Raw genomic sequence first — 261046 nt, forward strand, 5'->3', positions numbered from 1 at the left:
CTTTGACCGGTATCACGCTCTGTGATAGTGTAACTGGCATTACCGCAGGATTGGATAGTTAAAGACCCCCCCCCCACATTGGAGATCGTGGAGTTCACAGAAACAGGACTTACAGCGGGACAAGCATTAAGTAAGCAACAAATTAGAGCCTTTGCAGGACGAATTTCAAATTTGGATTATAAGGTACAGCTTGCTTATTTCAGTTCAGTCCGAGCTTTTGGATAGCAATAAGCTTGATCAGTTTGGCTAAGATAATATATAAGAGGTTTTGGAACCAAAGGGTGTCTGGTATGGCAGTCAGTGTAAAGTTTGTTTTCAGACACAAGTTTTGTCTGTCGCCTGAACCGTACTAGATGTGCGAGAAGGAATATATCCTGGGGTGAACACTGCACATATATATATTCTTCCTACCTCTGATTAGCCCTATGATTGCTTGCTCACATCTACGAAGTTCCCAGAGTGTGTGAATATTGTATCCTGTGTTTACTTATTTGACTGTTATCCATATAAGCTCTTTGAAAGAGCTAGTGATTAACCTGCATCCTAACTTTACTTGTATTCTGTTACAGATGAGGAACAGGACTTGGGAATTATTATTTCAGATGATTTAAAACTTAGTAAACAATGTAGTAATGCAGCGAGTACGGCTAGCAGAATGCTTGGATGTATTGGTAGAGGTATTTGCAGCAGAAATAGTAAGGTTCTTATGCCACTTTATAGATCATTAGTTAGGCCTCATCTTGAGTATTGTGTGCAGTTCTGGAGGCCATATCTTCAGAAGGATATTAACAAACTTGAATCTGTGCAAAGGAGGGCTACCAAAATGGTACATGGTCTAAAAAATAAAACTTACCAGGATAGGCTCAATGACCTAAATATGTATAGCTTAGAGGAGAGAAGGGAAAGAGGTGATATGATAGCAACTTTCAAGTACATTAAAGGGTTTAGTAAAACTGAGGCTGTGGGTATTTTACATAAAATGGAAAATTTAAGAACAAGGGGCCATGAGCTCAAGCTAAAGGGTAGTAGATTCAGGAGTAATTTGAGGAAGCACTTCTTTACAGAAAGAGTGATTGATTTATGGAATAAACTTCCTCAAGAGGTAGTAGCGACAAACACTGTGGGGGACTTTAAAAATGCATGGGACAAGCATAAGGCTATGCTACAAACTAGATAAGTTTATACTGTTAGGTAATATCAGGCAGACTTGCTGGGCCTATGGCTCTTATCTGCCGTCAATATCTATGTTTCTATAAATTAATTTCTTTCATGGTGGTGAGCGTCCACGAGGTCCTCTCCCTATTATGGGTTGTTTTTAACAAAGCACATCTTTCCCTTTTTTATACAAATTTTTTACACCTCACTTCTTGGCTATACATTAAACTGAGATATGAGTGAGGTGGAAGGGATATTTATAGGCTTTGAGGTTGGGGGAACTTTGCCTCCTCCTGGTAGCAATGCATATCCCATATGTAACAAATCGTGGACTCTCGCCACCATGAAATAAATTAATTTATCAGGTAAGTTCTTACATAAATTATGTTTTTTCTTGCAAATTTATTTTTTCTTCCATATTGCTGCCCCTTGTATCATGTGACAGACATCAGCCAATCACAGAACAGTATACATATACCCTGTGAGCTTGTGCACATGCTCAGTAGTAGCTTGTTCCCCAGAAAGTGTGTATATAAAATGACTGTCCAAAATTTGATAATGGAAGTAAATTGGAGAGTGTCTTAAAACTGCAAGCTCTTTCTGAATCAAAAATGTTTATTTTGACTTGAGTGTCCCTTTAAAGGGACTGTCTACACCAGAATTTTTATTGTTTTAAAAGATAGATAATCCCTTTATTACCCATTCCCCAGTTTTGCATAACCAGCACAGTTATATTAATATACTTTTAACCTCTGTGATTATCTTGTATCTAAGCCTCTGCAAACTGCCCCTTTATTTCAGTTCTTTTGACAGACTTGCAGTTTAGCCAATCAGTGCCTGCTCCCAGATAACTTCACGTGCACAAGCACAGTGTTATCTATATGAAATACATGAACTAACGCCCTCTAGTAGTGAAAAACTGTTAAAATGCATTCTGAAAAGAGGTGGCCTTTAAGGTCTAAGAAATTAGCATATTAACCTCCTAGGTTAAGCTTTCAACTAAGAATACCAAGAGAACAAAGCAAAATTGGTGATAAAAGTAAATTGGAAAATTGTTTAAAATGACATGCCCTATCTGAATCATGAAAGTTTATTTTGGCCTAGACTGTCCCTTTAAACAAAGACATTTGAGATTTGGGACCTAGAGTAGACACTTTGTAAGAAGGTTTAGACTCCCTGTCTTAGAGATTACTACTTTACAGCAACAAACACAGCATTAGGATATAAAAAAGTCAGATACACACACCAAAGAAAATTCTACATAAGAGCAATCATGGAATTCATTATACCATTAAATCTGGAAGACTACCTACAAGGTCTCTCATAGGTAGACTCAGGAGCTGCTGATTAGTGGCTGTACATATATGCCTCATGCTGTTGGCTTACGCAATGCGTTCAGACAGCTTGTAGTAGTGCTTCTTCAACAAAAGACACCAAGAGAATGAAGCAAATTAGATTTAAAAAAAAAAGTAAATTGGAAAGTTGATTAAAATTTTATTTTCCATCTGAATCATGAAAGAAAAAATGTGGGTTTCATGTCCCTTCAAGCCATCAGCCAGTGCTCCCCCAAAGAACGTGATAGTGGCTTTAAGAATAAAAATGAGGTAATTTCACAAGCCAGAAAACATCACAAAAATAAAAAGGATGCGTCTTACCATCTCAGATGTACAAAATAACCAAAAGAAACATCCCAATGACAAAAGCACTTTAACAGTGCTACACAGGTGTGCATGGTACCCTGATTTCTGATCGGGAGCTTCATCACTTAAGTCGAGTGCTGACTAGAGCACTTCTTCTTCTGGAATATACCAAAACTCCCAAGTAAAATCAGGAGTGAAACTGCTGGTGTATTGTAAAATATTTATTTAAAATTAATCATAAAAGCACAGCAACATGTTTCTCAAAATAAACCATGTGGTTCCATCATGCTATATTCACAACGTGAACTACACCTACATTTAAAGACCCTCCTCAAATTATAATCCATAATAATAACTGTGTGTACATAATAGTGACTCATTTTTACATAAAAAGGAAAATTCAAGAACAAGGGGTCATGATCTCAAGCTGAAGGGTAGTATTCAGGAGTTATTTGAGGAAGTACTTCTATACAGAAAGAGTGATTGATTTATGGAATAAACTTCCTCAAGAGGTAGTAGCAACAAACACTGTGGGGGACTTTAAGAATGCCTGGGACAAGCATAAGGCTATCCTACAAACTAGATAAGTTTATACTGTAATATCGGGCAGACTTGCTGGGCCTATCGCTCTAATCTGCCGTCAATATCTATGTTTCTAATTATAAATACATGTAAGGATAGAAATAATATATTGATTAAGATGTCAAGAAAAACAAAACAATAGTGGATAAAGTAATTAAAGAATTAATGTGTAAGGAGGCCACATATTAAGTTACCATGGACAATAGTGAGTAAAGTATACATAGATATATTATCAGCTTTTCGTAGCTAGACAGTGTTAGTTCATGTGTGCTATGTAGATAACTTTATGCTCAATCCCGGCGAGTTATTTATGAAGCAGCACTAGCTGGCTCAAATGCAAGTTTGTAAATAGCACAGAGATAAGGGGCAGTCTGCAGAGGCTTAGATGCAAGGTAATCACAGAGGTTAAAAGTATATTAAAGGGACATAAAACCCCAAATTCTTCTTTCATGATTCAGACAGAACATACAATTTTAAACAACTTTCCAATTTACTTCTATTATCAATTTTTATTTGTTTTATTGTTATCCCTTTGTAGAAAAGCAGGGATGTAAGCTCAGGAGTGTGCATGTGACTGCAGCACTATAGGGCAGCAGTTTTGCAAAGATTTTATACAGTAGCAAGAGCACTAGATGGCAGCACTATTTCCTGTCATGTAGTGCTTCAGGCATGTGCACGCTAACTACCTATATATCTTCAACAAAGAATAACATGAGAATTAAGCAAATTTGTTAAAAGAAATCAATTTGAACCTTTTTAAAAATTGTATTCTCTGAATCATGAAAGAAAAATCTTGAGTTTCATGTCCCTTTAATATAACAGTATTGGTTATGTGAAACTGGGTAATAGCAAATCATGCTTACCTGATAATTTCATTTCCATCTGTGGGAGGAGAGTCCATGGCTTCATTCATTACTTGGGGGAATTAAGAACCTGAATTAAGAACCTGGCCACCAGGAAGAGGCAAAGACACCCCAGCCAAAGGCTTAAATACCTAACCCACTCCCCTCATCCCCCAGTCATTCTGCCAAGGGAACAAGGAACAGTAGGAGAAATATCAGGGTACAAATGGTGCCAGAAGAATAAAATTAAATTTAGGTCCGCCCACCGGAGAAAACAGGTGGGAGCAATGGACTCTCCTCCCATAGATGGAAATGAAATTATCAGGTAAGCATAATTTATGTTTTCCATCTTAATGGGAGGAGAGTCCACTGCTTTATTCATTACTTGTGGGAACAAATACCCAAGCTCTAGAGGACACTGAATGAAAAAAATGGGAGGGTAAAAGGGCACCACAGCCTGCAGAACCTTTCTCCCAAAAACCGCTTCTACCGAAGCAAAAACATAAAATTTGTAAAATTTTTCAAAAGTATGTAAGGAAGACCAAGTAGCCGCCTTACAAATCTGCTCCACAGAGGCCTCATTCTTAAAGGCCCAAGAAGAGGCCACAGCCCTAGTTGAGTGAGCCGTAATCCTCTGAGGAGGCTTATTTCCCACTGTCTCATAGGCCAAACGGATCATGCCCCTTAACCAAAAGGACAGTGAAGGGACGCTTCCCTGAATATACCACAAACAAAGACAAAGTCTGTCTGAAATCCTTCATGGCCTGAAGGTAAAACTTCACGGCTCGAACCACGTCCAAATTATGAAGTAACCTTTCCTTAAGTGAACAAGGGTTAGGACACAAAGAAGGAACTACTATCTCATGATTGATGTTATGATCTGACACCACCTTGGGAAAAATTCCAACCCAGTGAGAAGCACAGCCCTATCGGCGTGAAAAAACAGGTAAGGGGGCTCATATTGCAAGGTTGTTAACTCAGAGACTCTGCGAGCCATGCAATAACCAGTAGAAACAGAACCTTCCAGGAGAGAATCTTAATGTCAAGCGCATGCATAGGCTCAAACGGAGCCCTCTGCAAAACCTTAAGTACCAAGTTCAAGCTCCAAAGAGGAGCAGAAGGTCTAAATACCAGTCTGATTCTGGACAGAGCCTGAACAAAGGACTGAGTATCAGGAAGCTCCACTAGCTTCTTATGTAACAGAACCGATAAGGCCGAAATCTGTCCCTTTAAGGAATTGGCGGCAAGGCCCTTATCCAGACCATCTTGAAGAAAAGCCAGAATCCTGGATACCCTAATCTTGTATCCAAGTTCCTCACACCAGGATAAATAGGTCCTCCACACCTTATGATAGATGCAACGAGTGACCGGTTTCCTGGCCTGAATGAGAGTATCAATCACACTCTCCAAGAACCCTCTCTTATCCAAAACTAGGCGTTCAATCACCAAGCAGTCAGCCTCAGAGAATCAAGATTTTGGTGGAGAAAGGGGCCCTGAACCAGCAAATCTCGGCGACAGGGTAACCTCCATGGAGATGACGACATTCCCACCAGATCCGCAAACCACGTCCTCCGTGGCTGCAATGGAGCAATCAGAATGGTTGAAGCTTGCTCCTGTTTGATGCGGGCCACCACTCGAGGTAGAAGTGGCAACAGGGGAAAAATGTAAAATAGGTTGAATTCCCAAGGCAGGCATCTATCAGCTCTGCCTGGGGATCCCTGGACTGTGACCCGTATCTGGGTAGCTTGAAGTTGAGTCTGGAAAGAGATCTATTTCCGGCGTCCCCCATCTGATGCATTTCTCAGCAACCACCTCAGAATGGAGAGACCATTCCCCCGGGTGAAACAATTGTCTGCTGAGGAAATCCGCTTCCCAGTTGTCCACACTTGGGATGTGGAACAATGAGAATGAACAGCTGTGGGTCTCCGCCCATTCCAGAGTCCGAGACACCTCCTTCATGGCTAGGGAGTTTCTTGTTCCACCCTGATGGTTTATATACGCCACCAAGGTAAAGTTGTTCGACTGGACTGGAAACCAAGCCCTCAGAGCATTGAATATTGCTTGTAGTTCCAGGATATTAATTGGTAGGGTCGACTCTTCTTGAGTCCACCTGCCTTGTGCCCTTCTGGCACCCCAAACAGCTCCCCATCCTGATAGACTTTCATCCGTGGTCACAATCTCCCAGGATGGTCTCAAGAATGATGTCAAAAACAAATGTGACCTTAGCCACTAGAGGGCGCTGGAACAACCAGTATAATATGACGGGAATGGATAGCCTCCCAATGTGCGAATGCACTAGCAGAATCAAATACCCAGTGCAGTACTGAACCTAATAGATCAATCACCTAAGACACTAACTATGTATCCCCAATGTGGAAGACAAGCTGCACCTCTTAATACCAAAAAATGGAATAAGAACTGGAATATAAGTATGATTAACACACAAGAGGGCGCTAAATACCAACTGAGTGGTAGAATGTAAAAGGTTATTGGTGGTAATAACAATAACAGGCAATATATATGAGAAATTGTGAATAGATCATGGGCTCTCACCATACAGACGATATAACAAATGATATTCAGTCCCAAATATATGTGCAGTGTTCATATATCCAATGTCCCAATGATGTAAGCAGAACCAATTGCTGCCGATAATGCTGCACTATCCTCCTGTAAGTGCCCTCTTCTCTCCTAGATGACCGGAGGCAGATCTATAGGGGTGGAGGGGAAACAGAGGCGACAAATGTGTGTATCCAGTGTGATAATGGACCCCCCTGCACACGTATGCTATACCCAGGGTACTCACACTTTGACTTAGCACACCAATGTGCTGGTAGGCGCAGACTGGCTATCAGAGCAAGCCAGCTAGGTCTCTCAGGTGCACTCTCTGTGGTAATCGTCAGAGTCTGAGCCGCTGTGTCTCCTTATGTAATGCTGATCTCCAACGCCAACAGGAACTCACAAAGGACTAATTCCCAAGGATTGGTAATGAGGATATACTTGTAATAGAATCACATGCGATGGTATAAAATGTACTTTTAATCAATGTTAAAAACAACCATACAGATTCCACAAGTAAATATCAAGTATGTATTCTTTGCTACGCGTTTCTCGGCTACTTATGGGCCGTTTCTTCAGGCATATTTGTATAAACATTTGAATCGGCTATATATTGCCGCTCATTACCAAATCCTCCCTCCCCCCATCAGAACCAATAGGCGTGTAGCTTTCAGCCATTGGCTATAAACAAACATCCAGCTGATACTTAGTAACGTAATTTGAATGGATACATATACAATACAAATTTCAAACAATAGTATATTCATACAAAGTTACAAATATATTTGTAACTTTGTATGAATATACTATTGTTTGAAATTTGTATACCATAAGTAGCCGAGAAACGCGTAGCAAAGAATACATACTTGATATTTACTTGTGGAATCTGTATGGTTGTTTTTAACATTGATTAAAAGTACATTTTATACCATCGCATGTGATTCTATTACAAGTATTTCCTCATTACCAATCCTTGGGAATTAGTCCTTTGTGAGTTCCTGTTGGCGTTGGAGATCAGCATTACATAAGGAGACACAGCGGCTCAGACTCTGACGATTACCACAGAGAGAGAGTGCACCTGAGAGAGCTAGCTGGCTTGCTCTGATAGCCAGTCCGCGCCTACCAGCACATTGGTGTGCTAAGTCAAAGTGTGAGTACCCTGGGTATAGCATACGTGTGCAGGGGGGTCCATTATCACACTGGATACACACATTTGTCGCCTCTGTTTCCCCTCCACCCCTATAGATCTGCCTCCGGTCATCTAGGAGAGAAGAGGGCACTTACAGGAGGATAGTGCAGCATTATCGGCAGCAATTGGTTCTGCTTACATCATTGGGACATTGGATATATGAACACTGCACATATATTTGGGACTGAATATCATTTGTTATATCGTCTGTATGGTGAGAGCCCATGATCTATTCACAATTTCTCATATATATTGCCTGTTATTGTTATTACCACCAATAACCTTTTACATTCTACCACTCAGTTGGTATTTAGCGCCCTCTTGTGTGTTAATCATACTTATATTCAAGAATGATGTCCCCTGGGACAGCTGTCCCGGACGGACCCACCAAGAGAGGGATTCCCTCGCTCGATGGTCAAGAGATATCTGTTGGGATAGATCTGAGTGATCACCGTTCCATTGTCTCAACATGCATAACTGCAGAGGCCTGAGATGGAACCTGGCGAAAGGAATGACATCTATGCTGGAAACCATGAGCCCGATCACCTCCATACACCTGGCCACAGATGGCCTTGAGGAGGTCTGAAGGGCAAGACAGCTGGACGCAATCTTGGAACGTCTCTGATCTGTCAAGAATATCTTCATGGATATGGAATCTATTATTGTACCCAGGAACTCCACCCTGTTGCTGGGGACCAGAGAACTCTTTCCCTCATTTATCTTCCATCCGTGGGATCGAAGGAGAAGAAGAAGAGTCCTCGAGTGGTCCTCCGTGAGACTGCAGGACAGAGCCTGGACCAGGATATCATCCAGATAAGGGGCCACCTCAATACCTCTGGCTCTCGCTACCACAAGCAACGCTCCCAGAACCTTCGTAAAGACTCTTGGGGCAGTCGCCAGACCAAACGGTACAGCCACAAACTGGAAGTGCTGGTCCAGAAAAGTAAATCTTAGGAACCTGAAATGGTCCCTGTGGATTGGCACGTGAAGGTAAGGATCCTTCAAGTCTATTGTCGTCATAAATTGCCCTTCTTGAACTAGACCTGATCGTCTCCATTTTGAACGATGGAACTGACAGAAACTTGTTTAGGCACTTTAGGTCCAGAATTGTGCGGAACGTGCCCTCCTTCTTTGGGATCACGAAAAGGTTTGAATAGTACCCTAGACCCCTTTCTGCTAGAGGTACTGTTATGATAACTCAGAGAGAGGAGAGATCCCTTACGCACTCTAGAAAGGCGTCTCTTTTCTCTGGTTTTGAGGATAGGTTTGACAGGAGGAATCTGCCCCTGGGCGGATCAGTCTTGAACCCTATCCTGTAACCCTGGGTGATAATCTCCAGAACCCAAGGATCCTGTACGTCTCTCATCCAAGCCTCTGCAAACAGAGATAGTCTGCCCCCATCGCAATCCAGAGATGGATCGGGGGCCGCCCCTTCATGCCGACTTTGTCTCGGCAGGTTTCTTACTCTGCTTGGATTTGTTCCAAGATTGAGCTGGCTTCCAAGATCCCTTGGACTGCTCTGTCTTCGCAGCAGGTTGCTGGCATTGAGACTAGTCCGAACGAAAGGGACGAAAAGTAGAGCCCTTAGGCTTAGTCTTCTTATCTTGTGGAAGGAAAGCACCCTTGCCTCCCGTGACCATGGATATGATATGACCAAAAAGAACTTTCCTCTGAAATGGAAGGAACAGTAATCTAGACTTGGAAGTCATGTCAGCACACCACGACTTTAACCATAGAGCCCTACAGGCTAGAACGGAGAAATCTGATGTCTTAGCATTCAGGCGAATAACCTGCATATTAGCATCGCAGATAAAAGAATTTGCTACCCTTAAGGCCTTAATCTTTTCCTGGATCTCCTTGAGGGGAGTCTCCACCTCGACCATAGCTGACAGGGCGTCACACCAGTAGGTAGCCGCTCCAGCCACCACAGTGATTGCCGCCGGTTGGAAAACAAACCCCGTGAATTGGAACATCTTTCTCAACATGGATTCAAATTTTTTGTCCATGGGCTCTTTAAACAATGAATTATCCTTGAGGGGAATAGTCCTCCGCTTAGCGAGCATGGAGATAGCTCCATCCACCTTAGGAATGGCCCCCAAAGCTCAAGCTGAGAGTCCGGAATGGGGAACAGCTTTTTAAAAGAGGTAGAGGGAGAAAAGGATGAGCCAAATTTCTCCCACTCATTCTTAATAATAGTAGCCATCTTCACAGGAACTGGGAAGGTCTGAGGCATCACCCTGTCCTTGTAAACCCTATCTAGTTTAGGGAAGTTTCGGTTCCGGGACCTCCAACGTAGCAAGCACTTATTTCAGTAAAAAGCGCAAATGCTCCATCTTAAATTTAAAATTAGGCTCCTCCGTTGCCGGAGGTTTATAAGACGCTGATTCTGTCCCAGAGAGAGCACCCTCCAACGAGTCGGAGGCGTCCTCATCGGATAATCTCTCAGAGACCTCCAACGGAGTAGATGACCCCTTCACAGGCATGGTAGGGCATGGAAGGCCACAGAAATCGCTTCTTGCAACTGGGCAGCGAAATCTGGCTGCCATGAGGCCCCTCCCGAGGGAGGATCAGTAGGACCTGGGGGGCTACATGTATAATCCGAGATGAATGTAGGGAACGCACCTCGCGGGACGGAGAACCCTCAGAGGTGGACGGCTCAGTAGTACTAAATATCTTATTCTTTTTAGATATTGCAATTTTATCAAAGCATGTGAAACACAGTTGAGCAGGCGGATCAACCTGGACGTCCTCCCAATAAACACAGGTATTAGCTTTAATTAAAGAACGAGTATCCTCTAACATATCAGAGTCCTCCATAGCTTGCGCATTCGCACTAGATAAAATAAATGGCACCTTTATACACCAATGGCCGGGGCACTCGCCACCTCCTATGACCCGGACACAGGGAAACTGTTATGTCTCCCACAATTGCCGATCAGGAAAGAGGAAGTTGAAAAAGCCACACCCGGTTACATGGAGTGCCATGGAGGACCGCCCCTGCACTATAGAGAAAATTCACCAAAAGAGGGGAGGCCGCTTCACTCTTCACCTGACTGTTCACACATTGCTAGAGCCTCATCTCATACATGACGCAGCATCAAACACAAAGATATTATGTATAAATCCCCACCTGTTCAATAATCCCCTGTCCAGGTATATTCACCCTTGATTCTATACAGATAAAAGGAGACACACTGTGACCTTATCTTCTTGCGTTATCATATGTGTATAAATGAAACTATCTATGCAGTGGAAAAGGAACACGGCCCTTCAAGTGTGACAGGTTAGTAGCATCGCTCCTGACATGGGCTTGAGTGTATAAAGCAGGCAGCGAAACTCGTCAACGCTGATTGCTTAAGGAGCTGTTAATCATGAGTTGGGATGGTTTCGCAGAAAGACTCTCCCTGCATCTCCGGACTTTCACTCATGCTCACACTGAGAGGCTGACAGGACTACTTAAAACTCCAATCCCATTTGGAAGAGTACTACCCTCCATAAGAGACTACTCCAATCTTCCGACACTTCTCTGCCAACCTCCTGTGATGAAAGGCAAAGAATAACTGGGGGATGATGGGAGTGGGGGAGGTATTTAAGCCTTTGGCTGGGGTGTCTTTGCCTCCTCCTGGTGGCCAGGTTCTTATTTCCCACAAGTAATGAATGAAGCAGTAGACTCTCCTCCTATTTAGATGGAAAAAGAAAATTTATGCTTACCTGATAATTTTTTATTTTTTTTTTACACGATGAGTCCATGGATCATCTTAATTACTAATGGGATATTCACCTCCTGGTCAGTAGGAGGAGGCAAAGAGCACCACAGCAGAGCTGTTAAATAGCTCCTTCCTTCCCTCCCACTCCAGTCATTCGACTGAAGTTAGGAAGAGAAAGGAAAAGCCAAGGTGCAGAGGTGTCTGAAGTTTACAATAACCCACAACCTGCCTATAAGAACAGGGCGGGCCGTGGACTCATCCTGTAAAAAAATAAATAAATTTATCAGGTAAGCATACATTTTCTTTTCTTTTTTAAGACACGATGAGTCCACGGATCATCTTAATTACTAATGGGATTCAATACCCAAGCTAGAGTACACAAATAATACGGGAGGGACAAGACAGGGAATCTAAACACTGCTTGAAGAACCTTACTCCCAAAAACAACCACAGCCAATGCAAAAGTGTCAAACTTGTAAAACTTTGAAAAAGTGTGAAGAGAGGACCAAGTTGCAGCCTTGCAAATCTGCTCCACAGAAGTTTCAAACTTGAAAACCCATGAGGAAGCAACAGCCCTCGTGGGATGAGCTGCAACTCTCTCTCTGTCCAGCAGTCTCATATGCAAAACGTATGATGCTCCTCAGTCTAAAAAGAAAAGTAGCCGTAGCTTTCTGTCCCTTACATTTCCCTGAGAAAATCACAAACAGAGAAGAAGACTGACGAAAGTTCTTAGTCGCCTGAAGGAAAAACTTTAAAGCACGGACCATGTCTAAATTGTGCAAAAATCTTTCCTTCTTAGAAGAAGGATTAGGACACAAGGAAGAAACAACAATCTCCCGATTAACGTTCCAATCCGAAACAACCTTAGGAAGAAAACCCAGTTTGGTTAGCAAAACAACCTTATCTGTATAGAAAATAAGATAAGGAGACTCATACAGCAATGCCAAGAGTTCTGACACTCTCCGAGCAGAAGAGATGGCCATCAGAAACAAAACCTTCCAAGATAGCAACTTAATATCTAAGGAATGCATAGTCTCAAACGGAGCCCCTTGAAGAACATTAAGAACTAAATTAAGACCCCACGGAGGAGTAACTGGTTTGAACACAGGCCTGATCCTTACCAAGTCCTGACAAAAAGATGGTACATCTAGAACATCTTTCAGACGGTTGTGTAACAAAAACAGATAATGCAGAGATTTGACCCTTTAGGGAACTCGTTGATACACCTTTCTCTAAGCCCTCTTGGAGAAAAAATAAAATCCTAGGAATCCTAACTCTACTGCATGAGTAGCCCTTGGATTCACACCAGCAAAGATATTTACGCCAAATCTTATGGTAAATTCTTCTAGATACAACGTGGTCTCTATGACCGAATCAGAAAACCCCCCGCCTGGACAAGATTAAGCGTTCAATCTCCAAGCATTCAGCTTCAGAGAAACTAGATTGGGTGAAGGAAGGACCCCTGAATCATAAGGTCTTTCCACAATGGAAGTCCAAGGTGGCAGAGACGTCATCTCCACCAGATCTGCAAACCAAAACCAGCTAGGCCAGGCCGGTGCTATGAGAATCACTGAGACCCTTTCCTGCTTGATTCGAGCAATTACCCGAGGAAGAAGAGTAAGCGGAGGAAACAGGAATGCTAGATTGAAGGTCCAAAAGGCCGCCAGAGCATCTATCAGTTCCGCCTGGGGGTCCCTGGATCTCGACCCGTATCTCAGGAGCTGGGCATTCTGCCGCGATGCCATGAGATCTAAATCCGGCTGACCCCCACTTGAGAGTCAGGTTGGAAAATACTTTCGGATGAAGTCCCACTCCCCCGGATGAAAAGTCTGTCTGCTCAGAAAATCCGCCTCCCAGTTGTCCACCCCTGGAATGTGGACCGCTGACAGATAGCAAGAATGGGCTTCCACCCATTGAATTATTTTGGAAACTTCTGTCATCGCCAAGGAACTCCTCGTTCTCCCCTGATCATTGATGTAGGCCACAGACGATATGTTATCCTACTGGAACCTGGTAAACAGTGCCAAGGCCAACTTTGGCCAGGTCAGAAGAGCATTGAAGATCACTCTCAGTTCCAAAATGTTTATAAGGAAAATAGACTGTGCTTGAGTCCATATTCCCTGAGCCCTTGAAGATCCCCAGACTGCTCCCCACCCTAGAAGGCTGGCGTCTGTTGTCACAAGCCCCCAAGATGGTCTGCAAAAGCATGTTCCTTGGGAGAATGATCCAGAGACAACCACCATTGTCGAGAATCTCCTGCTCCAGTAGAAGCCGGGGAGACAAGTCCGAATAATCTCCGTTCCATTGTCTCAGCATGTTCAACTGCAAAGCTCTGAGATGAAAGTGGGCAAACGGGATTATATCCATTGCCGCCACAATCAGCCCAATTAACTCCATGCACTGAGACACTGAAGGCCGAGGAGTAGACTGAAGCGCTAGACAAGCATCAATAATCTTTGACTTCCTGACTTCTGTCAGAAATATCTTCAGAGATATTGAATCTATTATGGTTCCTAGGAAAATCACACTTGTGTGTGGAACTAAGGAACTCTTTTCTAAAATCACCTTCCAGTCGTGGATCTTAGGAAGGATAATACCTAGTCCGTGAGGGACCTTGCTAGTTGAAAAGATAGCGCCTGAACTAGAATGTCGTCTAGATAAGACACCACTGCAATGCCTTTTGTACGAAGCACCACAAACAGAGATCCCTGAACCCTTGTGAAGATTCTGGGGCTGTGGCAAGACCGAAAGGAAGAGCCACAAACTGGAAATATTTGTCCAGAAAAGAAAACCTTAAGAACTTGTGATGATCCCTGTGAATGGGAACATGTACAGTAGATATGTGTTCTTTAAATCCACTGTGGTAATAAATTGACCCTCCTGGTTCAATGGAAGAATGGAGCGAATATTTTCCATCTCGAAGGACGGTACCCTGAAAAACTCGATTAGACTTTAGAGGTATAGAATTGGTCTGAAGGTCCCCTCCTTTGTGGGAACCACGAACAAACTTGAATAACATCTCAGACCTAGTTCCTGTACCGGAACAGGAACAATTACTCCCAGGTTGGAAAGGCCTCTTACACAGTGTAAGGATGCCTCTCTCTTTTCCGCAGAAAATCTTGAAAGCAGAAACCTGTCCCTGAAAGGAAAACCCTTGAACTTGTATCCCTGGGAAACATTTTCTATTGCCCCAGTATACCGAACATGTCGAACCCAAGCCTGAGTAAAAAAGGAAAGTCTGCCCCCAACAAGATCCAGTCCCGGATCGGGGCAAGCCTGTCATGCTGTGTTGATTCAACAGCAGGCTTCATGGTATTGTGTCCTTAACTCAAGAGCAAGTTACTTGGGCTATTTCCCCCTATCTGAAGCCAGATAGGGACTCCAAAAAGGTTTAAACTGCTTATCTTTGGGGGGAAAAAATCCCTGCCATCCTGAAAGGAACAAAAGTATCTCATACTTAAAAAACCCTTCTCCTATCCTGCGAGAGGGGTGTCTGTAAACAGAAAACGTATGACACTAGTACGCCGCCATACTGGAAGCAGTAGCCATATCCAGCTTCTAACCATAGGGTCCCTCCATGCAAACAGCATCTCCCCCTAAGTTATAGGGAACAAAGGGGAACCCTATAGCCCTATCTGGTACAGAAATATACTTCCACCTAGAAGGGCACATAAAAATAATAGAATAACCTACCAGTGGCAGGATCACCCAGAGTAGTTAAAAAATAGTAAATGAAGGATTTTTAAGTTAAAAATATGAGGAAAATAAACTCAGGATCAGATAAAGGAATAACTTCATCAGAGACCAAGAAATCCTGAAGCGATACTCCCGAAGCAACTTCAACCTCTGTTGCCAGATAAAGGAGTTACCCAGAGAGAGACTGATTGCCCCCCATATGTTACCGAAGAATCTTCCGCCTCATCTTTACGGAAGAAAAATTTGTAATTAATACACTACATAAAGCGTATTCCCTGCTTAGCGGAAAAGCATACCATGCAACAGATATCGCCATGATCTAATATAAGCAATGTTAGCAAAGCCACTCCAGATGGAGATTGCGAGGAAGCGCAGGGCACTGCATGTGTGGGCAACAGAAATTATTGAACACTTGAGGGAAAAAATTCTCTATCCCCATAGAAAGTTCTCTTTATAACATAATGAAAACACTTTGTAGGATCTCTTGAGATTCATATACAGGGAGTGCAGAATTATTAGGCAAATGAGTATTTTGACCACATCATCCTCTTTATGCATGTTGTCTTACTCCAAGCTGTATAGGCTCGAAAGCCTACTACCAATTAAGCATATTAGGTGATGTGCATCTCTGTAATGAGAAGGGGTGTGGTCTAATGACATCAACACCCTATATCAGGTGTGCATAATTATTAGGCAACTTCCTTTCCTTTGGCAAAATGGGTCAAAAGAAGGACTTGACAGGCTCAGAAAAGTCAAAAATAGTGAGATATCTTGCAGAGGGATGCAGCACTCTTAAAATTGCAAAGCTTCTGAAGCGTGATCATCGAACAATCAAGCGTTTCATTCAAAATAGTCAACAGGGTCGCAAGAAGCGTGTGGAAAAACCAAGGCGCAAAATAACTGCCCATGAACTGAGAAAAGTCAAGCGTGCAGCTGCCAAGATGCCACTTGCCACCAGTTTGGCCATATTTCAGAGCTGCAACATCACTGGAGTGCCCAAAAGCACAAGGTGTGCAATACTCAGAGACATGGCCAAGGTAAGAAAGGCTGAAAGACGACCACCACTGAACAAGACACATAAGCTGAAACGTCAAGACTGGGCCAAGAAATATCTCAAGACTGATTTTTCTAAGGTTTTATGGACTGATGAAATGAGAGTGAGTCTTGATGGCCCAGATGGATGGGCCCGTGGCTGGATTGGTAAAGGGCAGAGAGCTCCAGTCCGACTCAGATGCCAGCAAGGTGGAGGTGGAGTACTGGTTTGGGCTGGTATCATCAAAGATGAGCTTGTGGGGCCTTTTCGGGTTGAGGATGGAGTCAAGCTCAACTCCCAGTCCTACTGCCAGTTTCTGGAAGACACCTTCTTCAAGCAGTGGTACAGGAAGAAGTCTGCATCCTTCAAGAAAAACATGATTTTCATGCAGGACAATGCTCCATCACACGCGTCCAAGTACTCCACAGCGTGGCTGGCAAGAAAGGGTATAAAAGAAGAAAATCTAATGACATGGCCTCCTTGTTCACCTGATCTGAACCCCATTGAGAACCTGTGGTCCATCATCAAATGTGAGATTTACAAGGAGGGAAAACAGTACACCTCTCTGAACAGTGTCTGGGAGGCTGTGGTTGCTGCTGCACGCAATGTTGATGGTGAACAGATCAAAACACTGACAGAATCCATGGATGGCAGGCTTTTGAGTGTCCTTGCAAAGAAAGGTGGCTATATTGGTCACTGATTTGTTTTTGTTTTGTTTTTGAATGTCAGAAATGCATATTTGTGAATGTTGAGATGTTATATTGGTTTCACTGGTAAAAATAAGTAATTGAAATGGGTATATATTTGTTTTTTGTTAAGTTGCCTAATAATTATGCACAGTAATAGTCACCTGCACACACATATATCCCCATAAAATAGCTATAACTAAAAACAAACTAAAAACTACTTCCAAAACTATTCAGCTTTGATATTAATGAGTTTTTTGGGTTCATTGAGAACATGGTTGTTGTTCAATAATAAAATTAATCCTCAAAAATACAACTTGCCTAATAATTCTGCACTCACAAAGAGAAAATGCAGCACTCGGGGGACACCAACTTGAAATTAAAAGGCAAAACTTTATTCCATAAGTTTAAAAATACAGGTAGGATCAGGGAATTAACCCCTTACGCGTTTCGTGCTCCGCCTGAGCACTTAGTCATAGGGATATTTGCTTAAACCGGACATAGCCTATTTAAAGGCACAGTGTCCAATCAAGCAATGTTTCAGAAAGATTTAAAAAACAATGATATAAAAACATGTTGACATTGAACATGATCATCTTGCAATATGAATGCATGAATTAGCCAAACATCAGTGAATATTAAATGAAAAAATAAACAATTTTGTATCACATCAAAATTCTGTAGTATTAAATGCAACAACACACTGCTTCAAAAAAGACAATATAAACATAGATCTTGTAACAATGACATTAATCAGCTAGAGACACTATATGTATAGAAAAGCTTTTACCCAATGCATAGAACTTTTAACTAACCTAGTACGTTTGTGTTATGTAGGAACTGGAGTTGTTGCCATATTGTTTAATAAATACAAGAAGCAATAATTCTGCACTCCCTGTATGTAAGAGAGTTAAAATTTTTAATCGGTACTGTCTCTTTAAATTTTAAAAAGAACGTTTTTTTTTTTTTTAATTTTAAAATAGCAGAAATGGCTGAAAAGAAAAAAACAAGAGGTAGATAATGTTGCCAACCCCCTCTACAACTCAGCTTAACCCAGCTGAGGTATCTGTCAGCCCATCTGCTCAATACAAAACTCAGCTGAAGAGCTGTCCTTTTAGCGCATACACTGTCATACATTCTCAAAAAACTAGAACACTAAGAGAGAGAGAGGTGCTGTCCGACAAAAACACCCTGTTCCTTCCAATAACCAGAAGCCTAGTAAAAGGGTGCGCCATTAAAATGGCGCCACACAAGCCCCGCCCCTCGTGGGCATTTCAAAAGTCGTTTCCCAGTCGTTATTAATATTTAGTTGAACCACAGGGAGAAATAACACATTAGGCAGTTTCTTAGTTGATCTCCTTCTTAGGCAGTTGCTTCTGTATTATTAACAAAATAGTGAAGCACCATCACCCTGAGTTTGCACACGGCATTACTGAGCTTGCCATTACAGTACACACACAAGCTCCGCCCCCAAGGGCGTTTCAATAGTCCTCTCCTGATCACCATTGTTATGGGAGAATAACCGACTGAGCCGACCCAGATTAGGACGTTACTTAGTCCATTTAGATAAACTAACAGTGAAGCACCACTATGCATTACAGTAAATCGACTGTTAAATAATAATAGAGAATCTCCCTCACACTGAGCTCGCACTCTGCATCACAGCTCATATAGAAACTCCCGGTTGGCTAGTATTAATGAGAACCGCCGGGAGAGGAGACTCACAATTAGCCCCAGTGCCTGCATCCATACTGCCCTAGTAACTCCTAGAACGCTAGGAGATTTTGTCCATGAAACCCCTATAAGGAGCCCTTAAAAATATGAGGTCTGTAAATAGAAAATAAAGTGCCTCAACTTATTCTGAGTCTTCTTTACCCCCAGAAAAAAAGTTAGCACTTACCTCATCTACTGCCCGGCAGCAAGGCAGCTTCCAGGTTTAAGAGGTCCTCTCCCTCCTATTGACCTGTGGAAAACAAGGCATGCTGAGTAATCCTTTTCCTCAGACTAAGGCATACAGGGCAGCAAAACACATGGGAGGCACAGTGAGAATTATGTCCCACAAGTTCCAATTGCTCTAAAGCCACCAAAGCTCTCCTGTAGAGACTGATCTGGACTACGGCTACACCCTAGAACAAAGCAGCACTCTCTGGCACTACTTTGAAAATAATAAACTCTTGATTGAAGAATCTAATCTAACACTTCACTTTACCTCTTCCTATCACTAACGTAGGCAAAGAGAATGACTGGAGTGGGAGGGAAGGGAGGAGCTATTTAACAGCTCTGCTGTGGTGCTCTTTGCCTCCTCCTGCTGACCAGGAGGTGAATATCCCATTAGTAATTAAGATGATCCGTGGACTCATCGTGTCTTAAAAAAAGAAAAGGGATTTATCTATCTTTGTAAGCAATAAAAATTCAGGTACGACTTTCCCTTTATTTGATACTAAGGCTCAGAAAGCAGTGTCTAAATAAAAAAAAAATGGTATTGGGTGCAGAATGCAGGAGCGAGACGGTCCCTTACATTTCTACCTAGAGGGACTAACACAGAGAACTTCAAAGAGAGAAGCAGAAAATGGGTTAATATTTTCATTCAGATATTTTTTTCCCCTCTCTGTAGGAAAATGTAGCAAGCTCCAATGCAATGTTGAATCCTTAAATGGTTTATTTACACTATCGCCTAGATTTAGAGTTCTATGTTAGCCGTCAAAACCAGCGTTAGGGGGTCCTAACGCTGGTTTTTACCGCCCGCTGGTATTTAGAGTCAGTCAGGAAAGGGTCTAACGCTCACTTTCCAGTCGCGGCTTTTCCATACCGCAGATCCCCCTACGCCAATTGCGTAGCCTATCTTTTCAATTGGATCTTTCTAACGCCGGTATTTAGAGACTTGGCTGAAGTGAGCGTTAGAACTCTAACAACAAGACTCCAGCCGCAGAGAAAAGACAGGAGTTAAGAGCTTTCTGGGCTAACGCCGGTTCATAAAGCTCTTAACTACTGTGCTCTAAATTACACTAACACCCATAAACTACCTATGTACCCCTAAACCGAGGGCCCCCCACATCGCCGCCACTCTAATACATTTTTTTAACCCCTAATATGCCGACCGCACACCGCCGCAACCTACATTATCCCTATGTACCCCTAATCTGCTGCCCCTAACATCGCCGACACCTACATAATATTTATTAACCTCTAATCTGCCCCCCCCAACGTCGCCGCTACCTTACCTACAATTATTAACCCCTAATCTGCCGACCGGACCTCACCGCTACTCTAATAAATGTATTAACCCCTAAAGCTAAGTCTAACCCTAACACTAACACCCCCCTAAATTAAATATAATTTGAATCTAACGAAATAAAATAAATCTTATTAAATAAATTATTCCTATTTAAAGCTAAATACTTACCTGTAAAATAAACCCTAATATAGCTACAATATAAATAATAATTATATTGTAGCTATTTTAGGATTAATATTTATTTTACAGGCAACTTTGTATTTATTTTAACCAGGTACAATAGCTATTAAATAGTTAATAACTATTTAATAGCTACCTAGTTAAAATAATTACAAAAGTACCTGTAAAATAAATCCTAACCTAAGTTACAATTAAACCTAACACTACACTATCAATAAATAAATTAAATACAAATACCTACAAATAAATACAAATAAATACACTAACTAAAGTATAAAAAATAAAAAAAGAACTAAGTTACAAAAAATAAAAAAATAATTTACAAACATTATAAAAATATTACAACAATTTTAAGATAATTACACCTACTCTAAGCCCCCTAATAAAATAACAAAGCCCCCCAAAATAAAAAAAATGCCCTACCCTATTCTAAAATAAAAATTGAAAATCTCTTTTACCTTACCAGCCCTTAAAATGGCTTTTTGCGGGGCATGCCCCAAAGAATTCTGCTCTTTTGCCTGTAAAAAAAAACCATACAATACCCCCCCCAACATTACAACCCACCACCCACATACCCCTAATCTAACCCAAACCCCCCTTAAATAAACCTAACACTAAGCCCCTGAAGATCTTCCTACCTTGTCTTCACCACGCTGGGTATCACTGATCCGTCCAGAAGAGGGTCCAAAGTCTTCCTCCTATCCAGGGCTGAAGTCTTTATCCAAGCAGGGGCTGAAAAGGTCCATCATCCGGGTGAAGTCTTCATCCAAGCGGGGGCTAAAGAGGTCCATCATCCGGCTGAAGTCTTCTATCAAGCGGCATCTTCAATCTTTTTTCTTCCGGCTCCATCTTCATCCAGCCGACGCGGAACATCCATCCTGGCCGACGACTTCCCGACGAATGACGGTTCCTTTAAGGGACGTCATCCAAGATGGCGTCCCTCGAATTCCGATTGGCTGATAGGATTCTATCAGCCAATCGGAATTAAGGTAGGAAAATTCTGATTGGCTGATGGAATCAGCCAATCAGATTCAAGTTCAATCCGATTGGCTGATCCAATCAGCCAATCAGATTGAGCTCGCATTCTATTGGCTGTTCCGATCAGCCAATAGAATGCGAGCTCAATCTGATTGGCTGATTGGATCAGCCAATCGGATTGAACTTGAATCTGATTGGCTGATTCCATCAGCCAATCAGAATTTTCCTACCTTAATTCCGATTGGCTGATAGAATCCTATCAGCCAATCGGAATTCGAGGGACGCCATCTTGGATGACGTCCCTTAAAGGAACCGTCATTCGTCGGGAAGTCGTCGGCCAGGATGGATGTTCCGCGTCGGCGGGATGAAGATGGAGCCGGAAGAAAGAAGATTGAAGATGCCGCTTGATAGAAGACTTCAGCCGGATGATGGACCTCTTCAGCCCCAGCTTGGATGAAGACTTCAGCCGGATGATGGACCTCTTCAGCCCCCGCTTGGATAAAGACTTCAGCCGGATGATGGACCTCTTTAGCGCCGAATAGGAGGAAGACTTTGGACCCTCTTCTGGACGGATCGGTGATACCCGGCGTGGTGAAGACAAGGTAGGAAGATCTTCAGGGGCTTAGTGTTAGGTTTATTTAAGGGGGGTTTGGGTTAGATTAGGGGTATGTGGGTGGTGGGTTGTAATGTTGGGGGGGGTATTGTATGTTTTTTTTTTACAGGCAAAAGAGCAGAATTCTTTGGGGCATGCCCCGCAAAAAGCCCTTTTAAGGGCTGGTAAGGGAAAAGAGCTTTTCAATTTTTATTTTAGAATAGGTTAGGGCATTTTTTTTATTTTGGGGGGCTTTGTTATTTTATTAGGGGGCTTAGAGTAGGTGTAATTATCTTAAAATTGTTGTAATATTTTTATAATGTTTGTAAATTATTTTTTTATTTTTTGTAACATAGTTCTTTTTTTATTTTTTGTACTTTAGTTATTGTATTTATTTGTAGGTATTTGTATTTAATTTATTTATTGATAGTGTAGTGTTAGGTTTAATTGTAGATAATTGTAGTTTATTTAATTAATTTATTGATAGTGTAGTGTTAGGTTTAATTGTAACTTAGGTTAGGATTTATTTTACAGGTACTTTTGTAATTATTTTAACTAGGTAGCTATTAAAGTTATTAACTATTTAATAGCTATTGTACCTGGGTAAAATAAATACAAAGTTGCCTGTAAAATAAATATTAATCCTAAAATAGCTACAATATAATTATTATTTATATTGTAGCTATATTAGGGTTTATTTTACAGGTAAGTATTTAGCTTTAAATAGGATTAATTTATTTAATAAGATTTATTTTATTTCGTTAGATAAAAATTATATTTAACTTAGGGGGGTGTTAGGGTTAGACTTAGCTTTAGGGGTTAATACATTTATTAGAGTAGCGGTGAGGTCCGGTCGGCAGATTAGGGGTTAATAATTGTAGGTAGGTAGCGGCGACGTTAGGGGGGCAGATTAGGGGGTAATAAATATAATATAGGGGTCGGCAGGGGTTAGGGGCAGCAGATTAGGGGTACATAGGTATAATGTAGGTTGCAGCGGTGTACGGAGCGGCAGATTAGGGGTTAATAATATAATGCAGGGGTCAGCGATAGCGGGGGCGGCAGATTAGGGGTTAATAAGTGTAAGGTTAGGGGTGTTTAGACTCGGGGTTTATGTTAGGGTGTTAAGTGCAGACTTAGGAAGTGTTTCCCCATAGGAAACAATGGGGCTGCGTTAGGAGCTGAACGCTGCTTTTTTGCAGGTGTTAGGTTTTTTTTCAGCTCAAACGGCCCCATTGTTTCCTATGGGGGAATCGTGCACGAGCACATTTTTTAAGCTGGCCGCGTCCGTAAGCACCACTGGTATTGAGAGTTGCAGTGGCAGTAAATATGCTCTACGCTCCCTTTTTGGAGCCTAACGCAGCCCTTCTGTGAACTCTAAATACCAGCGGAATTTAAAAGGTGCGGAGGAAAAAAAGCACGCGTAGCTAACGCACCCTTTTGGTCGCAGAACTCTAAATCTAGCCGTATGTTTGATAAGGAGAAGAAAATGAGAGGAATAAATAAATGTCAACAAATTTAACAGAAATCAACTGTAATAACCATTTGCTTTTTTTATGCACACCTTTTTTTCTTTGTTCCTTATAATATGTAAAAATCAATAAAGAATTATTGAAGAAGAAGAAGAAAAAAAAAGCAGGACAGGCCTTTGTTCATCAAATTGTTCTGAAGGCAGGAACATGAATATATCCACAGAAGAGTTGTTTTAAAGAGATAGTGAAATAGCTGCCTAAGAGTGCTTCCTTGGCCACATCGCTGTGCATGCTGTGAAAGGACTGAAGTCATCGTACATAGTGGGAATTGGACAAGAGGTGCATCCATAACAGTTAAAAAAAAATACTGTCAGGGTGTCTGTAAAGCTTGGGTAACCATAGACCACATTTAAAGTTGTAACATAAAGCCTCATTGGGATGGGGAATCTGACATCATAATTAACATTTGAAACAAAATTTAAAAAGGTAGCATTGTTCACTTTTAACAATCTGTAAGAAGACATGATTGGGCCCAGATCATGCTGTAGAACCAGATTCTTCTGTACAAAAGCTAAAAACTCCCCAGTTATAAATAATGTCTATGATATGGTATAAATAATGTGACAAAAGATGGAAATACATCACAAATAATCATTATTTCTATTAGTTTAACATTTTCCTTCTCTGAACTCAAATGCTTAAAGCGATGGTAAATCCTAGCGTTTGTGAAACTCTAGGATTGACCATTGGAACAAATTAAAGGGACTTTCATTCATGAAGTATAAAATACTTCAGGCTGAAAGTTCCTTTATTTGTTTCAAGCATTCGCCGCACTGAGCTGCTCAAGCTGCCCACGGCAGAATGTTATTTTGCTAAGAGGTGATGTTTCCACCTCTCAGCAAATAGCTGTGCGTTCCAGCAGGCGCCAAGCCTTATTTCCTGCACGGCTATTGGCTAATAGGTGAAAAGGTCACCTCTTCGCAAAATAACATTCTGTCATGGGTTGCATGAGTAGGTCAGTACGGTGAACACTTGAAACAAATATATTTATATTTTATATACTTGTTCCAATGGTCAATCCGAGCATTTCACAAACGCTAGGATTGACAATCGCTTTAAGTCCTGAATCCAAACCTTGTCTTCTGTAAGAAAACCGTCAAGCAGTTGTGAGCATGTGAAATCTTTATTATTTATATATATATATACACAGAACACAGGAAATCTGTTCTTCAGTCATTAAAAGTAAGTGGTTAAACAAACTGTACTTTGAAACTACAAAATCACATAATAATTAATACCTTCAAATGTATAAAATGTTTAACTGCAGTTCTACAATTTTATTCATCCAACAACAAATACATAATTTTCTTTCAAGCATAATTTATGTTAAAAAAGAGAAATAGATATAAATGACAGTATACATAGCCCAAGACGTTAACATGTATTAATTGTCATTGTTGAATGTGTTTTTGTATTTATGCTTATTGTAAGTATACTATGCCCCATTGCCTGCTGAACAGACCAAGAAGAAACACTGCAAAGACTTTCTTGTAGTAGCCAAATAAATAACTATTTTAGTTTTTACATTATTAACAAAACGTGTTTCATCCTAATTATATATGGCTAGCATAGTAATACCCTCATATTGAAGTATTCTGTAAAGGGACAGTCTACTTCAGAATTGTTATTTTAAAAGATAGATAATCCCTTTATTACCCATTCCCCAGTTTTGCATAAACAACACGGTTATAATAATACACTTTGTACCTCTGTGATTACCTTGTATCTAAGCTCTGCAGACTGCCCCCTTATTTCAGTTCTTTTGACAGACTTGCATTTTAGCCAATCAGTGCCCTCTCACTTGTAAATCCAGGGCGTGGTCACAGTGTTATCTATATGAAACACATGAAATTACGCCCTCTAGCTGTGAAAAACTGTCAAATGCATTGAAATAAGGGATGGCCTTCAAGGTTTTAGAAATTAGCATATGAGTGTCAGGGTGCCAGGAATCAGACTGAGACGAGAAGTGCAAAAATAATCACACCTTTATTAATAGCAAAAAATAATAAAAAGTCCACAAGTCAAATAACAAGCCAGGAATCAAAACCAGAACTGGTAGTCAGACGAGCCGAGTCAGGAGCCAAAGCGAATAGTCAGACGAGCCGAATCAGGAACAAGCCAGGGATCAGGAACCAGGAAGGACGTCAGGCAGCCAGGTAATACACAGGAACTCTCACAAACAGGTCTCAGACAACGCAAAAGCAAAGCATACTGAACAGAGGCCCTTTAAATAATAGGTGATGACATCACAATTCTAAGACTGCATCCTGTCTCACATGGATGATGCACAGCAGTTTGGCCATAAAAACAAAATTTATGCTTACCTGATAAATTTCTTTCTCTTGTGGTGTATCCAGTCCACGGGTTCAACCATTACTTGTGGGATATTCTCCTTCCCAACAGGAAGTTGCAAGAGGACACCCACAGCAGAGCTGTCTATATAGCTCCTCCCCTAACTGCCACCCCCAGTCATTCGACCGAAGACAAGCAAGAAAAAGGAGAAACTATAGGGTGCAGTGGTGACTGTAGTTTAAAAATAAAAAACACCTGCCTTAAAGTGACAGGGCGGGCCGTGGACTGGATACACCACAAGAGAAAGAAATTTATCAGGTAAACATAAATTTTGTTTTCTCTTGTAAGGTGTATCTAGTCCACGGGTTCATCCATTACTTGTGGGATACCAATACCAAAGCTTTAGGACACGGATGAAGGGAGGGACAAGGCAGGAACTTAAACGGAAGGCACCACTGCCTGCAAGACCTTTCTCCCAAAAATAGCCTCCGAGGAAGCAAAAGTATAAAATTTGTATAATTTAGAAAAAGTATGAAGCGAAGACCAAGTCGCCGCCTTACAAATCTGTTCAACAGAGGCCTCATTTTTAAAAGCCCATGTGGAAGCTACCGCTCTAGTGGAATGAGCTGTAATTTTTTCAAGAGGCTGCTGGCCAGCAGTCTCATAAGCTAAACAGATTATGCTTCTCAACCAAAAAGAAAGAGAAGATGCCGAAGCCTTTTGGCCTTTCCTCTGTCCAGAGTAGACAACAAACAATGCAGATGTTTGACGAAAATCCTTAGTAGCTTGTAAATAAAATTTTAAAGCACGAACCACGTCAAGATTGTGTAATAGACGTTCCTTCTTTGAAGAAGGATTAGGACACAGAGATGGATCAACAATCTCCTGATTGATATTCTTATTAGATACCACCTTAGGAAGAAACCCAGGTTTGGTACGCAAAACTAACTTATCTGCATGGAAGATCAGATAAGGGGAATCACACTGTAAGGCAGATAACTCTGAAACTCTTCGAGCTGAAGAGATAGCTACCAAAAACAGAACTTTCCAAGATAAAAGCTTGATATCTATGGAATGCAGAGGTTCAAACGGAACCCCTTGAAGAACTTTAAGAACTAAATTTAAACTCCATGGTGGAGCAACAGGTTTAAACACAGGCTTGATTCTAACTAAAGCCTGACAAAACGCCTGAACGTCTGGAACATCCGCCAGACGCTTGTGCAAAAGAATAGACAGAGCAGAAATCTGTCCCTTTAAGGAACTAGCTGACAATCCCTTCTCCAATCCTTCTTGGAGAAAGGATAATATCCTAGGAATCCTGATTTTACTCCATGAGTAACCCTTGGATTCACACCAATGAAGATATTTACACCATATCTTATGATAGATTTTCCTGGTGACAGGCTTTCAAGCCTGAATTAAGGTATCAATGACCGACTCGGAGAAACCACGTTTTGATAAAATCAAGCGTTCAATCTCCAAGCAGTCAGCCGCAGAGAAATTAGATTTGGATGTTTGAATGGACCTTGTAGTAGAAGGTCCTGCCTCAGCGACAGAGTCCATGGTGGAAGGGATGACATGTCCACCAGATCTGCATACCAAGTCCTGCGTGGCCACGCAGGTGCTATCAAAATCACCAAAGCTCTCTCCTGCTTGATCTTGGCAATCAGACGAGGGAGGAGAGGAAATGGTGGGAACACATAAGCCAGGCTGAAGGACCAGGGCACTGCTAGAGCATCTATCAGCGGTGCCTAGGGATCCCTTGACCTGGACCCGTAACAAGGAAGCTTGGCGTTCTGACGAGACGCCATCAGATCCAGTTCTGGTTTGCCCCATAGTTGAATCAGCTGGGCAAATACCTCCGGATGGAGCTCCCACTCCCCCGGATGAAAAGTCTGCCGACTTAGAAAATCCGCCTCCCAGTTCTCTACTCCTGGGATATGGATAGCTGAGAGATGGCAAGAGTGAACCTCTGCCCATAGAATTATCTTTGAAACCTCCAACATTGCCAGGGGGCTTCTTGTTCCCCCCTGATGGTTGATATAGGCTACAGTCGTGATATTGTCCGACTGAAATCTGATGAACCTGACCGCAGCTAGCTGAGGCCAAGCCTGAAAAGCATTGAATATCGCTCTCAGTTCCAGAATGTTTATCGGAAGGAGGGCTTCCTCCTGAGTCCACGAACCCTGAGCCTTCAGGGAGTTCCAGACCGTGCCCAGCCCAGAAGGCTGGCATCTGTCGTCACTATAGTCCACTCTGGCCTGCGGAAACTCATTCCCCTGGACAGATGGACCCGAGATAACCACCAGAGAAGAGAATCCCTGGTCTCTTGATCCAGATTTAGCAGAGGGGACAAATCTGTGTAGTCCCCATTCCACTGATTGAGCATGCAAAGTTGCAGTGGTCTGAGATGTAGGCGGGCAAATGGAACTATGTCCACTGCCACTACCATTAGGCCGATTACTTCCATACACTGAGTCACTGACGGCCAAGAAGTGGAATGAAGAGCACGGCAGGAAGTTAGAAGCTTTGCTAACCTGACCTCTGTCAGAAAAATTTTAATTTCTACTGAATCTATCAGTGTTCCTAGGAAGGAAACTTTTGTGAGAGGGGAGAGAGAACTCTTTTCTTTGTTCACCTTCCACCCGTGAGACCTCAGAAAGGCTAGAACAATGTCCGTATGGAACTTGGCGATTTGAAAAGTCGACGCCTGTATCAGAATGTCGTCTAGGTAAGGAGCCACTGCTATGCCCCATGGCCTTAGAACCGCCAGTAGGGACTCTAGAACCTTCGTAAAGATTCTTGGTGCCGTGGCTAACCCGAAGGGAAGAGCCACAAAATGGTAATGCCTGTCTAAGAAGGCGAACCTGAGGAACTGATGATGATCTCTGTGAATCGGAATGTGGAGATAAGCATTCTTTAAGTCCATGGTAGTCATATATTGACCCTCCTGGATCATAGGGAGTATGGTTCGGATAGTCTCCATCTTGAAGGATGGGACCCTGAGAAATTTGTTTAGGATCTTGAGATCCAAGATTGGTCTGAACGTTCCCTCTTTTTTGGGAACTATAAACAGATTTGAATAGAAGCCCTGCCCCTGTTCCTCCCTTGGAACTGAGTGGATCACTCCCATAACCAGTAGGTCTTGAACACAACGTAAGAATGCCTCTCTCTTTATCTGGTTTACAGATAATTGTGAGAGATGAAATCTCCCCTTTGGAGATGAAGCTTTTAAGTCCAGAAGATATCCCTGGGAAACAATCTCTAATGCCCAGGGATCGTGGAAGTCTCTTGCCCAAGCCTGGGCGAAGAGAGAAAGTCTGCCCCCTACTAGATCTGGTCCCGGATCGGGGGCTACTTCTTCATGCTGTCTTAGAGGCAGCCGCAGGTTTCTTGGCCTGCTTCCCCTTGTTCCAAGCCTGGTTAGGTCTCCAGACTGGTTTGGACTGGGCAAGATTTCCCTCTTGTTTTGCATTAGAGGAAACTGAAGCTGCGCCACTCTTGAAGTTTCGAAAGGAACGAAAATTATTCTGTTTGGTCCTTAACTTATTGGACCTATCCTGAGGAAGGGCGTGACCTTTTCCTCCAGTTATATCAGAAATGATCTCCTTCAGACCAGGCCCGAATAGGGTCTGTCCCTTGAAGGGGATGTTAAGAAGCTTAGACTTTGTAGTAACGTCTGCTGACCAGGACTTAAGTCATAGCGCCCTATGCGCCAAAATGGCAAAACCTGAATTTTTAGCCGTTAGCTTGGCTAAATGAAAAATGGCGTCAGAAATAAAGGAGTTAGCTAACTTAAGAGCTTTAATCCTGTCTAGAATATCGTCTAGCGGGGTCTCCACCTGTAGAGCCTCCTCAAGAGACTCAAACCAAAAAGCCACTGCAGCAGTAACTGGGGCAATGCATGCAAGAGGCTGGAGGATAAAACCTTGATGTATAAAAATTTTCTTAAGGAGACCCTCCAATTTTTTTATCCATAGGATCTAGGAAAGCACAACTGTCCTCGACGGGGATAGTTGTACGCTTAGCTAGGGTAGAGACTGCTCCTCCACCTTAGGGACCGTCTGCCACGAGTCCGTATGCGGCATCTATGGGAAACATCTTTTGAAAGCAGGAGGGGGGAGAGAATGGCACACCTGGTCTATCCCATTCCTTAGTAATAATTTCCGAAAACCTCTTAGGGACTTGAAAAACATCAGTGTAATACAGGTACTGAAAAGAATTTTGTTCCTTTTTACACAATTTCTCTGGAACCACAATGGGGTCACAGTCATCCAGAGTCGCTAAAACCTCCCTAAGCAATAAGCGGAGGTGTTGAAGCTTAAATTTAAACACATTTCATTTCAGAATCAGACTGAAGTAACGCCTTCCCTGAGTCTGAAAAGTCACCCCACAGATAGAAGCTCACCTGCCTCGGCTTCTGAGCATTGTGAGGGTATAGCGGGACACAGGGCATTAAAGCGTCAGAAAGCTCTGTATTAGTTCTAGACCCCAGAGCTGTCTCGCTTTCCTTGTAGCCCTGGCAGTTGGAGAATACCTCTGAGAGGGTAGCATTCATAACTGCCAGCCATGTCCTGTAAGGTAAAAGAATTAGACGTCGCTAGATGTACTTGGCGGTCACTTGAGCGGGAGTTATAGGTTCTGACACATGGGGAGAGTTAGATGGCATAATCCTCCCTCTTTTCAGTCAGAGAATCCCCTGGAGGATAATTTTTAAGCGCCATAATATGGTCTTTATAGTCTATAGAAATTTCAGTACATTTGGTACACATTCTAAGAGGGGGTTCCACCATGGCTTCCAAAACATATTGAACAAGGAGTTTCCTCTATGTCAGACATGTTTTACAGACTAGTAATGAGACAAGCAAGCTTGGAAACACTTTAATAAATGTGAAACAGTAATTAAACAAAAAACGTTTCTGTGCCTTTAAGAGAAAAAAAACTAGCACTTAAACTGCAAAACACTGTAAAAATACAGTAAAGTCTTTGAAATTTTTTACAGTGTGTTAAGGGACTAAATCAACATTGCACCCACTTGCAAATGGAATGATTAACCCCTTAGGCCCCAAACCGGATTGAAAAAACGGTTTAAAAGTCGGGGGCGGAGCCGATAGCTGAACTGTGCAGACGAGTGTGGAGACTGAGCTCTGCTGCTTCTAAGCTAAAAAACCTAATTTTCTGTTTAAATCCAAGTGGATTTGCCTGTAGTCATTCTGGGGCCATTTGAGGGGAACATTTGGAGAGTCTTTTCTGGCCAAATTAACATAATTTCGGGAGATCGTGGTGGACCTGAAAGGAGTACCGGAGGCTCATCTATGGAAACACCTCGGCTGCGGCCTACACCGGAACTTGCACTGGCCGACTCTAACCTCAAAAAAAAAACTAAACAGTAAGTCTACTGAACTGGAGGTGTTATTATATTCTTAGACCTCGTTTAAACTTAGAGCTGGCGATTCTTAGCTCCTAAATTTGAACTTAAAGTGAGATGGGCCTGAGGAATCTTATGTGGCAGGCTGGAAATATTATTATTATTAGTCCACTCTGGTCCTTGTAAGGAGAAATACAGCCTTAGCACTCTTACCGTAATTAACACACTATAGGACATTTGGAGGTCACTTATACAGCTTAAGTGACATAGAGTGTGGTGTGCTACTTTAATTCAGTGTGGGCTTGAACTCTATAACTGTGTGGAAAGAGAAACAACACTATTGCCTGTCTCCATATTTTTTTTTCTCTCCCTGCATCTAGGCCTAGCTAAATCTGCTTACGAGCCCTAATATAAAGGCCCTGAAGAGCTGACTACAATATCTGTATCTCTCTAAACTCTGCAGTTTCTACTACAGCTATCTCCACTAAGACTTTATATGTTATCCTACCAATAAAATGCAGGGATAGGGGGGTTAGTGGCCAGAAGCCCTCCCTGTGCTAGCTGCTTATACTGAACTACAAGCTGAGATCCAGTAAGCCAAGCTTATACCTCTATTACCCCTACCCCCACTGTTTTCCCCTGGGTAAATACAAAGATTAGCTAATTCTGCCAGCAATGTCTCAGGCCCAAAAAAACAAAAATAAGACATCAACTAGGGCTAAAAACTCTGTTGCTGATCATTTCAAACCTAAGGACTCAAACGCTACTAGGGGCTCTGTATCGCCTCACTCATGCCAAGAGAGCTCTGATAGTACTAATTCCTCCATTATCCCAACAATAGGAGGAAGAAATGGAACTTATAACCAGGTCAGATATAGTGGATACTTTATCCAAGAGGTTAAATGACCTGCAGGATAACTTGACATCTACCATCAAATCCCGCAGTTGCAGACCTCAAAAAAGATCTCGCAGAAATGAGAGAGAGGACTGAAGTGCTTGAGCGGCAAGCAGAGAGGACTTGGCGAGTTGAACAGCAGAATATAATTGCCCACTCTCAAAACCTTGCAGATTATGTCTCAGAAATGGAACAGAAGGTGGCGACCTAGAGGACAGGTTTGCGCCGCAACAATGTCAGATTTAGAGGCATTACTGAGGAGACTCTGCAGCCTGACTTAGAGACATTTGTTAAGAAATTTTGTGTCTCACTAGCACCCCCCTCAGATCCAAATGATATGCTAATCGACAGAGTCCATAGGATTTCCTAGGGGCAGAATGCTCCTAAAGATAAGCCTAGAGATGTAATTGCAAGGTTTCACTTCTTTACTTATAAAGAGCAACTCAAGAGGGGCAGCCTTTTCTAAACCTCAACTTCCTTGAGCATCTGAGACAGATACAAGTATGTCCAGACTTATCACAGTTCACCCTGCAGAAAAGGAGCACCTTACGCTGAGTTTACCCAATCCCTCCGTTCAAGAGGCCTAAAGTATAGATGGGGCTATCCAACTAAACTCATCATTCACCGAGAGGATCTCTGTTACAGTGGACTCCCCAGCGATAGGGCGAAGATCTTTTGAAACAATGGGATCAAGCAAGATAATCATGCTGCCCACACTCTTTTAAGGCCCTCACAGCTAAGGCCTATAGCTGATCAATGAACCCCCTTCCTCAACGTCCCCAGTCAGTAAAAGGAACTCAGTTCTCAAGGGACTCCTCTCCAGGATAACCTGATAAGTATCCATTTTAACTGTTGTACTTTGCTGAGTATGCTTTTCTTTCTTCCAGGACTATTTTCAGTGACAATTTTTTTTTAAGTAACTGTCTCCCTGGAAGTTATTCTGTGATGCCAGTCGCAAAAATCATTCCTGTATACGGTACTACTTATGCTATGGGAGACTCTGGGAAAGAATGTAACTCTTTGCTGTGTATATTTTTTTTTTTTTTTCTTTTTTGTGATTATAACGTATTGTTCTTAAATTTGTTTAGGCAATAAGGTATATCATATGTTTTTTTCTTGTATAATACTTTCGAACTCATAGTGGATGAATCTAAGGATTTGCTTTTTCTTTGCTAGTTCTTACAGTAAGACTCCAATTGGGTTCTACCAAGGTGGCTACAACTATCCTCGAGAAAGGAGGTAAAGTCCTGGCTCTGAAAGCAACCCATTGGAGACCCACTAGTGGTGAATCCTAAGATATGTCAGTTTGTTGTTAGTCTTTTTGCTGATCACCTAAGGTGTTTAATTTTTTTCCTTTTAAAATGTTATTTTTATGCCTCACTGTCACAGTTACTTTTTTTTTTTTTTTTTGTGGTCTTGGCTCTGCTTTTGGATCCAGATATATGTAACATGTGGTCTAATATTTAGCCCTTCTGGCTTGTTTATACCTTAAATGTGAATTGATTTATAGACTGTTATTGTGTCTGGCTCCGGGGTGGACCCCAATAGCTAGATGCTGCTGAGACCATGCATTATGTAGATACCCACTTTTTCTTACATACTAGATTATTTAGAATATCCAATTGCGAAGCCTTTGCAACCTAAGTATTAACATAGATATTTGCTCCTTAGCCGGAACTTAACGTTTAGCCTATATACTTTCACTTATGCTACGAAGTCCGGCTTTGAATTTTTTGACTTACTTGCTTTATTTATTTATGGTTAATGTAGTATACCAAATGTTTATAGAGCACATATAAGTTGGTTTTAGATTTGGTTTAGGTAACATTTTTAAATGTTTCACTTGTCAGACTATAGACAGAAAGCTTTAAAATCTATGTGTTGGTCCCCTTACTAGAAGAGACGGTGTACATAGGACATCCTGTGACATCTGATATAGGACTATTTTTGCATAAGTGCTCACCTATGTTGTGGGAGATTTTGGGGGGAAAGTGTATTTTTTTGGTTCACTGTTTATAATTTTTTCATTTTTCTTGCACAGTCTTTTGTAAAGAGTTTACAATGTATTGTTTTTAAATTTGTCCTAGCAATAAGTTTACTATATGTCTTTCTTATATAATAATTGCTGACTCACAATGGAAGTACCTAGGATTTGGTTTTCTTTGCCAGTTTCCATAGCATATGTCCATCTGGTGTCCTTACTAAGGAGACCATAATTCACCCTCGAAAGAGGATCCAAAATCCTGGCACTAAGAATATACCGATTGGGGGATCCATTGTGCGAGTTTTTGAGACATGTTTGTTGATTGTTAGTTTCTAGTTTACCAAATTGTTCAAATTTTCTCAAAATGTAATCCATATGTCTCACTGACCACAGCTATCATTTCTGTCTAGAAAATTTTGGATAGTTAAGGTTTTGGCCTTGCTCTTGGACATAGATACAGCAACATATGTCCTTATATATAGCCCTTTTGGCTTGTTATGCCTTATAAGTGATGTTGCTGTGCCTGGCTCCGAGGCGGATCCAACAGTTAGATGCCACCGAGATTATGCACTATCTAGATATCTACTTCTCTTTTCAACACTTATCACACTAGATTAGTCTAAGATAGCCAATGGGAAGTCTTTGTAACTTAAATATTAAGATAGATATTCACCCTTCATCGGGAATTTATAGATTTGTTTTTATATTTTCACTTATATCACAAAGCTCAGCTCTGAGCCACTTGCTTTATTTATTTATGGTTAGGGTGCAAATTGAATGCCTTTATAGCACTTATATGTTGGTCTCAGGTTAGTTTGATTATGTAATGTTTTAAGTATTTGTAACCTTAATATTAAGATAGATATTCACTCCCTCACAGGGAATTTATAGATTTGCCTTTATATTCTCACTTATATCACAAAGCCCAGTTTCTGAGCCACTCGCTCTATTTATTTAAGGTTAAGGTGCACAGTGAATGTTTTTATAGCACCTATAAGTCGACCTCAGGTTTATTTTGACTATGTAATGTTTTAAATGTCTCATTCGTTAGATTATAGATAGATAGATTCGGATTCTATGTTTAGGTCCCTTTGCCGGAGTAGAAGGTGCATATAACCTGGTGTTCAATTGTTGGAAAGGCAATAGCCCTGGCACTGAGTCCAAAACATTTGAGTATTATGTTTTTAGATCTTGTAGCCTAAATGTACTTTCACTCATTTTTATTTTACCCTCTAAAAATAAGGTTTAAAGTCACCTTTCTTATATGTACTAGGATACTATTAGATTTTTTAGGGACATTTAGCCCAGTGACAACCGCAAAATCACACTCTCTTCATAGGCTATGTCCTATTTTAGGTTAATAAATTGCCACTAAATACACCACAGTTTTAGCACTTATGTTTTTAATATAAAATGCTATACATTGGACACTGACTTTCCACATAGATTTAGTATAGACACATAGGTTTTATAAGTAAGCATATGACCACACTTAGGATATTTCCCTTGGTTTCCCAAGACATCTCGCTAGATCTAAAATAACCCTTGCTCCCGAATCCCCTCCCCCCCTTCCCCTCCCCTCTCTCCCCACTGGATCTCACTTATTTACCATTTAAGGAGGCATAGGCTCTCCTCCTTTAGCTACACCTAATACACTGGTTACAAATACACATAAATTCATATTTGTTTTCAACTCACCGTTTGCACAGTATCTGCTATCTCAATCCAAGGCCTTTATCTTTATACCATCTGGCCTCACCAACCCCTCCCCCCTCAATAATAACCTAAGTTTACGGACGTAAACTTGTGGATCAATTAGATTCCCTACGTTTTTTAAGAATACTGTTACTCTCTGGTACATCTGAACTCTCAAAATCCATATATTAATATATCTCTTTACATTTTTAACTTTCCTTCCATATGTTTTTTCTACTTTAGCCTTTTTACTTGTATTATTATTTTTTTTTTTTTCTCCCTCTCCCCTTGCCCCATTTTCCATAATGGAGACCTCCATACGATTCCTCACTCTAAATGCTAAGGGCCTAAACTCGCCTGATAAACGCAGTATGTTAACAACATACGGCAAAAGATTAAAGGGACATGTCCTATTTATCCAGGAAACTCATTGGATAATAGATAGACCCCAAACATATAGATTGACTCTATACCAAGCCTGATTACGGCCTCTTATACCGATAAGACAAGAGGAGTTGCAATACTCCAACATAAAGACCTCCAGTTTGAACAAATATACTTAGATAGAGTCCCTGGCGGCAGATTCATTATCTGTGTGTAAACTCAATGGTACCCTCTTTACCTTAGTTAACTTATATGCCCAAATCAACAACAATTACATTTTCTTTCAAAAGTCCTTAATCTAGCAAAATCGTGAGAACAAGGTCATATCGTAATTGGAGGAGATTTTAATGTCATCTTTGACTCTAAATTTGATAAAAAAAACTTGTAATGGGTAAATCCATTGACCCTTATACCAGGTTCTACAGCAATTAAATTCAGATCCTATCCGCTAGACATGAATTATACGATGTCTGGCGATCATGTCATCCTGAGGACAAATATTTCACTTTTTTCTCCAATCCGCATAAATCCTATTCTAGACTGGATTATTTCTAGTTGATTCTTGGCTCTCAATGAGTCACAACTCACGAATACATATCTGTACATGGTCAGACCACGATGCGGTTTCTTTGACATTTTTCCATCAGGGGCTCGCAAGGGGGGACATTCTTGGAGGTTCCCAAATTTTCTTTGGGAAGAACCAGGATTTAAGGACTCACTTACAAAAGCGATTAATGACTATATACAGTTCAATATACCAGGTCAAACCACTTCCTTCCAAATCTTGTGGGGGCATTCAAGGCATATATAAGGGGGGTCTGCATCTCTGAATCAGCTAGAGTCCGGAAGAACAGAGGAGGTCCTTTGGGCCAGCTGGCCATGAAACTGAGGAACATGGAGAAAATCAACAAGGATAACCCTACTAGCTTAATTTCTGATGAAATTAGTGCCCTCAGAAGACAAATCCTCCAACTAGAGCATGATAGAATCAAAGCCAATCTGGCAAAATTTAAGCAAGTAATGTACCATAAAGGCAATAAGGCAAACGAGCTTTTAGCTCGAAAACTTAATGCAAGAACTGCCCATTCTAGGGTTCAAGCTCTAGAGATTAATGGCTCTAGAATTTTAGCTCCCGAGGATATTGGAAATGCTTTCGCTGACTATTACTATCAACTCTATAATCTTACGGAAGCAGAAAACCTTGATACCCCCTCTATCGATAGGATACAGGAGTTTCTAGACCCCCTTAAGCTTCCTACACTCACAGAAGAGGCAAGGAACTCACTCCTACATCCGTTCTCTACTAAAGAAATTTGTAACGTCATTACCCAACTTAAACCGAATAAGACTCCAGGACCCGACGGTTTTACGGGCTCTTTCTATAAAATGTTTAAACAACATCTATCATCCCTCCTCTGCCCCTTCTTTAATGAGGTGGCCGAGGTAGGAAGTTTTTCAAGAGAGTTCTTGGAAGCATCTATTATCGCAATCCCCAAACCAGGAAAGGATCCCCTCTACTGTGCCAATTATAGACCTATCTCTCTGATAAATTTAGACGTCAAGATGTATTCTAGAGCTTTTAGGCCAATAGGATTGTTCATCTGCTCCCGGATATCATACAAATAGACCAAGTTGGCTTTACATCTGGCAGGCAAGGTCCTGACAATACTCGTAAACTTTTACAGGTGTTCTCTGAGTCAGCCCGCCGGGAGGTTCCCATCGTGGCCCTGTCTTTAGACGCGGAAAAGGCATTTGACAGGGTCCGATGGGATTATATCTGGCGGGTACTTAAATCTTTTGGCTTTCCTCCCCAATTCATTGGCATGGTTCAGGCGTTATATAATGCACCATTTGCAACGGTCAGAGGCGTAGGTTTTAGATCTAAAGCCTTCCCCATTACCAATGGGACTAGGCAAAGGCTGCCCTCTTTCGCCTCTGATCTTTGCTATGGTTATGGAACCTCTAGCCCAAGAGATTCAGGCATTCTCAAGGCATAGAGGGAGTCAAGATAGGTGAGCGAACAGAGAAAATCGCCCTCTTTGCAGACGACCTGACCATCTTGTTAACTAACCCGAGCTCTTCAATTCCGGAAGTTTTCAGGACCTTAGAAATCCTATGGGTTCTCAGTCTCTATAAAGTAAACATTCTCAAAACGGAAGCTCTAGCAATTAATCTTGATTCCGGGCTCCTCGCCACACTTAAGATCCGCTTCTCTTTCACCTGGCACACAGATCTATTAAACACCTGGGTATATTTTTAGGCCCTGATATAAATAAGGTTATTAAATACAATTTTGAGCCATTGATTGTAGAAATTAAAAGTCTTCTACAGAGGTGGGATTATAGAGAAATTTCCTGGATGGGACGTATCTCTACTCTTAAAATGGCTATTCTTCCAAAAATTCTGTACCTATTTAGGTGCATACCCTATACGATACCAAAAATCTATCTATCTCAGATTCAGTCTATATTCATTAACTATGTCTGGAGAGGAAAGATTCCGAGGGTGGCGAGCCGTATTCTTCAACTACCGATAAACAAAGGAGGCATAGCTTTTCCTAATATATATCTATACCATGATGCAGCCAGGTTAACCCACATTGCTGGCCTGGAGCAATGAGAAAGAGAAACCGGCATGGTTTTTGCTCGAGACTGAGGTTATCCCTAGAAAATTCCTCCTAAAAGATCTAATATGGATTCCTAAGCATAGGCTCCTGGATGCAGCGCTCACGAATAAAATAATCTTAGACAATTGCCGGACATGGCATAGACTTAGACATCACAAAGGACTGCACCTCATCCTTCACCTATTCATAGTCTCAGGGACTGATGATGGGTCTCCCAGATATACATAGACAGGATTGGCTATCATGGAACTTTATTTGTGTTGGGGACCTCTATACCCAGAAGAGGCTATCAACAACTAAACAAATAGTCGCGCAGGTGAAAGAGGCTCCGAGATGGTTAATGTTTGAAAGTTATAGATTGTTAGAATATTGCCAGGCTTGGGGTTTCCCCAAGACACAGCTGAGAGAAAGTACTACTTGGGAGAAACGATGGCAAGCAGGGACTAAGCCTATAAATCACTAACAAATCATCATCTGCTACTCCTCAGCGATTACAGCGAAATCATACCCTGGCAGATTAAGTCGTGGGGGACGTGAAATAGACGTCCAAATTACACCCCGATGGAAGTGGAACATGCGACAATGATTACTAAATCAGCTATACATTGCATAACTTTCCTTGAAATTTACTTCAAGGTTCTCTTAAAGTGGTATCTAACCCCCCATAAGTTGTCAAAGATATATCCTACAGCCTCCCCGCAATGCTGGAGGGAATGTGGCTACAGGCACAGATTTACATATCTGGTGGTCCCTGCCCAAAAATTGCCCCCTTCGTGGAGAGAGACTTTTCTATTGCTCCTCTGACTTGGGTATCACATTACCTAAATCCCCAGCATTAGCCCTTCTGCATATCGGTCTTGGGGAACTACAAAAACCCCAACAAATCCTTGGAGTTGCAATTTTTATTGCAACCAAGATGTGTATAGCCAGGTCATGGAAAAAACTTGAAGCTCCAACCTTAGCTCAGATCACTCAACTCATAGATTATTTAGCGTCAATGGAGAGAGGTTTTTATAACACGACTGACCATATTGACAAGTACTGGACGATCTGGAGTAGGTGGGTTCTTAAACCTCCTTAGACGCCCAAATGCTTATTATTGTCTTTTTGTCCCATGGTGGATCCATTACCCCTCTGAGAATTTTCTCTATTTCCCTTTCCCTTTTTTTTTCCAAGAATAGCAAGAGAATGAAGCAAAAGAATTAATAAAAGTAAATTGGAAAGCTTGTTTAATAATGTATACTGCAGAGTACCCAGTTTGCAGTTCTTACCTCCAGAGCTACCTTGTTTGTCCAATCACCATTTTGTTTAGTTCCCCAGTATGCCATCCCTGATATAATATTATCTAACCTAGGTCTAACCAGTAACAAAACACCCAATATAGATGCCAATGCACAGCTTTTTATTCTTGTATTAGACTCACAGTAAAAAAGTGTTTAAACTTATGTTATGTAGGAGAGTGAATTGAATGACCATACTTTTTGGAATCCACAGCTGCTCTAAATGGTGTTGCAGTTTACTTTACTAATCTGTGGTCAGCTGAATCTGTTGGAATGTTCCTATGGTGGATGCAAAATAAATAAATAAAATACTTTTTCCAACCATAATAATATCAATGTAGAAAATTAAATACATTATACTCTAGAATTTTCTCCCATTTAATGTGTTCCCAATGGTCCATTTTACCTGCTGGGGTGTATTTAATTGTTTGCAGATAGCTACATTACTTGTATATGTAATAGCTACTTTTGCCTGTTGTATCACCACCTACACTGACAATATGAGTAACAAACATTTTCTCTGTAGAAAGCTATGTAAATAGGAGACAGTAGCACTGATGAATCTAGCAGTCAGGGTATAAGGGAGAGATTTTTTTTATGTGAAATAGCTACTTGTGTTTATTCAACACTCCAGCCATAAATACCTGACATAAATAACATTAGCAGGTCTGCTTTACTTGCAGGCTCAGACCAATTTTATGGGCATGTCCTAGAACCTAGATGATGGTTTTAATGAGAGAAAAACAAAACAGGTATTTCAAATACAGAAATATATATAAAGGAACAATTTCCCCTATATTTAATACTCTGCAGTAATTATAAGTCATATGGAACACATATAGAGGAAACATTTTATAGTACGGTGTCCCTTTAATTTAATAATTAAAGCAAGTGTATCTGGGAATCATCAACAAGATAAAAGTCTACTCTTGATAATGATAAATTTCAAGTGTTTGATATAAAAATACTTAAAATTGTGTGCTCTTTCTGAATCATGAACGTTTAATTTTGACTTGAGTGTCCCCTTTAAGGAGATCCCTGGGGACCTGGCAATTTGGTCTTTTTGGAAACCAGACCACTGGCAGATCGAGAGACCCGGTATCAGTGAGCTGGTACACTGCAATCTCTACCAAGCACATTTAAGTGTTGCAGTAGTATTATTTCACATAGTTGTATACAAATCTGCTGTTGTGCACATGAAGCTGGTGTGCTTATTTTACAGATTGATTTGGTTCTAAAGGAAAGAGAAAGGCAGCCTTAGATGGCGTGTCACATAAATTATCAGATGTTTCCATTTGCAAGGTTGTGATTTTTTTTTTTTTAAGACATTTGACTAAGCATCCTGGTTGTGCTTTGGACCATTTGAGTTTCCAGCATAGTATGTCATTTGTATCAAAATTCAAGTGAATTGCTGCATTTTTTTTCTCTTTAAACGCTGAATACCATTTGTTTATACTTACAATTTATAACATTAGCACCCCCTAGTGTTTGATACAATCTATTGTATTGGCAATTTTATATTCACTGCTACACCTGACTATTTGATACCTTGAGGTCATCTTAATTATTTGAAAAAGAAGTCTCAGATGTAGATTTCTTTTGATTAAGAAGGAATTGTTTCTGTGTTTATGACTCTAGATCTGCTGAATATTGAATTTTCAAAACATGCAGTTTCACATCAACAATGTAATATTTCCTCTACAATGTGGCGTTTCCCAGGATCAGAGATTCCAGATTATAACCAAGATCAGGCTTGCCCATGGTAGTGGTAACAGCAAAATATCTAATTAAAGCTTCTGTAGGTAAATTATATCACAGCTATGGATCTATATACTGTATCTTTAGCAACAGTTAGAAAATTAAAAATGTTGATTTATCTCCGAAAGGTTAATACTAATTTAGCCTAAAACTTGTGTCTACCATGTTGGAGGAGTTAATCATGATTTTCTATCTATCTGTGTGAAAAAACATAACAGCAAACTTCATTTATTTTTTATGAGTTATAGGGGATTAATAATTCAAAAGCTTTATCACATGTGCTACAGAATATGATTTTTTTTTCCAGCCAACAGAAAAAGAAAATTTATGCTTACCTGATAAATTTGTTTCTTTTAGACACGATGAGTCCACGGATCATCTTCATTACTTATGGGATATTCACCTCCTGGTCAGCAGGAGAAAGGCAAAGAGCACCACAAAGAGCTGTTATATAGCTCCTCCCTTCCCTCCCACTCCAGTAATTCGACCGAAGTTAGGAAGAGAAAGGAAAAGCCAAAGGTACAGAGGTGTCTGAAGTTTACAAAAAATAACAAACCTGTCTTAAAAAAATAGGGCGGGCCGTGGACTCATCGTGTCTAAAAAGAAACAAATTGATCAGGTAAGCATAAATTTTCTTTTCTTTTTAAAGATACGATGAGTCCACAGATCATCTTCATTACTTATGGGATACAATACCCAAGCTAGAGGACACAGAATGATATGGGAGGGACAAGACAGGGAACCTAAACGGAAGGCACCACTGCTTGAAGAACCTTTCTCCCAAAAGCTGCCTCACCCGAGGCAAAAGTATCAAATTTGTAGAATTTAGAAAAGTGTGAAGAGAGGACCAAGTTGCAGCCTTGCAAATCTGTTCTACAGAAGCTTCATTTTTGAATGCCAATGAAGAAGCAACAGCCCTAGTGGAATGAGCCGTAACCCTCTCAGGTGGCTGCTGTCCAGCAGAAAGAGAGGTAGCCGTAGCTTTTTGACCCTTACGTTTTCCGGAGAAAATTACAAACAAAGAAGAGGACTGACGAAAGTCCTTAGTCACTTGTAAGTAAAATTTTAAAGCACGGACCACGTCCAAATTGTGCAGAGACGTTCTTTTTGAGAAGAAGGATTAGGACACAAGGAAGGAACGACAATCTCCTGATTAATGTTCCTGTCTGAAACAACCTTAGGAGGAAAACCTAGTTTAGTCCACAAAACTACCTTGTCTGAATGGAAAATAAGGTAAGGCGAAGTGTATTGCAACGCCGAGAGCTCAGACACTCTACGAGCTGAAGAAATAGCAACAAGAAATAAAACTTTCCAAGATAATAACTTAATATCTAAGGAATGCATAGGCTCAAACGGAGCCCCTTGAAGAACTTTGAGAACTAAATTCAGACTCCATGGAGGAGTAACTGGTTTGAACACAGGCCTGATCCAACCAAGGCCTGACAAAATGGATTGTACATCTGGGACATCTGCCAGACGTTTGTGTAGCAAATAGATAATGCAGAGATTTGACCCTTTAGGGAACTTGTCGACAAACCCTTCTCCAAACCTTCTTAGAGAAAAGACAAAATTCTGTGAATCCTAACTCTACTCCATGAGTAGCCCTTGGATTCACACCAATAGAGATATTTACGCCATATCTTATGGTAAATCTTTCTAGTTACAGGCTTACGAGCCTGAATTATGGTCTCTATGACCGAATCAGAAAAACCCAGCTTAGAAAGTATTAAGCATTCAATCTCCAATCAGTCAGCTTCAGGGAAACTAGATGTGGGTGAAGGAAGGGCCCTTAAATGAGAAGGTCCTTCCTCAACGGAAGTCTCCAAGGTGGCAGGGATGACATGTCCACCAGGTCTGCATACCAAATCCTGCGAGGCCAAGCAGGTGCAATGAGGATCACCGGTGCCCTCTCCTGCTTGATTCGAGCAATGACCTGAGGAAGAAGCGCAAACGGAGGGAATAGGTATGCAAGATTGAAGGACCAAGAAACCGCCAGAGCATCTATCAGTTCCCCGCCCCGCCTGGGGATCCCTGGACCTCGACCCGTATCTCAGGAGCTTGGCATTCTGACGAGATCCAACTCCGGCCGACCCCATTTGAGAATCAGGTCGGAAAACACCTCCGGATGGAGTTCCCACTCTCCCGGATGAAAAGTCTGCCTGCTCAGAAAGTCCACCTCCCAGTTGTCCACCCTTGGGATGTGGATCGCTGACAGATGGCAAGTGAGCCTCCGTCCACCGGATTATCTTGGCTCCCTCGGTCATCGCTAAGGAACTCCTTGTTTCCTCCTGATGATTGATTGTAAGCCACTGACGTGATGTTGTCCGACTGGAATCTGATAAACTGGGCTGAAGCCAACTGAGGAAGACTCCCTGAGCCTTTAGGGAACCCCAGACAGCTTCCCACCCTAAAAGGCTGGCGTCTGTTGTCAAAATCACCCAGGAAGGTCTGCGAAAGCAGGTTCCCTGGGATAGATGATCTAGAGACAACCACCATTGAAGAGAGTCCCTCGTCTCCTGTTCCAGGGTTATTCAAGGAGACAAATCTGCATAATCTCCATTCCACTGCCTGAGCATGTTTAACTGCAGAGGCCTGAGGTGAAACAAAGCAAACGGTATAATGTCCATTGCCGCCACAATCAGTCAGATTACTTCCATGCACTGAGCCACTGATGGCCGAGTATTGGACTGAAGGGCTCGACAGGTATCTAGAAGCTTTGATTTCCTGACCTCTGTCAGAAAAATCTTCATAGATGTAGAATCGATTAGAGTTCCCAAGAAAGTCACCCTTGTCTTCGGGATTAAGGAACTCTTTTCCAGATTTACCTTCCACCCGTGAGTTCTCAGGAAAGATAGCACAATGTCGGTGTGAGACCTTGCTTGTTGACAAGATGGCGCCTGGATTAGAATATCGTCCAGGTAAGGCGCCACTGCAAATGCCCCGCGGTCTTAGAACCGCCAGCAGAGACCCCAGAACATTTGTGACAATTCTGGGTGCCGTGGCCAGACCAAAAGGAAGAGCCACGAACTGAAAGTGCTTGTCCAGAAAGGCAAACCTCGGGAACTTGTGATGATCTCTGTGGATAGGAACATGTAGATATGCATCCTTTAAACCCACTGTCGTCATAAATTGACCCTCCTGGATCAATGGAAGAATGGTACGAATAGTTTCCATCTTGAATGCTGGAACTCTGAGAAACTTGTTTAGACTCTTGAGGTCTAAGATAGGTCTGAAAGTTCCCTCCTTTTTGGAAACTACAAACAGATTTGAATAACAACCCTGCCCTTGTTCCTGTACTGGAACAGGAATAATTACTCCCAGGGAGGAGAGGTCTCTTACACAATGTAAGAAAGCCTCTCTTTATCTGGTTTGCAGATAATCTTGAAAGAAGAAATCTTCCTCGGGGAGGAACATTTTTGAACTCCAGTTTGTATCCCTGAGACACTATTTCTATTGCCCAGGGATCCTGAACGTCCCGAACCCAAGCCTGAATGAAGAAGGAAAGTCTGCCCCCTACCAGATCCGGTCCCGGATCGGGGGCATGTCCTTCATGCTGTTTTGGCTTCAGCAGCAGGTTTCTTGGATTATTTACCCTTGTTCCAAGACTGGTTGGGTCTCCAAGTAGGCTTAGATTGTTCTGGTTTAGAGGAGGAAGAGAAAGAATTTCCCTTGAAATTTTGAAAGGAACGAAAATTACTCTGTCGTCCAATCTGTTTGTTTCTCTTATCCTGAGGAAGGAGATGACCCTTACCTCCCGTGATATCAGAGATAATTTCTGTCAGGCCAGGGCCAAACAAGGTCTTCCCCTTGTAAGCATTCGCTAGAAGCTTAGACTTTGATGACACATCCGCAGACCAAGGTTTTAACCATAAATCTCTGCGGGCTAGGATAGAAAACCCCGAACTCTTAGCAGCTAATTTAGTAATTTGCAGAGAAGCGTCCGTAATAAAGGCATTAGCTAACTTCAGAGCTTTAATCCCATCTTGGATCTCCTCTAAAGAAAAATAGCTGCTGCACTAGTGACCGTAGCAATGCACGCAGCCCGGCTGCAATAGCAGACCCTGATGAACATAAATCTTTTTAAGTAGACCCTCCAACTTCTTGTCCATGGGATCTTTAAAAGTACAACTATCCTCAATGGGAATACTAGTTCGCTTGGCTAGGGTGGAAATAGCTCCTTCCAACTTAGGAACCGTCTGCCAAGCTTCCCTAATAGCGTCCGCTATAAGAAACATCTTCTTGAAAATAGGGGATGGGGAGAAGGGAATACCTGGTCTCTCCCATTCCTTGGAAACAATCTCCGAAGTTCGCTTTGGCACTGGAAAAAACGTCTGAGTAAAAGGGAACTTCAAAATATCTGTCCAATTTACTTGATTTTGCAGGAGCGACCACTACTGTAGAATCACAGTCGTCTAAGGTAACCAAAACCCTCCCTGAGTAACAGGCGGAGGTGTTCTAGTTTAAACCTGAAAGATACAACCTCTGAATCAGTCAAAGGCAATGAACCTTCTGAGTCTGAAATTTCGCCTTCTGATAGAACCTCCATACCCTCCATCTCAGTTCCTCTTACGTTTGCCTTGTAGCATAGGAAAGGCAGAAAACGCATCAGAAATTGTGGAAGACATAAGCGCAGCTATGTCTTTTAAGGTAACTCCAGCAGGCGCTAGAGCAGAAGTACAGGGCACTGCTTGTGCGGCGCGTTAAATCTTGGGACGCTTGGGGAGAAGCTGCGGCATACTCTGAATCTCATCATTAGACTCCTGAGAAGCATCCGCTTTTGAAAAATTTTGCTCATGAAAAATCTTTTCCCTATAACTTAAAGCCCTCTCAATACATGAGTGACAGAAAAGGATTGGTGGTTCCACATTAGCATCAAAACACATGGAGCAAGTAACATTTTGCACGGCTCCTATGTCCATACTAAAGTACAATAAGAAAAAGACAATGTAATAATTTTTTTATTTTTTTTTAAATACAAAACGTTACTGTCTCTTTATGAATATACAAAGGTAACCTTTTTACTATATAAGAAATATATGCTCAAAGAAAAAGATAATCAAATACCTCTCAAAAAATTTGATGACAGAAAAAATAAAACCAAAACGATACTGTGCCTTTAAATCTTAAACACCAACTTTTTTACTGCATTAGAGAAAAAAACGTACCCCAGCAGTTAAACAAAATTAAATTCAGACACCTCAGCAACTCAGCTGAGGTGCCTACCTGCCAAACGGACTCACTCCCTGGTCTGAAACGATCCGGATGCTCAGGGGCACAATAGCGCTACAACCGCTTGCCTTAATAGTCAGAAAAACATGCGGTTATAGAGCCACAGTGTGCAGACGTCCACTTCTGTCGGCTGAGTACTGCACAGTTAACTAAAGGCAGCGCGCAAAAACTGTAGCCCCGCCCATCGTGGACGTAACTCAAAAACACATTACCCGATCGGAGTAAAACTTTAATAGGAACCGCAACCACCATCAACAACAAAATGAGCTAAAACTCCCAGCCCCAGTGCCTGTACTCATGGCTGTCCTCCAAAACCCTCCAATATAAGAGGGATTGATGTCCCAACATAAGCAGCTTTGTATGAGCCTTATGTAAATTCCAAATAAAGTTCAAGTGCCCACTTTCCTCTGAGTCTATTCCCCAGAATGAACAAAGTCAGCACTTACCTTAAATGCTGTCCGACAGCAGGACAGTCCAGCAGGTTTAAGAGGTTCTCTCCCTCCCATAGCCCTGTGGAATAAGATAAGCCTGAGTTAAATGTGCTTAGGCTATCAGGATTAGGGCAGCATAAATGTATAGGAGGCACAGTGAGAATTATGTCCCCCCAGTTCCTATTGCTCTAAAGCCACCAAAAGCTCTACTAAAGAGACTGATATGGACTACGGCTACACCCTAGAACAAAGCAGCACAATCTTGCACTACTTTAAAAATAATAAACTCTTGATTGAAGAATCTATACTAACACCTCACTTTACCTCTTCCTATCACTAACGTAGGCAAAGAGAATGACTGAAGTGGGAGGGAAAGGAAGAGCTATTTAACAGCTCTGCTGTGGTGCTCTTTGCCTCCTCCTGCTGACCAGGAGGTGAATATCCCATAAGTAATGAAGATCTTGAAAGAATCCACAGCACCAAATATTATGAACCAAACTTAGGAGTTTATTGTGGTGGGTACAAACAAATGCTGCAACGTTTCGGGAGCAATTCCCTTAATCATGCATGATTAAGGGAATTGCTCCCGAAACGTTGCAGCATTTGTTTGTACCCACCACAATAAACTCCTAAGTTTGGTTCATAATATTTGGTGCTGTGGATTCTTTCAAGATTTAGATATTGGAGAGGAAAGCACTCTCCTCTGTTCCACTGGCAACAAAAAACAGAAGGAAAAGGTGCTGTTAGTGAATTGTTTGGTGCTGTTAACATAAGTAATGAAGATGATCCGTGGACTCATTGTGTCTTTAAAAAGAAACCAGCAGTTAAATAACTACAGATTGACATTGGATAAAGTAAAATATATTGATGTAGACAATGATTATTTTTCCTATGCAATACTCAAAGATCTTAACAACCACAAAGACAAATCTAAGCTTGAAAATCAGCAAATAAACACTTAAGGCTTTGCTGAGATTTTGGACATCACTTACATATAAATGATAATGGTGTAGATTCAATGCCAGTGGAAAAGATTATCAATCAATTAATCTCCACATTTCTCATCAGACTTTAATAAGGAATCATGTAGACAAAAAAAAGTGGGTTAGCTTTTCAACTAGAATATGATATCTGATCAGAACCATTTGAAAAGTTACAATTTTTGCATAGATCTCATTTGAAAAAAAAAGTCATAGTTCTTACTGAAGATGACAAATTTATGGTTAATTTAAATTTTGTCTTGCAATGACTACTTTTCAGTTTTATTTTATTTACATTTTTTAAGATAGCATTACAAATGTTTGTGAAAATGTGTCAACGCAATAGTAAAAATTATAAAATAAGCATTTTAAATAGAAAATAGTTTTTATGATTAATTTAGGAAAAAATATTACATTCTTCACCTTGAGTGCTGCACTTCGATTTATTTTTTAAATCTTAAGGCACAAACAATTAATGCCACACACCAGCCGTACGCCACCAATGGATTAAAACGCTTCTGGTACTGGATGATAAATCAAGTGGTGCAGTTTAAAAAGGAATCTCCAAAAAAAAAAAGAGAGTCTGTTTTACATAATGTTTGTAAATCTGAAATCCGCTAATGACACAGTCACAAGTCTGACTTGATAAACACCTTTGGACGACTAAATATTTTGATTGCCTCTTCCAGCTCAGAGAGCTTCTTTTCCAGCTCAGTCCTTCTCTTCTGAATACTGAGATTGTCAGCCCGTACTGGGAGCAACAGTAACTCTTTAATCATCTGTGCCTGGGCTGGAGATAAAACAAAAAGCAGATATATCTTAGATGAATTAATTAAAGTTATAGTAAGGTCCAAATTAATTATTTCATGATTCAGATAGGGCATGTCATTTTTAACAACTTTCTAATGTACTTTTAGCATCAAATTTGCTTTGTTCTCTTGGTATTCTTAGTTGAAAGCTAAACCTATCTACTTAGGTTCATATGCTAATTTCTAAGCCCTTGAAGGACGCCTCTTATTTGATTGCATTTAACAGTTTTTATATGTTTCATGCACGTGGAGTTATTTAAGAGTCAGCACTAATTGCCTGAAATGCAAGTCTGTCAAAAGAACTGAGATAAGGAGGCAGTCAGCAGAAGCTTAGATACAAGGTAATTACAGAAGTAAAAATTATATTTCTATAACAGTGTTGGTTATGCAAAACTGGGGAATGGTAAATAAAGGGATTATCTATCTTTAGAAACAATAACATTTTTGGTGTTTACTATCCCTTTAAATATTGGACATCCTTGTAAATCCTTTAATTGTTTACTAAAAGAACACATGAAGATTATTTGGCTAAAAAGAAAAGCAACATGTTACCATTATGATTATTGTTTTTTGGTTTGTTGTAAATAAAGTATCTTTACATGGATAGAATAAGCTGCAAATTTGTAACAAAATGACCACAAGAGTGAATCCAAGTCAACACAATCCTAACAGTAATATAAATAAAAAGAGAGAAGCGCTTAACCTGGGAAAGAACAATAGCATAATAGCTTGTTCTATCGCTAGGTACCACCCAAGAAGCAGCCTCTTTTTGCTCAATATGTGCCTTTCACAGAGAAGAACTTTCCTGAAACATATCAGTCTGATCCTGACTTCACAGTATAGTCCAGCCCCGAAATACCAGGCAATCCCTGTCTGAACGAGAGAAACAGCAAAACCCCAGACGTACGTTTCAGCCTATTGTGGGCCTAGTCAGTGAGGTGCAGCCATATCCCTCTAGGCACACTGAGCAACAGGTCAACGTCTGGATTCCCGCATCACACTTAGGGAGACTTACCAAAATGTCATAATTTGCATAAACAAAAAGAGAGACGCTCTCAACCTGGGAACGAACAATAGCATAATAGCTTGTTCTATGGCTAGTTACCACCCAAGAAGCAGCCTCTTTTTGCTCAACATGTGCCTTTCACAGAGAAGAACTTTCCTGAAGCATATCAGTCTGATCCTGACTTGACAGTACAGTCCAGCCCCGAAATACCAGGCAATCCCTCTCTGAACGAGAGAAACAGCAAAACCCCAGACGTACGTTTCGGCCTATTGTTTGCCTCGTCAGTGAGGTGCAGCCATATCCCTCTAGGCACACTGAGCAACGGGTCCATGTCCTGTTAAGACAAACCCTTCTGCGGACACAGTAACAAATAATGAATTTAAATGCACAGCTGACTGTGAATGCTAAAGCTTAAATGAATATAAAAGTAATTTATCATAGTGCCTTTCAATTTTGACAAGAAGCATCCTTTCACAATTCACTTTCTTTCTGAGAAAAGTTATTACATGTCCTGTTCTAACCTTCCTCTCAAAGTAAACAGGCAAGCTGTGTATATCTGTTTACGTTATGGAACTCTGAGCAATAGAAAGTGATCTTTCCAATGAAGGTTTGTGGAATATTAAATTTATGCTTACCAGATAAATTCCTTTCTTTCCTGGCAGGGAGAGTCCACAACTTCATTCCTTACTGTTGGGAAATACAACACCTGGCCACCAGGAGGAGGCAAAGACACCCCAGCCAAAGGCTTAAATATCCCTCCCACTTCCCATATCCCCCCAGTCATTCGGCCAAGGGAACGAGGAAAAGTAGGAGAAACATCAGGGTATAAAGGTGCCAGAAGAAAAACAAAAAGGGAGCCGCCCAAACAAAGAAAAACCTACAAGCGAGGTTGTGGACTCTCCCTGCCAGGAAAGCAAAGGAATTTATCTGGTAAGCATAAATTTTGTTTTCTTTCCATAAGTCAGGGAGAGTCCACGACTTCATTCCTTACTTTGGGAAAACAATACCCAAGCTCCAGAGGACACTGAAGGAATAACGGGAAGGAACAAAAAAACATAATTTATGCTTACCTGATAAATTCCTTTCTTCTGTAGTGTGATCAGTCCACGGGTCATCATTACTTCTGGGATATTACTCCTCCCCAACAGGAAGTGCAAGAGGATTCACCCAGCAGAGCTGCATATAGCTCCTCCCCTCTACGTCACTCCCAGTCATTCGACCAAGGACCAACGAGAAAGGAAAAGCCAAGGGTGAAGTGGTGACTGGAGTATAAATTAAAAAATATTTACCTGCCTTAAAAACAGGGCGGGCCGTGGACTGATCACACTACAGAAGAAAGGAATTTATCAGGTAAGCATAAATTATGTTTTCTTCTGTTAAGTGTGATCAGTCCACGGGTCATCATTACTTCTGGGATACCAATACCAAAGCAAAAGTACACGGATGACGGGAGGGATAGGCAGGCTCTTTATACAGAAGGAACCACTGCCTGAAGAACCTTTCTCCCAAAAATAGCCTCCGATGAAGCAAAAGTGTCAAATTTGTAAAATTTGGAAAAAGTATGAAGCGAAGACCAAGTTGCAGCCTTGCAAATCTGTTCAACAGAGGCCTCATTCTTGAAGGCCCAAGTGGAAGCCACAGCTCTAGTAGAATGAGCTGTAATTCTTTCAGGAGGCTGCTGTCCAGCAGTCTCATAAGCTAAACGAATTATGCTACGAAGCCAAAAGAAAGAGAGGTAGCGGAAGCTTTTTGACCTCTCCTCTGCCCAGAGTAAATGACAAACAGAGAAGACGTTTGTCGAAATTCCTTAGTTGCCTGTAAGTAAAATTTTAGAGCACGGACTACATCCAGGTTGTGCAGTAGACGTTCCTTCTTTGAAGAAGGATTTGGGCATAAAGAAGGAACAACAATCTCTTGATTGATATTCCTGTTAGTAACTACCTTAGGTAAGAACCCAGGTTTAGTACGCAGGACTACCTTATCCGAATGAAAAATCAAATAAGGAGAATCACAATGTAAGGCTGATAATTCAGAGACTCTTCGAGCCGAGGAAATAGCCATTAAAAATAGAACTTTCCAAGATAACAACTTTATATCAATGGAATGAAGGGGTTCAAACGGAACGCCCTGTAAAACATTAAGAACAAGGTTTAAACTCCATGGTGGAGCAACAGTTTTAAACACAGGCTTAATCCTGGCCAAAGCCTGACAAAAAGCCTGGACGTCAGGAACTTCTGACAGACGTTTGTGTAACAGAATGGACAGAGCTGAGATCTGTCCCTTTAATGAACTAGCAGATAAACCCTTTTCTAAACCTTCTTGTAGAAAAGACAATATCCTAGGAATCCTAACCTTACTCCAAGAGTAACCTTTGGATTCACACCAATATAGGTATTTACGCCATATCTTATGGTAAATCTTTCTGGTAACAGGTTTCCTAGCCTGTATTAAGGTATCAATAACTGACTCAGAAAACCCACGTCTTGATAAAATCAAGCGTTCAATTTCCAAGCAGTCAGCTTCAGAGAAGTTAGATTTTGATGTTTGAAGGGACCCTGTATCAGAAGGTCCTGTTTCAGAGGTAGAGACCAAGGTGGACAGGATGACATGTCCACCAGGTCTGCATACCAAGTCCTGCGTGGCCACGCAGGTGCTATTAGAATCACTGATGCTCTCTCTTGTTTGATTCTGGCAATCAATCGAGGAAGCAACGGGAAGGGTGGAAACACGTAAGCCATCCTGAAGTCCCAAGGTGCTGTCAGAGCATCTATCAGGACTGCTCCTGGATCCCTGGATCTGGACCCGTAACAAGGAAGCTTGGCGTTCTGTCGAGACGCCATGAGATCTATCTCTGGTTTGCCCCAACGTCGAAGTATTTGGGCAAAGACCTCCGGATGAAGTTCCCACTCCCCCGGATGAAAAGTCTGACGACTTAAGAAATCCGCCTCCCAGTTCTCCACTCCCGGGATGTGGATTGCTGACAGGTGGCAAGAGTGAGACTCTGCCCAGCGAATTATCTTTGATACTTCCATCATAGCTAGGGAGCTTCTTGTCCCTCCCTGATGGTTGATGTAAGCTAACGTCGTGATGTTGTCCGACTGAAACCTGATGAACTCCCGAGTTGTCAACTGGGGCCAAGCCAGGAGGGCATTGAGAACTGCTCTCAATTCCAGAATGTTTATTGGCAGGAGACTCTCCTCCTGACTCCATTGTCCCTGAGCCTTCAGAGAATTCCAGACGGCACCCCAACCTAGAAGGCTGGCGTCTGTTGTTACAACTGTCCAGTCTGGTCTGCTGAATGGCATCCCCCTGGACAGATGTGGCCGAGAAAGCCACCATAGAGGAGAATTTCTGGTCTCTTGATCCAGATTCAGAGAAGGGGATAAGTCTGAGTAATCCCCATTCCACTGACTTAGCATGCACAGTTGCAGTGGTCTGAGGTGTAAGCGTGCAAAGGGTACTATGTCCATTGCCGCTACCATTAAGCCGATTACCTCCATGCATTGAGCCACTGACGGGTGTTGAATGGAATGAAGGGTGCGGCAAGCACTTTGAAGTCTTGTTAGCCTGTCCTCTGTCAGGTAAATCTTCATTTCTACAGAATCTATAAGAGTCCCCAGGAAGGGAACTCTTGTGAGTGGAACGAGTGAACTTTTCTTTTCGTTCACCTTCCATCCATGTGACCTTAGAAATGCCAGCACTAACTCTGTATGAGACTTGGCAGTTTGAAAGCTTGAAGCTTGTATCAGAATGTCGTCTAGGTATGGAGCTACCGAGATTCCCCGCGGTCTTAGTACCGCCAGAAGAGCACCCAGAACCTTTGTGAAGATTCTTGGAGCTGTAGCCAATCCGAATGGAAGAGCCACAAACTGGTAATGCCTGTCTAGGAAGGCAAACCTTAGGTACCGATAATGATCTTTGTGAATCGGTATGTGAAGGTAAGCATCTTTTAAATCTACAGTGGTCATGTACTGACCCTCTTGGATCATAGGTAAAATTGTCCGAATAGTCTCCATCTTGAACGATGGAACTCTTAGGAATTTGTTTAGGATCTTTAAGTCCAGGATTGGTCTGAAAGTTCCCTCTTTTTTGGGAACCACAAACAGATTTGAGTAAAACCCCTGTCCCTGTTCCGATCGTGGAACTGGATGGATTACTCCCATTAACAAGAGCTCTTGTACGCAGCGTAGAAACGCCTCTTTCTTTGTCTGGATTGTTGACAATCTTGACAGATGAAATCTCTCTCTTGGAGGAGAGTATTTGAAGTCCAGAAGGTATCCCTGAGATATTATCTCTAGCGCCCAGGGATCCTGAACATCTCTTGCCCAAGCCTGGGCGAAGAGAGAAAGTCTGCCCCCCACTAGATCCGATCCCGGATCGGGGGCCCTCAATTCATGCTGTTTTAGGGGCAGCAGCAGGTTTCCTAGTCTGCTTGCCCTTGTTCCAGGACTGGTTAGGTTTCCAGCCTTGTCTGTAGCGAGCAACAGCTCCTTCCTGTTTTGGTGCAGAGGAAGTTGATGCTGCTCCTGCTTTGAAATTACGAAAGGAACGAAAATTAGACTGTCTAGTCTTGGCTTTGGCTTTGTCCTGAGGCAGGGCATGGCCTTTACCTCCTGTAATGTCAGCGATAATCTCTTTCAACCCGGGCCCGGATAAGGTCTGCCCTTTGAAAGGTATATTAAGCAATTTAGACTTAGAAGTAACATCAGCTGACCAGGATTTTAGCCACAGCGCCCTGCATGCCTGAATGGCGAATCCTGAATTCTTCGCCGTAAGTTTAGTAAGATGTACTACGGTCTCCGAAATGAATGAATTAGCTAGTTTAAGGACTCTAAGCCTGTCCGTAATGTCGTCCAGAGTAGCTGAACCAATGTTCTCTTCCAGAGACTCAATCCAGAATGCCGCTGCAGCCGTGATCGGCGCAATGCATGCAAGGGGTTGCAATATAAAACCTTGTTGAACAAACATTTTCTTAAGGTAACCCTCTAATTTTTTATCCATTGGATCTGAAAAAGCACAGCTATCCTCCACCGGGATAGTGGTACGCTTAGCTAAGGTAGAAACTGCTCCCTCCACCTTAGGGACCGTTTGCCATAAGTCCCTTGTGGTGGCGTCTATTGGAAACATTTTTCTAAATATCGGAGGGGGTGAGAACGGCACACCGGGTCTATCCCACTCCTTAGTAACAATTTCAGTAAGTCTCTTAGGTATAGGAAAAACCTCAGTACTCGTCGGTACCGCAAAATATTTATCCAACCTACACATTTTCTCTGGTATTGCAACTGTGTTACAATCATTCAGAGCCGCTAACATCTCCCCTAGTAATACACGGAGGTTTTCCAGTTTAAATTTAAAATTTGAAATATCTGAATCCAGTCTGTTTGGATCAGAACCGTCACCCACAGAATGAAGTTCTCCGTCCTCATGTTCTGCCACCTGTGACGCAGTGTCTGACATGGCCCTAATATTATCAGCGCACTCTGTTCTCACCCCAGAGTGATCACGCTTACCTCTTAGTTCTGGTAATTTAGCCAAAACCTCAGTCATAACAGTAGCCATATCCTGTAATGTGATTTGTAATGGCCGCCCAGATGTACTCGGCGCTACAATATCACGCACCTCCCTCTGAGCGGGAGATGTAGGTACTGACACGTGAGGCGAGTTAGTCGGCATAACTCTCCCCTCGTTGTTTGGTGAAATTTGTTCAATTTGTACAGATTGACTTTTATTTAAAGTAGCATCAATACAGTTAGTACATAAATTTCTATTGGGCTCCACTTTGGCATTGCAACAAATGACACAGGTATCATCCTCTGAATCAGACATGTTTAACACACTAGCAAATAAACTTGTAACTTGGAAATACAATTCAATTAGAATAATATTAAAACGTACTGTGCCTTTAAGAAGCACAGAAGATCTATGACAGTTGAAAATTAATAAATTGAAACAGTTATAGCCTCAATCCTTGTAAATAACACAACTTTAGCAAAGGTTTAATCCCATTAGCAAAGATAACAAATTCTGAAAGCAGGAAACAAATTACAGAATAAACGTTTTTTATCTCAGTCAAACTATAATTCTCACAGCTCTGCTGAGAGAAATTACCTCCCTCAAAATAAGTTTTGAAGACCCCTGAGCTCTGTAGAGATGAACCGGATCATGCAGGGAATACGAGTTGCTGACTGAAATATTTGATGTGTAGTAAAAGCGCCAAAAAACGTCCCCTCCCCCTCACACACAGCAGTGAGGGAGAACAGAAACTGTCAGAAAACAGATTAAGCAACTGCCAAGTGGAAAAAATAGTGCCCAAACATTTATTCACTCAGTACCTCAGTAAATGAAAACGATTTTACATTCCAGCAAAAACGTTAAACATAATCTCTAGTTATTAAACAGCTTTATGTATTTCTTACAGTGTAATTCTAGTGAAGTACCATTCCCCAGAATACTGAAGTGTAAAGTATACATACATGACATTATATCGGTATGGCAGGATTTTCTCATCAATTCCATTGTCAGAAAATAAAAACTGCTACATACCTCTATGCAGATTCATCTGCCCGCTGTCCCCTGATCTGAAGTTTACCTCTCCTCAGATGGCCGAGAAACAGCAATATGATCTTAACTACTCCGGCTAAAATCATAACAAAAACTCTGGTAGATTCTTCTTCAAACTCTGCCAGAGAGATAATAACACACTCCGGTGCCATTTTAAAATAACAAACTTTTGATTGAAGATATAAAACTAAGTATAATCACCATAGTCCTCTCACACATCCTATCTAGTCGTTGGGTGCAAGAGAATGACTGGGAGTGACGTAGAGGGGAGGAGCTATATGCAGCTCTGCTGGGTGAATCCTCTTGCACTTCCTGTTGGGGAGGAGTAATATCCCAGAAGTAATGATGACCCGTGGACTGATCACACTTAACAGAAGAAAAAGAGGTGGACCCTAATCTGAGGGCACCACAGCCTGCAAAATCGTTCTCCCGAAACCTGCTTCAGTCGAAGCAAACACATTAAACTTGTAAAATTTAGAAAAAGTATGTAAGGAGGACCAGGTAGCTGCCTTACAAATCTGATCCATTGATGCTTAGTTCTTAAAAGTCCAGGAAGAAGCAACTGTTCTAATGGAATGAGCCATAATCTTCTGAGGAGACTGTTGTCCCGCCATCTCATAAGCTAGGCAGATGACAATCCTCAACCAGAAAGACAGGGAAGACGTAGTGGTCTTCTGACCCCTATGTTTACCAGCATAGATGATAAACAAAGATGAAGATTGTCTGAACTCCTTAGTAGCCTAAAGGTAGAACTTCAAGGCACGAACCACATCTAGATTGTGAAGCAAACGTTCCTTCACCGGAGGAGGATTGGGACACAAGGAAGTAACAACAACCTCTTGATTAATGTTGAGATCTGGCACCACCTTAGGTAGGAAACCTAACTTACAGATAGATTACGAGTTTGGCATTTTGAGTGAAAAAGCATTGTTATGCTTCATAATGATGCTTTTTCCCGAACGCAGCTATTACAAGTCTTGTCAGAATAGGTGCACCGCACACCTTTTTGCACGCAACGTCAGTACCGCACTTTAAAAAAAAAGTCCTTTTTCAATGTGACTTTCATAGCGCCGGTATAACAAGTTTTGCTGTGAGGCCAAAAAGTGAGCTGTACACCGGCCTATACTGACAAGATTCGTACCGCCATCTAAAGTCAATAGTTATGAGTTTTACGTTACAAAGCTGTAGCATAAAACTCATAACTAAAGTGTTAAAAAGTACACTAACACCCATAAACTACCTCTTAACCCCTAAACCTGAGCCCTCCCCCATCGCAAATACTATAATAAAAATATTAACCCCTAATCTGCCGCTCCGGACATTGCTGCCACTTAAAAAAATGTATTAACCCCTATTCCGCCGCTCCCCGACATCGCGCCACTATAATAAACCTATTAACCCCTAAACCACTGCCCTCCCGCATTACAAACACTATTTAAAGATTAACCCCTAATCTGCGTCCGCCAACACCTCCGCTATAATAAACCTATTAACCACTAAACCGCAAGCCCCCCACAACGAAATATAATAAAATAAACTATTAACCCCTAAACCTCTGGCCTCCCACATCACTACATAAATATATTAACCCCTAAACTTAACCCTAACCCTAACACCCCCTAACAAATATAATTAAAATAAATCTAAATAAAACTTACAATTATTAGCTAAATAATTCCTATTTAAAACTAAATACATACTTACCTATAAAATAAAACCTAAGCTAGCTACAATGTAACTATTAGTTATTTTGTATTTATTTTTACAGGTAAGTTTGTATTTATTTTAACTAGGTAGACTAGTTAGTAAATAGTTATTAACTATTTACTAACTACCTAGTTAAAATAAATACAAAGTTACCTGTAAAATAAAACCTAACCTGCCTTACACTAAACCCTACCATCACAATAACATAAAATACATTAAATTAATAAAATACAATTATCTACATTACAAAAAATAAAAAACAAAATGATCAAAAATAAAAATGAATTACTCCTAATCTAATAGCCCTATCAAAATAAAAAAGCCCCCCAAAATAAAAAAAAACCCATAGCCTACACTAAACTGCCAATAGCCCTTAAAAGGGCCTTTTGCGGGGCTTTGCCCCAAAGAAATCAGCTCTTTTACCTGTAAAAAAAAAATTACAAACAACCCACCCAACCACCCAAATAAAAACCTATCTAAATAAACCTGACCTAACCATTGCCCTGAAAAGGGCATTTGGATGGGCATTGCCCTTGTTATATTGTAGCTAGCTTCGTTTTTTTTTACAGGTAAGTATTTCGTTTTAAAAAGGAATTATTTAGGTAATAATTGTAAGTTTAATTTAGATTTATTTTAATTATATTTAAGTTAGGGGGGGGTTAGGGTTAGACTTAGGGTTATGTTAGGGTTATGCTTAGGGTTACGTTAGGGTTAGGGGTTAATATATTTATTTAGTGTTAGTGATGTGGGAGGCCAGAGGTTTAGGGGTTAATAATTTTAGCATAGTGGCGGCAGCAGATTAGGGGTTAATAGTTTTATTTAGATGGCGGCGATGTTAGGGGCAGCAGATTAGGGGTTAATAACTGTATGTAGGTGACGGCGATATCGGGGCGGCAGATTAGGGGTTAATAACTGTAATGTAGGTGGTGGCGATGTTAGGGGTGGCAGATTAGGGGTGTTTAGACGTGTTTTTTATGTTAGGGTGTTAGGTTTAAACGTAACTTTTTCTTTCCCCCCTAGACATCAATGGGGCTGCATTACGGAGCTTTTGTTTCCGCAATCGCAGGTGTAAGGCTTTTTTTAGCCGACTCTTCCCATTGATGTCAAGGGGGAAATTGTGCACGAGCACGTCAAAACACAGCTTGTACTTGGGTGAGGTATGGAGCTCAACGCAACCATATCACCCGCACAAGTCGGGTTTTGCAAAACCTGTAATAGCAGCGCTGTAGGGAGGTTAAATACCGCCGCTTCTGTGGCGGTCGTTAATTTCCCTATAGCGCTCAAAACTCGTAATCTAGCTGTTACTACCTAAAACCGCCTTATCGGCATTAAAAACCAGGTAAGGGGGGTCAAATGCAAGGCAGAAATCTCGGAGACTCTGCAAGCAGAGGCAATAGCTAATAGAAACAAAACCTTCCAAGATAACAGTTTAATGTCAGCAAAAAGTACAATAAGTCCGGAGCACTATGTAGTAAAATTCTTTATTGTAGACACTTAAAATTCAGCAACGTTTTGGGGATTAACCCCTTAATCATGCTATGAATTTTAAGTGTCTACAATAAATCATTTTTACTACATAGTGCTGGGGACTTATTGTACTTTATGATGTCTTAAGGGATTTGCAGTATATCCCTGTCACCAGTGCACTGATCTGCTGTGCTGCCCGTACCTTTTGGAGTTTAATGTCAGAATTATGCATGGGCTCAAACTGAGCTTGCTGCATCACAAGAACAAGATTGAGACTCCATGGCGGAGCCAACCTTCTAAATACAGGTCTGATCCTAGTCAGGGCCTTAACTAAGCACTGCACAGGAAGTTTAGCTAATCTCTTGTGCAGCAACACCGACAGGGCCGATATCTGTTCCTTCAGGGAACTAGCAGATAGACCCTTATCCAGTCCATTCTGGAGAAAAGATAACATTCTGGCAACTTTAACCTTATGCCAAGAAAAACTACGCTCCTCACACCAGTACAGGCAAGTCCGCCACACCTTATGGTAGATGCGTCGAGTAACTCGTTTATAAACCTTGACTCAAAGTGTCGATGACACTTTTAGAGAAACCTCTCCTGGCTAAGACTAAGCGTTCAATCTCCACGCAGTCAGCCTCAGAGAATCTAGATTTTGATGAAGTAAAGGACCCTGTATCAGCAGGTCCCTGCGACAAGGTAACCTCCACGGAGGAGATGAGCACATCCCCACCAGATCAGCAAACCAAGTCCTTTGCGGCCAGGATGGAGCAATTAAAATAACTGATGCTTGCTCTTGTTTGATGCGGGCCACCACACGAGGGAGAAGAGATAATGGAGGAAAGAGATAGGAGTCTGAACCTCCATGGAACCACAGGGCAGTGCTTTCCAAACTGTGTATCATGACACAGTGTGTCGGCAGCAGCGTGTAGGTGTGTCCGTTTGAGCACAAATTTTTTTTTAATTTAATTTTTTTTTTGTTTCCGACTTTCCGTCTGCCTGCTACACATATCACGTGGTTTAAACATGATTGATACCTAGTGGGTCACAGCTCAGCGGGAACAAAAACTATTCCCATTGGTGGCACATTGGCTCCTGACTGCACATGTAGTCTCCTCAATCGGCTTGTGACGGCATGTGTAGTCAGTGAGTAACACAGCAGTGTGTTTGCAGCGTGGGCAGTAGTCAGTCGGACTCGCAGAGCTCTGAGGGCAGCAGCTTAAACGCTGAGCTGAAGTCAGAAGTCTTAGCGGCCGATTTATCATTGTCTGTCCGACATAAGCTGTAGCGTATCATGTCCGACAGACATCTGGTGAACTGCTTGTGCAATGCCGCCACCTGCAGATTCGCGGTCAATCAGCCGCTAGCAGGGGGTGTCATTCAGCCGATCGTATGAGATCGGGCAGATTGCAGTCCGCAGCCTCAGAGGCAGCGGACCAGTTATGAAGCAGCAGACTTAAGACCGCTGCTTCAAAACTGCAGTTTCCGGCAAACCTAAACAGGGGCATCAGGGGCCATTCGGCCCTTGATAAAATCGCCCCCAAAGTGTTTTTTTGCAGCTAGTTCCCAGTAGTGCATTGCTGCTCTTCATATATGGATAGGAAGTGGAAGCTTAAAAATGATTGATGATGAAATGTGAGTGTCTTTATCTAATATTCCACCAGATATTCAGAAACTGTGTTCATCCTATCAACCTCATACATCCTATTAAAATAGTAAGTATCTATTGGTGTTATTAAACTTTTTTTTAATTCTTGCACATACATACTGTTATTTGTAAATACATTTTGTTATTATAGAATTTATGTATGTGTCCGTATCTCTTAAAACAAGTTAGTTTAACCTCCTGTTTGCTAGTACAACTGAATGACTGTCGTGAAATTATTTAGGTCTAAAAAGTGTGTTACCAACATGAAAAGTTTGGAAAGTTCTCCGGCATCCCCCATCTGCTGCATATCTCTGCAAAGTCCTCAGGGTGGAGAGACCTTTGCCCCGGGTGAAAGGATTGCCTGCTGAGGAAGTCTGCTTACCAGTTGTCCACACCCGGAATGTGGATCGCTGACAGCGTACAGTTGTGGGCCTCCGCCCATTCTAGGATTTGACATACTTCTCTCATCGCTAAGGATCTTCTCGTTCCTCCCTGATGGTTGATGTAGGCTACCTAAGTTATATTGTCTGATTGGAATCTGATAAACTGGGATGAACCCAGGAGGGGCCAAGTCTTCAGAGAATTGAAGATTGCCCGGAGTTCCAAGATATTAATCGGACAGATCGTAATGTCCGCTGTTCCATTGTCTCAGCATGCATAGCTGTAAAGATCTGAGATGGAATCTGGCAAAGGGAATGATGTCCATGCAAGACACCATGAGTCCAATGACCTCTATACACTGGGCCACCGAAGGTCTCAAGGAGGCCTGGAGGGCAAGACATGTTGTTGTTAGCTTGCAACGTCTCTTATCTGTTAAAAAGATCTTCATGGACACCGAGTCTACCGAGTATAACTCTGCCCAGGAAATTCACTCTGGTATCTGGAGTAAGAGAACTATTTTCCAAGTTTATCTTTCATCCATGTGATCGAAGAAGACTTAGAAGAAATTCTGAGTGATCCCTTGCTAGACGAAAAGATGGTGCCTGTACCAATATATCGTCCAGGAAAGGAGCTACTGCTATACCTAGGGTTCTGGCAACCCCTAGAAGAGCCCCCAGAACCTAAGTGAATATCCTTGGAGAAGTAGCTAAGCCAAACGGAATTGCTATGAACTGGAAGTACTGATCCAGAAAGGCAAACCTCATGAACTGGAAAGGTTTCCTGTGGATCGGAACGTGAAGGTATGCATCCTTCAGATTTATTGTAGTCATAAATTGCCCTTCCTGAACCAGGGGAAGGATTAATCTTATAGTCTCCATCTTGAAGGAGGGGACACTTAGATATTTGTTTAGGCACTTCAAGTCCAGAATTTGACGAAAAATTCCCTCCTTTTTGGAAACCACAAAGAGGTTTAAATAGAACCCCAGACCTCTATCTGATGCAGGTACCGGGATAATTACTCCTAAGGAGACTAGATCCCGTACACAATCTAAATAGGCTGTCCTCTTTTCTGGTCTTGTAGACAGTCTAGAGAGTAGGAATCTGCCCCTGGGCGGATGAGAATTGAATCCTATCCGGTATCCCTGAGATACGACCTCCAAAACCCAAGGATCCTGAACATCCTTAAACCAAGCATCTGAGAAAAGCGACAATCTACCCCCTACTCGATCCGATCGTAGACTGGGGGCTGCCTCTTCATTCCAATTTGTTATCGCGGGCTTCTTTGTCTGTTTGGACTTGTTCCAGAACTGGGCAGGCTTCCAAGTGCTCTTGGGCTGCTCGGGTTTGGATGAAGATTGAGATCATTGGGATTTGTCCGAATTAAAGGAGCGAAAATTAGAGGACTGCTGTCCCTTAGGTCTGTTCTTCTTATCCTGAGGTACGAAGGCACCTTTCCCTCCAGTAACCGTAGAGGTAGATTAGCCCCTGGAACCTCTAGCATAGACAAGACCTCCTTCAGTAAAAAACGCAGATGTTTAATTTTAAATCTAAAGGAGGGTCCCTCCGCCGGAGGAGATTTAGTAATAGAAGTCTCCGACTCTGAAAGTTCACCCTCTGAAACCACAGAGGTTAACTCATCCTCGGATAGCTGAAACATACTCGCTAGATCCGATTGGAAATTAGAAGAATCTAAAACAGGAGAGCTGTGTTTCTTACGTTTCCCAGAGATAGGTAGAGCACTCAGGGCCGCGGACACTGCCGATTGTAACTGCGCAGTAAAGTCCGCAGGAAAAAGGCCACCTGCAGACAGAGAAAGATGTGCCGCGGGGAACTGCATGTGAAGCGGTTAGGGTAGAAAGGGTAGTAATCTCTCGGGTCACAGAATCCTGAGAGGTTGATGGCTCAGTGGAACTAATAGCGCTAGGGTTAATAGCAGACATAGCTCCCTTCTTAGACTTTAAAACAGTATCCAGGCAATTGGAACAAAATTGAGCAGGCTGGCAAACCACGGCCTACTTACAATATAAGGAGGTATTATTAAACACTACAGAAGGAGTGGAACCTTCTAATGTATTATAAGAGTCCTCCATAGTAGGTAATGAAATCCCAAAGTAGAAATCATATGTTTTAAATATAGAAAGGCACCTTTACAAAACCAATGGCTGGGGCACATCCTAGACCCAGACCAGTTATTAAGAAATGCTCCTCAGGAGTGCTGTCTGCAGCAGGATCGTAAGGAAGTGAATGAAGCCGCACCTGGTCACATGATGCGCAAGGCAGGACCTCCCCTATAAAAAAGTGCGCAAAGCTTATAGGAGTTGCGCAATTCACACAGTGAAAGTGCAACCTGCCTGTTCCAGCCAAAAGTACACAGTCTAAATGAGCCCTAAAAACGTTCTTCACAATTGTTAAAGCAGCATATAGACTCCCCAAACTGTTCCCAATAAACTCCCACTGAGGAGATATTAACCCTTGATCCTACTGAGGTATAGAGAAATCACACTGTGACCCTATATTAGGTGTCCCTGCTATATTAAAATAACACAGACTTACCCTCCAGGATCCGTGCTGTGGAACAGATACAGCCTCTCAAGTGTGACAGCCTTTTAGCAATGTTCTGACAGGGACCTGAGTGTGGAAAAGCAAACAGTGTAATTCGTTAACACTGATTACTCAGGAGTTGTTAGATAGACAGTCTGGATGGCTTTGAAGAAAAACTTTTCCTGCATCTCCAGACTAACTTTTATCAATACTCTCACTAAGAGGTTTATAAGATTACTTAAAACTCCAGTCCTCTCTTGAAGGGAACATACCCGTTAAGGACTATCCGAATCTTCTGACACTTCTCTGCCATCCTCCTCTAGTAACGAAAGGCAAAGAATGACTTGGGGAATTGGGAGGGATATTTAAGCCTTTGGCTGGGGTGTCTTTGCCTCCTTCTGGTGGCCAGGTGTTGTATTTCCCAACAGTAAGGAATTATGTTGTGGATTCTTCCTGCCTTATGGAAAGAACTATGTTGCCGCCTTGCAAATCTGTTCCACAGAGGTTTCGTTTTTGAAAGCCCAAGATGAGGAGACAGCCCTAGTGGAATGAGACGTAATTCTCTCAGGAGGCTGCTGTCCAGCAGTCTCATATGCAAAATGAATCATACTTCTTAACCAGAGTTAAAGAGTAGTAGAAGTGGCCTTCTGACCCTTACGTTTCCAGAGAAAACAACAAACAGGGCAGACGATTGCTGAAAATCCTTAGTAGCTTGTACGTAAAATTTTAGAGCACGCACAACATCAAAGTTATGCAAAAAACATTCCTTATAGAAGAATTAGGACAAAAAGAAGGAACAACAATTTCCTGATTAATGTTTCGACCTGACACCACCTTAGGAAGAAACCCCAATTTAGTACGAAGGACCGCCTTATCTGCATAAAAAATAAGGTAAGGGGAATCACACTGTAGAGCCGAAAGTTCAGAAACTTTGCGAGCAGATAAAATAGCAAGAAGGAACAAAACCTTCCAAGATAACAACTTAATATCAACAGAATGCATTGGCTCAAACACAGCCTGCTGCAAAACTTTAAGAACAAGGTTTAAGCTCCAAGGAGGAGCAACAGGTTTAAAACACAGGCCTGATTCTGACCAGGGCCTGAACAAAAGATTGAACATCTGGCATATCTGCCAGACATTTGTGCAAAAGAATAGACAGTGAAGAAATCTGACCCTTCAAAGTACTGACTGACAAACCCTTCTACAGGCCCTCCTGGAGAAAAGGAAAAATTCTGGGTTTTCTGACCCTACTCCAAGAGAAACCCTATGATTCACACCAATATAGGTATTTGCGCCATACCTTATGGTAAATCAGACGTGTAACAGGTTTACGAGCCTGAAGCATAGTATCAATGACTGCTTCCGAAAAACCACGTCTAGACAGGACTAGACGTTCAATCTCTAAGCAGTCAGCTTCAGAGAATCTAGATTTGGATGGAGGAAAGGACCCTGAATTAGAAGGTCTTTCCTCAGAGATAACCTCCAAGGTGGAAGAGATGACATCTTCACCAGATCCGCAAACCAGATCCTGCGAGGCCAGGCAGGAGCTATTAGAATCACAGGCTCTCTCCTGTTTGATATGAGCAATGACTCGTGGAAGGAGAGCAAACGGTGGAAATAGGTATGCTAGCCCAAAATCCCAAGGGACTGCCAGAGCATCAATCAGGGCGGCCTGAGGATCTGCAGAATGCAGTCACCTCCAACTGTAGAATGCGAGTCACCTCCCTCATAGCGAAGAAACTCTGAGTTCCTCCCTGGTGGTTGATGTAAACCACTGAGGTGATGTTGTCCGATTGGAATCTGTTAAACCGGACTAAAGCTAATTGTGGCCAGGCTACCAAGGCATTGAAGATTGCTCTCAACTCCAAGATGTTTATGGGGAGAGAAGACTTCTCTGGAGTCCACAGACCCTGAGCTTTTAGAGAGCCCTAAACTACTCCCCAGTCTAATAGGCTGGCATCCGTAGTCACAATCACCCAGGAGGGTTTCAGTAAGCATGTGCCCTGAGCCAGGTTTTCCTAAGAAATCCACCACGAAAGAGAGTCCCTTGTCAGGGAGTCCAGATTTATCCTCTGAGATAAGTCTGAATGGTCTCCATTCCATTGACTGAGCATGCAAAGCTGCAGAGGTCTCAGATGGAGCCAAGCAAAGGGAATGATGCCCATGGAAGCCACCATCAGACCAATCACCTCCATGCATAGAGCCACCGTTGGATGAAAGGCAGAGTGGAGAGAAAGGCAAGCAGCAAGAAGTTTGGATTTTCTGACCTCCGTCAGGAAAATCTTCATGGACAGGGAATCTAGGATTGTCCCTAGGAAACACACTTTAGCTGGAACTAGAGAGCTCTTTTCCAGATTCACTTTCCACCCGTGGAAACGTAGAAAAGACAACATCATTTCTGTATTAGCTACTGCTAGCTCAAAAGATGACGCCTGAACCAGGATGTCGTCTAGATAAGGCACCAGCGCAATTCCCTGGGATCTGATCACCGCCAATAGAGCTCAGAGAACCTTTGTGGAGCAAGACCAAACTGGAAATGTTTGTCCAGGAAGGCAAATCTGAGAAACTGGTGATGATCCCTGTGAATGGGAACGTGTAAATACATGTCCTTCAGGTCTATGGTCGTCATGAATTGACACTCCTGAACCAATGGAAGAATGGAACTAATAGTTTCCATTTTCAAGGACAGAACCCTGAGAAATTTGTTGAGGCACTTTAGATCTAGGATGGGCCGGAAAGTTCCCTCCTTTTTGGGAACCACAAATAGATTTGAATAGAATCCTAGACCTTGTTCCTCTAGAGGGACTGGTACAATAACTCCAAGGGAGGATAGGTCCTTCACGCAATTTAAGAAGGCCTCCCTCTTTACCTGGTTTGAGGAAAGTCTTGACAGGAGAAATATGCCCCTTGGAGGGCAAGACTTGAATCCTATTCTATAAACTTGGGATACTATGTCCACAACCCCATGGATCTGGGATATTGCGCATCCAAGCCTGTCGAAAAAGAGAAAGCCTGCCCCTGATCTGACCAAACTCTGATCGGGTGCGGACCCTTTATGCTGATTTAGAATCAGTGGAAGGCTTTTTGTTTTGTTTTCTCATGTTCCAGGGCTGGCTGGATTTCCAAGTGGACCTGGATTGTTCTGGTTTGGAAAAGGAAGAGGAGGACTTCTGTCCCTTAAAGTTGCGAAAGGAACAAAAATTAGAAGTCTGTCGACCCCTTGGTCTATTCTTCTTGTCTTGAGGTAGGAAAGATCCCTTTCCACCATAATCTCTGAAATGATTTCCGCCAGACCAGGTCCAAACAGAGTTTTACCCTTATAAGGTAAAGCCAAAAGCTTGGCCTTTGAAGAAATATCAGCCGACCAAGGTTTTAACCACAGAGCTCTGCGGGCTAGACATCTTAGCTCCTAACCTAATTATCTGCATGTTGGCATCACAGATAAAGGTATTTGCCAGTTTAAGAGCTTTGATCCAATCTTGGATCTCCTCTACCGTAGTCTCTTCTGAAATAAGATCAGACAGGGCATCGCACCAATAAGGTGCTGCTCCTGCAACCGTGGCAATACTCGCCGCAGGTTGCCACTGTAATCCTTGACGGATATACATCTTTTTTAAGTAAGCCTCTAGCTTCTTATCCATTGGATCCTTAAAAGAGCAACTATCCTCTATAGGAATGGTAGTTATTTTAGCAAGAGTAGAAATAGCTCCTTCTACTTTAGGCACAGTGCGCCATGAGTCAGCAACAGGAAACATTTTTTTAAAAAACAGGGGAAGGGGAAAAAGGAACCCCTGGTTTATCCCATTCCTGAGCTATAATTTCAGACATCTTCTTTGGAACAGGAAAAACATCCTCAGAAGATGGAGAATCATAAACTCTATCCAGTTTAGAAGACTTTGTGGGGTTGACAGCAACCCAAAGGTTCAGAGTCGTCCAAAGTAGCTAGGACCTCCTTCAGTAGTAACCGGAGGTGTTCAAGCTTAAATCTAAAATTAACCTCTTCAGATTCTGAAGATTTTTCTGCTAAAGAGTCTGAGATTTTACCTTCAGAAGCTACTGAAATATTCTCCTCATCAGACAGTCGAGAAAGGTTGACCAATGCAGACTTAGAGCAGTCAGAAGCCTTACTAGCAGGCAAATGTTTAGATTTCCTCTTACGCTTACCCGAAGAAGGGAAAGTTGACAAAGCCACCAATACTGCAGAAGTAATCTGAGCGGCAAAATCCCCAGGTAAGAGACACTTGGCTCAGAAGGGAGAATTTCGCTAAACATGAGGAACAAAACTGCATTGGTAGGGCAATCTGGTTCTCTAAACATAGCAAACATTTATCCAGAGAGATAGGCTGATCCTGTTCTGAGTCCATAGCTCAAAAGAACTGGTCCCACTAGCAATAACAATAACGATGTTCAAAGACCAAAATTAAAATGCCCCAAAATTTTTTAAATGTGAAATATAATGTTTTAGTAGGGAGGTAAACATGAAAATATGAATACTTAACTTGAGACAAGATATCTGAAGCTCCTATCGGACCGGAGAGATATACCCACTAGTAAAGATGAAGCTGGGTACTTCCAGCTAAGCCAATCTCAAATACAGTCACTCTGATCGGCGAGAAAACAAAGCCGACACCTTTCCTCATCCGACTTCAATCCGACACTCTGAGGCTCATGAAGGTCTGCTCCGTAAAAATGGAAGTGCGGAAGTCACGTGAGCGGCCGGGAAACTGACTGCGCCACACATAAGAGCGCAAAAGTAAAAACAGCTGCATTAAGTTTAAACAGCCGTCAGCCTTTTCTGCAGCTTAAGCTGTACATCCTCTACCATAGAACAAGCCTAATCTGCCTCCCAGTTAATGTAAGGGAACAGTTAAACACTCCTGCGATACAGTCTGCCAAGAATTAGGGAAAATTAACCCCTTAAGTCTCTCTGTTTGTTAGTTAATACCAATAAAGTGCCTAATGTAGGAGCTATTAACCTCCAATAAAAACTGCCCCAACACTGTACCCATAAAACAATAGAGTAACTATGTCCAAGAAAGTGATCCACTTGAGGGTTAACCTCTGAAGTACTGTCCTTCATAACCATGAAGGAAGAGTCACCTACATGTGGATCCGGCTGCAGTGCAGAAAGCAGCTACATAGGTGTGACAGGCACTGCGCTCCCTGTCATGGACCTATAGTAAAAGAAAGAACAGAGTAACCAACCCTGGCTTTCTACAAAGGGGTAGCAAACTTGTTAAAAGTAAAGCAAGGACTACCTCACCGCCTTCAAACTGCTAAAAGCAACCACTACTCTTACCTAAGAGATTGACGTGGACACAGCTAGATCCCAATCCTTGCTTGCAGGGAAAAGTACCCATAAAATGATTAAATATCTTCAGACATTAACTTCGCACTTCCTCCATTGACATAGGCAAAGAGAATGACTGGGGATTATGGGTAAGGGAAATTACACTTAACAGCTTTGCTGGGGTGCTCTTTGCCTCCTCCTGCTGGCCAGGAGTTGAATATCCCACTAGTAAATGGAATGACATTGTGGACTCTCCATGAAATAGGAAAGAAGAGGTTATTCCAAAGATGTTTCTATTCAGGCTTGACATGTTCCTTTAATAAAGACATATAATTTTCTTACTTTGTTTAATGTTGTTTAGTGTCTCCTGCCTTTTAACCTCAGTCATCATAGTGTGTCCAGGAGGGCATGCTGGATCAGGGGTCTGTTTCTTACGCTCTTCTATCTCTTTGCGCCATCTTTCTTTAAGGTCTACAAGACTAATCACATAAAATAAAAGAGGTCTTGAATACAACTTGCTACCAGTGAACAGAACAGGCTTTTGTTTATAAAGCATATGCAGTACTCATTGTGTACTTTTATGTACGGGAGAAATTGTGTATTACATATATATTATATGTACGGGAGAAATTGTGTATTACATATGTATTATATCTATGGGAGAAATTGTGTATTACATATGTATTATATGTATGGGAGACATTGTGTATTACATATGTATTATATGTACAGGAGAAATTGTGTATTACATATGTATTATATGTACGGGAGAAATTGTGTATTACATATCTATTATATGTACGGGAGAAATTGTGTATTACATATGTATTATATGTACGGGAGAAATTGTGTATTACATATGTATTATATGTATGGGAGAAATTGTGTATTACATATGTATGGGAGAAATTGTGTATTACAAATGTATTATATGTATGGGAGAAATTGTGTATTACATATGTATTATATGTATGGGAGACATTGTGTATTACATATGTATTATATGTATGGGAGAAATTGTGTATTACATATGTATTATATGTACGGGAGAAATTGTGTATTACATATGTATTATATGTACGGGAGAAATTGTGTATTACATATGTATTATATGTATGGGAGAAATTGTGTATTACATATGTATGGGAGAAATTGTGTATTACAAATGTATTATATGTATGGGAGAAATTGTGTATTACATATGTATTATATGTATGGGAGACATTGTGTATTACATATGTATTATATGTATGGGAGAAATTGTGTATTACATATGTATTATATGTATGGGAGAAATTGTATATTACATATGTATGGGAGAAATTGTGTATTACATATGTATTATATGTACGGGAGAAATTCCCTCTGACACTGGAGGTACTTTGAATGTGTGTAGTCACTTTATATTTCCTGGTTGGCACTTTTTTCCAGAATACAGGCAAATAACTATATTTCATAATGAATGTTATGTATTGTCCTTATCTAATATCCCCTCCCCATAATGTGGCATCTCCTTGCCATGAAAGAGTAACAGACACTTACTACTGAGGCACGTGTCCTTTCTGCTTCACGTCATACTCCTTCTGCTCTCGTTGCTTCTGTTCTTGGATTTCATTCAGATTCTGCAGGGAGAGGGAACGTCTCACATGGGTCCTCCTTGCGTTCCGTGCATTGTAGGATATGAAGTCTATGCCTGAGCCCCTTACCTGCATCTAGAAAAGTGAGTAACATGAAGAGGTCTCAGGAAACTGTATGCAAGAGATATTAATCTGAGAATACATTACTTTTTTCATCTTTTTTTAAGCTTTTTTTTTTTTTTTTTTTAAATAGAAGCACCTACGGGATAAGTCCACATTTAGCATAATGTGCCATAAACATAGAAGAAAAAAATGCCAACACGTCCACATGGGGCTATCAATATGGACTTCATCTGTAAAATGCAAAACTATCAGAAACAGGTCACCTTAGACATAACAATTCATTTTTACCTAATTTACTGAGAGAGGAGCAGCTTATTGCTCAAAGCACAATGAACACATATTCTGAATTTGGTATCAACCAGAAAGGCCATATATTAAGCTCATATTGCTATCTGAAATGTAAGCTTAATTAATCATCAGGACAGCCTTACATATTTACCAGGCATAGTTGAATTCCCATACATTATTTGTCCTCACCACCAGTGATTAAATGCTTGGCCAATTACTCCTGATCCTACTACCCATTAATGTCACATCATGTACTTCTGTTTCATTTTTTGTGAAAAATAGTTTCAGACTCAGCTAAAATAAGCAAAGTGGAATTGGTGGACCTAACTGACAACAAAATTGGACACACTTAGGTGTGAGAAATTTCAGTGAAATTATTTTGCACGCCCTTTAACAAAATTCACTGGCTGTGGCTATGCCAAAGGTAACTAGGAAAGTAACCAGGGAGAGGGCCACACAGCTATGACTACAGGTAATGTGGTAGAGAAGCAGTCTCTATGTTGTGACCAGCAGATTCTTGAGTGGGAACTAGAAAGACTTATTAGGCTACCTCTAAAGCCCAGAAAATGATCTCCAACAAGCAATGGATATGTCAGTAGCTGCAGCATCAGGGCCATGGCACAGGCTGAGGCTGACAACTGCAAGTGCCATTCCATTGAAGATCTTCTTAAAGGTGGGACACCTCCATCTTGTTTTTTCTGATAGCTTATCGCATTTTAGTAAAACTCACTCTACTGGGCAAGAGAGCTTGTTCTTAAACTATAGTAAGTGTCATATAAAAGGTCAGTGACTTTTGTAAAATATACAGATTAATAGTTAATTCATATGTATCCTATGATATAAAAATGTCTTGTCATCTGTAATGATGCAGCATTTGTAAATGGCCTGAGAGTGGGTAACACAGACCCCCCTTCTTGTTGTCAAAAACACATTACAAACATGACATGTCCCAGTATATAGAAAGAATGTTTACTCCTGCTGTGACCAGATACACCTTACAGGCCAGGATGTCTCAATTTTCCACTTCAAAGGAAGCCCTTATAAGGAGTTTTCCTATCTGAAGGAGTGGATACTTCATTTGTAAGGATAATGGAACATACAAAAATTCTCATTGATTGTGACCCTTATCCTCAAAGTGTAAATTACCCTATGCTGAGTTCAAATACACAAATACCCAGACGTAACGTCTCTATTAAATGACTAAGAAAGTCTTTTAAAACCTATGTATCTTGAAAGCATAAGATTGAAACTTTAAAACTTAATTACTTGTGTCTGATTTTCAAATATTTCATTTATACATGTATAAATAATATATATTTATGGATCTGGGAGATGTGTCTAAGGTTTATATAATATAATAAATGAACATATGACTGTATATTTAAAATAAATAATAATATATTTTTTTATTTTCAGGCATCTGACAAACCAGTGAGATTCCAAATATGAATTAATACAGATGCAATAAGTTATCCTATTAATATGTCATAGATAGGGGTCCATATTGTAAACATTTTTGAGAAATGTGCCATGATAAAATGGTATATATATATATATATATATATATATATATATATATATATATATATATATATATATATATATATATATATATATATATATAAAAACAATTTATGTAAGAACTTACCTGATAAATTCATTTCTTTCATATTAGCAAGAGTCCATGAGCTAGTGACGTATGGGATATACATTCCTACCAGGAGGGGCAAAGTTTCGCAAACCCCAAAATGCCTACAAATACACTCCTCACCACAGCCACAATTCAGTTTAATGAATAGCCAAGAAGTGGGGTGATAAGAAAGGAGCGAAAGCATAAAAAAATAAGGAATTGGAATAATTGTGCTTTATACAAAAAAATCATAACCACCACAAAAAGGGTGGGCCTCATGGACTCTTGCTAATATGAAAGAAATGAATTTATCAGGTAAGTTCTTACATAAATTATGTTTTCTTTCATGTAATTAGCAAGAGTCCATGAGCTAGTGACGTATGGGATAGCAGATACCCAAGATGTGGAACTTCCACGCAAGAGTCACTAGAGAGGGAGGGATAAAATAAAGACAGCCAATTCCGCTGAAAAAATAATCCACAACCCAAATCAAAAAGTTTTAATCTTATAATGAAAAAAACTGAAATTATAAGCAGAAGAATCAAACTGAAACAGCTGCCTGAAGTACTTTTCTACCAAAAACTGCTTCAGAAGAAGAAAAAACATAAAAATGGTAGAATTTAGTAAAAGTATGCAAAGAAGACCAAGTTGCTGCTTTGCAAATTTGATCAACAGAAGCTTCATTCCTAAAAGCCCAGGAAGTAGAAACTGACCTAGTAGAATGAGCCGTAATCCTTTGAGGCGGGGACTTACCCGACTCTACATAAGCATGATGAATCAAAGACTTTAACCAAGATGCCAAAGAAATGGCAGAAGCCTTCTGACCTTTCCTGGAACCAGAAAAGATAATAAATAGACTAGAAGTCTTTCTAAAACCTTTAGTAGCTTCAATATAATATTTCAAAGCTCTTACTACATCCAAAGAATGTAAAGATCTCTCCAGAGAATTCTTACGATTAGGACACAATGAAGGAACAACAATTTCTCTACTAATGTTGTTAGAATTCACAACCTTAGGAAAACATTTAAATGAAGTCCACAACACCACCTTATCCTGATGAAAAATCAGAAAAGGAGATTCACAAGAAAGAGCAGATAACTCAGAAACTCTTCTAGCAGAAGAGATGGCCAAAAGGAACAACATTTTCCAAGAAAGTAATTTAATATCCAGAGAATGCATAGGTTCAAACGGAGGAGCCTTTAAAGCCCTCAGAACCAAATTAAGACTCCAAGGAGGAGAGATTGACTTAATGACAGGCTTGATACGAACCAAAGCCTGTACAAAACAATGAATATCAGGATGATTAGCAATCTTTCTGTGAAAAAGAACAGAAAGAGCAGAGATTTGACCTTTCAAAGAGCTTGCAGACAAACCCTTATCCAAACCATCCTGAAGAAACAGTAAAATTCTAGGAATTCTAAAAGAATGCCAAGAGAATTTATGAGAAGAACACCAAGAAATGTAAGTCTTCCAGACTCGGTAATAAATCTTCCTAGATACAGATTTACGAGCCTGCAACATAGTATTAATCACTGAGTCAGAGAAACCTCTATGACTAAGAATCAAGCGTTCAATCTCCATACCTTCAAAATTAATGATTTGAGATCCTGATGGAAAAATGGGCCTTGAGATAGAAGGTCAGGTCTTAACGGAAGTGTCCAAGGCTGGCAACTGGCCATCCGAACGAGATCCGCATACCAAAACCTGTGAGGCCATGCTGGAGCCACCAGCAGTACAAACAAACGCTCCATTAGGATTTTGGAAATCACTTTTGGAAGAAGAACTAGAGGCGGAAAGATATAAGCAGGTTGATAATTCCAAGGAAGCAACAACGCATCCACTGCTTCCGCCTGAGGATCCCTGGATCTGGACAGATACCTGGGAAGTTTCTTGTTTAGATGAGAGGCCATCAGATCTATTTCTGGAAGTCCCCAGATTTGAACAATCTGAAGAAATACCTCTGGGTGAAGAGACCATTCGCCCGGATGTACCGTCTGGCGACTGAGATAATCCGCTTCCCAATTGTCTACACCTGGGATGTGAACCGCAGAGATTAGACAGGAGCTGGATTCCGCCCATACAAGTATCCAAGATACTTCTTTCATAGCCTGAGGACTGTGAGTCCCACCTTGATGATTGACATACGCCACGGTTGTGACATTGTCTGTCTGAAAACAAATAAACGATTCTCTGTTCAGAAGAGGCCAGAACTGAAGAGCTCTGAAAATCGCACAGAGTTCCAAAATGTTGATTTGTAATTTCGCCTCCTGAAATTCCCAAACCCCCTGCGCTGTCAGAGATCCCCATACAGCTCACCAACCTGAAAGACTCGCATCTGTTGAGATCACAGTCCAAGTTGGACGAACAAAAGATGCCCCTTGAATTAGACGATGGTAGTTCAACCACCGAACATTGGGATTTAAGGATATTAATTGTGCTATCTTTGTATAATCCCTGCACCACTGGTTCAGCATACAAAGCTGGAGAGGTCTCATGTAAAAAACAAGCAAAAGGGATCGCGTCCGATGCAGCAGTCATGAGACCTAGAATTTCCATGCACAAAGCTACCGAAGGGAATGATTGAGACTGAAGGTTTTGACAAGCTGAAACCAACTTCAGACGTCTCTTTTCTGTTAGAGACAAAGTCATGGACACTGAATCTATTTGAAAACCCAAAAAAGTTACCTTTGTCTGAGGAATCAAGGAACTCTTTGGTAAATTGATCCTCCAACCATGTCTTTGAAGAAACAACACAAGTTGATTCGTATGAGATTCTGCAGTATGTAAAGACTGAGCAAGTACCAAGATATCGTCCAAATAAGGAAATACCGCAATACCCTGTTCTCTGATTACTCAGAAAACATAATTTATGCTTACCTGATAAATTCCTTTCTTCTGTAGTGTGATCAGTCCACGGGTCATCATTACTTCTGGGATATTACTCCTCCCCAACAGGAAGTGCAAGAGGATTCACCCAGCAGAGCTGCATATAGCTCCTCCCCTCTACGTCACTCCCAGTCATTCGACCAAGGACCAACGAGAAAGGAGAAGCCAAGGGTGTAGTGGTTACTGGAGTATAACTTAAAAAATATTTACCTGCCTTAAAAACAGGGCGGGCCGTGGACTGATCACACTACAGAAGAAAGGAATTTATCAGGTAAGCATAAATTATGTTTTCTTCTGTTAAGTGTGATCAGTCCACGGGCCATCATTACTTCTGGGATACCAATACCAAAGCAAAAGTACACGGATGACGGGAGGGATAGGCAGGCTCTTTATACAGAAGGAACCACTGCCTGAAGAACCTTTCTCCCAAAAATAGCCTCCGAGGAAGCAAAAGTGTCAAATTTGTAAAATTTGGAAAAAGTATGAAGCGAAGACCAAGTTGCAGCCTTGCAAATCTGTTCAACAGAGGCCTCATTCTTGAAGGCCCAAGTGGAAGCCACAGCTCTAGTAGAATGAGCTGTAATTCTTTCAGGAGGCTGCTGTCCAGCAGTCTCATAAGCTAAACGAATTATGCTACGAAGCCAAAAAGAAAGAGAGGTAGCAGAAGCCTTTTGACCTCTCCTCTGACCAGAGTAAACGACAAACAGAGAAGACGTTTGTCGAAATTCCTTAGTTGCCTGTAAGTAAAATTTTAGAGCACGGACTACGTCCAGGTTGTGCAGTAGACGTTCCTTCTTCGAAGAAGGATTTGGGCACAAAGAAGGAACAACAATCTCTTGATTGATATTCCTGTTAGTGACTACCTTAGGTAAGAACCCAGGTTTAGTACGCAGAACTACCTTATCCGAATGAAAAATCAAATAAGGAGAATCACAATGTAAGGCTGATAACTCAGAGACTCTTCGAGCCGAGGAAATAGCCATTAAAAATAGAACTTTCCAAGATAACAACTTTATATCAATGGAATGAAGGGGTTCAAACGGAACGCCCTGTAAAACATTAAGAACAAGGTTTAAACTCCATGGTGGAGCAACAGTTTTAAACACAGGCTTAATCCTGGCCAAAGCCTGACAAAAAGTCTGAACGTCTGGAACTTCTGACAGACGTTTGTGTAACAGAATGGACAGAGCTGAGATCTGTCCCTTTAATGAACTAGCAGATAAACCCTTTTCTAAACCTTCTTGTAGAAAAGACAATATCCTAGGAATCCTAACCTTACTCCAAGAGTAACCTTTGGATTCACACCAATATAGGTATTTACGCCATATCTTATGGTAAATCCTTCTGGTAACAGGCTTCCTAGCCTGTATTAAGGTATCAATAACTGACTCAGAAAACCCACGTCTTGATAAAATCAAGCGTTCAATTTCCAAGCAGTCAGCTTCAGAGAAGTTAGATTTTGATGTTTGAAAGGACCCTGTATCAGAAGGTCCTGTTTCAGAGGTAGAGACCAAGGTGGACAGGATGACATGTCCACCAGGTCTGCATACCAAGTCCTGCGTGGCCATGCAGGTGCTATTAGAATCACTGATGCTCTCTCCTGTTTGATTCTGGCAATCAATCGAGGAAGCATCGGGAAGGGTGGAAACACGTAAGCCATCCTGAAGTCCCAAGGTGCTGTCAGGGCATCTATCAGGACTGCTCCTGGATCCCTGGATCTGGACCCGTAACAAGGAAGCTTGGCGTTCTGTCGAGACGCCATGAGATCTATCTCTGGTTTGCCCCAACGTCGAAGTATTTGGGCAAAGACCTCCGGATGAAGTTCCCACTCCCCCGGATGAAAAGTCTGACGACTTAAGAAATCCGCCTCCCAGTTCTCCACTCCCGGGATGTGGATTGCTGACAGGTGGCAAGAGTGAGACTCTGCCCAGCGAATTATCTTTGATACTTCCATCATTGCTAGGGAGCTTCTTATCCCTCCCTGATGGTTGATGTAAGCTACAGTCGTGATGTTGTCCGACTGAAACCTGATGAACCCCCGAGTTGTCAACTGGGGCCAAGCCAGGAGGGCATTGAGAACTGCTCTCAATTCCAGAATGTTTATTGGCAGGAGACTCTCCTTCTGACTCCATTGTCCCTGAGCCTTCAGAGAATTCCAGACGGCACCCCAACCTAGAAGGCTGGCGTCTGTTGTTACAATTGTCCAGTCTGGTCTGCTGAATGGCATCCCCCTGGACAGATGTGGCCGAGAAAACCACCATAGAAGAGAATTTCTGGTCTCTTGATCCAGATTCAGAGAAGGGGACAAGTCTGAGTAATCCCCATTCCACTGACTTAGCATGCACAGTTGCAGTGGTCTGAGGTGTAAGCGTGCAAAGGGTACTATGTCCATTGCCGCTACCATTAAGCCGATTACCTCCATGCATTGAGCCACTGACGGGTGTTGAATGGAATGAAGGGTGCGGCAAGCACTTTGAAGTCTTGTTAACCTGTCCTCTGTCAGGTAAATCTTCATTTCTACAGAATCTATAAGAGTCCCCAGGAAGGGAACTCTTGTGAGTGGAACGAGTGAACTTTTCTTTTCGTTCACCTTCCATCCATGTGACCTTAGAAAAGCCAGTACTAACTCTGTATGAGACTTGGCAGTTTGAAAGCTTGAAGCTTGTATCAGAATGTCGTCTAGGTACGGAGCTACCGAAATTCCCCGCGGTCTTAGTACCGCCAGAAGAGCACCCAGAACCTTTGTGAAGATTCTTGGAGCTGTAGCCAATCCGAATGGAAGAGCTACAAACTGGTAATGCCTGTCTAGGAAGGCAAACCTTAGGTACCGGTAATGATCTTTGTGAATCGGTATGTGAAGGTAAGCATCCTTTAAATCCACTGTGGTCATGTACTGACCCTTTTGGATCATAGGTAAAATTGTCCGAATAGTCTCCATTTTGAACGATGGAACTCTTAGGAATTTGTTTAGGATCTTTAAATCCAGGATTGGTCTGAAAGTTCCCTCCTTTTTGGGAACTACAAACAGATTTGAATAAAACCCTTGTCCCTGTTCCGACCGTGGAACTGGATGGATTACTCCCATTAACAAGAGCTCTTGAACGCAGCGTAGAAACGCCTCTTTCTTTGTTTGGTTTGTTGACAACCTTGATAGATGAAATCTCTCTTTTGGAGGAGAGTATTTGAAGTCCAGAAGGTATCCCTGAGATATTATCTCTAGCGCCCAGGGATCCTGGACATCTCTTGCCCAAGCCTGGGCGAAGAGAGAAAGTCTGCCCCCCACTAGATCCGATCCCGAATCGGGGGCCCTCAATTCATGCTGTCTTAGGGGCAGCCGCAGGTTTCCTGGCCTGCTTGCCCTTGTTCCAAGACTGGTTAGGTCTCCAGCCTTGTCTGAAGCGAGCAACAGATCCCTCTTGTTTTGGAGCAGAGGAAGTTGATGCTGCTCCTGCTTTGAAATTCCGAAAGGAACGAAAATTAGACTGCCTAGCCTTAGGTTTGGCTCTGTCTTGAGGTAGGGCGTGGCCCTTACCTCCTGTAATGTCAGCGATAATTTCTTTCAAACCGGGCCCAAATAAGGTATGCCCTTTGAAAGGTATATTAAGTAATTTGGACTTAGAAGTAACATCAGCTGACCAGGATTTTAGCCACAGTGCTCTGCGCGCCTGAATGGCGAATCCGGAATTCTTAGCCGTAAGTTTAGTTAAATGTACTACGGCTTCCGAAATGAATGAATTAGCTAGCTTAAGGATTTTAAGCCTGTCCGTAATGTCGTCCAGAGTAGCTGAACTAATGTTCTCTTCCAGAGACTCAATCCAGAATGCCGCTGCAGCCGTGACCGGCGCAATGCATGCAAGGGGTTGCAATATATAACCTTGTTGAACAAACATTTTCTTAAGGTAACCCTCTAACTTTTTATCCATTGGATCTGAAAAGGCACAGCTATCCTCCACCGGAATAGTGGTACGCTTAGCTAAAGTAGAAACTGCTCCCTCCACCTTAGGGACCGTTTGCCATAAGTCCCGTGTGATGGTGGAAACATCTTTCTAAATATCGGAGGGGGTGAGAACGGCACACCGGGTCTATCCCACTCCTTAGGAATAATTTCAGTTAGTCTCTTAGGTATAGGAAAAACGTCAGTACTCGTTGGTACAGCAAAATATTTATCCAACCTACACATTTTCTCTGGTATTGCAACTGTGTTACAATCATTCAGAGCCGCTAACACCTCCCCTAGTAATACACTGAGGTTTTCCAGCTTAAGTTTAAAATTTGAAATATCTGAATCCAATCTGTTTGGATCAGAACCATCAGCCGCAGAATGAAGCTCTCCGCCCTCATGTTCTGCAAGTTGTGACGCAGTATCTGACATGGCCCTAGCATTATCAGCGCACTCTGTTCTCACCCCAGAGTGATCACGCTTGCCTCTTAGCTCTGGTAATTTAGCCAAAACCTCAGTCATAACAGTAGCCATATCTTGTAATGTTATTTGTAATGGCGGCCCAGATGTACTGGGCGCCACAATATCGCGCACCTCCCGAGCGGGAGATGCAGGTACTGTCACGTGAGGCGAGTTAGTCGGCATAACTCTCCCCTCGTTGTTTGGTGAAATTTGTTCAATTTGTACAGATTTACTTTTATTTAAAGTAGCATCAATACAGTTAGTACATAAATTTCTATTGGGCTCCACTTTGGCATTAGCACAAATAGTACAGGTCTCTTCCTCTGAATCAGACATGTTTAACACACTAGCAACTAAACTTGCAACTTGGAAATATTATTCAAGTAAAATACAATGAAAAACGTACTGTGCCTAAGAAGCACAGAAAGATTTATGACAGTTGAAATTAATAAACAGAAAAGGTTACAGCATCAATCTTTGTAAAACAAAACACAATTTTAGCAAAGGCTTGTTCCCATTAGCAAAGAATAACTAACCCTGATGGCAGAAAAAAAAGTTAAAGAATAAATGTTTTTTATCACAGTCAACTACAATCTCACAGCTCTGTTGTGAAGATTACTTCCCTCAAAACAAGTTTTGAAGACCCCTGAGTTCTGTAGAGATGAACCGGAACATGCAGGAAAAACAATGAGCTTCTGACTGAAATTTTTGATGCGTAGCAAAAGCGCCAAAAAAAGGCCCCTCCCCCTCACACACAACAGTGAGAGAGATCAGTAAACTGTCAGAATTAGATCAAGCAACTGCCAAGTGGAAAAATAGTGCCCAAACATTTTATTCACCCAGTACCTCAGAAAATGAAAACGATTTTACATTCTAGCAAAAACGTTTAACATAAATTAAGAGTTATTAAAAAGCCTGTTGCTTACAAATAGGCTAAAGTCTTATAAACACAGTGTAATTCCAGTGAAGTACCATTCCCCAGAATACTCAAATGTAAAATATACATACATGATATTATATCGGTATGGCAGGATTTTCTCATCAATTCCATTGTCAGAAAATAAAAGCTGCTACATACCTCTTTGCAGATTAATCTGCCCGCTGTCCCCTGATCTGAAGTTTACCTCTCCTCAGATGGCCGAGAAACAGCAATATGATCTTAACTACTCCGGCTAAAATCATAGTAAAAACTCTGGTAGATTCTTCTTCAAATTCTACCAGAGAAGGAATAACACGCTCCGGTGCTATTAAAAAATAACAAACTTTTGATTGAAGGAATAAAACTAAATAAAACTAAATAAAATCACCATAGTCCTCTCACACATCCTATCTAGTCGTTGGGTGCAAGAGAATGACTGGGAGTGACGTAGAGGGGAGGAGCTATATGCAGCTCTGCTGGGTGAATCCTCTTGCACTTCCTGTTGGGGAGGAGTAATATCCCAGAAGTAATGATGACCCGTGGACTGATCACACTTAACAGAAGAAAAGGGCACCGAGAACATTTGAAAAGATCCTTGGAGCTGTTGCTAGGCCAAACGGAAGGGCAACAAACTGGTAATGCTTGTCTAGAAAAGAGAATCTCAGGAACTGATAGTGATCTGGATGAATTGGAATATGAAGATATGCATCCTGTAAGTCTATTGTAGACATATAATGCCCTTGCTGAACAAAAGGCAGAATAGTCCTTATAGTCACCATTTTGAATGTTGGTATCCTTACATAACGATTCAATATTTTTAGATCCAGAACTGGTCTGAAGGAATTCTCCTTCTTTGGTACAATGAATAGATTTGAGTAAAACCCCAGACCCCGTTCCAGAACTGGAACTGGCACAATTACCCCAGCCAACTCTAGGTCTGAAACACATTTCAGAAACGCCTGAGCCTTCACTGGGTTTACTGGAATGCATGAGAGAAAAAATCTTCTCACAGGCGGCCTTACCTTGAAACCTATTCTGTACCCTTGTGAAACAATGTTCTGAATCCAAAGACTGGGAATCGAATTGATCCAAATATCTTTGAAAAATCGTAACCTGCCCCCTACCAGCTGTGCTGGAATGAGGGCCGCACCTTCATGCGGATTTGGGAGCTGGTTTGACTTTCTAAAAGGCTTGGATTTATTCCAGACTGGAGAAGGTTTCCAAACGGAAACCGTTCCTTTAGGGGAAGGGTCAGGCTTCTGTTCCTTATTCTGACGAAAGGAACGAAAACGATTAGCAGCCCTAAATTTACCTTTAGATTTTTTGTCCTGAGGCAAAAAGGTTCTTTTCCCCCCCGGTAACAGTTGAAATTATAGAATCCAACTGTGAACCAAATAATTTATTACCTTGGAAAGAAAGAGAAAGCAATGTTGACTTAGAAGTCATATCTGCATTCCAAGATTTAAGCCATAAAGCTCTTCTAGCTAAAATAGCTAAAGACATATAGCTGACATCAATTCTAATGATATCAAAAATGGCATCACAAACAAAGTTATTAGCATGTTGAAGAAGTTTAACAATGCTATAAGCATTATGGTCTGACACTTGTTGCGCTAAAGCCTCCAACCAGAAAGTGGAAGCTGCAGCAACGTCAGCCAAAGAAATAGCAGGTCTAAGAAGATTACCTGAACATAAATAAGCTCTCCTTAGAAAGGATTCAAGCTTCCTATCTAAAGGATCCTTAAAGGAAGTACTATCCGCCGTAGGAATAGTAGTACGTTTAGCAAGAGTAGAGATAGCCCCATCAACTTTAGGGATTTTGTCCCAAAATTCTAATCTATCAGATGGCACAGGGTACAATTTCTTAAACCTTGGAGAAGGAGTAAATGAAGTACCCAGACTATTCCATTCCCTAGAAATTACTTCTGAAATAGCATCAGGAACTGGAAAAACTTCTAGAATAACTACATGGGGTTTAAAAACTGAATTTAAACGCTTAGTAGATTTAGTATCAAGAGGACTAGACTCTTCCATATCTAATGCAATCAACACTTCTTTAAGTAAAGAACGAATAAACTCCATCTTAAATAAATATGAAGATTTATCAGTGTCAATATCTGAGGCAGAATCTTCAGAACCAGATAGATCCTCATCAGAAACAGATAAGTCAGAATGATGGCGGTCACTTAAAAATTCATCTGAAATATGAGAAGTTTTAAAAGACCTTTTACGTTTACTGGAAGGAGGAATAACAGACAGAGCCTTCCTAATAGAATTAGAAACAAATTATTTTACATTAACAGGGACATCCTGAACATTAGATGTTGAAGGAAAAACAACAGGTAAAGGATTATTACTAATGGAGACATTATCAGCGTTAGAAAGATTATCATGACAACTAACACAAACCACAGCCGGAGGAACAGTTACCAAACGTTTACAACAAATGCACTTAACTTTGGTAGAACCAGCATCAGGCAGCGTCTTTCCAGAAGTAGATTCTGATCCAGGGTCAGGTTGTGACATCTTGCAATATGTAATATAAAAAACAACATATAAAGCAAAATTATCAAATTCCTTAAATTACAGTTTCAGGAATTGGAAAAAAATGCTAAATAAACCAGCTTCTAGCAACCAGAAGCAATGAAAAAGTGAGACTTAAATAATGTGAAAAAAGGTGGAAACAAGTATGACGCCCACATTTTTTGGCGCCAAGTATGACGCCCACATTATTGGCGCCAAGTAAAACGCCCATATTTTTTGGCGCCAAGTATGACGCCACATCCTCTGGCGCCGAAAACGACGCCCACATTTTTTGGCGCAAAAAAACGTTAGTAACACACATGCGTCAAAAAATGACGCAACCACGAACAAACTTCCGGCGTCAACAATGGCGCCGGAAATGACAAAATTTTGCGCCAAGAATGACGCAATAAATTGAAGCATTTTCTGCCCCCGCGAGCCTAACAGCCCGCAGGAAAAAAAGTCAATTGAAAATTTTTAAGGTAAGAAAAAAATATTTATTCATATGCATTATCCCAAATAATGAAACTGACAGTCTGAATGAAGGAATACTGATTATCCTGAATCATGGCAAATATAAGTTTAACACATATATTTAGAACTTTACATATAAAGTGCCCAACCATAGCTTAGAGTGTCATAAATAGAAATAAGATTTACTTACCCCAAGACATATAGTAGATAGCCAAACCAGTACTGAAACGAGATAGCCAAACCAGTACTGAAACGAGAATCAGTAGAGGTAATGGTATATAAGAGTATATCGTCGATCTGAAAAGGGAGGTAGGAGAAGAAATCTCTACGACCAATAACAGAGAACCTATGAAATAGATCCCCTAGAGGAAGACCATTGTATTCAAATAGGCAATACTCTCTTCACATCCCTCTGACATTCACTGCACTCTGAGAGGAAAACCGGGCTTCAGCCTGCTGCGAAGCGCATATCAACGTAGAATCTAGCACAAACTTAATTCACCACCTCCATGGGAGGCAAAGTTTGTAAAACGGAATTGTGGGTGTGGTGAGGGGTGTATTTGTAGGAATTTTGGGGTTTGGGAAACTTTGCCCCTCCCAGCAAAAAATTCGGAGCCCGTTGTGATGTGCTGCTTGCACGTACGAAGATTATGAATTGTCTTGAAGGCCTCTAGATGGGCCGAAACGTCGACATTCTTTGATGTGAAACTGATGTTGTAAATAAAGATTACATTTTCTATAAGTCCTGTGAGTGCCCTCAATCTACAAAACTACCTTGTACTTTAATTTGAGGATTGCACCCAGGCTTTGGCTACACACGTCTGGAAGGAGTGCTAGGCTACCGGCTACATATGAGCTGAATCCGACGGACGGTCTCCGTGTTGCAGAGGATCCAAGAACAGCAGGCACACAGGTTTTCATAAACAATCCGTTTAAAGCGAGCAGTACTTTTGAACCCATTAATACCCACTCCTCGATCAAAACTTTTCATCATATCTGTACCACTTCCCTTACAGAACTACATAAGAGCATACCTCTGTCTAGAGATAATCTCACAAGTGCTGAAAGACGGGCCATTAAGTCCTTGTCTACTGACAGGGACATAGTCATTAGGCCTGCGGACAAGGGGGGTGCCACGGTGATACTTGATTATACACAGTACAGGGGAGAGGCACTTAAACAACTACATGACTTGAATACCTATCGCCAACTACAATCTAATCCGACTAGAACTTTTAAGAAACAGATTGATGACTTTCTGAGTTTGGCATACCAGGCAGGTGTTATTGATGACGATGTATTGGGATATCTTACGGTGGATCACCCAATTTGCCCAATACTTTATCTACTGCCCAAAATTCACAAGTCTCTTGAGGACCCTCCTGGCAGACCCATTGTGTCTGCCAGGGGGTCACTCATGCAGCCCCTGGGAGAATTTATTGATTTCTATCTACAGCCCGTAGTACAAAACACACAATCACATCTGAAAGATTCCTCTGAGCTTATCAAATTACTGAAGGGTATAGATGACTTGTCCCCGACTGACATCCTAGTGACCATGGATGTGGTAAGTCTATACACCGTGATACCCCATGGTCATGGGATAGACATGGTAAGACAAATCCCCCCCCCCCCCCCCCCCCCGTTGAATTTCTTTTGCATTTGCTGGAGTTCTGTCTGGAGAAAAATTATTTTCGTTTCGAAAATGATTATTTTTTTACAGATCATGGGTACTGCGATGGGGTCGAATATGGCCCCATCTTACGCAAACATTTATATGGCAATGTATGAGAAATGCAATATTTTCTCCAGACAGAACCCCATCAAATTGTACCGAAGGTACATAGATGATGTCTTTTTGATTTGGGGTGACACCCTTGAAAGTTTGGTGGAATGGGTTGATGGGCTAAATGCTCTTGAATCAACTATTCAATTCAAAATGGAACACAACAGGGATAAAATTTTAGACCTAGAAATCTTTAGGGTAGAATCCTCTAATGGATATAAACTACAAACAACTTTGTATAAAAAAAACCACAGATAAAAATCCAATCCTTCACTATCAGAGTTTTCACCCAAAGTTTCAAAGGGATGGTGTCAGCTCCTCTCAACTCCTGCGGGTCGTCCGCAATAACACGGATGACTCCCGTAAGGAGAGACAACTTGAGGAGATGTCCCAAAATTTTTTGGAGAGGAGTTATCCACCCACTCTAATAGATCAGCAAAGTTGTGAAGCAAGGAAACTGACACAAGACCTATTAACTTCAAAAAGGACCACGACTGAACAGCCCAAGCGGCTGAATTTTATAACTACTTATACCCCGGGGTCTAAGATGGTTCAGACCGTGATTAAGAATAATTGGTTGATGCTCTCTAAGGACACTAGCCTTCCCTTTGTTGATGCTCCTGTACCACGGCTGGTATACAAAAGAGCGAGTAATCTCAGGGATTTATTGGTGCTTAGTGATCCTACACACTGCTATGAAAAACAGATGTGGCTAACTAGAGGTAAACCTGGGTGCTACAAATGTGGCAATTGTGTCACATGTAATAATCTTATAACTGGAACCTCTTTTCAACACCCCCATAATAACAGGCGCTATAAGATTAAACACAGACTTACGTGTACTTCAGAATATGTGGTCTATGCCATCATTTGTCCATGTTCGAGATTCTACATAGGCAAGACGGTAACGCCATTCAAAGAACGCTTGGCAAATCATAAAACAGCCATCCGTCAGGCCATCGAACAAAGGACAATCGGAACAGCCAGTTGCACGACACTTTGCAACAGCAGGACACGCTGTCTCTTCCCTGCGAGTGATACTGATTGACCATGTGCCCCGCCATCGACGGGGTGGTGACAGAGGTCTAGCCTTACTTAGGATGGAAGCCCGGTGGATCTTCACTTTGGACACTGTTGCCCCTCGGGGCCTTAATGCAAATATAGACTTTGGCTGTTGCTATAAGTATAAATAAGCTATGGCCATCTGGGAGTCATCCTGATTTAAGTTTCTACCTACTCCTTTATCGCATGATGTAGTCTAAATAATTAAAACATAATTTATGTAAGAACTTACCTGATAAATTCATTTATTTCATATTAGCAAGAGTCCATGAGCTAGTGACATATGGGATATACATTCCTACCAGGAGGGGCAAAGTTTCCCAAACCTCAAAATGCCTATAAATACACCCCTCACCACACCCACAATTCAGTTTAACGAATAGCCAAGAAGTGGGGTGATAAGAAAGGAGCGAAAGCATCAAAAAATAAGGAATTGGAATAATTGTGCTTTATACAAAAAAATCATAACCACCACAAAAAAGGGTGGGCCTCATGGACTCTTGCTAATATGAAAGAAATGAATTTATCAGGTAAGTTCTTACATAAATTATGTTTTCTTTCATGTAATTAGAAAGAGTCCATGAGCTAGTGACGTATGGGATAGCAGATACCCAAGATGTGGAACTTCCACGCAAGAGTCACTAGAGAGGGAGGGATAAAATAAAGACAGCCAATTCCGCTGAAAAAATAATCCACAACCCAAAAAAAATAAAATAAAAAAATAATAAGCAGCAGAATCAAACTGAAACAGCTGCCTGAAGTACTTTTCTACCAAAAAGTGCTTCTGAAGAAGAGAAAACATCAAAATGGTAGAATTTAGTAAAAGTATGCAAAGAAGACCAAGTTGCTGCTTTGCAAATCTGATCAACAGAAGCTTCATTCCTAAAAGCCCAGGAAGTAGAAACTGACCTAGTAGAATGAGCTGTAATCCTTTGAGGCGGGGACTTACCCGACTGTACATAAGCATGATGAATCAAAGATTTTAACCAAGATGCCAAAGAAATAGCAGAAGCCTTCTGACCTTTCCTGGAACCAGAAAAGATAACAAATAGACTAGAAGTCTTTCTAAAACCTTTAGTAGCTTCAACATAATATTTCAAAGCTCTTACTACATCCAAAGAATGTAAAGATCTCTCCAGAGAATTCTTAGGATTAGGACACAATGAAGGGACAACAATTTCTCTACTAATGTTGTTAGAATTCACAACCTTAGGTAAAAATGTAAATGAAGTCCGCAACACCGCCTTGTCCTGATGAAAAATCAGAAAAGGAGATTCACAAGAAAGAGCAGATAACTCAGAAACTCTTCTAGCAGAAGAGATGGCTAAAAGGAATAACACTTTCCAAGAAAGTAATTTAATATCCAGAGAATGCATAGGTTCAAACGGAGGAGCCTGTAAAGCACTCAGAACCAAATTAAGACTCCAAGGAGGAGAGATTGACTTAATGACAGGCTTGATACGAACCAAAGCCTGTACAAAACAATGAATATCAGGATGATTAGCAATCTTTCTGTGAAAAAGAACAGAAAGAGCAGAGATTTGACCTTCAAAGAGCTTGCAGACAAACCCTTATCCAAACCATCCTGAAGAAACTGTAAAATTCTAGGAATTCTAAAAGAATGCCAAGAGAATTTATGAGAAGAACACCAAGAAATGTAAGTCTTCCAGACTCGGTAATAAATCTTTCTAGACACAGATTTACAAGCCTGTATCATAGTATTAATCACTGAGTCAGAGAAACCTCTATGACTAAGAATCAAGCGTTCAATCTCCATACCTTCAAATTTAATGATTTGAGATCCTGATGGAAAAATGGGGCTTGATATAGAAGGTCTGGCCTTAACGGAAGTGTCCAAGGTTGGCAACTTGCCATCCGAACGAGATCCGCATACCAAAACCTGTGAGGCCATGCTGGAGCCACCAGCAATACAAACGAACGTTCCATTAGAATTTTGGAAATCACTTTTGGAAGAAGAACTAGAGGCGGAAAGATATAAGCAGGTTTATAATTCCAAGGAAGCGACAACGCGTCCACTGCTTCCGCCTGAGGATCCCTGGATCTGGACAGATACCTGGGGAGTTTCTTGTTTAGATGAGAGGCCATCAGATCTATTTCTGGAAGTCCCCAGATTTGAACAATCTGAAGAAATACCTCTGGGTGAAGAGACCATTCGCCCGGATGTAACGTCTGGCGACTGAGATAATCCGCTTCCCAATGGTCTACACCTGGGATATGAACCGTAGAGATTAGACAGGAGCTGGATTCCGCCCATACAAGTATCCAAGATACTTCTTTCATAGCCTGAGGACTGTGAGTCCCACCTTGATGATTGACATACGCCACGGTTGTGACATTGTCTGTCTGAAAACAAATAAACGATTCTCTCTTCAGAAGACGCCAGAACTGAAGAGCTCTGAAAATCGCACGGAGTTCCAAAATGTTGATTGGTAATTTCGCCTCTTGAAATTCCCAAACCCCCTGCGCTGTCAGAGATCCCCATACAGCTCCCCAACCTGAAAGACTCGCATCTGTTGAGATCACAGTCCAGGTTGGACGAACAAAAGAGGTCCCTTGAATTAGACGATGGTGATTCAACCACCAAGTCAGAGAAGATCGAACATTGGGATTTAAGGATATTAATTGTGATATCTTTGTATAATCCCTGCACCACTGGTTCAGCATACAAAGCTGAAGAGGTCTCATGTGAAAGCGATCAAAGGGGATCGCGTCCGATGCAGCAGTCATGAGACCTAGAATTTCCATGCACAAAGCTACCGAAGGGAATGATTGAGACTGAAGGTTTCGACAAGCTGAAACCAACTTCAGACGTCTCTTTTCTGTTAGAGACAAAGTCATGGACACTGAATCTATTTGAAAGCCCAAAAAGGTTACCTTTGTCTGAGGAATCAATGAACTCTTTGGTAAATTGATCCTCCAACCATGTCTTTGAAGAAACAACACAAGTTGATTCGTATGAGATTCTGCAGAATGTAAAGACTGAGCAAGTACCAAGATATCGTCCAAATAAGGAAATACCGCAATACCCTGTTCTCTGATTACAGAGAGAAGGGCACCGAGAACCTTTGAAAAGATCCTTGGAGCTGTTGCTAGGCCAAACGGAAGGGCAACAAACTGGTAATGCTTGTCTAGAAAAGAGAATCTCAGGAACTGATAGTGATCTGGATGAATTGGAATATGAAGATATGCATCCTGTAAGTCTATTGTAGACATATAATGCCCTTGCTGAACAAAAGGCAGAATAGTCCTTATAGTCACCATTTTGAATGTTGGTATCCTTACATAACGATTCAATATTTTTAGATCCAGAACTGGTCTGAAGGAATTCTCCTTCTTTGGTACAATGAATAGATTTGAGTAAAACCCCAGACCCCGTTCCAGAACTGGAACTGGCACAATTACCCCAGCCAACTCTAGGTCTGAAACACATTTCAGAAACGCCTGAGCCTTCACTGGGTTTACTGGAATGCGTGAGAGAAAAAATCTTCTCACAGGCGACCTTACCTTGAAACCTATTCTGTACCCTTGTGAAACAATGTTCTGAATCCAAAGACTGGGAATCGAATTGATCCAAATATCTTTGAAAAATCGCAACCTGCCCCCTACCAGCTGTGCTGGAATGAGGGCCGCACCGTCATGCGGATTTGGGAGCTGGTTTTGACTTTTTAAAAGGCTTGGATTTATTCCAGACTGGAGAAGGTTTCCAAACAGAAACCGTTCCTTTAGGGGAAGGGTCATTCTTTTGTTCCTTATTCTGACGAAAGGAACGAAAACGATTAGCAGCCCTATATTTACCTTTAGATTTTTTGTCCTGAGGCAAAAAGGTTCCTTTCCCCCCAGTAACAGTTGAAATGATAGAATCCAACTGTGAACCAAATAATTTATTACCTTGGAAAGAAAGAGAAAGCAAAGTTGACTTAGAAGTCATATCTGCATTCCAATATTTAAGCCATAAAGCTCTTCTAGATAAAATAGCTAAAGACATATACCTGACATCAATTCTAATGATATCAAAAATGGCATCACAAATAAAGTTATTAGCATGTTGAAGAAGTTTAACAATGCTATAAGCATTATGGTCTGACACTTGTTGCGCTAAAGCCTCCAACCAGAAAGTGGAAGCTGCAGCAACATCAGCCAAAGAAATAGCAGGTCTAAGAAGATTACCTGAACATAAATAAGCTCTCCTTAGAAAGGATTCAAGCTTCCTATCTAAAGGATCCTTAAAGGAAGTACTATCCGCCGTAGGAATAGTAGTACGTTTAGCAAGAGTAGAGATAGCCCCATCAACTTTAGGGATTTTGTCCCAAAATTCTAATCTATCAGATGGCACAGGGTACAATTTCTTAAACCTTGGAGAAGGAGTAAATGAAGTACCCAGACAATTCCATTCCCTAGAAATTACTTCTGAAATAGCATCAGGAACTGGAAAAACTTCAGGAATAACTACATGAGGTTTAAAAACCGAATTTAAACGCTATGTAGATTTAGTATCAAGAGGACTAGACTCCTCCATATCTAATGCAATCAACACTTCTTTAAGTAAAGAACGAATAAACTCCATCTTAAATAAATATGAAGATTTATCAGTGTCAATATCTGAAGCAGAATCTTCTGAACCAGATAGATCCTCATCAGAAACAGATAAGTCAGAATGATGGAGGTCACTTAAAAATTCATCTGAAATATGAGAAGTTTTAAAAGACCTTTTACGTTTACTAGAAGGAGGAATAACAGACAGAGCCTTCCTAATAGAATTAGAAACAAATTATTTTACATTAACAGGGACATCCTGAACATTAGATGTTGAAGGAAAAACAACAGGTAAAGGATTATTACTAATGGAGACACTATCTGCGTTAGAAAGCTTATCATGACAACTAACACAAACTACAGCCGGAGGAACAGATACCAAAAGTTTACAACAGATGCACTTAACTTTGGTAGAACCAGCATCAGGCAGCGTCTTTCCAGAAGTAGATTCTGATTCAGGGTTAGGTTGCGACATCTTGCAATATGTAATAGAAAAAACAACATATAAAGCAAAATTATCAAATTCCTTAAATGACAGTTTCAGGAATGGGAAAAGATGCAAAATAAACAAGCCTCTAGCAACCAGAAGCAATAAAAAAGTGAGACTTAAATAATGTGAAAAAAGGTGGAGACCAGTATGACGCCCACATTTTTTGGCGCCAAGTATGACGCCCACATTATTGGCGCCAAGTATGACGCCCACATTATTGGCGCCAAGTATAACGCCCATATTTTTTGGCGCCAAGAATGACGCAACATCCTCTGACGTCAAAAACGACGCCCACATTTTTTGGCGCAAAAAAAAACGTCTGTAACACACATACGTAAAAAAATGATGTAACCAAGACAAACATCCGGCGTCAACTATGGCGCCGTAAATGACAAAATTTCGCTCCAAAAAAGTTCACGCCAAGAATGACGCAATAAATTGAAGCATTTTCTGCCCCCGCGAGCCTAACAGCCCGCAGGGAAAAAGTCAATTGAAAAAAATTTTAAGGTAAGAAAAAACAGAATTTATGCTTACCTGATAAATTACTTTCTCCAACGGTGTGTCCGGTCCACGGCGTCATCCATAACTTGTGGGAATATTCTCTTCCCCAACAGGAAATGGCAAAGAGCACAGCAAAAGCTGTCCATATAGTCCCTCCCAGGCTCCGCCCCCCCAGTCATTCGACCGACGGTTAGGAGAAAAAAAAGGAGAAACTATAGGGTGCCGTGGTGACTGTAGTGTATAGAGAAAGAAATGTTTCAAACCTGATTAAAAAAAAAAAAACCAGGGCGGGCCGTGGACCGGACACACCGTTGGAGAAAGTAATTTATCAGGTAAGCATAAATTCTGTTTTCTCCAACATTGGTGTGTCCGGTCCACGGCGTCATCCATAACTTGTGGGAACCAATACCAAAGCTTTAGGACACGGATGAAGGGAGGGAGCAAATCAGGTTACCTAAACAGAAGGCACCACGGCTTGCAAAACCTTTCTCCCAAAAATAGCCTCCGAAGAAGCAAAAGTATCAAATTTGTAGAATTTGGCAAAAGTGTGCAGAGAAGACCAAGTCGCTGCCTTACATATCTGATCAACAGAAGCCTCGTTCTTGAAGGCCCATGTGGAAGCCACAGCCCTAGTAGAGTGAGCTGTGATTCGTTCAGGAGGCTGCCGTCCGGCAGTCTCATAAGCCAATCGGATGATGCTTTTCAGCCAGAAAGAAAGAGAGGTAGCAGTAGCTTTTTGTCCTCTCCTCTTACCAGAATAAACGACAAACAAAGAAGAAGTTTGTCTGAAATCCTTTGTTGCTTCTAAATAGAACTTTAAAGCGCGGACTACATCTAAATTGTGTAACAAACGTTCCTTCTTTGAAACTGGACTCGGACACAAAGAAGGAACAACTATTTCCTGGTTAATGTTCTTGTTGGAAACAACTTTTGGAAGAAAACCAGGCTTGGTACACAAAACAACCTTATCTGAATGGAACACCAGATAGGGTGGGTCACACTGCAAAGCAGATAATTCAGAAACTCTTCTAGCAGAAGAAATAGCAACCAAAAACAAAACTTTCCAAGATAGTAACTTAATATCTATGGAATTTAAGGGCTCAAACGGAACCCCTTGCAGAACTGAAAGAACTAAATTTAGACTCCAGGGAGGAGTCAAGGGTCTGTAAACAGGCTTAATTCTAACCAAAGCCTGTACAAAAGCTTGTACATCTGGCACAGCTGCTAGTCGTTTGTGTAACAAGACAGATAAAGCAGAAATCTGTCCTTTTAGAGAACTCGCTGACAATCCCTTATCCAAACCTTCTTGGAGAAAGGAGAGGATCCTAGGAATTTTAATCTTACTCCAGGAGAATCCCTTGGATTCACACCAACAGATATATCTTTTCCATATTTTATGGTAAATCTTTCTAGTCACAGGTTTTCTGGCTTGGATCAGAGTATCACTGAATCTGAAAACCCACGCTTGGATAAAATCAAGCGTTCAATTTCCAAGCAGTCAGCTGCAGAGAAACTAGATTTGGATGTTCGAATGGACCTTGTACTAGAAGATCCTGTCTCAAAGGTAGCTTCCATGGTGGAGCCGATGACATATTCACCAGGTCTGCATACCAAGTCCTGCGCGGCCACGCAGGAGCTATCAGAATCACCGAGGCCTTCTCCTGTTTGATCCTGGCTACAAGCCTGGGAAGGAGGGGGAACGGTGGAAACGCATAAGCTAGGTTGAACGACCAAGGCGCCACTAATGCATCCACTAGAGCCGCCTTGGGATCACTGGATCTGGACCCGTAGCAAGTAACCTTGAAGTTCTGACGAGACGCCATCAGATCCATGTCTGGAATGCCCCATAATTGAATTAACTGGGCAAACACCTCCGGGTGGAGTTCCCACTCCCCCGGATGGAAAGTCTGACGACTCAGATAATCCGCCTCCCAGTTGTCTACTCCTGGGATGTGGATTGCAGATAGGTGGCAGGAGTGATCCTCCGCCCATTTGATGATTTTGGACACCTCTCTCATCGCCAAGGAACTCCTTGTTCCCCCCTGATGGTTGATGTACGCTACAGTCGTCATGTTGTCTGACTGGAATCTTATGAATCCGGCCTTCGCTAGTTGAGGCCAAGCCCGGAGAGCATTGAATATCGCTCTCAGTTCCAGGATGTTTATCGGGAGAAGAGACTCTTCCCGAGACCATAGACCCTGAGATTTCAGGGAACCCCAGACCGCGCCCCAGCCTAATAGACTGGCGTCGGTCGTGACAATGACCCACTCTGGTCTGCGGAAACTCATTCCCTGGGACAGGTGATCCTGGGTCAACTACCAACGGAGTGAGTCTCTGGTCATCTGGTCTACTTGAATCATTGGAGACAAGTCTGTATAGTCCCCATTCCACTGCTTGAGCATGCACAGTTGTAATGGTCTTAGATGAATTCGAGCAAAAGGAACTATGTCCATTGCTGCAACCATCAACCCTACTACTTCCATGCACTGAGCTATGGAAGGCTGCAGAATAGAGTGAAGAACTTGACAAGCGTTTAGAAGCCTTGACTTTCTGACTTCTGTCAGGAAGATCTTCATTTCTAAAGAATCTATTATTGTTCCCAAAAAGGGAACTCTTGTTGACGGAGACAGGGAACTCTTTTCTACGTTCACCTTCCACCCGTGAGATCTGAGAAAGGCTAGAACAATGTCTGTATGAGCCTTTGCTTTGGAAAGAGACAACGCTTGGATTAGAATGTCGTCCAGATAAGGTGCCACTGCAATACCCCTTGGTCTTAGGACCGCTAGAAGGGACCCGAGCACCTTTGTGAAAATCCTTGGAGCAGTGGCTAGCCCGAATGGGAGAGCCACGAACTGGTAATGTTTGTCCAGAAAGGCGAACCTTAGGAACTGATGATGATCTTTGTGGATAGGAATATGTAAATACGCATCCTTTAAATCCACGGTAGTCATAAATTGAACCTCCTGGATTGTAGGTAAAATTGTTCGAATGGTTTCCATATTGAACGATGGAACTCTGAGAAATTTCTTTAGAATTTTTAAATCCAGAATTGGTCTGAAAGTTCCCTCTTTTTTGGGAACTACAGATTTGAGTAAAACCCCTGACCTTGTTCCACAGTTGGAACTGGGTGTATCTTTAACAGGTCTTCTACACAATGTAAGAATGCCTGTCTCTTTATTTGGTTTGAAGATAAGTGAGACATGTGGAACCTTCCCCTTGGGGGTAATTCCTTGAATTCTAGAAGATAACCCTGAGAGACTATTTCTAGTGCCCAGGGATCCGGAACATCTCTTGCCCAAGCCTGAGCAAAGAGAGAGAGAGTCTGCCCCCTACTAGATCCGGTCCCGGATCGGGGGCTACCCCTTAATGCTGTTTTGGTAGCAGCAGCAGGCTTCTTGGCCTGTTTACCCTTGTTCCAACCTTGCATTGGTTTCCAAGCTGGTTTAGTCTGGGAAGCGTTACCCTCTTGTCTAGAGGCTGCAGAGTTGGAAGCCGGTCCGTTCCTGAAATTGCGAAAGGAACGAAAATTGGACTTATTCTTAGCCTTGAAAGGCCTATCCTGTGGGAGGGCATGGCCCTTACCCCCAGTGATGTCTGAAATAATCTCTTTCAATTCTGGCCCAAAAAGGGTCTTACCTTTGAAAGGGATATTAAGCAATTTTGTCTTGGAAGATACATCCGCCGACCAAGACTTTAGCCAGAGCGCTCTGCGCGCCACAATTGCAAACCCTGAATTTTTCGCCGCTTACCTCGCTAACTGCAAAGCGGCGTCTAAAATAAAGGAATTAGCTAACTTAAGTGCGTGAATTCTGTCCATGACTTCCTCATACGGAGTCTCCCTACTGAGCGACTTTTCCAGTTCCTCGAACCAGAACCACGCCGCTGTAGTGACAGGAATAATGCACGAAATAGGTTGAAGGAGGTAACCTTGCTGTACAAAAATCTTTTTAAGCAAACCCTCCAATTTTTTATCCATAGGATCCTTGAAAGCACAATTGTCCTCAATAGGAATGGTCGTGCGCTTGGCTAGTGTAGAAATCGCCCCCTTGACCTTAGGGACTGTTTGCCATAAGTCCTTCCTGGGGTCGACCATAGGGAACAATTTCTTAAATATAGGAGGAGGGACAAAAGGTATGCCTGGCTTCTCCCACTCCTTATTCACTATGTCCGCTACCCGTTTAGGTATCGGAAAAGCATCAGGGTGCACCGGGACCTCTAGGAACTTGTCCATCTTACACAATTTTTCTGGGATGACCAGATTGTCACAATCATCCAGAGTAGATAGCACCTCCTTAAGTAATGCGCGGAGATGCTCTAATTTAAATTTAAATGTCACAACATCAGGTTCTGCCTGCTGAGAAATTCTTCCTGTATCAGAAATTTCCCCATCTGACAAACCCTCCCTCACTGCCACTTCAGATTGGTGTGAGGGTATGACAGAAAAATTATCATCAGCGCCCTCCTGCTCTACAGTGTTTAAAACAGAGCAATCGCGCTTTCTCTGAAATGCTGGCATTTTGGATAAAATATTAGCTATGGAGTTATCCATTACTGCCGTCAATTGTTGCATAGTAACAAGCATTGGCGCGCTAGAAGTACTAGGGGTCGCCTGCGCGGGCATAACTGGTATAGACACAGAAGCAGAAGATGTAGAACTATGTCTACTTCCTTCATCTGTGGAATCATCCTGGGCAACCTTACTATTTGTGACAGTACTGTCCTTACTTTGTTTGGACGCTATGGCACAATTATCACACATATTTGAAGGGGGAACCACATTGGCTTCCATACATACAGAACATGATCTATCTGAAGGTACAGACATGTTAAACAGGCTTAAACTGGTTAATAAAGCACAAAAAAACGTTTTAAAACAAAACCGTTACTGTCTCTTTAAATGTTAAACAGGGCACACTTTATTACTGAATATGTGAAAAACTATGAAGGAATTATCCAATCTTTTCCAAATTTTCACCACAGTGTCTTAATGCATTCAAAGTATTGCACCCCAATTTTCAAGCTGTTAACCCTAAAATGTGGAAACCGGAGACGTTTTCAATTTTAACCCCCCTACAGTCCCAGCCACAGCCTTTGTTGCGACTTCACCAATCCCAGGGGGGTATACGATACCAGTTGAAGCCTTCTAGGATCGTTTTCAGTGGATGCCAGACCCTCACACATGCAGCTGCATGTACTGTACTCAATAGTAACTGCGCAATAATGGCGCGAAAATGAAGCTCTGCCTACTATAGAGAAAGGCCCTTCCTGACTGGGAAGGTGTCTTAACAAGTGCCTGGCGTTAAAAACGTTCCCCAGTATTAGAAAAGTGTGAAATTCACTTCAAACTGCGTATAATACTTAAATAAAGCAATCAATTTAGCCCCTAGAAGTGTCCACCAGTTTATAGCCCATAATAAGCCCTTTATTCTGTTTGAGTCTAAGAAAATGGCTTACCGATCCCCATGAGGGAAAAATGACAGCCTTCCAGCATTACACAGTCTTGTTAGAAAAATGGCTAGTCGCCATTTGGAAAGGCACAGCACCCTAATGGACATTAATACGCTGGTTAACACTCACTTTACACATGACTACTCCCCGTGAAACTGATTAGTAAACACACTCCCCTCTCCCTTTTTCCCAGGATGACCCCCCCTTCCCCCTCCCCTTTTTTTTTTTTTTCTTTCCTCTTTTATTCTTTCTTCTTTTCTTTCTTTCCTGATCCTTTCTGAGCTTATTACTTTCTTTATAAGTTCATTTCTGATTTGACTATCACGAAACTGATTTATATTCTAAATCTATTAAAAATGTAAAATTATCAAGCTTTGTCAAAATGTTCTGATCTAAGGACTAATACAGACATTCATTATTTTGGTTTGAGAACATCCAATCTACTCGTCGGGTGGAAATTCTTTTCTGCCCCTACTCTCTGTTTATCTATTGACTTATGACACTAGTGGGCTGATGGAGTTTGTTTGCTTTTGTATGTTCCATCCCTCCTTTTGTTCAAAGAATTGTATTGTACAACAACGTTTCTTACTACTGTATTGGTGACAAAATGCTACTAATAAAGCTTGTTTGAAAAAAAAAAAAGAAAAAAAAAAAAAAAAGAAAAATGGCTAGTCATACCTTGAGCAGAAAAGTCTGCAAACTGTTCCCCCCAACTGAAGTTCTCTCAGCTCAACAGTCCTGTGTGGGAACAGCAATTGATTTTAGTTACTGCTGCTAAAATCATACTCCTCTTTTAAACAGAACTCTTCATCTTTTTCTGTTTCAGAGTAAATAGTACATACCAGCACTATTTTAAAATAACAAACTCTTGATAGAAGAATAAAAAACTACAACTAAACACCACATACTCTTCACCATCTCCGTGGAGACGCTACTTGTTCAGAGCGGCAAAAAGAATGACTGGGGGGGACGGAGCCTGGGAGGGACTATATGGACAGCTTTTGCTGTGCTCTTTGCCATTTCCTGTTGGGGAAGAGAATATTCCCACAAGTTATGGATGACGCCGTGGACCGGACACACCAATGTTGGAGAAAATGTATTTATTCATATGCATTATCCCAAATAATGAAACTGACAGTCTGAATGAAGGAATACTGATTATCCTGAATCATGGCAAATATAAGTTTAAACACATATATTTAGAACTTTACATATAAAGTGCCCAACCATAGCTTAGAGTGTCATAAATAAAATAAGACTTACTTACCCTAAGACACTCATCTACATATAGTAGATAGCCAAACCAGTACTGAAACGAGAATCAGTAGAGGTAATGGTATATAAGAGTATATCGTCGATCTGAAAAGGGAGGTAGGAGAAGAAATATCTACGACCGAAAACAGAGAACCTATGAAATAGATCCCCTAGAGGAAGACCATTGTATTCAAATAGGCAATACTCTCTTCACATCCCTCTGACATTCACTGCACTCTGAGAGGAAAACCGGGCTCCAGCCTGCTGCGAATCGCATATCAACGTAGAATCTAGCACAAACTTACTTCACCACCTCCATGGGAGGCAAAGTTTGTAAAACTGAATTGTGGGTGTGGTGAGGGGTGTATTTATAGGCATTTTGAGGTTTGGGAAACTTTGCCCCTCCTGGTAGGAATGTATATCCCATACGTCACTAGCTCATGGACTCTTGCTAATTACATAAAAGAAAATAACTTGTAATGCATTAGGGGTTGCTTTCCCCTCTGTTTTTTGCTACTGCCCACATGCCTTGATACCGTGAGTATAGAGGGCTGTGTTATTTGTTTAACCTCTGGCTTAAGTAGCATAATTTATAAATTATATTTAATGTTTTTCCCTGTTCATCAATATTTAGATGCCTTATTTCTGTATATATATGCCGATGTATTCTTTTGTTTGGGCTCTCTTTTACTCACTGCCCACGGTTTGTTAATTGTTCACCTGACAGCTACACATCTGATGCCGCGCCCCCTCACACTACCATTAAGCACTGATGTTTATGTGTTTCTATGGTTACCCGTAGCTCTAAGCGATTCATTGTGGCGCTGTGAGCTTGATGACGTCACGCCGCGTCTGCATTGAAACAGCTGTGTTCTCTGAAGCCCGGTCTGATTACTTTGTGTGTGAGGGTGCGTCTCGGGTGTGTGTGCTGATTGGTGCTCAAATGGGGATGGGTGGGTAATTAAGGTATAGGTTTGCGTGCTGTTTGAATACCATTGAAAAAGGCTTGTGTTAGAGCCGAAACGTCTTTTTTTTCTCTGCACCTATTAAACGGATTGTTTATGAAAACCTGTGTGCCTGCTGTTCTTGGATCCTCTGCAACAGAGAGACCATCCGTCGGATTCAGCTCATTTGCTCTACTGTTTGTACTTTTCAAGCTGAGCACCAGGTGGTTGGAAGGATAAAGTGTGTGCCGTATTCCTTTGCTAACTTATATATATATATATTCCATAATAATAATGATCCTATATACATCTGTCATGATTAAATTGCTACAGAATTATATTGCAGGTATGTATGGAATATAGAGATATGCTCAAAAATACAATGTAATACCAGGATATTAAATGCTATGGTCCCATGAAAAGCAAATAATTACTTATTAATATGGCTATATGATTTATTACATCAGACTACTACTTACAAGCTGTAGATAAATAAAATAATAGGAGATATAATATATATATATATATATATATATATATATATATATATATATATATATATATATATATAGAGAGAGAGAGAGAGAGAGAGAGATAGATAGATATATATACACACACAGACACAAAATAACATTATAAAGAGATGTACTGAATGTGGGTTATATTTATATTAAAATGGAATGGGAATTCAATAAATATATCTATATAATCAATTACTATAGAATTGTTAATTATGTCATGTTTGGTCTTAAATTGTGCATCTTCAGTAGTATTAAATAGTCACATATATGTTGACCGGATAAGTCTTTTTGTGCTAGAGAATAATGAGTATATTAAATATACCTTTTAAATATATATAAGAAAAAAAATGTTTCTGTAGTATTTACTAAACAAAGCTACATTCCAGCTGTCTGTTGCGAGGCTGATGCTGTTTAACTTGACTGCTGCTTGGATTTACAGTCTTTGTGAGATAAACGCTTAGGACCCTCTTTACCGGAAAGAGTAAATAAAACTGGGCCTAACATTCACTTCCAGATCTGTGCTTAATCTACAATTTTACAGTGATAATAATTTGGATTAAAAAGCTGAACTCTCATATGGGTACTTAGTAATGTAATGCGATTTTTGTAATTTAATATTTTAAAGCAAAGACATTCTTTGTTGATAGTTAATTGAAGTTGGTGATTTAAAAGGGTATTTGGTATTATAAATTTATGTTCCATAGTCCTGTGTAGTTTAGAAATAGTCATATTGGTGCTAAGTAATTTTATTGCTAGAAAAGATTTTGTATTCCATATTTATAAGTCAGTTTTATTATTGTGAAATCTCTTAGAACTGCACATAAATTGGTTATATCTCTGGTTGTATATTAAGCATTGTAAGTTCGTAATCCATATTTTGGCATTAGACTAGTGTTGCTGGCTAATTACAAACTGTTCTGGTATAATTCAGGTGTGATTTTAATAAGCGATTCATTTTGAGTAAGGTTAAATTTATAGAAATAAGGAAATTTATGCTAACCTGATAAATTTGTTTCTTTTTAGACACGATGAGTCCACGGATTTCATCCTTACTTGTGGGATTACGCCTCCTGGTCAGCAGGAGGAGGCAAAGAGCACCACAGCAGAGCTGTATATATAGCTCCTCCCTTCCCTCCCAATCCAGTCATTCGACCGAAGTTAGGAAGAGAAAGGAAAAGCCAAGGTGCAGAGGTGTCTGAAGTTTATTAACAAAAAATTAAAAACCTGTCTCATTCAAACAGGGCGGAAGGTGGACTCATCGTATCTAAAAAGAAACAAATTTATCAGGTAAGCATAAATTTCCTTTTCTTTTTAAAGATACGATGAGTCCACGGATTTCATCCTTACTTGTGGGATACAATACCAAAGCTATAGTACACGGATGAAAAGGGAGGGACAAGACAGGGAACCTAAACGGAAGGCACCACTGCTTGAAGAACTTTCCTCCCAAAACCAGCCTCAGCTGAGGCAAAGGTATCAAATTTGTAAAATTTGGAAAAAGTGTGAAGAGACGACCAAGTTGCAGCCCTGCAAATCTGTTCAACAGAAGCATCATTTTTTAATACCCATGAGGAAACCACAGCCCTAGTGGAATGAGCCGTAATTCGTTCAGGAGGCTGCTGTCCAGCAGTCACATATGCAAAGCGGATGATACTCTTCAGACAAAAAGAAAGAGGTAGCCGTAGCTTTCTGACCCCTACGTTTCCTTAAAAGATCAACAAACAAGGAAGACGACTGACGAAAATCTTTAGTCGCTTGTAAGTAGAACTACAAGGCACGAACTACATCAAAATTATGTAACAGACGCTCCTTCTTAGAAGAAGGATTAGGACACAATGATCTCCTGATTAATATTCTTGTTTGAAACACCACCTTATCTGAATGAAAAACATAATTTATGCTTACCTGATAAATTTATTTCTCTTGTAGTGTATCCAGTCCACGGATCATCCATTACTTATGGGATATTAACTCCTCCCCAACAGGAAGTGCAAGAGGATTCACCCAGCAGAGCTGCTATATAGCTCCTCCCCTAACTGCCATTACCAGTCATTCGACCGAAAACATGCAGAGAAAGGAAAACCATAGGGTGCAGTGGTGACTGTAGTTTAATGGAAAAATTACCTGCCTTAAAGTGACAGGGCGGGCCGTGGACTGGATACACTACAAGAGAAATACATTTATCAGGTAAGCACAAATTATGTTTTCTCTTGTTAAGTGTATCCAGTCCACGGATCATCCATTACTTATGGGATACCGATACCAAAGCTAAAGTACACGGATGACGGGAGCGAAAGGCAGGCTCTTTATACGGAAGGAACCACTGCCTGAAGAACCTTTCTCCCAAAAAAACAGCCTCCGAAGAAGCAAAAGTGTCAAATTTGTAAAATTTGGAAAAAGTATGAAGAGAAGACCAAGTTGCAGCCTTGCAAATCTGTTCAACAGAAGCCTCATTCTTAAAGGCCCAAGTGGAAGCCACAGCTCTAGTAGAATGTGCTGTAATTCTTTCAGGAGGCTGCTGTCCAGCAGTCTCATAGGCTAACCGTATTATGCTACGAAGCCAAAAGGAGAGAGAGGTAGCCGAAGCTTTTTGACCTCTCCTCTGACCAGAATAAACGACAAACAGGGAAGACGTTTGTCGAAAATCCTTAGTTGCCTGTAGATAAAATTTCAGGGCACGGACTACATCTAGATTGTGTAGCAGATGTTCCTTTTTCGAAGAAGGATTAGGACACAAAGATGGAACCACAATCTCTTGATTGATATTCCTGTTAGTGACCACCTTAGGTAGGAACCCAGGTTTAGTACGCAGAACTACCTTGTCTGAATGAAAAATCAGATAAGGAGAATCACAATGTAAGGCAGATAACTCAGAGACTCTTCGAGCCGAGGAAATAGCCATTAAAAACAGAACTTTCCAAGATAACAACTTGATATCAATGGAATGAAGGGGTTCAAACGGAACCCCCTGTAAAACATTAAGAACTAAGTTCAAACTCCATGGTGGAGCAACAGTTTTAAACACAGGCTTGATCCTAGCTAAAGCCTGACAAAAAGCTTGAACGTCCGGAACTTCTGACAGACGTTTGTGTAAAAGAATGGACAGAGCTGAAATCTGTCCCTTTAAGGAACTAGCGGATAAACCCTTTTCTAAACCTTCTTGTAGAAAAGACAATATCCTCGGAATCCTAACCTTACTCCATGAGTAACTCTTGGATTCGCACCAATATAAGTATTTGCGCCATATCTTATGGTAAATCTTTCTGGTAACAGGCTTCCTAGCCTGTATTAAGGTATCAATAACTGACTCAGAAAAACCACGTTTTGATAAAATCAAGTGTTCAATTTCCAAGCAGTCAGCTTCAGAGAAATTAGATTTTGATGTTTGAAGGGACCCTGGATCAGAAGGTCCTGTTTCAGAGGTAGCGACCAAGGTGGACAGGATGACATGTCCACTAGATCTGCATACCAAGTCCTGCGTGGCCATGCAGGCGCTATTAGAATCACTGATGCTCTCTCCCGTTTGATTCTGGCAATCAATCGAGGAAGCATCGGGAAGGGTGGAAACACATAAGCCATCCCGAAGGTCCAAGGTGCTGTCAAAGCATCTATCAGAACCGCTCCCGGATCCCTGGATCTGGACCCGTAACGAGGAAGCTTGGCGTTCTGTCGAGACGCCATGAGATCTATATCTGGTTTGCCCCAACGTCGAAGTATTTGGGCAAAGACCTCCGGATGAAGTTCCCACTCCCCCGGATGAAAAGTCTGACGACTTAAGAAATCCGCCTCCCAGTTCTCCACTCCCGGGATGTGGATTGCTGACAGGTGGCAAGAGTGAGACTCTGCCCAGCGAATTATCTTTGATACTTCCATCATTGCTAGGGAGCTTCTTGTCCCTCCCTGATGGTTGATGTAAGCTACAGTCGTGATGTTGTCCGACTGAAACCTGATGAACCCCCGAGTTGTTAACTGGGGCCAAGCCAGAAGGGCATTGAGAACTGCTCTCAATTCCAGAATGTTTATTGGTAGGAGACTCTCCTCCTGATTCCATTGTCCCTGAGCCTTCAGAGAATTCCAGACAGCGCCCCAACCTAGTAGGCTGGCGTCTGTTGTTACAATTGTCCAGTCCGGCCTGCTGAATGGCATCCCCCTGGACAGATGTGGCCGAGAAAGCCACCATAGAAGAGAATTTCTGGTCTCTTGATCCAGATTCAGAGTAGGGGACAAGTCTGAGTAATCCCCATTCCACTGACTTAGCATGCACAATTGCAGCGGTCTGAGATGTAGGCGTGCAAAGGGTACTATGTCCATTGCTGCTACCATTAAGCCGATCACCTCCATGCATTGAGCTACTGACGGGTGTTGAATGGAATGAAGGACACGGCATGCATTTTGAAGCTTTGTTAACCTGTCTTCTGTCAGGTAAATCTTCATTTCTACAGAATCTATAAGAGTCCCCAAGAAGGGAACTCTTGTGAGTGGAAAGAGAGAACTCTTCTTTTCGTTCACCTTCCATCCATGCGACCTTAGAAATGCCAGTACTAACTCTGTATGAGACTTGGCAGTTTGAAAGCTTGAAGCTTGTATCAGAATGTCGTCTAGGTACGGAGCTACCGCAATTCCTCGCGGTCTTAGTACCGCCAGAAGAGCACCCAGAACCTTTGTGAAGATTCTCGGAGCCGTAGCCAATCCGAATGGAAGAGCTACAAACTGGTAATGCCTGTCTAGAAAGGCAAACCTTAGATACCGGTAATGATCTTTGTGAATCGGTATGTGAAGGTAAGCATCCTTTAAATCCACTGTGGTCATGTACTGACCCTTTTGGATCATGGGTAAAATTGTCCGAATAGTTTCCATTTTGAACGATGGAACTCTTAGGAATTTGTTTAGGATCTTTAAATCCAAGATTGGCCTGAAAGTTCCCTCTTTTTTGGGAACCACAAACAGATTTGAGTAAAACCCTTGTCCTTGTTCCGACCGCGGAACCGGATGGATCACTCCCATTAATAAAAGATCTTGTACGCAGCGTAGAAACGCCTCTTTCTTTATTTGGTTTGTTGACAACCTTGACAGATGAAATCTCCCTCTTGGGGGAGAGAATTTGAAGTCTAGAAGGTATCCCTGAGATATGATCTCTAACGCCCAGGGATCCTGGACATCTCTTGCCCAAGCCTGGGCGAAGAGAGAAAGTCTGCCCCCCCCTAGATCCGTTCCCGGATCGGGGGCCCTCGATTCATGCTGTCTTAGGGGCAGCAGCAGGTTTCCTGGCCTGCTTGCCCTTGTTCCAGGACTGGTTAGGTCTCCAGCCTTGTCTGTAGCGAGCAACAGCTCCTTCCTGTTTTGGTGCAGAGGAAGTTGATGCTGCTCCTGCTTTGAAATTACGAAAGGAACGAAAATTAGACTGTCTAGCCTTAGGTTTGGCTCTGTCTTGAGGCAGGGCATGGCCTTTACCTCCTGTAATGTCAGCGATAATTTCTTTCAACCCGGGCCCGAATAAGGTCTGCCCTTTGAAAGGTATATTAAGCAATTTAGATTTAGAAGTAACGTCAGCTGACCAGGATTTTAAAACAAGAAATTTTTTGCGCTCTAATGCCAACCACAATAAATATTATAAATATTAAAAACTGATGAAAAAAATATGTATCTGATAAAAAATATATATATATATACTTAATCCCAATGGAATTAGTCTATTCTTAAAAGTTGTCCATATAATCTTAAAATGGGGATACCAAAAAATGACTTGACCACAGTACCTTGTGATGGAGTAAATTAGTTTAAAGGTTAAAATCTTGCAGCTGGTGTTTTTCAAGTTCTTTCCTTGGAATGCTATCCCAAACGGTTCCTCTGTAGAAGGATTGAATTCCAAATGTTGTGCCTTTATAGTGCAGCCTTGTTCCAGCCAGCAATTCACCGGTCTTGACTCAGAAGTGATAACATAAAACAGAAAAGAAAAAACAGGCGCACAAAGCACGATTCAAGTGTAAAAGTTTTAATAACAAAGTGACACACGCATAGTAATAATTGCACTTACTAGATTAAAAACATAATTTATGCTTACCTGATAAATTCCTTTCTTCTGTTGTGTGATCAGTCCACGGGTCATCATTACTTCTGGGATATAACTCCTCCCCAACAGGAAATGCAAGAGGATTCACCCAGCAGAGCTGCATATAGCTCCACCCCCCTACGTCACTCCCAGTCATTCGACCAAGGACCAACGAGAAAGGAGAAACCAAGGGTGAAGTGGTGACTGTAGTATAATTTAAAAAATATTTACCTGCCTTAAAAAACAGGGCGGGCCGTGGACTGATCACACAACAGAAGAAAGGAATTTATCAGGTAAGCATAAATTATGTTTTCTTCTGTTATGTGTGATCAGTCCACGGGTCATCATTACTTCTGGGATACCAATACCAAAGCAAAAGTACACGGATGACGGGAGGGCTAGGCAGGCTCATTATACAGAAGGAACCACTGCCTGAAGAACCTTTCTCCCAAAAATAGCCTCCGAAGAAGCAAAAGTGTCAAATTTGTAAAATTTTGAAAAAGTATGGAGCGAAGACCAAGTTGCAGCCTTGCAAATCTGTTCAACAGAGGCCTCATTCTTAAAGGCCCAAGTGGAAGCCACAGCTCTAGTAGAATGAGCTGTAATTCTTTCAGGAGGCTGCTGTCCAGCAGTCTCATAGGCTAAACGAATTATGCTACGAAGCCAGAAGGAAAGAGAGGTAGCCGAAGCCTTTTGACCTCTCCTCTGACCAGAGTACACGACAAACAGGGAAGACGTTTGTCGAAATTCCTTAGTTGCCTGCAAATAGAACTTGAGGGCACGAACTACATGCAGATTGTGCAGAAGACGTTCCTTCTTTGAAGAAGGATTCGGGCACAAAGAAGGAACAACGATCTCCTGATTGATGTTCCTGTTAGTGACTACCTTAGGTAAGAACCCAGGTTTTGTACGCAGAACTACCTTATCTGAATGAAAAATCAAATAAGGAGAATCACAATGTAGGGCTGATAACTCAGAGACTCTCCGAGCCGAAGAAATAGCCGTTAAAAATAGAACTTTCCAAGATAACAACTTTATATCAATGGAATGAAGGGGTTCAAACGGAACTCCTTGTAAAACGTTAAGAACCAGGTTTAAACTCCATGGCGGAGCAACAGTTTTAAACACAGGCTTGATCCTAGCTAAAGCTTGACAAAAAGCCTGGACGTCTGGAATTTCTGACAGACGCTTGTGCAACAAAATGGACAGAGCTGAGATCTGTCCCTTTAATGAACTAGCCGATAAACCCTTTTCTAAACCTTCTTGTAGAAAGGACAATATCCTAGGAATCCTAACCTTACTCCAAGAGTAACCTTTGGATTCGCACCAGGATAGGTATTTACGCCATATCTTATGGTAAATCCTTCTGGTAACAGGCTTCCTAGCCTGTATCAGGGTATCAATAACCGACTCAGAAAAACCACGTTTTGATAAAATCAAACGTTCAATTTCCAAGCAGTCAGCTTCAGAGAAGTTAGATTTTGATGTTTGAATGGACCCTGAATCAGAAGGTCCTGTTTTAGAGGTAGAGACCAAGGTGGACAGGATGACATGTCCACTAGATCTGCATACCAAGTCCTGCGTGGCCATGCAGGCGCTATTAGAATCACTGATGCTCTCTCCTGTTTGATTCTGGCAATCAATCGAGGAAGCATCGGGAAGGGTGGAAACACATAAGCCATCCCGAAGGTCCAAGGTGCTGTCAAAGCATCTATCAGAACCGCTCCCGGATCCCTGGATCTGGACCCGTAGCGAGGAAGTTTGGCGTTCTGACGAGACGCCATGAGATCTATCTCTGGTTTGCCCCAACGTCGAAGTATTTGGGCAAAGACCTCCGGATGAAGTTCCCACTCCCCCGGATGAAAAGTCTGACGACTCAAGAAATCCGCCTCCCAGTTCTCCACTCCCGGGATGTGGATTGCTGACAGGTGGCAAGAGTGAGACTCTGCCCAGCGAATTATCTTTGATACTTCCATCATTGCTAGGGAGCTCCTTGTCCCTCCCTGATGGTTGATGTAAGCTACAGTCGTGATGTTGTCCGACTGAAACCTGATGAACCCCCGAGTTGTTAACTGGGGCCAAGCCAGAAGGGCATTGAGAACTGCTCTCAATTCCAGAATGTTTATTGGAAGGAGGCTCTCCTCCTGATTCCATAAACCCTGAGCCTTCAGAGAATTCCAGACAGCGCCCCAACCTAGTAGGCTGGCGTCTGTTGTTACAATTGTCCAGTCTGGCCTGCTGAATGGCATCCCCCTGGATAGATGTGGCCGATAAAGCCACCATAGAAGAGAATTTCTGGTCTCTTGATCCAGATTCAGAGTAGGGGACAAATCTGAGTAATCCCCATTCCACTGTCTTAGCATGCACAATTGCAGAGGTCTGAGATGTAGGCGAGCAAAAGGTACTATGTCCATTGCCGCTACCATTAAGCCGATCACCTCCATGCATTGAGCTACTGACGGGTGTTGAATGGAATGAAGGACACGGCATACATTTTGAAGCTTTGTTAACCTGTCTTCTGTCAGGTAAATCTTCATTTCTACAGAATCTATCAGAGTCCCCAAGAAGGGAACTCTTGTGAGTGGAAAGAGAGAACTCTTCTTTTCGTTCACCTTCCATCCATGCGACCTTAGAAATGCCAGTACTAACTCTGTATGAGACTTGGCAGTTTGAAAGCTTGGAGCTTGTATCAGAATGTCGTCCAGGTATGGAGCTACCGAAATTCCTCGCGGTCTTAGGACCGCTAGAAGAGTACCCAGAACCTTTGTGAAGATTCTTGGAGCCGTAGCCAATCCGAATGGAAGAGCTACAAATTGGTAATGCCTGTCTAGAAAGGCAAACCTTAGATACCGGTAATGATCCTTGTGAATCGGTATGTGAAGGTAAGCATCCTTAGAGTAACGTTTTTTATCACAGTCAATATATAATTCTCACAGCTCTGCTGAGAGAATCTACCTCCCTCAAAAGAAGTTTTGAAGACCCCTGAGTTCTGTAGAGATGAACCGGATCATGCAGGAAATACAATGAGCAACTGACTGGAAATTTTGATGCGTAGCAAAGAGCGCCAAAAACGGCCCCTCCCCCTCACACACAGCAGTGAGGGAGAAACGAAACTGTCATAATTAGAATAAGCAACTGCCAAGTGGAAAAATAGCCCAAACATTTATTCACTCAGTACCTCACTAAATGTAAACGATTCTACATTCCAGCAAAAACGTTTAACATAATCAATACATATAAAAAAATTCTTATGTACTTTTTACAGAGTAATTCCAGTGAAGTACCATTCCCAGAATACTGAAGTGCAAAGTATACATACATGACATTATATCGGTATGGCAGGATTTTCTCATCAATTCCATTGTCAGAAAATAAAAACTGCTACATACCTCTATGCAGATTCATCTGCCCGCTGTCCCCTGATCTGAAGTTTTTACCTCTCCTCAGATGGCCGAGAACAGCAATATGATCTTAACTACTCCGGCTAAAATCATAGTAAAACTCTGGTAGATTCTTCTTCAAACTCTGCCAGAGAGGCAATAACACACTCCGGTGTCATTGTAAAATAACAAACTTTTGATTGAAGTCATAAAAACTAAGAATAATCACCATAGTCCTCTTACACATCCTATCTAGTCGTTGGGTGCAAGAGAATGACTGGGAGTGACGTAGGGGGGTGGAGCTATATGCAGCTCTGCTGGGTGAATCCTCTTGCATTTCCTGTTGGGGAGGAGTTATATCCCAGAAGTAATGATGACCCGTGGACTGATCACACATAACAGAAAAAATAAATAATATGCATTGAAACAACACTCCTTGGGTCTGCAGCTCCTGTAACAGTGGCACAGATGGTCCTTCACCTTACAGCTTTTGTCCAACAGCAACAGGTAATGGTGATCCGGATCCTTAACCTGAGCGTGTGACCGGCTTCTGTAAACAGGTTGTTCTGCTTCCCAAATAGAGTGATAGTCTGCAGTGACTGGCCTGACGCGTTTCCCCCGACTTCGGCCGGGCTTTTTCAAAGGCTTAATATTGTTAAAAGTGCGCCTTTTTGTTTTAAAGGCAAGGTGGCCAATCAAAAAGGAGGTGTGAGTTTGTTTAGCCAATGCCAACGAGGGGTGTGTAAAACCATAAATCTGACATCGCTATGTTCCTTACAAAGGCACAGTTGGGTTAACAACTTGTTACTAATTACCTAAAAGAGTTGCCACAGTGAGTATACATGTAACGCTAACAAATTCAATACGCACAAAAAGCTCTAAAACATTAAAACTATACAAAATGAATGCGTGCTTCCCAATATGGCGTTTTGTTAGATGGTGTTCAGTACACTGTAATTCCTGCTTACATTGTCAAAAATGAAAACATACAAATATCAATTGATTATTCGTAGTTTGATATAGTCAACCTTAAGGAACAGTTCATATTTACTCTCCATGTAGAAAAAAGTTGTATTTAAAACGATTCATATTGTATTCACATAAAAGTATCTACTACATATATAAAAAAATATCTACTACATATATAAAAAACCTTTAGAAAAACCCACAAGCATATATATTTTTAAAGAGTGGTGGTTCTTGGAAAAATGCTCTGATTCAATTTATTGAAAGTAATTTAATAGAGTTTTGCTAAGTTCCTATAATATTATAATAAACTATTTATTTTCTATGTATTTCTCATTGTGAGATTTAATAGTGATCCCTAATTTAATGACTATATTTTTATTATCTAATAAGAGCGTCTATGGTCACTAGGTTTTTCTGAATGTGTTGAAAAAATGAATGATCCCTGCAGGAACAATGAACTACCTATTAAACGGAATTGGATGTATGGATGTATGGATATTAATTTTAAGTGCTAACTTATTCTACTGAGGACACTAGAAAGTTGAAACTTAACAAGTTGAGATAAAAATTCCAAAGTTGAAAAGACTAACAATACCTAAAAGAACAATATTCCACCTATTGTTGATGTTTTGTACAAATATTTTCTGATAAAAAAAAATCCATGTATTTAGTAACGGATAAGTGCCTAAAAGAATAATTAATCGCCCAGTGTTCATGTTTGGATGAAAACATATACTATGAGATTAAAAAATTCATATAACAACAAATCTTACTTAGATGAACATAATTCCACTAATTATTAAAGTGGATACGTGAGTGGATATATATAGACCAAATAAATACAAAAATAAAAATAAATATAAAAACACTAAGATGCTAAAAATTCATTCAGATACATAAAGTTAAGTTAATGATGTAAAAATGTTAAAAAATATATTAAAAAATAGTAAAATGTTAAGCAAGCATTTCTGGATGATTTAAACAAATGCTGCCACATCTATGTCAATGTTTAATCCTAGGGGCTGTAATGTCTTTAGTTTATAAATCCACCTGGTTTCTAATTTTCTTAGTGTCAAAAGTCTATTGGGTTTTGTAGGAGGCACCTGATCTATTACTTGTACTTTCAGAGAGCTGGGATTGCTCCCATGGCATTCTAAAAAGTGTCTCGGAACACTGTGATTATCCATTTTTTCTTTAATGTTATATAATGTTTAATGTTATAACCCAATAGACTTTTGACACTAAGAAAATTAGAAACCAGGTGGATTTATAAACTAAAGACATTACAGCCCCTAGGATTAAACATTGACATAGATGTGGCAGCATTTGTTTAAATCATCCAGAAATGCTTGCTTAACATTTTACTATTTTTTAATATATTTTTTAACATTTTTACATCATTAACATAACTTTATGTATCTGAATGAATTTTTAGCATCTTAGTGTTTTTATATTTATTTTTATTTTTGTATTTATTTGGTCTATATATATCCACTCACGTATCCACTTTAATAATTAGTGGAATTATGTTCATCTAAGTAAGATTTGTTGTTATATGAATTTTTTAATCTCATAGTATATGTTTTCATCCAAACATGAACACTGGGCGATTAATTATTCTTTTAGGCACTTATCCGTTACTAAATACATGGATTTTTTTTTATCAGAAAATATTTGTACCAAACATCAACAATAGGTGGAATATTGTTCTTTTAGGTATCGTTAGTCTTTTCAACTTTGGAATTTTTATCTCAACTTGTTAAGTTTCAACTTTCTAGTGTCCTCAGTAGAATAAGTTAGCACTTAAAATTAATATCCATACATCCATACATCCAATTCCGTTTAATAGGTAGTTCATTGTTCCTGCAGGGATCATTCATTTTTTCAACACATTCAGAAAAACCTAGTGACCATAGACGCTCTTATTAGATAATAAAAATATAGTCATTAAATTAGGGATCACTATTAAATCTCACAATGAGAAATACATAGAAAATAAATAGTTTATTATAATATTATAGGAACTTAGCAAAACTCTATTAAATTACTTTCAATAAATTGAATCAGAGCATTTTTCCAAGAACCACCACTCTTTAAAAATATATATGCTTGTGGGTTTTTCTAAAGGTTTTTTATATATGTAGTAGATATTTTTTTTATATATGTAGTAGATACTTTTATGTGAATACAATATGAATCGTTTTAAATACAACTTTTTTCTACATGGAGAGTAAATATGAACTGTTCCTTAAGGTTGACTATATCAAACTACGAATAATCAATTGATATTTGTATGTTTTCATTTTTGACAATGTAAGCAGGAATTACAGTGTACTGAACACCATCTAACAAAACGCCATATTGGGAAGCACGCATTCATTTTGTATAGTTTTAATGTTTTAGAGCTTTTTGTGCGTATTGAATTTGTTAGCGTTACATGTATACTCACTGTGGCAACTCTTTTAGGTAATTAGTAACAAGTTGTTAACCCAACTGTGCCTTTGTAAGGAACATAGCGATGTCAGATTTATGGTTTTACACACCCCTCGTTAGCATTGGCTAAACAAACTCACACCTCCTTTTTGATTGGCCACCTTGCCTTTAAAACAAAAAGGCGCACTTTTAACAATATTAAGCCTTTGAAAAAGCCCGGCCGAAGTCGGGGGAAACGCGTCAGGCCAGTCACTGCAGACTATCACTCTATTTGGGAAGCAGAACAACCTGTTTACAGAAGCCGGTCACACGCTCAGGTTAAGGATCCGGATCACCATTACCTGTTGCTGTTGGACAAAAGCTGTAAGGTGAAGGACCATCTGTGCCACTGTTACAGGAGCTGCAGACCCAAGGAGTGTTGTTTCAATGCATATTATTTATTTTAATCTAGTAAGTGCAATTATTACTGTGCGTGTGTCACTTTGTTATTAAAACTTTTACACTTGAATCGTGCTTTGTGCGCCTGTTTTTTCTTTTCTGTTTTATGTGACCAGGATTTTAGCCACAGTGCTCTGCGTGCCTGAATGGCGAATCCGGAATTCTTAGCCGTAAGTTTAGTTAAATGTACTACGGCATCTGAAATAAATGAGTTAGCTAACTTAAGGGCTTTAAGCTTGTGTGTAATCTCATCTAATGGAGCTGATTCAAGTGTCTCTTCCAGAGACTCAAACCAAAATGCTGCTGCAGCCGTGACAGGCGCAATGCATGCAAGAGGTTGCAATATAAAACCTTGTTGAACAAACATTTTCTTAAGGTAACCCTCTAACTTTTTATCCATTGGATCTGAAAAGGCACAGCTATCCTCCACCGGGATAGTGGTACGCTTAGCTAAAGTAGAAACTGCTCCCTCCACCTTAGGGACCGTTTGCCATAAGTCCCGTGTGGTGGCGTCTATTGGAAACATCTTTCTAAATATCGGAGGGGGTGAGAACGGCACACCGGGTCTATCCCACTCCTTAGTAACAATTTCAGTAAGTCTCTTAGGTATAGGAAAAACGTCAGTACTCGCCGGTACCGCAAAATATTTATCCAACCTACACATTTTCTCTGGTATTGCAACTGTGTTACAATCATTCAGAGCCGCTAACACCTCCCCTAGTAATACACGGAGGTTTTCCAGCTTAAATTTAAAATTTGAAATATCTGAATCCAGTTTGTTTGGATCAGAACGGTCACCCGCAGAATGAAGCTCTCCGTCCTCATGTTCTGCAAATTGTGACGCAGTGTCTGACATGGCCCTAATATTATCAGCGCACTCTGTTCTCACCCCAGAGTGATCACGCTTACCTCTTAGTTCTGGTAATTTAGCCAAAACTTCAGTCATAACAGTAGCCATATCCTGTAATGTGATTTGTAATGGCCGCCCAGATGTACTCGGCGCTACAATATCACGCACCTCCCGAGCGGGAGATGCAGGTACTGACACGTGAGGCGAGTTAGTCGGCATAACTCTCCCCTCGTTGTTTGGTGAAATATGTTCAATTTGTACAGATTGACTTTTATTTAAAGTAGCATCAATACAGTTAGTACATAAATTTCTATTGGGCTCCACTTTGGCTTTAGCACATATAGCACAGATATCTTCCTCTGAATCAGACATGTTTAACACACTAGCAAATAAACTAGCAACTTGGAAATACTTTTCAAGTAATTTACTATAATATGAAAACGTACTGTGCCTATAAGAAGCACAGAAAAAGTTATGACAGTTGAAAATTAATAAACTGAAAAGTTATAGCATCAAATCTTCGTAAAAAACACAATTTTAGCAAAGGATTGCTCCCATTAGCAAAGGATAACTAACCCTGATAGCAGAAAAAAAATACAGAAATAAACGTTTTTTTTATCACAGTCAACTACAATCTCACAGCTCTGCTGTGAGTGATTACCTCCCTCAAAACAAGTTTTAAAGACCCCTGAGTTCTGTAGAGATGAACCGGATCATGCAGGGAAGACAATAAACTTCTGACTGAATCTCCCCCTCACACATAACAGTGAGAGAGATCAGTAAACTGTCATAAATTAAATAAAACGACTGCCAAGTGGAAAAAAATAGTGCCCAAAACATTTTTTCACCCAGTACCTCAGAAAATTAAACGATTTTACATGCCAGCAAAAAACGTTTAACATTAATAAATTGAGTGTTATTAAAAAGCCTGTTGCTAGTCCCTGCAAATTAGGCTAAAGTTTTATGCATACAGTATAATTCCAGTGAAGTGCCATTCCCCAGAATACTGAAGTGTAAAATATACATACATGACAGCCTGATACCAGTTGCTGCTACTGCATTTAAGGCTGAGTTTACATTATATCGGTATGGCAGAATTTTCTCATCAATTCCATTGTCAGAAAATAATAAGCTGCTACATACCTCTTTGCAGATTAATCTGCCCGCTGTCCCCTGATCTGAAGTTTACCTCTCCTCAGATGGCCGAGAAACAGCAATATGATCTTAACTACTCCGGCTAAAATCATAGAAAAACTCAGGTAGATTCTTCTTCAAATTCTACCAGAGAAGGAATAACACACTCCGGTGCTACTATAAAATAACAAACTTTTGATTGAAGGTATGAAACTAAGTATAATCACCACAGTCCTCTCACACATCCTATCTATTCGTTGGGTGCAAGAGAATGACTGGTAATGGCAGTTAGGGGAGGAGCTATATAGCAGCTCTGCTGGGTGAATCCTCTTGCACTTCCTGTTGGGGAGGAGTTAATATCCCATAAGTAATGGATGATCCGTGGACTGGATACACTTAACAAGAGAAATAAGATAAGGAGAATCATATTGCAATGCTGAAAACTCAGATACTCTTTGAGCAGAATAAATAGCAACCAGAAATAAAACTTCCCAAGATAATAACCTAATATCTATGGAATGCATAGGTTCAAATGGAACCCCAGGAAGAACTCTAAGAACTAAATTAAAACTCCAAGGGTCCATACACAGGCCTGATTCTAGTCAGGGCCTGTCAAAAAGATTGTACATCTGGAACATCCGCCAGACGCTTGTGTAACAAAATAGACAAAGCAGAAATCTGTCCCTTTAAGGAACTTGCTGACAACCCCGTCTCCAATCCGTCTTGGAGGAAAGTCAAAATCTTAGGAATCCTAACCCTACTCCACGAGTAGCCCTTGGATTCACACCAATAAAGATATTTACGCCATATCTTATGGTAAATTTTCCTAGTAACAATCTATGACCGAATACGAAAAACCCCGCTTGGATAAAGCAAGCGTTCAATCTCCAAGCAGTCAACTTTAGAGAAACCAGATTCGAGTGATGGAAGGGACCCTGAATGAGAAGATCCGTCCTCAATGGAAGTTGCCACGGTGGCAGAGATGACACTCCACCAGATCGGCATACTAAATCCTGCGATGCCACGCAGGAGCAATGAGGATCACTGATGCCCCCTCCTGTTGGATTTGAGCAATCACCCGGGGAAGTAAAGCAACAGGGGGGGAATACATATGCTAGACTGAAAGACCAAGGAACTGCCAAAGCATCTATCAACTCGGCCTGGGGTCCCTGGACCTGGACTCGTGTCTCGCAAGCTTGACATCCTAAGAATCAGTTTAGAAAATATTTCCGGAAGAAGCTCCCACTCTTCCGGATGAAAGGACTGCTTACGCAGAAAATCCGCTTCCCAGTCTTCCACCCCTGGGATGTGGATCGCCGACAAATAGCAAGAACGGGTCTCCGCTCACTGAAATATCTTGGCTACCTCAGTCAACGCTAAGGAAATCCTTGTTCCTCCCTGATGATCGACGTAAGCCTCTGTCGTTACGTTATCCGATTGGAATCTGATGAAGTGGACCGAGGCCAACTGAGGCCAGACCAGAAGCGTAGAGAAAAACGCCCTCAGCTCTAGACTGTTGATGGTAAGGAGAGACTCTGCTTGAATCCAGACTCCCTGAGCCCTTAAAGAGCCCCAGACTGCTCCCCATCCCAAAAGGCAGGCATCCGCTGTCACAATCACCCATGAAGGTCTGCGAAAGCGTGTCCCCCGGCATAGACGATCCAGAGACAAACACCACAGAAGAGAGACCCTCGTCTTGATTTAGGGTTATTCAAAGAGATACATCTGTATAATCACCATTCCACTGCCTGAGCATGCTCAGATACAGAGGCCTGAGGTGAAACCGAGCAAACGGAATGATGTCCATTGCCGTTACCATCAATCCAATTACCTCCATGCACTGAGCCACTGACGGCCGAAGATTGAACTGAAGAGCTCGACATGTAATTAGGATCTTTAACCCGCTGACCTCTGTCAGAAATTTTTTTATTGATAGAAAGTCAATTTGAATTCCCAAAGAGGGTACCCTTGTCTGTGAAATGAAACAACTCTTTTCCAAATTTGCCTTCCACCCGTAAGTTGTCAGGAAGGATAACACAACGTCAGTATGGAATAGAGCTAGTTGATAAGAGGACGCCTGGATTAGAATATCGTCCAGATAAGGCGCCACCGCAATGCCCCGCGGTTGAAGAACCGCCAGCAAAGACCCCAGAACCCTTGTGAAAATTCTGAGTGTCGTGGACAGACCGAAAGGAAGAGCCACAAACAGAAAGGATTCGACCAGAAAGACAAACCTCAAGAACTTGTGGCAAATTCTATGGATAGGAATATGAATTATATGCATCCTTTAAATCCACTGTCGCCATAAGTTGACCCTCCGGATCAAAAGAAGAATGGTACGAATAGTCTCCATCTTGCGATGGAACTATGAGAAACTTGTTTAGACTCTGAAGGTCTAATATAGGTCTGAAGGTTCCCTCCTCTTATCTTGGGAACCACAAACCGATTTGAATAAAAAAAACTGCTCCTGTTCCAGTACTGGAACGGGAACAATTACTCCCAGGGAGGAGAGGTCTCTGACACAATACAAGAACGCCTCTCCTATTAACTGAACTGCAGACAATCCTAAAAAATAGAAACCTGCCTCTGGGAGAAAAGCTCCTCTAACTCTGACTTGTTTCCCTGGGACACTAATTTCTACTGCCCAGGGACCCTGAACATCTCGAACCCAAGCCTGAGCGAAGACGGATATTGCCCTCTACAAGACCCGGTCTCGGATCGGAACATGTCCTCCACACCGTGTCTGTTTCAACAGCAGACCATTATTTAATATGTTGTAAATTCTTTTAATCCAAAGAGAATTACTTTTGTCAAGCCAAAACCCAACAAGGTCTTCCCCTTGCAAGGAATTGCTAAAAAGCTTAGACTTAAAGCCTACATCTGTAGAGCCAGGCTCTAACCATAAGGTTCGGTGAGCTGGAACAGAGAAACCTGAAACATATATTTTCAGATTGAAAAAACTGAAGGGAAAAAATAAGAAATAAAGGAATTAGCCAACTCAAAAGCTTTAATGATTCTTTATCCAGGGAAGATTCTGATTTAGTAATATCAGAAAATACGCCGTTGCACTAGTGACGGTAATCAAAAAACACAGCTGGGCGCCATTATAAGCCCTGATGTATGATCTTTTTCAAGTTCTTAACCATAGGACCTTTGAATGTGAAAACATCCTTCTGATGAAAGGGAATGTGGTTCTTCCATTTCTAAATCAGTTACTGGACTCCCTAATTAACACCCATAGTGTCGGAGTCGCCCAGAATAGCTAAAACCTCCAAAGAAACAAATGAAGGTAAACAAGCTAACAGAGAAAGGCCACCGCAGGATCAAACAAAGAAATTATTCTATCTGAGCCTGAGAATCATTATCAGAAAATCTCGAAGTATCTTCCTCCACGTAAACAGGGAAGAAACAGTTATGTATGGCAACTACTAAATCAATCATCCTGATTGAAATTAATTCCCCTATAAAAGTTTTCTACCCACGTAGGAAAACTATGAGACATGAAATGTTAGAGGAAGCGCAGGACACTGTATGTTGCCATAATTTTTGTGGGACACTAAAGGAGAAATTTGTGGCATAGATTGACTATAGACAACAATCCCTAGTAGTAGAAGGTTCAGAAAAGAAACACTTTTTTTTTTTTTTAATTTTAAATTTAACACAAACGTTACTGTGCTTTAGAATTAAAAAAGTAACTCAGTTTTGTGTGGGCTTATTCCATCCTAGGACATAAAAGATGGATCAAACAAAGAAACAGTGAAAATCCTTTAATAAAAGATTAACAGATAAAACTGTTACTGTCTCTTTAAATGAAAAATCAACTAAGTTTTAGAGAGATTGTTTCAATCCACAACCCAAAGGATGGATTAAACAAAGAATAAATTAAATTATGACAAATAAGATGAACAGACAAAAACGTTACTGTCACTTTAATTTTCAAACAGAAACCTTTTATTCTTGAGTGTAGCAGTGCTTTAGACTAAGACCCAAAACACATAGACACCGGCAGAAACCTCAGAGAGACATTGCTGAGGTGCCCTCCAGATATTTCTGCACTCTTAAAAATGTCATGTACCTAATGACATGACCGATATCAACAGAATGAAAACGTATCCGGAGCGCAGCTGTAGCGCTCTCCGCCACCTAGAATAGACACAGATGATAATCCAACCTGGAATCAGTCCTATCTCAAAAACTGCTCCATGAGTAACTTAACAGAAGAACAGTTGCGGACTAAGCCGGCCTCAAGTTCCGCCCTTCGTAGGCGTGACCTTACCATCTTCGAGACTGCATAGATATTAGTATGAAATATGCAGCTGAAAGAAAAGGCGCAAAATGAAACCCCGCCCTTCGTGGGCGTAACAATACATGCTCTCCCGGTCGCCATCATGATGATAGTCTACCGGGAGATGTAACTGAAAACCTTCTTGAGTCTGGGGCAAAAAATAAAAAGCGTATAACATATATGTATCTTATAGCTTATACCACAAAAATATCTAGATAATATACCAAAGGTTTAATCCTTTACTTTTTATAGGACATAACCCTCACGGCATTCCAGCCCGCGGTAAGTGTACCCAAAGCCACTCTCCTTAGCCCCAGTGCCTGCAATAAAACATGTCAGAAAATCCTCCTGATTCTTACATAGGAGAGATATGTCCCAACACTCAGAGCAATACGTCACAGTAGAAGCCCTTATCAATATTATAGCCCCTATTTGTGACTCTCTCTCACCGTATTCGTGACTCTCTCCCACCGCAACACCATAATTTGAATGTTAGCTGAAAGATAAGTGGTACATAGTAATGAGGGGAGCCCTAACAATAAATTAAATTACCCCACTATGAAATAGGTAATCTATAAATCTGTTTCTGAGGAAATAAATGTCCCAGAAAAATAAAGAGCTGCACATACATCTATGCTGAGCGACAGCATGACCGGTCCCACAGGATCAAGAGGTCTTCTCCCTCCTGCAGTTCTGTGGAGACATACAGGGTCTTAGTTAATATCTGCTAAAACCATCATCTGAAGGACAGCACTTAGGATGGGAGGCGCAGTGAGAATGTAATCCCACCAGTTCCCATTGCTTTAAAGCCACCTGTAGCTCTACTCTAGAGGCTGACAAGGAATACGGCTACACCCTATAATAAAATAGCACTAACTGGTACCATTTTAAAAATAATAAACTCTTGATTGAAGAATCTAAACTAACACCTCACTTTACCTCTTCCTATCACTAACACAGGCAAAGAGAATGACTGGATTGGGAGGGAAGAGCTATATATACAGCTCTGCTGTGGTGCTCTTTGCCTCCTCCTGCTGACCAGGATGAAATCCGTGGACTCATCGTATCTTTAAAAAGAAATTTCTTTTATAGCTTGCTTGGTATAGAAATACATAATTGATTCATAATCTACTTTCTACATAAATATATTCAATGTGTATATAAAGCTTAACTGATCAGAACTAAGGATTAAAGGGACACTAAACCCAGAAAAAAAGTCATCTTAAATTTAAATATCGATATATTTTCTATATTTTTGTAATTTGCATTGCGTTTATAATATTTACCCTTTCTTAGCAATCCGATTGCGAAAATACAAGGTTTTCCAAACCCACCGATGGCGATTCATTACCATCATCCAATTCTGAACGATAACCCAGGTTATGAAAATGGCGTCGGTTTGATGATATGCGCATGCGCAATATACCGTTCACGTCATTCTTGACGTAACTCACAGCAAACCAGCAGTGTTGATATCAGACAGAGCTGCTGAATAGAGCAGGTAAGTGTGGATCGCTGCAAGAATCTCCCTAGTAATAACGAGCATTAATTCTATATGTATAGAAAAACGGACAAAATTATCAATGAAACCCATATTAATTTTATTTAACTGTATGCTCAATACACTGAATAGAGCAGGTAAGTGAGGATTGCTGCGAGAATCTCCCTAACAATAACGAGCATTAATTCTATATGTGTATAAAAACGGACAAACTTATGAATAAAACACATATTCATTTTATTTCACTTTATGCTGAATTTGATGAATAGAGTTTGTAAGAGCAGAGCATATGCTTATTTACAATACCACTGTATGGGTAAGTGTGGTATCATGGATCAGATATGCACATGCGCGGGTCAACGGATCGTAATGCGCATGCGCCGGGTGACGACATTGTCACTTAATGATATGCACAAAATTGCAATACGATTGGAAATTGAAGTTTGGTGTGCACGGCCCATATTAGAGGGTTGGCTGTAATGATGTCATCTTAGAAAAATACATTTTAATTTTATAGTGTTCAGAAAGATCGTTGGACTGTAAAAGTAGGTAAGTGATGAAATATACACGTTAGTGATTTGAAATTGATGGTCAGGTTATGGACAAAAAACTTAAGTTTTGGAATCCTTTAAATATACATTTTTTTATAAAAATATGGTTACATAGGGGGCGGAGTCGGTAGCGGTTAAGATGGCCGCATAAACTCCAAGCTTCGTGTAAGCTGCGATAATAAAGAGGCATTAATGCCATAAACTCTGTCTTGATGCTTATAAAATTGCACATCCTGATAGCCCAGAGCTGGTGCTACACTCGGCGGTAGTGCCGACACCTCCAAAATGCATCTGCCAAGTGAGACGTCAGACAAGCTGAGAAGCCATCACAAAGGCGCAATAACGGCCTGCACAGAGGAGAAGCAAGCGACATCTCCACCACATCACACGGCATAAGTGCGCAGAATATCAGGGGCATCACACCAGCTGCATAGGTGAGAGACTCTCCGGGACAGTGTTCCACAGAGGCAAAGAAGTGCGTGCAGCACATCGTCGATGCCCCACTTGACAGAGGGGAATATTTGCTCCATAACGCAAGGCATACAAGAGCACTGCATCCTTTGGTACCAGAGTGGTGATATTAAAGTTAAACCCATTACAGGGGGCACATTAAGCCAGAAAGCAGCCTATAACTTTCTGAGGGTCGGGGCTCCGCTCAGATAGTGGATTAGTGGCAAGTATTATAAAGTAATATTCAGGCACCAAAAGAGAACTGCTGGGGAGTTAAGGAGGGATCATTTTTACACACGAGAGCGCCGACAGAATCATCACAAAACCTCCAGGTCAATGCAGTCACCCCACTTCCAGAAATTGTTCAAGTTTCTTCTGCAGCTCTGTCTGCACTACCATCAAAACAAGATATTGCAGATATAGTTCGGCCATGTATTCGAGAGGAGTTGCTGGATCTAAAACAAGATGTTGATGCTCTTGGATTCAGAGTCGAAGCCTTGGAAGATGGAAATGATACCATGAAAGAAGAATTTGAAGGTTTGCAAACACAAGTCAACAACTATACCTCTACCATCAAGTCTCTCCATACTAAAATAGAAAACTTAGAAAATAGAAGTAGGAGGAAAAAATCTTCGGATCAGAGGCATTCCAGAATCGGTCCTACCTACCTACCCGCTTTGTTTAATCACCTTAAAGGGAACAACTCAAAAGAAGAGATTCCATGGGATAGGGCACATAGGGCCCTGAGAGCCCCTGACTCTGCGCCACCCAGGGATATCATCATTAAATTTAAAAATTATAGAGATAAGGAAGAAATCCTTAACCTCTCACAGAAAAATCAACCGATTAGATTCAGGGGTACAGTGATCCAATTTTTTTGCAGATCTCTCACAAAGAACTCTGCAAAAATGCAATGAGTTTTCCCCACTTACTCAACTCCTACGTAATAAAACGTATCCCATACAGATGGGAATTCCCAACTCATCTATTAGTGATCCACGAAGAGAGGCAGACAATATGTAAAGATGTAATGGATGCTCTGAAATTCTGTGAAATATTGAACTTGGATCCCCCAGACATACCCACACCATCAATGCCAGATTCCCCTGGCAGCTCACAGCAACGTACCCATCACACATGGTTCTTGACACCTGCTAAGCAGATGAGGAGAGCCTCACCCATACAAGACACAGCAGAGGAGCCCCAGAGGCCATCAAAATCTAAACCACCTAGACCCCCACGCTGATTCAAGTTTATGACTCAAGTACCACCATATTTGGAACTGTGAATCCTAGTAAGAAACTATGTGGACATTTTAAAACACACATGGCTGCAGGATCCCGTCCCGATTCACATTACCGTTAGTAAGACTGCACTGTCAATTAACCTGTGACTCAAAAAAAACAAAAACACATATGTTACTGGTACCTGGACCTTTACGCTGAGTGTAGACTAACCTTATTTTGAGAATTTAGAATTAACATAAATGTAGTTCTAATGTTATGTATACAATCTTATCAACAGGAAAGTGTATTGACCCCTAATTTGTCGCACAAAAAAAGTTATTTTCTTATCTATCTGTAAGCTTACATGAACTCCCTCCCCATTGTTGTTTTTGTTTTCAGTTCGAGAGGCGAGATCATCAACCATATTAATAGTTCTTATGTTTCACTTCATCTGCCTTTCCTGGCTGGAAAAGCCAGGCTCTGAATGTTTTTGTTATTGTTACTGTGGATTATATTATGTTCTACAGATACTGTGCAGGGCTCAGTTAGCGTATCCTTATTTAGAATGTCTATGTAACACACGTCAGGAATATGAGACACATATGCTTACAATCATCATACTTCTAATGTTAACTTGATGGCTTCCAAAACAATCTTCCCCATTACTATTTTGACTCAAAACATTAAGGGGTTTCTCTCTCCATGTAAAAGATCCAAAGCATTGTCAGATATATATATATATATATATATATATATATATATATATATATATATATATATATATATATATATATATATATATATATATATATATATATATATATATATATATATATATATATATATATATATATATATATATATATATATATATAAGAAAAATGCTGACATTCTCTTCCTTCAAGAGAAATCTCTTCTCAAATACCAAAATATTTTGGTAAACATTACACACATCATTTCCATAACGCTGTGGAGTTAGTATTCTGCTCCGTAAAAATATCCCTTTTATAGTTTCACAAATAACGAAAGACAATGAAGGGCGATTTTTGGAAATTACTGGTCTCATGTATGACAGACCAATCACATTGATCAATGTCTATGATCCTAATGTTCATCATTTGCCCTTTTTTAAATCAATGCTTAGGAAATCATTAGACATTTCTAAAAGGTCCAGTTTTTCTTAGGGGTGATTTTAATTTTCTGTTTCAACCCTCTTTAGACACCTCTAACCCACAGCCTACATCCCAAAACGTACATCATCATATTTATGGAAAGAACTTCGGGACCTCAACCTTTACGACAAATGGCGATTCTTCTACTAAGGATTATACTTTTTATTCCCATCCCTCCCGATCTTACAGCAGAATAGATTATATTTTGACCAATCAAGAAGGGCTCTCCATAATCATCAAGTCCTCCATAGTGCCTACATCATGGTCTGATCACTCGGCAGTAACGGTGCAAATTGCATGGCCCAATACTCCTACTAGGCCTTATCAGTGGAGGTTGGATGAATCATTATTATCACACCAACCTTTTGTTGAATGTCTCTCTAAAGCATTAGTGGAATATTTTCAATTTAATACTGACTCAGTAAATAATCCTTGTGTTGTCTGGGAAGCACACAATTGTACGATAAGAGGTGAATTCATTAAATATAAGGCCCAACTCCAAAAAACCTCTAGACAACAATATTCTAAGTTAACTTCAGAATTAGCACAACTTGAGTTTGTGCATAAAAAAGATCCTAAGAACCTTAGTATCCTATCTTGCCACAGAATATAAGAATACATCCCTAAAACTAAGACCGAAATTTTATCACAAGGGTAACAAAGCGGGGAAAATGTTAGCTAGAACCCTAAAACGAGCAAAATTAAAATAATTAATTCACGAACTTAAGACTAATCAGAACACTACAGTCCAAACAACCCCTGAAATATTGGATCAATTTCACAAATACTATTCAAAACTATATAATATACATAATAATCCTTCAGGCCAGGTCTTAGATGATGGGGATTCTTTCCAAACATATCTAGACTCGTGTAATCTCCCCACACTCTCATAGGAGCATTGTGAATTATTGGAAACTCCAATAACAGCAACTGAAATCAACTCTGCAATAAAAGATCTGACACCTGGGAAAAGTCCAGGTCCAGATGGATTTTCTGCTAAGCATTACCAGATATTTGCCTCTATCCTTACACCTTTCCAACATACTTTTTATAATAACACTTCATACGCTAACCCTTTCCCGCCCTCAATGGTTGAAGCGCATATAGTAGTTCTGCCCAAACCAGGTAAACCACCAGATGCCCCACCAAGCTTTCGCCCCATTTCATTATTGAACTTAGATGCTAAGATCTTTGCAAAAATTATGGCAGGCCGACTGAATAGGCTACTCCCCCAATTAGTACACTATAATCAAGTAGGTTTCACACCCTTCAGAGAGGCAAGGAACAACACTATAACAATCATTAATTTGATGGAATATGCAGCAAAATCTAGCATTCCTACAATCTTTGCGACCATGGACGCGGAGAAAGCTTTTGATAGGTTAAATTGGGATTTTCTAAAGCAGATTCTAGTTAAATTTGGGTTCCCAGACTCTTTCATATTAAAAATAAAACTAAATGATTCGCTCTCTCCCTCTTTTACTATCTATAATGGGACGAGACAGGGATGCCCTCTTTCCCCGCTCCTGTTTGCTTTGGCCATGGAAGCATTAGCGGCTAGAATAAGGAATAACCAAAACCTAAGAGGTATCACTATACGTGAGAAAGAATACAAAATCTACCTATAAACAGACGATATTTTTATGACTATTACTAACCCGCTGATTTCTCTAGAGGAACTGCATGAAGAATTCCAAATATATAGCAAATTTTAGTTTTAGAATCAATGACTCAAAATCAGAATTCATGGGCATAGGAATCCCTGAATCCACTATTAATCACATAACAACGACATACTCAAATTTAAAAAACCTCATTAAAATATTTGGGAATACAAATCACCAGTGATCCTCAACAGCTATTCAATGCAAATTATATACCTTTGCTGAAAAATATACAGCAAGAGCTACATTCCTGGCGCAATAAAACATTATCATGGATGGGCAGACAACATGCATTAAAAATGACCATTACCAACAATTTTGTATATATTTCAAACAATCCCAATTGAACTGCCTAAAACCTTCCTTTTTAAACTTCAACATATACTGAATACTTATCTTTGGAACAACAAACATCCCATAATCGCCAAGTCAACTATTTATAGACCTAAACTTAAGGGAGGGTTAGGTATGCCAAACCTTCAATAGTACCATACGGCAGGAACTCTAGTCCGCGTCAGACTGGTGCAAACACACCGATCACAAGGAATGGATACAAATAGATCACAATCTAGCACAAAATGCACATCTAGGGACATGCTGCTGGATTCCTCATATTCATAGATCGTTACATCCCTTAACAAGCACAATAACCAGAAAAACAATTAAAATATGGGACACATGCAATTATAATTGTTCCACGCTTGCCTCTGTACCTTCACCCCTGACACCTCTAAAACACAATCTAGAATTTCAGGCATCTCTCCCTAGTCCTTATATAAAAATGTTGAACCATGCCGTTCTGTTTTGGAAAACAAGGTCCTTAAATCTAAAAAAGGCCTACAAGAAAAGCACGGAAATTACTTTGCCCCATGGTTTAAATACTTTCAAGTACACCATTACATCACCTCACACAATAAACACACCCAATTTTATAGGCCTTTAACACCATTTGAATCAATGTGTAACTCAACTTCATATACGAAAATAAATACCTGTTACACTATGCAAGCGTATCTCTTGGGGGCGCTAGAAGAAATATATAATTTTTAAAAAATATAATTTTTATAAATATAATTTTTATAAATATAATTTTTTTTAAAAAGGCCAACCTAGGCCTAATATAAATATAGATGTATTACAACAATCTGTAGGATAATACTGAAGTATAGTAAAAACAATAAACACTATAAAAATAATATAAAATGATCAGATAATAATGTATAAAGACAAAATAATAATGACAATTACAGAAAAAAATTAGACATGGACTCTCATCAAATGTGATGAGATCAATATAAACAGAAAATGCAGATTAAAACAATATATAATAAATAAATAAATAGTATTAAGTCTCTAATAAGTTCTTATCTGTATATGATATTGATGCTCAGACAGTCCCAAGATTAGGAGGGCACTTCAGAGGTTTATTAGTCCTCCTGGGTAGCACATATATAAAATTCTCCCTTAGATCCAGAAGTCAGCTCCTTGTCACAAAACCAGTCTGGGTAAATACTCTCTCTGTGCAAAGAAAATCACAAAGACAAGGGCGCCTCCTCGTGTGATACAGTTTGGACAAATGTAAAAAAAGGTGAATACAGATTTTATACTCACAAGTAAAGCAGCACTCTGTTGTGCTTATAGAGGCAGACTGGGAGTTCACAGTGTCCCAGTTCACTGACCAAGGCAGTGCAACAAATCACTCCAGGGTAGATTTCAATCAAGCTCAGGCTCTCAGCGAAGAGTTAAAATACCATAGTTTAATGGTGCAATAAAATACAATATAAAATGTCACAAATGTGACCGTAACAATGGATAAACAAGCAACTAGTTTCTCAGATCTCTGTCTGTTTCCTCAGGCTTTTTGTCTTTGTGATTTTCTTTGCACAGAGAAACATATACGAAAAGCTCACTTTCCCTTATATACAAGATATTAATTGAATATCATTCTAGTAAGCTACCGACCTATACAACAAAATAGTCGGATGAACTCCAAAAACAAATGACCCCCAAAGAATGGTCAAAAGTCTTTGAGAATATGAATGGGCATATCACCTCTATTGCACAACTAGAGACTAATTTAAAATTGTTATGCAGATGGTATTACACCCCTGTCAGATTAGCTACTATTTTTAAACATAGGGATACCGCTTGCTGGAGAACATGTGGTTATATGGGGCGATTACCGACATATATGGTGGACCTGTCCAAGCATTACTCACTACTGGCAAGATATTCAATAAGCAATTGAACATACTCTAAATATAAAATTACCATTAGATCCCACGACATACCTACTGAGCAATCTCCCAAAGATTAAATAGACAGTCAAGTAAAAAAAAAAAAAGTTCACGATTCAAATAGGGCATGTGATTTTAAACAACTTTCCAATTTACTTTTATCACCAATTTTGCTTTGTTCTCTTGGTATTCTTAGTTGAAAGCTAAACCTAGGAGGTTCATATGCCGATTTCTTAGACCTTGAAGGCCGCCTCTAATTTGAAAGCATTTTGACGGTTTTTCACCACTAGAGGGAGTTAGTTCATGTGTTTCACATAGATAACATTGAGCTCACGCACGTGAATCGACCAAGGAGTGAGCACTGATTGGCTAAAATGCAAGTCTGTCAAATTAACTGAAATAAGGGGGCAGTCCAGAGGCTTAAATAAAGGGTAATTACAGAGGTAAAAAGTGTATTTTTATAACTGTGTTGGTTATGTAAAACTGGGGAATGGGTAATAAAGGGATTACGCGTTTCGGCTTAGATAGCCGTAGTCATAGCCTATAGTGCTGTGACTTGCTCCATTATTTAAAACGGCAAGAGTAATCTGATTGGGCATTTAAGAACATAGCTGAATATACAGCCTTACGCCTGCTAAGTGTTGAACATTTCCATTGTTTAGTAAATGCCATTATAAATTAGGGGAATAGAATGAACTGAACTAACTAGACAGGTACGTTGTAATACTAAGCCTGTCTCTAACTATTACAGCAAAATAATGCAAGACTGACATATTTAAAGTTAATTTTATAGGCAAGCATAAGGGTCATACATACGTAGCAACAATTGTCTCTGTAAGTGACACAAATCCCAAGTGCTTTTTTATGCACTGGAAATACACCTTATGTTGAATTGTTTTTATTGAAGTTTTACATATAACAAAACAAATAAAATTAAATAATATAGAATAAAATAAAATAAAATACATGTGTCAATCATTTTTCTTCATAATGTTCATATTTTACAGTATATAACCTCGGCATAAATAAAATCTATCCATAGTTTACAGTTCAGTGAAAACAGGGTATTTATATGCTCTATACCATCCTTACGTTTGTCCTCATCAAGGGCCCCGGCTCTTTTTTTTTAAATTGTAGGGTCTGGAGCATGAGTATTATTCTGGGTGGTTTTTCTTTTTGACTCATGGTACATTATAAAAGGTTCCCATCTAGTGAGGAATCTTTCAGTATCGTTAAGGGTTTCGGCTGCTGCACTTGCCATGTTGTAATGATACTCTAATTTGTTATAGATAAAGGATACATCAGGTGGAGTGGATTTCCAGAATTGGGCTATGCTGATTTTAACTACCGTGCAAACCATCATGACTAGTTTAAGGTGGGTCTTTGGAATTCCTGGGATTGGGAAATGAAGCAGGGCTTGCTCTATCGTTAATGTTATTTGTTTTTGGAAGATTGCACTTAAAAGTCGTGAGGTGTAGTCCCAGGTTTCCTTAATTTGCTCACATTCCCACCACATGTGGATATATGTGCCTCTTTCCCCGCACCCTCTATAACAAAGCTGTGATAGTGATCCCCCTGTTTCGTGTGTCCTTGTGGGATGGAGGTACCATCTGAATGCAATTTTTATGAGGAAATACACCTTATAACTCTCATTAATACTACAAGAATTTTGTGAATGATACCAAAAATGTATATATAAGCCAAGAAGTTTTTATGAGAAACTATTTGAATCTTACTTGGCAGCTAATGCTCAAAAAAACCTCTCTTGTCAAGATCTTGTGAACATTTAGTGAATATTCCAAGAATAATCAAAAAATATTCAGATTTGGAGTAAGTACAATAAAGGCAGGGAATACCTTTTATTCTGAATCTGTTATGCCCAATAGTTGATAATGTCAAAACAGGAATTTAGGCCCTTGGGTAATCTTGTCTCTAACTGGAAAATCCAAAATATTTCCCTCTTGGCTAAGATATGGTCCAAGTTTCCCCCTCCCAGGGGCAGCACCACTTTTTTAATGGCACACCATCTGAAGGTGTTTAGATTGCCATTGTGTTTACCAGAAAAATGCTGCACCAGAGGGGTGGAGGCTTTACCAATATTGATGGTGGATAAATAAATGTTCCCTAATTCTGGATCTCATGTCCCTAGAGGTTAAACCCACGTACTGCAATTTGCATTGTGTGCAAGTAAATAAATAGATCACATAATTGGATGTGCAATTGAGACAGGACTGTATGTCATAACACTTGCAATTAGAAGAGGAGATGAAATTCTTGGTGATGTGAACAAACTCGCAGGGTCTGCAGCGACTACTCCCACACCTATACATTCCAACATGTGTCAGCCATGAACTGGCTATTTTGGGAGTGTACCCCTCAATTGTGTCGGTGACAAAATGCTACCCAGAGTTTTACTTTTTTTGTATGAGCATCTGATGCCTTTCTCTACAACGTTGACCAACCGGTCGTCCGCTGCCAAGAGGGAAAAATGTTTCTTGATGATAGTACATACTTGTGCACTGAATTGAGTAACAAAATATGTCTCCTCAAAATCCTTTTTTTGGTTTTGCCTTATTCTCAATCAGTAATTCTTCTCTCGGGATGGAATCGTCCACTTTCTTGGCACGCTTAAAGTCGAGGTTTGGATATTTCCTCTCCCTCAATCTACCACTTAATTTGCTAGCTTCTATCTCAAATTCTCTGTCATAAGAGCAATTTCTCCTCATTCTTGAAAACTGTCCTTTGGCTATAGCAAAGCTAATTTGCTTTGGATGACTGCTACGCCCATGTAATAAAGTGTTAGCCGTTATGGGTTTGCGATACACACCCGTTTCAACCCTCTCACCTCTATTGCCAGTGAGTGTTAAATCTAGAAAGTTGATTTTGTTGGAATCAATCTCGAATGTAAACCGCAAACCCATATCGTTCTCATGGAGATAATCAATGAAATTCGATATCTCTCCTAGATCTCCTGTCCAAATGAACAGGAGATCGTCAAATCTCCTATACAGTTTGATATTGCTCTTAAAGGGGTTTCCATCTCCAAAAATGCGGCACAGCTCCCACCAGCCAAGATATAAATTGGCATACAAAGGTGCAAACTTGGCACACATGGCTGTGCCGCACTTATGGAGATAGTAAACCCCATCAAACTTGAAAAAAAATGTGAGTTAACAGGAATGAGACTACTCCTAACAATATAGGCTTGGAATTCTGATGAATAATCAGTACACCTACTCAAAAAGAAAGTTACCGCCTGCACGCCCTTATCATGGGGTATGGATGAGTACAGTGCTACAGCGTCCACTGTGAGCCAGGAACTGCATTCATCCCACTCCACTGTTTGTACGATATTAATGACATGTGTGGTACCTTTTAGATACGCCGGTAGTGCTGTTACCAGGGGTTGCAAAATCAAGTTCACCCATTGTGAGAGTTGCTCTAATAAAGAGCTGATCCCACTCACAATGGGTCTTCCCTGCACATTATGCAAGGTCTTGTGAACTTTTGGAAGATGGTGGAACCAGGGCATCCTAGGATGTTTAACATCCAGATAATCGGCAGTCTGTCTAAAAATCCCTTGTCCCGACCATCATCCAAAATCTGTCTCATTTGCTCCCTATATTCATTTGTAGGGTTCCTTCTTAGTGTCATATAGTCATTAGTATTTTGACGTTGGCGTAATGCTTCCGTCACATACTTTTCCTTATCCATGACTACTACTGCACCCCCCTTGTCTGCAGTTCGTATCACCAACTTGTCATTGTCCTGTAATGTAATTAAAGCTTTCCTCTGATTGCTGGTCAAATTTTGAATGGGTTTGTCCCTGTTCCTCGCTAATTCAACTAAATTTGCTTCTACCCTGTGTTGGAAGGTTTCTAGAACCGTTCCCCTACTATGTATCAGGTAGAAATTAGATCTGTTTTTGAACGTGGTACCTCTATTAGAACTACCTGCCATATGTCTGGATTCATGTTCCAGTGTTTGTAGGGAAATCAAATCACAGATCTCAACAAAATCATGAATTTTATTCTCATCACAAATTGGTTGTGTAACACTTATATCTACTGATTGTGTGTTTTCACAAAAATGTTTTTTAAGGGTTAGATTCCGGATAAGCCAGTTCACATCCAAAAGTGTCTGTAACACATTAAAAGTGGGAGAAAATCCCAGGCCAAAACTAAGGACACTAAACTGGTCCGAAGTTACATTTTCTGAGGATAGGTTAATGAAATTGTGTGTTATTTGTATTTCATTTGTGGGCGGGGACCCCTGAGTTGGTATCGCGCTTGGGCAGTTTATTCCTGCTGTATTATGTCCCCTGTACTTTGGGCCTGTGGAAAAACCTGTTCAAAGTCTGTAGTTGGGGTCTCATATGTCTTATCAGATATTTTATTCTGTGTCACTTGATAGTGCATTCCCTGTCCAGTGTTGTGGTTCTCTTTGGGTCTCACCACCCTTTCATCTGATTTAGTGGTATTAGCATTTTTAAGTATTCCTATGCTAGGATTGGGAATTGCAGAAGCTGAGGATTTGTTACTTTCATCGGATGAGTATTCTGTCTCACTCTCTGAGAATGACACATTTTTATTATTATTCTGATTACCTATGCGCCTGCGATTTCCCCTCCTTTGATTACCATAAAACTGGCTGCGTCTAAATTCCCCTCTCTTTTTTCGGTACCAAATATAAACCGAATTGGTCTGATAGTCTGACGTGACCCTTAGAAATTTTGTGTTTGTGTTTTCCATAACTATACTTTTACCCAATTATGTTCTTAAATGGCCAATCAGATTACTCTTGCTGTTTTAAATATTGGAGCAAGGCACAGCACTATAGGCTATGACTACGGCTATCTAAGCCGAAAGGCGTAAAACCAGTGCTGCACCTGCTCAGTAGAACGTTTGGGTGCTTCCCTGACTTATTTTAAACATATCGAAATAAAGTTGGATTTTATTTTACGGTTGAGGAGTGGATCGTTCTTTTTTCTCCTACTTCTCCATTTCCCAGAAGATCCACAACACTCAAGACTGCAGACAGTGGTTTTTGCCAGCCCCAGTTGTCCCCCATACAGCTTCAGAAACGGACGATGACGTCATCGGAGCGCCCGCAACACAGCGGATGACACCCGGCATTGTAACACGCCATTGGGATGGGTGATGTGAGGAGTTGGAAGCAAGCCTTCGTACGGGCCGCACAGATAGCAGGAGACCTTCACATCCAGAAGCGTGAGTTAAATGCATTTGGGCGAAAGCACAGGGATTGTACATACAAATATATATATACTACGGTGTTGCTTCTCTAACAGCCAGTGGGGACTAAACTGGAGAGTTTTACTTGAACTTTGTAACTAATGGTGAATGTATTGGGATAAACTTAATCACAAATTATTAACTACATAAATATATAACACGTTTGGAGGTTACTGCAGAGAAAATAATAAATAATATTGTAACCTAGGTTATATCTAACATAAGGAAACAATATACTAAGTATCACTCAAATTAAAAACTTTTAAAACCAAATCATTAATAAAATTGTTTCTCTATCAGGGAATTCCCAAAGCCAGAATTTATATTAATGTTCCTTATGTCCAATCCAAAATAGGAATTAAAGTTAAAAAAACACAAAATAGTAGCAAAAATTATGGATCCATAGTTCAAATTGAATCTTGTCCATTGCAGTATGTATCCAAACACCCGTGTTCAACACACCTTAAGCATATAGAAGTCTGCCATTTATAGTGTATCAATCCACAAACACTTTAGTTTTAAACGAATATCGTTATTGCTTAGTTTCACTTCATGAAAGTTATTTCCTATCATTCCTATCAAATTTCGCCCACAGAGCCTTCTCGTCCCTACATTCAGGATAATTGCAGAGAACCTTCAACTGGACAGTCCAGCTCAGTGTGAGGATCTTTGCAGTTCCTGTTACACAATGTTTACGCTAGCCTCCAATGGACAAACAACTGCAACGCGTTTTAGCACTATGTAAGCCTTTCTCAAGCAATTTTCACTTTCAATAGTTGGATTGTATTAATGTGTAATAGTTATTTTTGGGAGCAGGAGGCAGAAAATCAGAGCAGACTGAGAATCTAAAGACTTAAAAGGTAAATGCAACTGGCAGCATAATGAGAAAAAAAAAAAAAAAAAGGCTTGCATTTTGCCATGCCTTTAATGTTTTGCTTTTTTACCTCTTGCTCTTCTAGGTTAAGTGGAGTTCTTGGCCGTCCAGGTCCTGGTGACTGTGATCTTTTGGGCTGAGTACCAGAACCACAACGAGAGAAGGCCTTCAGAAATTTCACAGATTCTGGGTTGGGAGTGGTGGTACTCTCCTAAGTGCAAAACAACATGAATGAGCTAAACCTCAGAGCAAATCTACATAAAGGTTATTTTAATATCTTTTAGCTAATCTTATCCCTCCTTCACAAAAAAAAGTAACAGTCTTTAGACTCCCATTTGTTATATTTATCATCTTAAAGATTATAAAAATAATGTCATGTAAAAATGTTTAATGTGCTCCGCAGCACAAACAGTTTATAGCTCCATCCTTTAAAATAAAATATATATTTATATATAAATAACAAAATAACAAGAGTATTGCATTGAGCAATGATACTTTTTTATTGGACTAACTATACATTTATAAGTTGACAAGCTTTCGGAAGTGTTTCTTCCTTTTTCAAGTCTGAAGCAATACTGATCAACTCAATGGAATTTACAGATTATATCTTGAAACACAGAATGGCTAAAAAAGGACAGAAAGTGTTACAGAGGTCTGAGTGCAGGGAGAGGAGGGGGAGTCGTAAACATCATGAGGGGGGCTTAGGTGACAGAGGCAGACAGACAGTGTTCAGTGTAGGAGAACAGACAGTGGAAATATATAGTTTTACAAAGAACATATACTGACATGAAGGTATATATCAACATGGAATCAATATGTATAAAGATGTGAAATTATGTATACAGGGGGATAATAAAATAGTCAAAAAAGAAGAAAGGAAAGAAGAAGAAGAAGAATAAAAAAAGGAATAACTGGAAGGAGAGTTCACAATATATCATATTGTGAACTCTCCTTTCAATTATTAATTGTTTTTTTATTCTTCTGCTTTCCTTTCTTCTTTTTTGACTATTTTGTAGTCAGCTTTTTATACACACACACACACACACACACATATATAGATATATACATAAATATATATATATATATATATACATATATATATATATATATATATATATATATATATACATACACACACATATACAGGTGGCCCTCGTTTTACAACGGTTCAATTTACACCGTTTCAGAATAACAACCTTTTTTTTTTTCCAGTCATGTGACTGCTATTGAAAAGCATTGAGAAGCAGCGCATTTCTTAAAAACATTTATGTAAGAACTTACCTGATAAATTCATTTCTTTCATATTAGCAAGAGTCCATGAGCTAGTGACGTATGGGATATACATTCCTACCAGGAGGGGCAAAGTTTCCCAAACCTCAAAATGCCTATAAATACACCTCTCACCACACCCACAATTCAGTTTAACGAATAGCCAAGAAGTGGGGTGATAAGAAAGGAGTGAAAGCATCAAAAATAAGGAATTGGAATAATTGTGCTTTATACAAAAAAATCATAACCACCACAAAAAGGGTGGCTCTCATGGACTCTTGCTAATATGAAAGAAATGAATTTATCAGGTAAGTTCTTACATAAATTATGTTTTCTTTCATGTAATTAGCAAGAGTCGATGAGCTAGTGACGTATGGGATAGCAGATGCCCAAGATGTGGAACTTCCACGCAAGAGTCACTAGAGAGGGAGGGATAAAATAAAGACAGCCAATTCCGCTGAAAAAATAATCCACAACCCAAATCAAAAGTTTTAATACAAATAACGAAAAAAACTGAAATCATAAGCAGAAGAATCAAACTGAAACAGCTGCCTGAAGTACTTTTCTACCAAAAACTGCTTCAGAAGAAGAGAAAACATCAAAATGGTAGAATTTAATAAAAGTATGCAAAGAAGACCAAGTTGCTGCTTTGCAAATCTGATCAACAGAAGCTTCATTCCTAAAAGCCCAGGAAGTAGAAACTGACCTAGTAGAATGAGCCGTAATCCTTTGAGGCGGGGACTTCCCCGACTCCACATAAGCATGATGAATCAAAGACTTTAACCAAGACGCCAAAGAAATGGCAGAAGCTTTCTGACCTTTCCTGGAACCAGAAAAGATAACAAATAGACTAGAAGTTTTTCTAAAATCTTTAGTAGCTTCAACATAATATTTCAAAGCTCTAACTACATCCAAAGAATGTAAAGATCTCTCCTTTGAATTCTTAGGATTAGGGCACAATGAAGGGACAACAATTTCCCTACTAATGTTGTTAGAATTCACAACCTTAGGTAAAAATTAAATGAAGTCCGCAACACCGCCTTATCCTGATGAAAAATCAGAAAAGGAGACTCACAAGAAAGAGCAGATAACTCAGAAACTCTTCTAGCAGAAGAGATGGCCAAAAGGAACAAAACTTTCCAAGAAAGTAATTTAATATCCAGAGAATGCATAGGTTCAAACGGAGGATCCTGTAAAGCCCTCAGAACCAAATTAAGACTCCAAGGAGGAGAGATTGACTTAATGACAGGCTTGATACGAACCAAAGCCTGTACAAAACAATGAATATCAGGAAGATTAGCAATCTTTCTGTGAAAAAGAACAGAAAGAGCAGAGATTTGTCCTTTCAAAGAACTTGCAGATAAACCTTTATCCAAACCATCCTGAAGAAACTGTAAAATTCTAGGAATTCTAAAAGAATGCCAGGAGAATTTATGAGAAGAACACCAAGAAATGCAAGTCCTCCAGACTCGATAATAAATCTTCCTAGACACAGATTTACGAGCCTGTAACATAGTATTAATTACTGAGTCAGAGAAACCCCTATGACTAAGAATCAAGCGTTCAATTTCCATACCTTCAAATTTAATGATTTGAGATCCTGATGGAAAAATGGGCCTTAACGGAAGTGTCCAAGGTTGGCAACTGGCCATCCGAATGAGATCCGCATACCAAAACCTGTGAGGCCATGCTGAGCCATCAGCAGAACAAACGAACGTTCCATAAGAATTTTGGAAATCACTCTTGGAAGAAGAACTAGAGGCGGAAAGATATAGGCAGGATGATAATTCCAAGGAAGCGACAACACGTCCACTGCTTCCGCCTGAGGATCCCTGGATCTGGACAGATACCTGGGAAGTTTCTTGTTTAGATGAGAGGCCATCAGATCTATTTCTGGAAGTCCCCAGATCTGAACAATCTGAAGAAATACCTCTGGGTGAAGAGACCATTCGCCCGGATGTAACGACTGGCGACTGAGATAATCCGCTTCCCAATTGTCTACACCTGAGATGTGAACCACAGAAATTAGACAGGAGCTGGATTCCGCCCATACAAGTATCCGAGATACTTCTTTCATAGCTTGAAGACTGTGAGTCCCACCTTGATGATTGACATACGCTACGGTTGTGACATTGTCCGTCTGAAAACAAATAAACTATTCTCTCTTCAGAAGAAGCCAGAACTGGAGAGCTCTGAAAATCGCACGGAGTTCCAAAATGTTGATTGGTAATCTCGCCTCCTGAGATTCCCAAACCCCCTGCGCTGTCAGAGATCCCCATACAGCTCCCCAACCTGAAAGACTCGCATCTGTTGAGATAACAGTCCAGGTTCGGCAAAAACAAAAGAGGCCCCTTGAATTAAACGATGGTGGTCCAACCACCAAGTCAGAGAAGACCGAACATTGGGATTTAAGGATATTATTTGTGATATCCTTGTATAATCCCTGCACCACTGGTTCAGCATACAGAGCTGAAGAGGTCTCATGTGAAAACGAGCAAAGGGGATCGCGTCCGATGCAGCAGTCATAAGACCTAGAATTTCCATGCAAAAAGCTACCGAAGGGAATGATTGAGACTGAAGGGTTTGACTAGCTGAAACCAACTTCAGACGTCTCTTTTCTGTTAGAGACAAAGTCATGGACACTGGATCTATTTGAAAGCCCAAAAAGGTTACCTTTGTCTGAGGAATCAAAGAACTCTTTGGTAAATTGATCCTCCAACCATGATTTTGAAGAAACAACACAAGTTGATTCGTATGAGATTCTGCAGAATGTAAAGACTGAGCAAGTACCAAGATATCGTCCAAATAAGGAAATACCGCAATACCCTGTTCTCTGATTACAGAGAGAAGGGCACAGAGAACCTTTGAAAAGATCCTTGGAGCTGTTGCTAGGCCAAACGGAAGGGCAACAAACTGGTAATGCTTGTCTAGAAAAGAGAATCTCAGAAACTGATAGTGATCTGGATGAATCGGAATATGAAGATATGCATCCTGTAAATCTATTGTGGACATATAATGCCCTTGCTGAACAAAAGGCAGAATAGTCCTTATAGTCACCATTTTGAATGTTGGTATTCTTACATAACGATTCAATATTTTTAGATCCAGAACTGGTCTGAAGGAATTCTCCTTCTTTGGTACAATGAATAGATTTGAATAAAACCCCAGCCCCCGTTCCAGAACTGGAACTGGTACAATTACCCCAGCCAACTCTAGATCTGAAACACATTTCAGAAATGCATGAGCCTTCACAGAGTTTACTGGAATGTGAGAGAGAAAAAATCTTCTCACAGGAGGTCTTATCTTGAAACCTATTCTGTATCCTTGAGAAACAATGTTCTGAATCCAAAAACTGTGAATCGAATTGATCCAAATATCTTTGAAAAATCGTAACCTGCCCCCTACCAGCTGTGCTGGAATGAGGGCCGCACCTTCATGCGGATTTAGGAGCTGGTTTTGACTTTCTGAAAGGCTTGGATTTATTCCAGACTGGAGAAGGTTTCCAAACGGAAACCGTTCCTTTAGGGGAAGGGTCAGGCTTCTGTTCTTTATTCTGACGAAAGGAACGAAAACGATTAGCAGCCCTGTATTTATCTTTAGATTTTTTGTCCTGAGGCAAAAAGGTTCCTTTCCCCCCAGTAACAGTTGAAATAATAGAATCCAACTGTGAACCAAATAATTTATTACCTTGGAAAGAAAGAGAAAGCAAAGTTGACTTAGAGGTCATATCTGCATTCCAAGATTTAAGCCATAAAGCTCTTCTAGCTAAGATAGCTAAAGACATATACCTGACATCAATTCTAATGATATCAAAAATGGCATCACAAATAAAGTTATTAGCATGTTGAAGAAGTTTAACAATGCTATAAGCATTATGGTCTGACACTTGTTGCGCTAAAGCCTCCAACCAGAAAGTGGAAGCTGCAGCAACATCAGCCAAAGAAATAGCAGGTCTAAGAAGATTACCTGAACATAAATAAGCTCTCCTTAGAAAGGATTCAATCTTCCTGTCTAAAGGATCCTTAAAGGAAGTACTATCCGCCGTAGGAATAGTAGTACGCTTAGCAAGAGTAGAAATAGCCCCATCAACTTTAGGGATTTTATCCCAAAACTCTAATCTATCAGATGGCACAGGGTACAATTTCCTAAACCTTTGAGAAGGAGTAAATGAAGTACCCAGACTATTCCATTCCCTAGAAATTACTTCTGAAATAGCATCAGGAACTGGAAAAACCTTCAGGAATAACTACATGAGGTTTGAAAACCGAATTTAAACGCTTAGTAGATTTAGTATCAAGAGGACTAGACTCCTCCATATCTAATGCAATTAACACTTCTTTAAGTAAAGAACGAATAAACTCCATCTTAAATAAATATGAAGATTTATCAGTGTCAATATCTGAGGCAGAATCTTCTGAGCCAGATAAACAGATAAGTCAGCATGATGACGGTCACTTAAAAATTCATCTGAAATATGAGAAGTTTTAAAAGACCTTTTACGTTTACTGGAAGGAGGAATAACAGACAGAGCCTTCCTAATAGATTTAGAAACAAATTCTTTAACATTAACAGGGACATCCTGAACATTAGATGTTGAAGGAACAACAACAGGTAATGGATTATTACTAATGGAAATACAATCTGCATTAGAAAGTTTATCATGACAGTTATCACAAACAACAGCTGGAGGAACAGTTACCAAAAGTTTACAACAGATGCACTTAACTTTGGTAGAACCAGCATCAGGCAGCGTCTTTCCAGAAGTAGATTCTGATCCAGGGTCATGTTGAGACATCTTGCAATATGTAATAGAAAAAACAACATATAAAGCAAAATTATCAAATTCCTTAAATGACAGTTTCAGGAATGGGAAAAAATGCCAAATGAACAAGCCTCTAGCAACCAGAAGCAATGAAAAATGAGAATGAAATAATGTGAAAAAAAGGTGGAGACAAGAATGACGCCCACATTTTTTGGCGCCAAAAATGACGCCCACATTATTGGCGCCAAGTACAACGCCTATATTTTTTGGCGCCAAGAATGACGCCACATCCTGTGACGCCGGAAAAAACGACGCCCACAATTTTGGCGCAAAAAAACGTCTGCACGTCAAATATGACGCAACTATACGCAAACTTCCGGCGTCAATTAGGGCGCCGGAAATGACAAAATTTTTGCGCCAAAAAAGTCTGCGCCAAGAATGACGCAATAAATTGAAGCAGCCCACAGGGAAAAAAAGTCAATTGAAAAATTTTTTTTAAGGTAAGAAAAAAATATTTCATATGCATTATCCCAAATAATGAAACTGACTGTCTGAAATAAGGAATACTGATTATCCTGAATCAAGGCAAATATAAGTTTAAACACATATATTTAGAACTTTACATATAAAGTGCCATAAAAAATAAGACTTACTTACCCTAAGACACTCATCTACATATAGTAGATAGCCAAACCAGTACTGAAACGAGAATCAGTAGAGGTAATGGTATATAAGAGTATATCGTCGATCTGAAAAGGGAGGTAAGAGATGAATCTCTACGACCGATAACAGAGAACCTATGAAATAGATCCCGTAGAAGGAGACCATTGACTTCAAGTAGGCAATACTCTCTTCACATCCCTCTGACAGTCACTGCACTCTGAGAGGAATACCGGGCTCCAGCCTGCTGCGAAGCGCATATCAACGTAGAATCTAGCACAAACTTTTACTTTGTAAAACTGAATTGTGGGTGTGGTGAGGGGTGTATTTATAGGCATTTTGAGGTTTGGGAAACTTTGCCCCTCCTGGTAGGAATGTATATCCCATACGTCACTAGCTCATGGACTCTTGCTAATTACATGAAAGAAATAGCCAGTAGGTGGAGCTGTCCGCTTGTGTTGCAGCAAAGCCAAGCAAGCTGAAATTAATCAGTTTAACCAGACCTGAGCTATCGAGCAGATTTCAAAGGAACAAGATCTTCCTGTCTATACATCAGTCCAGATAGAAATGCATAGAAAGAACTGTTTGCATAAAAATGCAAGTGAAGTCTGTGTTGTGTGATTATTTTATTAGTTTTATAATGCTGTTTAGCAAATGTTTTTGTTCATTTAACTTAGTTTAATTATATATTCTGTGTTGTGTGATTATTTTATTAGGTTTATAATGCTGTTTAGCATTTAAAGTCTTCATTTCAAAGCTTTACAAATAATGTATTAGGTGTTACTTTTGACAATTTTGAGAGGGGCCTGGAACCTATCCCCCTCACTTCCCATACAAGAAGAGACAGATGCGCCACATGGCCCAATATTGTTTGATCCAAAATGAACAGATGAATATATAAGGACTAGACTCACATTTGAGAGAGCACCTCAATCAGTGCTATAGAGGCAGACTGGGATCTATTCCAGTCACCCAGCAGACCAAACTCCCGCAAAGATGTAGTATCTGTATTCAAAAAGATAAGAGAGACACAGGTGCCCACATGGCCTAGTACAGCAGGAACAATGGTGATATAGAACCAAATGATAAGAAAGGTACTCAAAATAGTTGTAGCATCTCCCTTAATGCTATAGGAGCAGGATGGGGTCAATTCAGTCACCCACCAGACTTAGTCGGAGGCACTCGGGACAGGATGGATCCAGCAGTAAGCCAAGACAGAATCCCTTAGCACAGGGGACAACTCACAAAAAAGATGGTAGCAAGTGTTCCAAGAAAAAGTTTTATTTAAAAGGTTAAAAACACAGGCGACGCGTTTCTCAGCTCAAGGCTGTTTCATCAGGCTTCATACAATGTTATTAGAACACTTGCTATGTCCCCCAGACCACTGCGCCAAAAAAGAGCACACGTAAACGGGGAATCAGAGGAAGATCCTCAACCGTCAAAAAAGAAAAATTACTAAAGTATAGAAAGGGTATTTTTAATCTGTCAAACCATGAGTTATCCAATGATGAGATTACAGTATTAGGAAAAGGGGTTTCATTTTGTCCCACTAATAACTAGAATATGTTCCAACTATTTGTAGATGTAAACAATTTTACAAGAAAGTTGTCCCTTCAAAAATATTTTGCGGAGAAACAACTGAAAAACAGTGTTAATAAGCCAATTATTGCAGATACTATGAACGAACGCCTTAATGAAGGCGTCATTGTATATGAACCTGACACTCTTTTAGAACAATTAACTGAGAAATATATCCACACAGATTTCAAACCAAGATCCAATTTTAATCCCCCTAGGACAAAAAATTCACATATAAGTATATACCAGTCAATGGTTTTAAAAGACCTTGAAAAATTACCTAAGAAACATAAATATAAGAAAAACCTAAGTCCTGGGGAACGCCATGCCCTGAATTCACTGAGCACTAATAAAGATCTAGTAATCCGCCAAGCGGACAAGGGTGGGGGTATCATGATCCAAAATATTCAAGATTATATTTTAGAGGCAGACAGAATTCTGAACGATGCCAGCCACTATAGGGTCCTAACTAAAGATCCCACCCCCATATTCTCTAAACAATTGTTCTCCCTTCTTTTAGAAGGATTTGAAGAAGGTATTCTCACTAAAAAAGAAAAGGATTATTTATTTCCTAAAAATCCTAGTGTAGCCTTTTATTATCACCTTCCTAAGATACACAAGGATACGTCTAACCCCCCTGGTAGGCCTATAGTGGCTGGTATCGACAGTCTTACTGACCATCTGTCTGCCTACGTAGATTAATTTTTACAGAAACACGTGGTTGCTCTACCCTCTTTCATAAAAGATTCTACTGACTTAATCAATAAACTGACAAATTTGAAAATCACGAAAACTGACCCTCACCTCTGGTGGATAACGAGTGACGTTAGCTCACTGTATTCCAATATCCCCCACGATAAAGGTTTGATAGCTATTAAATTATATTTAGAAACTGATATTTATATGCCCTCTAAACAGCAACTATTCATTATTGAATTGATACGATTCATTTTACATCATAACTATTTTTTATACCAGGGACAACATTATCTACAGATCAAAAAGGTACGGCCATGGGCACCAGATTCGCACCCAGCTTTGCCAATCTTTATATGGGCAAATTTGAGGAGACCCATGTATATGGGTCTACTATGGGTGCGAGTCTGGTGTTCTATGGCCGTTATATAGACAACCTTATATTTATATTTAGGGGTTCCTATGAGGAAGCCTTATTATACTCATCATCTTTAAACACTAACGAATTTGGTTTAGTGTTCACTAGCAATATTCAACCTACTAGGATAGAATATTTAGATTTATCATTATATTTTTCGGAAACTGGTACCATAATGTCAGAAACCTTTTTTAAAAAAGTAGACTGTAATAGTTTTCTTAATTTTAACAGCAACCATTACCATAGCTGGAAGAAAAACGTGCCATATGGACAATTCAGGCGCATTAGACGCAATTGTAGTACGATAGAAGGTTACATTAAACAGTCTCTTATACTAAAAGATAGATTCTTAGAAAAAGGCTACCCATTGGATCTTGTTCAAAATGGATACCTTAGAGCTTTAAATGATGATAGAAATAAATACTTACTATGTACTAATGTTAACGATACCAAAAATATAAAAAGCAAGTCACAATCTACTGATGAATTCAAAACACCACTATTCATAACCGGTTATAGCAATCAATTTTGAGAAATTAAACAAATTATTTCTAAACATTGGCCAATAATTTGTGATGATCCTTTCCTTAAAAATCACATTTCCTCAAAGCCACGAGTTGTATATAGGAGGGCACCCACATTGAAGAATAAATTAGCCCCGAGCAAAGTGGTTAGGGATAAAAATAAGGGCTACCACCTAAATTTGGGGTCCAATAGGACATTATTGGGTAATTTTTTACCCAGACATGGGCTATTAAAATGCCTCAAACCCAGATGTAACATGTGTAAGGTAGTTAAAAGTGGTACGAACACTTTTTCTTCTAACCAAACAGGTGAACAATTTAAAATTAATAAAAGACTGTCATGTGAATCTACTTATGTAGTGTATCTCATCAGCTGTGCATGTGGGGCTCAATATGTGGGATGCACTGGGCGTGCCATTAGCAAGCGGTGGAGTGAACACACCTATAATATCAAAAGGAAATTCCTCAAGCATAGTCTTTCCAGACATTGTGCTTATGCACATAAAGGTAGTTCAAAAACACTTTCTATACTACCCATTGAACACGTTTCCCGAAATAGCCATAACCCTATGCTCACTCTGTGTCGCAGAGAGACCTACTGGATTCATAAAGTACACACTCTAGCCCCTGACCGTCTTAATGAATGTGTCGACCTAGCTGCATTCGACTTATGAGTATTTTTCCCTATATTATACCACTAATTTGTTTATAGGAATTACAGAATCTTTACAGCACCCTATACCACACCCCGACACTCCCCTCTCCCTAGCAAATACAATAGATTAGTTTGCTCACATTATCTACTACTATTATCCTATCTCTAGTTTATCACTCATAGACCAGTTTAGTAGTACTGTAGGTAGCATTTTAGAATAATATCCCTAGTTTTTCACTCATATACCAGTTTAGTAGTATTATAGGTAACATTTTAGTAATCATCCTAGTATAATACACCAGTACTCACCAAAGCACTGTATCACATTCACTTTAATATATATCACACCTCTTATCACATGCATTCATCGCATATTTATTACTATTATACCCATCCACTATATTCTGATTTAGTTGTTTTTTATACTTATAAATCATCTTAGGCTAAGTCAGCAATTTAAAAATAAATTTTCTGCACACCATACATATAGCATATAAGGTATTTTTTTACCTATACCTTTACCCTTTGGGATTCACCTAATAACACCATATATCATAAAAAACACTATCACATTCACTTCTATATACATCACACATTTCATCACATCCATTCCTGAACATTTATTATTATTATTTTGTTCATACAAATTTTGGATACATCATTACTATTCTCAACACATAGATGGTTTCAGCTTCACTTTATCGTAGTATATCCTTTTACTATACTTTGTTATAGATGTTGTTCACACTGTAATCGTTTCATATCCATCCACTATATATCATTATTGCTCTTAATATATAGTTTTAGCCCCATAGATTCGCAGTATATTCATTTACTATATTGTGATATAGGTTGTTTCCCTATACTTAAAATTGATCTAGGCAAATTGTGGATGTGGATGCTTTGTGAGATACTATTCATCACACACACCCATTTAGGAAATCTCTAGCATTCAAGCACTTTCTCCCGTCTAACACGTAAGAAGTGGCCCCTTTTAGATGTGTTTTTATATATTATTATTACATTTTATTATTATTATTATAGTTTATAAACACTAATAAACTAGCGTAAGATCTCCTGTCATTGCCTGGAATACTAGATTTGACAGCCTAATTGCAAGCTGAAGTCTTTTTGGCTAATTAAGCCAATCGCAGCTGGCTCTCTAGACTCTTTTTGTCAACAAATCACTAAGTAAAGCGCTGGACAAATCAGCCAATGGATGCGCTAATATTGACAGCTGTCACCCCCTATGTGCTTAAGACACTCTATGGTTTTGCCTAAAAGCCGCTATACACAGACGCGATTTATAACCACTCCCTCCTCCCCTTATCGTCATCACAAGTCTCTCCAACCATATGAATTAAGATATGCAACACCCGTCTTAGACGCCTCTCCTATAGACCAATCGAAGAACAGCATTAGATTTGACTGACATACCTCAGCCTGCCATGCGCAATGGGTCTAGCTACACGCCGATTACGATGCTATCATGACTTTGTTACTTTACTTTGATACATGGTGTACTGCCAATTGCGTGTATACAAATTATAGTCACCACAAATATTTGAGATCACACAAGACTCATCCGATCTGTTAGATACTTCTGGGTATGTTGATTCATATTTGTTGATAACCTAGTCTTATGGTATACGATGTGTGCTATATTGTTTTAATGCCACAAGCTTAGATGTCTTATGCACCAACTATGAAATGAAAGTTAATGTGGATGATTTATTTTTATATTCCTTTTATTAATTGTAATTTTTATATAGTATGATTTTACTAACTATCAACATGTAGATACAAATGAGATGTGTATTGCACAAACTATGATATGGAGTTGTTTACCAATCATGCTGCTTATATATCACGCTGTTTATTTATTTCTGCATATTTTATATCAATTGTGAGTTTTATATGGATTATTTTTATTTATCATCAAATGCTGATACAAATGAGATGTTTACTTATTAATTTTAACATATGTTTGATGACCTCTTTTGATATTAACATTCTCATTGGCCAATTGGTCATTTCCTGTTCTCCTAGCCCCTCCCATCAATTTGTGAGCCCATTTGTTTGCGATTAGTTGTAGGGTATATATACAGGGAGTGCAGAATTATTAGGCAAATGAGTATTTTGACCACATCATCCTCTTTATGCATGTTGTCTTACTCCAAGCTGTATAGGTTCGAAAGCCTACTACCAATTAAGCATATTAGGTGATGTGCATCTCTGTAATGAGAAGGGGTGTGGTCTAATGACATCAACACCCTATATCAGGTGTGCATAATTATTAGGCAACTTCCTTTCCTTTGGCAAAATGGGTCAAAAGAAGGACTTGACAGGCTCAGAAAAGTCAAAAATAGTGAGATATCTTGCAGAGGGATGCAGCACTCTTAAAATTGCAAAGCTTCTGAAGCGTGATCATCGAACAATCAAGCGTTTCATTCAAAATAGTCAACAGGGTCGCAAGAAGCGTGTGGAAAAACCAAGGCGCAAAATAACTGCCCATGAACTGAGAAAAGTCAAGCGTGCAGCTGCCAAGATGCCACTTGCCACCAGTTTGGCCATATTTCAGAGCTGCAACATGACTGGAGTGCCCAAAAGCACAAGGTGTGCAATACTCAGAGACATGGCCAAGGTAAGAAAGGCTGAAAGACGACCACCACTGAACAAGACACACAAGCTGAAACGTCAAGACTGGGCCAAGAAATATCTCAAGACTGATTTTTCTAAGGTTTTATGGACTGATGAAATGAGAGTGAGTCTCGATGGGCCAGATGGATGGGCCCGTGGCTGGATTGGTAAAGGGCAGAGAGCTCCAGTCCGGCTCAGACACCAGCAAGGTGGAGGTGGAGTACTGGTTTGGGCTGGTATCATCAAAGATGAGCTTGTGGGGCCTTTTCGGGTTGAGGATGGAGTCAAGCTCAACTCCCAGTCCTACTGCCAGTTTCTGGAAGACACCTTCTTCAAGCAGTGGTACAGGAAGAAGTCTGCATCCTTCAAGAAAAACATGATTTTCATGCAGGACAATGCTCCATCACACGCGTCCAAGTACTCCACAGCGTGGCTGGCAAGAAAGGGTATAAAAGAAGAAAATCTAATGACATGGCCTCCTTGTTCACCTGATCTGAACCCCATTGAGAACCTGTGGTCCATCATCAAATGTGAGATTTACAAGGAGGGAAAACAGTACACCTCTCTGAACAGTGTCTGGGAGGCTGTGGTTGCTGCTGCACGCAATGTTGATGGTGAACAGATCAAAACACTGACAGAATCCATGGATGGCAGGCTTTTGAGTGTCCTTGCAAAGAAAGGTGGCTATATTGGTCACTGATTTGTTTTTGTTTTGTTTTTGAATGTCAGAAATGTATATTTGTGAATGTTGAGATGTTATATTGGTTTTACTGGTAAAAATAAATAATTGAAATGGGTATATATTTGTTTTTTGTTAAGTTGCCTAATAATTATGCACAGTAATAGTCACCTGCACACACAGATATCCCCCTAAAATAGGTATAACTAAAAACAAACTAAAAACTACTTCCAAAACTATTCAGCTTTGATATTAATGAGTTTTTTGGGTTCATTGAGAACATGGTTGTTGTTCAATAATAAAATTAATCCTCAAAAATACAACTTGCCTAATAATTCTGCACTCCCTGTATGTAGCAAGTGTTCTAATAACATTGTATGAAGCCTGATGAAACAGCTTTGAGCTGAGAAACGCGTCGCCTGTGTTTTTAACCTTTTAAATAAAACTTTTTCTTGGAACACTTGCTACCATCTTTTTTGTGAGTTGTCCCCTGCGCTAAGGGATTCTGTCTTGGCTGACTGCTGGATCCATCCTGTCCCGAGTGCCTCCGACTAAGTCTGGTGGGTGACTGAATTGACCCCATCCTGCTCCTATAGCATCAAGGGAGATGCTACAACTGTTGTGAGTACCTCTCTTATCATTTGGTTCTATATCACCATTGTTCCTGCTGTACTAGGCCATGTGGGCACCTGTGTCTCTCTTATCTTTTTGAATACAGATACTACATCTTTGCGGGAGTTTGGTCTGCTGGGTGACTGGAATAGATCCCAGTCTGCCTCTATAGCACTGATTGAGGTGCTCTCTCAAATGTGAGTCTAGTCCTTATATATTCATCTGTTCATTTTGGATCAAACAATATTGGGCCATGTGGCGCATCTGTCTCTTCTTGTATTTGTAGATTGCTGCGTTTGGATCCCGGCCTGGATCTCCACAGTTTTCTGCCTCATCCCTTTATCAAAGACTTTATCATAACATATTTTCTCTTATAGTGTATTACAATGGTAATGGATCTTTTTTGACAATTGTACTATCAATTTCACTATTCTCTGTAAGGGCAGATTTGTGATACCCCACATATATTATATCTTTGTTAGACCTATAATTATACTACTACTGCACAATTAGTACACTTATTATTTTTAATTTCAGCCCTTCTTTGGACTCTCTATATTATTAAATTAGGGCGCCCCCTCCCTTTTTGATTCCCTCACTTCCCATTGACTTACATTATAAACTGGGATTCAATTTACAACGGTTTCGATTTACAACCATTCCTTCTGGAACCTAACCCCGGCGTAAACTGAGGGCTACCTGTATAGATATTCGCATATACACATACACACAGAAAACTGTACTCTCACTTAACATAGATAAAGAAATCCAGGAATGAGACTTAGAATGAGATTTGTGCAGCACTTACCTGTAGCTTAGCCTTCACTTTAGACTCTACATTCTCGTATTTTTGAGATTTCCATAGGGCTTTGACCGGTTTGGGACGTCCCTGCTCCTTCTCAATCTCTTTCTCCCTACACTTTTTCTGGATCTCTCGCATCCTTTGAACATTTTCTTTCTCATGGTTCCGAGCTTTTCCTGATTGAAAAAAGTAAAGCTTCATTTTATTCTGAAGAAAAGATAAAGTTTTATAGAAGTTTCACTCCTAATTCCAAAGTTAATGACTACCTTAGGCTAGTGCTCGACAAATCTGTTTAAAAACGAGGAGCCAGTATGAATATTTTGGAGCCAGGCAGATGAAGAATAACCCAAAAAGTTAGGAGCCAAGGGTAGAATTCTAGGAGCCAGTGGCTCCCTGGCTCCTGGGTTTGTCGAGCCCTGCCTTAGGCTAAACTATAGTATGCTACACATAACATAAGCATGCACTAACAAAAGTTGCAGAGGAAACCAACCTAAATTAAAATCAATTTTCCAACAATAATTGAGGAGATTACAGTGTAATCACAACAATCCAAGCATACAATTGCTCTGCTAATATGCCAGTCTGAATGGGAGATGTGGCCCTAGTCTCTTCCATTTAAAGACCCCTATACAAAATAAGCTATAATTCTCCCTTGCCACAGGTTTAAAGGGCCATTATAGCAAAATAAATTAAAAAAATGACATGCTCTAATTCCTAGACTACTGTCACAAAGGAGTTAAAGACACAGAAATACTGCTTGGGACTCGCAGAGCACTGCTGGTCCTGAGTGGAAAACGCCACTGATCCAATGAGCAGCGCTATTTCCACATCTGAGTCATGCTCAGGACCAGCAGTGCTCTGCGAGTCCCAAGCGGTATTTCTACTGTGTGTTTAACCCATTTGTTAAACACAGAGTAGTATAGGATCAATAGTTTGAAAATGATATGCTATAAAATATTCTGACTATAATGGCCCTTTAAAGTCTATTTAGGACAAAAGACCAATAGTCCATCAAAGATAGCCCTGTACATTTGCTTGTTTTCATTTTTACACTTTTAGAATCAGTAGCAATCACATCAGACATTTTTCTTCCACGATTCAGACCTAACATGCAATTTTAAACTTTCTAGTTTAATTATATTATCTAATTTACATTGTTCTCTTGGCCTCATTTGTTGACAATCATACCTAGGCTCAGAAGCAGAAATGCATTACTGGGAGCTAGCTGCTGATTGGCAGCTGCACATATATGCCTCTTGCCATTGGCTCATCCAATGTGTTTAGCTCATTCCCAGTATTTCAGTGCTGCTCCTTCAACACAGGATACCAAGAGAATAAAACAAATTTGATAAGAGAAGTAAATTGGAAAGTTGACAATTTTATGCTGTATTCGAATCATGAAAGATTGTTTTGTGTTTCATGTCCCTTTAAAAAGATTAAAAAATAGTATTTAAAGCAATACAACCAATATCTAATTAATTGTTCCTTTAATAAATCATTAAACAACATTGGTTCATCTTGTATAGAGAATAGTTATCTTTATGGTTTCGCTCAATATGGAGAAAAAAAAATATATATAAAAAATAAAGGGGGCGTGGGGGGGGTGTATAGGAATACAAGTCATCTCTCTGTACCTAAAATGTATTGAATCTAAGCTGATTCTTGTGAAGGAGCAGTGTTCCATATTTCATTCATGTTTAGGAATCAAGCTCTTAGCGCTGTTTAAACTAACATTAAACTTAAACATTTTCTTTCATAATTCCAATAGAGAATACCATTTTAAACAACTTTCCAATTCACTTCTATTATCAAATTTGCTTCATTCTCTTGGTAGCCTTCTTTGACGGAGAAGCAATGCACTATGGGAACTAGCTGAAGACTTTGGGAGAGCCAAAGAAAAGTGGCATATATTTGCAGCCACCAATCGGCAGCTAGCTCCCAGTAGTGCATTGCTGCTCCTGAGCCTACCTAGGTATGCTTTTAAACAAAAGGATATCAAGAGAACGAAACAGATAATAAAAGTAAATTTGAAAGTTGTTTAAAAGTGTATTCTCTATCTGAATCATGAACAAAATTGGGTTTCATTTCCCTTTAACATTATCAACAGTATTGATATCTTAGGTTTAAACCCTAGTTTCAATAAGGACAACAACAGAAGGATCCTTGGAACACAGGGTGTAATAGTGAACAGACCAAACAACAGAAAAAAAACCAAGAACAAAAATCAAAAGCCTCACCTAACACAGATCACTGAATCATCCCTTCCACAATCTGCCAGTATTTCCCATTAGTATTTGGATAAATATAATTCAGTGTGAGTGGGGTTAGCTAACACAGGGACATAGATTTAAAGGGACATGATACCCAAATGTTGAGACATTTGAAAGTGATGCAGCATAGCTGTAAAAAGCGGACTAGAAAATATTACCTGAACATCTCTTTGTAAAAAAAGATATTTTATCTCAAAATGTCCTAAATATTCACACCCCATTGTAAAGGACTTTACGCAGCAAATCGGTATGCCTGTCCCGAGACTTGCAAAGGAGCGTGCACACTCATGTTATTTCCCTATTCAGCTTAAGGAAGTTTACTATGAAATCTCATGACATCACAGTTCATGACCTCAGCACTGCTGATGCTGATTGGCTGCTGTTCATTTCTTCCTTTTTTTTTACCTGCAGCTGGACAACAGCTGAAGTATAACTGTTCACACAGCACTTACTCTGGTGAGCTGAGGAAATCGTGAGGTCAAATATCTTCCTTGTCAGCTTTTTACAGTTATGCTGCATCACTTTCAAGTGATTTAGCATATAAGTATTATGTTCCTTTAAAGGGACAGTCTAGGCCAAAATAAATGTTCATGATTCAGATAGAGCATGTAATTTTAAACAATTTTCCAATTTACTTTTATCACCAATTTTGCTTTGTTCTCTTGGTATTCTTAGTTGAAAGCTTAACCTAGGAGGTTCATATGCTAATTTCTTAGACCTTGAAGCCCACCTCTTTCAGAATGCATTTTAACAGTTTTTCACCACTAGAGGGTGTTAGTTCACGTATTTCATATAGATAACACTGTGCTCGTGCACGAGAAGTTATCTGGGAGCAGGCACTGATTGGCTAGACTGCAAGTCTGTCAAAAGAACTGAAAAAAGGGGCAGTTTGCAGAGGCTTAGATACAAGATAATCACAGAGGTTAAAAGTATATTATTATACCTGTGTTGGTTATGCAAAACTGGGAAATGGGTAATAAAGGGATTATCTATCTTTTAAAACAATAAAAATTCTGGTGTAGACTGTCCCTTTAAGTTTCCTGGACCTTCGTTGTTTAGGAGGGTTTTTTGTTTTGTTTTTAAAGATATTATGGATATTTGCACCTCCAATTCCCTCTCCCATTGTTTTGTGTATGTGGGTAGTGTCTAATCACTCTGTATGAGTAGCATCTAAACTATAATTGCGTTTGTAATGTCCGTCGCAGTCGGCAGTTGCGCATACATCCTCAAAGGAATGTTGGCAGCGCGAGACAGCCAACAGAATGTTGGCTGCGCATGGTGGACGCCGGATTCAGTCGATGGCAGGGTGGTGAAAGAATCCACCGCAGTATTAAAAAAAAAAAAAAAAAAAAAAAAAAAAAAAGAACCACACGCAATAAGTATGAAAAAAAACACCTAACCACCCGCAATAAGTATTAAAAAAAAAAACAAAAAAAAAACCTACCTAATAAAATTTTTAACCCCTAAATCCGCAAACCCCAACATCGCAAACTACCTAATACATTTATTAACCCCTAATCTGCCAACCCCCTACAACACATTAAACCTCATTTACCTATTAACTCCTAAACCGCCAACCCCCACAACGCAAAAAACTAAATTTAATGACTAAGCCCCCTAAATTAACCCCTTAATTACAATAAAAAAAACATAATTTATGTAAGAACTTACCTGATAAATTCATTTCTTTCATATTAGCAAGAGTCCATGAGCTAGTGACGTATGGGATATACATTCCTACCAGGAGGGGCAAAGTTTCCCAAACCTCAAAATGCCTATAAATACACCCCTCACCACACCCACAATTCAGTTTAACGAATAGCCAAGAAGTGGGGTGATAAAAAAGTGCGAAAGCATATAAAATAAGGAATTGGAATAATTGTGCTTTATACAAAAATCATAACCACCCCAAAAAAAGGGTGGGCCTCATGGACTCTTGCTAATATGAAAGAAATGAATTTATCAGGTAAGTTCTTACATAAATTATGTTTTCTTTCATGTAATTAGCAAGAGTCCATGAGCTAGTGACGTATGGGATAATGATTACCCAAGATGTGGATCTTTCCACGCAAGAGTCACTAGAGAGGGAGGGATAAAATAAAGACAGCCAATTCCTGCTGAAAATAATCCACACCCAAAATAAAGTTTAATGAAAAACATAAGCAGAAGATTCAAACTGAAACCGCTGCCTGAAGTACTTTTCTACCAAAAACTGCTTCAGAAGAAGAAAATACATCAAAATGGTAGAATTTAGTAAAAGTATGCAAAGAGGACCAAGTTGCTGCTTTGCAGATCTGATCAATCGAAGCTTCATTCCTAAACGCCCAGGAAGTAGAAACTGACCTAGTAGAATGAGCTGTAATCCTTTGAGGCGGAGATTTACCCGACTCAACATAGGCAAGATGAATTAAAGATTTCAACCAAGATGCCAAAGAAATGGCAGAAGCTTTCTGGCCTTTTCTAGAACCGGAAAAGATAACAAATAAACTAGAAGTCTTTCGGAAAGACTTAGTAGCTTCAACATAATATTTCAAAGCTCTAACAACATCCAAAGAATGCAATGATTTCTCCTTAGAATTCTTAGGATTAGGACATAATGAAGGAACCACAATTTCCCTACTAATGTTGTTAGAATTCACAACTTTAGGTAAAAATTCAAAAGAAGTTCGCAACACTGCCTTATCCTGATGAAAAATCAGAAAAGGAGACTCACAAGAAAGAGCAGATAATTCAGAAACTCTTCTGGCAGAAGAGATTGCCAAAAGGAACAAAACTTTCCAAGAAAGTAATTTAATGTCCAATGAATGCATAGGTTCAAACGGAGGAGCTTGAAGAGCCCCTAGAACCAAATTCAAACTCCAAGGAGGAGAAATTGACTTAATGACAGGTTTTATACGAACCAAAGCTTGTACAAAACAATGAATATCAGGAAGATTAGCAATCTTTCTGTGAAAAAGAACAGAAAGAGCAGAGATTTGTCCTTTCAAGGAACTTGCGGACAAACCTTTATCTAAACCATCCTGAAGAAACTGTAAAATTCTTGGAATTCTAAAAGAATGCCAAGAAAAATGATGAGAAAGACACCAAGAAATATAAGTCTTCCAGACTCTATAATATATCTCTCTGGATACAGATTTACGAGCCTGTAACATAGTATTAATCACAGAGTCAGAGAAACCTCTTTGACTAAGAATCAAGCGTTCAATCTCCATACCTTTAAATTTAAGGATTTGAGATCCTGATGGAAAAAAAGGACCTTGCGACAGAAGGTCTGGTCGTAGCGGAAGAGTCCACGGATGGCAAGAAGCCATCCGGACAAGATCCGCATACCAAAACCTGTGAGGCCATGCCGGAGCTACCAGCAGAACAAACGAGCATTCCTTCAGAATCTTGGAGATTACTCTTGGAAGAAGAACTAGAGGCGGAAAGATATAGGCAGGATGATACTTCCAAGGAAGTGACAATGCATCCACTGCTTCCGCTTGAGGATCCCTGGATCTGGACAGATACCTGGGAAGTTTCTTGTTTAGATGAGAGGCCATCAGATCTATTTCTGGAAGCTCCCACATTTGAACAATCTGAAGAAATACCTCTGGGTGAAGAGACCATTCGCCCGGATGCAACGTTTGGCGACTGAGATAATCCGCTTCCCAATTGTCTATACCTGGGATATGAACCGCAGAGATTAGACAGGAGCTGGATTCCGCCCAAACCAGAATTCGAGATACTTCTTTCACAGCCAGAGGACTGTGAGTCCCTCCTTGATGATTGATGTATGCCACAGATGTGACATTGTCTGTCTGAAAACAAATGAACGATTCTCTCTTCAGAAGAGGCCAAGACTGAAGAGCTCTGAAAATTGCACGGAGTTCCAAAATATTGATCGGTAATCTCACCTCCTGAGATTCCCAAACTCCTTGTGCCGTCAGAGATCCCCACACAGCTCCCCAACCTGTGAGACTTGCATCTGTTGAAATTACAGTCCAGGTCGGAAGCACAAAAGAAGCCCCCTGAATTAAACGATGGTGATCTGTCCACCACGTTAGAGAGTGTCGTACAATCGGTTTTAAAGATATTAATTGAGATATCTTTGTGTAATCCCTGCACCATTGATTCAGCATACAGAGCTGAAGAGGTCGCATGTGAAAACGAGCAAAGGGGATCGCGTCCGATGCAGCAGTCATAAGACCTAGAATTTCCATGCATAAGGCTACCGAAGGGAATGATTGTGACTGAAGGTTTCGACAAGCTGAAATCAATTTTAGACGTCTCTTGTCTGTTAAAGACAGAGTCATGGACACTGAATCTATCTGGAAACCCAGAAAAGTTACCCTTGTCTGAGGAATCAATGAACTTTTTGGTAAATTGATCCTCCAACCATGATCTTGAAGAAACACCACAAGTCGATTCGTATGAGATTCTGCTAAATGTAAAGACTGAGCAAGTACCAAGATATCGTCCAAATAAGGAAATACCACAATACCCTGTTCTCTGATTACAGACAGAAGGGCACCGAGAACTTTTGTAAAAATTCTTGGAGCTGTAGCTAGGCCAAACGGCAGAGCCACAAACTGGTAATGCTTGTCCAGAAAAGAGAATCTCAGGAACTGATAATGATCTGGATGAATCGGAATATGCAGATAAGCATCCTGTAAATCTATTGTGGACATATAATGCCCTTGCTGAACAAAAGGCAAGATAGTCCTTACAGTTACCATTTTGAACGTTGGTATCCTTACATAACGATTCAATATTTTTAGATCCAGAACTGGTCTGAAGGAATTCTCCTTCTTTGGTACAATGAAGAGATTTGAATAAAACCCCATCCCCTGTTCCAGAACTGGAACTGGCATAATTACGCCAGCCAACTCTAGATCTGAAACACAATTCAGAAATGCTTGAGCTTTCACTGGATTTACTGGGACACGGGAAAGAAAAAATCTCTTTGCAGGAGGTCTCATCTTGAAACCAATTCTGTACCCTTCTGAAACAATGTTTTGAATCCAAAGATTGTGAACAGAATTGATCCAAATTTCTTTGAAAAAACTTAACCTGCCCCCTACCAGCTGAGCTGGAATGAGGGCCGCACCTTCATGTGGACTTAGAAGCAGGCTTTGCCTTTCTAGAAGGCTTGGATTTATTCCAGACTAGAGATGGTTTCCAAACTGAAACTGCTCCTGAGGATGAAGGATCAGGCTTTTGTTCTTTGTTGAAACGAAAGGAACGAAAACGATTATTAGCCCTGTTTTTACCCTTAGATTTTTTATCCTGAGGTAAAAAAGTTCCTTTCCCACCAGTAACAGTTGAGATAATGGAATCCAACTGAGAACCAAATAATTTGTTACCCTGGAAAGAAATGGAAAGTAGAGTTGATTTAGAAGCCATATCAGCATTCCAAGTTTTAAGCCATAAAGCTCTTCTAGCTAAAATAGCTAGAGACATAAACCTGACATCAACTCTGATAATATCAAAAATGGCATCACAGATAAAATTATCAGCATGCTGAAGAAGAATAATAATATTATGAGAATCATGATCTGTTACTTGTTGCGCTAAAGTCTCCAACCAAAAAGTTGAAGCTGCAGCAACATCAGCCAAAGATATAGCAGGTCTAAGAAGATTACCTGAACACAGATAAGCTTTTCTTAGAAAGGATTAAATTTTCCTATCTAAAGGATCTTTAAACAAAGTACCATCTGACGTAGGAATAGTAGTACATTTAGCAAGGGTAGAAATAGCCCCATCAACTTTAGGAATTTTGTCCCAAAATTCTAATCTGTCAGACGGCACAGGATATAATTGCTTAAAACGTTTAGAAGGAGTAAATGAATTACCCCAATTTATCCCATTCTCTGGAAATTACTTCAGAAATAGCATTAGGAACAGGAAAAACTTCTGGAATAACCACAGGAGATTTAAACACCTTATCTAAACGTTTAGAATTAGTATCAAGAGGACCAGAATCCTCTATTTCTAAAGCAATTAGTACTTCTTTAAGTAAAGAACGAATAAATTCCATTTTAAATAAATATGAAGATTTATCAGCATCAATCTCTAAGACAGAATCCTCTGAACCAGAAGAGTCATCAGAATCAGAATGATGATGTTCATTTAAAAATTCATCTGTAGAGAGAGAAGTTTTAAAAGATTTTTTATGTTTCCTAGAAGGAGAAATAACAGACATAGCCTTCTTGATGGATTCAGAAACAAAATCTCTTATGTTATCAGGAACATTCTGCACCTTAGATGTTGAGGGAACTGCAACAGGCAATGGTACATTACTAAAGGAAATATTATCTGCTTTAACAAGTTTGTCATGACAATTAATACAAACAACAGCCGGAGGAATAGCTACCAAAAGTTTACAGCAGATACACTTAGCTTTGGTAGTTCCAGCACTAGACAGCGATTTTCCTGAAGTATCTTCTGACTCAGATGCAACGTGAGACATCTTGCAATATGTAAGAGAAAAAACAACATATAAAGCAAAATTGATCAAATTCCTTAAATGACAGTTTCAGGAATGGGAAAAAATGCCAATAAACAAGCTTCTAGTAACCAGAAGCAAAGAAAAAATCAGACTGAAATAATGTGGAGACAAAAGCGACGCCCATATTTTTTGGCGCCAAATAATACGCCCACATTGTTTGGCGCCTAAATGCTTTTTGGCGCCAAAAATGATGCCACATCCGGAATGCCGACATTTTTGGCGCAAAAGGACGTCAAAAAATGACGCAACTTCCGGCGACACGTATGACGCCGGAAACAGAAAAAAAATTTTGCGCCAAAAAAGTCCGTGCCAAGAATGACGCAATAAAATGAAGCATTTTCAGCCCCCGCGAGCCTAACAGCCCACAGGGAAAAAAAGTCAAATTTTTAAGGTAAGAAAAAATGATTGATTCAAACGCATTATCCCAAATATGAAACTGACTGTCTGAAAATAAGGAATGTTGAACATTCTGAGTCAAGGCAAATAAATGTTTGAATACATATATTTAGAACTTTATAAATAAAGTGCCCAACCATAGCTTAGAGTGTCACAGAAAATAAGATTTACTTACCCCAGGACACTCATCTACACGTTTGTAGAAAGCCAAACCAGTACTGAAACGAAAATCAGCAGAGGTAATGGTATATAAATAAGAGTATATCGTCGATCTGAAAAGGGAGGTAAGAGATGAATCTCTACGACCGATAACAGAGAACCTATGAAATAGACCCCGTAGAAGGAGATCACTGCATTCAAATAGGCAATACTCTCCTCACATCCCTCTGACATTCACTGCACGCTGAGATGAAAACCGGGCTCCAACTTGCTGCGGAGCGCATATCAACGTAGAATCTAGCACAAACTTACTTCACCACCTCCATAGGAGGCAAAGTTTGTAAAACTGAATTGTGGGTGTGGTGAGGGGTGTATTTATAGGCATTTTGAGGTTTGGGAAACTTTGCCCCTCCTGGTAGGAATGTATATCCCATACGTCACTAGCTCATGGACTCTTGCTAATTACATGAAAGAAATTACTACATTACAATAAAAAAATACAAAAAAATTACATTACATTAATTTAATTACAGAAAATAAAAAACAATAAACAACACTATCCAAAATAAAAAAAAATAGACCTAATCCCTATGAAAATCACCCCCCCCCCCTCAAAATAAAAAACACACTAATCTAATGCTAAACTACTAACATCCCTTAAAAGGGCTTTTTGTAGGGAATTGCCCTAAGTTTAACAGCTCTTTTACATTACAAATAAACCAAGTCCCCCCTAACAGTAAAACCGCCCCACCCACCAAACTCCCCAAAATAAAAATCCTAACACTAAAAAAACCTTAAACTACCCATTGCCCCTAAAGGTCCATTTGTATGGTCATTGTCCTTAAAAGGGCATTCAGCTCTTTTGAAATTTGCCCACAAAAACCCTAATCTAAAAAAACAAAACCCCAATTTTTTTTTAAAAAAAAACCTATCACTAAAGCCCCAAATAGGTACTCACGGTTTCAGCAGTCCAGCGGAAGTCTTCTTCCAGGCGGTTACATCATCTTTATCCACAGCGAAGGCGACGCAAAGCGGAGGTCTGGAGTGGTCTTCCCAGAAGTGGCGATCCTCGACGTCAGTCATCGGCAGTGCTCCTCGGCAAAGGCATGGAGGTTCCTCTTCATGCGATCGTCCGCTGTACACTGAAGATTTAATTCAAGGTCCTCAGCACTTTCAATAATCAAATAATCTTTTATTGTCACATAGAAAAAGCGAAGTTTCGGGGTCACAGCCCCTTATTCATTATTTGATTATTGAAAGTGCTGAGGACCTTGTGCTGTATTTCTATGTGTTTAAGGACTTGGCAGTGTCCTTAGGTCACTTGAGCACTATATCCTGGTGTGTGTGCTGTTCCTGTCGTTGTTGTTATCTGAAGATTTAATTCAAGGTACCCTGTATTTATTGGGGTACCTTGAATTCCTATTGGCTGAAATTTTCGAAATCAGCCAATAGGATGAGAGCTACTGAAATCTTATTGGCTGATTTGAACAACCAATAGGATTTCAGTAGCTCTAATCCTATTGGCCGTTTTGAAAAATTCTGCAGCCAATAGAATGAGAGCTACTGAAATCTTAATGGCCGATTTGAACAGCCAATAGGATTTTAGTATCTCTAATCCTATTGGCTGTTTTGAAGCCAATAGGATTAAACCTCCGCTCCGCGCCACCTTTGCTGTGGATGAAGATGATGGAACCACCTGTAAGAAGATCTTCTCCACCGGACTTCTGAAACCGTGAGTACCTATTTGGGGCTTTAGTGTTAGTTATTTTTAAAATATTTTTTTTTGGGGGGGTTGTTTTTTTAGATTACAGTTTTTTGGGCAAATTTCAAAAGAGCTGAATGCCCTTTTAAGGGCAATGCCCATACAAATGCCCCTTTAGGGGCAATGGGTAGTTTAGGTTTATTAGTGTTATTTATTTTTAATGTAAAAGAGCTGTTAAACTTAGGGCAATGCCCTACAAAAAGCCCTTTTAAGGGCTATTGGTAGTTTAGTATTAGATTAGAGGGTGTTTTTATTTTGGGGGGGGGGGGTTCATTTTTATAGGGGTATTAGTTTAGGTTTAAAGGGACAGTCTAGTATAAATTAAACTTTCCTTATTCAGACTTTCAACTTTCCAATTTACTTTTATCATCAAATTTGCTTTTTTCTCTTGGTATTCTTAGATTAAACTAAACATAGGTAGGCTCATATGCTAATTTCTAAGCCTTTGAGGGCTGCCTCTTATCACAGGCTTTTTAAATCTCTTTTCAACACAAAGAGACAGAAAGTACATGTGGGCCATATAGATAACACTGTTCAGGCACAGAGGGTTATTTAAGATCTAGCACAAAACAATGCTAAATTTAAGACAATAGATAATAAACAGTCACAGTCATGTGATCAGGGGGCTGGAAGAAGGTTCCTAGATACAAGGTAATCACAGAGGTAAAAAGTATATTAATATAACTGTGTTGGTTTTGCAAAACTGGGGAATGGGTAATAAAGGGATTATCTATCTTTTAATACAATAACAGTTCTATGGTAGACTGTCCCGTTAATTTTATTATTTTTGATAGCTTTGTTTATTTTTTTCGGTATTTTTATTTTTTGTAGCTTGGGGCGTTGTATTTTCAACACATAGCCTGCCCTCTGGGCAGGCTTATCGTCTAGTTTTATATAAAAGAGAAATGGAACGTCTTGGAGTTTGCTGCATCAAATTTGTTTTTGTTTTTTTAAAAAGGGGGTAGTAAGTGATCAGCTCAGGCTCTATGGTTGCTTGTTTGGAGAATAGTATTATCTAATTGCATCCACCCCCTTGCCCTCATTCAAGCTATCTCTGAAGTTGAATGGCCTCTCTATACATATCTATGTTGGGGACACGGAGACCCCCATCATCACTGAAGGCGTACGTTGTTGGTGTCCTTATTTTTGGCTTAATTCCATTCCAGATTTAACTCTCAAGTACTCCACACACCCTGTAATGGAAGGAACTAAGTAATGACACTGACAAGGTTTGCAGCAGGTAATTAATTCTTGGCAAGATCTTCATCTTGACCCCCCCCCCCATGTCCCAATCCAAGAGATTCTCCTGTTCCTACAGTCTGACAAATCAATAAATGATTTTATCTCTAATAAATTTATAATTGTGGAAAATAGGATTGGGTGCCAAGTGTAACCCTAAATATTGTATTGTGTCTTTCTATAGTGAAATTGGACAGTCGCATATCAGTGCAGATGTTTTGACTCTGTAAGGGCTGCAGGAAGAGAGGTCTCTAATTTCATCACAATCAATAAAATATTATTTGTGTACATAGCCAATGTATATTCATCCGTTCCAACTGTAACCTCTGTGATGCTTCAGTTGGTGTGAATCTAGTTTCCTAGGGCTCCCACAAAAATGGCAAACAGAGACAGGGCAAGGGCACCTTAGCAGAGGTGATAAGATAATGTAATACAATCAGAATGACTGTGGCTAGCATTATCCACGCCAGTAAAAATATATCTAGATTGGCTCCTCCAAATAAGGCAAGTGGTGGGGAGAGTATGGCCTTTGCAAAACAACTGCAGCAAACAAGGTTTTAAAGTATTCAGAAGATTTCACTTTTGACTAGTATGTTCATTTGTTGCAATACTACACACACGTCCCTTTAATATCCTGTTGCAGAGCACCACATATAAAACAGTAAAGGTCTTGTTAGACAAATAAACTTGAATAAAATGTTTCAGACACAACATTATAAGGGAACTACTTAAAGGGACATATAAACCCCAACATTTTTCTTTCATAATTGAGATATAGCGTGCAATTTTAAGCAACTTTCCAATTTACTGCTATTATCAAATGTTCCTCCTTTTCTTGATATCCTTTGTTGAAAAGCAGGAAGATATGATCAGGAGTGTGCACGTGCAGCACTGTACGGCAGCAGTTTTGCAAGAGCACTAGATGGTAGCACTATTGCCTGTCATGCAGTGCTCCAGATGTACAAGTGGAAATAACTTGTAAAATTGCATTCTCTGTCTGAATTATGAAAAAAAAAAAAATTGGGGTTTTATGTCCCTTTGAAAGTGACATGAAACCCAAAATCTTTCTTTAATGATTCACATAGAGTATATAATTCTAAACAACTTTCCAATTTACTTATGTTATCTAGTTTGCTTTGTTCTCTTGGTACCTTTTGCTGAAGAGAATACCTAGGAAGCTTAGGAGCAGCAGTGCACTACTGGGAGCTAGCTCCTGATTGGTGTCATTTATGCCTCTTCTTATTGACCCACCTAATGTGTTCAGCAACCGCCCAGCAGTGCATTGCAGCTCCTTTAACAAAGGATACAAAGAGAATGAAGCAAATATGATAATGGAAGTCAATTGGAAAGTTGTTTAAACTGTATGCTCTGCCTGAATTATAAAAGAAAAAAAATTGGTTTAATGTCCCTTTAAAGTTGCCACACATAAAGTTGCTAACAGATTTAAATCCACACAAAAAGAGCAACTTATGAATACACAAAAACATTCATTTTCACATGAAGCAGAAGATGGGTAATTACCCCCCACAAAACAAAGGAGGAAATTCACCAGAAAAAAAAACAGATAAAGAGCTGTGAAGTCTGCCCTCTCATGGGGAAAATATGGAAGTGCTGACTGCACTTAAAGCTTCCTACAACCATCAGCGAAGCTCTGAATCTTAGCATCAATGCACCTGGAGGAGTTTAGAGATTTGAGGAATGTAGGAAGATATCCCATCTGTATCTCATGTCCCCAGCCTTACAGGAAGGGTATGCAGGTGACTCCCTGTAACGTGGGGAGAGCTTATTAAATAAATGTGTTAGCTGTACAATCTTCATCCCAGGTCCCAACCATAGAGGAGGGGTATGTGTGAGAATTGTGCATGCTGACCTCCTAGTTTCAGGCTCTAGATGGAGATACACTCTGTACCAAAGAGCTGAGCTCATATAGTATACGATAATGGTCTAGTCCTTTACAAATGTAGCAATGCTCTGTGCATTAATCTTTTTGCTATAGGAAGGCAGAGTAAGCTTTATGGGTCATCTGCGGACAAGATAAATATGAGAGCAAAAATAATAAGGTAGAATATGACATGTGGAAGGACCCCCATCCAGTCATCACATAACTGACTAGTATAAAAGGGTTTGTGATTCGGAAGCAAAGAAAGAATCACCTCTATTCAGTGCCAGCAGTTATATTCTAATTCATTTCAGGCATCAGATTTAGTTTTGATGGGACATTGCAGTACTGACCCAGCAGGTGGCGATATTGTACTCCACCTCTTTTCCAGTGGAACTGCGTTTAGAGTGTGTGCCCAGACTTTAGTGAGCTGTGACCTACTTGTCTGAGTAATCTGCTTGTGTAGAAAGAACAGCCAAATACAATGCGCTGCTGCCAAATCAGGACTTACTAATAGAAACACCTGCTTCTACCTGAGGAAAGAACTATGGTGAAGAATAAACGAACACTACATAATTCTTTTAAACTTGAGGCCATATTATTACTACTGGCTGTTGGAAAACAAACTAACAAAAAACATTTAAAAGGAGGAGGCCAGTAATGCCGTTTTGTTGTTGTTGTTTTTTTTACTATATGAACAGTGCAATAGTTTGAATGACAAAAGGTAAAGACAAAAACAATAATTGAAAAAAACCTCTTTCTATATAAAGCTGTTTTATTTAACCCTAAACTGGGGTGAAACAATATGTTCCTATCAAATCCTGGAGTGGTAATTGTGGCTAAAGTTAAGAAATCCTCCTGTTTTTTTCCCCAAACTATACTAAATGACCTATTTACATTTGTTTACTGCTAATACATTGACATCACTATTATCAAGACAAATAGAATTAATATTTTACTATTGCAATGTATGATTAGGTTAAAGGGGCATGAAACCCCACATTTTTATTCATGAATACAGATAGAGCATACGCTTTATAACAACTTTCCATTGCACTTCTATTGCAAAATGTTGCTTCATTCTCTTGAAATCCTTTATTGAAGGAGCAGCAATGCACTAGTGGGAGCTAGCTGAATACATTGGTAAGCCAATGACAAGTGGCAAATATGTCTAGCCACCAATCAGCAGCTTACTCCAAGCTTATGAACCTACCTAGGTATGCTTTTCAACAAAGTTTACCAAGAGAATGAAGCAAATTAGATAATAGAAATAAAATGAAAAGTTGTTTAAAATTGTATGCTCTGAATCATCATAAAAGAAAAGTTTAGGATTTCATGTCCCTTTAAAGCACTGTCAAAATATCTTTTACAAAAAAATAAATAAATAAATAAATAAGTATAAAAATGATTAAACAATTTCAGGTTGCATGATTACCAAAAGCAATGCATAGTGCAACCACAATACACTCCATCATTTCCATGGCAAATAATTATAGATACACACCGCTAGTACCATCATCCTTATCATAAGACAGATGACAAATAGCAGTCTTATTGGTACCAAACTAAATATGCAATAGCACCTTCAGAGGACAACACGTTTTACTAAACACTTTTCATAACGGTCTGAGGGTGAAAGTAATGACGATTAAACCAATTTAACAAATGTCCAGTTCAATCCATGCCAACCTAATCTTATCTAGTCATTACATCCAAACAGTCAAACATCTGGCATATAAAAATATAACATTTAGAATTTCTATAATCATTTTACTCGATACCAAGAAATCTCACGGGCTTGTTTGGGTTCATTAAAAAAACTATATATATATATATATATATATATATATATATATATATATATATATATATATATATATATATATATATATATATATATATCAAACAAACCCCCCCCCCCACACTGTGTGTATATATATATATATATATATATATATATATATATATATATATATATATATATATATTCCCATCAGTCACAATTCTCTATGTACCTACACAGGTTAAAGATAATAGAAATATCTACTTACTTTTTGGTGGGGATTCTGTATGAAGAGAAATTCCTTCAAGCTGCAGTAGGACTCTAACGGATCCATCATTTTACTCTATACCATTTTACTCGATACCAAGAAATCTCACGGGCTTGTTTGGGTTCATTAAAAAACAATATATATATATATATATATATATATATATATATATATATATATATATATATATATATAAACCAAACAACCCCCCCCCACACACTGTGTGTATATATATATATATATATATATATATATATATATATATATATATATATATATATATATATATATATATTTCCATCAGTCACAATTCTCTATGTACCTACACAGGTTAAAGATAATAGAAATATCTACTTACTTTTTGGTGGGGATTCTGTATGAAGAGAAATTCCTTCAAGCTGCAGTAGGACTCCAACGGATCCATTGTGGCCTCGCTCAAGAATTTCCCGGGCATTTGGGCGAATTCTTGGAGGGGGGTTAGCTGGACGGGCACTGTAGCATGTTGGATATAATGTGGGGTCGGGTGCCAACGGGCCACTCAAAAAGTCCAACTTTAAGCTATTGCCCTCAAGTCTACCACGAGCTAGAGAAAAAGAGATTGACAGATTTGTTGATTGTTACACTGGAGCATTCAAACTGTATATTTAAGTTTAGAAACTTGTACGCATTTGCTAAATAACTGGTAGTGCTAGTGAGTTCCAATATTATTGTAGCTGCATATAACCGTTTTCCATGGGTAGCCTTGTTGCCTTGCAGAATAAAGCAAATTGTCTCCTAGCATTCTATGGCAGCAGTGTTTGCAACACTAGATAACAGCAGTGTTTGCTACAAACTTGCAATGTGATGCCTTGTTGCAAACACTGCTGCCATCTAGTGTTTAAAGTCAAAATAAACTTTTAGGATTTAGATACAGCATGCAGTTTTAATACACTTTCCAATTTAACTTCCATTATCAAATTTTGCACAATCTTTTTATATTCACACTTTCAGGGGGAACAAGATCCTAGGCTATACGTATACTAGTCTGTGATTAGCTGACTGACAGGGGTTGGAAAATTGGAGAAAAAATAAATATGAATCTACTGCTTATTTGAAATTCAGAATAGGTGTAAAATAATTGTCTTTTTATTATGCACTTGTTAATTATGCAATTCTACTGCATTGAGTGGTCCTTTACAAACATTGTGGCAAACACTGTGGTAATACAGCTCTCAAAACACATGAATGCACCTGAGCCAATAATGTTCTTTAACAAAGGACACCAAGAGAATAAAGTAAATTTGACACTGAAAGTACATTGGAAATTGTTCTAAAACTGCACCCTCTGCCTGAATCATGAAAGTTTAAGAGAGGAAGCTGTGTTTCTTGAAGGAAAACAAACTTGTAGCAAAACCGATAGTGTGAGGTAATGTGTCACACAGTGACAGATAATACGCAGGTTTAAAAAGGTCACACTGATGCAGTTTTCGTATTTTTACTTACTCAGAGGTTTTAGTGTTCAGGAAAACAAAATCAATACACTTTCTAGTTTCTATCAGTAATGACAGTTAGAAGAGATATAACATTGAGACAGAGAGTGATACACATTGCATTCTCCATAGACTACAAATGTCTTACCCGAGTTCGGACGCTTGTAGAAGTCTGGAAAGAGTGTGGGATCTGGTGGGATCGGCCCAGTGATTCTGGAGGCTCCCTCAGACATTTCCTAAGCTTTTACTTACTAAGCTTCTGAAAAACAATAGCCAGGAAAATACACTCAGCTTGTGTAAAAAACAACTCTTGCTCCAGCCCCACCAATTCAGTGAAGCAGGTAATTAAGTTTACAAGATTCCATTTCATAGTAGTAATTCTAGAAAACACCCTAGTGTGTGTGACAATGCAGCTAATAACTGTGTAATAATTATTATATAGAGTGCAATGACATTACAAGTAAACACCCATTTGCATGCTGCAGGTATATAGTGATTATTTTAACTTAGGTATATCCTTCATATGGCAAATAACGCACATTTAAAAAGGGACATAAAAAGTCCAAATTAAACTTTCAGGATTCAGATAGTACATGCAATTTACTTTGCTCTCTAGGTATCCTTTATTAAAAAAAAATCACACCTAGGTAGCCTCAGGAACAGTAATGCACTACTGGAGCTAGCTGGCGATTGGTGGCTATGCACATATGCCTCTTTTCATTGGCTTATTAGATGTGCTCTGCTAGCTCCCAGTAGTGCATTGATGCATATTTATATGCAAGCAACAGTGCAATAATCAAATGCTCTAACATATTACTGTATTATTATTTTCTTTTTGCACTTCTTATCTCCTTAAAATTATACCTTTTATAGTGTATTCTGTAATAGTAAACAAAGATCTTATAATAAAATAGTAGTACAGCAATAAATCTTTAACATAAAAACCACAAGAAACACTGCAGTAATAAATGTTTTAATATATTAGAGCATTCTGTTTCTGCACTTCAATGCAGCTTTAAAGGGGAAGCGAAAACAATAGTGTTATAATCACATGAGGTCCATAGAGGATTCCCATTAGTCAGCAGGTCTTGGGAGATAGCTGCAGTTATATTAACCGCTAAACAGCACTAGTTCATGTGTGTAATTCATAGATAACATTGTGCTCACTTCCATGGAAATGCAAGTCTGTCAAAAGAACTAAAATAAGGGGGCAGTCTGCAGAGGCTTAGATACAAGGCAATCACAGAGATAAAAGGTATTCATATAACTGTGTTGGCTAAGCAAAACTGGTGAATGGGTATTTTGAACAATAAACATTTTCAAGTTTTAATTGTTGTAAACTGCAAATAAGCAGCTGGCTTAGACAATTTGGAGCATTTAGAAAACCTAGGTTACACATTCTACAATTAGTATTTATTTTATTTTATTACACAAAAACAAAAATGTTTTAATGTCTCTTTAATAGCACTTGTTTATAGATCACTACTTTCTATTTAACTCTTCCTTAAAGGGACATCCCGGTCAAAATTTAAATGCACATAGATTAATTACATCTTTGAATAGAACCATAATTGCAATATGCATGTATTGGAAGAAATGATTCAAGTAAAAGTTATCGCTATTTTAGTGTTAGCATTTTTCTCTGCACGTGCAAGTGAAGCATAGCTAGATGTTCTCAGTGCACCAGCATTTTAACTACTGCAGATGCTCAGAGGACCAGTGTGGCTTGTATTATATCAGCAGTTAACACATTGAGTCATTACCAGATGATACAAGCACCTTAGGCTCTCTGAACTGCGTGCTGTGTTTAAATGCTGGCGCACGCTGCATACTTAAATGCATGTTTGAAACAGCTATAGCTTTCATTAGGAGCATTTTTGCTAATATATGTAAATGACAAAAAGGCTTCTATTCAAAACTGAAATGCATCCCAGGTAGATTCCAATTTTGGCTGCAATGTCCCTTTAAAAAGGTCACAACAATGTATTTATTCAAAGCAAATATGACCCTGAAAATAATATACTGATGTATTTTATAAAATTGCATTAGTTGATTACATATTCATTACATATAAGAAATACATATAACATTTTAGTCTACATTAGATAACGGACACCACATATGTTTCCATTATTCCCTCTTCTTAGGCCAATTAGGGACAGTTATGTGTTACTAGAATAGTAAAACAATGGCTGAGTGGAATACAGCAGTATTAGTCTTGAGAAATACATAGTTTGTAGTTAAAATTCTCAACAAAATTGGAAAACCTACAAATTTTCAGAAAAAGAATAAACAAAGAAGATTTTTTTTTTTTTTTTTTTAAATGTACAGAGATTTTAAAAAGTTTAATTTCCCTTTAAGATACCAATCTTATCAATTCAATGTTTTAACAAAAACAACACTTTTGTCAATAAAGGGAAAGTCGTCAAAATGTCATGATTCAGATAGGGCATGCAATTTTTAACAACTTTCAAATTTTCTTTTATCATCAAAATTGCTTTGTTCTCTTGGTATACTTTGTTGAAAGCTAAACCTAGGTAGGCTCATATGATAATTTCTAAACCCTTGAAGGCTGCCTCTTATTTTAGTGCAGTTTCACAGCTAGACAGTGCTAGTTTGTGAGTGTTATAAATTACACTGTGCTCACTCCCATGGAGTTATTTATGAGTCAGCACTGATTGGCTAAAATGCAAGTCTGTCAAAAGCACTGAGAGAAGGGGGCCGTTTGCAGAGGCTTAGATACAAGGTAATTACAGAAGTAAAAAGTATATTAATATAACCATGTTGGTTATGCAAAACTGGAGAATGGGTAATAAAGGGATTATCTATATTTTTAAACAATAAACATTTTGGAGTAGACTGTACCTTTTTATTAAACCCTTTTTGATGAGCTTTATTAAAATGCAACATAATTCTACAAAGATAATCCAGGAAGGATAGTGAAGCACTATCCCATGTTAAAAACCAAAAAGGAAGGGGATTCATATAGTAAAGGACCATTAAAGACAGCAGAATGGCATAAACAACACAACTAAATAACAATAATAATGAGTTTATTTCTGACAGTTTTAAGTTTCCCTCCATTTCCCTGCCCTTTGCATCATGTGACAATCATAAGCCATCACAGACTCATATGAATATACTATGAACTCTTGCACATGTTCAGTAGCAGCTGGTGCCTCAGAAAGTGTGCATATAAAAATACTGAGCACAATCTGATAATTGAAGTGCATTACATTTTTTTTAATTGTATGCTCTGTCTGAATCATGAAAAATGAATAGATTCATTTTAGTGCCCCTTTATCAACTTTCATATAAGAGCTGGTCTTTGAGTAAGTATCCTTTCCTGGTTGTTCTACGACACTTCCCAAGACATCACAGGTAAAATATGCTCCCAAAGCGAGAAGAAAAAAGCATGTTGTGTCCCCTCAAACAAAGTAGTATCACCAAGAAACCTGTACCTGTGACATCTTGAGGAGAGCGGGAGGAAAAACAGGAGAGGACACACAAGCAGCTGTTAGTCAGCAACTCATGTGCAAAATACAAGAGGAGACTCCAGTAAGAAAGCACTTAATCCAAGTTTTTCTTCTGAATATCTTTAATAAATGTAACAGATTTACCAGAATATTTAACTTTTGTGTATTGAACTCTGGACTTGTAAACTACCGCTTGGGAACATAATAGGTTGATTATTACTGCCATTGATCTGTTTATGGGACATTTATATTTGTATTATATTTTATTAAGTTACTATAATTGGTTTAATTATATTTTTTATACAATTCTACAGTCTCTCTCTATTTTTTTTTTATATCTTTCTAAATAACCAGGATGTGACTCATTGTTATAGGAGGCTCCATATTAATAAACAGTTGGCAACAATAAAAGGTGAGCAGCGCCCTTGCACCTTTTTAAAATGATACACTTCAGTAGATTTAATAATAATAACACAAGATCTTACAATAACATAGTACTATTGCTAATCATATCACCATCAACAATTAAAGGGACAGTCTAGTCCAAAATAAACTTTCATGATTCAGATAGGGCGTGTAATTTTAAACAATTTTCCAATTTACTTTTATCACCAATTTTGCTTTGTTCTCTTGGTATTCTTAGTTGAAAGCTTAACCTAGGAGGTTCATATGCTAATTTCTTAGACCTTGAAGGCCGCCTCTTAAGAATGCAGTTTAACAGGTTTTTCACCACTAGAGGGTGTTAGTTCACGAATTTTGTATAGATAACACAGTGCTCATGCACGTGAAGTTACCTGGGAGCTATCACTGATTGGCTAAACTGCAAGTCTGTCAAAAGAACTGAAAAAGGGGCAGTTTGCAGAGGGTCAGATACAAGATAATCACAGAGGTAAAAAATATATAAATATAACTGTGTTGGTTATGCAAAACTGGGGAATGGGTAAAAAAGGGATTATCTATCTTTTAAAACAATAACAATTCTGGTGTAGACTGTCCCTTTAATGTCTTACATAAAAAAGTCCCAGAAATTGTTCCCCCCCCCAAAAAAAAACAACAACAGGTTTGTTACCAGATTTGTTCACAGGGTATTACAGGTGCAGTCCACCTTCTCCTTCACAACTATGTAGTTTCCTGATTAGTTATATTAAATATTAGAGTAAAACCTCCTTAGTGCCTTTTTAGCAGAGGTAGCTGTTAAGGGACATTAAGCAGTATGACATTGTTATATAACTGTTTTAACTATGTGTATTAAAAAAGAATGTTGCAATATACTTTCATTATTTATTTTTTCCCCTTTTCCTTTAATTAAAAGCTGAAAATTGATGGACTTCTAAATTCCACTGATACACTATAAAGTAATGGAAGCCTCCGTGTTTGAACTTAAGTTTTCCCTTATCTATCCTTCTGATGACAATTAAGGACAAATAAAAAAGTAAATAAAGAGATTGTCCAATCAAGAATACGTGGAACATAACATTATCTAAAAAGCTTTTCATGCTGCATTGTTTGCACAAACAGAGATAAATAGAAATTAGTTAAAACATGGCGGAACCTATTAATTTGTATAAACTAAACCTCTACACTTATATTTTAGATATGTAATCAACTAATCCAACTGTAGAATATACATCAAACATATTTTAAGACTAATTTTTACTTTGAATACATCATAAACAGGGGTTAGTCCTACAGAAAAAAAGTGTGGGAACTCACCAAACCCCCACCCCCATTAATATTGTTATATACATATATATAATATATATATATATATATATATATATATATATTATATATATATATATATATATATACACACACACATACTGTATTTATATGTATATAATCTATATACTATGGTTAATGAAAGCAAATTAAATCCAATGGAGGGTTAAATGGTTGCCTGAGAATCCTCCTCTGTCACAGAGTCTCACCCACTTAAGGTGCAATAGTCCTATTCTCTGTGAGGGGGGGCTAACTAACCCCAGAGTAAGCAACACAGAAATGTAAGCACCATGTGTTAACACACATTGCAGGGTGATCACGCAGCAGGGACCGCTGACAGGCTTGGATTTTAGTGTGTTGTAGGAAGTGTTACTGCCCATTACTAGAGGATCTCATTTCCCCTCTAACCATACTGTGCTCCAGCTCCTCCCCACCAGCAGCAGCAGTGTTTACTGAAGCATTTATGTTTTTTGTTCAGAGAGAACTTAGTTCCTCCTGCAAAAAAAATGCAGGAACTCCATTCCCATCCCATGCGTTTCCTGCTCAACTTGACCCCCTTATCATAATCATGTCTATCTTGTGTTTACTATTTAACATCTATTTATTATGTGTCATCCTGGGCTCAATCCATTGGATGCAATACTCCCCACCCGTGGCCTCTCCATATATTAACTACCTATCGCCACAACTACAAGGCTTGTCCTGCTGTATCCCCACAAATGTACGTCCATTTGTCCACTCTGATACTACAATACTGGAGTTTCTATTCCACAGCTGATGCACCCGGACTGCGTTATCTTTTGTGTACCAGAGTTTTTCTTACAGATCGTTGGGGGTTTTTTCTACCCCACAGAACGATGTACCACAACTCCCCAATACTCTCCCTACCATACTATAAGTATAATGCGCCATCTGCTCCTCCTAACTTGCGCCCCATTCCACTGTCTCTCTCATTTAACCCACACACTCACATTGCCATATATTGTGCTCTTTATCACACGCGTTATTGATGATGTCCTCCTCTCGCTCACTTGAAGAGCTGTCTTCTTCACTATCCCCTTTTCCGGCAGTTACCACACGCCACTTCTCCTCTCCCCTAGCAACCGTGGTTTCCGCTTCCTGTCTCTGGGTACTAATGTGTATTATACCCCCGAGTCATGTAGTATTTCTTCGGTTCCAGTTTAGCCAGAGTAATGGAATAAACGTGGAGTTGTACGGGTGGAGATTAAAATGTAGTGGATAGGAAACTTTCTTACAATGTGTGTAAATTATGCAGCCCAGCAGGTGTGAAACAAAATAAATGAAAATGGCCTGGTAAATGTGATACTGCGCAGGTACTTAGGCAAAACTATAAAATTACAGAACATAATGTATTCCATCTATCGTTCCAACTTTTTAGGAACATAAAACCCAGAATGTATTTTATTGTGTACTTTTGTTATTTATTATTTTAATAAGTCTTTTAATCTTTTTGTTGTCATTTTACTCTGATTATTGTGTTTTTAACTCCACCCACCAGCCATAGGAGCTGGAGTTGATCCTAGGGAAGTGCAACATTCTACACATTGATCCGTTGTTCCACCGCTTTAAAGGAACATGACACCCAAAATAGAGAATACAATTTTAACCAACTTTCCAGTTTACTTCTATTATCAAATTTGCTTGATTCTTTTTGTATACTTTGTTGAAGAAACAGCAATGCTCTACTGGGAGCTAGCTGAACATAATGGGTGAGCCAAATGATTAAATATATATGCAGCCACCAAACAGCAGATAGCTCCCAGTAGTACTTTGCTGCTCCTGAGCCTACAAGGGTATGCATTTCAACAAAGGATACCAAGTAAACAAAGTAAATTAGAGAACAAGTACATTGGAAATTTTATTAATATGGCATGCTCTATCTAATTTACTTCTATTATCAAACTTGCTTCGTTCCCATGTTATTCTTTGTTGAAGAGATTCCTAGGTAGGCATCTGGAGCACTACATGACAGGAAATAGTGCAGCCCTCCAGTGCTCTTGCATTGAGCTTACATCCCTTTATTTCAACAAAAGAACAAAGAAAATTTGATAATAGAAGTAAATTAGAAAGTTGTTTAAAATTGCATGCTCCATCTCTTTTCAGTTTCATGTCCCTTTAGAATTAATCTTTGTTTGCACCTTCACACCATTAGGACGTTCCATGCCATCCTAACTGCGCTGGGCTTTAATGTCAAAGGACGGCATGGAACGTCCTACCTTATATGGCATCCTGCAGCCTCCCCGTCTACGTAATCAAGGATTGGACTGGCAGGTGTGCTTAGCAGCTTAGGCAGTCCCCCGTGATCCGATCTCAACCTTGAAATCACGTGATCGCATCGACTTTGTTCCGATGTAAGCACTTGCACCCTGGCATGAAGGGGGTTAATCAAATCCCATAATAATCGGGAAACAAACAACAATTAATTTTATAGATATCTTACTAGCTAATACATAGTTCAACCTCATCTAATATTACAAAGATAAAATAGTTACCATCCTATGCCTGCACCATAAACCAATACATACATATAATAATATTATCTTTCCTTTTCATCAAAAATATATTACTAAGTACCCTTTCTATGATCACATTAAACTTATTTGATATCATGTTGGTGGAAGATTAAAAAAAAAACAAGGGTTGACTTCTAATTTCTATTTGGCAAACTACTTCACACAGACACGTGTGTATTCATTGGTTTGCATGGTATAAATATAAAGTTTTTGCAATTGCTATGCATAATAAAAGACTGACAAATACAGCTGCAGTTGTATTTTATTAGGGAAGGAGTATATAATCTCACATGTTGACTTATTACAGTATATTAATGTAGCACAGATTTGCTCCCCAATGATTTATCCTTGTTATTAATTTATTGGGGCTGTTTCCTTGTTCCTAGAAATGTTATTGGTTCACTATTACTAATAAATTGTATTTTATCCTAATGTCACTCTGGGCACATACAAACCAGCTATGGAAGATTTTTTTTTATTTTGGGTGCTATTTTATTATTCTCTGTGTCTGCATAATTGATTATCTGTTAGCTGCTGTATCCAGCATGGGAGCTCACTACATTAAAGGGACATGCAATTCAATTGTTTTCTTTCATGGTTAGGATATAACATACTTTTTAAAATAAAAACTTTCTAATTACTTCTATTATCATATTTGCATTACTCTATTGGTATCCTTTGTTGAAGAAGCAGCAATTCACTACTGGGAGCTAGATGAACACATCTGAAAGCCAATGGCAAAAATCATACATGTGCGCTGTGCAGCCACCAATCAGTAGCTAGCTCCCAGTAGTGCATTGCTTCTCCTGAACCTTCCAAGGTATGTCTTTTAACAAGGGATACTAAGAGAACAAAGCAAATTAGATAACAATTAGGAAGTTGTTTAAAATTATATGCTCACTCTATATTAATCATGAAAGAAATAACATTGAGTATCCTGTCCCTTTAAGGTGAACAGCAATAATAAGCGTGTTAGGATTTGAGAACAACACTAATATGGTTTTGATGAAAAAGTAAAGTCAGACAGGAGGCTATAAACAGTAAAACTGAGGACTGTTTTTTTTAAGTGCAAAAATAAGAAAGTCACCAACCAATTCCTGTGTGGTAAATGATATTCAGTGTAGGTAGTTTACTCAAAATCCTAATTGCAAAAGTAAATACAGTTCAGTGCTGCTATAAACCAAACCAGAGTGTTTTCTCTCCTAAAAAGCTGAGTAATCTACAAAGACTCTCAATGAGTTTATTAATTGTACACATAATGTGCAATTATGTAAAAAAAAAAAAAACATTTACTATCTCTTTAACTGAAATGCAGCACATGGAATGGCTTGTAAAATCACAAATATATACAGTATTACCAATTCGTCTTTTTACTTATAATACCTATGAGAAAAAAAATGAGAAAAAACTGAAAACAGTCATGTAAAATGACAATTAATTTAGTTATTTTGAAAAAAAACCCATACATTTAAACAGGGACTATCAAAGTTTCATCTAATTAAAATCAGCAAGTAATATAACATTAATTAAAAAATAGTATATACAAAATAATATATATATATATATATATATATATACACAAAACACGGAAGGGAACTGCACTCTCATACCGGACCGGGTACACATCCTATGACCCTGCAACATGCTCAGCCCTGGGTGCCACTGGCACTCACAGGAAGCTGTGCTGTCCCCAGAGCCACAAGCAGTTAACCCCAGACAGGTCTGGGTGCAAGAACCATAGGGAAAATTACAAAACAAATTAATACAACACACAGAGAGGACCTTGACGTGGTACCTGAGCTTGTCCCATTTGGCCAGATGCGGTGACTAACCTTTCCATTTTTGCTTTTAAATCTTAGCTGAGAGCTTGTAAGTGAGTGCTGGGTTTTCTCTGTGTGTTGTATTAATTTGTTTTGTAATTTTCCCTATGGTTCTTGCACCCAGACCTGTCTGGGGTTAACTGCTTGTGGCTCTGGGGACAGCACAGCTTCCTGTGAGTGCCAGTGGCACCCAGGGGCTGAGCATGTTGCAGGGTCATAGGATGTGTACCCGGTCCGGTATGAGAGTGCAGTTCCCTTCCGTGTTTTGTATATGTCTAGGGTGATTACATATTCCTGTGCACCCTTTTTTTGTTTTCAGTTTGTTTGGATTTGAAAGCTTGCATTGTGTGGCTGTTTTAGGGTCTCAGGTATTGGAGAGGACCTTGACGTGGTACCTGAGCTTGTCCCATTTGGCCAGATGCGGTGACTAACCTTTCCATTTTTGCTTTTAAATCTTAGCTGAGAGCTTGTAAGTGAGTGCTGGGTTTTCTCTGTGTGTTGTATTAATTTGTTTTGTAATTTTCCCTATGGTTCTTGCACCCAGACCTGTCTGGGGTTAACTGCTTGTGGCTCTGGGGACAGCACAGCTTCCTGTGAGTGCCAGTGGCACCCAGGGCTGAGCATGTTGCAGGGTCATAGGATGTGTACCCGGTCCGGTATGAGAGTGCAGTTCCCTTCCGTGTTTTGTATATGTCTAGGGTGATTACATATTCCTGTGCACCCTTTTTTTGTTTTCAGTTTGTTTGGATTTGAAAGCTTGCATTGTGTGGCTGTTTTAGGGTCTCAGGTATTGGAGAGGACCTTGACGTGGTACCTGAGCTTGTCCCATTTGGCCAGATGCGGTGACTAACCTTTCCATTTTTGCTTTTAAATCTTAGCTGAGAGCTTGTAAGTGAGTGCTGGGTTTTCTCTGTGTGTTTTATATATATATATATATATATATATATATATATATATATATATATATATATATATATATATATATATAAAGCATAATTTATGCTTACCTGATACATTTATTTATTTCCGGATATGTTGAGTCCACGACGTCATCAATTACTAGAGGGAATATCTCTCCTGTCCAGCAGGAGGCGACAAAGAGCACCACAGCAAAGCTGTTAAATACCACTCCCCTTCCCATAATCCCCAGTCATTCGACCGAAGGGAAATAGAAAAAGGAATAATACAAAGGTGTAGAGGTGCCTGAAGTTTAGTAAAAAATAACTGTCTTAAATATAAGAGTGGGGTCGTGGACTCACCATATCCGGAAATAAATAAATTTATCAGGTAAGCATAAAATATGTTTTCTTTCTAAGATATGGTGAGTCCACAACATCATCAATTACTAGTAGGAACCAATACCCAAACTAGAGGACACGGATAACTAGGGAGGGAAAAAGACAGGTGGACCTAAACAGAAGGCTCCACCGCTTGAAGAACCTTCCTCCCAAAAGAAGCCTCAGCTGAGGAAAAAGTATCAAATTTAGAAAAAGTGTGCAGAGAGGACCAAGTTGCAGCTTTGCAAATCTCTTCCACAGAAGCTTCATTTTTTAAAGCCCAAGAAGACGAGACAGCCCTAGTGGAATGAGCTGCAACTCTCTCAGGAGGCTGCTGTCCAGCAGTATCATAAGCAAAATGAATCATACTTCTCAACCAAAAGGAAAGAGAAGTAGCAGTAGCCTTCTGACCCTAACGCTTTCCTGAGAAATAAACAAAAAGGGCAGAAGATTGGCGAAAATCCTTAGCCGCCTGTAAATAGAATTTTAAAGCACGCACTACATCCAAGTTGTGCAACAGATGCTCCTTATGAGAAGGATTGGGACAGAGAGAAGGAACAACAATTTCCTGATTAATATTCCTAACTGAAACCACTTTAGGAAGAAAACCTAGTACGTAGGACCACCTTATCTGCATGAAAGATAAGGTAAGGCGAATAATACTTCAAAGCCGAGAGTTCCTCGCAGAAGAGATGGCAACAAGAAACAAAACCTTCTAAGATAACAATTTAATATCTATGGAATGCATTGGCTCAAACAGAGCCTGCTGCAAAACCTTAAGAACAAGGTTAAGACTCCAAGGAGGAGTAACCGACTTTAACACAGGCTTGATTCTGACCAAGGCCTGACAAAAAGATTGAACATCTGGCACGACCGCCAAACGCTTATGCAATAGAATAGATAAAGCAGAAATCTGACCTCTCACCCAGAGTACTGACTGACAACCCCTTCTCCAGACCTTCCTGGAGAAAAGACAAAATTCTAGGAATCCTATTATTATTATTATTATAATCGGTTATTTGTAGAGAGCCAACAGATTCCGCAGCGCTATAAACAAATGCGGAGTACAACAAAACAATTATATGGATCAAATGGGTAGAGGGCCCTGCCAAGAGTTGCACTGTTGTAGTCAGCTTTTAAGAAGGTGATCTACAAACAGCTGGACTCTTAGGCTGACATGCTAAGGGGGCTCAGGGGATAGCGATGGAGGAGAGGAACTGGTATAAAGAAAGGTTAGCGTAGGTTGTATGCATCCCTGAAAAGTAGAGTATTTAGGGAGCGCTTGGAGCTTTCAAAACTAGGGGAGAGTCTTGTGGAGCGAGGCAGAGCGTTCCACAAGATGGGAGCCAGTCTGGAGAAGTCCTGTAAACTGGAGTGTGATGAGGCAACAAGAGAGGAGGAGAGTAGGAGGTCATGAGCAGAGCGAAGGGGATGGGAGGGAGAGTATCTGGAGACAAGGTCTGAGATATAGGGGGGAGCAGTGCAGTTGAGGGCTTTGTATGTCAGAGGGAGAATTTTGTGCTTGATCCTAGAGGCAAGAGGAAGCCAGTGAAGGGATTGGCACAGAGGTGCAGCAGATGAAGAGCTACGTGTAAGGAAGATGAGTCTTGCAGAGGCATTCATTATGGATTGTAAATGAGCTAGGCGGCAGGTCGGGAGACCAGAGAGGACAGAATTGCAGTAATCTAGGTGGGAAAGGATGAGAGAGTGGATTAAAATCTTAGTTGTGTCCTGTGTAAGGAAGTGTCTAATTTTAGAGATGTTTTTAAGGTGGAAGTGGTAGGCTTTAGCCAAGGACTGAATGTGAGGAGTGAAAGAAAGATCTGAGTCAAATGTGACCCTGAGACATCGAGCATGCGGGGTAGGGGTAATGATGGAGTTGCCGACAGTTATAGAGAGATTAGGGGTGGAGAAGGGGGGAAAATAAGGAGCTCATTTTTGGAGAGATTTAGCTTGAGGTAGTGAGAGGACATCTAGGAAGAGATGTGAGAAAGACAGTTAGTGACACGGGTTAGCAAGGAAGGAGATAGGTCTAGTGCAGAGAAGTAGATTTGGGTGTCATCGGCATACAAAGGATATAATCGAAACCGTGGGACCTTATTAGGGAAGCTAGTGATGAGAAGAGAAGGGGACCGAGCCTTGCGGTACTCCGACAGAAAGTGGTGACAGGGCAAAGGAGACCCCAGAGAAGGCTACACTAAAGGCACGGTTTGACAGGTAGGAAGAGAGCCACAAGAGGGCTGTGTCACAGATGCCGAAGGATTGGAGGGTTTGGAGCAAAAGAGGGTGGTCAACAGTGTCAAAGGCTGCTGACAGATCAAGGAGGATAAGCAGAGAAAAGTGGCCTTTTGATTTTGCTGTAAGTAGGTCATTGGTAACCTTAACAATTGCTGTCTCTGTGGAGTGATGGGGACGAATTCCAGATTGCAGTAGGGTTAAGGAGGGAGTTTGATGTAAGGAAATGGGATAGGCGCGCATATACTAGTTTTTCAAGAAGCTTTGAGGCAAGAGGGAGGAGGGAAATAGGGCAGTAGTTGGATGGGGAGGTAGGATCAAGGGAAGGTTTTTTGAGGATAGGTGTGACTAGTGCATGTTTCAGAGATGAGGGAAATATACCGGTGCTGAGAGAGAGGTTGAAAATGTGTGTGAGTATAGGGGTAATGGTAGCAGAGAGGGAGGGGAGTAGCTGTGAAGGGATAGGGTCAAGGGGACAGGTAGTGAGGTGAGAGTGCAGTATAAGTGCCGTAACTTCTTCCTCAGTAACAGGGGAGAATGAGCTAAGTTTAAGGTTATGTGGGTTGTGATTGATTGAGAGCATTTGAGGGGGTAAGAGAATGGAATTATGTTGAGTGCTGATTTAGTTTCTGACGGAGTCGATTTTGTAAATGAAGTGGCTGGCATAGTCTTGAGCTGACAGAGAAGTTGTATTAGGAGGTGCGGGAGGGCGGAGAACAGACGTTTTGGGTTTGAAGAAAGTTTAGAGATAAGAGTAGAGAAGTAGTGTTGCTTATGGAGATTAAGAGCAGAATAGTAGGAGTTCAAGATGAATTTGTAATGAAGAAAATCAGCTGAATTCCGAGATCTTTTCCAGTACCACTCAGCAGTACGGGAACATCTGCATAGGTACCGTGTCTGAGGATTATGTCAAGGCTGAGGATGAGTGTGTGATTTCCGAGCTATGATAAGAGGGTCCAGATTGTCAAGGATGGATGTAAGGGTGGAATTATAGTGGCAGATAGATTGGTCAGGGCAGGAGAAGGATGAGAGGAGAGGTTCAAGGGAATTAGCAAGCTGTTGCTGATCTAATGACATAATGCATCTGTGAAGTTTGGTGTGAGGAGTAGAAGGAGGGAGAGTTGTAGGGAGGGATGATATGTTGCAAGCAAGGAGATGGTGATCAGAAAGAGGAAAGGGGGAGTTTGAGAGAGTGCATCGATAGCTAAAGATCATGTCAAGGGAGTGACCGTCTGTGTCAGTGGGAGAATCAGTCCATTGTGACAAACCGAAAGAGGAAGTGAGTTGCAGAAGTTGTTTTGCAGATGAGGCAGTGGGATTGTCAAGAGGGATGTTGAAGTCGCCAAGAATGAGGGCACGGGTATCTGAAGAAAGGAAATAAGGTAGCCAGGCAGCCAAGTGATCTAGAAATTGAGTTGAGGAGCCAGGGGGTTGGTATATGACTGCAACACGTATAGAGAGAGGAGAGAGTAAGCGAATCATGTGGGTTTTGAATGAGGGAAATGTGAGGGAAGAGATGGGTTGTATTTGTTGAAAGGTGCAATGAGAGGAAAGTAAAATACCTACACCACCTCCTTGTCTATTACCAGACCTAGGAGTGTGGCTGAAGTGGAGAAAGAGCAGCAGTGGATGCTGTATCTAGGGGAGAGAGGTTTCTGTTAGGGCCAGAAGGCTGAGGGAGCGAGAGATAAAGAGGTCATGTATAGAAGTGAGCTTGTTGCAAACAGAGCGAGAGTTCTAGAGTGCACAAGTGAAAGGGGTAGTGGCTTTTGATGCAAGAGGAGTGTGAGTAAGGTTGGCAGAGTTTTGTTTTCTGATCTATGGGATGGTACACATGGATGTGCACGGCTAGGCAGTTGTTGGGGACCAGGATTAGGGGAGATGTCACCAGCAGTTAGTAAAAGCAAGAGGGAGAGTGACATGAGATGAGATACAGATTTGCAGTAATGAGACTGTTTTTGAGACGAGGTGTAGGGGGGAGAGAGGGTGTTTAGGAATAGGTAAAGTTCATGAGTACAAAAGTAAGGTGAGTTTAAGAGAGATGGGCTAATGAACAGTGCAGGTGGAGAGGGAGAAGGAGTAATTAATGTATTTCTATGTAATCCTAGCCCTACTCCAAGGGTAGCCCTTAGATTACACCAATAAAGGTATTTACGCCATAACTTATGGTAAATCTTCTGAGTAACAGGCTTGCGAGTTTGAATCATGGTCTCAATGACCAATTCAGAAAAACCACGCTTAGACAAAACTAATCGTTCAATCTCTAAGCAGTCAGTTTCAGAGAAACGAGATTTGGATGGAAGAAAGTTAGAAGGTCCTTCCTCAGAGGCAGCCTCCAAGGAGGCAGAGATGACATGTTCACTAGGTCTGCATACCAGATCCTGTGAGCCCATGCAGGAGCTATTAGAATTACAGACGCTCTTTCCTGTTTGATACAAGCAATGACTCATGGAAGAAGAGCAAACGGAGGAAACAGATAAACTAGACCGAACCTCCAAGGCACCGCCAGAGCATCTATTAGAGTTGCCTGCAGATCTCTTGACCTTCAACCGTACCTTGGAAGCTTGGCGTTCTGCCAAGATGCCATCAGATCCAACTCCGGCATCCCCCATTTAAGGGTTAACCTGGAGAACACCTCCGGATGGAGAGCCCACTCCCCGGGATGAAAAGTCTGTCTTCTCAGAAAATCCACTTCCCAATTGTCCACTCCTGGAATGTGGATTGCAGATAGACAACAATCATGAACTTCTGCCCACTGAATAATCTGAGCCACCTCCCTCATGGCTAAAGAACTCTTGAGTTCCTCCCTGGTGGTTGATGTAAGCCACAGAGGTGATATTGTCCGACTGAAATCTGATAAAACGGGCTAAAGCCAACTGAGGCCAAGTTATCAGAGAATTGTAAATTGCTCCAATATGTGTATGGGAAGAGCAGACTCCTCCCGAGTCCATAATCCCTGTGTCTTTAAGTCCCACACTGCTCCCCAACCTAACAGGCTGGCATCCGTGGTCACAATCACCCAAGAAGGTCTCTGGAAGCATGTGCCCCGGGACAGATGATCCTGAGAAAACCACCATGGAAGAGAGTTTTTTTGTTAACACGTTTAGATCTATCTTCTGGGACAGATCAAAATTGTTTCCATTCCATTGCTTGAGCATGCATAATTGCAGAGCTCTCAAATGGAATTGAGCAAAAGGAATGATGTCCATGGAAGCAACCATCAAACCAATTACTTCCATACATTGGGCTACAGATGGCCGAACAGTAGACTGAAGAGAGAGGCAAGCAGAGAGAATTTTGAATTTCCTGACCTCTGTCAGAAAAAATCTTCAAAGATAGGGATTCTATTATAGTCCCTAAGAACACCACCCTTGTAGCTGGAACAAGGGAACTCTTTCCCAGATTCACTTTCCATCCGTGGGAACGTAGAAAAGATAACAAGATCTCTGTATGGGAGCTTGCTAGTTGAAAAGATGGCGCCTGAACCAGAATGTCATCTAAGTAAGTTGCCACTGCAATTCTCCGAGACCTGATCACTGCCAAGAGAGCCCCCAGAACTTTTGAGAAAATTCTGGGAGTTGTGGCAAGGCCAAAAGGAAGAGCCACAAACTGAAAGGCCAAACGGAAGAGCCGCAAACTGAAAGTGTTTGTCTAGAAAAGCGAATTTCAGAAATGATCCCTGTGAATAGGAACATGAAGCTAAGCGTCCTTTAGGTCTATGGTCATCATGTACTAACCTTCCTGAATCAAAGGAAGAATGGACCGAATTGTCTCTATTTTGAAGGACGGCACCCTAAGAAACCTGTTGAGACACTTTAGGTCTAAAATGGGATGAAAAGTTTCCTCTTTCTTGGGAACTACAAACATATTTGATTAGAATTCTAGACCCTGTTCCTTTACTGGAACTGGAACAATCACTCACAGATAGAAAAGATCCTGAACGCAGTTCAAGTATGCCTCTCTTTTTACCTGATCTGCAGATAACCTTGAGAGGTGAAACCTGCCCCTGGAAGGGAGAAAATTGAATTCTATCTTGTAACCCTGAGAAACAATGCCCACAGCCCATGGATCTGGGACATCTTGTAACCACTCCCGAAAAAACAGGGAAAGTATGCCCCCCACTTGATCCGACTCCAAAACGAGGGCCGACCCATCATGCTGATTTAGACTCAGCTGAGGGTTTCTTAGATTGTTTCCCCTTGCTCCAGGACTGGCTGGGTCTCTAAAATGACTTGGATTGTTCTTGTTTGGAAGCGGAGGAGGAAGGCTTTTGACCTTTGAAATTACGAAAGGAACGAAAATTACTTTGACATCCTTAAATCTAATCTTCTTGTCTTGCAGTAGAAAAGATCCTTTTCCACCCGTAACATCAGATATTATTTCTGCCAATCCAGGCCCAAACAAAGTCTTATCCTTGTAAGGAAGCGCCAAAAGCTTAGACTTGGAGGAAACATCAGCTGATCAAGACTTAAGCCACAAAGCCCTGCAAGCCAAGACAGATAAACCAGACAGCTTGGCCCCCAATTTAATAACTTGCATATTAGCATCAGAAATAAAAGAATTGGCTAGCTCAAGAGCCTTAATCCTATCCTGAATTTCCTCCAACAAAGTCTCCTCTAAAATAGATTCAGATAAAGCATCACACCAATAAGATGCTGCACTTGTCACTGTGGTAATATAAACTGCAGGTTGCCATTGAAGACCCTGAAGCACATATATCTTCTTCAAATATACCTCCAGCTTTTTATCCATTGGATCCTTAAAGGACCAGTCAATACAGTAGATTTGCATAATCAACAAATGCATGATAAGAAGACAATGCAATAGCACTTAGTCTGAACTTCAAATGAGTAGAAGATTTTTTATAAATAAATTGTAAAGTTATATATATTTCCACTCCCCCTGTATCATGTGACAGCCATCAGCCAATCACAAATGCATATATGTATATGCTGTGAACTCTTGCACATGCTCAGTAGGAGCTGGTGACTCAAAAGGTGTAAATATTAAAAGACTGTGCACATTTTGTTGATGGAAGTAAATTGGAAAGTTGTTTAAAATTGCTGCTCTATCTGAATCATGAAGTTTAATTTTGACTTGAGTGTCGCTTTAAAAGAGCAACTATCCTCTATAGGGATTGTAGTTCTCTTAGCCAGAGAAGAAACATCCCCTTCTACTTTAGGCACCGTGCACCAAGAATCCTTAATGGAATCAGCAATAGGAAACATCTTCTTAAAAGCTGAAGACGGGGAAAACGGAATCCCTGTTTTTTCCCATTCCTGCGCAATATTCTCCGTCACACGATCTGGAACATGAAACACTTCCGTAGAGGAAGAGACATAATAGAATCTATTAAGCTTACTAGATTTCTTAGGATTAACTATAGCAGGAGAGTCAGAATAATCCAAAGTAGCCAAAACCTCTTTTAATAAAACATGAAGGTGTTCAAGCTTAAACCTAAAGCTTACTTCTTCCACCTCAGACAAAAGATTAACAATGTCAGAATCAGAAATTTCACCCTCAGAAGGAACTGAGGTAAAATCCTCCATAGAATTATGATGAGGATCAACCTGTATAGAAGCTGCTGAAACAGGAACTTTACAATCTATTAAGTGTTTAGTTTTCCTCTTGCGTTTTTTCGTAAAACAGGAAAAGCAGATAAAGCTTCAGATATCGCAGAAGATATCTGAGTAGCAAAATCTGCAGGCAAATATACCCCACCAGGAGGTTGAGAGGAACCACAGGGCACTGCATGTGACGCCATAGAGGCTTGGGATGTTTGAGGAGAGGGCTGCGGCACTGCCTGAACAGCATCATCCTGAGAGACATTAGGCTCATAAGGCAATCATTTTTCTTTACATTGTAGCTTTCTAGCTAAACAAGTAGTACAAAATTGCAAAGGAGAAACAATTTGCGCCTCGAAACATAATAAACATTTATTAAAAACAATATCATCATTATCCATGTCCATAGCTAAGAATAATCAGCCCCAGAAAATAATTTGAATAAAAGGACAACTGTCATTTTAAGAGAAAAAAGCAAAAAAAATGTAGTTTGACAACCTCTACACCTCAGCAGTACTGAGGTGCCTACCGCAATTCCAGGAGACTTGAAGAGAACATAGAGACTGCTACATAACTGCATATACACTGAGACAGACTGCAGCAACAACACAGAGAAGCCGATTCGTTTCATATAACTGAAACACAAGGATCACATGACCAGCACATCCGGTAAAGCGCAGACAAGAAAAAAGGCGCGTAATTTCAAAAAGACATAGCAATAACCGTTACCACAGAAACAAAACAAACATTTGCCAAAAATTTAAAATTTTACAGCACCCGGTCTTAACGTGCAAATCCCAAATCACATAGTGCCTGCATATTGCCTATCAAATCCTATTCAAAGGATTCCTAAATCACATAAATTAAAAACTGCAGAAAATAAATAATGAATGTTTAAAAAGTGCAAAGTCTCCTAAACCTAGAAGACAAAAAAGCACTTACCTGCAGTCTAGCTGTCCGGCAGGAAGACAGCTCACAAGGCGTGAAAGGACACATTCCTAACAGAGACCTGTGGAAAAAAGAAAGAACAGAGTAACCAACCCTGGCTTTCTATACTTAGGGCAACAATGTGTTAGGAAACAAACTAAGCACCACCTTACTACTTCCTAGCAGCTTAAAAGCCTCCACTACTCTGCGGCAGAGATTGACATGGACTACGGCTATAACCAAATCCTTGCTTGCAGGGAAAACTATCCCCATAAAGGATTTAATTTCTCTGCCTCCATTTACAGAGGCAAAGAGAATGACTGGGGATTATGGGAAGGGGAGTGGTATTTAACAGCTTTGCTGTGGTGCTCTTTGCCGCCTCCTGCTGGACAGGAGAGATATTCCCACTAGTAATTGATGACGTTGTGGACTCACCATATCTTAGGAAAGAAATATATATATGTGTAAAGTCTATGTTTAACTATTTAGTGAGTATTAAATCCATACATTCAATTAATTGCTGCTTCGACATATCATTCTCCAGAGATGAATTACTTTCCTGATGCCTAAAAAATTAATTCTTCAGGATTCCTGCCATGTTTATTTTTAGAGTAGTCAGGTACAGAATGATTACTATTATGGCCCTGTTTTATATCAATACATGTTTATTCATGGGTCTTGGCGCATATACTACAAATTACATGTACAATGCACTGCATAGATTATATTCCAGGTGATAAATTCCTTAAGACATTATAGTTAAAAAGAAAATGACATGCTCTAATGTCATTTTAAGACTAGCAAGCCTGCACCTCTAGCTGGTGCTGTCGCAGAGCAGTAAATCTGGTGAAGGTAGCATGCATTAGTTGCTGTGATGCAGCCAGCTGTGGTTATATGATCCATTTCTCTAAACATCTTTGAGCTACAAGAGATTCCTCCCCCTCCCCCCATATGCAGACTCCTTCCCTTTTATGTGCCAGTTTCAAGAGAGAAAGTAGCTTTATAAACTGTGGCAATTTAAATCTAATATACAAGATGGTGGCAGAATTTTTTTTCAGAAAAATGTAAAGGGACCTAATGCAAAAATGATAAGTTCTAATTCATGAAACCATGTCATTTTTGCTTTATCGACCCTAGCTATTACTAATCATGTGTTTAACCCCAGGCTAAGAGAATAAACATATAGGCTAAATCCTACAGAACTCATCTGGTGATTGGTGAGTTATGTGATTAGTGCTGTTGGGGACCTGTAATGCTTGCAGTTCCTGAATGAGATTCCACCTATGTTAAAGGGATATTAAACACTAAATAAATGCTAGGTGGAATGATGCATTTAAAGTAAATATAAGTCTGAGAATAACATGTAGATGTATTTTTTTAAAGTTTAATTAGCTCTTTAAATATTGACAAAATAAGTGTAAAGTTTTAGTGTCTATAAAACATTGGGAGCTGCCATGTTGTAACTTAGGCTACCTTCTCTGCTGTGGCCAATTAGAGACAGTTATAAGTAGGTCACTAGAGTGAGCAGCCAATGGTTGCGTGTAATATAACGGTGTCCTCCATTTCTAACAGGAACTGAAAAGCTCACAATTTCATAATGGAATTGCAGGAAAAGAGGACAAAGTAAATAATGAAAGTATATTGCAGAGGTTTTTTTTTATGTATACAATTTATCATTTTATATTATCATCTCAGAGTGTTTAATGTCCCTTTAATCACAATCTTTGTGCTTGTTTTCAGCAGAAAGCAATTTCTGAACCTCGGCCGGTGTCTTAAATTAAGTTGGCTACCATAGGAATGTGACGACCTCGACACTACCGGTGACGTGTAAACAGCTGCTGAAGGTTTGTGGCGCTCACTGCTCATGCGCTAGAGGCCCAACCTCCTACAAACAGCTGTTTAAGGCAGAATAGGTGACAACGTATTTTAGAACACCGGTGTGCCCAGTGGTTTCTGTCAGGTTTGTTTATCGTTTAGATTTGTGAGGGAACTTTATGAGGGAACTTGCACACTACAAACTACAGCCACAATTCAAATTCTAACCATTCACATCCACGGTCCATCACATACTTGTTGCTGGTACATTGTATAACCTTCTTCATAACGGTTATAACAAGTTAAAGACTTCCTGTCAGTGTCGCCGATATCAAAACAGTTGTCAAACAACAAATGTAAACGATAAACAAACCTGACAGAAACCACTGGGCGCCGGTGTTCTAAAATAAGTTGTCACCTATTCTGCCTTAAACAGCTGTTTGTAGGAGGTTGGGCCTCTAGCGCATGAGCAGTGAGCACCACAAACCTCCAGAAGCTGATTAAAGTCACCGGAAGTGACGCGGTAGTCACATTCCTACGCGGTAGACAACTTACTTTAGAACACCGGTATTGTCAGTGTGTTTTTCCAGTGATCACAATCAGTAAACAGTAAACACCTTATAATTACAAGACATTTCTGTTATATCAGCCAAGTCTTAACATTTTTAAAACAAATTAACTTCATCAACATAATAAAAGTATATTGCAAATTTGTTTAATTATGCATAACTAAACATTTTACATGAAAATATCAAGGTGTTTACTGCCCCTTTAATATCCCTTAAAGGGACATAAAACTGCATTTTTTCTTTCATGATTCAGACAGAGCATGTACTTTTAAACAACTTTTCAATTTACTTCTATTACCAAAGTTTCTTTTGGTATCCCTTGAAAAACAGGAAAGAAAGCGTACAAGTAACTGCAGCACGGCTATATGGAAGATGTTTTGCAAAAAGTTTATAGATTTGCAAGGGCTCTAGATGGCAGCACTAATTCATGCCCTATAGTGCCAAGGCCACATGCACAATATCTACATAGGTATCTGTTTAACAAAGAATACTATGAGAATGAAGCAAATTTGAAAATAGAAGTAAATTGGTAATGCCAATATATTTGTCTATGCAAAAAAACAAACAAACAAACAGTGATATATTTGATAAACGTTTTGGGGCACTCCAATAATTGGAAAAGTATTGTCCTGCGCTTATCAAGTGGTTAAAGCTATGGAATTCGATAAGTGAAAATTGACCCTATAAATGTGTTGTTAGACATGAAACCCATTTTTTTTCTTTGATTATTCAGATAGAGCATACCATTTTTAACAACTTTCCAATTTATTTTTATTATCTAATTTGTTTAATTCTCTTTGTATCTTTTGTTGAAAAGTATACCTAGGAAGGCTCAGAAGCTGCTGATTGGTGGCTGCACATACTGTATATGCCCTTATAATTGGCGTTCAGCTATCTCCCAGTAGTACATTGCTGCTCCTTTAACAAATAATACCAAGATAATGAAGCTTAATAGAAGTGTATTGGAAAGGTGTTTAAAATGATATGATCTGTCTGAATCAAAAAAGAAAAAAATTGGGTTTCGTGTCCTTTTAAGTATTGAGAATTTGGATTGCACTTAGCAAAAGAAGACTAACACATGTTGAAAGGATATTAAACAGTGTTTTTTAGTAAAACGAAGCTAAATGAAAGTAAACAGAAAAAGAAACGGACGCCTAGATTTAGAGTTCTGCATTAGCCGTCAAAACCAGTGTTAGAGGCTCCTAACGCTGGTTTTGGGCTACCGCTGGTATTTAGAGTCAGTCAGGAAAGGGTCTAACGCTCACTTTGCAGCCGCGACTTTTCCATACCGCAGATCCCCCTACGCCATTTGCGTATCCTATCTTTTCAATGGGATCTTTCTAATGCCGGTATTTAGAGTCTTGGCTGAAGTGAGCGTTAGAAATCTAACGACAAGACACCAGCGGCAGAGAAAAGTCAGGAGTTAAGAGCCTTCTGGGCTAACGCCGGTTCATAAAGCTCTTAACTACTGTGCTCTAAAGTACACTAACACCCATAAACTACCTATGTACCCCTAAACCGAGGCCCCCCCACATCGCCGCCACTCTATTAAATTTTTTTAACCCCTAATCTGCCGACCGCACACCACCGCAACCTACATTATCCCTATGTACCCCTAATCTGCTGCCCCTAACACCGCCAACCCCTATATTATATTTATTAACCCCTAATCTGCCGCCCCCAACGTCGCCGCCACCTACCTAAAATTATTAACCCCTAATCTGCCGACCGGACCTCACTGCTACCATAATAAAGTTGTTAACCCCTAATCCGCCTCACTACCGCCTTAAAAACCCTATAATAAATAGTATTAACCCTTAATCTGCCCTCCCTAACATCACCGACACCTAACTTCAAGTATTAACCCTAATCTGCCGACCGGACCTCGACCACTACTCTAATAATGTATTAACCCCTAAAGCTAAGTCTAACCCTAACACCCCCCTAAGTTAAATATAATTTTTATCTAACAAAATAAATTATTTCTTATTAAATAAATTATTCCTATTTAAAGCTAAATACTTACCTGTAAAATAAACCCTAATATAGCTACAATATAAATAATAATTATATTGTAGCTATTTTAGGATTAATATTTATTTTACATGCAACTTTGTAATTATTTTAACCAGGTACAATAGCTATTAAATAGTTAATAACTATTTAATAGCTACCTAGTTAAAATAATTACAAAATTACCTGTAAAATAAATCCTAACCTAAGTTACAATTAAACCTAACACTACACTATCAATAAATTAATTAAATAAAATACCTACAATTATCTACAATTAAACCTAACACTACACTTTCAATAAATTAATTACATACAAATACCTACAAATAAATACAATTAAATAAACTAACTAAAGTACAAACAATAAAAAGAACTAAGTTACAAAAAATAGAAAATAATTTACAAACATTATAAAAATATTACAATTTTTTTTTATTTTATTTTTTTTCTCCAAAAGCTTTATTGAGTATAAACCAATATAATTTAAGGTTACAGTTTAACAATCAGCATAAGTGAGTAAATACAAGAGATAACAGTTGTTCATGAACTGGCGAGTAGATGTTAATAAGATAAGTCCACTTGCTGTGTCTGCCATGTTTGGTAGTGTTTAAAATAACAGTGCAGTGCATCGCGACCAGGACAATGCACGTTTCCACAAGTCTTTGCAAGTTCTTTTCGACCACTTTCACCATAATCAAAGATATAGTGTCCACCGACACTCAGCATATCCTGAAGACAACAATCTAATCTATTTGAGTCTCTGGCAAATAAGAAGGTGTGTGTATACACACTGACATACATATGCTTTTAAATAGATTCTTGACATCGTGCCCGATGGAGGGACACCGGGAATAACCTGTGTATCTATAATCCTAACTTCTCCCTCTATCCCAGGATAGGTCATCTTTATGATTCATGCAGTGCTGAGAAATCTACCCTGCCACATTCTTATCCCTCCCAGAAAGACATTCCTTCCACTGCATAAGCATAATTTCATGTGTATCTAATGTGTCATTCTGTAAGTGGTGGTATCTTTCCATTTGTAATAATGTGCTGACCTGCCCTCTCCACCAACACATATAATCTCAATTTCACATTGGAACAATCACCTGTCTCTCTTTCTTTTCTGGATCTTATTCTTTATCACGATGCATCCACTAAAAAAGTAGCTGTTAGAAACTACCGGAAACCTACTGAGAGAAATAGTCTACTAAATATTAAAAGTAGCCATTTGAGACAGTGGAAAAATAATATTCCTTTGGGTCAATTCCAAAGAATAAGACGCAATTGCACCACTACAGAAGATTATCATAAAGAATCAGACATCCTAATAGATAAATTCAGAGAAAAGGGTTACAGTATGGACCTTCTTAAGGAAAGTAAAGCGAAAGTAGATATGATGGATAGGAATTCTCTTTTGAATAAGACCAGTGTACCCAAATACCAAAATACAATTAAAAGTAATCAACCTAAATTTGTACACAATACAATAATCAGCATTTCAAAATAAAGAATATTTTGAGAAAACATTGGAATGTATTAAAACTAGACCCCGTTCTTAATCATATTTTGGAAGATAAACCACAGGTTATTTTTAAGAAAAGTAAAGACATCAAAAACTATATTGCTCCCACAAAATTAAGAAATAATAAAAAACATCCCATTTCTCTTAACAAATGGTGTGGGGGGAAAAAATGGCCTATATCCATGCAAAAAGATTGATTGTGTCTTGTGCCCTTTAATAGATCAAGACAGCACCCATTTTTCCAACTACAACCACAGTAAACAGTATGCTTGTAAAGACAGATACACATGTCACACCACATATGTGGTTTATCAATTGGTCTGTAAATGTGGCCATATCTATGTAGGGCGCACAAAAAGGAAAATTAAGTATAGAATTAGAGAACATGTAAATAATATCATATCTGGCTTTGATAATCATAGTGTGTCTCGCCATTTCAAAACCCCATCACAATCAAAATCCCCAAGATCTCTCAGTTAAAAATTATAGAGTGGATAAAACCTAATGTATGGGATACCAATAGGCTTTTAAAACTCAGACAACAGGAAACGTATTGGATTAAAAGTCTCAACTGTTTGGAGCCTAATGGACTTAATATAGAAATTGACTTGCAGGCTTTTTTATAATATATAATTTTAATATATTTATACACTATTTTTTAATATCAATTGTGTGTTTTTATCTTTGATATACATATATATATATTAGATGCATTTATTATGTGTGGATGCGTAATTCACTTTGTTTCATATATATATTTATATAGCTTTTTAGCACCTGGTTGTTCAGTTGTTATTTTTAGTACTTTGGTATGAACTTATAATTTGTCATGTTTTTATCGTTTGGTACTATGTATATGTTTGTGTTTTTTATATTAGTCGATATGATAATGTATTAGGAATGTATTACTGTGATATTGTATATTAATCAATTCTTGTTCGTCATAACACTATGCAGTTTTCTTTTACCAAATTTTATCGTGTTTTACCGTATATGATTGGTTAAAAAAGAGGGTGTGTGCAGTCACACTCCTCTTCATAAGAGCCTCCCCGCCCCCTTCACATAGCACTCTTGAGAAAGTCACGCCGAGACGTGACGAAACGCGTAGAGAACCGCCCACAGCCCGCCCACCCGTTGAGCTAATAGTTACAGTGAAGCCGCCCCAGCTCTAAGTCTGCAGCTACGAGCTTGGAGGTTAAAAGAGCCGAGGAACGCTTTGTACTCTCAGCTACAACGCACACTTAGCTTGCCATATCACTTGTCACCTGTTTTAATATCGATTCAGAACTTTGGTCCACAATTGGCTTTATGATTGTGGCTTTATGAACTTTGCTTGGAGGTAATTCCTCAAGGACCCACTCTGATATACCTGAATCTGGCAATACTAAGGAAGATACAAAGGGACAAGCTTACTCTGACACCTCATCAACACAGATGAATGCTGGCATGAGACGATAAGTCTATGGTTTTATTTCAATTATATGTCGATTTTATATTTTTATTTTGTAAGTGGCCATTTGTCGTGTGTATTATTAAATTGATGTTACTCTGCATTTGAGTCCGCGCTCTTCTCTTCTCTATTTTTAGAGAAAAACGTGTCCACTCCGCCGCTGTTGGGATTGTTTTAGTTTTCCAATACCTCAGTATCAGCATATTTGCGCTGTTCAACATAACCAATCTCAGTGCCTTGCTAGCTGCGCTCTCTAAGGCGGGGAGTGACAGAAACAGTAGTGTTTTTGGGCTGTTTTGTAGTGATTTCCCTGTTGCAATCCTGATATGGTCTAGTACCTCTGTCCAGAACTGGTCTAGGCCCGGGCAGTCCCACCATATATGTGTTAGGGTACCCTCACTGCCACATCCCCTCCAGCACTGTCCTGAGGCCGTTTTGTATATTTTTTTTAACCTATTAGGGGTGAGGTACCATCTAGATAAAAACTTGTACCCTGATTCCTGGACCCTGCTTGAGATCGATGCACGCTTTGTGGTTTGGAAGGCATTAACCCAGTCCAATGTGTCTATTTCTATCTGCATTTCCTTCTCCCAAGCCCTTGTGTATGATGGCAGTGTTTGTGTGCCCTCTATAAGTAGGAGTTTATATAGCAATGAAATTGCATGATCTGTCGGGGATTCGCGCGTGCAGAATATCTCAAAAGGAGTCAGCTGTCTGAAAATATTATGCTTCTGTTTGTGTGTCATTGTGAAGTGACTGAGCTGGGAGTGGGCCAACCAATTCATGGTGATGTCTGGGGCACTTTCTTTTATCGTGTCGAGTGATTTCAGTTTGCTCCCTACCGTTAAGGCCAAAAGTGTCCTCTCCCTATATAAGACTGTGTGACTGGAGTTTGTCTCTCTATGGTTCCAAGGTATAGCGGGATTTTGGTAGGTAGGCGTCAGAGGGGAGATCTGCGTGGATATGTTTGTGGAGGTGTTTAACAGTCTGTCCCATCTAGTGAAAAAATCAATGAACAGCGGGTATTTAGATGCGGCCGGGGGTCTATCCCTTTCTGAGAGCCAAGCCATACCTCCAGCGTTCCCTGTGCCCAGTAAGGAACGATCTATCTGTACCCATCTTTTGTTGGGATCGTTCCTGCACCAATCTATTAGTTTTTGTAAAGTGATTGCTTGTTTGTACATCATTATATTAGGGAGTCCTAGTCCACCACTGTCTCTGGGCAAGTATAGTGTAGCTTTCTTGACTCTGGGTCTGGTGTCCCCCCAAATGTATTGTTCTATTGTGCTCTGTAGTTTAGTTAGGTAATTGGATGGTAAGGGTATTGGTGTGGTCTGTAACAGGTATAGAATCCTAGGCAGAACGTTCATCTTTACAACACTAACTCTGCCTAACCATGATATGGGTTTATTTTTCCAATTTGACATGTCTGCGACTAGTTCTGCCTCCAGTTTTTTATAGTTGGCCTCAAATACAACTTGTGGGCTGGCGATAGAAATATGCCCAGGTATTTCATCTTAGCATCCTGCTTCTTAAGAGGGCAGCCTTGTAGAGTCTGGTCAAATGTTTTTGTGTCATAAGTGATATTCAGGATCTCGGATTTTGAAAGATTTAATTGAAAGTTTGAGACTCTACCGAATATTCTAAATTGCTCAAGTGTTCTGTTTAAGGAGGCGTTTACATTGGTCAGGGTAAGTAGGACGTCGTCCGCGTACAGGGCGACCTTGTATGTGCTCTGAATGCCCTCTATTTGGTTATCTTGTCGGATTTTTTGGGCTAGGGCTTCAATCGTGATGGCGAAGAGTATGGGGGAGAGAGGACAGCCCTGTCTCGTGCCGTTTCTGATAGCAAAGCTATCTGAGAGTAGGCCGTTCACCTTTACTTGCGCTGTGGGATTCTGGTAGAGCGTGAAAATCAAATTAATAAAGGGGTCACTAAATTTCATGTTTTGTAAAACAGATTTGAGAAAGCCCCAATGCACCCTATCGAACGCTTTCTCAGCGTCTGTGGAAATTAATACCATGGGGATTCCTTGTAATTTGGCATGGGATATGATTTGGAATGTTCTTAAAGTGTTGTCCCCTCGCCTCATGGCCAGGCACAAAACCCACCTGATCGGGTGACCAATCACCGGGAGAAATTTATTAATCCTAGTGGCTAGTATCTTTGCAAAAATCTTAATGTCTTGTGTTCAGCAGGGAGATAGGCCTGTAGCTTTCCGGGCTGTCAGGTTTCTTACCTGGCTTGTGGAGTACTGTTATGTGTGCTGCTAGCATGCTATCTGAGAATCCCCTGTCGTTTAGTATGGAGTATTAAATAAAGCTGTGAGTGGGGTCAACAGGTGGTGTATATAGGTCTTATAATATTTTATGCTAAGGCCATCAGGTCCTGGGCTTTTTCCGCTGGGCATGCTTTTTATCGAATTCTTAACTTCATCCTGTGTGATAGGGGAGTCCAAGGACTCACTGTCTTCCCTATTTAGAGTGCTCAGTTGGGTGTCTTTTAAAAAAACATCTATCTCATCCTGGCTGGGTTGTTTTGGATGTTATATAATCCCTGGTAGTAACGCCTGAACGTTTCTGCTATTTGTGGGCTGTCCCTATGTGTTTGCCCTGCGGGGTCCGTCATTGAGTAGACGTGTGTATCAAGGTGTTTTCTCTTAAGCATCCTAGCCAGTGCAGGCCCTATTTTATCATTTGTGTCAAAGTACTTCTGCTGTAGTCTGGCTGCTTGTCTCTGATACTCCCTCAGCATATGATTATGTAGCTCCTGTCTGGCAGCGTTCAGTCTCTCTAAATTTTCGGGTGAATCAGGTTTAGCCTTAAGTTGTGTTGGGAGGTTATGGAGTCTGTTAGTCTTTGTCTCTCTCGCTTTAAGTCTGATGAATTCCCCCCTCAGCACGCACTTGTGTGCCTCCCACACTATGGAAGCTGATGTGTCCCCTGACGTGTTTTCCCCTGAATTAAAATTCTATGGCTGTGTCTATTTCTATTTTGGTTCTCGAATCGTTAAGTAGGTATTCATCTAGTCGCCACAAGAAGGGCTTTGCGGGTAAGTTCGGCCAATATATTTTACATATGACTGGGGCGTGGTCCGTCCATGTCATTGGCAGGATAGAGGAGCTTACAACTCCCGCCAGCCCCATCTGATCCGTTATGAGATAGTCTATTCTAGTATGGATGTGATGTGGGTGAGAGTAAAAGGTGTAGTCCCACTTGTGTGGGTTTTTTGCCCGCCATACGTCGAGTAGTTTGAGCTGGTGTAGCTGAGTGTTAATTGCCTTAATTACTCTCTTAGGAGTACTAGAATGCCCTGGGGAGGTGTCAATAACTGGGTCTAATGGTAAATTGAAGTCCCCTCCCATGAGTGTTATTCCTTTTGAATGCTCTAGTAGCAGATTCATAACTTGTTTGAACACCAACTGCTGTCCCTGGTTAGGAAGGTATATATTTACTAGAGTCGTTGGTGTTCCAAAATATTACAACAATTTTAAGCTAATTACACCTACTCTAAGCCCCTAATAAAATAACAAAGCCCCCAAAATAAAAAAATGCCCTACCCTATTCTAAAATAAAAATTTAAAAGCTCTTTTACCTTATCAGCCCTTAAAAGGGCCTTTTGCGAGGCATGCCCCAAAGAATTCTGCTCTTTTGCCTGTAAAAAAAAAACATACAATACCCCCCCCCAACATTACAACCCACCACCCACATACCCCTAACCATATCCCGCATACCCATAACCCAAACCCCCCTTAAATAAACCTAACACTAAGCCCCTGAAGATCTCCCTACCTTGTCTTCACCACGCCGGGTATCACCAATCCATCCAGAAGAGGGTCCGAAGTCTTCATCCAAGCCCAAGCGGGGGCTGAAGAGGTCCATCATCCGGCTGAAGTCTTGATCCAAGCGGGGGCTGAAGAGGTCCATCATCCGGCTGAAGTCTTGATCCAAGCGGGGGCTGAAGAGGTCCATCATCCGGCTGAAGTCTTCTATCAAGCTGCATCTTCAATCTTCTTTCTTCCGGCTCCATCTTCATCCCGCCGACGCGGAACATCCATCCTGGCCGACGAGTTCCCGACGAATGACGGTTCCTTTAAGGGACGTCATCCAAGATGGCGTCTCTCGAATTCCGATTGGCTGATAGGATTCTATCAGCCAATCGGAATTAAGGTAGGAAAATTCTGATTGGCTGATGGAATCAGCCAATCAGATTCAAGTTCAATCCGATTGGCTGATCCAATCAGCCAATCAGATTGAGCTCGCATTCTATTGGCTGATCGGAACAGCCAATAGAATGCGAGCTCAATCTGATTGGCTGATTGGATCAGCCAATTGGATTGAACTTGAATCTGATTGGCTGATTCCATCAGCCAATCAGAATTTTCCTACCTTAATTCCGATTGGCTGATAGAATCCTATCAGCCAATCGGAATTCGAGGGACGCTATTTGGATGACGTCCTTTAAAGGAACCGTCATTCGTCGGGAAGTCGTCGGCCAGGATGGATGTTCCGCGTCGGCGGGATGAAGATGGAGCCGGAAGAAAGAAGATTGAAGATGCCGCTTGATAGAAGACTTCAGCAGGATGATGGACCTCTTCAGCCCCCGCTTGGATCAAGACTTCAGCCGGATGATGGACCTCTTCAGCCCCCGCTTGGGCTTGGATGAAGACTTCGGACCCTCTTCTGGATGGATTGGTGATACCCAGCGTGGTGAAGACAAGGTAGGGAGATCTTCAGGGGCTTAGTGTTAGGTTTATTTAAGGGGGGTTTGGGTTAGATTAGGGGTATGTGGGTGGTGGGTTGTAATGTGGGGGGAGTATTGTATGTTTTTTTTTACAGGCAAAAGAGCAGAATTCTTTGGGGCATGCCCCGCAAAAGGCCCTTTTAAGGGCTGGTAAGGTAATAGAGCTTTTAAAGTTTTATTTTAGAATAGGGTAGGGCATTTTTTTATTTTGGGGGGATTTGTTATTTTATTAGGGGGCTTAGAGTATGTGTAATTAGCTTAAAATTGTTGTAATATTTTTATAATGTTTGTAAATTATTTTTTTTATTTTTTGTAACTTAGTTTATTTAATTTTATTTATTTGTAGGTATTTGTATGCAATTAATTTATTGATAGTGTAGTGTTAGGTTTAATTGTAACTTAGGTTAGGATTTATTTTACAGGTAATTTTGTAATTATTTTAACTAGGTAGCTATTAAATAGTTATTAACTATTTAATAGCTATTGTACCTGGTTAAAATAAATACAAAGTTACCTGTAAAATAAATATTAATCCTAAAATAGCTACAATATAATTATTATTATATTGTAGCTATATTAGGGTTTATTTTACAGGTAAGTATTTAGCTTTAAATAGGAATAATTTATTTAATAAGAAATAATTTATTTGTTACATAAAAATTATATTTAACTTAGGGGGGGTGTTAGGGTAAGACTTAGCTTTAGGGGTTAATACATTTATTAGAGTAGCGGTGAGGTCCGGTTGGCAGATTAGGGGTTAATACTTGAAGTTAGGTGTTGGTGATGTTAGGGAGGGCAGATTAGGGGTTAATACTATTTTATTATTGGGTTTTTGAGGGCGGGAGTGAGGCGGATTAGGGGTTAATAACTTTATTATAGTAACGGTGAGGTCCGGTCGGCAGATTAGGGGTTAATAAGTGTAGGTAGGTGGCTGCGACGTTGGGGCAGCAGATTAGGGGGTACATAGGGATAACGTAGGTTGTGGCGGTGTATGGAGGTTTAATAATAATATGCAGGGGTCAGCGATAGCGGGGTCGGCAGATTAGGGGTTAATAAGTGTAAGGCTAGGGGTGTTTAGACTCGGGGTACATGTTAGGGTGTTAGGTGCAGACTTAGGAAGTGTTTCCCCATAGGAAACAATGGGGCTGCGTTAGGAGCTGAACGCTGCTTTTTTGCAGGTGTTAGGTTTTTTTTCAGCTCAAACGGCCCCATTGTTTCCTATGGGGGAATCGTGCACGAGCACGTTTTTGAAGCTGGCCGCGTCCATAAGCACTTCTGGTATTTAGAGTTGCAGTGGCGGTAAATTATGCTCTACGCTCCCTTTTTGGAGCCTAACGCAGCCCTTCTGTGAACTCTAAATACCAGCGGTATTTAAAAGGTGCGGGGGGAAAACAGCATGCGTAGCTAACGCACCCCTTTGGCCGCAGAACTCTAAATGTAGCCGAGAATGTATAAAAGCAGCAAAATACTTGCTTTCATGCAAAAGAAGAACGATTAGAAATCCTGTGTAGCCCCTGTCTTAGGGAAATGAGAGAGCTGACATGTTGGCAACTTACGTTGCATTCTGTCCTCTTCTGAGCATAGGCAAAACTGACTTACTTTTTCTCTAGTATTCACTGGATACTAAACCAACTCATGTTACTCCAGAATACTTATGACATCCAGCAAGGCAAGCCTTCCTGTAGAGATCCCAGCCCCCTTGAATGACTGTGACAGGAAGTAATGGACACTGCACAAATTAAGTTACAAAAATAAAAAATAAATAAAAGGTAAAATCATCTTAAAATGATGAATAAAACATATTGCAATTATTTCTATTAAGTGTTTTCTTTGTAGTGTTTTTTTATTACAACAGTAAAACAGACTGTTTTATTTCCCTTTAAATATTGGACAATTTTTAACCAAAACAATAATGATAAAAAGTTCTGCTGGCAAACAATGAAAATGTCTGATTGTGATCATGTTGATATTGAAAAGGGCTTTTCTATAGTCAGTAGCATACATAATTATTAAAAAATTAGATTGCGATAATCCCCATAGTTAGCTAGGGTAGTAATACACACATTACATGCTCTAACCAATTATAGAATAGAATTTGTGCATTCAAAAGTCCATTTAAATACACTTAGATGTGCTCTAATAAGTAATGTAAGTATTACAAACCCTCAGACTGACATATAATTGTGCTAAACATGAAACAAAATATTGTTTCGCTAATTCTTCATAATTTACTAAAGTTTAGATGCAGTGAATATGTTGTGTGAGTTTTCACCTAAAATGTTCTACAAAACCCTACTGTGAACACAGCTGAAATCAATATCTCTTTATCTGATATATTTTTTAGCCTGAGGAAACAGCTCTTAGTCAGCTGAGAAACGCGTCACTTTTTATTAACGTTTTATACATTTTAATACACTTGCTTGCCCTTTGGTGTATTTTTTGTGAGTACATAATTGGGCTGTGCTGCTATTAGCCACCTGAGGAAGACCAGGACCTGCTGGGAGTTTTCCAGTCTGCTGGGCGACTGTTAGGTCCCAGCCTGCTGTGAATGCACCTGGAGGTGCATTGGATCTTGTAAGTTTATTCTTTACTTACTTGTCTCTCTGTCTTAACAATATTGGGCCATATGCATATACTTTGTGCCCACATAGGATATCTACTATCAATCCCCTCAGGGACATCTTCTGGGTATCTACTTCAATCCCACAGTGAGCTGGACCACTGCGAGGCTCCGGCCTGCACCAATAGCACCACAGGGTGCGCTGCTCTTGTGAGTATACATCTGGATTTGTGTTTATTGGAGCCACTTATCTTTGCATTACTAGGCCATGTCGGCGCCTCTGTTTTTTCTATTTCAATTATCTAACATCATAGGAAGACCATCCTACAACCGAGAGCTGCCACACTTTTTTGGACTATTGTACATTGGAACTTGTTTTTCACATATCTCTTATGGACATTGTTTGGTAGATATAGTGCTTATAGAGTTGTATATCCATTTTCTCTTTTTCCTTTCACACTACTATTTTTTGTCATTTGTGTTTGGAGGCGCCCCCTAAGGGGGTGGTTTATGCTGGGTTATGCCACACTCTCAACATCAATACTGTTGATGCTGATTGACTGCTGTTCATTTCTTCATTTTTATATTTATTTTTTTTACCTGTAGCTGGGAGCAGCTGAGTATAACTTTTTACACAGAACTTACTCTGCTGAGCTGAGGAGATTGTGAGGTAAAATATCTTCCTTTTTTACATAGAGATGCTTAGGTGTTATTTTCCTGTCAGCTTTTTACAGTTATACTGCATCAGTTTCAAGTGATTTAGCATATGAGTATTATGTCCCTTTAAGATACAAACTCCTACACAGTAAGGGGCCAAATTATTAAAGGGACAGTTTACTCAAAAATGTTCTCCCCTTTAATTTGTTCCCAATGATCCACTTTACCTGCTGGAGTGTATTAAATTGTTTAGTAAAGTATTTCCATTAACCTTATATTGGCATTTGAATTAGTTTATTTAGCCTGTGGTATCCCCACCCATCCTGAAAGTTGTTGGCCTCAAGACCAAGCTGTATTAACACAGACAGTAGAAGAAATTACACTCCCAGTGGGTTATATAAGAGATTGGTGATTGGTTTATGGACAGATATAAGATAAAGAAGCAGGTATATGTACACAATGTGATAAAGTAATGAGATCTGATTACACCTACCAGCTCAACCCATTTTATTAGGTTGTGGCTTCAAAACACAAAATCAGCTCATTCATATACACAAGTAAGTCTTAAAAAAGCAAATCTCATACATTATATACTCTGCAGCTGGTAAAAAAAAGTAATTCAAAACACATTAAAGGAAAACATTTTTTATAGCATACTGTCCCTTTAAGCACAGTATGGTACCTAATACATCTGTTTCTGCATGAGCCTTCAGGCTCTCCAGAAACAGCAGTTAAGAAGCAGCGGTCTTAAGACTACTGCTCCTTAACTGGTCTGCTGTCTCTGAGCGGCGGACAGCAATCAACCGATCAGATACGATCGGGTTGATTGAGACCCCCTGTTAGCGGCCGATTGGTCGCAAATCTGCAGGGGGTGGCATTGCACAAGCTGTTCTCCAGAACTGCTTGTGCAATGCTAAATGCCGACGTCGTATGCTATCGGCATTCAGCAATGTCTGTCGGACATGATACGCTGAGCGGATCATGTCGGACTGACATATGATTAATCGGCCCCTAAGGGGCCTATTTATGAAAGGCCTGTTGGACATGATCTGATATTGCGGATCATGTCCGACAGACCTCGCTGAATGCAGAGAGCAATACGCTCTCCGCATTCAGCATTGCACCAGCAGCGCTTGTGAACTGCTGGTGCAACGCCGCCCCCTGCAGATTTGCGGCCAATCGATCGGGTTGATTTCCTGCAATGTCTGTCCGCCTCCTCAGAGCAGGCGGACAGGTTATGGAGCAGCGGTCTTTAGACCGCTGCTTCATAACTGGTGTTTTTGGCGAGCCAGAAACACCATGTGGAGCTCGATAGATAGGCCCCCAAGTCTCATCTTATGTCACAGATTTACACTTACACTCTTCTCTTCTTATATTAACAGGATGCAGGTCTTGGAAACCCTGCTTGCTTGTATCTTGCAAAATAATTCACTGGTTTATCCCCTGGTTTATCCCCTGTCATGTGCTCGTTTGCTTATCTCCTTTGGAGGTAATTTTACGTTTGTTGATTTCAAAGAAGGCATTTTACATTGCATTGTTTTTTGTTTTTTTCTTCTTTTTATTATTGTCCTGATTAAAACTACTATTTCTTTTCATGTTCATGGATGTTAGTCTTCACCAATAGAGCTGTATGAGTGTCCTTATCAGCCAGTCAGCTGTAACTAGAGATGAGTTGTGTGTAAACATGCACTTCAGTATTAAGGGACAGTATACACTCATTTTCATATAACTGCATGTAATAGACACTACTATAAAGAATAAGATGCACAGATACTGATATAAAAATCCAGTATAAAACTCTTTAAAAACTTACTTAGAAGCTCCCAGTTTAGCTCTGTTAAAAAGGTTAGCTGGAACACCCACTGCAAGTGGTTCTAAAGCAAAAAAAAGCAGACACCCCCCCCCCTTTCCTCTGCTTAAGAAAAGACTCTTTACACAAACAGGAGCAAGCTGGTGTAGGTATACATCAGTATACTTCTAAAACTTTGGGGCTTGGTTAGGAGTCTGAAAATCAGCGCAGTTATTTAAAAATAAGAACAATTATACATTCTAAAAAAAAAAGCTGTATAGGCTATAAAAATGGATCATCTACAAACATTTATGCAAAGAAAAACATAATTTATGTAAGAACTTACCTGATAAATTCATTTCTTTCATATTGGCAAGAGTCCATGAGCTAGTGACGTATGGGATATACAATCCTACCAGGAGGGGCAAAGTTTCCCAAACCTCAAAATGCCTATAAATACACCCCTCACCACACCCACAATTCAGTTTAACGAATAGCCAAGTAGTGGGGTGATAAAGAAAGGAGTAAAAAGCATCAACAAAGGAATTTGTAAATAATTGTGCTTTATACAAAAAAAAAAAATCATAACCACCATAAAAAAGGGTGGGCCTCATGGACTCTTGCCAATATGAAAGAAATGAATTTATCAGGTAAATTCTTACATAAATTATGTTTTCTTTCATGTAATTGGCAAGAGTCCATGAGCTAGTGACCAATGGGATAGCAATACCCAAGATGTGGAACTCCACGCAAGAGTCACTAGAGAGGGAGGGGAAAAATAAAAACAGCCATTTTCCGCTGAAAAAATTAATCCACAACCCAAAATATAAGTTTATTCTCATAAATGAAAGGAAAAATCTTAAATCAAAAGCAGAAGAATCAAACGGAAACGGCTGCCTGAAGAACTTTTCTACCAAAAACTGCTTCCGAAGAATCAAATACTTCAAAATGGTAGAATTTAATAAATGTATGCAAAGAAGACCAAGTTGCTGCTTTGCAAATCTGATCAACTGAAGCTTCATTCTTAAAAGCCCACGAAGTAGAGACTGATCTAGTAGAATGAGCTGTAATTCTCTGAGGCGGGGCTTGACCCGACTCCAAATAAGCTAGATGAATCAAAAACTTTAACCACAAGGCCAAGGAAACAGCAGAAGCCTTCTGACCTTTCCTAGAACCAGAAAATATCACAAATAGACAATAAGTCTTCCTGAAATCTTTAGTAGCTTCAACATAATATTTCAATGCTCTTACCACATCCAAAGAATGTAAGGATCTCTCCAAAGAATTCTTAGGATTAGGAGACAAGGAAGGGACAACAATTTCTCTATTAATGTTGTTAGAATTCACAACCTTAGGTAAGAATTTAAATTAAGTCCGCAAAACCGCCTTATCCTGATGAAAAATCAGAAAAGGAGATTCACAAGAGAGAGCGGATAATTCAGAAACTCTTCTAGCAGAAGAGATAGAAAAAGAAACAACACTTTCCAAGAAAGTAGTTTAATGTCCAAAGCCTGCACAAAACAATGAATATCAGGAAGTTTAGCAATCTTTCTATGAAATAATACAGAAAGAGCAGAGGTTTGTCCTTTCAAGGAACTTGCAGACAAACCTTTATCCAAACCATCCTGAAGAAACTGTAAAATTCTAGGAATTCTAACAGAATGCCAAGAGAATTTATGAGAAGAACACCATAAAATGTAAGTCTTCCAAACTCAATAATAAATCTTTCTAGAAACAGATTTACGAGCCTGCAACATAGTATTAATAATTGAGTCAGAGAAACCTCTATGACTAAGCACTAAGCGTTCAATTTCCATAACTTCAAATTTAATAATTTGAGATCCTGATGGAAAAACGGACCTTGAGATAGAAGGTCTGACCTTAGTGGAAGTGGCCAAGGCTGGCAACTGGACATCCGAACAAGATCCGCATACCAAAACCTGTGAGGCCATGCTGGAGCTACCAGCAGCACAAACAATTGTTCCATGATGATCTTGGAGATCACTCTTGGAAGAAGAACTAGAGGCGGGAAAATATAAGCAGGTTGATAACACCAAGGAAGTGTCAATGCATCCACTTCTTCCGCCTGAGGATCCCTGGACCTGGACAGGTACCTGGGAAGTTTTTTGTTTAGATGAGATTCCATCAGATCTATTTCTGGAAGCCCCCACATCTGAACAATTTGAGAAAACACATCTGGGTGGAGAGACCATTCTCCCGGATGTAAAGTCTGACGACTGAGGTAATCTGCTTCCCAATTGTCTATACCTGAGATATGAACTGCAGAAATTAGACAGGAGCTGGATTCCGACCCAAACAAGTATCTGAGATACTTCTTTCATAGCTTGAGGACTGTGAGTCCCACCCTGATGATTGACATATGCCACAGTTGTGACGACGTCTGTCTGAAAACAAATGAACGGTTCTCTCTTCAACAGAAGCCAAAATTGAAGAGCCCTGAGAATCGCATGGAGTTCCAAAATATTGATTGGTAATCTCGCCTCTTGAGATTTCCAAACTCCTTGTGCTGTCAGAGATCCCCAAACAGCTCCCCAACCTGAAAGACTTGCATCTGTTGTGACCACCGTCCCGGTTGGACGAACGAAAGAGGCCCCAAGAATTATACGATGGTGATCTAACCACCAAGTCAGAGAAAGTCAAACATTGGGATTTAAGGATATTAATTGTGATATCCTTGTATAATCCCTGCACCATTGGTTCAGCATACAAAGCTGGAGAGGTCTCAAATGAAAACGAGCAAAGGGGATCGCATCCGATGCTGCAGTCATGAGACCTAAAACTTCCATGCACATAGCTACTGAAGGGAATGACTGAGACTGAAGGTTCCGACAGGCTGCAACCAATTTCAAACTTCTCTTGCCTGTTAGAGACAAAGTCATGGACACTGAATCTATCTGGAAACCTAAAAAGTTTACCCTTGTCTGAGGAATCAAATAACTTTTTGGTAAATTGATCCTCCAACCATGTCTTCGAAGAAACAACACTAGTTGATTCGTGTGAGATTCTGCAGAACGTAAAGACTGAGCGAGTACCAAGATATCGTCCAAATAAGGAAATACCGCACTACCCCGCTCTCTGATTACAGAGAGTAGGACACCTAGAATCTTTGAAAAGATTCTTGGAGCTGTCGCTAGGCCAAAAGGAAGAGCAACACATTAGTAATGCTTGTCTAGAAAAGAGAATCTCAGGAACTGATAGTGATCTGGATGAATCAGAAAATGAAGATATGCATCCTGTAAGTCTATTGTGGACATATAATGCCCTTGCTGAACAAAAGGCAGAATAGTCCTTATAGTCACCATTTTGAAAGTTGGTACTCTTACATATCGATTCAAAATCTTTAGATCCAAAACTGGTCTGAATGAATTTTCTTTCTTTGGAACAATGAATAGATTTGAATAAAACCCCAGACCCTGTTCCTGAATCGGAACTGGCATGATTACCCCTGACAACTCCAGGTCTGAAACACACTTCAGAAAAGCCTGAGCCTTTACTGGGTTTACCGGAATGCATGCTTCTCACAGGCGGTCTTACTCTGAATCCTATTCTGTATCCCTGAGATACAATACTCTGAAATCAATGATTTTGGACCGAATTGATCCAAACATCTTTGAAAAATTTTAATCTGCCCCCTACCAGCTGAGCTGGAATTAGGGTCGCACCTTCATGCAGACTTGGGGGCTGGTTTTAACCTCTTAAATGGCTTGGATTTATTCCAATTTGAAGAAGGCTTCCAATTGGAAGCAGATTCCTTGGGGGAAGGATTAGGTTTCTGTTCCTTATTATATCGAAAGGAACAAAAACGGTTAAAAGCTTTAGATTTACCCATAGATTTTTTATCCTGAGGCCAAAAAACTCCCTTCCCCCCAGTAACAGTTAAAATTATTGAATCCAATTGAACCAAATAATTTATTACCTTGGAAAGAAAGAGATAGCAATCTGGACTTAGAAGTCATATCAGCATTCCAAGATTTAAGCCACAAAGCTCTTCTAGATAAAATAGCTAAAGACATAGATTTAACATCAATTTTGATAATATCAAAAATGGCATCACAAATGAAATTATTAGCATGTTGAATCAACTTAACAATGCTAGACAAATCATGATCTGATACTTGTTGTGCTAAAGTATCCAACCAAAAAGTTGAAGCAGCTGCAACATCAGCCAAAGAAATTGCAGGCCTAGGAAGATGACCTGAATATAAATATATGGTTATTCATATTGTCGATCTGAAAAGGAAGGTAGGAGATGAATCTCTACGACCGATAACAGAGAACCTATGAAATAGACCCCCGTGAGGAAAACCATTGAATTCAATAGGTAATACTCCCTTCACATCCCTCTGACATTCACTGTACTCTGAGAGGAAACGGGCTTCAAAATGCGGAGAAGCGCATATCAACGTAGAAAATCAAGCACAAACTTACTTTACCACCTCCATAGGAGGCAAAGTTTGTAAAACTGAATTGTGGGTGTGGTGAGGGGTGTATTTATAGGCATTTTGAGGTTTGGGAAACTTTGCCCCTCCTGGTAGGAATGTATATCCCATATGTCTCTAGCTCATGGACTCTTGCCAATTACATGAAAGAAAATCTAGTGTATAATGTCCCTTTAACTTAAACAGTGCAATTGGAATTTTTTTCTGCAGTATCTCAATAAATTAAAAATAAACATACAAATCAAGCATAAAACTGTCATGCTGCAATTTTTTATTATCAGGGAAAGGGTTGTGAAATCTTTGAACCAGTGTTTTTCAATTTCAGTTCTCAGGTGAAATAGAGCAGGGTAATAACAATGGTTACTGATAAGCTGATTATTTCACCTGTGTTCTAGTTCAGAAATCCAATGAGAACTGTAATTGAAAAACACTGTCAAACAAATGCATAATCTAAAGGTTTTAAAGGTAACAATCCAACAATGTCCTGGCCAGTTGATTGACTCCTGTGTCAGCTAATAAGTATGTAAGCTTCACTTATGTGCCTCATTAAACCAGAACCCACTAGAGCAGCGGTTCCCAACATTTTTTCTCTCCTGTACCCCTTGATTAGGCTTTTAATTCATGAGTACCCCCTCTCTTCATTACCCCCATCCATCCCCCCCATAAACCTAATGACGTGTAAGGCACTCATAAAAAAGAACGATCTAGGCGGGCTAGGCCTATTAATACACATTCAAAAGTAGTCAGTCCCAAAGCATGTGTACCAAGCTCAAAGCGGAAAAGGATCACTGTCTTTGTATCTGCAAGAGGTACTGAAGTGTATTCAAAACTTGGTCGCGGGTGAACCTTTCAGCGAGGAGATCATGGTGGGCTATGTCACAGTTGTGCAGGGGACAGTGTCAGAGGTTACGTACAGATGTTGAGTGCATTGTGAAGGTAAACTAAGTACATGGTCTCAGGACTGTCTTCATCAGTAAACTTCGCTTCCTCTCTTCCACACTTCCTTACCACCTGACTCCAAAAGCCCCAATGAGTCAACCCAGTCCAAACTACGTCTGCCACACCGGCTACTACATAACCTCTAACCCAAAACACACCAGTAGCCGATCCGTAGAGAGAATCCTAGGCAGATCAAAGATAAAGTAACTGTGCAAATGTAAGTCTATTGTGTGTGGTTCCGCCATTACCAACAATATTTTTGCGTACCCCTAACCGGTCCGACGCGTACCCTACCACAGGTCGGGAACCGCTGCACTAGAGGATTGCTCGAAAATTAAAAGAAAGGGCCCTTTGGGTGAGCTTGCAGCTTGCCTTGCCAGTGTCCTTATGCACACACAATTAGAGAGAGAAAGAGAGTGTTGTCAGAAAAACATAATAAGGAGAATGGGAGGGGGGAATGACGGAGTGCAAAAGACAGAATAGGTAGGATAGAAGAACCACTAGCAATATTTAAGATAACAAGCTGCTACCAAATAGAATTATCTGATCATCAAAGAAAATGGAAAATTAAGATTTAAAAATCCTTTAAAAGTGTATATGGATCCAGATGTCATATTGCTCTGGTAAGCTCCACTTCAATCTATTGAGGCAGGGCATATAAAAAAAATCAGAAAAATATCAAAACAAGGGGCACCACATAGTGTGACCCAGTTTTCACATGTGATGACACTAAAAGAAACAGTGCTATATGTTCAGGCTGGCATTTTCAGAGGCTAAGCTAGCTGCACACCAAGGGATAGGATTCAGGTGATACTCAACAGCAGTGTGAGGTAAAATGTGGTTTAGTTTTTGCAACCCTTTAAAAAACAAATTCCATTACAAACACCCCCATGAATGTATATTGGTCAAAACAAAAGAATATTTTTGTGATGAGCAAGTAGTCAATATGCCACAATATACAAAAACTATACACAGAAGACTAACAAAGGTCTTATCTCTGGTTCCCATTGTCTATGCAACCAAGACACCTTTAAGGGCAAATTGTTATAGTGGGGTTCAGACAATTATACCATGCCAAAAACTGAGACTGTCCAGGGAAAATCAGGACAATTTGTAAGTATGCAATCATGAAAGTTCAATAAGTAAGAGAACATTATTTATCCTCATGTAAACAAGAGCATCATTAACACATTTTGTAATTGTATCAAAGACTACTTTATATGCAACACATGTTAATGTATCAGTACCACATAAAAGGCTCAAAAAGTAACATTATTAAATGATCTGCTGATACATATCTGTTCATGAATGTAAAGAAATAGCACAAGTTAAAGGGACAGGAAACACTATTTTTCTTTCATGATTCAGATAGAGCACACCATTTTAAACAGCTTTCTAATTCACTTCTATTATCTATTTGTCTTTGTTCTCTTTGTATCTTTTGTTGAAAAGCTCAGGAGCGGGCACGTGTCTGGAGTACTACATGGCAGAGGTTTTGCAAGAATATTATCCATTTGTTAGAGCGCTAGATGGTAGCACTATTTCCTGCCATCTAGTGCTCTAGAGAACTACCTAGGTATCTCTTCAACAAAGAATACCATGGGAACAAAGCAAATTTGATAATATAAGTAAAGTGGAAACTCTTTTAAAATTGTATCCTCTGTCTGAATCCCAAAATATATATTTTTGGGGTTTCATATCCTTTTCATCAAAAAACAGGGCTACACCCCTTTGTGAATTAGGACTTCTTTGCTCGCTTTGCCTGGAAATTAAAAATCCAGTATACTATAATTGACTGGTAATCATTTAGCACAAGTTTGCCAGAATTAGAGCATGATCGCTTGATTCAGATTTCTCTTTGTAAGAAAATGTACTTCTAACTTGTCTTTTCAGTTAAAAAATGCTGGAGAATCCCCACAGGAAGTAAAGTAACTAGTTATAACAGCACGACTATTACCTTATATGGTTAAGGGACCAAATTCTGCTTTAGTTCTGATATAACTGTTGTGAATAGAAAGTGATTCATATGTATATCTGTGTTAATCTTTATTTAAACATAAAACTGCTGGGCAGAACAGCAGCATATATACTACCAACAATACTAATGTGTTTTTATCCTGTGCCCACAGAGCTCTATATAACATTTGCTCATTTTAAAGTGGTAATGCAAAGGCATTTTGGTGCAAAATTCTCAAATAGTGTAAGTGGCCTTATTCATTTCAAAAGAAAAATCAAAATGTTAATAAGAATGAAAGGCCGGGATACGATCAATCTCATACTGGTATAAAATCTTGATTACATTGTCAGGCCAAAAACATATTAATTAATTAAAGGATACATTCTTAAAATACTTTAATGACGATTCAATCTGAAGACATTTTAGGAAGTATAAAGCTTGCAGAAGCAGCAACGGTATTAGCTGGAGAGAGTCCCAACTAAAATTGATTAATAATTATTATCTCATTCCAGAGAGAATTAGTAAATGGGTACAAGAAAGATGACAAGGCAATTGCATTAAATGCAATATGGAGAAAGCATACATGATGCATTACTTATAGACATGTCCAAAAATCCGACAATACTGGGGAAAAATACATTTTTGGTTGTATACATTTTTCAGTAGTGCATTTTTTTATCCTGAGCCTACTCAGCTATGCTTTTTAACAAAAGAGAACAAAGTAAATTTGATAAAAGAAGTAAATTAAATCAATTTCCAATACATTTTCATTATTAGTTTGCCCTTTTTATGTAATTTAGCTCTGAAAAGGGAAGATTTTCTAATTGTCAGTTCACCCTGCTGACGTCTCAAGGCTAACTCTGCTACATATAATCTGTCTCTTATTGTATTTAACTGATAACAACTGCCAAACAATGTACTTTATAATGACATTATGACAGTGGCTAGCTAGCTATATATTGCTTTATTTATATTTTCTGAATAGATATGATCTTTGTGCTGAGTAGAAAATTGCCTTAAATTCACCTGGTTTTTTATTTGCATAAAAGGGCAGGGCAGTAAACATCTTGTATTTTTATTTATAATAAGTGGCTGAGTTTAAAAATGCTTTGAAAGCAATAAGACCTTGTTTGTTGTAAATTGTTTGTAATATCCAAACTCCAACCACCACTTGACTTATTTGCAGTAGCCAGTCTGCACTTGTTACCGGAGTACACACAGCTAGCCACATTCATTATGTTAGCAAAATAACCATTATGTTGCAGTTCCTTACCTGATAATATCTGCTGCAACCAGTTAGGGATACATATGTAGCAGGATTAGATGTGTGAAGTTGTTGCCATGTGCTCTTTCAGTTGTCAGAATGGAAAAACTCTTAATTTTCAGACTTAAAGGGACACTGAACCCAAATTTTTTCTTTCGTGATTCAGATAGAGCATGCAATTTTAAGCAACTTTTTAATTGACTCCTATTATCAAAGTTTCTTCATTATCTTGGTATCTTTATTTGAAATGCAAGAATGTAAGTTTAGATGCCGGCCCATTTTTGGTGAACAACCTGGGTTGTTCTTGCTGATTGGTGGATAAATTCATCCACCAATGAACAAATGCTTTCCATGGTACTAAACCAAACAAATAGCTTAGATGCCTTCTATTTCAAATAAAGATAGCAAGAGAACGAAGAAAAAAATGATAATAGGGGTAAATTAGAAAGTTGCTTAAAATTGCATGCTCTATCTGGGTTCAGTGTCCCTTTAAAGAATAAAATGGCAAAATAAAAATTTAAAGTATATTGCAAAGTTGTTTTATTGCACACAATTAAACATTTTTTATCACAATCTTAAAGTGTTTAATGTCCCTTTAATTCTACGCACGATATATAGTATATTGCTTTTTTAAATAGTCTTGCTGCATTAAAGGTAAATTGATAAATATATATATGTATATCATAAAAGTTAAGGAATAGAAAATAAACATGTTAAAAAAATATCTTTTTTTTAAAAAAACTTAAAGGGACATTAAACACTAAGGGCCAGATTACAACGGTATATAACGCTCCTGCTCAAGCGTTAACTCCGTTAGAAGTAAGCTTTTTGTGCGTGTCGGGTAGAGCTTGTATTACAAGTTGAAAGTAAAAAGTTTTTGCTCGCACACTAACCCAACGAGCGTAAAAAGACAAACTTACAATATTGCGTGTGCGATAACCTATTCCCCTAAAGAAGTTAATGGAGCAAAAAAAGTGGATAAAAAAACCTAACACCCTACTTGGGCGCAAATCCGATCGCATATTCTCAAGTGCTCTAACCTGACATGAAAATATGAATATTTCACATTCCGATGTTCTTCACATAGAAGAATATGTTGTATTTATTCATTTATACATATATCTGATAGTATTTTGGTACATAGATATTTAAATACATATATATATATATATACATATATATATATATATATATATATATATATAAAAACAGATGTATATAGGAATATCTATTTAAAAATACTTAGAACATATTCTGCTATGTGCAGAACAATGGAATGTGAAATATTTACAGTAAATACACAGAATAACACTTTATTAAATGTCTTTATATGTATACATATGTGTTTATATGTATATAAGTCTGTAAATACATATACTGTATACACATATAAATACATAAATATACTCTACTTTAAAGCTCTTTGTCTGCTTTTTTTTCTAACACCTGAGAACTCATATCTTTGAGCCCTTATAACTTTGTGCAATATATTTTTAAAATATGTTTTATCATATGGCATTAACATTAGTTTGTAATGTATTTTTTATGTGTTTTGTAACACTTTTTTTTGTTTTGCGAAACAGTTAACCAGAGCTCTGAGGTCACGCTAACTTGACGTGCTCAAGCGATCACATTTACTTTCTCCTTGAAATACGAGCGAAAACCCAATGCGCACAATCACCCACATTAAACCCCTTTTCACTTGTGCGTAACTGTTAACGCTCCACTGGTAATCTAGCCCTTAATAAATGCTAGCTAGAATGATGCATTCAAAGAAAAGATTAGTCTGAGAATAACATGTAGATGTATTTTTTTAAAGTTTCATTAGTTATTTAAATGGTGAAAAAATAAGTGTAAAGCTGTTGCAATCAGCCAATAGGATTGAGCTCACATTCTATTGGCTGATTGGAATAGCCAATAGAATGCAAGCTCAATCCTATCGGCTATGACGTCACTTATTAAACAACTTTCCAATTTACTTCTATTATTTAATTTGCTTCCTTCTTTTGTTATCCTTTGCTGAAAGGTTTATCTAGGAAAACTCAGGCTCAGCAAAGAACCTAGGTTCTAGCTTCTGATTGGTGGCTGCATATATATAAATTGTCATTGGCTCATCCATGTTTTCAGTCAGCAACAAGCAGTGCATTGCTGCTCCTTTAACAAAGGATACCAAGGGAATGAAGTAAATTGATAATAGAAGTAAACTGGAAAGTTTATAAAAAATTGTATGTTCTACCTCATGAAAGAAAAAATTGGGGTTTCATGTCCCTTTAATGTTTTTTGTGTGATTTATGGTTGAAATACATTTTTGAGGACTACATGGCAGTACCCAACTTTGTTAAAGAACTATTTCTGTGTGACACAAGAATCAGTGATACATTAATTCCCTTTGTTTCCCCCTTGTGGAGGATTATTTTCACACCATCATAGACATTTAGATAGGGATCTCTTTCTTCGTGTCTCCAACAATAGTGGGGTTAACTGCCCGTTTGTGTGTTTTCCTCTGGAATTCATAAGTTGTTGTACTCACTTTGGTGCAGGGATTGTATACGCTGTTTATTGATTTTTTAATTTTGTAATCACTGTTCTCTCTATTTAAAAAATATTTGTAGATACGTAGAAATAAAAGTTATATTTTATTTCTAAGGGTTTGATACTATAGGATGTAAAGATATGCTAATTTAACTCAGGAAGTTATGTGGTGGGTGGGCTTTCTTTTTGTTCAATAAAACAGACTAGATTAGAGCAATGCAACTTTATTAGTTTTGTTTCCCTCTTTTTCCCAGGTATTGTGAAACAAATCAAATTAGGAATATATCCTCATCAGTATAGCGAGAAGCTGTTATGGGCATATCTGTTTTGGTCAATTAGTTTAGTCTAGGAAAGCAAAGTCAGTTTTTAGCGCTATAGGGAAATTAACGACCGCCACAAAAGCGGCGGTATTCACCTCCCTATAGTGCTGCTATTACAGGTTTTGTAAAACCTGGCTTGCGCGGGCGATATGGTGGCGTTGAGCTCCATATCTCACCCAAATACAAGCAGTGTTTTGACGTGCTCGTTCACGATTTTCCCCATAGACATCAATGGGGGAGAGTCATCTAAAAAAAGCCTAACACCTGCGATCGCGGAAAACAAAAGCTCCGTAACGCAGCCCCATTGATGGCTATGGGGAAAGAAAAAGTTATGTTTAAACCTAACACCCTAACATAAAAAACACGTCTAAACACCCCTAATGTGCTGCCCCTAACATCGCCGCCACCTGCATTACAGTTATTAACCCCTAATCTGCTGCCCCTTAACATCGCCGCCACCCTACATTACAGTTATTAACCCCTAATCTGCTGCCCCTAACATCTCCGCCACCTACATTACAGTTATTAACCTCTAATCTACTAGCCTGAACATCACCGCCACCTACCTACACTTATTAGCCCCTAATCTGCTGCCCCCAATGTCGACGCCACTATACTAAAGTTATTAACCCCTAAACCTCTGGCCTCCCACATCACTAACACTACATAAATCTATTAACCCCTAAACCTAACCCTAACGTAACCCTAACCTAACCCTGAACCTAACCCTAACCCCCCCCTAACTTAAATATAATTAAAATAAATCTAAATAAAACTTACAATTATTACCTAAATAACCTATTTAAAACTATTAATAACTATTTACTAACTACCTAGTTAAAATAAATACAAACTTACCTGTAAAATAAAACCTAACATTACAATAAAATAAAAAAATTAAATTAATCAAATACAATTATCTAAATTGCAAACAAAATAAACACTAAATAACACAAAATAAAAAACAAAATTATCTAACCCCCCCAAATAAAAACCTATCTAAATAAACCTAAGCTAACCATTGCCCTGAAAATTGCATTTTGATGGGCATTGCCCTTAAAAGGGCATTTAGCTCTTTTACATTGCCCAATAAAACCCACCCAATAAACCCTTAAAAAAAAACTAACACTAACCCCCGACGATCCACTTACAGTTTTTCGAAGACCGGACATCCATCCTCATCAGGCGGCAGAAGTCCTTCATCCAAGTGGGCAGAAGTCTTTTATCGAGAGCTTGGCAGAAGTCTTCATCCAAGCGGGCAGAAGTCCTCATCCAGATGGCATTTTCTATCTTCATCCATCCGGTGCGGAGCGGGTCCATCTTCAAGACATCCGGCGCGGAGCATCCTTTTCTTCCGATGATTTTCGAAGACCGGACATCCATCCTTATCCAGGCAGCAGAAGTCTTCATAGGATTGAGCTTGCATTCTATTGTCTGATTGGAATAGGATGAAAGCTCAATCCTATTGGCTGATTGCAACAGCCAATAGGATTTTTCACCTTTAATTCCTATTGGCTGATAGAATTCTATCAGCCAATCGAATGTAAGGGATGCCATCTTGGATTATGTCACTTAAAGGGAAACTTCATTCTTCAGCGACCATCGAAAGAAGAGGATGGATGAAGATAGAAGATGCCGTCTGGATGAGGACTTCTGCCTGCTTGGATGAAGACTTCTGCCGGCTTCGATGAGGAATTCTACCTGATTGGATGAAGACTTCTGCTGCCTGGATAAGGATGGGATGTCCGGTCTTCAAAAACTGTAAGTGGATAATCCGTGGTTAGTGTTAGGTTTTCTCCAACATAGGTGTGTCCGGTCCACGGCGTCATCCTTACTTGTGGGATATTCTCTTCCCCAACAGGAAATGGCAAAGAGCCCAGCAAAGCTGGTCACATGATCCCTCCTAGGCTCCGCATACCCCAGTCATTCTCTTTGCCGTTGTACAGGGGGCAACTCATCTCCACGGAGATGGCTTAGAGTTTTTTTAGTGTTTAACTGTATTTTTATTATTCAATCAAAGAGTTTTGTTATTTTAAAATAGTGCTGGTATGTACTATTTACTCAGAAACAGAAAAGAGATGAAGATTTCTGTTTGTATGAGGGAAAATGATTTTAGCAACCGTTACTAAAATCCATGGCTGTTTCCACACAGGACTGTTGAGGAGGAAATACCTTCAGTTGGGGGAACAGTGTGCAGTCTCTTACTGCTTGAGGTATGACACATTTCTAACAAGACGATGTAATGCTGGAAGCTGTCATTTTCCCTAATGGGATCCGGTAAGGCATGTTTATTAAGATAGTAAATAAGGGCTTCACAAGGGCTTATTAAGACTGTAGACTTTTTCTGGGCTAAATCGATTCATTATTAACACATATTAGCCTTGAGGAATCATTTAATCTGGGTATTTTGAATAAGATTATATCGGCAGGCACTTTTTAGACACCTTGATTCTTTAGGGGCTTTCTCAAATCATAGGCAGAGCCTCATTTCGCGGCCGGTGTTTGCGCACTTGTTTTTGAGAGGCATGACATGCAGTCGCATGTGTGAGGAGCTCTGATACATAGAAAAGACTTCTGAAGGCGTCATTTGGTATCGTATTCCCTTGGGGCTTGGGTTGGGTCTCAGCAAAGCAGATACCAGGGACTGTAAAGGGGTTTAAAGTTAAAAACGGCTCCGGTTCCGTTATTTTAAGGGTTAAAGCTTCCAAATTGGTGTGCAATACTTTTAAGGCTTTAAGACACTGTGGTGAAATTTTGGTGAATTTTGAACAATTCCTTCATATTTTTCGGCAATTGCAGTAATAAAGTGTGTTCAGTTTAAAATTTAAAGGGACAGTAACGGTTTTTATTTTAAAACGTTTTTTGTACTTTGTTATCAAGTTTATGAGGGAGAATTTACAGATTCAGGGAACATTTCTCAACAAGCTGAACCTGATGTGATTACGTTTAAATTTAAGTTGGAACATCTCCGCGCTCTGCTTAAGGAGGTATTATCCACTCTGATGATTGTGACGAATTTGGGTCATCCCAGAGAAGCTATGTAAAATGGACAAGTTCCTAGAGGTCCCGGGGGCTCCAGAAGCTTTTCCCTATACCCAAGCGGGGTGGCGGGACATTGTAAATAAAGAATGGGAAAGGCCCGGTATTCCTTTCGTCCCTCCCCCCATATTAAAAAATTGTTTCCTATGGTCGACCCCAGAAAGGACTTATGGCAGTCAGTCCCCAAGGTCGAGGGAGCGGTTTCCACTTTAACAAAGCACCACTATACCCATAGAAGATAGTTGTGCTTTCAAAGATCCTATGGATAAAAATTAGAAGGTTTACTTAAAAAGATGTTTGTTCAGCAGGGTTACCTTCTACAACCAATTTCATGCATTGTCCCTGTCGCTACAGCCCGCATGTTTCTGGTTCGATGAGCTGGTAAAGGCTGGTCGATAGTGATTCTCCTCCTTATGAGGAGATTATGGACAGAATCAATGCTCTCAAATGGCGTAATTCTTTCACCCTAGACGCCACTTTGCAATTGGCTAGGTAGCGGCTAAGAATTCTGGGTTTGCTATTGTGGCGCGCAGAGCGCTTTGGTTGAAATCTTGGTCAGCTGATGCGTCTTCCAAGAACTAGCTACTTAACAGTCCTTTCAAGGGGGAAAACGCTGTTTGGCCCTGACTTTGAAAGAGATTATCTCTGATATCACTGGGGGGTAAGGGGCCATGCCCTTCCTCAGGATCGGCCTTTCAAGGCCAAAAAATAAACCTAATTTTCGTCCCTTTCGGTGAGAAACGGACCAGCCAAAGTTGCTACGTCCTCTAAGCAAGAGGGTAATACTTCTCAAGCCAATCAAGCTTGGAGACCAATGCAAGGCTGGAACAAGGGAAAGCAGGCCAAGAAACCTGCCACTGCTACCAAGACAGCATGAAATGTTGGCCCCCGATCCGGGACCGGATCTGGTGGGGGGCAGACTCTCTCTCTTCGCTCAGGCTTGGGCAAGAGATGTTCTGGATCCTTGGACAACTAGAAATAGTCTCCCAAGGTTATCTTCTGGAATTCAAGGGGCTTTCCCCCCAAGGGGGGAGGTTCCACAGGTCTCAGTTGTCTTCAGACCACATAAAAAAGACAGGCATTATTACATTGTGTAGGAAGACCTGTTAACAATGGGAGTGATCATCCTGTTCCATTAGGAGAACAAGGGATGGGGTTCTACTCCAATCTGTTCATAGTTCCCAAAAAAGAGGGAACGATCAGACCAATCTTAGATCTCAAGATCTTAAACAAGTTTCTCAAGGTTCCATCGTTCAAGATGGAAACCATTCGAACAATTCTTCCTTCCATCCAGGAAGGTCCAATTCATGACCACGGTGGATTTAAAGGATGCGTATCTACATATTCCTATCCACAAGGAACATCATCGGTTCCTAAGGTTCGCATTCCTGGACAAGCATTACCAGTTCGTGGCGCTTCCCTTTCGGATTAGCCACTGCTCCAAGGATTTTCACAAAGGTACTAGGGTCCCTTCTAGCTGTGCTAAGACCAAGGGGCATTACTGTAGTACCTTACTTGGACGACATTCTGATTCAAGCGTCGTCCCTTCCTCAAGCAAAGGCTCACACGGACATCGTCCTGGCCTTTCTCAGATCTCACGGATGGAAAGTGAACGTGGAAAAGAGTTCTCTATCTCCGTCGACAAGGGTTCCCTTCTTGGGAACAATAATAGACTCCTTAGAAATGAGGATTTTTCTGACAGAGGCCAGAAAAACAAGACTTCTAGACTCTTGTCGGATACTTCATTCCGTTCCTCTTCCTTCCATAGCGCAGTGCATGGAAGTGATAGGTTTGATGGTAGCGGCAATGGACATAGTTCCTTTTGCGCGCATTCATCTAAGACCATTACAACTGTGCACGCTCAGTCAGTGGAATGGGGGCTATACAGACTTGTCTCCGAGGATACAAGTAAATCAGAGGACCAGAGACTCACTCCGTTGGTGGCTGTCCCTGGACAACCTGTCACACGGGATGACCTTCCGCAGACCAGAGTGGGTCATTGTCACGACCGACGCCAGTCTGATGGGCTGGGGCGCGGTCTGGGGATCCCTGAAAGCTCAGGGTCTTTGGTCTCGGGAAGAATCTCTTCTACCGATAAATATTCTGGAACTGAGAGCGATATTCAATGCTCTCAAGGCTTGGCCTCAGCTAGCGAGGGCCAAGTTTCATACGGTTTCAATCAGACAACATGACAACTGTTGCGTACATCAACCATCAGGGGGGAACAAGGAGTTCCCTGCGATGGAAGAAGTGACCAAAATCATTCAATGGGCGGAGTCTCACTCCTGCCACCTGTCTGCAATCCACATCCCAGGAGTGGAAAATTGGGAAGCCGGATTTTCTGAGTCGTCAGACATTGCATCCGGGGGAGTGGGAACTCCATCCGGAAATCTTTGTCCAAATCACTCAACTGTGGGGCATTCCAGACATGGATCTGATGGCCTCTCGTCAGAACTTCAAAGTTCCTTGCTACGGGTCCAGATCCAGGGATCCCAAGGCGGCTCTAGTGGATGCACTAGTAGCACCTTGGACCTTCAAACTAGCTTATGTATTCCCGCCGTTTCCTCTCATCCCCAGGCTGGTAGCCAGGATCAATCAGGAGAGGGCGTCGGTGATCTTGATAGCTCCTGCGTGGCCACGCAGGACTTGGTATGCAGATCTGGTGAATATGTCATCGGCTCCACCATGGAAGCTACCTTTGAGACGAGACCTTCTTGTTCAAGGTCCGTTCGAACATCCGAATCTGGTCTCACTCCAGCTGACTGCTTGGAGATTGAACGCTTGATCTTATCGAAGCGAGGGTTCTCAGATTCTGTTATCGATACTCTTGTTCAGGCCAGAAAGCCTGTAACTAGAAAGATTTACCACAAAATTTGGAAAAAATATATCTGTTGGTGTGAATCTAAAGGATTCCCTTGGGACAAGGTTAAGATTCCTAAGATTCTATCCTTCCTTCAAGAAGGATTGGAAAAAGGATTATCTGCAAGTTCCCTGAAGGGACAGATTTCTGCCTTGTCTGTGTTACTTCACAAAAAGCTGGCAGCTGTGCCAGATGTTCAAGCCTTTGTTCAGGCTCTGGTTAGAATCAAGCCTGTTTACAAACCTTTGACTCCTCCTTGGAGTCTCAACTTAGTTCTTTCAGTTCTTCAGGGGGTTCCGTTTGAACCCTTACATTCCGTTGATATTAAGTTATTATCTTGGAAAGTTTTGTTTTTGGTTGCAATTTCTTCTGCTAGAAGAGTTTCAGAATTATCTGCTCTGCAGTGTTCTCCTCCTTATCTGGTGTTCCATGCAGATAAGGTGGTTTTTACGTACTAAACCTGGTTTTCTTCCAAAAGTTGTTTCTAACAAAAACATTAACCAGGAGATTATCGTACCTTCTCTGTGCCCGAAACCAGTTTCAAAGAAGGAACGTTTGTTGCACAATTTGGATGTTGTTCGCGCTCTAAAATTCTATTTAGACGCTGCAAAGGATTTTAGACAAACATCTTCCTTGTTTGTTGTTTATTCCGGTAAAAGGAGAGGTCAAAAAGCAACTTCTACCTCTCTCTCTTTTTGGATTAAAAGCATCATCAGATTGGCTTACGAGACTGCCGGACGGCAGCCTCCCGAAAGAATCACAGCTCATTCCACTAGGGCTGTGGCTTCCACATGGGCCTTCAAGAACGAGGCTTCTGTTGATCAGATATGTAGGGCAGCGACTTGGTCTTCACTGCACACTTTTACCAAATTTTACAAGTTTGATACTTTTGCTTCTTCTGAGGCTATTTTTGGGAGAAAGGTTTTGCAAGCCGTGGTGCCTTCCATCTAGGTGACCTGATTTGCTCCCTCCCATCATCCGTGTCCTAAAGCTTTGGTATTGGTTCCCACAAGTAAGGATGACGCCGTGGACCGGACACACCTATGTTGGAGAAAACAGAATTTATGTTTTACCTGATAAATTACTTTCTCCAACGGTGTGTCCGGTCCACGGCCCGCCCTGGTTTTTTAATCAGGTCCTGATAATTTATTTTCTTTTACTACAGTCACCACGGTATCATATGGTTTCTCCTATGCAAATATTCCTCCTTAACGTCGGTCGAATGACTGGGGTAGGGCGGAGCCTAGGAGGGATCATGTGACCAGCTTTGCTGGGCTCTTTGCCATTTCCTGTTGGGGAAGAGAATATCCCACAAGTAAGGATGACGCCGTGGACCCGGACACACCGTTGGAGAAAGTAATTTATCAGGTAAACATAAATTCTGTTTTTTAAGGGTTTATTGGGTGGGTTTTATTTTTAGAGTAGGGTTTTGGGCAATGTAAAAGAGCTAAATGCCCATCCAAATGCCCTTTTCAGGGCAATGGTTAGCTTAGGTTTATTTAGATAGGTTTTTATTTTGGGGGGGGTTTGGTTGTGTGGGTGGTGGGTTTTACTGTTGGGGGGATGTTTGTATTTTTTTTACAGGTAAAAGAGCTGATTTCTTTGGGGCAATGCCCCGCAAAAGGCCCTTTTAAGGGCTATTGGCAGTTTAGTGTAGGCTAGGGTTTTTTTATTTTGGGGGGGGCTTTTTTATTTTGATAGGGTTATTAGATTAGGAGTAATTTGTTTTTATTTTGGATAATTTCGTTTTTTATTTTGTGTAATTTAGTGTTTATTTTTTTGCAATAGATAATTGTATTTGATTAATTAAATTTTTTTATTTTATTGTAATGTTAGGTTTTAGTGTAAGGCAGGTTAGGTTTTATTTTACAGGTAAGTTTGTATTTATTTTAACTAGGTAGTTAGTAAATAGTTAATAACTATGTACTAACTAGTCTACCTAGTTAAAATAAATACAAACTTACCTGTGAAATAAAAATAAAATCTAAGATAGATACAATATAACTATTAATTATTTTGTAGCTAGCTTAGGTTTTATTTTACAGGTAAGTATGAATTTAGTTTAAATAAATAGGTTATTTAGGTAATAATTGTAAGTTTTATTTAGATTTATTTTAATTATATTTAAGTTAGGGTTAGGGTTAGACTTAGGCTTAGGGTTACGTTAGGGTGAGGTTTAGGGGTTAATAGTTTATTTTAGTATATTTCATTGAGGGGGGCTTGCGGTTTAGTGGTTAATAGGTTTATTATAGTGGCAGTGTGGGCGTACGGCAGATTAGGGTTTAAAAATATTTTAATAGTGTTTGCGATGTGGGAGGGCGGCGGTTTATGGGTTAATAGGTTTATTATAGTGGCGACGATGTCGGGGGCGGTGGAATAGGGGGTTAATACATTTTTTTAGTGGCGGCGATGTCCGGAGCGGCAGATTAGGGTTAATATTTTAATTTTAGTATTTGCGATGCGGGAGGGCCTCGTTTAGGGGTTAATAGGTAGTTTATGGGTGTTAGTGTACTTTGTGACAGTTTAGTTATGAGTTTTATGGTACAGCTTTGTAGCGTAAAACTCATAACTGCTGACTTTAGATGGCGGTACGGATCTTTGTCATATTAGGCTGTACCGCTCACTTTTTTGGCCGCTCACTTTTTTGGCCTCACAGCAAAACTCGTAATACTGGCGCTATGGGAGTCCCATTGAAAAATGACTTTTTTAAAAGTGCGGTACTGACGTTGCGTGACAGCCAAAAAGGTGTGCGGTATACCTATACCTACAAGACTTGTAATAGCGGCGTTAGGGAAAAAGCATCGTTATATTGTATATTATCAATATGATAGAGCAGCATATAAATATGTAGGCAGCTTTTGGCCTGAAAAAAAAGAAATAGGAAAAAGTTTTTTAAATTTAAAATTCAATTAATATACCAGTATCAGTTGTGCACTTCCTACTAATGCTGATTGGATTATATACTTATTGATCATTAGCAGGAAGTGCCTCTCAACCAATGGCCACTAACAGTAACTATCAGCCAATGAACATTAGCAGGAAGTGCCTCTCAACCAATGGCCACTAACAGTAACTATCAGCCAATGAACATTAGCAGGAAGTGCCTCTCAACCAATGGCCACTAACAGTAACTATCAGCCAATGAACATTAGCAGGAAGACCTAACAGCCAATATGCATTTTTGGAAGTGCATCACTGATACAGCTTTATTAGTTTCACATTTAATTAAGCTTAGATGATGCTGTTTCTGATGAATGATGGAATTTCACAGTGTCCTCTCCTTTTCAGTAAAGAATTGTTGAGCTGTCATTTATAATTCATATTAAAGAGGCATGAAAGTAAAGATTAAACTTTAAAGGGACATAAAATCCCAAAATTTTCTTTCATAATTCAGAACATACAATTTTAAACAACTTTCCAGTTTAATTCTATTATCAAATTGTCTTTGTTTTCTTGTTATCCTTTGTTGAAAAGAAGGAAGGTAAGTTCAGAAGTGTGCATGTGTCTGCAAAACTATAGGGTCAGCAGTTTTGCAACAATTTTATACATTAGCAAGAGCACTAGATGGCAGCACTATTTCCTGTCACGTAGTGCTTCAGCCATGTGCACGCTGCCTGCTTAGTAACTCTTAAACAAAGAAAAACAAGAGAATAAAGCAAATTTGATAATAGACGTAAATTGTATTCTCTATCTGAATCATGAAAGAACAATTTTGGTTTTCATGTCCCTTTTTAAGGATAAAGACAGAACATGCCGTTTAAAAAAACAAAAACAAATTTACTGCTATTATCAAACTGTGCAAAATCTTTTGATATACACACTTTCTGAGACACCCGCTACTACTGAGCATGTGCAAGATTCACAGTTTTTACATGTATGAGTCTGTGATTTGCTAATAGCTGTCACATGATACAAGAGGCAGTGAAATTGAAGTAATTTTTTAAAATTTGTCCAAAAAAATTTGCTAATTTTAAATTCAGATTTCGTGCTTTTGCATTGACTTTTTATTATGAATGTATTGATTTTGCAATTGTGCTGTATTTAATGGTCTTTAAAGATTAACAAACAAAATATAAATAACAACTGCTTTTCTGAACGATTTCCTTGTGTAACTTATCAAACCCTTTTTTGATCACAAGAATTGCAAAAATTGTGACTTAACCTATATGCAATTTTATTGAATACTCATATACCATCTGTCTGTAATTAGTACCAGCTTCCAATTCGTTGTCATTACACTTCTTTGTTCTCAAGAAATCATGTCCTTATTAAACGGAATTTATTTCCCAATAAGACAGGCATTATATGAGTGAGTGTGTTTCATTTGGCAGAGTCACTTTGCTTGAAATGATGAAGAATCCTTTGTAATTAAACTCAATCCCGTCTCATTAAAGCCTTTAAAACTGTGTTCCTGGATTTAAACTGCAGATTAATCTATTTAATTACTGCACTGGGAAATCTTAGATATGAAAAGAAGTAATGTGGGTGAGCTTCAAAAACATGAATTCCGAATAGCACCTTCTTTCTGGGTAATTACCAAGAATTGTGATATAGTTTTTTGTTTTTGCAGTGACTAAATTAGAAAAATATATAATTAGTGTCTATATTTTACCCCTCTGAAATTTCTTGTATTATTAATAATTCTGCACCAGTATAGATGAACTAATTTGCATTACAATAATGTTATATACTTAGATTTGCAAAGTGTAATAAGACATTGGGAAAAAAAAATCCACAATAGTAAATCATTTAGATTTATACTAGTAAAAATGGAAAAATTGGGCTATATTTTTAAGAAGCCTTTTTTGGACTGGTAGCTATTGGAGAAATAAGGCTGCAAGAATAAAATAGCTTCAGTTTGCTTTTATGACCTAAACCCAAGCGTATAACAAACGCTAGGAGGATTTACCATCTTTAAAAAAAAAGTTAGTTTCTCTCATCATTTCGTAAAAAACAATGTTAAACTCACCCACCCATCGCTAACTCAGAGCCTCTGGCCGTCCATGGCACAGCGCTTTCCTCAATGAGGTGACGTTTTCACCTCCAATAGTTGTACCATGATGTCAGTTGACATGCACAGCTATTGGTCTAGAGGTGGAAACATCACCTCACTGAAGAAAGCGCTGTGACGTGGGTGGCCGGAGGCGCAGAGTAAGCAAGTCCTACTGTCACGCAATTGGTTGCACGAGGTGTAGGGGGACAGCATTGCCTGAGCGCTACCTTGTGCAATGATAAATATGGGGAAAATATGCAATGGAATAGAGAATCCCAACATGGGAATCCTGTTCGTTCGCAGATTGATAAATATTGCCCTTTATGTATTACAAAAGTTACAGTGAAATATTGAGATTGAATTTGCTTGTGTCATGAGCTGTGTGATACCATTGTATTGTTCCTTCCCCACTCTGCTCTCTATTTTACTATGTTCTCTAGCGAGCTGTAGAACAGACCTCACTGGCTGTAGCTGCACCAGATGTGCACAGTACACTGTATATTGCAAATAGATAAACACTTTTATTTATTTCTTAGCATAAAGAAAGTGAAAGGACACAAATAATTTAAACAACAGCGGCGGTCCTGCATCTGAAAGCCCTGCTGTAGTTAATTATTATTATTATTATTATTATTAAACATGTGCATTTGGATGATTTGTGGTGATCTGAATGTGGAAGAAGGCGGCTACTTACGGCATTTTTCTCTTTTCGGAGTCAACACAGATCTGTGCAAACCCAGAACGTAGTGCGTTGTTGCACTTTCACGAGAAGAAATCCTGCTCCTAAATGAGCCAAATCCCACAAGTCGCCATCTTCTTCCAGGTTCAGATCATCATGTTACTACTAATTTAAATTTAAATAATTATTATTACTAATTTAAATTTACATTTTTGTGATTTTGTTTGGCACATGTATTAACATTGATTTTAATACAGGCAATTCTATAGCAGCCCAGGTGATTTTTTTATTTTTTATCGTCCAGTCCATCACAATCCATTACAAGAGCCGCCATCTGAACTTGAAAGAAAAAAAAACACTTGAATTATTCACTTATATAACAAAGAAATACGGTATAATAATAATAAAAAATTAATAAATACATTAAACTATTATAAAGAGGTGCAATAGAATTTTGTAAATCTTCACAGGAGCAAAATATTTGCCACAATAGTCAAACTAAAACATGACGGATAGCTAATTAAATATTGATGATTTTATTTGAAAGCAGTTCCTTTTTGTCTTCTTGAGCCTATCCTTATGGCCTCAATGTTAAAATGGGGGACCAAAATTGAAGTGTCCCCCATTCCTCCCAGAAGGTAGTGTCCCCAAACAAGTGGTATCCCCAGGTGCCTCATCAAATTGCCAAAAAGCATACTAAACGGGCGACTTGGTCCCCTGCACCCTGATCGATCAGCACCCTTTTAAAGAAGTCCCGGACGGGGGCTCAATTCGGTCTCAGTGCAAGCTCGCTCCCGCTCTGTCTGACAGCAGGAGCGAGCTGCACTGTGTATAATGGCGCGGTCGGACCGGGCTGTGACTATACAGCTGGCCCGATGCGCTGTGTGAAAAAAAACAGACCCACTCAGAAGAGCACAGAGAGTGGGTCTGGAAAAACTGTCATTTTTAAAAAAAATCAAAGGGAATATTAGGTTTTATAAAGATAAGGCTAATATAATGTTATATAATTCTGCACTATGTGCAGAATTATCTAACATTATTTTTGAGGTTTACTGACACTTTAAACTAATATGCAATATACATGACAATGCATACCATTTTAAATCTACGTTTAAAATAAAATGCATGGCCATTATGCATATTAGTTGACGTATTGGATATAAATTAAAATGTAGTTGTGGTTTGGTGATTATTTGTGTTTAGCATTTAGTAGGCCTTAATCACCTAATTAACACACATACAGGTATGGGGGTGGTTAGGTGATTATGCCCTAAACCACCATCTCCCAACACAAACTACAACTACACTACCTAACACCTAACCCCCTTCTAAACTAAACCCCCTAAGTTACAATAAAATTTAAAAAAATCTAAGTTACATAAAATAAAAAAATACAGTGTCCAAAATAAAAAACACCATAATACGTAACACTAATCTACATGCCCCATAAAATCCCCCCCCCAAAGCTCCTAAAATAAAAACTTAAACCCTAGCACTAAAAATAAATTACAATAGCCTTACAAATAAAAAAAATACAACACACCCTCTCTACAATACAAGTATCCCCCCCACCGCCCAAAATAATAAAGTCTAACTAAAAACCTATTCTAGAGGCGGAGCTAGCAGCTCATCATGGAGGACGCACATGAGTGAGCTCCGTGTCTGTCAGGGCTAAAAAGCTGATTTAGGAGCATAAAAAGCTGATCTATCTCCACATCAACCTACAGGTCAGCTATTCAACAGTGCCCTGGTGCTTTATCCAGCGCTGAAAAGCAGCACCGCATCACAACACATCAGAGGTTAACCGCCGCCATATCTGGACACTACGGAGGCCTGTTTTGCGGGCTGTGAGGCGACACATCGCAACTCATACCTGCCGCTATACCTCCCCGGAGCAGATCGGGAAAGATGTTCCGGACCTGAACCGGCCCTGCACAAGTAAGAGAACCGCCGTCTGAGACAGTGAGTAATGCGCCATTAGGGCCTGCCCTCCCCGATGGCCCAAATTACAGCAAGGCCTCGTCATCACTGCTGCACATTCTGAACTCGACCAGCCACTGAGAGCTGAGGCATGATACATTGGGACAAGCTAAGAATAAGCCATGACCGGGCTAGATCACTTTTTTGAATATGCTACACGCTAAGAAATTATGCTGCACCACAAACTAACAGGCCAGGCATAACACGCACTGTAATTTAACGCCACGAGTCTCTGACATATACACTGATAGCGGGGAACCCGACTAAGAAATGTCTAAATATAACCTAATGGTGGGTGGTCACGCCAATCTATAATCAAACTGTGACTTCTTAAACCTCTGTCTACATCTGGTCTAGAGAATAAGAGAGAGTCCAATCTGAGTTAATAGACCTTCACCCCCTACCCCAGATGCTGCAAGATGTCTGTTAAAGGACAGAAGAAAGCACCTAAAGGCAGTAAGAGCCTAAAAAACATGCAAAACCCATCTATGCTGAAAGAATTTTTTAAGCCCTTAGAAGTCACCCCTGGGCCGGCAGCTGGAATGCAAGATAACATGAGTGACTCTGATGAATCAATACAATCTCAAACGTCTTCTAGGAACACCAGACCACTCACAAGGGCAGATTTAAATTTTTTACCCACCAAAGATGACTTTGCTGCACTGCTATCACAGGTCAGTCAACTCATAAAGGATGGCCTTAAAGAGGTCAGGAAGGACATTAATGATCTAGGGGATAGAATGGAATATTTGGAGGAAGGATCTGACCATGTCAACTCGGAGCTTGAATTACTTTCCAGACAGGCATACCAGCAGAGTGTCACTATAGACAACCTCCAAACCCATGTAGAAGATCTGGACAATAGGGGGCGACGTCAAAACTTTAGGATTAGGGGTATCCCAGAGACTATCCTCCCCCCTCAACTTGAGGATTACCTGCAAAAAATCTTTCAGCATATTACTGATGATTCTGAATTACCTTCTATCCCACTAGATAGGGCCCACAGGGCACTCAGACCACCCCCGAAACCTACGGATCCGCCAAGAGATGTGATTTTAAAATTTCAACTCTTCAAAGACAAGGAACTGGTCCTTACTGCAGCTCGGAAAAAACAGAATATTTGCTTTGAAGATAGTCATCTACAGGTATACGCAGATGTAAGCCCTATCACACTTGGTAAAAGGAGAAAGGCCAGGTACTTAACACAACATCTACAAACACTGAAGATACCTTATAGATGGGGTTTCCCGTTTTTGCCTTAGGGTGATCCGGGGTTCACAGACATTCACCTATAGATCGCTGGAAGATATTGAACCCTTCTGTAAACAATTGAACATACCTTTACCTACCCTTCCCAAACTTAATGAATCCAAGTCTGATCAGGATCAACAAGACACCCATACCCCCAGACCCCAAAGATTGGGCTGGACCACAGTCAACCGGAAAAGACTGAGAAAAGACAAGACTGTTACTACCCCCTTCCCAGGCCTGGATGATGCTCAACAAACACCTACCTGAGGTCCTTTGGTTTCTATCTGAACTTTTTCCTCCACTTTACTCCTGGAAAGGTGTTTCCTTTTCTACCTCATCTTGATGCTCCCCTGGGGGCAACCCACCCATGAATAATACTTCCTGCATGTGGACGACTATGTGGTAATAGTACTTTAAAATAGATGGACACAGCCTTATAAGCCGGAAAATACTTTTTTTTTGCCAAAGTGGTATGATGACCCACTACCCCCAAGCCGTCTCTATCTAGCATTGCTAGTTTCACTATAAGTTCCAGAAGATAGGCTTCCAAAATGGAAACCACTAAGTGATGTTCATTACAGTTTTATTTTTTACAATGTTTAGTTATGTTAATCTTGCACTTTTAATTTTAGCTCTGCACTGTTGGATGGCAGTAAGATTTAAGTAGATGGAGATTATATTAGTTAAGAATGTTATGTTCTCCTATATGTTTGCATTTAGAACAGAACAGTATTAGCCCTGACCTATAGCTCAATGTTCTTGAGCCATTTACAATTGCTGTAAGTAGGTTAGGTTTGTATTTTACTGTAAGGTTTTTGTTTTTTGTTATTTATTTACCTTTTCTCCCCTTTCTTCTCTCTCTTCTTCTCAATAATCACCTTTTTCTCTACCCCCAGAGGATCTTTCGACATACCAATCTCTGTATTATCTGTTGTATTTTATGTACCAGTCATGCACATCATTTCTGGCCACCAGAAGTTCGGTTACACAGTAAGTACCCCTCATCCCAGAGATGGGAATCTATAGACATGCAGTTACACCCTTCAATTCCAGTAGGTTCTAGCCCCTCTATGCTGCTCAGACCCTTAGATTATCATGTCCCTCCCTAAACTGAAATTGTTTTCCCAAAACGTCAAGGGCCTTAATTCCCCAACAAAAAGATCAGTAGCCCTGAATTGGTTTCGCAGGCTGGGGGGCGACATTATCTTTATTCAGGAGACACACTTTAGCCGTGAGGGGGCTCCCGCATTCTCCTCCAGCACATACCCTCTTTGCTATTTCTCTCATAACGACAGTAAAACAAACGGAGTAGGCATTCTCTTTAATAGGAGATTACCGTTTCAACTAACTGCCAAACAACAGGACAAAGAGGGTAGACTTCTTATCTTACAGGGCACTCTATATAATCAAACGGTTACACTGGTGAATGTGTATGCCCCCAATAGAGCACAAGCTAAGTTTTTTAGGCAGACCTTGGACAGATACTTGCCTACTACTAGGGGAATTGTTATCTACGCAGGCGACTTTAATGTAGCTCTGTCACCTTTGCTTGACTGCTCTCACGGACGAAGTGGGGTCCCCATATCCACATTACAAAGCATTAACACCAATCTATCAGCCCACTCCCTAGTAGACGTGTGGAGGTTGCAACATCCCCAGAAGAAAGAGTTTACATTTTACTCACACCCGAATAGGTCCTGGTCTAGAATAGATTACATTTTAGTAAACCAACTTAGCTTACACATTATAGACTACACCACTATTTCCCTAACTCCCTGGTCGGACCATTCTTTGGTCACGCTCACCGTTGTTTGGCCCTCGGCTCCACTCTCCCAATACATCTGGAGACTGGATGAATCACTTTTAAAAGATCCAATATTTACAGAACAAATCTCTAAAGCCCTGAATGAGTATTTTAGAATAAATATGACTGATTCTATTACTCCCAGTACCCATGCACCCGGCGGTGATAAGGGGCATTTTTCTCAAACACAAAGCATTTCTTACTAAGCGTAGGAAGACAGACTATAGAACGCTTGAATACCAATTATCGACCCTTGAGCAGGCCCATTTCCAGCACCCTTTAGATCCCATCATAAATCGAGACCTTGCCCTTGCAAGAAATAAGTTTAATACCCATTTACAAAATGAAGCCCAAAGACAAGCCTTTTATCTAAAGAGATTATATTTCTCAGAAGGAAACAAAGCCAGAAGGCTATTAGCCAGAGCTTTACGCCAAAGAACGCTTAACTCCTATGTCCAAAAACTATATAATGTAGATTGGGAGGAGATACAAGATAGTAAGTCAATTGCCTCAACATTTCATGACTACTACAGTAAACTATATAATCTACCACCAATAGACTCCCCCGAAGAGACTAGCGATATGGATAAATATGTTAGGGAGGCTGACTTAATTAAGATTTCGAAGGAGGAGGCCGCAGGCTTAGATGAACCCATTGCCCCTTTGGAAATCATAAAGGCCATTGAATCTCTACCAACGCAAAAAAGCCTGGGGCCCGACGGTTTTTCCAATTTGTATTACAAAACATTTAAAAATATTTTACTGCCACACCTGCTTAGATTATTTAATTCAATAGACGAAAACGGATCTTTTTCCACAGATTTTTTATCGGCCCATATTACATTAATTCATAAAACAGGGAAGTCCCCACTTGAACCGGGCAGCTACAGGCCTATATCCCTCATAAATACGGACGCTAAGATATATGCCAAGATATTGGCAACTAGACTCAGTACGCTGTTGCCTCATATTATCCACACGGACCAGGCGGGCTTTATTCCGCGTCGGGAGGCCAGGGATAATACAATTAGGACGCTCCATTTGATCGATTTTGCTACAACCTCTAATATTGAGATGGTCCTGGCCTCAACCGACGCGGAAAAAGCGTTTGATAGGATGAACTGGGTATACCTTCGCTCGGTGTTGTCTGGATATGGGTTCGGAGATAAATTGATTAACAGGATATTCAGTCTCTATAGTAATCCCACAGCTAGAATCAGGGTAAATAGTATTTTGTCAGAATCTTTTCAAATAAACAATGGTACACGGCAGGGGTGCCCACTGTCCCCGCTATTATTCGCTATTGCAATGGAACCCCTAGCATCCCACATTAGGCTAAATACTAACATCACTGGGATAGCCGTAGGCCCCAACAATTATAAAATAAGCTTATATGCTGATGACATACTGTTGTCCTTATCTAATCCTGGTATATCTCTACCGGCCGTATTGAACGAATTTCGACGTTTTGGGAGCCTCTCCCACTTCCTGATTAATAACCAGAAATCTTACATTTTAAATATTACAATGAACGCCCATAAGTTCTCAAATCTGGCCCAGGTCTGTCCATATCAACTAAACAGTGACTACATCAGATAATTAGGTATTAATGTTACACCACGACTGGCATCCCTATTTAAATCCAATTACACACCGCTCTTACAAGAAATATCGAGGGACTGTCAGTCTTGGCGAAATAAATATTTCTCTTGGTGGGGCAGAAACCAAATCACGAAAATGTCATTGTTGCCTCGAATACTTTATTTATTGCAGACTATCCCTATTCATCTCCCCCATACCTATCTCCGACAGCTCCAATCTATCCTCAACGATTTTATATGGGGAGGACGAAAACCGAAAGTGGCTAGGCAAAATATATATAGGTCTAGGAGAGATGGTGGGTTGGGTACTCCCCATATACTCCGATATTATCAGGCTAACGTATTACAACGTATACTAAATTGGCACAATAGCTCTCAAGACAAGGCATGGATCCCCCTAGACACGCATATCTTGAAAACTCCCAAAGTAGGCCCAATTTGCTGGCTACAGGATAAATATCGCCCAACTAGAGCTAGATCATCCCCTCTTTATAGACACATCTTTCGTACCTGGGACACAATAATTACCCATATAAAAGGCATATCCACACCCCACTCGCCCATGACACCAATTTTCCAAAATACTGAATTACTATTAGGCATACATCTCTCAACGGGGGACATACACTATAAAGAGTTGGGGTTTTCATCCCCGCTGGTGGATTTTCTTTCCCAGGGGAAACTTAGGCCGAGACAAGACTTATCTGAAGTTCTGGAGGGTACATTTACTAACTGGTTGAAATACTCCCAATTGCAAAATCTGCTGCGAGTTTCCCCACATAGCTCTCAGCTTACACGCTCTCTCACCCCATTTGAAACGCTTTGCAGAGCTGCCATTACCCCAAGAGGAACTCTTGCTATGTCGAGGCGAATTATAGACCATTGTGTACATAAAACATTACCAACTACACTCAATCCTGGCAGGAAGAATTGCACCAAGACATTACACCGGAATACTGGTATAAATTGTTTGAATTTACTGGCAAAACGTCGTCTTCTTCCCAGATCCTTGAAATGAACTATAAAATTCTTTCAAGGTGGTATATGACACCAGTCAGACTGAAAATGATATACCCTGAGGTTTCTCCCTTGTGCTGGAGGGGGTGTGGGGGTGAGGGAACTTTATCGCACATATGGTGGTCGTGCCCTAGCCTGCGGACCTTTTGGGATTCCTTAGAAAAGATATTACACCCGTTACTAGGTACTACATTTGACTTTAACCCAATGATCATACTGTTCAATGCGAGGCCTAGGATCTCCTGTAAACTTAGACTTTCCCTACTTCAAATTTGTGTAAATGGAGCAAAATCCCTAATTGCCAGAAAATGGAAATCCCAAAGTGTTCCAACAATTACGGAGTGGGCAGCTAGAACACAAGAACTCATTCTTTTGGAAGAATACTCTTATCTTAAACGAAATAGGCATGACATGTTTTTAAATATAAAACTTTATTGGGAATCACTGCAGGTACCAACATAATTTCGACCTCACTCGAGCTTCTGACCAATGATGTTACATTACACTATGGGACAGGTGATATTGGAGAGATTACCCCATTACCCACTCTTCTGGATTTCCCCTCTTCTTTTTACATTTCCTCCTATGTCTCTTCCCTTTTTCTCCCTTCTACTGCTTCACCCCTTCTACATCACTCCGTATATCCTCTTCTTTTCCTTTTCTTTCTTTTTTTCTTCCCCTTTTATTCCCCTTCCTCTCCTTCTTCCTTTTTCTTTTTATTTAATCATTGTGAAAAAAGGTTCCCTCAAATATAACTGGACAAGATGCTAAAGTTGGCCTATTTAGAGGCCTATGCGGTTTATATGTATTTTTTTTTTGTCCTTGTTGATACACAGCAGAAGCTGCATGTTCATAACCTGTAATAGCAACCAGATGGAATTTAACAGCATGCTATTATACATTGTACTGTGTATCTCATGTCATGTTTTATGAACCTGTTCAATAAAAACTTCATATATAAAAAAAAAAAAAACCTATTCTAAAAAATAGAATTTAAAATTAAAAAAACTATTCTTTAAAATAAAAAACCCACCCCAAAAATGCGTTAACTAAGCCTACATTTTTAACTAACCATGCAAAAATCTAGCTCCTTTTCATAAACTCCGGGGCCCTCTTCATCACGAGTCCCAGTCCACTCGGTCCCCTCTTACCTGGATTAAGTCATTGGGACTGATGTTATCGTACCCTGGTCACCAGAGGTATATGGTAGCTGGGAACATACCCGAAGAGGTTGAGCTGAGCTTGTGGCTGCTTCCAATGTTGTAGGGGATTCCTATGGGTACCACCATCTGTGCCGGTGACATCAATTGACTCTTGGTAATTGTCATGACAGTGAGTGCACACACTATTTACCTTGTGTAAACCCGGGAGGGCTCAGTGATGACATCCTGCAGTGCTGTCTGTGCTGTGGAGTGGGTAAGCTCTTCTCCTCCCTGAACTGTAAGTCCTATCATGCCTACATACATCCCTCTGGCCTGGCATTTTTGAAGACTGAGCTAAAAGGCTGTTCATCTATGTTTGGTAAGTTCCCACGGGAATAGGGTCCCTCAATTACCCCTGTATTTGTCTGTAATACTTTGTCTTATATTGTAGTGTTTCACCATTGTACTTTTATCTTTGTACCCATGGACAGCGCTGTGGAATCTGTTGGCGCTTTATAAATAAAGAATAATAATAATGTTTTAGATAGAATACACAAATCATCTCATGAATAACCAAGATGTGCAGCCTTCAGTGTCCCAGCACCATATAGGTAAAGAGGGTGTGGTATATTTTTGTCTATGCCCCTTCCAGTGAGGAAGTGAGAAGTAATGGCTAGGATATAAATACATTTATTCTGTTAAATTACTGATGTTTGTGTTTAAAATCATAATGAAATTTGTATGATTCAGATAAAGCATGCTAATTTTAAAAACATTTCAATTACTCTATGTAATTTACATAATCAAATTTGCTTTGTACTCTTGTTATCCTTTGTTGAAGAGTAAATCTAGGCATGCCCATAGAAGCTCAGGAGTTTGCACGTGTCTTTAGCACATTAGAGCAGCAATGTTTCCAACAATTGTCTAGCTTCCATTGAGGTGGTAAAGTTTGTACACTAGTGGTAACATAAAAAATCGTCATAGAATTTAATGGAGATAAATGTTTTTACCAGTTTCTAAACTTTACCACCTCAATGGAAACTAGGCCAATGTCTGTATCAATATACCTTGTTGAAAAAAACTACTGCCATCTAGTGTTTATAAACATTATTGCAAACAATTCCAAGCCCAGGGTGCTAAAGACATGTGCACTGTCTTGAGCATATCCAGACTTGCATGCTGACTTTTGACTTTTATTTCCTTTTTAAGAATTACCATATATTTATGAGCAATATTATATTTAAAGGACACTGAACTTAATTTTTTTCTTTCGTGATTCAGATAGAGCATTCATTTTTAAGCAACTTTCTAATTTACTCCTATTTTCCATTTTTCTTTGCTCTCTTGCTATCTTTATTTTAAAAGAAGGCGTCTAAGCTTTTTTTTTTGTTCAGAACTCTGGAAAGAACTATTTTATTGGTGGATGAATTTATCCACCAATCAGCAAGGACAACCCAGGTTCTTCACTAAAAATGGGCCGGCATCTAAACTTACATTCTTGCATTTCAAATAAAGATACAAAGAGAATAAAGAAAATTTGATAATAGGAGTAAAATTAGAAAGTTGCTTAAAATTTCATGCTCTATCTGAATCACAAAATAAAAAATTTGGGTTCATTATCCTTTTGACATAATTTAAATATCCAGACTCTTAAAGGGACATAATACTCATATGCCCTATCACTTGAAACTGATCTAGTATAACTGTAAAAAGCTGACAGGAAAATATCACCTGAGCATTTCTATGTAAAAAAGGAAGATATTTTACCTCACAATCTACTCAGCTCAGCAGAGTAAGTTCTGTGTAAAAAGTTATACTCAGCTGCTCCCAGCTGAAGGTAAAACAAAATTAATAAAATTAAGAAATGAACAGCAGCCAATCAGCATCAACAGTGCTGAGGTCATGAACTCTTTTACTGTGATCTCATGAGATTTGACTTAACTCTCATGAGATTTCATAGTAAACTTCCTTTAAACTGAATAGGGAAATAACATGAGAGTGCACGAGGCTCATCCCATAGTTGTCCCGGGACAGACATACTGATTTGCTGCTTAGAAGTCCTTTACAATGAGATGTGGCTACTGAGGAACTTTTGAGGTAAAATATCTTTCTTTTTTACATAGAGATGTACAGGTGATATTTTCTAGTCATCTTTTTACAGCTATGCTGCATCACTTTGTTTCAACATTTAGGTATTATGGCCCTTTAACTGCAATAAAAAAATAAACATTCTGATGATTGTATTCGATTTGCATAAACATTTTATAATTTAAAAGGACATACAAAGGAAAAAGGAAACACTCTAATTTAATTATTACACTGTTGCTTGAATATAACTATGGCCTAGATTTAGAGTTTTGTCGGTAAAGACCCGCGTAGCTAACGCTGCTTTTTTTCCCAGCGCACCCTTAAGACAACGCTGGTATTTAGAGTTGTCTGAGTGGCTGCGTTAGGCTCAGAAAAGGGAGCGCTGAGCATAATTTACCTTCCCTTCAACTCTCAATACCAGCGTTGCCTACGGTAGCGGTAAGCTGGAAAAACGTGCTCGTGCACGATATCCCCATAGGAAACAATGGTGCTGAGCTGGCTGAAAAAAAACCTAACACCTGCAAAACAGCAGAGTTCAGCTCCTAGCACAGCCCCATTGTTTCCTATGGGGAAACACTCTCTAAGTCTGCACCTAACACCCTAACATGAAGCCTGAGTCTAAACACCCCTAACCTTACACTTATTAACCCCTAATCTGCCGCCCCCGCTATTGCTAACATCTGCATTATATTATTAACCCCTAATCTGCCGCTACGGACACCGCCGCAACCTACATTATCCCTATGAACCCCTAATCTGCTGCCCCGAACATTGCCGACACCTATATTATATTTATTAACCCCTAATCTGTCCCCCCCAACGTCGCCGCTACCTTACCTACACTTATTAACCCCTAATCTGCCAACCGGACCTCGCCGCCACTATAATAAATGTATTAACCCCTAAACCGCTGCACTCCCGCCTCGCAAACACTATAATAAATTATATTAACCCCTAATCTGCCCTCCCTAACATTGTCGCCACCTACCTACAATTATTAACCCCTAATCTCCCGCCTGCAACGTTGCCGCTACTATAATAAAGTTATTAACCCCTAAAACTAACTCTAACCCTAACACCCCCCTAAGTTAAATATAATTTTAATTAAACAAAATAATATGCCTATAACTAAATAAATTATTCCTATTTAAAACTAAATACTTACCTATAAAATAAACCCTAATATAGCTACAATATAACTAATAGTTACATTGTAGCTATTTTAGGATTTATATTTATTTTACAGGCAACTTTGTATTTATTTTAACTAGGTACAATAGCTATTAAATAGTTAATAACGATTTAATAGCTACCTAGTTAAAATAAGTACAAAATTACCTGTAAAATAAATCCTAACCAAAGTAACAAATACACCTAACACTACACTATCATTAAATTAATTAAATAAATTAACTACAATTAGCTAAACTAAAATACAATTACATAAACTAATCTATAATACAAAAACAAACAAACACTAAATTACAAAAAATAATAAAAAATTACAAGAAGTTTAAACTAATTACACCTAATCTAAGCCCCCTAATAAAATAAAAAATCCCCCCAAAATAAAAAAATGCCCTACCCTATTCTAAATTACAAAAGTAATCAGCTCTTTTACCAGCCCTTAAAAGGGCTTTTTGCGGGGCATTGCCCCAAAGTAATCAGCTCTTTTACCTGTAAAAAAAATACAACCCCCCCAATATTAAAACCCACCACCCACATACCCCTACTCTAACCCACCCAAACCCCCCTTAAAAAAACCTAACGCTAACCCCCTGAAGATCATCCTACCTTGAGTCGTCTTCACCCAACCGGGCCAAAATCTTCATCCAAGGTGCGCAGAGGAGGTCCTTCATCCGGTAGAAGTCTTCATCCAGGCGGCGTCTTCAATCTTCATCCATCCGGAGCGGAGCCATCTTCAAAGGAGCCGACACGGAGCCATCCTCTTCAACCGACGACTGAACGACGAATGAAGGTTCCTTTAAGGGACGTCATCCAAGATGGCGTCCCTTCAATTCCGATTGGCTGATAGGATTCTATCAGCCAATCGGAATTAAGGTAGGAAAAATCTGATTGGCTGATGCAATCAGCCAATCAGATTTAAGTTCAATCCGATTGGCTGATCCAATCAGCCAATCGTATTGAGCTTGCATTCTATTGGCTGATTGGAACCCATCTTGGATGACGTCCCTTAAATCCTACCCATCTTGGATGACGTCCCTTAAAGTAAACCTTCATTCGTCGTTCAGTCGTCGGTTGAAGAGGATGGCTCCGCGTCGGCTCCTTTGAAGATGGCTCCGCTCCAGATGGATGAAGATTGAAGACGCCGCCTGGATGAAGACTTCTACCGGATGAAGGACCTTCTCTGCGCACCTTGGATGAAGATTTTGGCCCGGTTGGGTGAAGACGACTCAAGGTAGGGAGATCTTCAGGGGGTTAGCGTTAGTTTTTTTTAAGGGGGGTTTGGGTGGGTTAGAGTAGGGGTATGTGGGTGGTGGGTTTTAATGTTGGGGGGGTTGTATTTTTTTTTACAGGTAAAAGAGCTGATTACTTTGGGGCAATGCCTCGCAAAAAGCTAGAATAGGGTAGGGCATTTTTTTATGTTGTTTTTTTTTAATTTTATTAGGGGCTTAGATTAGGTGTAATTAGTTTAAACTTCTTGTAATTTTTTATAATTTTTTTGTAATTTAGTGTTTTTTTTGTATTATAGATTAGTTTATTTAATTGTATTTTAGTTTAGCTAATTGTAGTTAATTTATTTAATTAATTTAATGATAGTGTAGTGCTAGGTGTATTTGTAACTTAGGTTAGGATTTATTTTACAGGTAATTTTGTACTTATTTTAACTAGGTAGCTATTAAATAGTTAACTATTTAATAGCTATTGTACCTAGTTAAAATAAATACAAAGTTGCCTGTAAAATAAATATAAATCCTAAAATAGCTACAATGTAACTATTAATTATATTGTAACTATATTGGGGTTTATTTTATAGGTAAGTATTTAGTTTTAAATAGGAATAATTTATTTAATTATAGGAATATTATTTAGTTTAATTTAAATTATATTTAAGTTAGGGGGGGTGTTAGGGTTAGAGTTAGTTTTAGGGGTTAATAACTTTATTATAGTAGCGGGTACGTGGTGAGCGGGAGATTAGGGGTTAATAATTGCAGGTAGGTGGCGGCGATGTTAGGGAGGGCAGATTAGGGGGTTAATAAAATTTATTATAGTGTTTGCGAGGAGGGAGTGCGGCGGTTTAGGGGTTAATACATTTATTATAGTGGCGGCGAGGTCCGGTCGACAGATTACTGGTTAATAAGTGTAGGTAAGGTAGCGGCGACGTTGGGGGGGGGCAGATTAGGGGGTAATAAATATAATATAGATGTCGGCGATGTTAGGGGCAGCAGATTAGGGGCTCATAGCTATAATGTAGGTGGCGGCGGTGTCCGGTCGGCAGATTAGGGGTTAAAAAAAATTATTAGAGGGTTGGCGATGTGGGGGTGGCTCGGTTTAGGGGTACATAGGTAGTTTATGGGTGTTAGTGTACTTTGTAGCACAGTAGTTAGGAGTTTTATATTCTGGTGTTAGCCCATAAAGCTCTTAACTACTGACTTTTTTTGGCGGTAGGAGTCTGTCGGTAGAGGCTCTACCGCTCAGTTCTTCCAAGACTCCAAATACCAGCGTAAGGCAAATCCCATTGAGAAGATAAGATACGCAAATGACGTAAGGGGATCTGCGGTAGCCTGGAGTCGCGGAAAGAAAGTGAGCGGTAGACCCTTTCCTGGCTGACTCTAAATACCAGCGGGCAGTAAAAAGCAGCGTTAGGACCCCTTAACGCTGCTTTTGACGGCTAACGCCAAACTCTAAATCTAGGCGTATGTGTTTAGCCCCTGAAAAGGGGTTAGAGACATATTTTAAGTGAGTTCCAGAACAGAAATGCACTACTGCAACCTTGCTAAACACATCTAATGAAACAATTACAAGAGGTATATGTGTGAAACCACCAATCAGCAGCTAGCCCCCAGTAGTGCATTGCTGCTCCTGAGGCTACCTAGGTATGCTTTTCAATAAAGGATGCCAAAGTGAATCTGATAGCAGAAGCAAATTGAAAAGTAAATTGAAAAGTCTGTTACAAGTGTGTGATATCTTTTTGGCTTTTAATATATAAAAAGAAAAAAGTAAGAGATGAATGCAGGTTTTAGGGCTTTTTCGTCTATAATATTTTTTGGTGAGGGTAAAATGTGATTTTTCTTTATGGCATTTCCAAAGTAAATGTTCATGTTCAAGGGCGCGTGTATATACTGTATATATATATATATATATATATATATATATATATATATATATATATATATATATATATATATATATATATGTTGAGTGTGTGTGTGTGTGTAGTGTAGTGAGTGTGTAGTGAGACTCAAAAAGTGCTGCCACGCAAGTGCCTTGTTCGCCTAGGACAAAATCTGCACCTGGATGAATGAAATCATTTGATTTTCTGGTGCAGATAAGGAGATACAATTAATTGGGAATGGTATGCAGAACTATATGCAGCAAAATAGTTGGTTACTCTCTGCCCTTTCTTTTTCTCTCTCTCCCCCCTCTCTTTTGCGCTCTCTTGCTCCACCTCTCTTTTGCTCTTTCCCCCTCTCTTTTGCTCTCTCCCCCCTCTCTTTTGCTCTCTCTCCCCCTCTCTCTTTTACTCTCTCCCCTTTCTTTTTCTCTCTCTCCCCCCTCTCTTTTGCTCTCTCTCCCCTCTCTCTTTTTCTCTCTCTCTCCCCCTCTCTTTTGAGCTCTCTTCCTCTATCTTCTGTGCTCTCTCGCTCCACCTCTTTTGCTATCTCTCCCCCTCTCTTTTGCTGTATCTCTCCCTCTATCTTTTGCTGTATCTCTCCCTCTATCTTTTGCTGTATCTCTCCCTCTCTTTTGCTCTCTCTCTCCCCCCCTCTCTTTTGCTCTCTCTCCCCCTCTCTTTTGCTCTCTCTCTCCACTCTCTTTTGCTGTCTCTCTTCCTCTCTTTTGCTCTCTCTCCCTTCCCCCCTCTCTTTTGCTCTCCCCCCCTCTCTTTTTCTCACTCTCCCTTCTCTTTTGATCTTTCTCTCTCCTCTCTCTCTTTTGCTGTCTCTTTCCCTCTGTTTTGCTCTCTCTCCCCCTCTCTTTTGCGCTCTCCCCCTCTATTTTGCTCTCTCTCCCTTTCTCTTTTGCTCTCTCTCCCTTTCTCTTTCGCTGTCTCTCTCCCTCTCTTTTGCTCTCTCTCCCTTTCTCTTTTACGCTCTCTCCCCCTCTCTTTTGCTCTCTCTCCCCCCTCTCTTTTGCTCTCTCTCTCCCCCTCTCTTTTGCTCTCTCTCTCTCCCCCCTCTCTTTTGCTCTCTCCCTCTCTTTTGCTCTCTCCCTCTCTTTTGCTCTCTCTCCCTTTCTCTTTTGCTCTCTCTCCCTTTCTCTTTTGCTGTCTCTCCCTTTCTCTTTTGCTCTCTCTCCCTCTCTCTTTTGCGCTCTCACCCCCTCTCTTTTGCTCTCTCTCTCTCCCCCTCTCTTTTGCTCTCTCCCCTCTCTTTTGCTCTCTCTCTCTCACCCCTTTCTTTTGCTCTCGCTCTCTCCCACCTTTCTTTTGCTCTCTCCCCCCTCTCTTTTGCTCTCTCTCCCCCTCTCTTTTACTCTCTCTCCCTCTCTTTATCCCTCCTCTTCTGCTCTCTCTATCCCCCCACTTTAGAGTTCTCTCTCTCACGGCCAGTCGGCCATGGCATCCGGCCTTGTCCGCATCATGCCCGCCCCCGCCCGTGTCATGCCCGGCCACGCACATGTCACGCCTGCCCATGCCACACCCACATAACGCCCGCCCGGCCCTGTCACACCTACCATTCCTGCGGTGGATCAGATGCCAGGTCAGTTGGATTAAGGCCAGGTGTGTTTGTCCTTGCATGCAGTCTCTACTGCGCATGGCATCTTCGGACAAACACACTTGGCCTTTTATATTATAGGATGTGGGTGATGGATACAGACAATCATACGTAGTATATCTGGGACCATTACATTCATTTGGAGTATGCCACTGACTTCTCATTGGTAGAGAGAGATGAACAGAAGCACTGTGCACATGCACAATATCACTTATATATCTTACGGAAACTCACTGGGATAAAATATACATATTTAATTGAGCAAATGTGTTTTCTTTTCTTAAAGAGACATTAAACGCTTCTTGCTTTTGTGTAACAAATTTTGCTTTTCCCACACTCCCTTGACAGACCAAAAAGCAGATTCTGTAATCTTAGAATATCAAATTTGCTGTAAATTGCTTAAACCCGCTATTTGATTTGCATCATTTTGAAAACCTATGTTTATGGGTGTAAAAATATCACTAGAGTTTACTAGCCTGGGGTAAAGTTAAAAGCCCATAGTTACTAAACTACACAATGTCAAAGATAGTAAAAATGCATGGAAGATGGGAAAATGCTTCTTTTTTTTTTTTTACTTCTCTGGGATTAGTGGAACTTTCAACCCCTGTCTGTTTTTGGACTTTCTGGGGAGTGAGACAAGCCCAATTTTTATGTCTCTTTAAGGCAAATAGTGATACAATACATCAATGATTTTAAGATAACAAAATGTATGCTTACCTGATCAATTTATTTATTTCATGGTGGTGAGAGTCCCGGATCAATTACGCATGGGACTCACTTCCTAGCCACTAAAAGGTTTCCCAAAACTATCAAGAGCACTTCATCCCTCCCACCTCACTGGTATGACAGTTATACCTATAGCCTAGCAACGAGAATAGAAATAAAAACGTAGGAAAGGACAAAGTAGGGAACATAGAGGTGCAACATAGGAACATCACCAAAAAAAATCATATTTTCTTATCCATAAAAAATTGGGTGGGGCTTGTGGACTCTCACCACCATGACATTTTTTATTTATCAGGTAAGCAATCATTTTGTTTTCTTTCATAAGGTAGTGAGAGTCCATGACCAATTATGCATGGAAACTTATACCAAATCTGTGGAGTCCACAAGTATTGAAAGACAGGATCAAATTGGAAAAAAATAAAAAGGGCAGGAGTCTATTTTGGATACACTGCTGCCTGGAAGAGTTTCCAACCAAAGGGCGCTTTAGAAGAAACAAAAACATCAAAAAAGTAGAATTGATTAAAAGTATGTAAAAATGAACAAGTTACTGCCTTGCAAATTTGCTCTACCACTTTTTGAAAGCCCAAAAGGTAAAAACAGATCTAGTAGAATGGGCTGTAATACATTTTAAAGGAGATTTACCTGCCTCTAAGTAAGCCTTGTGAATCAAGAGCTTAAGACAAGCAGTTAAAAAAAACAGCTGAGGCCTTTAAAGTGAAGGTCAATTTGGATGAATTAGTACCCCTTTTTTTTATAATCCTATTAAAAACAAGGGCGCTTTAATTAATCAAAATTGACATTTCACTCCTTTTCTTCAAAAACTTACCTTTTAATCCTGAATGCCGCTCCAGCGATTCCCCCGGCCACCGGAAGCCTCTTCTTACATCAGAAATGACGAATCCGGCTTCCTCTAATCACGGCTTTCCCCCCAGGGGGATCATGGCCTGATGCAACGCCGTGATTGGAGGAAGCCGGATTCGTCATTTTGGACCCGCAAAGAGGGCTTACGATGGGTGGAGGAAGCGCTGCAGCGGCTGACAGGATTAAAAGGTACGTTTTTTTAAGAAAAGGAGTGAAATGTCAATTTTGATGAATTAAAGTGCCCTTGTTTTTAACAATTCATTTAAATTGACCTTCACTTTAAGCCTTTCCATGGACCTGAGAAATGAATGAACAGACTAGAAGATTGTCTAAAATCTTTGGTAGAGTGTAAGTAAAACTTTAAAACCCTTACCACATCCAAATTATTAAGTCTTTAATTTGATCTTTTAGGATTAGGACAAAGAGAAGAAATTACAATCTCTTGATTTATGTTATCAGCAGAAATTTAGAACTCAAAACGCCTTATCTTGGTGAAAAATAAGATAAAACAAGAAAGAGCTGACCTTTCAGATATTCTTCTAGAAAAAGAAATTGCTAGTCGTGAGGCTCGTGGGATACTCCTCTATCAGACCGAACTCGGCCAGTAGTCTTGTTATCCCGGCGTTGAGTCGGAAAGATAGGGGGAATATCCCAGAGCAGAGAATATTAGGAAAAACATAATTTATGTAAGAACTTACCTGATAAATTCATTTCTTTCATATTAGCAAGAGTCCATGAGCTAGTGACGTATGGGATATACATTCCTACCAGGAGGGGCAAAGTTTCCCAAACCTCAAAATGCCTATAAATACACCCCTCACCACACCCACAATTCAGTTTAACGAATAGCCAAGAAGTGGGGTGATAAAAAAGTGCGAAAGCATATAAAATAAGGAATTGGAATAATTGTGCTTTATACAAAAATCATAACCACCACAAAAAAAGGGCGGGCCTCATGGACTCTTGCTAATATGAAAGAAATGAATTTATCAGGTAAGTTCTTACATAAATTATGTTTTCTTTCATGTAATTAGCAAGAGTCCATGAGCTAGTGACGTATGGGATAATGATTACCCAAGATGTGGATCTTTCCACGCAAGAGTCACTAGAGAGGGAGGGATAAAATAAAGACAGCCAATTCCTGCTGAAAATAATCCACACCCAAAATAAAGTTTAATGAAAAACATAAGCAGAAGATTCAAACTGAAACCGCTGCCTGAAGTACTTTTCTACCAAAAACTGCTTCAGAAGAAGAAAATACATCAAAATGGTAGAATTTAGTAAAAGTATGCAAAGAGGACCAAGTTGCTGCTTTGCAAATCTGATCAATCGAAGCTTCATTCCTAAACGCCCAGGAAGTAGAAACTGACCTAGTAGAATGAGCTGTAATCCTCTGAGGCGGAGTTTTACCCGACTCAACATAGGCAAGATGAATTAAAGATTTCAACCAAGATGCCAAAGAAATGGCAGAAGCTTTCCGGCCTTTTCTAGAACCGGAAAAGATAACAAATAAACTAGAAGTCTTTCGGAAAGACTTAGTAGCTTCAACATAATATTTCAAAGCTCTAACAACATCCAAAGAATGCAACGATTTCTCCTTAGAATTCTTAGGATTAGGACATAATGAAGGAACCACAATTTCTCTACTAATGTTGTTGGAATTCACAACTTTAGGTAAAAATTCAAAAGAAGTTCGCAACACCGCCTTATCCTGATGAAAAATCAGAAAAGGAGACTCACAAGAAAGAGCAGATAATTCAGAAACTCTTCTGGCAGAAGAGATTGCCAAAAGGAACAAAACTTTCCAAGAAAGTAATTTAATGTCCAATGAATGCATAGGTTCAAACGGAGGAGCTTGAAGAGCCCCCAGAACCAAATTCAAACTCCAAGGAGGAGAAATTGACTTAATGACAGGTTTTATACGAACCAAAGCTTGTACAAAACAATGAATATCAGGAAGAATAGCAATCTTTCTGTGAAAAAGAACAGAAAGAGCAGAGATTTGACCTTTCAAGGAACTTGCGGACAAACCCTTCTCTAAACCATCCTGAAGAAACTGTAAAATTCTCGGTATTCTAAAAGAATGCCAAGAAAAATGATGAGAAAGACACCAAGAAATATAAGTCTTCCAGACTCTATAATATATCTCTCTAGATACAGATTTACGCGCCCGTAACATAGTATTAATCACAGAGTCAGAGAAACCTCTTTGACCAAGAATCAAGCGTTCAATCTCCATACCTTTAAATTTAAGGATTTGAGATCCTGATGGAAAAAAGGACCTTGCGACAGAAGGTCTGGTCTTAACGGAAGAGTCCACGGTTGGCAAGAGGCCATCCGGACAAGATCCGCATACCAAAACCTGTGAGGCCATGCCGGAGCTACCAGCAGAACAAACGAGCATTCCTTCAGAATCTTGGAGATTACTCTTGGAAGAAGAACTAGAGGCGGAAAGATATAGGCAGGATGATACTTCCAAGGAAGTGATAATGCATCCACTGCCTCCGCCTGAGGATCCCGGGATCTGGACAGATACCTGGGAAGTTTCTTGTTTAGATGAGACGCCATCAGATCTATTTCTGGAAGTTCCCACATTTGAACAATCTGAAGAAATACCTCTGGGTGAAGAGACCATTCGCCCGGATGCAACGTTTGGCGACTGAGATAATCCGCTTCCCAATTGTCTATACCTGGGATATGAACCGCAGAGATTAGACAGGAGCTGGATTCCGCCCAAACCAAAATTCGAGATACTTCTTTCATAGCCAGAGGACTGTGAGTCCCTCCTTGATGATTGATGTATGCCACAGTTGTGACATTGTCTGTCTGAAAACAAATGAACGATTCTCTCTTCAGAAGAGGCCAAAACTGAAGAGCTCTGAAAATTGCACGGAGTTCCAAAATATTGATCGGTAATCTCACCTCCTGAGATTCCCAAACTCCTTGTGCCGTCAGAGATCCCCACACAGCTCCCTAACCTGTGAGACTTGCATCTGTTGAAATTACAGTCCAGGTCGGAAGCACAAAAGAAGCCCCCTGAATTAAATGATAGTGATCTGTCCACCACGTTAGAGAGTGTCGTACAATCGGTTTTAAAGATATTAATTGAGATATCTTTGTGTAATCCTTGCACCATTGATTCAGCATACAGAGCTGAAGAGGTCGCATGTGAAAACGAGCAAAGGGGATCGCGTCCGATGCAGCAGTCATAAGACCTAGAATTTCCATGCATAAGGCTACCGAAGGGAATGATTGTGACTGAAGGTTTCGACAAGCTGAAATCAATTTTAGACGTCTCTTGTCTGTTAAAGACAGAGTCATGGACACTGAATCTATCTGGAAACCCAGAAAGGTTACCCTTGTCTGAGGAATCAATGAACTTTTTGGTAAATTGATCCTCCAACTATGATCTTGAAGAAACAACACAAGTCGATTCGTATGAGATTCTGCTAAATGTAAAGACTGAGCAAGTACCAAGATATCGTCCAAATAAGGAAATACCACAATACCCTGTTCTCTGATTACAGACAGAAGGGCACCGAGAACCTTTGTAAAAATTCTTGGAGCTGTAGCTAGGCCAAACGGCAGAGCCACAAACTGGTAATGCTTGTCCAGAAAAGAGAATCTCAGGAACTGATAATGATCTGGATGAATTGGAATATGCAGATATGCATCCTGTAAATCTATTGTGGACATATAATGCCCTTGCTGAACAAAAGGCAAAATAGTCCTTACAGTTACCATTTTGAACGTTGGTATCCTTACATAACGATTCAATATTTTTAGATCCAGAACTGGTCTGAAGGAACTCTCCTTCTTTGGTACAATGAAGAGATTTGAATAAAACCCCATCCCCTGTTCCGGAACTGGAACTGGCATAATTACTCCAGCCAACTCTAGATCTGAAACACAATTCAGAAATGCTTGAGCTTTCACTGGATTTACTGGGACACGGGAAAGAAAAAATCTCTTTGCAGGAGGTCTCATCTTGAAACCAATTCTGTACCCTTCTGAAACAATGTTCTGAATCCAAAGATTGTGAACAGAATTGATCCAAATTTCTTCGAAAAAACGTAACCTGCCCCCTACCAGCTGAGCTGGAATGAGGGCCACACCTTCATGTGGACTTAGAAGCAGGCTTTGCCTTTCTAGCAGGCTTGGATTTATTCCAGACTGGAGATGGTTTCCAAACTGAAACTGCTCCTGAGGATGAAGGATCAGGCTTTTGTTCTTTGTTGAAATGAAAGGAACGAAAACGATTATTAGCCCTGTTTTTACCCTTAGATTTTTTATCCTGTGGTAAAAAAGTTCCTTTCCCACCAGTAACAGTTGAGATAATAGAATCCAAGAAGCCATATCAGCATTCCAAGTCTTAAGCCATAAAGCTCTTCTAGCTAAAATAGCTAGAGACATAAACCTGACATCAACTCTGATAATATCAAAAATGGCATCACAGATAAAATTATTAGCATGCTGAAGAAGAATAATAATATTATGAGAATCATGATCTGTTACTTGTTGCGCTAAAGTTTCCAACCAAAAAGTTGAAGCTGCAGCAACATCAGCCAATGATATAGCAGGTCTAAGAAGATTACCTGAACACAGATAAGCTTTTCTTAGAAAGGATTCAATTTTCCTATCTAAAGGATCCTTAAACGAAGTACCATCTGACGTAGGAATAGTAGTACGTTTAGCAAGGGTAGAAATAGCCCCATCAACTCTAGGGATTTTGTCCCAAAATTCTAATCTGTCAGACGGCACAGGATATAATTGCTTAAAACGTTTAGAAGGAGTAAATGAATTACCCAATTTATCCCATTCTTTGGAAATTACTTCAGAAATAGCATTAGGAACAGGAAAAACTTCTGGAATAACCACAGGAGATTTAAATACCTTATCTAAACGTTTAGAATTAGTATCAAGAGGACCAGAATCCTCTATTTCTAAAGCAATTAGTACTTCTTTAAGTAAAGAACGAATAAATTCCATTTTAAATAAATATGAAGATTTATCAGCATCAATCTCTGAGACAGAATCCTCTGAACCAGAAGAGTCATCAGAATCAGAATGATGATGTTCATTTAAAAATTCATCTGTAGAGAGAGAAGTTTTAAAAGATTTTTTATGTTTACTAGAAGGAGAAATAACAGACATAGCCTTCTTGATGGATTCAGAAACAAAATCTCTTATGTTATCAGGAACATTCTGCACCTTAGATGTTGAAGGAACTGCAACAGGCAATGGTACATTACTAAAGGAAATATTATCTGCATTAACAAGTTTGTCATGACAATTAATACAAACAACAGCCGGAGGAATAGCTACCAAAAGTTTACAGCAGATACACTTAGCTTTGGTAGTTCCAGCACTAGACAGCGATTTTCCTGAAGTATCTTCTGACTCAGATGCAACGTGAGACATCTTGCAATATGTAAGAGAAAAAACAACATATAAAGCAAAATTGATCAAATTCCTTAAATGACAGTTTCAGGAATGGGAAAAAATGCCAAAGAACAAGCTTCTAGCAACCAGAAGCAATGAAAAATGAGACTTAAATAATGTGGAGACAAAAGCGACGCCCATATTTTTTTTAGCGCCAAATAAGACGCCCACATTATTTGGCGCCTAAATGCTTTTGGCGCCAAAAATGACGCCACATCCGGAACGCCGACATTTTTGGCGCAAAAGAACGTCAAAAAATGACGCAACTTCCGGCGACACGTATGACGCCGGAAACGGAAAAGATTTTTTGCGCCAAAAAAGTCAGCGCCAAGAATGACGCAATAAAATGAAGCATTTTCAGCCCCCGCGAGCCTAACAGCCCACAGGGAAAAAAGAGTCAAATTTTTTAAGGTAAGAAAAAATGATTGATTCAAATGCATTATCCCAAATATGAAACGGACTGTCTGAAAATAAGGAATGTTGAACATTCTGAGTCAAGGCAAATAAATGTTTGAATACATATATTTAGAACTTTATAAACAAAGTGCCCAACCATAGCTTAGAGTGTCATAGAAAATAAGATTTACTTACCCCAGGACACTCATCTACATGTTTGTAGAAAGCCAAACCAGTACTGAAACGAGAATCAGCAGAGGTAATGGTATATATAAGAGTATATCGTCGATCTGAAAAGGGAGGTAAGAGATGAATCTCTACGACCGATAACAGAGAACCTATGAAATAGACCCTGTAGAAAGAGATCACTGCATTCACATAGGCAATACTCTCCTCACATCCCTCTGACATTCACTGCACGCTGAGAGGAAAACCGGGCTCCAACTTGCTGCGGAGCGCATATCAACGTAGAATCTAGCACAAACTTACTTCACCACCTCCATAGGAGGCAAAGTTTGTAAAACTGAATTGTGGGTGTGGTAAGGGGTGTATTTATAGGCATTTTGAGGTTTGGGAAACTTTGCCCCTCCTGGTAGGAATGTATATCCCATACGTCACTAGCTCATGGACTCTTGCTAATTACATGAAAGAAATGAGGAGAGCGGCACTCACCACAGGCAGGACAGCACAAGGCAAATTAGGCAGACAGGATACGGCAACAGAAAAGCAGTCCAACAATTCAGGGGTTAAACAGGAGACGTAGTGAGACGGGGAAGCAACAATGTATCAGACCAGTAGCTCAGGGGTTAACCAGGTAGCGTAGTAAGACAGGCAAGGTTTCGGCAACAAAGTATCAGTCCAGCAGATTAGGGGTTAACCAGGTAGCGTAGTAAGACAGGAAAGGTTTCGGCAACAAAGTATCAGTACAGCAGATTAGGGGTTAACCAGGTAGCGTAGTAAGACAGGCAGGGTTCAGTAACAAGGTATCAGTCACGTAGATTAGGGGTTAACCAGTTAGCGTAGTGAGACAGGCAGGGTTCAGTAACAAGTATCAGTCCAGCAGATTAGGGGTTAACCAGTTAGCATAGTGAGACAGGCAGGGTTCAGTAACAAGTATCAGTCCAGCAGATTAGAGGTTAACCAATTAGCATAGTGAGACAGGTAGGGATTCGGCAACAAGGTAATAATCCAGCAAACGATCTGTCACTCCCAGGAGCACACGGAGTAGCACCTATACTTGGGCAGTGCTGCCCATTTACATACCTTTGGAAAGGCGTCAAGAGACTGGCCGGCATCAGGAGCGTGCAGCGATGATGTCAGCGCCGCATGCATACTGAGCCGACACAGCCCTAGGCAACGAGCATGGAGAGGACCCCGCACCCCTAGCCACGGCACGGCGTGACACTAGTAAAAACAAAACCTTCCAAGAAAGAAATTTAATATCCCAGGAATGCATTGGTTCAGAAGGTGGAACCTGTAAAATTCTGAGAACCAAATTCAAATTCTATGGAGGAGAAATTGGTTTGAGCACTGGACAAATTCTAGCTAAAGCCTGGACAAAATTCTAAATATCAAAGGTAAAATCTGACCTTTTAGAGAGCTGGTGGATAAACCTTTAAGTAAACGCTCTTGTAAAAATTGAAGAATCCAAGGAATTCTAAAGGAATGCCAGCTGAAGTTATTCTTTTCACAACACACTAGAAAAACTTTCCAAATTGTGTTATAAATTTTACTAGTAAATACAAAACGAATATAGACTCCTAAGCTACCCTACAAACTAACCCTTCCCAAAAAGATAGCTAAACAAATTTAATACGATAAAACAAATAGTAGAAAAATGAGCGCTAAAAAGCAAATATATATTTATTAATTATCTAAAATAAGAAATGCAATAAAACATCAAAATAGGGACGTCTCCCTTAAAATATACAGTATACTATACCAGGCATATATTAAGAGCTAAAACAGTAGTGATGCCATTACTAGGGACTAATATAAACACTGGGTAAATGTCCAGATACAAAAGTCTTGAACAAAGTTCTGTGTTATTCCACCTCAATAAGTAACTTATTGTTATTTTATGTTAAAATAACTGCTGTGAAAAAGGTCTATTACAGCAGGTTTGTGCAAAACATGATTGATCATTACATACACATGTGGTATGAGTTTAATTCATTGGCAGATTGATAAGACAAACTTTCAATCACATGATTCCCTTTAAAATGCCAAAGATCACATCAGCATCTGACAGCTTCATCGAGCTGCCAAGCTGACCATTCTACATAGAACGGTCCGTTTGTCTTTTAAGAACTATGGACTGTTACAATTGGCAGCTGCCAGACACACCCGCATCATTCGATTGGCAGGCAGCCCTTTAAATACAAAGGGCACAATTACAGAGACATCCGTCTTTTTATCCTCTTGAAGAAGCCCGGCCGTTGACCGGGGGAAACACGTCAGGAATCAGCTGACAGATTGGAAGTGCCCTTGTTTTGAAGTATCATTGTCCTCACTAAGCCACCAAGCACGCTCACAGGGTATCCGGAAAACCCTGCTAGACGCTTTGATGCAGCAGTAAGAGGCAGTCCATCTCAGCCTACAGTGAGTGACGGGGATTTCTAACAATTGAACGCTTCATCTGAAGGCTTTTTATTTATACATTTCAAGAAAGTGCAGCAACATTTGCGTGTGCAATCTTTTGTAATAAAATCTTTCACTTGAGTCTTACCTTGTGCTCTTTTTCTTTTTTATTCTTTTTATGTAATGCTGAATAGTAATTCATCAAGCAATTCCTTTTGGAAAGCCCCTGATAGGGAATGGTTTTATTTTTCAGCATGATAATGATCTCAAGCATATGGCTAATGCAGTGAAATCATATTCGGAGAGAAAAAAAGCTGATAAATCACTGACAGTCTCTACAGAGTCCAGACCTGAATATTATAGAGGCAGTGTGGGATCACCTGGACAGAGAAAGAGAGTAAACACAACCTAAATCTAAAGAAGAACTCTGGGAAGTGCTGAAAGAAGCCTGGTATAATATACCAGAAGATTACTTCAGAAAACTTCAGGACAGTCTTCCCAAAAGAGTTCAAGATGTGCTTAGTGCCAAGGGAGGTCACACTAAATACTGACTTTTGCCTAAAGAAGCCATTTTGTTCTGAAAAACAAATAGTATGCTTACCTGATGGAGAGTCCATGATGTCATTCCAATTACTAGTGGGATATTTAACTCCTGGCTAGCAGGAGGCGGCAAAGAGCCACCCAGCAAAGCTGTTAAAGGGACATTCCAGCAAAAAATGGAATCTTCATGGATGCATTACCGTTTTGAATAGAAGCATTTTTGTAATATACATGCTTTAGCAAAAATGCTTCTAATAAAAGCTATAGCTATTTAAAATGTGTATTTAAGCATGCACCGTGCACCAGCATTTTAAACACAACACTTACTCAGAGAGCCTATGGAGCTTGTACTATGTAGTAATGACTCAATTTGTTAATTTCTGACATGATACAAGCCCCAATGGCGCTCTGAGCAGCTGCAATATTTAAAAAGATGGTGCACTGAGAATATCTAGCTATGCATCACATGCACGTGCAGAGAAAAATGCTAACACTAAAACAGTGATAACGTTTAATAGAAGCATTTTTGCCAATACATGTATATTGCAAATATGTTTATATTCAAAGATGTAATTCATCTATGTGCATTTCAATTTTGGCTGGAATGTCCCTTTAAGTGTAACTTCCTTTACCCATAATCCCCAGTTATTCAGCCGAAGGAATATGGAAAAAGAAGAAACACAAGGGTATAGAGGTGCCTGAGGTTTACTCAAAAAAAATGCCGAACATAATTTAAAAAGAGGGTGGGGTCGTGGACTCTCCATGCCCAGAAAGAAAGACACTAATCAGGTAAGCATAAATTTTGTTTTCTTTCCTATGGCATGGAGAGTCCACAACATCATTCCAATTACTAGTGGGAACTAATACCCAAGCTAGAGGACACGGAATGAAAAGGGAGGGAGAACAAGGTAGGAGGACATAAACAGAAGGCACCACCGCTTGAAGAACTTTTCTCCCAAAAAAAGCCTCAGGCGAGGCAAAAGTTTTAAATTTGTAGAGGACCATGTTGCCACCTTGCAAATCTGTTCCACAGAAGCTTCAATTTTGAAAGCCCAAGATGAGGAGTCAGCTCTAGTGGATTGAGCCGTAATTCTATCAGGAGGCTGCTGTCCAGCTGTCTCATAAGCAAAACGAATCATACTTCTTAACCAGAGGGAAAGAATAGTAGAAGTGGCCTTCTGACCCTTACGCTTTCCAGAGAAAACAACAAACAGGGCAGAAGATTACCAAAAATCTTTAGTATCTTGTAGGTAAAATTTTAGAGCACGCACAACATCCAGGTTATGTAAAAGACATTTCTTATGAGAAGAATGATTAGGACAAAAAGAAGGAACAACAATTACCTGATTAATGTTTCGATCCGAAAACAACCTTAGGGAGAAAACCTAATTTAGTATGAAGGACCGCCTTATCTGCATGAAAAATAAGGTACAGGGAATAAGACTGCAGAACCGAAAGCTTACACAATCTGCAAGCTGAAGAAATAGTAATAAGAAACAAAACTTTCCAAGATAACAATTTTATATCAACAACATGCATCGGCTCAAACTGAGCCTGCTGCAAAACTTTGAGAACTAGGTTAAGGCTCCAAGGAGGAGCAACAGGTTTAAACACAGGCCTGGTTCTGACCAGAGCCTGAACAAAAGCTTGAACGTCTGGCAAATCTGCCAAACATTTGTGCAAAATAATAGACAGTGCAGAAATCTGACCCTTCAGAGTACTGACTGACAAACATTCCTCTAGGCCATCCTGAAGACAAAATTTGGGGAATCCTCACCAACTGCAGGAGAAACCCTTAGATTCGCACCAATGAAGGTATTTACGCCATACCTTGTGGTAAATCTTGCGAGTAACAGGTTTACGAGCCTAATGCATAGTATCAATGACCGCTTCAGATAAACCACGTTTAGACAGGACTAGGCGTTCAATCTCCAAGCAGTCAGCTTCAGAGAATCTAGATTTTGGATGGAGGAATGGGCCCTGAATTAGAAGGAGAGATTTTGCTAGTTGAAAAGATGACGTCTGAACCAAGATGTTGTCTAGATAAGGCGCCACAGCAATACCCTGGGATCTGATCACTGCCAATAGAGCCCCCAGAACCTTTGTGAATATTCTGGGAGACGTGGCAAGACCAAACAAATGTGCAACAAACTGGAAATGCTTGTCCAGAATGGCAAATCTTAGAAACTGGTGATGATCCTTGTGAATGGGAACATGTAGATACGCGTTCTTCAGGTCTATAGTCATCATGAACTTACCTTCTTGAACCAATGGAAGAATGGAACAAATAGTTTCCATTTTGAAGGACAGAACCCTGAGGAATTTGTTGAGGCACTTTAAGTCTAGGATTGGACAGAAAGTTCCCTCCTTTTTGAGAACTACAAATAGATTTGAATAAAATCCCTGACCTTGTTCCTCTAGAGGGACTGGTACAATAACTCCCAGGGAGGATAGATCCTCTATGCAATTTAAGAAGGCCTCCCTTTTTACCTGGTTTGAGGATAGTCTTGACAGGAGAAATCTGCCCCTTGGAGGGAAAGACTTGAATCCTATTTTGTAACCCTGGGATACTATGTCCACAGCCCATGGATCTGGGACATTGCGTATACAAGCCTGTCGAAAAAAGGAAAGCCTGCCCCCCACTTGATTCAAAATCGGATCGGGGGTGGATCCTTCATGCTGACTTAGAGTCAACAGAAGGCTTTTTGTTTTGTTTTCCCTTATTCCAAGGCTGGGTGGATTTCCAAGATTACCTGAATTGGTCTGGTTTGGAAAAAGAGGAGAAAGACTTCTGTCCCTTAAAGTTGCGAAAGGAACAAAAAGGAAATTTATGCTTACCTGATAAATTTGTTTCTTTTACGATACGATGAGTCCACGGATTTCATCCTTACTTATGGGATATCGCCTCCTGGTCAACAGGAGGAGGCAAAGAGCACCACAGCAGAGCTGTATATATAGCTCCTCCCTTCCCTCCCACTCTAGTCATTCGACCGAAGTTAGGAAGAGAAAGGAAAAGCCAAGGTGCAGAGGTGACTGAAGGTTAACAAAAATAAAAAACAGGGTGGGCCATGGACTCATCGTAACGTAAAAGAAACAAATTTATCAGGTAAGCATAAATTTCGTTTTCTTTTACAAGATACGATGAGTCCACGGATTTCATCCTTACTTATGGGATACAATACCAAAGCTATAGGACACGGATGAAAGGGAGGGACAAGACAGGGAACCTAAATGGAAGGAACCACTGCTTGAAGAACTTTTCTCCCAAAACCAGCCTCGGACGAAGCAAAAGTATCAAATTTGGAAAATTTGGAAAAAGTGTGAAGAGAAGACCAAGTTGCAGCTTTGCAAATCTGTTCAAAAGAAGCATCATTTTTGAATGCCCATGAGGAAGCCAGAGCCCTAGTGGAATGAGCCGTAATTCGATCAGGAGGCTGCTGTCCAGCAGTCTCATATGCAAAACGGATGATACTCTTCAGCCAAAGAGAAAGAGAGGTAGCCGTAGATTTCTGACCCCCTACGCTTCCCAGAAAACACAACAAACAGGGAAGACGGTTGACGAAATTCCTTAGAGGCCTGTAAGTAAAACTTCAAGGCACGGACTACGTCCAAATTATGTAACAGTCGCTCCTTCTTAAAAGAAGGATTAGGACACAAGGAAGGAACAAGAATTTCCTGATTAATATTTTTATTTGAAACAACCTTAGGAAGAAAACCAGGTTTGGTACGTAACACCACCTTATCCAAATGAAAAATAAGATAAGGAGAATCACATTGTAATGCCGAAAGCTCATAAGCTCTGCGAGCAGAAGAAATAGCAACCAAAAATAAAACTTTCCAAGATAATAACTTAATATCTATAGAATGCATAGGTTCAAACGGAACCCCTTGAAGGACTTTAAGAACTAAATTTAAACTCCAAGGAGGAGCAATTGGTCTAAACACAGGCCTGATTCTAGTCAAAGCCTGACAAAAAGATTGAACATCTGCCAGACGCTTGTGTAACAAAATAAATAAAGCAGAAATCTGTCCCTTTAAGGAACTTGCTGACAACCCTTTCAAAACAGTGCCTGCCAAGCTGCCAAAGAGTTAACCCTAAAGGTCATAATATATCCCATATGATAATGCACTAATGTACCTAGAAGGCAAATGCACTTACCTGTGGATCCAGCTGCAGGGCAGGAACAGCTCCTTAGGTGTGATAGACACTCCACTCTCTATCAGGGACCTGAAGAAAAAGAAAGAACAGAGTAACCAACCCTTGCTTTCCATGAAGGGGTAGCAATAATGTTAGAAATAAAGCAAAGACAACCTTGCCGCTTTCTAACTGCTATTAGCCACCATTACTCTTACTAAAGAGATTGACATGGACACAGCATAACCCCAAATCCTTGCTTGCAGGGAAAAGTACCCATAAAAGGATTACATATCTTCAGACACCAACTTCGCACATCCTCCATTGACAAAGGCAAATCAGACTCGCAATGTGGTTTACACTCGTCTGGTTAGCGTAAACAGCGCTCCACTGTAATCTGGACCATAATGGATACTGTAAAGCCCGCTATCTAAGAATGGAAGCGCAAACACAGTAACATACGTTGGAGTGCTTAAAGTAATGAGACTGAAATAAAGTAAAAGGTAGGAAAGGTGGCTACATATCTGGGGCACGCAATCAATATGCCAGTATCAAGACCGCGCTATAATAAATAGTGGCGCAGTATAGAAGATATAGCAAAAGCGCTAAAATAAAAAAAATGGAAAAAGGGGTCTCGCAAAATAACTGGAGCGTACAAAGTAAAAAACGGTGATGAGACCGCGCTATACCACAAAACCATTACAAGAATAAAAATTTAAATAATAAACAGTGTACCTTACAGTACTCTGTCTCCATCACACATAAGCCTATATAAACAAAAATCAAATAATAAGTCTGAGGCCAACTAATGTGTCAGTAAGAATGTCTGCTAAGTCCCCTGGCTATGATGTACTATGACCCATGTACCTACTAATCACCTGTAGACCAGTGTTTTCAACCGCGGTCCTCGAGTACCCCCAATAGGCCAGGTTTTTATTATAGCTGAACTAGCGCACAGGTGAAATAATCAGCTGATGGGTGAGAGCAGGTTAGTTACCATGGTTACCAATCAGCTGATTATTTTACCTGTGCGCTAGTTCTTGCACTTACCTGACTAGCACCCCT

General features: G+C 40.0%; 1 protein-coding gene across 1 annotated transcript; it reads right to left on the reverse strand.

The window, feature by feature from the left end:
* Positions 1–48795: 48795 nt before the first annotated feature.
* On the reverse strand, positions 48796–175071 carry ENKD1 (enkurin domain containing 1). The gene is made up of 8 exons (XM_053698476.1): positions 174966–175071; positions 168945–169055; positions 167686–167910; positions 151088–151257; positions 135857–135997; positions 71478–71647; positions 70278–70414; positions 48796–49315 (listed from the first exon to the last, which is right to left on the reverse strand). Exons 2-8 carry the CDS (start codon positions 169027–169029, stop codon positions 49155–49157), a joined length of 1089 nt encoding a protein of 362 aa, XP_053554451.1. The 5' UTR covers positions 169030–169055; positions 174966–175071; the 3' UTR covers positions 48796–49154.
* Between the last annotated feature and the right edge of the window lie 85975 nt (positions 175072–261046).

Source organism: Bombina bombina, chromosome 1 (assembly GCF_027579735.1).
Source record: "Bombina bombina isolate aBomBom1 chromosome 1, aBomBom1.pri, whole genome shotgun sequence".
Lineage (NCBI taxonomy): Eukaryota > Metazoa > Chordata > Amphibia > Anura > Bombinatoridae > Bombina > Bombina bombina.

Coding starts and splice junctions, on each gene's coding strand:
- ENKD1 (XM_053698476.1), bottom strand. CDS start 169,029: ATGTCTGAGGGAGCCTCCAGAATCACTGGGCCGATCCCACCAGATCCC. Junction 151,258..167,685: donor TACAGAATCCCCACCAAAAA/GTAAGTAGATAT, acceptor TTTTTCAATCAG/GAAAAGCTCGGAACCATGAG. Junction 71,648..135,856: donor TTAACCTAGAAGAGCAAGAG/GTAAAAAAGCAA, acceptor TCACTTTTCTAG/ATGCAGGTAAGGGGCTCAGG.